Source organism: Heterodontus francisci, chromosome 11 (assembly GCF_036365525.1).
Source record: "Heterodontus francisci isolate sHetFra1 chromosome 11, sHetFra1.hap1, whole genome shotgun sequence".
Lineage (NCBI taxonomy): Eukaryota > Metazoa > Chordata > Chondrichthyes > Heterodontiformes > Heterodontidae > Heterodontus > Heterodontus francisci.
In genome coordinates this window covers 42,949,995-43,153,107 of record NC_090381.1, presented here as the reverse complement: position 1 = coordinate 43,153,107, position 203,113 = coordinate 42,949,995, and the positions used below count along the sequence as shown (strand labels likewise).

The 203,113-nt window shown below is 43.8% G+C and overlaps 1 protein-coding gene and 1 long non-coding RNA gene across 12 annotated transcripts; one reads left to right on the top strand and one right to left on the bottom strand.

The window, feature by feature from the left end:
• Positions 1-36,593: 36,593 nt before the first annotated feature.
• LOC137375220 (beta-galactoside alpha-2,6-sialyltransferase 1-like) lies at positions 36,594-189,179 on the bottom strand. Of its 11 annotated transcripts, XM_068042052.1 has the most exons (9): positions 189,021-189,179; positions 158,518-158,671; positions 109,583-109,715; positions 85,638-85,718; positions 82,091-82,962; positions 64,790-64,887; positions 60,591-60,692; positions 52,597-52,771; positions 36,594-40,621 (listed from the first exon to the last, which is right to left on the bottom strand). In XM_068042052.1, exons 5-9 carry the CDS (start codon positions 82,911-82,913, stop codon positions 40,368-40,370), a joined length of 1,452 nt encoding a protein of 483 aa, XP_067898153.1. In that variant the 5' UTR covers positions 82,914-82,962; positions 85,638-85,718; positions 109,583-109,715; positions 158,518-158,671; positions 189,021-189,179; the 3' UTR covers positions 36,594-40,367. The 11 variants fall into 11 exon arrangements, with proteins under 11 accessions (XP_067898153.1, XP_067898145.1, XP_067898148.1 ...); XM_068042044.1 differs by lacking the exon at positions 85,638-85,718; XM_068042047.1 differs by lacking the exons at positions 85,638-85,718; positions 189,021-189,179 and adding an exon at positions 178,991-179,206.
• On the top strand, positions 145,300-162,655 carry LOC137375222 (uncharacterized). Its single transcript, XR_010975954.1, has 3 exons — positions 145,300-145,623; positions 148,048-148,206; positions 162,278-162,655. It is a non-coding gene; the product is annotated as an uncharacterized lncRNA (long non-coding RNA).
• Positions 189,180-203,113: the final 13,934 nt, after the last annotated feature.

The window sequence follows — 203,113 nt, the reverse complement described above, 5'->3', positions numbered from 1 at the left end:
TTATTCTTTCCTTAACCCAGGAGCACCAAGCCTAATTGTAATAACCTTTCCATCCTAGCACAGATCAGCTAATTCAGCAAAAACCAGGAATTGAACAGCAGACCTTCTCAGACTAAATACCTTCAATACACACAGAATAAACCGCTGAGCCACTTGGGGGGGGGGGGGGGGGGGTGGGCGGAGGGTGGGAGGAAATTCCTCATTACCCGTTGAAGTGTAAAATGATTACAGCTGTAGGCTAGTGCATTCACTGTATTCACAGGCATTACCATTTAATAACTTAATGGCATTGCAGTCAAATATAATCAGTTAGATGTTCAAATTAATTGTCTTGTTACAATGCTTTCACCTTGTGAAAATGTGTTTATGCGACAAAATGCTATAATCAAAGCATTTATATTTTAATGTGCATTGTTCTCAAGGCTGATCACCTGGCCTTGCTAGTACTTCTGAATTGCATTATAAAGAATGCTTTTGATAGTCTACTGAAAACTATTGAATGGATGTTGTTTTACAAAATGTTGTTAAATGCTACGTAAACTGGTTTTTATTAATGTTACTTTTTACTGCATTGATCTTCTAAATGCCATCCTTGAATTAAAAGCTGAATTCTAGCAAGTGACAATTAGATTAAGTTTAGAAGCCAACATGCAAAGTTACCAGAGAGTGAAGAGATTATTTAACACAAACTTCCTACCAGATCTGAGCTTTAATGCTTATTACTGGGTCAGTTTGCTCAGAAAACATGTTAGGAATCGACTGATTTTCATGCAGAATCTATAGAATGGCATTGAAGTTCAAAGCATAATATAATTAAGTGTTGCAGTCTGGGGTTTAATGCACTAATGTTAAAAATGTAAGTATGTATTCACTTATTGTTGTGATTTAAAGAGGTCATAACAGGATATTTTATCTTGTCAAGCAAATTATGCTAAAATGGTGTCTGAAATGGTTTTGATTGTCGTGTTAATAAACTATGATAGAGTTAAATATATTAAATTTGATTCTTCATGCACATGAAAGGCTCAATGTCAAACATTTTGGCCCATCTAGACGATGCAATTCAGACACAGCATAAAAACGTCTTGTGAATTGAAGTTCCCAATTTGTCCTCGAAACAGATGCCAGAGACCTGGACAATGTGCCGGGGGTTGAGGTGGGGGAGTGTTTGGGGCAGCGAGGGGGTGATGGGGTGCAGTGCTGGAGCTCTCTCTCATGAGATTGCAATGTGAGAAAAGGGAAATGTGGCATATCATCGGCCCTTCGATCTTGAGGTGCCCTCCCCTCGTTGCGTCCTAAAAGTCACTTTGACGTGTTACGGGGTGGGGAGAATAGCTAAGTGCATGCAAGGATTAAATATAGATCATACTAACATGAATGTTCATGTAAATTCTAATCAACAATAACTTGTATTTATATAGCACCTTTCATGTAGTAAAACATTCCAATGCACTTCACAGGAGCATTACACAGTCATAGGCGGGAAGCTTACCAGCACGGGATGAATCAGACGCTGGGACCAAATGTGGGTCCCAAGCCTATGCGGGTGGCAATTTTACTGCTGGCAGTTAATTAGGAGACAGCTACTGGACCTGCTGTCCAATTAAGGACGGCAGGCTGGCTCTTCAGCCCAATCAGAAAGCCAGCAACTCTGCAGCCTCGGCAGTGCCACTGAGAAAGGTGGTGCTGCTGGGGCTGCATGGAGAAGGAGAGGGCACCTCAAGATCAAAGTGCCAGTAGGAAATTTATTGATGTTCTGAGGCCAGGGAGGCAAGTGTTTGAACAGGTGAACTCTCCAGCGGTCATGTCAGGGCCACAATGGCATCCATTGCCACTGGGGACCCCCCTTGGAAAATGGAACCTCTGGAAAGGCAGTTTTCCCCCCTCCTGGAAGCCACTGGGAGGCCGCTTCAATGGAACTGGTGGACACCCCATGCACCGGGGGTGGGGGGGGGGGGCCTTTCCAATGCTGACATAATGCCAATTTAAAGGCCAATTAAATACCTTAATTGACCAAGTGCCCCCTGTCGGTGGGCGTCGGACTCACTGCCATTCCCATTGCTTTGAATATCTCTCGACAGCTGGTCAAATCCTGGTCACGGAGTCATTACGGCCCAGAAGGAGGCTATTCAGTCCATCGAGTCCATGCTGGCTCTCTGTAGAGCAATGCAAGCAGTCCCATTTACCCGCTCTATCCCCATAACCCTGCAAGTTTATTTCCCTCAAATCATTCATCATCTCTGCTTCCACCACCCTCGTAGGCAGTGAGTTCAAGGTCATTACCACTTGCTGCATAAAAACGTTCTTCCTCACATCCCCTCCATATCTCTTGCCCAAAACCTTAAATCTGCATCCTCTAACCCTTCTACCATCAGCTAATGTGAATAGTTTTTCTTTATTTACCTTGTCCAAACCTGTCAATATCTTGGACACCTCTATCAGATCTCCCCTCAACATCCTTTGCCCCAAGGAGAACAACCCCAGCTTTTCCAACCTAATCTTGTAACTGAATTCCCTCAACTCTAGAACCATTCGGGTAAATCTCCTCTGTACCCTCTCAAGGACCTTCACATACTTGCTAAAGTGTGGTAACCAAAATTGGATGGAATACTCTTGTTGTGACCTAACCAGAGCTTTGTAAAGATTCAGCATAACTTTTCTGCTTTTGTACTCAATTCCTCTATTTATGAAGCCCAAGATCCCATATATTTTGCTAACTGCTCCCAGTATATATCTTGCCACCTTCAAAGATCTATGCACGTGAAATCCCAGGTCCCTCTGTTCCCACACAGTTTTTAGAACAGTGCTACTTGAAGGAAAATCAGTGACAAACTAGTGGGAGACATTCAAAAGCGAGATATGACAGGCACAGTGTAGGCATGTTCCCACAAAGATAAAGGCTGGTACAGCCAAATCTAGAGCCCCCTGGTTATCTAGAAGCTTACAGGGTAAGTTAAAGCAGAAAAAGAAAGCTTATGATGATCACAAAAAATGTAATACTTTCGAAAGCCTAGAGGAGTATAGAAAGTGCAGGGGTGAAATAAAAATGGAAATTAGGAAGGCCAAGAGAGGACATGAAAAATTATTGGCAGGTAAAATCAGGGAAAACTCAAAGATGTTTCATCAGTATATTATGAGCAAGAGGATAACTAAGGAAAGGGAAATGTAGCACCAGCTTTCTGGCCATTTTTATGAATCATATTTTAAATCCAAAACCCCAATAAAGAACTGTACCTTTTGGCAACCTTGTGGGAGTGCCTTAGGGAATAGGATTGACTGGCAGGAGTGTCAAGCCAGGCTAACCTGACTAAGGTGCATTCATATGCAACCGGACATTTCACACTGACAGGTTGGGTGGAAGGGAACCCAGGCCGATTGACGTCATCACCATCTAATATAATTACTGGGAACAATACCCCGAGAGGTAACTCAATAAAGCACAGTCACGACTCACTCCCAACCGAAACTGGTGGAAGGCAGGAGATGGCCGAGCCATTGTCTTCCAGGAGATAAGCCAGTTAAGCAAGATCGGTTTGAGATTGAAATCCATTACCTGCTAATGGGGGCCGTCAACTCAGGAACTGACAGGCATCCAGTAATCAGCACTCATTGTCTCTCCAGGTGCCAGGCCTGGGAGCGGGAAAACAAAATATCATTTTTCACAAAGATTTCAAGGATTATGAGACACTCCAGGCCACGGGGGGCGGGTGGTGGTGGTGGTAGTGGTGGGGGTGCCAGACAGATCACCTGAGTCAATGCATCGGTAGATGGTAGGGAAATATAGGGATAGGTGGGGATGTGGTAGGAATATGGGATTCGTGTAGGATTAGTATAAATGGGTGGTTGATGGTCGGCACAGACTCGGTGGGCCGAAGGGCCTGTTTCAGTGCTGTATCTCTAAATCTAAAAATCTAAATCGATCAGTATTGGCTGGAGAAAAGGTGATGGGTTTTGGATATATATGGAGCCGGTGCTGGCTCTTCTCTCTTCTCCTTGGCATCAATCTACAGCGAGTCTCCCGAGTGGGGCTTGGCTTGATTCAACGACACACTGCTAGAAGCTGAGCACTGCTCTTTATCCCTCCTCAACCGACCCCAACTCAAACTGGAACTTGGATACTGCGTCAGCGGTACAGAACCAGGAGCAAGACGTACAGGAGGAAGCTTCAAGCAAGACAATGGGCAATCGGGGTGAGCATATTGCCTGCGCCTATACATCCACGGTTCTTTTATTAGGCCATGGTAATATAGCACAGTAGGGCTTGTTGGACAAGCCAGGGTTATTGTTAATCTTATTAAACACAATATGGTTGAGCCCGAAAAACGTGGGTCCAATCTGATCTGTCCTTATAATCCCTATCGTCAAGAACTTGTAGTAAGACGTGTGTTTTCGGTGCACCGGAGAAAACCAGTTACAGATATTGGCGACTGTGGCAGGATGATAGGTTTTGTGTCAGATTATGGGTAGTTTTAAGGGCAAGAGACCCGGAATGGAGGATAGGATTTCCTCCTACGTGTTCAATAAGATTAATGTGTCTCAGCCATGGGTGTTGGAGATGCTGTGCTCTGATAGGGCAGGGATAGGATAGGGCTGCAGAGTGGACAGGTAGCAGGGATCACAGGAAGTCAAAGGAGGAAGCCATTTGGCTCCTGTGTCTGCAGAAGCAAGTTCACTGCTCAGGGAGCAGGTTGAAAAGATAGGGAACGAACTGAAAGAGTCTGAGGATAGGTCAGATGTGAGGGAGATAGTCGGGACTAGACTATTGGAGGAACTACACGAGGAAAGGCAGGAAAGACATGCGCAAGAAGACACCTCCCGTAACCTGGTTGAATACCTACAGTGTCAGGTTACAGAGGCCAAGGTAAACAATCAGGCCCTATGGGAAGAAGATGTGAGGCTAAAAGCGAGAGCTGACAGCTTGGGTCAGCTAAGGGATATAAAGATAGCTTATAAAGTAGCCAGGAGTACAGGCTATGAGGAAGCAGATCATGGACCCTGTAAGGAAAGGATCCAAAAATTGACCCAAGCCTTGTCCGGAGCCAGAGGTATGGCCTGTTTAATATCACTGGGGGAAACCGGGGTAGACTGGGACAAGGAGGGTCAGGAGCCTGATGAAAGGGCTCAGGACAGGGAAGTCCGACTGGCGCCTGAAGTGCCACCAAGACTGATGAGTCCTCTGCGGCAGCAGAAGTTCAGTCCACCTGCACCAAACAGTGACCAGGACCCACTGCAGAGTGATTACGTGGTCCCGTACACAACCCCTCAGCTGCAAGCCATGCTCGGAGGGACGCCCAAGCTCAAACAGGATGGGGACCCCTCAGGAAGTAGAACAAATAAGGGGGGAATCAACGGATGTAGTGAGGGCGAGATCAACAGGCTGATGCTTTTCTCCCTTGACGGGACATTGTATCAGAGCTTATCCACAGCCACAAAGCTGGGAGGAGGCACCACAGACGGATTGAAAGACAAGATCCTTTAGGGCAGCACAGTGGCGCAGTGGTTAGCACCGCAGCCTCACAGCTCCAGGGACCTGGGTTTGATTCTGGGTACTGCCTGTGCGGAGTTTGCAAGTTCTCCCTGTGACCGCGTGGGTTTTCGCCGGGTGCTCTGGTTTCCTCCCACAACCAAAGACTTGCAGGCGATAGGTAAATTGGCCATTGTAAATTGCCCCTAGTGTAGGTACGTGGTAAGGAATATGGGATTACTGCAGGATTAGTATAAATGGGTTATTGGTTGGCAAAGACTCGGTGGGCCAAAGGGCCTGTTTCAGTGCTGTATCTTTAAATAAATAAAATAAATCCTGAGGGCCACGGGGCATAAGCAGGGTAGCCCGTTCTTACAAGTAGAATGGACTAGGAATCTGGCCGGCAAGACACCAGATGTATTCGTGGACAGGCAATGACCTGTGTACATAAAGGCAGCTGGAGAGACGCTCAACCGTGCGCAATTGATAGGAGCCCCCAGGAATCACTGGCTCAGGGTCCTTGTGGCGAACAGCTTGCCAAGGATCAGGCTCAGGACCTCACGAATACGGAGGCAGGTGTGCTCAGAAAGCTGAGTCTAACCTTTAAGGCTGATTCCAGGGAGGAGGTCAAACCAAAGGGAAGGGGCCATGAAATGAAAGCCAGTGAGGGTAATAGAAGGAATGGTGACAGGAAGGGGTTAGTACCGACAAGTCCCCAGGACTTGTTTCGGGTGTGGGAAGACGGGACACTGGAGGCAAGACTGCCCGTTCCCCAAAGCGGGGAGGCCAGTCCAAGAGGATCCTCCGGTGCAAAAGCCACATGTTAAAGAGGCAGAGGGGATGACCGACAAGTCCCTGGTGGCCGCCCTATGGAAGGCAATGGGGAAGGACAAAGGCAGGTTAGACGCTGACGTGAGCAGTGAAGCGCCTACCGCACCCACACGCCCCCCCACCCTAGACTAGAACCTGTGTCCGCTCATGTACGATGAGTGGGGCAGGCCCTGTGTAAAGATGGGGGTGCAGACAGTGCAGGGGAAATATTTGGTGAACACCGGGGCTTCCAGCACGGTGGTCCATTCGAAAAACCTGACCAAGTCACCTTGGTCTCCTAAGGTCCCATTCAGCCTCATGGGGTTCACAGGGATTGAGCAGGCTGGGGCAACTCAAAACGCCTTGCCATAGAACTAGGATCCCTTCATACTACGTGGGAGTGCATCCCGATGCAATGGGAACAGCCAGGATCAGGAGTCCTCAGGGCTGACTTTATGTTAGCCAACCGAGTGATTGTTGATTTAAGGAATCACTGCCTATGGGGGGCAATGGATTCAGATAAAGCCGAGGAGGTGCTAGTGATCCCAAGAGATAGGGAAGGAAGGGGTAGTCTGTGTACTATGAAGCCCAAGGGGAATTACAACCGAGAGCAGTTGGTCTGTAATACTCCAGCCAAATATCAGGCGACCGTGCGGGACAACCTCGCAGCATTCACCACTCACAGGTACAACTGTGGCAGGGTGACAGGGGTAGAAGTCAGGGTGCAAGGGGACCCCATGTCACGGCCACAGAAAGAGTACAGTTTCCCCAGAGAGGCAGAAGCCGACTTAGAGACGGCACTGGGATCTCTCGTAGTTCAGGGAGTGTTGAGGACGATTGCCACCCACGTAAACTCACCACTTTGGCCGGTTACAAAGACCGACCAGTCATGGACGATCGTGCGCTCAATAAAAATATCCCAACCTGCGCGCCCACAGTTATGGCTGTTGCTGACCTCATAGGGAGCATTCCAGCAACCGCAATCACTTTCACGGTGCTGGATATCTCCATTGGGTTCTAGTCGATTCCCCTTAAACGGGAAGACCAGTACAAATTTGCCTTTAAATTTAAAGGGCAACAGTACACCTGGACATGCCTTCCCCAAGGGTTTCACAACAGCCCTCCATATTTCACCAGTGTATAGCAGATGCATTCAAAGGCTTCAGCCAACCTAACCAGCTAATCCAGTATGTGGACAACTAGCTTTTGTTCTCCGCAGAGGGGGAGGAGCACAGGCCACTGCTGGACGAGCTGTTGAGGCTGTTGCAAATCCAAAGAAAGCCCAGATAGGTCGGGAGGAAGTCAAATTCCTCAGGGTGACCGTGAAGGCTGGTGAGCAAGCGATAGATGAGGCAAAAAGAAAGGCAGTACAGGAGTTACCAGCCCCCAAGGATGTAACAGGGGTAAGATCCTTCTTGGGACTCACAGAGTACTTCAGGGACTTTATAGAGGGTTACGCAGCCCCTCTGCTTCCGCTCCTCCACAAGGGTGGGAGTGGGACCAGAACTCCCTGTTCACCCGCCTCAAGGAGAATTTACAGATGGCACCCGTGTTGGGAGCCATTAACAGTTGTGAGGAATTCTTTTTGGAGGTAGCAGCCAGCAGGGATAGCTTGAGTTCTGTGTTTTATCCGAGAGTGGCATGGCAAGCTAGGACCCGTGGTCTACTCCTCGAGGGTTCTCACTGAGGTAGAAAGGGGATACTCCAACTGCGAAAGGCATCTCCTAGCCATGCACTGGGCCGTAAAGTGCTCCTTTACAGCATCATCCCGGGGGTAGCTTTACTAACTCACCACACCCCCACTCAGATGTTGTTAGACGGGAGAATAAAGGACGAAACAGTGAGCAGTGCCCGTATTGCTCACTGGACTTTATTGCTCTCGCAAATGAATCTGAGAGTGCAGGGGTTGACAGAGCCAAAGCTGGCTATGAATTAAATCTACCCAGGGACTACCCATGTGTGTACTGTAGAAGGGGTGTGGGACATAGATGTGGGATTCCAGGCCAGGATACACCCATCAGGCCAGGACATCTACGTAAACAGGTCCAGTTCGGTGGTGAACAGGGAGCGTCTCACCAGGTGCGGGATTTATGACTCCCCAGCACCCTGAGCGCTAAGCAAGCTGAACTGTCGGCGGTGGCATACATGGTTACCCACCCTAACGAATTCCCCACCCTCTAAACCATCTGTTCAGATTCCATGTTCACTTGTAATTTGTGCATGGAGTACACTGCCATTTGGGCCAGGTGCGGTTTCAAATTCACAGATGGGAAGCCCCTAGCATCAGCACCATTGCTAGGGAGAATTTTAGAAGTCACGGCCACCCGAGGAGATTGCTATATACACAAGGTTAAAGCCCATTCAAAGACAGAGCCCAAGTGGGAAGGCAACAAAAAGACAGATGAGCTGGCCAAACACGGGGCCAGGGAATGAGTATTCTGGGATCTGTACAGAGCAGGTCCGGTAGCAGCAATCCAGGACAAGGGAAGCACACGGGTGTAGCTTTGGCCCCGGACTTAACACAAGTCCAAGCGCAGGACCCCATACTTAATCCATCCTTGTAAAAAGGGAGAATGGTGAACCGGTAGAGGGTCCGTTCGAGGCAGCGGACATCATGCTTAAGGAGGAGATGCTTTTCAAGGGGGATCGTTGGGTAGTTTCAGCACAGCACCAGGAGGAGTTCCTCCAGTTGGCCCATGGAGGCTCGGGAGAGGGACACCGAGGGCCGGAAATTACCTGGCAAAGGGTAGAGGAGGCGGGGTGGTGGCCCTATCTCAGGGAGGAAGTCAAAGAATTCTGTGCGAATTGCTTGGTGTGTGCGGCTAACAACCCCGATCCCTAGCACAGAAAAGCCTCCATAGGACACACCAGAAGGGTAGAGGGACCGAGGCGGTTCCTGCAGGTCAATTTCATCAGACCAGGTAACAAGTACTGCTTAGTCCTGGTGGACATATTCTCGAACTGGGTGGAGGCCTTCCCATGCCGAGCAGCCATGGCACTAGCGACAGCTATGATCCTAGTGAGGGAAGTGTTCTCCCAACTCGCAGAGTCCAACCAAGGAGCCATTTGATGGGGCAGGTGACGCAGGCCACCTTAAAACTTTTGGGACTACAAGGGAAGTGGCATGTGGCTCACAGCCCCCAGTCATTGGGGATTGTGGAGCGCATGAACCAGATATTGAAAGACAGACTGAGGAAGGAGATAAGCCCGTTCCCGCAGAGATGGGACGAGGTCTTGCCTCTAATCTTAATGGGTGTCTGGGCCAGCCCCTCCAGAAGCACAGGATACTCCCCACATGAGCTCATGACCGGGAGGATTATGCGCAGCCCAACCAACGTGTTGGCGCCGGTCCTCACAGAAGCTCAGGTCAGGGAAATAAACCTGGACAGGTTTGTCCAGAATCTGTTTGACATTTTAAAACAAATTCACTGGCAGGTAGCCAGTAACCTGGGGAGCCAGCACCGGAAAAATCGGTTGCTGCTAGAGCCCCAAAGAATCCACGATTGGAAGGTGGGAGACCAGGAAATGGTTGGGAACTATGCCCATGTAGGGGCATTCGAGCCACCGTACATGGGGCCTTATAACATCGTAGATAAGACGAGCCCCATGGTATATGCAGTGAGACTCGATAACGCAGAACAAACTGTAAATATATGTAAATAACGAAATCCAGACCTGTGGAAGAAAAACCTCTCACAGAGTGGTGTTGCTTTTCTGTTTTGTCTTAATATAGAAATCAGAAGAAACCAGAGAAGTAAAATGGAGACAACCCTAAGACTGAGCGTGCTCATAATTCTGGTCGGAACGGGACACAAAGAGTGAGGAGACACCGAGGGGTCCTCCCTCTACGGCTGCACAGGAGGAAATGGAGTCACCGTGACACAGGGGGGGGTGGGACAAGGTACACGGACGGGATGGCTGCTTATTTCCAAGAGGGAAAGTGGCCGGGGTGGTTGGAGTTGAATTCGACTAGATACTCCAACCACACCGGTTTCACATTTGGGGAAGCATCCATACCGTGTCCCAAGCTGCCAATCACAGCCACATGGGTTAGGGTAACCGAGGGGAAGTGCGTTTGTTTAAAATGAGAGGGACACATTCCCTTGGGATGGTGGTGGCGGTTGAGAAAGTTGGACCAGGCCAAGGGTAACAGATCCGTGGACTGGGAGATGACATGCACCGACAGATTACGGGGACGAAGGGGGGCGTGGAAATGTGCTGGAACATGTGGTGGAAGGAGGAGCAGGGCATTTACATGTAGGTGGGGGTCAGAACGGATCTGCCTGATGGGCGTGTCGATTGCCTTGTCGCGGCAGTGGCAGTATTCCGGGGCAGGGATTGGATGGCATCGGAGTTTGGACTCCTACGTGATCCCAGACCCTCCCAACACAGTAAATGCCACAGAACTTGTTGTGCAGGAGAGGAAGCCCCTGCCCACAGCCCCACAGGTACAGGGAACAGAGACCAGATGTCCCGCCACCACACCGGGACCGAGAAATGGGTTCGAGTTGGTCCTGACCGGAAAGATTTTGTATTATTATGTACATTATGAGGTAGCATCAGTTATTTTAAATTTAACCCAAGTTCAGCTGCCCCATTGGTGTCTGGTAGAAATGGAAAGACTTTATGAGACCTTGTTGAAAGAAATGTTCCGACAGTTTTATGAGCTAAGTTACGGGGATGAGAGTCGGGGATGTTATCCTGTAAAAAGAGAAGGAAAGCACTCCGAAATCGTAGGGAGGCCCTAATGCAAGGGTAACCAGGAGTTTTACTGTCTGTAAATATGTTTAATTGAATTGTTTGTATGGCATATAAACGGGACTCCAGGTGTAATTGATAAGTAGTGTACAGTTTGGTTGAAACCCACAATGCGCCTCCCGCAGCAGAGGGTGACGAAGTTCGATATTTCTGGTTTTCGTGACGAAATATCAAAGGGGGAAATGTAGCACCAGCTTTCTGGCCAATTTTATGAATTATATTTTAAATCCAAAACCCCAATAAAGAACTGTACTGTTTGGCAAGCTTGTGGGAGTGGCTTAGGGAATAGGATTGACTGGCAGGAGTTTCGAGCCAGGCTAACCTGGCTAAGGTGCATTCATATGCAACCGGACATTTCACACTGACAGGTTGGGTGGAAGGGAACCCAGGCCGATTGATGTCATCACCATCTAATATGATTACTGGGAACAATACCCCGAGAGGTAACTCAATAAAGCACAGTCACAACTCACTCCCAACCGAAACTGGTGGAAGGCAGGAGATAAGCCAGTTAAGCAGGATCGGTTTGAGATTGAAACCCATTACCTGCTAATGGGGGCTGTCAACTCAGGAAACGACAGACATTTAGTAATCAGCACTCATTGTTTCTCCAGGTGCCAGGCCTGGGAGCGGAAAAACAAAATAAAATTTTTCACAAAGATCTCAAGGGTTATGAGACACTCCAGGCCACAGGGGCAGGTGGTGGTGGTGGTAGTGGTAGGGGGGGGGGGGTCCAGACACATCACCTGAGTCAATACATTGATCAGTATTGGCTGGAGAAAAGGTGATGGGTTTTGGATATATATGGAGCCGGTGCTGGCTCTTTCTCTCTTCTCCTCGGCATCAATCTACAGCGAGTCTCCCGAGTGGGGCTTGGCTCCATTCAACAGAACACTGCTAGAAGCTGAGCACTGCTCTTCATCCCTCATCAACCGACCTCAACTCAAACTGGAACTTGGATGCTGCGTCGGCGATACGGAACCAGGAGCGAAACGTACAGGAGGAAGCTGCAAGCAAGACAATGGGCAATCGGGGTGAGCATATTGCCTGTGCCTACACATCCACAAGACCATTTAACTGTGTGAGGGGGTGATTGTAAGTTCCAACCAAACCTTAGAGGGGTTTAGTGCTGGGGGTCCTGTGTTAGTTGATTTCATGGGAGGGTTCTTTTATTAGGCTGTGGTAATTTAGCACGGTAGGGCTTGTTGCACAAGCCAGGGTTGTACTGTTTACGAGTGTTATTGTTAATCTTTTTAAACACAATTTGGTTGAGCCCAAAAAAATGTGGGTCTGAGTCTGATCTGTCCATATAATCCCTATCATCCAGAACTTGTAGTAAGAGGTGTGCTTTCAGTACGCTGGAGAAAACCATTTACAGTAGGGCCTATCAGAGATGTACAAAGGAACTTATGAGTGGATGCAGAAGATGTGGGCAGGGTTCTTAATGAGTTTTTTTGTCTCTGTCTTCACGAAGGAGAGGGTTGATGCAGACATTGTAGTTAAAGAGGAGGAGTGTAAAATATTAGACATGATAAGCATAATGAAAGAGGAAGTACCAGAGGGTTTGACATCTTTGAAAGTCAGGGCCAGATGGATTGCATGCCAGGTTATTAAAGGAAGCCAGGGAGGAAATAAAGGATGCTCTTGAGGATCATCTTCAAATCCTCACTATATACAGGTGAGGTACCAGATGATTGAAGGTCTGCGAACATTGTACCATTGTTTAAAAAGGGTGCGAGGGATAGGCCAAATAAATATAGGCCAGTCAGTCTGACCTCCGTGGTGGGTAAATTATTAGAATCAATTCTGAGGGACATGATAAACTGACATTTAGAAAGGCATGGATAATTCAGGGATAGTCAACATGGATTTGTTAAAGGAAGCTCATGTCTTACTAACTTGATTGAGATTTTGAGGAAGTAACAAGGAGGATTAATGAGGGTAATGTAGTGGATGTGATCTACATGGATTTTAGTAAGGCATTTGACAAGGTCCCACATGGCAGACTGGTCAGTAAAATGAAAGCCCATGGGATACAGGGGAATGTGGCAGGTTGGATCCAATATTGGCTCAGTGACAGGAAACAAAGGGTAGTAGTCAACGGACGGTTTTGCAAATGGAAAGCGGCTTCCAGTGGCGTTCCACAGGGCTCAGCATTGGGTCCCTTGCTGTTTGTGGTATATATTAATAATTTGGACTGCATGAATGGGAAATTTGCTGATGACTCAAAAATTGGCCGTGTTGTTGATAGTGAAGAGGATAGCTATAGACTCTAGAATGATATCAATAGTTTGGTTGAGTGGGCGGAAAAGTGGCAAAAGTGGAATTCAATCCAAAGAAGTGTGAGGTAATGCATTTGGGGAGGGCAAACAAAGCGAGGGAATACACAACAAACAGGAGGATATTGAGAGGGGTAGAAGAAGTGAGAGACCTTGGAGTGTATGTCCACAGGTCCCTGAAGATAGCAGGACAGGTAGATGAAGTGGTGAAGAAATCATATGGAATGCTTTCCTTTATTGGCTGAGGTATAGAATACAAAAGCAGGGATGTAATGCTGGAACTGTGTAAAATGCTGGTTAGGTCACAGCTGGAGTATTGCGTACAGTTCTGGTCACCACATTACAGGAAGGACATAATTGCTCTGGAGAGAGTATAGAGGAAATTTACAAGAATTTCCATCTGGAAGAACCTCCACAGTGAGCAGGGAATCACTGACAGCAACTTCTGGATTTCTGTGTTAGCGACGCATGCGAGGTTTCCAGAAGTTGCTGTCAGTTTCATGGAATGCTGACAATTTCTCTGTAATTACAATCGCAAGATTTGGGCCAATACCTGTTATCACTGGACTCATGTTCAAAGAGCATTAGATTCTGTAATACAAAATTTTTGTTGACTTTGTTTCATTTTTGATGAAGTGTTAACTTTTCCTTTTGGGATTCTTGCAGGAGAATTGATCAATGCCATTTCATTTTGTTGCATGGATCAGTAAGAGGATTTTAGGCACTATGCCCATAGCTTGTGTTTCCAAGGGAGAAGGTGAATAGAAAACACATTTCCACTTTTCATACTTATTGTTCAAAGTTCCCTTCGGCAGCCTAAAGATCAAACATCATTCTTGAGATAGCTAGTTCTGTCTTACTAGGACAAAAATACAAATTGCACTCTTATGCTGCATATGAACAGCAACTTGTGCAACCAAATTTACAAAATTTCTGCTTGTCTTCATTAATTTAATTTATGATTCAATCCAGCCAGGCTCTGAATTCAATGACACCTGTTAATCTTGGGTCCCCAGGATCATTGCCAATTGGAGCAATGTGATAGACAGAGGTACCCAACTGCTGGCGAGTAATGGCAGTATTCAGGATCCGTCATGCTGAAAAGGGGATAAATTGTGTCAAATCAAAGAGACATTGTTCAGTTTGATCAAATCAAATTTGGATGCAATGGCTAAAGATAAAAAGGAACACAGAATATTGTTACAATCAGGTGAGGAAGGGGTCTCAGGCTCCCTTCTCGCCCCTTCTCTGGTTTGGCCGTAACAGGGTTTATCCTTTTAAACACAATGATTTTAGCTTACCACCTCAGTGAGCCCTTGCTCACTGTTCCTCAAATATAATTACAAATAAACCAATCAGACAGGTTTTCTTGAGTTTAAACAAGAAAGATGTAAGTTTATTAACCTTATCACTCTAACCTGGTTAAAATTACTAAAATACCCGACACATCCATGCTCAAATGAATACGAGAGGCACACATACACAAATAGATACAGAGGAGAAGGAAGAGCTGGAAGGTTGAAGTAAAGTTTGTAATAAATAGAATTCAGATATTGGGTTGTAATGTCCTTAATTGAAGTTAAAGTCTTGGAGTCCTCACTAGGGGCTACGTGCACAATTTCAGGCTTGCTTCTCTGGTTCCAGAAAGCCAAAGGAGGTTTCAACTGTTTAGTTGGTGATCGTCTGTAAAGTTTTGTAGTCTTGAGGTTTGGAAGTTGCCACCATGGTTTTCCTGGGACTTTGCTGGAAAGAGAGACAGTGAGAGAGACTTTTCTCTGCCCGTCTAGTTGCAGTCTCTTTGCTTTCACTGAGGCACAATTCAAAAGCATCAGACTTACCCCAGCAGGTAGGTCATGTGACCAACAGTTCCTGGAGGGGTGTTGGAATTTTAGCGTCTTTCAGACATGATGTCTTTTCATACCCCTATTGGCAAAACCAATCTTGTTAATTGAATCAGGGAGCACTCCTATTGTTCCAGCTAGACTGGTACTTTACTTTTGTCTCTCAGCCAGCCTTTGTCTTCTCAAAATGCAAATGTGCTTGGCCTTTTTATGAACTGTTCAGTTCTGCCTTTTAAAAAGTTATTTGCAATGTCCAGTAAAAGTTTCAAGTAGTATTTCGTACGATGAAATTAATATTTTTCCATTTGACAGGTGTGATTTCCGTCACAATATTTTAGAATATCTGTGTGTTTGTGCTGTAATGAATGCTTCAAGATTACAATGAATATTTATTTGAATTTAAACTCCTCCTTAGCTCTGTAATTTCCTCCAGCTCAACAACCCTCCAAGATATCAATTCTCTTACAATTCTGGCCTCTTGTGCATCTAATGGTTGTCCATCAGCTGCTGGCTCTTAGTTCTGGAATTCGCTCCGTAAACCTCTCTTCCTCATTTTCCTCCCATAAGACACTCCTTGAAACCTACCTCTTTGCCTAAACTTTTGGTCATCTGCCCTAATATCTCCTTATATGGCTCAGTGCTGACAGCCATAAAGGCGGGGCTAAAGTGTGGCGAGTCGAAGAGGCTTAGCAGTTGGCAGGAAAAAAGACAGAGGCGCAAGGGGAGAGCCAACTGTGTAACAGCCCCGAAAATCAAATTTTTCTGCAGCACCTGTGGAAGAGCCTGTCACTCTAGAATTAGCCTTTATAGCCACTCCAGGCGCTGCTCCACACACCACTGACCACCTCCAGGCGCTTACCCATTGTCTCTCAAGATAAGGAGGCCAAAGAAGATGGCTCAGTGCTAAATTTTATTTGATTGCTGTTGGCAAATGGTCATTTTTCAGATTAGAGGATGTGATAGGACCACTGCTTTTTTTGATATATATAAATGACTTGGATATTGGAATAAAGAGTAAAACTTCAAAATTTGCCAATGATCCTAAACTTGGAGGTATGGCAGACAGTGAGGATGATATGAACCATTTGCAACAGAACATACATAGGCCAGCGGAATGGGCAGACAAGTGGCAGATGGAACTTAATACAGGGAAGTGTGAGGTGATGCATTTTGGCAGAAGGGATAAGGAGAGGCAATGTATACTTAATAGAACCATAGAAAAATTACAGCACAGAAGGAGATCATTCAGCCCATCGTATCCCTGCCGGCTGAAAAAAGTAGCCACCCAATCTAAACCCACCTTCCAGCACCTGGTCCATGGCCTTTCAGGTTGAAGCACTTCAGGTACATGTCCAGGCACCTTTTAAAAGAATTGAGAGTTTCTGCCTCCACCATCATTCCTGGCAGTGAATTTCAGACACCTACCAGCCTCTGGGTAAAAAAGTTTTTCATGTCCCCTCTAATCCTTCTACCAATCACCTTAAATCTGTGCCCCCTGGTAATTGACCTCTCCGCTAGGGGAAACAGGTCCTTCCTGTCTACCCTACCTAGGCCCCTCATAACTTTGTATACCTCAATTAAATCATCCCTCAGCCTCCTCTGTTCTAAGGAAAACAACTCTAGCCTATCCAATCTTTCCTCATAACTGCAACTTTCAAGCCCTGGTAACATTCTTGTATCTGCTGAAGTTTAGAAGAGTAAGAGGCGCCTTGATTGAAACATATAAGATCCTGAGAGGTCTTGACAGGGTGGATGTGGAAAGGATGTTTCCCCTTGTGGGAGAATCTAGAACAGGGGGTCACTGTTTAAAAATAAGGGGTTGCCGATTTAAGACAGAGAAGAGGAGAAATGTTTTTTCTCAGAGGGTCGTGAGTCTTTTGAATTCTCTTCCTCAAAAGACGATGGAAGCAGAGTCTTTGAATATTTTTAAGGCAGAGGTAGATAGATTCTTGATAAACAAGGGGGTGGAAGGTGATTGGGGGTAGGCGGGAATGTGGACTAATCAGTTCAGCCATGAACTTATTGAATGGTGGAGCAAGCTCGAGGGTTCGAGTGGCCTACTCCTGCTCCTATTTCATATCTTTGTTCATATCCAATCACTTTAATCATCCCACATGCTGAGCTCCTGATCCTGCTGTGATGTTATGAGAAGGCACGGGGCTGAGGGTATTATTCATTTCTCCACAGAAAGACTCAGCTGACATCTAACTCTCCTGCACCACCTAACAATAGGCAAAAGAACTGAGGCCCAAGGAGATAGTCATGTGGCTCTCTTCTCAACCAGGGAACTCAGTATTTTGGGGAATAGATCAAGCTTATGCAGCATTCAGCTTTACTGTCACCTCAATCTTTTTGCTTTCGTGTTGAACCTTGATTAAAAACAATCCTCACCACTAATTCTGTGTCTGTGCTCAACTTTTTCTGTCTCAGGGCCAGTCTGGCTTTATAAATATAATTCAACTTCTCAAACTTTTTTTTACTTTTTGCATTCTTTACTTTTTTTTTTCCTCTTCCATTTACTTTCTCTTCTGCTAACTTAAGATAAAAATTGTGCGTCCTCAGCTCCAGGTGCTTCGAAGTGCGTCATTAATAATGTTCCCCATGAAAAGAGAACACTACCAAAAATGGCCTCCTGCACACTACAAAGTGTCAAACACATGTTTCAGGACTCTCAGCAGAATGTAAATTGATACTAGGGCATGGGGATCCTTTTCCTCACTCTCCTCTTGCAGGTATATTAGGAAGTTGAGGAAGGGAATTTTAAAGTAGCTGATCCTGATAAACCTCTCTTGCTTGTGTGTCTTTTTAGCCTGTGCACAGCAAAGCCCAGTGGCCACACCAGCATTCAAGAGAGAACAACACTATGGAATCCGCAACTCCATGACATTAAGCACTCTTTATAGGTTAGAACCTTACTTTAACTGAATTAAGGCCAGAGAAGTAAAGATAGCTAAATTTGGGACAGAGTTAAAGGTCAGGATGCTACTTACAAGACAGATGTGAGCCTCAGCCAGGTAGTGTTTGATGCCTTTATGCTCTAGTATATAGGAAGCAAATGGCATGTGCCCACTGGGCACCACATCAGAGCCTAGAGGCAGGCCCAGAGACATCCGGATGGTCAAAACTCAAGGATATATTCAGACCTGCAATTAAACTTGGGAAATCCAGGAGGCTTAAGTGTGAGTTAAAATGTAAGTGTTTTGTTTACTGATAGCCTTTCCCCGTTGCTTGTTCTCACACCATTTGAATCTCCCTTTTCAGGTCAAACTGACCCTAAATACCAGAATCTCACAAATCACCACCTTCGTACAGTATACAATACAAGAGAGTTCAAAGAGCCCATCTGCAGTGCCCATCACATGTGAGCACAGGAATATAATCAGCATCATCATGTTCTTTGTCTCTTTCCCCCTTGCATTTCAACTTTAAACTTAAAATTAAAGCAAAGATTATGATTTGAAACTTCCTGCCTCCGGCCCCACAGGATGCTTTACCTACAGTAGATCAAAGTGATTTATTTTACTGCTTCATGAGTGGGAAAGACGCTGTGAAGTCCTGATGAAATATAATTTCAACTCATCAGTGAACCTGCCAACTCCGCAGCTCATTTGACAATATGCTTGCTGCAATCTACAAAAACTCTGCTGTGGGTGATTAGTTAACATTTACATTAGGAACATTGCCTTAACTGTGTGACGGTGTCAGCACTAAAACTCAGTTAGCAGTAATCTTGATGTCATCCTTTAAAGGATCTGTCGTTATTTGGTTATTTATCTCAATAGAATATTCAATGATTATATGGAAAAATGTGTTGACTAAGTGTATAATGGTGTCTCCCTCTGTTCTCTTTTTCAAGCAAAGAAAAATCATTCTGAGCAAAGCTCCAATACAAAGATTTGCCAATCTTAAGAAGCAATAGGATAACAGGCTAACAGGCTTATTTCCATAATTCTTCACATACCGGCCTGTATTCCTCTGCTAGGATTAAAAGAGACAGAGACCAGGGAGGGAGTAGTGGTGAGGGGGAGGGGGCAGTGGGGGCGATGAGGTTTGCGGGAATGATTCACTTCAAGCAGCAGCTGACAGTTTTCGCATTATTCTGAGTTTCTGCACTGTGCAGGTGGATTTTATCAGTACCAATGTCCTGCCACTTTAATACCCAGTGCTTAATAATGCCGATAAAGTGTGCCGCTGTTTAACAGTTGCAATATGTTCTCCAATGGTGCCCTTGCTCACGATCTGAGTTGGAGTAAATGGGGGTGAAATTCAATCGCCCTGGTTTTTGGGTGCTGTTCAGATCAAAGTGGGTATAAGACACAAAATTAGTCTACCTCATCTGCAAAATTTCAGCAGAAGAATCTGTGTCTCCAACGCTGGTCCCCCTTCTCAATGCTGCTGGCGTAGTTTGCACACAGCAGGTGGCACTGGCAGCAGTGTTTTCCAATCACATGGTACTAACAGCTTGCCTTTCTTAAGGCAGGCTGCTTCTTAAATGCAAATTGGAAAAAAAGTTTGCCATAATGGAAACTCCTGAAAATGAACACCAGGCATGCAAGAAGGATCCAGACTGACAGATAGCCACAGGAGGTATTAGTGTTGCAGCTGGGCAGGAGGTGAAATGCCTTGGTCCTGCAGAGGACCAGGAGAGTCTCAAGGAGCACCCTCAGAATGGAGTGGGAGCAGGTAGCCAGAGAGGTCAACTCCACAATCTGTACCCGAGGTCCTGGCAGCAATGCCACAAAAAGTCTAATGATCTCATCTGGGTGGGCAAGGTCAGTGAATGTATCTTCACATGACATCTCCTACCCACCACACCACCAACCTGTCATACCCCATCACTCACCTAGCAGCACTCCCTCGCACTCAGGACTCATACTTAACATCCAGATACTCCACCTCACCCTCACATACCTACCAATTCTGACAGCCTCACACCCACCTCCAGCTGCCTACAAATACATTCAGCTGTTCAGTAATGGCAGGTACATCACCCAAGCACAGTGCGATACAATTACTGACATTCTGCCTTCTCTCTTGCAGGACAAGGAGGCACACAATAGAAGGGAGTGGAGCAGAGCCAGCAGGGGACAAGAATGCCTGCATCTCCTCCTATGGAAGAGATGGCTCTCAGCATCTTGGGGACGGCAGCAACAGGGCCCCTGGCATCCGACGTTGCTGAGAACATTATTGAGGATGAAGAATCTTCCTGTCTTATGCCCCTTCTCAACCCCCAGCTCACCCTCATCCTGCTATCTGGCATGCTGAGCAAGCTGCTGATGGTGTGACCATGGACAAAGAGATGCTGGGTACATTGGCTGGACTGTCAGAAAGCCTCCTGTCACTAACAAGGAGCCTGGAGGTGTCCGTTTCCAAGTTGGCATCGCATGGAGCTTGCCCTCTCTGTGGCCTCTGCGCCATCTCCCTGCGGTGCTGCAGACCCAGAAACACTGTCATTGCTGTCCCCAGACTTGCTGCAGCCTTTGTGTGGACAGGTCACCCAATCCTCTGCTATCCCTGTGAGGATGCAGAAACAATCTCTGACAAATACACCAAAGATGTACTTCCAAAAGCACTCCCAAGTACTTTCAGACACTTTTCAGTGGAAGAAGTTAAATAAATTTTGCTCTCAGGGTGCCCTTTAAATAATGTTATTGCAAGGCCCATCTTGCTTCCTCATGCATTTTTTTTTGAAGAATGGACAACACAGGCGCTGCCAGGACCTGTGTTTAATATTGGTATTCTGGCACCACATCAGCCGACTGGGTTGTGTGACATCAGGATTGTGCCATTTCCATGTGTTTGGGTACATGCAGTTGATGCAGCTGCATGCCCCATTTCAACGATGGACGCTGCGCAAACCATGCAGGTAGCAGTCTGCAGTGCTGCCTGTCCCCGAAAAATGGAGGAAAGTCTGTGTAGTGCCATTAGAAGCAGCACGTGCTACGTCATTGAATTTTGCCTCCCTTGGGCAGTATTTTTGCTATCCCCCATGGCAACTTTGGAGGCAGGGAACACATTTAATCGGGCAGGATGGTGGCGGGTGAGGACCCCGCCACCAACTCACCTCCACCCCGATTAAGTCAGGGTCGGGAAGGCTTCCCAGCCCAGCACCAATTGAGGCCTTTAAGGGGCAATTCATGCCCAATTAAGAGCCTCTTCTCGCTGCCGCTGGTATTAACCGTGCGGAGTTGCTTGTGGTCTCCCGGGGTGGGGGTGGCCCCTCATTCAAAGGCACTTAAGTGCATGATCGAGGGACCCAGCATCAGGAAGAGGGTGAGCCTGCCGAGATCTACCCCCTGCCCTTGCTCCCAACCCACCTACACCCCCCTCCCCTGCAACTCCACCCCGCAAAACCCCTCCCACCATCACTTACCTCTGGGCTGGGTCGTTCCATGATCGTGGGCCTCTGGTGGGTATTGTTACGGCAGCAGCCACCACCTACCCAGCCTCTGATTAGCTGGCAGCTCTCGGTGGGCGGGACTTCATGCCCCCAGGGTCCTTATTCCAGGAAAGACCTGCCGGTACTCTGTTAATTGCCTGCTGAGCTCATCATACAGTGGGCCTTCCCAGGAGAAGGCAACTGGTGTGTCTCGCCGGCTCTCCTGCCAGCAGCCGAGAACCCAGTCGCCTCCATAAAATTCTTCCCATTGTATCTCTGGGATAGGCAACTATATTAGTGAGCAACTGCAAGATGTACTGTCCTGTACCAGTGCTGGAGACCAAAAATATACCAGCAGCAAAGGCATTTAATTTAGTCAATTGTCAGAAATAGATAATTTGAAAAAAGGAAAATAGCCTAACAATTAAAGCTGAAGGCAAAAGCATAAAAGACAGCAAGTATACATTGGTTTTCATTGGTTTTGTGGCAGTACCACCGTGCTAAATGGGATAGATTTTAAACAGATCCAGCAATGCAAAACTGGGCACCCATGAGGCGCTGTGAGCCATCAGCAGCAGCAGAATTGTACTCAACCACAATCTGTAACCTCATGGCCCGACATATTCCCCACTCTATCATTACCATCAAGCTGGGGGATCAACCCTGGTTCAATGAAGAGTGCAGGAGGGCATGCCAGGAGCAGCACCAGGCATACCTGAAAATGAAGTGTCGACCTGTTGAAGCTACAACCCAGGACTACTTGCGTGTTAAACAGGGTAAGCAGCATGCAATAGACACAGCGAAGCAATCCCACAAGCAACGGATCAGATCTAAGCTCTGCAGTCCTGCCACATCCAGTCGGGAATGGTGGTGGACAATTAAACAACTAACTGGAGGAAGAGGCTCCACAAATATCCCCATCCTGAATGATGGGGGAACCCAGCATATCAGTGCAAAAGATAAGTCTGAAGCATTTGCAACAATCTTCATACAAACATACGAATTAGGAGCAAGAGTAGGCCACTCGGCCCTTTGAGCCTGTTCCACCATTCAATAAGTTCATGGCTGAACTAATTACTCCACATTTCCACCTACCCCCGATAACCTTCCACCCGCTTGCTTATCGAGAATCTATCTACCTCTGCCATAAAAATATTCAAAGACTCTGCTTCCACTGCCTTTTGAGGAAGAGAATTCCAAAGACTCATGATCCTCTCTGAGAGAAAGAAATTTCCTCATCTCTGTCTTAAATGGGTGACCCCTTATTTTAAACAGGACCCCTAGTTCTAGATTCTCCCACAAGGGGAAACATCCTTTCCACATCCACCCTGTCAAGACCCCTCAGGATCTTATATGTTTCAATCAAGTCCCCTATTACTGTTCTGAATTCCAGCAGATACAAGCCTAGCCTGTTCAATCTTTCCTCGTATGACAGCCTGCCCATTCCAGGTATTAGTCTAGTAAACCTTCTCTGTACAGCCTCCAACGCATTTACATCCTTCCTTAAATAAGGAGACCAGTACTGTACACAGTACTCCAGATGTGGTCTCACCAATGCCCTGTATAGTTGAAGCATAACCTCCTTACATTTGTAGTCAGTTCCCCTCGCAATAAACAATAACATTTTATTAACTTTCCTAATTACGTGCTGTACCTGCATACTAATCTTTTGCGATTCATGCACCAGGACACCCAGATCCCTCTGCATCCCAGAGCTCTGCAATCTCTCACCATTTAGATAATATGTTTCTTTTTAGATGATCCATCTCGGCCTCTTCCTGAAGTCCACAGCATCACAGATGTCAGCCTTCAAACAATTCGATTCACTCCACCTGATATCAAGAAACGGCTGAAGGCACTGGATAATGCAAAGGCTATGGGCCCTGACAACATTCCGGCAATAGTAATGAAGACCTGTGCTCCAGATCTGGCCGCACCCCTAGCCAAGCTGTTCCAGTACAGCTACAACACTGGCATCTACCCGGCAATATGGAAAATTGCCCAGGTATGTCCTGTACACGAAAAGCAGGACAAATCCAACCCGGCTAAATACCACCTCTATCATCAGTAAAGTGACAGAAGGTGTCATCGACAGTGCTATCAAGCAGCACTTGCTCAGCAATAACCTGCTCAGTGGCGCTCAGTTTGTGTTCCGCCAGGGCCACTCAGCTCCTGACCACATTACAGCCTTGGTTCAAACATGGACAAAAGAGCTGAATTCAAGAGGTGAGGTGAGAGTGACTGTCCTTGAACCTCAAGGAGCCCTAGCAAAACAAGAGTCAATGGGAATCAGGGGAAAACTCTCTGCTGGTTGGAGACATACCTAGCGCACAGGAAGATGGTTGTGGTTGTTGGAGGTCAATCATCTCAGCTGCAGGAGTTCTGCAGGGTAGAACCCTAGGCCCAACCATCTTCAGCTGCTTCATCAATGACCTTCCTTCAATCATAAGGTCAGAAGTGGGGATGTTCGCTGATGATTGCACAGTGTTCAGCACCATTCGTGACTCCTCAGATATTGAAGCAGTCCGTGTAGAAATGCAGCAAGACCTGGACAATATCCAGGCTTGGGCTGATAAAAGGCAAGTAACATTCGTGCCACACAAGTGCCAGGCAATGACCATCTCCAACAAGAGAGAATCTAACCATCTCCCCTTGACATTCAATGGCATTACCATTGCTGAATCCCCCACTATCAACATCCTAGGGGCTACCATTGACCAGAAACTGAACTGGAGTAGCCATATAAATACCGTGGCTACAAGAACAGGTCAGAGGCTAGGAATCCTGAGGCGAGTAACTCACCTCCTGTCTCTCCAAAGCCTGTCTACCATCTACGAGGCACAAGTCAGGAGTATGATAGACTATTCTCCACTTGCCTGGATGAGTGCAGCTCCAATAACATGCAAGAAGCTCGACACCATCCAGGACAAAGCAGCCCGCTTGATTGGCACCCCGTCCACCACCTTTAAAATTCACTCCCTTCACCACCAACGCACAGTGGCAGCAGCGTGTTCCATCTACAAGATGCACTGCAGCAACGCACCAAGGCACCTTAGACAGCAGCTTCCAAACCCACGATCTTTACCACCTCGAAGGACAAAGGCAGCAGATGCATGGGAACATCACCACCTGCAAGTTCCCCTCCAAGCCACACACCATCCTGACTTGGAACTATATCGCCATTCCTTCACTGTCGCTGGGTCAAAATCCTGGAACTCCCTTCCTAACAGCACTGTAGGTGCATCTACCCCACATGGACTGCAGTGCTTCAAGAAGGCAGCTCAACACCATCTTCTCAAGGGCAATTAGGGATGGCAATAAATGCTGGCCTAGCCCACATCCCATGAACAAAGAAAAAGACTAATCAATGTGCAATTTGCTAGTTTGTCACAGTAATTAAAAAAGCCAATCTTTTGGGAAACCCTTTCATTTGTGAGAGGAACAGTCTTTTTGCAGGCATTGTTTTTTCATTCGTTCTTGGGATGTGGGCATTGCTGGCAAGGCCAGCATTCAATGCCAATCCTTAATTGCCCTTGAGAAGGTGGTGGTGAGCTGCCTTCTGGAACCGCTGCAGTCGTACCGGTGTAGGTACATCCACAGTGCTGTTAGGAGGGAGTTCCAGGATTTTGACCCAGTGCCAGTGAAGGAACGGCGATATGGTTCCAAGTCAGGATGGTGTGTTTCTTGGAGGGGAACTTGCAGGTGGTGGTGTTCCCATGCATCTGCTGCCCTGGTTTTTCTAGGTGATAGAAGTTGTGGGTTTGGAAGATCAAAGGAGCCTTGGCAAGTTACTGTAGTGCATCTTGTACATGGCACACACTGCTGCCACTGTGCGCCAGTAGTGGAGGAAGCGCTTGTTTCAGGCGGTGGATGGGGTGCCAATACAAACGGGCTGCTTTGTCTTGGATGATGTCGAGCTTATTCAGTGTTGTTGGAACTGCAATCTTCCAGGCAAGTGGAGAGTATTCCATCACACAACTCACTTGTGCTTTGTAGATGGTGGACAGGCATTGGGAAGTCAGGAGGTGAGTTACTCGCCACAGAATTCCCAGCCTCCGACCGGCTCTTGTAGGCACAGTATTTATATGGCGTGTCCAGTTAAATTTCTGGTCAGTGGTAACCCCCATAATATTGATGGTGAGAGATTCAGCATTGAATATCAAGGGGAGATGGTGAGATACTGTGTGCAGTTTTGGATTCCACCCTATAGGAGGCATGTTAATGTAATAGAGAGTGTACTGTGCAGATGCACTAGGATGCTGCCTGGTCTGTGGAAATACAAGTACAAAGAAAAGCCTGAAATATGGTGTCTTTCTTTTAGAACAGAGGAGATCTGGGGTGATTTGATAGAGGTGTTTAAAAATTACCAAGTCATGGGACAGCCTAGATAGAAATAAATTCTTATCAGTGACTAAGAGGTATAGAAAGAGGAGACAATTTAAAATGAAATATAAGATTTAGAACACATAGCAGGAGAAACACTTTCCTGCAGAGGATTGCAAGACTGTAGATTTTACTACTGGAGTTAATAACTGAAGCAGAGATCATAACATTTATCAGTAAGTTAGATAAGTGCTAAAAACAAAAGGATATGGGAACATGGTGGATTAGAACATCATCATGTGGAGGATGAATAAAAACGGGTGAGCCGTTATACAGATATAAAAACAGCAGTAAATGCAGGGCAATCTGTGGAGCTGCAGGATATACAAGATTACTTTTTGCAGGTGAATTCATCTCTAAATTGGATGACACTTTTATGCTGAATGGCTAGTTAATGGTTGATTCATGAGTTCAAACAAAAGGCATATGATCTGTCACCAGATAATTTTAATAAGTCTGCAGACTTTCAGGTACCATCCATAATAACAGCATTCATCTTACATCCCTCCTGTGAGAAATTTATATTAGATTCGGTCTTTGGGACTCAAAGATGAAAGAGAATTGCACAAAATATATGGGTAAAAAATTGGGCTCATTAGAGCCTGCTATGAGTGCCTTAGAGCTCCAAAGTGGCATCATTAGGGCGCATGCAAACTTGTAGGTCGAATTGTGCCGGAAGCCATATTGGTGCAAATATGAACATGCATGCAATGAATATATGTCTGAGATATGCAGCGCAGGCAGGTCATGATGTCAATCTGTGTGCAACACTGATTTGACAGCAACAGTGCCATTTTTGAGTCAATGCCCTCTATAAACCTCGCATAGCTGAAGAAGCATTCAGCAGCAGGAAGGACCCCCCCCATTCCACACCTCCCCAAGCGCTATTTAAAGGGATCAACAACTACTTACGGGTTATTTGCTAGTTGATTTCCTCCAGCTGTTGGTACAATCCTACAAGTGTTTGGTGCTTTCTATAGTTGTTTCAAGTTGCAAATATCTACAGGGAGTGATGCGGCAGGTCCTGAAAGTCTTTTTGCTGACTTCAAGGCTCCTGCACAACCAGTTGCTCCCAGACATGAGTGCACCAGCAGCCATTTTCCTTGTAATACACTATGACCTGGAGAACGAACAGAGGCCACACAGAATAGGATAAACCGCTGGAAGAGGGAGGAGCAGGAGGAGAAGGCCTCTCAACAGGAAGGCATATCCACCCAGAGTGTTCAGGAAGAAATTCCCTGACCTGAACCTGAGCGAGGAGAAACATGTAAGAGGCATACACTTCAGTAAGGACATCCTCATTGAATTCTGCCACCTGTTGCAGCCACAACTCCAACCTCAGAGCAGCATTACCAATGGCTGTGAAGGTGACTGTGGCAATGAACTTTAATGCGTCAGGCTCCTTCTGGGTTGAGACTAGAGATAGTTGCAACAGCTTACAGTTTACCATCCACTGTTGCATAAAGGAGGTCACTGAGGCCCTCTACTTAATGATACCTAATTACATTTCATTCTCTATTGCCAGAGACAAGTGGGTAGAGTGCGCAGGTGCTTCATTAGGATTGCAGACATCCCCATGGTGCAGGGAGCCACTGACTGCACACATATCCCTTTGCAGGTGCTGCATGGCAACTCTGTCCCATACCAGAATCCGAAAGGGATTCCATTCCCTCAGTGGATAGATTGCAGAAGTTGGGACTGTTTCCCTTAGAGAAAAGAAGGTTGAGAGGAGACTTGATAGAGGTGTTTAAAATCATGAGGGGTCAGGGATGAGTAGATAGAGAAAAACTGTTCCCATTGGTGGAAGGATCAAGAACAAGGGGGCACAGATTTAAGGTAATTTGCAAAAGAAGCAATAGCAACATAAGGAGAAACATTTTAACGCAGCGAGTGGTTAAGATCTGGAATGCACTGCCTGAGAGTGTGCTGGAGGTAGGTATAATTGAGGCATTTAAGAGGGAATTGGATTGTTATCTGAAAAGGAAGAATCTGGAGGGCTATGGGGAGAAGGCAGGGGAGTGGAACTAGATAAATTGTTCTTTTGGAGAACCAGAACAGACACATTGGGCCAAGTGGCCTCCTTCTTTGCTGTAACAATTCTGTGATTCTCTGTGATTCAATGCCCAGCTGATGTGTGATTATAGGGAGCAAATCATGGAGGTCAATGCCCAGTATTCTGGCAGCAGCCATGATATCATTCTTCAGCAGCCCGCTGTGCCAGCTGCATTTGAGCCACTGCAGCAAACCAAGAGGTGGCTACTGAGGGACAAGGGCTTGCCACTGAAGACATAGCTGATGGCTCTGGTGAGCAACCATGCACACATACACAGCATGCATACAATGAAAGCCATGCTGCCACATAAAATTTGATGGAGCAGGTCATTAGCATGCTGAAAGAACATTTCCACTGCCTGGACTGCTCTGGAGAATCCAGGGCATACTCGGCTGAGGGGATCTCAAGATCTGGGTGGTCTGCTGCATGCTGTGCAAACTTACCATCATAAGTGAACAGCCCTTGCTACCAGTTATACAGCAAACAGTTCAGGAGCAGGTGCATGAACAGGATGAGGAGGGAGAGGAAAGGACAAGGAAACCTAGACAGCCCTTTCTGCCCAGCTGTCCATGAAGAACTCATTGACTGCAATACCAGTAACTGCAATCCCAATACCCCATTCATCAACAGTCCCAACCTTTCCCCTCCTTCTGTCACTGACCAATAAACTGTCTGCTTGTCCACAATGCTAAAATAAAAGTCACCAGAAAATAAACATTCCAAACCAAATTTATAAATTAACTCAAGCTATATTGCATACAAAAATCAACCAGTCTCCCTTGTCCATTCCCTTAGTGCCTGTCTTCCATATGCCTTTGTCTGTCCTAGTGCTCCTACACAGTGATACCCTAGTGGATGCAGCATGGCTGGTGGAAGTCTGCAGATTCTCAATGGAAGATACTACAGATGGCCTGGGAGCAACTCTGGATCAAGAAGGGCTGGCTTTGGACTGCACCAACTTGGCGTGGACAGCAGCAGTCTAGGTTGGCTGACTGACAGGCAACAGCAAGCTGGTGGAATGGCAGGGGTGGGACGATAAATGCTGTCACCCTGAGAGAGGACAGCAGGTTCATGCTCCATGGAGCCACTGCCACTCCCCCAGGATAGCACCTCAGGAATCCTGATAATCTGTTGAAGGTTAGTTTGCTAGACTGCTTGATACTCTACAAGCTCCTTTGCACCCTACAATCCACAGCCACAATGGCAGCAGCCTGAACCTGCATGGCAGGAAGCTGACCTTGCATGACAACAGTCCGAGCTTCCACTGCAGCACCCAGACATTGTGCGCCTGTTGCTTGTGTTGCAACGGAAGCTGCGACATTGACCATCAGACGTTACATCATGGTCAGGTCCGCAAGTGTGAGAATGGAGTTGGCCACCATTTCCGTGCTGGAAAGGATTGGGCCGGCAGCTCTTGGGGGTGGGTCATCGTCCTAAATAGGATGGCAGCCCCAGCGACAGCCACTTAATTGGCTGCCACCAGCAAAATGCAGCCCCGGGTTCTGGTACCTGCTGAAGCAGGGTTGCCTCCCACTTTCGGTGCCCCGGCGGTGGGACTTCTGTCGTCCCAGTAAAATTCACCCCAAAATGTCTTCTGATCTAGGTGTACAAGGATAGTTACATAAACTGCTAATGGTAAGATCTGAATCTAAAAGGCCTATTCTACTAAAAAGCCTGTGAAATGTACCTCCCCAACTGTTATTAAAATAAAGAAGTGGATAGAATACCAGACAAACATGTTAATTTTCCTCCACCATTATTGCCAACATTAATTTCTTGTCTTAAGTAGCAACGTCAATAGCAATATCACTCATGGAGCTTCCCTGAGGCCCATTTCAGATGGGCAAAAGACCAGCCAGTACACTCTCATCCTAGGTTTCCTACATTACAACAGTTACTACACTTCAGAAGTATTTCATTGGCTGTAAAGCTCTTTGGGAAGTCTTGAGGTAGAGAAAGGCATGATGTAAATGCTTCTTTTTTTCTTGAAGTGGGTTTAAAATCAGACTACAAGTCATTTAAATTCACTCCCTTTTGGAAGGATCACTTTGTGCAGAAGGCTTGCTGGAAAATTGTGCTCCGCACTTAGGTGTCGCAGACAACTGTAAAGTATACTCTAGGATGTCATTAAGTAATCAGAAACAGGCATCCTCACAACATCTGTCATCCAAGGATTATATTAATCTGTCATCTCAGGACACCCAACCTTGGAGCTGTTGATTGAGCTGCTGTATATGATTACCCGGTTTTATATTTAATTGTATACTTTAAAGACCAGAGCCATTAAAAGTTTACTGACAAATATTGAACTGTTTGGGTGTTGACAGATCAATATCATGATCAGGGATGCATAAATTCTTTATGATATCCAAACAAGCTGCCAGTACTCCAGTGATTACTCCAGCAATAACATGAATAAAAAGGTTTCTCTAAGCTATGCAGCACAGCAGTGAACTTGTAGACAAGTGTTAGAAAAGAAAAGAACAGAAAAGAGAAACTTGCATTAATATGGTGCCTCATCACTTCTCAAAAATATCTCAACTTGTTCTCGAAATACAGAACTGCCATCCTGATTTCAGTTTCTGTCCCGATACATCACCTAAAGAAATTGATTCCTTGCTAGCATATGTTCCCTTCCAGTACTTCACCCAAGCGGCCATTTCTCATGTGTCAGCCACAATAGCGAGTACTATCAAGCCATTCAACTACAGAGGGCCTCACCTTCAAATCCATTCTCAAGCTCACCCAACATCATTCTACACTCACCCAGCTTACTGGCAGCATTATGGAGGTGGAATACTTGGAGGAGGTGGAGAATGCTATTGTCCTGTACGGAAGCGTTGAATGGCAAAGGTGAAGGATGTATCTCCAGTAAGGTCAAGCAGAAGGCAGAGACAGAGCAGTGAGTCAGCAGAGCCTGAAATGCCACATGGTGAAATGAGGTGGTAGAGAACTAAAGGGGGATGAGTTACCACGTCTCCATCAAAGACACAATGAACAACCTTGCAGGCCTGGTCTCTGAATCTGCACTTGTCTTCAGACTTGGGCCATCTGGCAGGTCCACTGCATGAATTAGAAGGCAGGGCCCCCAACTTGATGGAGGTTCAGGCTTCTACAGTTCAGGCAAAATTTGATAATCCCTGAAAACCAGCAAGGGGATCGCAATGTGGAATTAACACATGCCTGTTGCTTCCAGTGTAGTCAGTACGTCAACTTCATGCTGCCTGCTGCTTAACATGATTGTTGCATGCAGCCAGCACTAAACACATTGTTGAGTGGCTACACACCTCAGCAGGGGGCCCAAAAGGCTCACAGCACTTAAAGCTAATACAAAAGCAAAATATTGGAGATGCTGGAAATCTGGAATAAAAACAGAAAATGTTAGAAATACTCAGCAGTCTGGCAGCAGCTGTGGAGAAAGGATAAAAGTTAATTTTTCAGGTTGATGACTACATTGATCTTAGATATTACATCAAACATCCTACCTTGACTACTTCCTCACACCCCATTTCCTGTAAGGAGTCCATTCCATTCTCCCAATTTCAGTTCAGATAATGCAACCTTCCATACCAGTGTTTTTGATAATGTTGTGCTTTTCCCTCACCAAAGCATTTCCGCTCATTGTGCTTGACAGGGCCCTTGACCATGTCCATTCCATTTCACGCATTTCTACCCTCACTCCTTCCCTCCCTTCCATTACAACAACAGGGTTACCCTTGTCATAATCTTCCACCCCCACCGGCCACCACCACTTCTGCCTCCTCCAGTGTGATGCCACCACGAAACACATCTTCTCCTCCCCTCCCCTTTTAGCTTTCTAAAGGGATTGTTTCCTCCACAACACCCTGGTCTACTCTATAATCACCTCCAACATCCCTCCCTTTCACTTGGCACCTTTCCATGAAACACAGGAGATACAACACTTTCCCTTTTATCTCCTCTCTTCTCATTGTCCAGGCCCCAAACACTCCTTCCAGGTTAAACACTTTTAATCTTGTACACTGTATTCACTGCTCATGATGCAGTCTCCTCTACATTGGGAAGACCAAATGTGGATTGGGTGAATGCTCTGTGGAATACCTGCATTCAGTCCACAAGTGTGGCCCTGAGCTTCTGGTCACCTATCATTTTAATTCTCCACCCCACTCCCTCTCTGACCTTTCTGTCCTTGGCCTCCTACACTGTTCCAATGAAGCTCAGCATAAGCTTGAGGAACAGCATCTCATCTTTTGATTAGACACTTTACAGCCTTCCAGACTGAATATTGAATTCAACAATTTCAGATCATAATCACTGCCCCTTTTTTTAGACGAATACATCACCGTTACTCTATCCTGTGATGCAAATTTCTAAATTTTCATTTTTAATTTGATGCTGCGAGACCTGTTGAGTATTTCCGGCATTTTCTGCTTTTATTTTGGATTTCGAGCATCTTCAGTACTTTGTTTCCAATTAGTTCTGTTGTGTACTATATTTCTGAATGGATATACATGTTTCAACTTGCTAACACTAAGGGCTGGTGTCAGCGGCCTTCCCACATGGAAGTGCTGCCACAGAGCCCCCACACTATTATGTGCGGGGACTCATTTAAATGGCGGGGGCGGAGCAGCCGCCCCCGATGACATAGAGGGCCTCCCCGCCACGACCCACGATGTCGAGGGGCTGGTAAAATTCAGCCCTAGGTGTCATGGGTATAGTAGAGAAATGTAATTTTGCAGATGAGTTAATGCTTCCTCCCATCCCACTCCAATGGTCAGATTGCCCCACACTCCCTTAGAATGCTTCGCTGATATTAGCAAACAAAATACTCATACAATCAGCAAACAATATTTAACATCATTTGACCATATAAGCTGCAATGTAAAACACTTATCTAGGCTTGAAGTCTGATATCAAATTGCCCAAACACACCACTTATATTTGTGATTATGCAAATGAATTGAATGGAAACTAGCCTAAACAATGCAATTTCCCAATTGCACCTAAAGCAGGAACTCTACCCTTCTGGTCCTTTACCACATATAACACTGGTACCAAAATGATTTCCAAAAGGCATTTTACCTTCTGATCCAGGTTTTCACATTACTACCTTGCTGGCTGGGGGAAAAGTAGTTTTGAAACTGTTTTGGCAATCTCCTTGAAATAAATTGAATTCTGATGACATTTTAAATCCTCCAGTGACATAGGGCAGCATTCTGTAATAATTCTTGGAAGTACAAGAACTCAGTTATTTTATTGAAGCAATATTTCGTTGGAGCAGATTAGCCATTGATCTCTCTACTAACATATTTCTCCCTAACATCCATGAAATCTACTTCTGTTTCTTAGCAACTGTCTAATCTTCTTTGTAGTTTTTATGTAAAACTGTGACCAAATCAAGGTCCCCACTTCTCCCTTCTGGTCTCAGAAGTCGATTCACATTAATGGAACGATTTTAAATCACCATAAGTAAGCTTGATGAAGCATTTTTAAAGTGGCGATTAAATGACAAAATTTGCTTTCAGTTTAATGAAAATATTTAATTATGCTTCATGAATTTCAGCTCGGAATCATTTTCCCTGTGAATGGGAGCATGTAATCTCAAAGTGATTAACGACCACTAACTAGGCCAGTTATGACTGTAACTACTTCTGGGAACTTTTTCGGATTTCCGACTATTACTTCATTGCATGATCAAATTTAAAGACGCTGCAAGGAGCACATATATTTTTTCATTTGCTCGCAGGATAGCAAGGCTGTATTTATTATCCATTTGTAATTGCCCAGTGAAGCTGCTTCAGAGGTAACCATACAATTGTGGGATTGGAGTCACATTTGGCCACAGCAGGGTTACCAATTTCCATTCTCTGAAAGACATTTGTGAACTGTCTATTTGTTTTACAACAATCTGGCATCTTTTTAGGGTGATTTTTGTGTGGCTAGCCCACAAACGGCAGATTTAATTTCAATTTCACAGTTTGTCACTGTGGGATTTGAACACCTGACCATAATCACCAGGCTCAATATTGCTCAACTGATTGAAATGCAGTTTAAAAGCTCAGCAGTGGATGTTGGGAATGCAGCCTGGACTCTGAGTTAGACTTCTCCCAACAGCAGCAAGGCTGAACCAGTTGATGTAACAATTGCACAAAATCCACATTGCAGAATGAAATACACTGCTGAAGAGTCTAGCTGTTGCCTGATTGATTTAACTCCAGTTGAGCAGGTGAGTTTTTAATGCAAAACAAAGGGCCTAAAACTGAAGATGAGATAAATATAAACAAAAATACTGGAAACTCTCAGTAGGTTGTTCAATATTTGTAGCAAGAACAGATAAGTTAACATTTCAGATCTGAAAGCAATTACAGATTTAACTGCTTGTAGGAAAGAACAGAATAAAAGATTTTGAGGGCGGAAACAACATAAGATAGCAATGAGAGAAATTCTTTCTTCTTTTGGGCCTCCTTATCTCGAGAGACAATGGATACGTGGTTTGTGAAGCAGCGCCTGGAGTGGCTATAAAGGCCAATTCTAGAGTGACAGGCTCTTCCACAGGTGCTGCAGAGAAATTTGTTTGTCGGGCTGTTGCACAGTTGGCTCTCCCCTTGCGCCTCTCTTTTTTCCTGCCAACTACTAAGTCTCTTCGACTCGCCACATTTTAGCCCTGTCTTTATGGCTGCCCGTCAGCTCTGGCGAACGCTGGCAACTGACTCCCACGACTTGTGATCAATGTCACAGGATTTCATGTCGCGTTTGCAGACGTCTTTAAAGCGGAGACGTGGACGGCCGGTGGGTCTGATACCAGTGGCGAGCTCGCTGTACAATGTGTCTTTGGGGATCCTGCCATCTTCCATGCGGCTCACATGGCCAAGCCATCTCAAGCGCCGCTGACTCAGTAGTGTGTACAAGCTGGCGATGTTGGCCGCCTCAAGGACTTCTGTGTTGGAGATACGGTCCTGCCACCTGATGCTAAGTATTCTCCGGAGGCAGTGAAGATAGAATGAATTGAGACATCGCTCTTGGCTGGCATACATTGTCCAGGCCTCGCTGCCATAGAGCAAGGTACTGAGGACACAGGCCTGATACACTCGGACTTTTGTGTTCCGTGTCAGTGCGCCATTTTCCCACACTCTCTTGGCCAGTCTGGACATAGCAGTGGAAGCCTTATCCATGCACTTGTTGATTTCTGCATCGAGAGACAGGTTACTGGTGATAGTTGAGCCTAGGTAGGTGAACTCTTGAACCACTTCCAGAGCGTGGTCGCCAATATTGATGCCAATGAGAGAAATTAAAGACAGACAATGTGTGGACAAAGAGAGGAGGCAGTGGGGGATGACAGGTTTTTTACCTCTTTACTGTTAGACCATATGACCACAAGTGATATTGTGTTTTAACTCAAACAAAAACAAGAAATGCTGGAATCACTCAGCAGGTCTGGCAGCATCTGTGGAAAGAGAAGCAGAGTTAACGTTTCAGGTCAGTGACCCTTCTTCGGAACTGACAAATATTAGAAAAGTCACAGATTATAAGCAAGTGAGGTGGGGGTGGGGCAAGAGATAACAAAGGAGAAGGTGTGTTTTAACTCTTTGCTTTTGCCTTTCAAATGACTCTTAAACCAAGATTTCACTGGACACGAATCAGGATTTCTCAAACAGCAATTTTAATATTTTACTGCTAAAATTTATAGAAAAGTCCTGTTTGTGCAGCCCTCCATCTTAATTAATTCTTTGGAAGGTCTTTTAAAGTTAATGGCATTGCTGAATACTGCTCATAGCAAAAGATCTGGGGCTGCATTTTAAAAGCCCACTGCCAAAATAGGCAGCGGGCAGAAAAATTTGCAGCCCACACACACGGGGCCCACATCGCGGAGCCACTGCGATTCCAAACACGGCAGCTCATTAGCATAGCTGGGGCAGCCGCCGCCACCGCCGCCTCCTCCCAGATGATATCGGGCGGGTGAGCTGTCCTTGGCAACGGCGCCCGGCGCCAATCCTCAGGCGTTGGCACCATTTTTAAAGGGCTTAGAACCATAAATGAGTATTTAAAATTTTAAAGGAACATTACATTTTAAATTAATAAAAGTAAATGAAAATTTTCTTCCATCCCCTCTCTCACTCGCCCAATAGCCTTATATTAAATTTTTTGCCCGCTCACCCCCCAAAATACTTACCTTGACGGTGACCTTTCTGTCTCTTTTCCCCCCCCCCCACAATGACCTGTAACCCCAACCCCTTCCCATCATCCCCCCCAACCAATCCGAAGCGTTTTAACCAAGCTCCCCCACCCTCTCCTGCACAGAGAAAATCACCTTCTCCACCCTCCCAACAGGTGTCGTGCCTTGTTTTCCCGAACGGGGATTCGAAGATTACATTACCCATTTGCGTATTATAGTGTGGGTCGCATCGTCGGGCAGCAGGGCGTCCACCACGAGGCCTCGCTGTCACCACTGAGATGAGGATGAGGCCTGCCACCGTTGGGGTCAGTGGCGGGCCTCGTCCATTGCTATCTTCATTCCCCACCCCCGCCACTGTTCCTGGCGTGTGAGAGCCTTTAGAATCCAGCCCCGGTCATTCCTGTTAATCAATTGACAGGACGGCTTAACAAATGGTACTATAGAAAACATGAAATGATAACATGGACTAAAATATCACATAAGTTGGTGTTTATTAACACATCTCATCCAGTAATTTATTAAAATTGTTGTTGAATATAGTCTAGAAAAAATGTTAACAGATACAAACTCTGACATATGATTTCCAATTAAATTAGCCCCTCATTAAACCACCAGTGCTTTATAACATGCACTGATAAGGATATTTCACTAATGAAGAATTTACTTAAAACACTGCATATATGCTATTAATTTAGTTGAATTTTCCATGACTACTGTAAGATGTACAAGTAGAAGAAATCATAATGTTTACAGTTCAAGATTCAACAGCCCTGCCCAAGATGAAGTGCTACAATAATATCAATACATTATTTTTCAATGTTTCTTTAATGGCAGTTACAGGACAGATGTCGAATAGTTTAGAGCCCTATCCCAGGTTGCACATCTATCATACACGTTTGACATTAAGAAAACATTAATAAATGTCTTTCACTGAGATTAGGTTACGAGTTGAGAATACAACAGATCATAACAAATGACTTAGCCTGATGGTTTACACTTGTCTGATATTTCTAGATTTGCAAATTCCAGATTACAAATTAAAATTTAAAGGGAGGAAAAGTCTTATTAAGGCTTAATAAAGTTTTTAACTTCAAAACCTTTACTGCTTAAATCTCTAGTACATTCTTATCGCAAAAAATATGAACTACATGGAAGCAATTTTTTCATAAATTTTGATTTCTATTTTAAGGCAGTCTCTGGATTCCATTCTGGCTTCAATGAAATGTAAAGATCACTAGCAGATATCTTGTGCTGTTGCTTGTGGAGATAGAGACTATGACGGTGGTTTATGAGAAATGTGACAAAATTGAGTGGTTAGTGGTCACATGCTTATTGATTGATTGGTAGAAGTAATCAGTGCAAGCTGGATAGTGGTAACGTCTTCTGATTTGGCTCCTGGCAAAGTTGAGCCAAGTGGATAATGGTAAGATCTTTTCAATTGCACTATATTTCCCAAACAGCATTCAGAAAAACCTATCTGATCTACTTGTGCTTCAGTGCTTAGAATGTTAAACTCGCTAGCACAAGGAGTGGCTGAAATGTAAAGCATAGAGGCATTAAAGAGGAAGCTGGATAAATGCAAGAGGGAGAAAGGAATAGAAGGTCATGCTGATAGGGTTAGATGAAGAGGAGGGGGAGGAGGCTCGTGTAGAGCATAAACCCCGACAGGCATGGGCCGTTGGGCTGTACATTCAAGGTAATTCACATTTCAATTTTGAGATTAACTATACATAAGGCATTTTCATCTATATAAAATATGGACACATGTAAGTTCAGCACCATGTTAGTAATCACTTTCACATCCATTTAGTGGTATAATCAGAAATACCCATCATAAAATTATGTTGCTTTGGATTTTTTGTACATAATTCTAAATTTTATTCATTCATGCCTTTGTTACCTCTAAATTTGACTATTTTGCAACGCACTGCTGACTGGTCTCCCACATTCTACTCTCCATAAACCTGAGGTCCTCTAAAGCTCTGCTGCCTGTGTCTTAACTCACACCAAGTCCTGTTCTCTTCTCTCTTTTGTGCTTGCTGATCTACATTAGCTCCTGGTCAAGCAATGTCTTGATTTTCCAATTCTTATCCTTGTTTTTAAATCCCTCCATAACCTCACCCCTCCCTATCTCTGTAATCTCCTCCAGCCCCACAACCCTCTGAGATAGCTGCACTCCTCTAATTCTGGCCTCTTGTGCCTCCCTGATTTTAATTGTTCTACCATTGGTGGCTGTGTCTTCAGTTGCCTAGGCCCCAAGCTCTGGAATACCCTCCCTACACCTCTCCAACTTGCTTTCCTCCTTTTAAGACACTTCTTAAAAGCTACCCCGTTGACCAAGTTTTTGGACATCTAACCTAACATCTCCTTCTGTGGCTTGCTGTCATACTTTGTTTTAGAATGCTCCTGTGAAGCACCTCGGGACATTTTATTATTTTAATGGTGCTATACAAACATAAGTTGTTGTAATATATGAAATAATGTTTATTTCAACAGGTGATATGCAGACAACAGGCATGAATCCATGTAGGTCAATTGATCACTTCACCCAAATAAAACATAAGGCTGTATGAGCTCCTAGGAAAGAGGAAGATTTCCTCTGTTGTCACATAATGATCCTTCATACTCATGTTTAGTGAACTGAGAAAACCTTTGCTGTCCTGACCCCAACTATCCATTTGTGGGTAACTATGAGCTTACAATTTAAAATTTATAAAGGTAAAACTGCTTTCTGATATTCTGAACAAAAGAGCTTGAAGAAAAAGTTAAAACAAAAGAGAGAAATTTAAATAAAGAAAATATTGCAAGTATAATTTTTGGGGCATGTCCATTGAAATCAGAACCTGTTAATCACATTTCCATATATCTTTGTTCTCTTTGTACTTCTAGAGTGGGAAAGTTTCCTGTAAAAAATTTACCCAATAGTTAAATTCATTGTGGATACAAAACTTTGGCAGAATTTTTCTATGTTGCTTTCAGAATGATTAATGGAAAAGAAAAATGTTAGTTTTATTGAGATTTAGTTTAACTTTTGATCCTCCCTCATTTAAAATTATTCATTAACCAGTTTTAAAAACATTCAGAAATATCCAGTTGCACTAAAAAAGGGAAACTTTTATCATTGCCCCCAGCCCCACACCACCCCAAAGCCGGTGTCAGGAGACCTCAACCATTTTCAAGTTTGGGCCTCATCTGGATGTAGCCAGTGAGCTGTAGGTTAAAAATGGGCTCCGATGTAGCCCACGGTAGCAGCTATGGCATTTTTGTGGGGCCAGGAGGAACACTGCTGGTGTGCAAAAATACCATAACCCACTGTCACCTCTGCACCTTCTGGCCCCACAAAAGTTGTCCCAAAACAATGTTTAAGCCTTTCTGGAGTAGCTCCTGTCAGTCCCTTTAAGGACCACTGGTTAGCCTCTTACTTCCTGGCATGAGTGGACAGAGCACATGCCCAACTGTATCTGAAAATTGAAGATACAAATATTTGCATTCTTAAGTAGCTTCCTGCCTGAAAAAGGCAGTCGTCTTGCTCACCAAATTGACAGGGCAGCCGAAGTGCCCCCTGAATTTTCAATAACCAGCCACCTGTTTTTCAAGTCAGAAATATCTGGATGCGAGTTGAAATTGCCCCCAAAGTGTTATTAAAGAATCACTCCAACCATTTTCTGACTCTGTATGATCTCAGATAGTGGAAGGACCTTACATACTACCTATAAATTGCTCACAGTCCCAAACTACTTATTAGGCAGACAATCCCCGTCAATACAATTTAATTTGTTTGCTAGGATATTACATTTTTATTAAATTACAGTTCATTAGTTTAAAATCAAGCTTAGAGGTTGTTAATTCAGTTTTTGTAAAGAACAATTTCCATTTTAAATCATCAATACCAATCCAATCCTAGATGCCACAATTCTTTTGAACGTTTAGGGTGTCATTTTCAGTTTATCCACCTGGGTGATAAGCTGGAGAAGTGGACTGTTCACTCATTGTAAAACCTACCCAATTTTCACCCCACGGAAATCAATGGGGTGAAAATTGGGCAGATTCTGCAACAAGCAGGCAATTTGCTTTGCAGGTTAACACATGGCGAGTATGTTGAAAATTACCTCAATGTGCTTAGATTCAAAAAAGATTTACTGCAAATTAAAGGTGATAAACAGAAAATCAAGCTGATTTTACAAACATGAACTATAACAGAGTTTTACAAGATAACAAATCAAGCACTGACAGCTCGCGATGCTATACTTATTCTGTATTAGGACACTGCAATGTTCGAAATCCCGGTAATCTGACTTTGCCTTGACTGTAGATCTCCTCATCTGAACCCTGGTTTATACGTTTCACCAGATTCTTCTCAAACATCAATGGGTGGTAAGCACCCATTGTACAGGCCTGGTCTTGGAACCTTTCGTAATAATGGCAGAGATCTGTTCGTCTCCTTGAGGGCAGAAATTCATAAACATCCGTTTGGTCGCAAATAGTCATCATTAATAGGATACCTGTGAATGAAAAAAGACATTATCTGATAGTGAATGTGCAAGTGGAGGAGGAAGAAACCAACAGATGAGGCTATGTTCCAGGTAAATCAAGAGGTAATAACAGGATAACATGTGTAAAGGAACAGTAACCATGGAGAAGTATACATAGTACAACTCTATCTTCTCGGATAACTTTTGTGGAGGTTGGTTTTAAATCAGACTTATTACTTATATGCAGGATGTCTTACTTAAAAATACCACTGACTACCATGTCACACAAAGGGGAATGTTGCTACACAGATCAGACTAAACAGACAGCACTGATGCAATGCAGGAGTTTAATGTCTTCAGTGGCTGGGCAGAATCCAGTGTAGAAGATCAACTCCCTTTCTAGAGCCCAACCAATTTTCATTCTATTGCTTTTAGGTCATTCAAGTCACAATTAAAAACTCACTCAACATGTTTGCAACAGGACCTATTCAATGAGCTATCACACTGCCAAATCCCTTCCCTTACTTTCATGTTTCATGTTACTGATGAGAGGACGGCCTCGCTGTAGCTATCAGACATGTCAAGAAGTACTCAATCCACAATATTTCCTGCTTTCAGCTGCAAATGACAGAGAACCATTCTTAGTTCAGCTTTGCCAACACTGGCGATTCACTTGTAACTTTCTCTTGTTTACCACTGCTCACAGTTCACGCAGGAAATAGAAACCTGCTGAAAGTTACATCATTTAAATGGTCCATGTGACTCGCAAGCATGTAAGCAAAGAAGCTTCAATTTTTTTTTTTATTTGTTTCATGGGATATGGGTATCGCTGGGAAGACCAGCATTTGTTGGCCATCCCTAATTGCCCTTAATAACTGAATGGCTTGCTAGGCCATTTCAGAGGGCAGTTAAGAGTCAACCACATTGCTATGGGTCTGTAGTTGCATGTAGGCCAGACCAGGTAAGGATGGCAGATTTGCTTCCCTGAAGGACATGAATGAATGAGATGGGTTTTTATGACAATAGATGATAGTTTCATGGCACCATTACTGAAATTAGCTTTTAATTCCAGATTTTTATTAATTAATTGAATTTAAATTCCACCACCCTGGGCCTCTGGATTACTAGTTCAGTGACATGACCGCTACGTAACCGTCTTCCCCAGGCCTTGCAATTGTGAACAACAGGTGCTGCACCCCACTGACTATCTTACTTGATTTAAATTACAATTACATCAATTGCTGTAAGATTTACTGATACTCATCAGAATAAAATTTACAAAGTACAATGTAAAACGTCCCTTCCAATAGAGTAACTCATTTCAGTGCCATAAAACTCCCTGAACAGCTGATGAGATCATTCACGAGACACTTGGAGTAATGTATTTCAATTGCAAAAAAAAAAAATCAGCAAACCCATTTTAAATTCTATCAATTTTTCCCTCAACTTTGGCGACTGGAGAAAATTTGTCCTCTGACCACACCAATAATGTGACAGGTTATTGAAATAATGGCTCAATAATGTGCCACTTGATTGGCAGAAAACCTAGCCTTTGAAATCAGTCTGAAGCAGATGTCAATCTTGGAAGATGTGACTCTCAGCTCTAGTATAGATAGTGGGATTACTAGTTCAGTGACATCACCACTACGTAACCATCTTTCTCATGGGGAAGCCTTGCAATGGTAGGAAAGCTGCATAATTAAATGAACAATCAGATTGTTGTAATCATTTTTAAAAGAGGAGGGCAACGTTGCAATCAATGATCTAAGTGTATTGATGAACTTGAAGAGTTTGCATGTGAGGTTAGATGCAGGGATTATGATATGAAAATGCTGATAGAAATGATCCAGAATCAAATTGGACTTGCATTTAAGCTTGGCAAGTTCTGGAGAAAAATATGACCACCTTTAAAAGAGGTTATTCATGCTCTATTACATCATATTGCTCATTATTGTCACATTGTATATTTTCCTTATTTGTTTTTCATGGGACATGGGCATCGCTGGCAAGGCCAGCATTTGTTGCCCATCCCCAATTACCCTTGATAATCTTATAGACATGCTACAGAATGAAATCAGTAAGCAGAAAATAATTTTTCTCTTCAAATATCTGATGTTTAGCATAAATCTTTTGTATGGGTGAATAGAATTTAGCTGCATTGATGCTGTCAGCACTGCCAGGATATCCTCACTGAATTTCAAAGGGAGTAGGATCGGAGATAGGGATGCAGCACTGGACTTGCAACTGCACATTGTTCAGTATAGCTCCCTGATTGGAGCACAAGATAAGTGAATTTAGCCAACAATGTATAATCATAGAAAGTTAAGGCACAGAAAGAGGCCACTTGGCCCATCGTGTCTGTGCCGGCTGAAAAACGATCCACCCATTCTAATCCCACCTTCCAGCATTTGGTTCATAGCCCTGCAGATTACGGCACTTGAGCTGCATATCCAGACTCCTTTTGAATGGGTTGAGGGTTTCTGCCTCAACTACCCTTTCAGGCAGTGAGTTCCAGACCCCCATCACCCTCTGGGTGAAAAAGCTTTTCCTCATCTCCCCTCTAATCTTTCTACCAATCACTTTAAATCCATGCACCCGAGTCACCGACCTCTCTGCGAAGGTAAATTGGCCCTTCACCTCCACTCTATTCAGGCCCCTCAAAACTTTGTACATTTCAATCAGATTTCCTCTCAGCCTTCTCTTTTCCAAGGAGAACAACCCCAACCCTAATGTACAAGGCAGAAAGGGGTAGATTTTAACTTTCGGGTGAAACCCACCCACCATCTGCCAGATAAAAATAGAAAATGCTGGAAATGCTCAGCAAGTCTGGCAGCATCTGTGGAGAGAAAAACAGAGTAATGTTTCAGGTCGATGACCTTTCATCAGAACTGGGAAAAGTTAGAGATGTAATAGGTTTTAAGCAAGTGAAAGGGGGGAGGGGTAAAAAGAAAAGGGAAGGTCTGTGATAGGGTGGATGGCAGGAGAGATTAAAAGGTTGATGTTGAGAAGCCAAAGGGTGTGGTAAAGGGACGAGTAAAGAAACAAAATACGTGTTTATGGAGATGTGAATGGCAGAATCAAGAACCGTTGCTGTCCGAAAGAAAGAAAGAAAAACATGAGAGTAAAACCAAACTTGTAAAGGAAAAGGAAGCAAGTATAATTTTTGGGGCATGTCCATTGAAATCAGAACCTGTTAATCATATTTCCATATATCTTTGTACTTCTAGAGTGGGAAAGTTTCCTGTAAGAATTTACCCAATAGTTAAATTCATTGTGGATACAAAACTTATGCAGAATTTTTCTCTGTTGCTTTCAGAATGATTAATGGAAAAGAAAAGTGTTAGTTTTATTGAGATTTAGTTTAACTTTTGATCCTCCCTCATTTAAAATTATTCATTAACCAGTTTTAAAAACATTCAGAAATATCCAGTTGCACTGAAAAAGGGAAACTTTTATCATTGCCCCCAGCCCCACACCACCCCTAGTTGTAGGTAGGTGGTAGGAGAATGGTGGGGATGTGGTAGGGAATATGGGATTAATGTAGGATTAGTATAAATGGGTGGTTGTTGGTCGGCACAGATTCGGTGGGCCGAAGGGCCTGTTTCAGTGCTGTATCTCTCTGACTGTAAGGGAAAATCATGTTTAACTAACTTGCTGGAGTTTTTTGAAGAGGTCAGAGAGGGTTGATGAGGGCATTGCAGTTGATGTGGTGTACATGGACTTCCAAAAAGCGTTTGATACAGTGCCATACAACAGACGTGCGAGCAAAGTTATAGCTCATGGAATAAAAGGGACGGTAGAAACATGGCTACGGAGTTGGCTGAATGACAGGAAACAAAGAGTAGTGGTTAATGGATGTTTTTCGGGCTGGAGGAAGGTTTGTAGTGGAGTTCCCCAGGGATTAGTGTTGGTATCCTTGCTTTTCCTGATCTATATTAATGACCTAGACCTCGGTGTACATGGCACATTTTCAAAGTTTGTGGATGATATGAAACCTGGAAACATTGTGAACTGTGAGGACGATAGTATAGAACCGCAAAAGGACATAGACAAGTTGGTGGAATGAGCAGACAGTTGGCAGATGAAGTTCAATGCAGAGAAATGTGAACTGATTCATTTCGGTAGGAAGAACATGGAGAGACAATATAAAATAAAGGGTACAATTCTAAAGGGGATGCAGGAACAGAAGGACCTGGTGGTATATGTGCATAGGTCATTGAAGGTGGCAGCACAGCTTGAGAGCACAATTAATAAAGCATACAGTATCCTCGGCTTTATTAATAGGGGCATAGAGTACAAGAGCAAGGAGGTTATGTTGAACTTATATAAGACACAAGTTCGGCCTCAGCTGGAGTATTGTGTCCAGTTCTGGGCGCCGCACTTTAAGAAAGATGTGAGGGCATTGGAGAGAGTACAGAAAAGATTCACAAGATTTGGCTCCAGAGATGAGGAACTTCAGTTATGAAGATAGATTGGAGAAGTTAGGACTGTTTTCCTTGCAGAAGAGAAGGCTGAGAGGTGATTTGCTAGAGGTATTCAAAATCATGAGTCTAGACAGAGTACATATGGACAAACTGTTCCCACTCGTGAAAGGATCGAGAACGAGGGGGCACAGATTTAAGGTAATGGGTAAGAGAAGCAAAAGCGACACGAGGAATAACTTTTTCACACAGTGAATGGTTAAGGTCTGGAATGCACTGCCTGTGGAGGCAGGTTCAATTGAAGCATTCAAAAGGGAATTAGACTGTTATCTGAAAAGGAAGAATGTGCAGGGTTACGGGGAGAAGGCAGGGGAATGGCACTAAGTGGAGAGCCGGTGCAGACATGATGGGCCGAATGGCCTCTTCAGGCACTGTAACAATTCTGTGAATTACTGTCTGAATATAGAAAGCTGAATTTGCGCGGATGATAACTCCATTAGCCTTCTTGCCTAAGGCACAAATTAAAATGACAATGATTTGCTGCTGGTTATCAATTGTACATAGTCCATTAATCCCCTAACTAGAAATCAATGATTGAGCTTGCTACCGGTTTGAAATCAGTAGTTCAAGAATTAATTTGCAGCCAGCAACACCACTGATTGGCTGTAACTACAGTCTCAGGGCCATGCGAGAACTTTGTGCATATCGACTCACACACATATGTAGGACTCCATTCTCAACACAGAATTCAAACGTTCTATGAGGATAAGCAGGAGTGATCTCTGAATATCATTATGAAGTGCTCACTTAGTGGCTGCCAACTAAGAGTTTAAAAAACATTGCTGTCATTGCACCCAGCCCCACCCCCCACCGATCCACTCATTCCCAACTCCCAAGCTCCCTGTTGAGGAACGAAAAAAAAAAAAAGCAGCTCACCTAAAATATTCAAATGAGGCTCAAGGCCTAATTTAGGGCAGACCTTGGGTCTCCCGATTGGCACACCCACTGCCTGCATAAGAAAGGGTCAGATGCACTTCCACCCCATACAGTCACTTTTTCATTTCTAACGACGAGCCTCAGCCATCAGGAAGCACAGTGGGATAACACAGGCACACTCTTCATGATTTTCTGTCCATTTAAAATTAGTGAATGTAAAATCAAAAGGAATAGGCCTGAATTTTCCTGATAAAACGCTGAGTGGACCCAGCTCCCCACTGAAGGGCAGCCTCTGCATAATTAGTCCGAGGGTATTATTATTCAATTTACAGCCTCCGGCTTAAGCTTGGTAAAGGCCTGGAGAAAGTTACCTACCCATCCTTTCTCCAGGATAATGATGCATGTATTGGATAAGATTAACTTACAATATGTGGGGAACCAAAGGAAAAGTGCGCAACTTTTGTTTAAAAAAAAATCCATGATGTTGAATCTCTTTTCTTGTAAACTATGGAATTATGATTGCTTTTGGTTCAAAGTCTTTTAACTATAGTTGAATATTTCCACCTACTGGTCAGAAATTCTAAAATATTTTAATGTAAGCTTATTTTTCACTAAATTAAGTTGTTTTTATGAACCAATGTACTTTGAAAGAGGCCATAATACAGAACACGGGCCAGGGATGGGGCTATACAGTTTTTATTATTCATTCTGATGATGTGGACATTTTCCATCCCTATATGCCCTTAGAAAGTGACAGTGAGCCGCCTTCTATTTGATACAACTAAGTCCTTGCTAGACCACTTCAGAGGGCAGTTAAGAGCCAACCATGTTGATGTGGGACTGGTGTGGGACATATAAGCCCGGCCAAGTAAGCACAACAATAACAATTTGTATTTATATAGCATCTTTAACATAATACCTCCCAGAGCACTTTACAGGAGTGTTATAAGCAAAGTTTGAGACTAAGCCACAAAAACAGATATTAGGGCAGATGACCAAAAGCTTGGTCAAAGCTTGGTTTTAAGGAGTATCTTAAAGAAGGAAAGAGAGGTAGAGAGGCGAAGAGGTGTAGCAAGTGAATTCCAGAGCTTGGGGCCTAGGCAACTGAAGGCACGGACACCAAGGGTGGAGTCATTAAAATCGTGGATGCTCAAGAGACCAGAATTAGAGGAACACAGATATGAGGGTTACCAGGCTGCAGGAGATCACAGAGAAAGGGAGGGGAGAGGCAATGGAGGAATTTGAAAACAAGGATGAGAACTTTAAAATCGAGGCACTGACTAACTTTTTTTATTTTTTTTTATTCATTCATGGGGTTTGGGCATCACTGGCCAGACCAGCATTTATTGCCCATCCCTAATTGCCCTTGAGAAGGTGGTGGTGAGCTGCCTTCTTGAACTGCTGCAGTCCATGTGGGGTAGGTATACCCACAGTGCTGTTAGGAAGGGAGTTCCAGGATTTTGACCCAGCGACAGTAAAGGAATGGCGATATAGTTCCAAGTCAGGATGGTGTGTGTCTTGGAGGGGAACTTGTAGGCGGTGGTGTTCCCATGTATTTGCTGCCCTTGTCCTTCTAGTTGGTAGAGGTCGCTGGTTTGGAAGGTGCTTTCTAAGGAGCCTTGGTGCATTGCTGCAGTGCATCTTGTAGATGGTACACACTGCTGTCACTGTGCGTCGGTGGTGGAGGGAGTGAATGTTTGTAGATGGGATGCCAATCAAGCAGGCTGCTTTGTCCTGGATGGTATCCAGCTTCTTGAGTGTTGTTGGAGCTGCACCCATCCAAGCAAGTGGACAGTATTCCATCATACTCCTGACTTGTGCCTTGTAGATGGTGGACAGGCTTTGGGGAGTCAAGAGGTGAGTTACTCGCCACAGGATTCCTAGCCTCTGACCTGGTCTTGTAGCCACGGTATTTATATGGCTACTCCAGTTCTGTTTCTGGTCAATGGTAGCCCCTCGGATGTTGATAGTGGGGGATTCAGCGATGGTAACGCCATTGAATGTCATGGGGAGATGGTTAGATTAGCTCTTGTTGGAGATGGTCATTGCCTGGCACTTGTGTGGCGTGAATGTTACTTGCCACTTATCAGCCTGGATATTGTCCAGGTCTTGCTGCATTTCTACACGGCCTGCTTCAAAATCTGAGGAGTCACGAATGGTGCTGAACATTGTGCAATCATCAACGAACATCCCCACTTCTAACCTTGTGATTGAAGCGAGGTCATTGATGAAGCAGCTGAAGATGGTTGGGCCTAGGACACTACCCTGAGGAACTCCTGCAGTGATGTCCTGGAGCTCAGATGACTGGCCTCCAACAACCACAACCATCTTCCTTTGCACTAGGTATGACTCCAGCCTGCAGAGGGTTTCCCCCCTGATTCCCATTGACCTCAGTTTTGCTAGGGCACCTTGATGCCATACTCGGTCAAATGCTGCCTTGATGTCAAGGGCAGTCACTCTCACCTCACCATTGTTCCATGAGATGTAGGCATCGCTAGCAAGGCAAGCATTTGTTGCCCATCCCTAATTGTCCTTGAACTGAATGGCTTGCTAGGCCTTTGAGGGCAGTTAAGAGTCAACCACATTGCAGTGTGTCTGGAGTCACATGTTGGCCAGACTATGTAAGGGTGGCAGATTTCCTTGCCTAAAGGATATTAGTGAACCAGATGGGTTTTTACAGCAATTAATGCTAGTTTCATGGCACCAGTACTGAGACTAGCTTTCACTTCCAGATTTCGATTAACTAATTGAATTTTACTAATTAATTGATTTTTAAAAACTCTACCAGCTGCTGTGGTGAGATTTGAACTCCTGTCCCCAAGGCATTGGCCTGGGCCTCTGGATTATTAGTCCAATGACATTACCACTACGCTATCATCTCCCTGTCATTAATTGGACCAATGTAGGTCAACGACGACAGAGGTGATGGGTAAACGCAATTTGGCACATGTTCAGACATGGACAGCAGAGTTTGGAATGAGCTCAAGTTAATGGAAGGTAGAATGTTAGAAGCCAGCCAGGAATGCATTGCAATAGTCAAGTCTGGAGATAACAAAGACATGGATGGAGGTTTCAGCAGCAGATGAGCTGAGGCAGGGGTGAGAGTTGGAGAAGGGCAGGTTTCCTTCTCTAAAGGACATTAATGAGCCAGTTGGGTTTATTCCACAAAGTGACAGCTTCATGGTCACTTTATGAATAGTACTATTACAATATACTAAATTTACTGGTAATGCTATTGTCCTGATTATCAGACCTGTACTCATTGCTAGCAAGGTTCTACCCTGCCAACAAAGCTTCGCAATTTCAGCACGAGAGATGTTGAGCGATCTTTTCCACCATACTTATTTCGAGATCCTACAGTGACATTCCCTTGGACATCCTCCAAGAAACGGACAAGTGCAGTACCATGGATTTGCAGGGTTTTTTTTTAATGTGGAAATTGTTTGGTAATATGCTATTTAGAAGAAAAAAGTGACCCTGATTTTTTAAAATGCGCTCACATCTGTAACTTCTGGCAGTTCTTGAGGTTGAGTTTCACCAAAATACTCCAAGTTTATTGTGTGCATATGCCAATACATACTTGGGTGAAGTTTCAGGCACTTGCAAGCAACATTTGGTTGTCTATTTTGCTTGTTCCTGTAGGTAGAATTTAATTGCAATTTTTCATTTTTAATTTATCTCTTTCACTAGTAAAATTCAATTTTTTCCCATCTTCAATTTCAACTTGAGGATTATCTTGCTGTCATCTATTCTGTTTCTCTGTTACTGCATTGTTTTGTTTTGTTCCAATTTCAGTTTATCCGATCATTAACATTTGGTTCTTCCTCATTTCACTTTTCTGCCATGTTTCTCTCATCCATCAGCATGTCTGTAAATAATTTCAGGTGTTGGGCCATCTTTTATTATGATTTAGTTTTTACCCAATCTAGTTTCTGACAACTCCAATTCCTTGGCCTTTCATCATTCCAACTCATTGATCAAGCCACTGATCAGTTTCTTGTCTTGATATGGATGAATAATTTGAAAGAATAAATAGTTCTGCTTAGTTTGCTGATTTAATTCATGAAATGGAAAGTAGTAAGTGACTGAACAAATGAGGGGACAGCTTGTGACCATAAACCCTTCCCTAAACCAAAATGTAAAGTGAATATTGCTAGGGCCTGGCTTAGTTTCTCGCAATGTAGACAAGTACTGGGCTAGAAATTCAACATTATTAATGATGACAAATCTGACAGTGGGATAACTTGCCCCCAATCTGCCTATGTGCCTGGACCACTGCTAAATTTAGCCAGGGTCAATTTTTAGACGGCAATGGTGATGACCTGAAATAAGTGCTAGTTTCATTTCAATATTGAAATAGAAACATAGAAAAAATTCGGCCCTTCGAGCCTGCACCACCATTCAATACGATCATGGATGATCATCCAAACTGAGGCTCCTGTGCCTATTTCTGGACCTGTTTGTGAAACTGGTTAAATGTTTTCAGGCTATGGAGTCAGGAGGAGTAGGAGTACTCATTAAGACTGCAGCTGCTGCCAGCTCACACTTGCACCTCACATGCAGACAACATTATCAGCTCAAACATCTTTACTGTAGTGCAAATTTTCCCTGCCACTCAATTTAAGGGATAGCGAGACAAATCGCAGAGTAAACCATCCCTTCTTTAAAAAAAAATCAGAAACCTAGATGAAAATGCAAGGTCCACAAGGCAAGATATCACCAGAGTTGAAAAGTAAAGGACAGAAGAAATGTAAATCACGTGCTGCTCAGGTAAATGCAAAGCTTTGGAGACAGAGTTCCATAGTTACAGAATCTGAGTCTGCCCTTAAACCAGCCCATGAGTTTATGGACAGAATCTTCAGCAGCTTTAGCTTAATCTCTAGATACCTCCGCCAAGCCTTTTCCTTACTACTCCTTTTTACGCTTTTTAAGGTCTCTCCAAAACCTACTTTTTTTCAACCATCTCTCTTAATTCTTCTAGCAGTCCTCAGTATCCACTTTCCTCAATAAATCACTTGGAATATTTATTTTACTAGAGGTTCCATACAAAGTGATATATAGGGATATTTTGGGCAGATAAAAATCATAGGCCTACTTTAATATACCCTTTCAAATCACCTGTCATTTTCCACCATCAGAGTGTTACCAATTAAGCCAAACATCAGTATTCTTGCCTCTAAGTCAATGGGTTGTGGATTCCAGAACAAGTTCAGGGTCTGAGCAAATATTCTGGACTGACCCTACGGTGTCTTGCCAGAGTAGCACTCTTTTGAATAAGACATTAGATTGAGGCCCTGCCTGCCTGCTCAGGCGGATGTAAAAGATTCTCTGGTGCAGTTCACAGATGAGCAAAGAGTTTTCCTGATGTTCTGACCAATATTAATTTCTCAAACACCACCACTAACAATAGAATAACTGGTCATTTATCTAATTTGCTGTCTGTACAATTTGTCAGCCAGATTTCCTACATCACATGACTTCACTTCAAAAGGAATCCATTGGTTGTGAAGTGCTTTCAGACATCTTGGAAACATGATTAGGAGAAAGTTCTCCATTCTTACTCGGTTTCTGGGACTAATTGCCTGGCACTATGCTTCCAAATATGAATTCATCTAATCATAGAAAACTTACGACACAGAAGGGTTCCATTCAGCCAATCATATCTGTGCTGGTTGACAAAGAGCTACCCAGCCTAATCCCACTTTCCTGCACTAGGTTCGTAGCCCTGCAGGGCACTGCTCTTCAAGTAGTCCTTTTTAAATGTGGGTGAATCCTTTTTTGTAAATCTGCCATTGTTTTCTAATCCAGCACCTCCATTAGTAATCTGTTCCAAAATTATGTTCCTATACTTAATTAAAAATAAACCTGCCTAAATTTCCTATTTTCTTAAATTTAATCTAAGTGCCCAAAAGGAGAACTTTCTGGATCCAATTGTGCATAGCAATGAAAATTTGCAAGTTCTCTATCAAGTTCTGACTCTTCCTCCTCTTCTATAGAGGGTAAAGTCCCAGCTTAGACAATCTTTCCTCATAGATCAGGTTTCTAAGGTCAGACCTCATTGCCTTCCTCAGAACTCCTTCCAATAATCCTACAGCTTTCCTGTACTAGAGGTGAAAACTGAAGGCAGCACTCCAGACTCCAACATTACCTCATTTGACTTGCACATCCTTAGCCATACATCCCAACATTTCAGTTGCTTTTCTCACCACTTGCAAACATTGAACTTGTGGTTATAAACAACCTATCTACCAAAACCCCTCAAACTCTTTTCCACTGTTACTTCAAGTATGTTGCTATTTAATTGGCATTTGCCATTTTAAAATGTTGAGACTGCTCATCAGTTTTCAACATTTATCCCTCCCACCACAAATAGTCTTTAAAAGAGAATTAAATTGGTTGAATTTATTCCAATATTCTTTACTCTGAACACAAAAATAAACAACACCGAAGTAAATCCCTTGTCACCTCATATTGATATATGTAAGTGTATGTATATAATATATATAGCAACCTACAGCTGTCAAGAAAAGTTATCTTACCTCACGTAAAATAGCATGGCACAAAACAAAAAAATGATCTCCTAACCAATAACAATTATATTATTGAAGCACGCGAAGTCAGCCACATTGCTGGAGACTCTTCACTCACCCATTAGCCCAGAGGAAGGAGGATTGCGCTGAATGTCTTCAGCTGTGTTCTCCTGCAAGATGTTCCAAAGCTGCCATTGCATCTTGGGGTTTATAATGTAGAAGGGCTGGTCTGGATTCTCTTGACGATATCTTTTGTAATTCTCAAAGAATTCATAGTCTGGGTGTTTGAACCACTGGGGGATAAAAGTAAATGCATAAATGTTGAATACAGTGATGTCTGATGGCACTTGCTTTCCTTTTCTTCATTGACAAAATTATTGTTGGAGTTTAAATAAGAGTTGTGCCATTCTGAGGTACTCACTGAAGTCCTGCCATAGCTGAGTATTCTGTTAAAATACAGCAGATATAAGCCCATTACAAAATTGTTATAAGGAAGCCACTATTTAACCTTCACCTAAGAAGAAACACAGTTGATGCTTTAAGCAATGAAAGGTCACCGACCTGAAATGTTAACTCTGTTTCTCTCTCTCCATAAATGCTGCCTGACCTGTTGAATATTTCCAGCATTCTGTACTCCTCATTGCAGAATAAGTGCTGCATGCATGAATACTCACTTGTGCACAGGACACAATGCTAACATCAATAATAAAGGCATGACTGGGGAGCCAGCAACAATGCAAATTCACCTGAGCAGAGTAAAAGTGTAGCTCTGGTCTATCCCTCTACTGCATACTCGGAAGTTGAGAACCACCACACAGGCGAGAATGTGTTCCATAGATGCATCGTAATACAGATAGATATGCTGATAAAACAACGTATTTGTAACCATGCCTATCATTGAGAAGATACTTATGACAGTAGCCCAAATTGGAATATGAATTTCCAAAATGCTCTTAGCAATAATTTCTTTTCCGGCATACCCATTGTAAAGGAGTAATTGTTACTGCAGTGGCACACTATCCCCTGCTTATCATGCAAATGGTTGCAAGTTTCAATCCATAAATCATGGAACTGCTCATGGAAACCTTTTGCAAATAGAATCATATAATAGTTACAGCACAGAAAGAGGCCAGTTGGTCTGTGCCACTCCTTGGCCTTTTCCCCATAGCGTGCAAATTTTCTTCTCTTCAGATAGGTATCCAGTTCTCTGTTGAATGCCTTGATTGAATCTGTCTCCACCACACTCTCAGGCAGGACATTCCAGATCCTAACCACTCACTGTGTGAAAAAAAGCAGTTTTCCTCATGTCATTGTTGCTGCTTTTGCCAATCATCATAAATCGGTGTCTTCTGGTTCTGGATCCTTTGGCCAATGGGAACCGTTACTCCCCATCTACCCTTTCCAGAACCCTCATGATTTTGAACACCTGTATCAAATCTCCCCTTAATCGTCTCATCTCTTAGGAGAACAGACCCAGCTTCTCTAACCCATGTAACTGAAGTTCCTCATCCCAGGGACCATTCTTTTGAATCCTTTCTGCATCCTCTCTAATGCCTTAACATCCTTCCAAAAGCATGGTGCCCAGAACTGGACGCAATGTTCCAGTTGAGGCCGACCCAGTGCTTTATACAGGTTTATCATAACATCCTCGTTATGTTCCTCAACGTCCTGATTTCTAAAGCCCTGGATCCCACATGCTTTATTAACCACTTTCTCAACCTGCCCTGCAACCTCCAATAATTTGTGCACATATACCCCCAGTTCCCTCTGCTCCTGCATCCCCTTTAGAATTGTACAATTTATTTTGCCTCTTCTCATTCTTCCTACCAAAATGAATCACTTCATACTTTCCTGAATTAAATTTCATCTGCCACTTGTCCGGCCATTCCACCAGCCTCTCTAAGTCCTCTTGAAGTTTCTCACTATTCTCCACGGAGTTCACAATACTTCCTAGTTTTGTGTCATCGCAAATTTTCAAATTGTGCCCTGTCTAGGTCATTAATATATATCAAGGAAAGCAGGGTCACAACACTGACCCCTGGGGAGCCATACTATATATGTTCCTCCATTCCGAAAAACAACCGTTTACAACTACTCTCTGCTTCCTGTCACTCAGCCAATTCTGTATCCATGCTTTTATTACAAAATAGAAAGACTGGCTCAGAGTCCTTCCTGTCAGATTCCCTTCCCAGTCAATGGTTTTCTCCTCAGCTTGTACCTTTGTTCAACTCCCTTATTGCTATTACTGGTTGTGGGAGGATAGCTAGTACATACTCTGCACCATCTCTGCTTTCAAGGTGGCAATAGAAAAAGCTGGCATTCGCACTTTACTTTGTTTGTGAAGTTTTAAACCAAAAAAAAAATGGAATTACCTTAACTACATCTACAGTCATTTACCATGAAGGCACAGGAGTGCAGGGTAGAATGGAGCTTACACACAGCAAGTCCTGGCCTGTTCTGTGAATGGTCTGTCTTGTTGCCAATCATAAAACATACTGCAAGTTGTAGGCACAAATGTATGCTGGGAATTGTAATGCTGCAATATGTAAAGTCTCTTTATTGAAGACTGATGTCTTCAGAAATCCCCATCAACTGAAGACTGAGAATTGCCACATAAGCACAGGCTTCAAACAGAACATACTGTTAGAGACATTTTGACAAACAAAAAATAATATAGCTACTTTTAATCATTTTATTGTAAATATTGTATTTTTAATACCTAATTTCTAATAGTAAGATCACAGCTCAGTGGAGCACCAGCGTTGGTGATCAGAAAGGATCTTCTAAAATAATGTTGACTTATTTTTTGGTCTTAGCTCCTTTTTATGGATATAGAAGCAAGTTGATCTGTGGCTCAGAACAGCTCAAGAAGATATCTTGAAAGTATAGAATGTAGAATACAAGAGGTGTTTGTTAGAATTTTTGATGTATATTGGTACCTGGGAGTGCTGTTGTATGCTTATAAGATCCTATACACAGTTCTCCAAGACACACAAAGTCGTGAAGGCCATTTTGGTCTTTTGTCAAGCATGGTTCCAATGCAGGGTTAAGTTTGTGGTCTATAAACATAACTCCTTCATTGGTCAGAACTCCTAGGCATGCATGAGAAGGGATCTCTCTGATCCGCATGCAAATCTAGAACAAAAATTTTCTGTTGGATTTGTGGCAGAGTTAGACCCAGGTCTGACTACATCCATGAAAAGGTGACAATTAAGCAAAATGATTCAGCCTCAACGCAGTTCTGAGTAAGTCGAATTCCATGAAGCAAAATTCACTTTAATGTTCCACAAATGTACAAGAATCCAATTAAAAGAGCCTTAAAATTTGAATAGAATATTTCTGCTATCACAGTACTTTAGGTGATCTTCTGGTGTTGGTTAAAATGCATCAGAGATGTCTTTGAACTGTTACAAGTAATCAGAAACTGCTTGATTCAAACACTGAATTCAAGGAGATGTTCCTTTCTTTTAACATATATCATCCTTCAATTTGATGAGCAGAAGATGACATTTAAATTGATTTTACGGCCGGTTTTCTTCTCCAAGACCTACTGGGGGACTATCAGTTGCAACATAACCCATGTGAGGGGTATAGGTGTGCTTCATGCCTATCCCTGGCCCACTCTACTCTTACTGCTGGTATTTACGGCTTTCTGACTGCTGTTGAAGTGCAGCAGCCAGCAGGCCACTAGGCCTCAAGATCATGCTGGGCAGGAGGAGAAATAGGTCACCAATCTCTTCTCTTGGATCTTTGCGCTGCTCCTGGGACCCCTGCAAATCGTCCAGTTCATGGTGTAAGCAGCACCACCAAGTTTATTGGCGTATCCCTACATGTGGGAATGCTATCCTCCCACCTCACTAATAATTATTCTGGGCTTGTACCTACTCCAGTTAGGAGGAGCTGCAGAAATCCCAGAGTAGTATTGGGGGTGGGGGTGGGGGAGCGCAGTCAAAGACCCAGTAAAATTAGTTTATGCCACCATTTCCTATTCTCTGCAACTGGAACTGCTTTCCTCAGGTACAGCAAAGAGGAAAATGAAGATATTGTGTAAATGGGCATCCCCACCCTCTGAAAGATTGACTTGCACTATAAATGCATGCAAGTCTTCACTGAGGAAGATACAAGAAATCTCCCAGAATTAGAGATCCACGGGATTAGGGGGGGATGAGGAATTGAAGGAAATTAGTGCTAATAAGGCGGCTGCATTGGAGAAATTAATGGGGCTGAAGGTTGATAAGTCCTCGGGACCTGATATTCTACATCCCAGAGTGTTGAAAGAGGTAGCTATGGAGATAGTGGATGCATTGGTGATCATCTTCCAAAATTCTAGAGATTCTGGAATGGTTCCTGCAGATTGGAAGGCCGCAAATGTCACCCCACTATTTAAGAAAGGAGGGAGAGAGAAAACAGGGAACTACAGACATGTTAGCCTTACATTAGTCACTGGGAAAATGCTAGAATCTATTCTAAAGGATGTGATAAATGGACACTTGGATAATAATGATTATGAATGGGAAATCATGTTTGACGAACCTGTTGGATTTTTTGAGGATGTTACTAACAGAATTGATAAAGGGGAGTTGGTGGACATGGTATACTTGGATTTTCAGAAGGCTTTTGATAAAGTCCCCCACAGGAGGTTGGTTAGCAAAATTAAAGCACATGGGATAGGAGGTAATATACTGGCATGGATTAAGGATTGGTTAACAGGCAGAAAGCAGAGAGTAGGAATAAACAGGTCATTCTCACGTTGGCAGGCTGTGACAAGTGGGGTACCTTGGGCCCCAGCTGTTCACGATATATATCACTGATTTGGATGTGGGGACCAAATGTAGTATTTCCAAGTTCGCGGATGACACAAAACTAGGTGAGAATGTGTGTTGTGAGGAAGATGCAAAGCGGCTTCAAAGGGATTTGGACAGATTTAGTGGGCTGAATTTTATGAGTGGGCCGCACTTCGTGGTGGCGCACTCTAAGAACAGCGTGCATCCTGTTCCCCAGCCGTCCCAGAGCCCCCGCGATATTACATACGGGGGCTCATTTAAATAGAGGGAGCGGAGCAGCCACTCCCGATGACATAGAAGGGGCGGCCTCTGTGTCCCAAGCAATGGTGTCGGGCGCCATTTTTAAAGGGCTTTAAGCCCGCACAACTAAGCTTAATTGTTAAAGGGTAAAGATGAACGATTTTTAATACATTTAAAAATAAATGATGGCCCTTCCCCACCACCACCAACCCCCCCTCCCCACCCCCCCCCCCCCCAATTGGTCATTTCAGGAAATGAAATGACCATCAGTTGATTGTTCACACACCCGAACTTCCCCCCCACCCCCCAACCTTCAATCTTCTGCCTTTCAACCCCTTCCCACCATCCCCACATCCAATAAGAACTGATTTCCCCGCTCTTCCACCCATTCCGCCCTGAAAATTTTATTACTCCCCCATCTCCACCAGGTTCTCACCCGGCACCATACGGAGTTCCAAAGGCACAGGAAGGCCGAACGGCGGCCACAATATCGGAGTGGGACAGCTGCCACCTGCAAGTAGGTTTATTGGCATACTTTAATTGTTCATTTCCATATGCTGATGAAGGGGCCGCCGCCAAGCGGCGGGGGGCCTGCACTGAGGTCCTGCTGCCGCGGGTAATATGCGGCGGGCCCTTCTCAGCATCGCAGGTCGAGGCATGCCTCTCCCCGCAGCATTTTATTGGCCCCTGCGCCGCGACCCGCAGCGTCGAGGGGCTGGTAAAATTCAGCCCAGTGAGTGGGCAAGAACGTGGCAGATAGAATATAATGTGGAAAAATATGAGGTTACCCACTTTGGTAGGAGGAATAGATGTGCAGAGTATTTCTTAAATGGTAAGAGATTAGAAAGTGTAGATGTACAAAGGGATCTGGGTGTCCTTGTCAATAAGTCACTGAAAGCTAACATGCAGGTGCAGCAAGCAATTAGGAAGGCTAATGGAATGTTCACCTTTATCGCAAGAGAATTTGAGTACAGGAGCAGTGAAAGCTTGCTTCAATTCTCCTTCCCAAAATCCACAAATGGGACTGTCCCGGCAGACCCATTGTGTCAGCCTGCTCCTGCCCCACTGAAGTTATTTCTTCCTATCTTGACTCTATCTTTTCTCCGCTGGTCCAGTCTCTTCCCACCTACATCCGTGACTCTTCTGATGCCCTACGCCATTTTGACAATTTCCAGTTTCCTGGTCCCAACCGCCTCCTCTTCACTATGGACGTCCAATCGCTCTACACCTCCATGCCCCACCAGGATGGTTTGAGGGCTCTCCGCTTCTTCCCCATCCACCATCACCCTCCTCTGCCTGGCTGAACTTGTTCTCACAGTGAACAACTTCTCCTTCAACTCCACGCACTTCCTTCAAGTAAAAGGTGTTGCTATGGGTACCCACATGGGTCCTAGTTATGCCTGTCTTTTTGTGGGATATGTCGAGCATTCTTTGTTCCAGTTGCTTGCCATTTCAACACTCCCCCCTGCTCTCATGCTCACATCTCTGTCCTGGGATTGCTGCAGTGTTCCAGTGAACATCAACGCAAGCTCGAGGAACAGCATCTCATCTACCAATTAGGCACACTACAGCCTGCCGGACTGAACATTGAGTTCAATAATTTCAGAGCATGACAGCCCCCCATTTTACTTTCATTTTTAGTTATTCTTTTTTTCTTTTTTTACATTTTTTACAATCTTTTTGTTTTGCATTTATTTCATTTCATCTTAGTTTGTTCAGTTTGCTTACCCACTGTTTTTTTTCATGTTTGCACTTGCTGCTGTTCAATATTCAGTCCGTTAACACCTTATCTGTACTAATTTCAACACACCATTAACATATTGTTTGCCTTTGCTCCATGACCTTTTGGTCAGCTATGTGGCCTTATCCAATCTGCACCTTCTCCTTTGTTATCTCTTGCCCCACCCCCACCTCACTTGCTTATAACCTGTGACATTTCTAATATTTGTCAGTTCCGAAGAAGGGTTACTGACCCAAAACGTTAGCTCCGCTTCTCTTTCCACAGATGCTGCCAGACCTGCTGAGTGGTTCCAGCATTTCTTGTTTTTATTTCAGATTTCCAGCATCCGCAGTATTTTGCTTTTATTCAATTGTATAGAACCTTGGTTAGACGTCACCTGGAGTACTGTGTGGCGTTTTGGTCCCCTTACCTCAGAAAGGATATTATTGCCATAGAGGGAGTGCAACGAAGGTTCACCAGACTTGTTCCCGGGATGGCGGCACTGTCCTATGAAGAGAGATTGAGGAAACTGGGCCTGTATTCTCTAGATAGACAGGGTAGATGCAGCTAAGATGTTTCCCCTGGTTGGGGAGTCTAGAACCAGGGGACACAATTTCAAAATAAGGGGGAATCCACTTAGGACAGAGATAAGGAAAAATTTCTTTACTCAGAGGGTTGTGAATCTTTGGAATTCTCTAATGCAGAGGGCTGTGGAAGCTTACTCATTAAGTATGTTTAAAGCAGAGATTGACAGATTTCTAAATACAAATGACATAAGGGGATATGGGGATAGTGTGGGAAAAAGGCATTGAAGTGGATGATCAGCCATGATCATATTGAATGGCAAGGGAGGCTCGATGGGCTGGATAGTCTACTCCTGCTCTTATGTCCTATGTTCCTAACTTTTTGTTTTTACGTGATTTCCCCCCCTTTTCGTTTCTGATTCATGCTCGTGTATGGTTCGTCAGGCAGCGACAGCCCTCCAGTGCCTTGCTTATGTGGCTTGCCTTGATGTGTGAGACTGGACTGTGAGTGTTAGCAGGCTCTCTCTCTGTGGACATCATCGCTGGCAAGCCCAATGCTGTCCCCACTGATCATCCACACACACAAACCTTCCAGCAAGAATCACTGGGTAGCAGTCAGAAGCAAGGATCTTGGATGATTTTATATTTAATGTAACAATGCAAAGCTCACCTACTCCTCCCCATTTGTAGGGAACAGCACTCTGTCTATACTCTTGCCTGTTCCAGGTAGGCGGGTGACCATTTTGATCTGTGGCCACAACTTTCGGCAGGGTACAAAAGTAGCGCTTTTTGAAATTCCTCTAGAAGGTAAGAGTATATTCTAGCAGGTTAAATAAAATCATACCTCAGTAAGATTAGCTGAATATGGTGCTGGATCCCACACTAATAAGACGCCTGTTCTGTATAAATTGTTATCATGAAACTTGTGATCTTGCCTTGAGAGGACCTGGGAGGAAAAGTTGTGGTTTAGCATGTGCCAAATGCATAGATAGCATCTATATCTGTCAATGAGGGAAGAGCAGAATAGGTTGTTACATACTCAATATATACACTGAGTTCAACACTTCTAATTAGAGCAGTTAAAAGCTATACTGTTTGACAAAAGAGCCCTTTAAATAATATCACTACTTAAGTACGTATCATTTACCTTTGGGAGTTGGTGGATTCCAATATCTCCTACTATATAGCAACAGTGCACCATAGGAATGCAGACCCATCAGAATACAAAATGCAACTAAAGATTATTCTGTACTTTTATGAAATGGAATTTATTCAAAGGTTTAAAGCTACAGTGTCCCATAACAATTAAAGATGTGTTTTTCTTTTAATGCCACAGTCTGCACCACTCAGCCAGTGAGTTAATGCACAGCATCTGATTTTCACTGTTTCTAAAGCTTCTGCATGCAACAGAAAGGTACACCGACAATCCTAAAGCCATCAATGAATGTCCTGCAGAAAATACTCTGCTGCTCCTCTACCCCATACCACATCAATTACTGGTCAGCAAGTCTCCAGTTACACATTGTTTTCTGAAATTTTTGAAAGAAAGATTGAACCCACAGTGTAAACAGAAATATGGCAGGCACGAAATGTTACACTTCTCTAATGGGTGGATTCAAATCCATAATCCACCGATTTCTACAAGATTCAGTGGAAACAATCCACTGGATGAATGCCAGACCCACTCATTGTTCACGATATTTCATAAACACAGCTTCCAATCCCTTCATAGTAGCAATGGGACAGTGCAGCTTTCAAAGTGACTTCTAATTCTGCGAATTTCCCCAACAAGAATGTAAGTATAAAATGATAAAATCAACACCAACCTATATCTATATAGCGCCTTTAATGTAATAAAATGTCCCAAGGCACTTCACAGGAACATTATAAAACAAAATATGACACTGAGCCACATAAGGAGATATTAGATCAGATGACCAAAAGCTTGGTGAAAGATGTAGGTTTTAAGCAGTGTCTTAAAGGAGGAAAGCAAGGTGAGAGGCAGAGAGGTGCATGGAGGGTATTTCAGAGCTTGGGGCCTAGGCATCTGAAGGCATGGACACAAATGGAGTGATTAAAATTGGGGATGCTCAAGAGTTCAGAATTGGAGGAGCTCAGATATCTTGGAGCCTTGTGGGGCTGGAGAAGATTACAGAGATAAGGAGGGAAGATGCCATGGAGGGATTTGGAAACAGGATGAGAATTTTAAAATCAAGATGTTGCTTGACTGAGAGCCAATGTAGGTCAGCGAGCACAGGGGTGATAGGTGAACGGGACTTGGAGCAAGTTAAGACACGGGTAACAGAGTTTTGGATAACCTCAAGTTTACAGAAGATAGAATGTGGGAGATCAGCCAGGAGTGCATTGGAATAGTCAAGTCTAAAACTAATGAAGGCAAGAAAGAGGGGTTCAGCAGCAGATGAGCTAAGACAGGAGCAAAGTTGAGCGATGCTACTGAGGTGGAAATAGCGGGGGTCTTAATGATGGTGCGAAGATGAGATTGGATGCTTATCTTGGGGTCAATTGTGACACCAAGTTTGTGAGCAGACTGGTTTAATTTCAGACTGTTGCCAGGGAGGGTGATGCAATCAGAAGAGTTGCGGCTGGAATTGCAGATTTTTGTCTTCTCCAGTTCGTGGCAGTGTGTTGTGTGTAAGATTAAACATCTACTCTGTAGACATGTCAGCTCTGTAGAAACTCTTGGCTTTTTAACTTCAGAGCTCCAATTTTAGCCCACTGCAGGAATAGGCGGGCACTCATGTTGCACCAGCTCCACATTCAAATAAGTAAAACATTTTGTAGTTAATCATTTGGTGGCAGCCTCTAACAGTTCCTTTAAGAAACAGGTGGTTTGGCTGCTCTATATGAGAGCAAATTAACTGCATCACGAATGGTGCATACTGCACTCAACCACATAGGCAATGGGCCAAACCTGTTTAAGTCAGTGAAGTATATCATACGAAAAAATGACAATAGCCCTAGTGTTACACAAAATCATGATTTAAAATACCTCAGTTGACTGATGTATGGGGGGCTTTACCAAGCAAATACAATTGTTCTTTAACATTGTCACTGAATATATATTATATATATATAAACCAATAGGGTAAAGCTGAAGGCATCTGTAACAAGAGTAAATGTTATACAAAATTAACCCAAAAGGTTGCTCAAGCACAGAAGGACTTGAAGAGACTGTAATGGGGAACCACCAGATTTCTCAGTTGGGTGACAGTTGCATCTATGTGGTTCTTATTGCTGTGTACAAGCATTTTTTGTACATATTAAAATAAGTTTCTGATACAAAAGCCTTCGGTGCCCATTTGTCTCCAGTAGATATTGCAAATTGCTTCAATAATGGACTCATGTTTGGGGCTAATAATCAGCTGTCTGGCACCCAATGCTCTCTGTGTTGGATGCCATCTCCCCATACGTGGTTAGCTAGACTAGATAACCCTGTGCCACAGGCTGTGTTATGGCCCCCAAATTTAATGCAGATCAGAGGGCCTCACCATAACGTGGCTGGAACACCTGCGTATATTCCAGAGGCATAGCATCTATTTGGAATGGGTGTTGATGGGGAGGCCAGCAGAAAAAGAAACGAATTTTGTTAGCCACTAGGTACTTTTAATATGGCCTGTGTTCTTTCCTTCCCCTTGCTCCCACACTGGCCAAATGAGGAAAAGAATTGTGTTCTGAACCTGTTCCACTGGCCAGGCAGCAGCTCTTCACTGGCTGCTGGCACCTGACATTCTGGAATCCCATCCTGGTACACCAAGCATTATTACCAGGAATGCCATCAAATTATGTAAATGAGCTCAACTTGCATTATGGGATGAGGTTAACTCAATTAGGTGCAGTCACAGCCAGTGCCTCAGCAGCAATGGTCCCAGGACAGTACCAGCACATTACATTATTAGCCCTAATATGGTCTTTCATAAGCCAAAATCTGTTAGGAGATGCAAGAATATGAATTGCTAGCTTTTGAATGACTCATTTTTTGAAGAGCCCTAAGGTGAAGATCATCTGGAGAAAGTAGATGAGAAAACCAGAGGCTTGGTTTCATCTGTGGATATGTAGCCAAATTTCTGTTTCCATCCCCATTGCTGTCTTCCTCACTATGACCATATAGATTCCTCTTCGTTCATTAATGGAAAACTACCCGACACACTGTTGCCATGAAAACTACTTTTGGATTCATTTTTCTCTTCCTTTATGCTTGCCACATGACGCGAAGGTGGGTTCCAGGGACATTGATGTGCAAAGCCCATCTGAAGATGCACCATTACTCATTCTTACCATTCCAAGTATCGGCTCAGTGCTATACACCCCATAGGATTTAGATAGTGCCTTCCAAATGTATCTGTATACTTGTATTTTTTTATTTGTTAATGGGATGTGGGATTGCTTGCAGGGGCAGCATTTAATGCTCATCCCTAATTGCCCTTGAGAAGGTAGTGACGAGCCATCTCTTTGAACTGCTGCAGGCCATGGGGTGTAGGCACACCCACTGTGCTGTAAGGGAGGGAGTTCCATGTACAGTGTCTTGGGATTATTTTACACTTTATTCTAAGGGCAACTGTGTTAGGATTCTTTAAATATCTGTTCTCCATTGTATGTTATCTTCTCTGCTCTAATTCTGCACACCACTTCCAAGCAACAGGGTGCACTACAACTTGTTTCCCAGGCCACTCTTGAACCAGCATCCAGGAGCTGCACAAGATGAAGCACAGATTGACTTGTGGGAAAATTATTCTTCCTTGTGGGAATCTGTCACATGTCTGCTCACTCCCTCCCTCACACCAGGTGTGGAATTGTGGGTGTAAACTGCCATTTTAGCACTCTGTAATGCAGCACATCACTACAGTAATCTGCCACTTTACCAGACTACCCGTGTATTGACTGTTCTTCTGCAGCTGCTACTCCTGTGATACTGACCAATTGTGGCTCTTTCACAATCCTGTAAAATATAATTGCAACGTACCACTTTGTTGTTGAACCCTAGACATTTTTTCCATGTCGAAAGTCAACCTCGTTTGACGTTACCTGTGAATTAATTATCCGAATTGTTGTGCGTCTCCCCACATCAGACTCAAATCCTATGGTAGGTGCCCCATTGAACCTCAGAACGGCGTCATGGGCATCTGATAATAAGAGAAAGTGACAAGTAGATTCCAAATGTTTATTTCTGCTTAGACCTTTGATACTGAATTATCTTATGTCAGGAAGGATATTCAGGGAAATTTTCAAATTGAATGAAGTTGTGTGCGATTCAATAAATGATTCAACACTGAAGCTGACCTGATAACACATGACGGGGTAAAGGAATTACATTTTATAGCATTATGAGTGCAACTATTTCTCAAATCTCAGCAGGCAATAATCCATTTGCCACACGTTCAAAAATGTGTAAATTTAGAATATATTGTTTCTGTAACTAAGAGACAGAATGGATTGTGGTAGAATTAGATTATAATACAGTCCGAAGGTCATTTGTGGCCCACTTCTATCTTTCTGTGTGTCCTGGCAGGCTGACCTTCCATGTGTTTTGGGGCTATATTCATAGCCTACACAGATTTTGAATGTTGAGCATTACTGAAAACGGAGACATGTTGTCGAAGCTTTTCATCTTGCACTCATCAGGATACTCCTCAAGAATACCAATGTAAGAGAAAGCAACAATTTTATACTGTATACTTTATATTGTATTGTCCTGAGGAGTGCAAGACAAAAAGCTTCGACAACATTTCTCTATTTTCAGCAATACTCAAGTTCTGTACTACCAAACGACTATTTTCGATGTTGTTGGAGTTGGGATTCAGTAATGCTCCAGTCTATTCTTTAGCTTTCTAGGAAGAGAAAGCACTGGAATGCTATTAAAGGGGGAGGTCAGAGCCTCCATTGTGTAAGTGAAAGACCCAGTTGGCAACTGCCCATCCACCAACACTGAGATAGGCTGACGAGGGCATGAGGATGTCTATTCTTAATGAATATTGCTCAAAACCCACTGCCATCTTTTCTGCTTCTTAGACAATGAACAACTGTGAGAGAAAGTCCAATCCCCATTATATGTTATGGGAAAAAGCAAAGGTTTGGAGAGTCAAGTAATGACAACAACTTGTACTTATTTAGTGCTGTTCAAGTAGGAAAATGTCCCAATGCGTTTCAAAGAAGCATAATCAAAAAATGCACACAAAGCCAAAGAAGGAAGTATTAGGAGGCGTGACCAAAAGGAAATGCAAGGACAGACCATAAGAATGAGAGATTCATATGAGAAACAGATAGAGAGAATAAGAGGATGAAACTGAGCACAAGAATGAAAGTGAGAGAGCAAGAGAATAAGGGGGAGAAAAGAAATAGAGAGAATATGAGAATGAGAAGGACAAGTGAAAGAAAATGAGACAGACAGATAGACAGGAACAGACACAGGCAAACAGAGATGCCAGAAATCAGCAAAGGAAATGAGGTGGTGAAAAAAATATCTGGCAATCACTGTATCAAACTTTTTTTTAAAATCAGTGCGTCATCCAAAGTGGAGTAGGGAGATGTAAGAGGTAAATCAATGTATTGATTCTGGTTAAAAGAATATTGAAGAAAAGCTTTACAAACATCAGGATCTTCCAGTCTGCTAACCAACGGCGACTTGTGCTGCAGTCGTATTGCCTGTACTGCACCATAAAGTGTTCAGCACCAATTATAACAGAACTGTATAAAGCTGGGTGTGTTCGGCGTGTGTAGGAGCATAGAAGAGATAATTGCAGTTCATCTGGTAGATGTCAAACTTCGAAAAATGCTGTACACATTTCTCTCATATGTACGTCAACAAACTTTCTCTTCCAAATACCTGTCCAGTTCAATCTTCCAAATGAATCCTTGCCCACTGCCTTCTTGAATGGCCTGTTTCATGGAGTAGGCTCTATAAAGCCTAAATCTAAATTAAGCCAATATAGAATTACATTCAGGAGTGATCTTGTTTCATTTGGTTTTAGGTTATTTCTTTGTAAACCCTGGCCCTGGGCAGGCAGCATGGCCTGATATTCTATTTCGATCAGTGCCCAACTCAAAGGGAGTATTGTTTTTGGTATCTAGCACATCCATATCCTCTTGCATTCAGAATGCTTTTACTGCTGACAAATCACCCCAATGCATGGAATACTCATTTAGGCCATCAACGATTTAATATGAAAACAAAGTAAGTTTAACATTTATTTCTTTCCTAGTGAGCTGGATAATATTGGATACTTTCAGGAACGATAACCAGAAACTACTCTCTTGTATCTATCTGAATACAATTCCTGAAGTTTCCGAATGCACCAAGGTGCCTAAATCGTTTCTCTGCCAACTATAAATAAATAATTCAGAATTTACAATATGTTCCACCATTACAAGTACTTTAGAATGACATAAATTGCAGGGCTGGAAAATTTAAATAAGCCCAAGACCTGAGTGAGCCAAAAGACTGACACTTACTCATTTTGGTTGGATCTGCTTATTACCATTTCTACCAACAGCAGCCTCTCTATAAAAAGATTAGGTACTCTCCATCTGGTGGCAGTAAGTAGTACTGCAAAATGTTAACATATTCTACAGATTTAACGCTTATTCCAACTGATACTTTTTACATTTTATATTTTGACTCCCTGAAAGAAAATCCAGGCCACAGACCTGGGGAATATTCTACACCGGGGAGTTCAAACCGCTTCTGCGCAAACAATTTATAAAATGACTAAGTCACCTGTTTTGGTTAATCAGCAAGAAGAAAAGTACTTCAAGAGATTGTAATACACTAAAAGCATGTGTCACGGTTGGCGACCATGATTTCCTGGTTTCTAATTCCAGGTACTTCTGATTTCCAAAGGTGCAGCCACAGAATGGACGACGTGGTGTGCAGCACAGGTGCACAGCATACAAACGGCTATTACTTTCAACCAGGTCAGCTATAAGTACTGCTACTTTATCAGTCATGAAACTTGTAAACTGTAACTGTGAAAAAGGTGCAGTCTTTATGGACAGAGAAGTTTTGGGTTATCTATATTATGGAACTGAGGTAGATTTTCAGCTTGCCTCAGACGTAAAACTGAAATTGCTATCAACCATCCATTAAAGAAACACCTGAGTTTTACTCCTGGCGAATTCAAGAGTGGCATGTGAAAAATCTACTCCAGTGCTTAAAGGTTTAATTTCTTGATCCTAAAGTATACTAATAGACAGAGGAACCAAAATCCTGCACGAAGTTCTAAATTTTCAAGCAGAAGAGGTGCTTTGAGCAGCAATGTCTTTGGGGGAAAACTAGGCAAGGCCCAAATATGGGCACGGGAATCACAATGCGTGATTAATCTGTGCCTGTTTGTTGTGATGCAGGCAGCACACAAACTTCATGCTGCCTGCTCATTATAATGATTGTAGCATGCAGTCAGCGCTAAGCATGGTGTTAAGTGGCTACACGCATGAATAGGGGCTGCAAAATCTAAAAAGGCTAGCACAAGTTCCAACCAGCCTGTGCTACTTAAAGTCAGTCTGCACCTCGTAAAGGGGACGTACATTTTGGCTGGAGCAGATGCTGGAATTCATTGCACAAGTGAACAGAACCTGGGAGAGAGAGTGAATGATGGCACAACATGGTAGAAACTGGGTTGCAAGATTCTCAAACACAGCACTGGAGGCCTCGGTGCAGGAGGTGGACAGGAGGAAAGAGGTCCTCTCTCTACATGGGACCAGGAGGCTCTACTGACATACTCTGGGAAGGCAGTGGAGCAGATAACTGTCACAGTCGGTGCCAAGAGTGTAGCCCTGGGACCTGAATGCAGGTGCTGCCTAAAGTTCAATAGCCTCACAGGAGCGGTTAAGGTCAGTGACTGCATCTTCAAATACCACTTTCCATCAACTGCATCACTAGCCTCATAGACTGGTCAATGTACCACATCCCCATCACTCACCTATCAATAATCTCCATCAATCATAACTCATACCGAACATTCATAGCTTCACCTAAACATCACCTGCTTAGCATTGCTGCAAGCCTCACACCCACATCTCACAGCTTGCACACACTGCCAGCTATTCAACCATGGCAACCACATCACCCAAATACACTGCACCACACTCACTGGCACACCTCCCTCTCTATTGCAGGACAAGGTGGCACATAGCCAAAGGCAGCATACCTGGAGGTTCTCGCCCCCATGGAGGAGAACCTGCTGGTCAGCATTGGAGCAGCCATGTAGTGGCAGGGCTGAAAGGATTGAAGATGATGGTACGTTCCTACTTAATCCTCCTTCTTACATTCCACTTCCCCCTCATCCCGCAATCTCATCTGATTTACAAGCTGCAAATGGTGTAAGCATGCACCTCTTCCATTCCCCCATTTCCATCACCGCAACCCTACCCTTGTGCCTTTTCCTTTCAGATAACCAAGAACTGCCACCTAGTCAGGCAGTGATGCAGCAGCGTGAAGGGAAAGAAGATGAAGAAACTGATGATTAAAGAACACCGGCACTCGATCTCACACTCAGCCACCAGCTCAAATACCGACACTGTGCGTTATTTAGAGGGTAGCATAGAGACAGGATCAGCATGTGGTGAGACATGAGGCACAAGTGGCCTGTAGCCAAGACAGAAGACAAGCATAGCGCAGGTGCTAGCTTGCCTCAGGGCCAGGTCGCACGCGAGTTCTGCTGCAGAGGACTCAGGTGAGGACTTTGATGGGGCAGTTACAATGAAATGCTTGGTGCATTGGCAAGACTGCCAGGAAATCTGCTGTCATTGTCAAGGAGCATGAAGGAATCTGGTACCAACTTGAGACAGGGTTTTGCGCAGAACTTGGAGCCCATCTTTTCCAGCATGGAGTCAGCGGCCAACTCCATGAGAACACTTGCAGACCCAACCATGATGCAGCATGTGATGGCCCATGTCTCAGCTTCCATTGTAGCACAAGCAGAAACCACACAAAGTCTGGGTGCTGCAGTGGAAGCTCAGACTGAAATCATGCAAGCTTGTCGCCTCACAGGCACAGACTGCTGCCATCATGGCTCTGGATCTTAGTGCACAAAGGGACTTGCAGGTTCTCCCAACAGTTCTGTTCTCTAACAGATTACAGGATCACTTAGGGGCTGCCTTGGGGAGTGGCAGCGACTCTAAGGAGCACAAAGCTGCTATCCAACCTCAGGATGACAGCATTCGTCCTTCCACTCCACCAGTGCAGTTACTGTTGCCGTCCATGCCAAGATGGTGCATTCTTCTTTTACTTTATTAATTCATGGCATGTGTGTGCCACTGGCTAGGCCAGCATATATTGCCCATCCCTAATTGCCCTTGAGAAAGGTGGTGGTGAGCTGCCTTCTTGAAGCGCTGCAGTCCATGTGGTGTAGGTACACCTGCAGCGCTGTAAGGAAGGGAGTTCCAGGATTTTGACCCATCAACAATGAAGGAACGGCGATATAGTTCCAAGTTAGGATGTTGTGAGGCTTGGAGGCAAACTTGCAGGTGGTGGTGTTCCCATGCATTTGCTGCCCTTGTCCTTCTAGGTGGCAGAGGTCACGGGTTTGGAAGGAGCTGTCTAATGTGCCTCATTGAGTTGCTGCAGTGTATCTTGTAGATGGTACACACTGCTGCCACTGTGTGTCAGTGGTGGAAGGAGTGAATGTTGAAGGTTGTGAATGGGGTGCCAATTAAGCGGGCTGTTTTGTCCTGCATGGCGTTGAGCTTCTTTGAGTGTTATTGGAGCTGAACCCATCCAGCCAAATGGAGAGTATTCCATCACACTCCTGATTTGTGCCTCTGACCCTATGATTGAAGGAAGGTCATTGATGAAGCAGCTGAAGATGGTTGGGCCTAGGACATCTCCCTGAGGAACACCTGCAGTGATATCCTGGAGCTGAGATGATTGACCTCCAACAACCACAACCATCTTCCTTTGTGCTAAGTATAACTCCAACCAGCGGAGAGTTTTCCCTCGATTCCCATTGACTCCAATTTGCTAGGGCTCCTTGATGCCATACTCAGTCAAATGCTGCCTTGAAGTCAAGGGCAGTCACTCTCACCTCACCTCTTGAATTCAGCTCTTTTGTCCATGTTTGAACTAAGGCTGTAATAAGATCAGGAGCTGAGCAGTCCTGGCGGAATCCAAACAGAGCGTCAGTGAGCAGGTTATTGCTAAGCAAGTGCTGCTTGATAGCACTGTCAATGACACCTTCCAACACTTTACTGTAATCAAGAGTAGACTGATGGGGTGGTAATTGGCTGGGTTGGATTTGTCCTGCTTTTTGTGTACAGGACTTTTATGACCAGGTGAGAAAGGGGTCTAGAGTTCCCTCTCAGCCTTCACCTGGTTTTACCATAACATGGTTTAATTTTAAACACACTGTTTTTTTAGCTGCCCTTAGTGAATCCTTATTCACTTACTTCCAATTGTAAGGCAAAGAAACTAGCCAAACAGGTTTTCTAAGGTTTAAAGAAAAAAAAGGTTGAACTTTATTAAACTTAAACTCTAATTCGTTTAACACCTACGGATATGCGATGCGCCTATGCTAGCATGTATATGCGATACACACATGCAGATAGAGACAGAAAAGAGCAGAAGATACAAAGTGGAAAAGTTTGAGGCAATACCTGAAGATGGTTTTGGTTACTGTTCTTTGAGCTCGCTGTAGAGTCCTTGATTATAGGTAGGTCTTGCTTTTCATTGGGGCTCAGTATTCTTCTTAAATCTTGTTCGATGTAGGAGATTTTACTCTCTTGAGGTTCATGTGTCCTTAGTGGCTCCAGTGGCTTGTGAGAAAGAGATGGGAGCAGACAGGAGAGGTCTTCTCACTCCAGGAGCAAACAGTCTTTTTCTTCAGTTCAATAAACTCTCTGGCTAGTTCAAAAACCCCTGGACCAGCTAATTAGTCATGTGACCAGCTGACTTACCCAGTCCTGGCTTTTGTGGATTGTATCACCTTAGCAGTCTCTGGAATGCTCTTCCTTACATCTTCAATGTCTGGTGATCAAAATCTATTGTGGGTTGAATGCGTCCAGAATGGTCCTTTGTCTCCACAAGCACGATCTGTGGCAGCCCTTGTAATAGGCCTTCTCTACTTCCCAGCAAGTTTAAAATCAATCTTCATATGACAAAATTAATATGCCTCATTCTTAGCAGGTGGGAGCCTGCATGACAAGGACATATCTGGAAAATTTTCCAAGATGTGCTCAAGGTTGTCATCCCGCAACGCCATCTGCAGTGTCCCCCGCTGAAAGTCAGCAACCTTCCTTCAGCCACGCTGTACAGGAGCACTAGGACACACAAAGGCATATGGAAGACATGCACTAAAGGAAGGGTAATTAGTTGACTTTTATCTGGAAGATTGGATGGCTTGTTTGGTGAAGTTGGTTTGGCATGGTTACTTTGTGGTGGTTTTTATTCCAGCACTGTGACCAAGAGGCCACTGTGATGGTCTCCAGCAAAGGGGAGGTAAGGTGTCAGAATGTTGTTGAATGGAGAATTGGGGTTGCGTCCACTGGTACCAGTGTCAGATGAGTCGATCACAGGCAGCTCGGCCAGAAAGGGGATGTGTTGGTTGCCTCCTCTTCCACCTCCTCATTCTCAGCTGCTCTCTGTATATCTGGTGGCAAGGGCTATGCCCTCATGATGGTGAGGATGTGCAGAATGCAGCAGACCACAACACTCTGGCGAGTAATGCAGGGCACCTCCTGAGCAGTCCAGCCAGCGGAATTGCTGCTTGAGTACCCCAATAGTCTGTTCGATGCCTTTCCAAGTGTCAGCATGGCTCTGATTATACGCATGCTGCCCACATCTGTGTGGGTTGTACACCACAGTCATGAGCTAGGTGGTCAGAAGATAGCTCTCGTCACCCAGTAGCCACCCTCTGGTTTAATGTGGTGGCTCAAATACTGATGGCACAGCAGACCAGCGCAAAATAATGGCATCATGCCTACTGCCAGGATACCAGGTGTTCACCTGCGTGATGTGCTGAACTGCACATTCAGGGAGTGGAGCCCTTTGCATTTGGGGCACATCTCTGCATTTAAACGCAGCGCTTGCAAAGCCAAGTGTGCGCAGTCAATGGCACCTGCACCATCGGGAAACTGCTATCCTGGTGAAGCCACATGCACGCTCTTCCTGCTTCTCTCTGCTCAGAGAAAACGTAAGGTACTCCCTTCTCCAAGCAAACAGAACACAAATGACCTCTCTTATACAGCAGTGGATGGGAAACTAGCACCTAGAGTCATAGAGTTATGCAGCACAGAAACAGGCCCTTCGGCCCAACACGTCTGCACCGACCATCAAGCACCCATCCAATCTAATCCTGCACTTGGCCCGTAGCCTTGTATGCTATGGCGTTTCAAGTGCTCATCTAAATACTTCTTAAATGTTGTGAGGATGTTGTTATAGATGCCGTTTGAAAGAATCCCGACACCTTCACAGCCACTGGCAGAGCCATCCATACCCTGCTCTGAGGCTGCAGGTCTGCCTGGAAGAGGTGCTTTCAATAAGCACACCCTTCATAAAGCAGAGATGTTGCATACACCATTCCTCGGTAAGGTTCAGGTAAGAGAAGTGCTCCCTGAAGACTTTGTGTGGATAAGATCTCCAACTGAAAGCCCTACTCCCCCCACTCCTCTTCCCTCTGTGACCAACTTGTTCTCCTCTCTGATGAAGAGTCACTGGCCTGAAACATTAACTCTGCTTCTCTTTCCATAGATGCTGACAGACCGGCTGAGTATCTCCAGCATTTCTTGTTTGTGTTGTCCTCCTCTCTGCTGCCTCCGCTCAATCTCCCTGTCATGCTGCAGGCTAAGGGCGATGGTAACTACAGCACCCATGGCTAGAAGCAAATGGTCTGACTAAGCAGAACTCCAAAAGTCAGAATGAAGATCTTCACCACGTGCAACACCACTGCCTGTTGACTTTACAAACTTAAATAGCAGTAGAAAACTTGCAGCACTTCTACATACTCTGCCAGAGCCGATCAAACAGCAACTACTCTGAAAGTAGTTGATGATTCATTTAAATAGCACTGGTGAGCCAGTGCTGAACACATTTTGATAGCTGGAACTTTCAGGTTGAAAATGGCCCAGTTGGCATCAGAGTTACACACTGACTGATGTCACAATCTGCCTACTCGGCTTACTTCCAGCACATGCTCCTCATGGCTGTGCTAAACCCTCACCAAAACGGTGTCCGGCACGGGCTGAATTGGAACTGTGTGTGTGCGGTGCTGACACTATGTTGCACCCAGGAGTGTTGTACATCTGAAACACTATATATTATTCTGCTGCTACAGGTTGGTTGCTGTGCTGAAGCAGAAAGGCTGGAGATAAGTACGGGTCAGGAATGCACTGGTGAGTAAAGTGAAACATCTCACACTCACTCTCTCACACATATACAAGCACTGCTTAGTATCACTCAGAAAAATTACAGACTTGCCTCAAAAATGATGGTCAAGAATTTCCTCTGTATATTCTTCCTATCAGACACTGTAACTTCAACGGAGGATTGGTGGAAACCCTATTCATGAGGTGGTATCTGGGGTTTCCATCGGAAGTGTGACAAAGTTCGGCCAATTGAGAGAACCCGAAGAACTTCCCAGCATATTTCTTATCCCATTACACCTGAGTGCTCATTCAGCTGAAGAGAGAGAAATTCTTAACTATAGTGAAGCCAAATGAAGAGCCCGCTACTAGTGGAAAATAAATTCTTTGTTTTTTTTCTTTGCCATGTATAAGCAAAAGAAAAGACAGCTGCTTTCTTTCTGACTTCCTCTGCAGTTAAAAAAAAGTCAAAAAATCCTGTTTCAGGACAAAGAGCAGTGAGAAAATCCTGAGGCATCTCCTTCAAGCTGTCAGTACAATAACTGCTAGTTAACATATTGATTTCAAGCTAAGGCTTTTTGAAAGAGGCTTTTGTTTAAAAACATTAATGAAGGCACTCAAAGACACAGAAAGATCATTTTACAAGGTGAATTTTGCAAGTTCCTGTCGGCTGGGAAAATTCCTACGAGCTGCTCCCAATTTGACAATATTCCTTTTGCACAAGTATGGCAGAAACCTTACTTATGGCCATACTCGATGGAATGTAAATCGAACATGTTCTGTATCAGGCGGCCAAACTGCTCCAACAGATTACTGATCATGTGGTGAGAATGAAAATTTAGCCTCCTGTTTGTTACAGCTACTTCCATTAAAATCTCAACCGAACATCATCCCTGTAAAATATAGCTAAGTGAAGTGATTTGGCATCTTGCAAAACATCCTGAATGTGATGCAGTTTAGTGCCTGAGCGCAACAGTAAAATATCCAAGGACACTGCTATCACCAATTTGTGACTGATAACAAATCACTCACCCTCGCTAGCAAGCCCAGAGACCAGCTTCATTGCACTTCCTGCAATTTTTCCTCTTAACAAAACTATATTTTTCTTGTGACTGTTCAATTTTCAGTCCATTAACACCCTTTCTGTACTAATGCTTTGTCTTTCAACACACCATTAACATATCTTTGCTCCATGACCTTCTGGTCAGCTATTTATTTTTTTATTTATCTTATTTATTTAGAGATACAGCACTGAAACAGGCCCTTTGGCCCACCAATTCTGTGCCGACCATCAACCACCCATTTATACTAATCCTACATTAATCCCATATTCCTACCCTAGCCCCACCTTCCCTCAATTCCCCTACAACATACCTACACTATGGGCAATTTACAATGGCCAATTTACCTACCAACCTGCAAGTTTTTGGCTGTGGGAGGAAACCGGAGCACCCGGCGGAAACCCACGTGGTCACAGGGAGAACTTGCAAACTCCGCACAGGCAGTACCCAGAATTGAATCCGGGTCACTGGAGCTGTGAGGCTGCGGTGCTAACCACTGCGCCGCCCCTATTCTGTGACCTTGTCCTATCTACACCTTCTCCTTTGTTATCTCTTGCCCCACCCCCACTTTACTTGCTTATAACCTTTTACATTTCTAATATTTGCCAATTCTGAAGAAGGGTCACTGACCTGAAACGTTAACTCTGCTTCCCTCTCCACAGATGCTGCCAGACCTGCTGAGCGTTTCCAGCATTTCTAGTTTTTATACTCTATATTTTTCTCCATTTGACAAAATCAAACCCAGAGCCAGCAAGACAAATGATTTTTTTTTTAAAAAGCAAGAATTAATATGACAAGGGAAATTATCAGTGCTGGAACAGGAGATCATTAGATGCAAAGGATGGAAAGTTTAGCTACAATAGTTACTTTTTAAAATAGAATAACCTGTAGAAACAGTTTGAGTACCACCTGCAACACTCAAATCAATGTCAGCTTTAAGGATCTAAAGTCTGCTAACTTTCCAATTCAGTGAAGTCTAGGATTCAGCTTGTGTCTGATCCAGACAGTGAATGTACTCACAAATAACGGAGCCCATCTCAGAATTTCCCACCCATGAGATAATCGAAGTGAAACTAATAACAGGCGACAGTGAACTGGCAACCTGAATCTCTTCTCATCGGGCGCAGTGCAAAATGGGTAGCCGGTTCGCCATTGGCCATTTTGTGCTTTGTGCTAAATACAAATTCATTCCCAATGTAACTCTCCACTCAATGAGCAGCAATCAGCACAGAGCTGAAACATAAACCTAACATAAACTATAAACTAACAGTCATATATAATATAATATATAAAAGCAAAATACTGCGGATGCTGGAAATCTGAAATAAAAACAAGAAATGCTGAAACCACTCAGGCAGCATCTGTGGAAAGAGAAGCAGAGTTAACGTTTCGGGTCAGTGACCCTTCATCGGAACTGATGAAGGACTAACAGTCCTTCAATGACTATTGATAACAGGCTGTGTTCAGCATTCCCTAAATGTCCCTCACTGCAAGTGCGTCATCCAAGAGGGACCGAAAAATTTTAATGCCACTCGAGATTGGGGAGGATGAAAACATGGAGGCAGGAGCGGGAAGAACATGGAATGGATGTTGAGCCTCATACAAAGAAACAAATGGAAATAAGATGTGTGGAAAGAAAAAGAATCAACATGGGCCGAAGAAACGTTAGTCCCAAAAGCTTTTTGCACTTCGTTCCCAAATTTGAAATACCACAACAGAATTACAAATTTGAGAATGAATAAAGTGATTGTTTCAGGTTTCAAAGAAATGGGAATCTTAGCAACAATTAGAAAGAGATGATATTGATGAAGTTGGATTAATGGTTCAAGATGGCCAGAAGAGGACTAGTACTTTCAGATGCCTTGCTGGTTTAGAGGGGAAGTACAGCGTGGTTTGAATGGGAACAGCGGGTGAACAAGATAGAATGAGGGGTCGGGAGGGTCAATAATTGCGAGGGGAGTCCAAAGTCACGGGGGATGGGGGTCAATGATCACAGGGCGTGATCTGATCACAGTGGGAAGACAAGGCTAGCTTGTGGGCCCAGGTGGGCAGGTGAAGCACTCCCTACAAGCAATGCTAGAAAAGCAATTCCATATAGGAGTCTTCCCCTTTTTGATGGATATCCTGGGGCCCAAGAAACCTGCCTGGCCAGCATTAAAGCTGGACGACAGATAAAATATAAGGCACATGGTCTCACTAATATATTTAATTGAGCAATGCACCTCCCAGGAGTGGCCCTCCAGTTCCGAAGAAGGGTCACTGACCTGAAACGTTAACTCTGCTTCTCTTTCCACAGATGCTGAGTGATTCCAGCATTTCTTGTTTTTGTCCCAGGAGTGGGTTGGTTTCTCCTGACCCACCTACCCTACCTACGTTAAAACCAGAAGTGAGCAGGTTCAAGGCAGGCTGGGTTTCTATTAGAGATTTTCATTCAGTTTTAACATCCCATTGACCCAAACCCACCTGTTTATGGAGCTTAAAATTACCTCAAAGTCTCCATTTCTGAGCCACACAGACTAAAAAGACACTAGATTCATGTCCTTAATTAATTTAGAATTAATGACAAATGGTGGGATTTCAAAGAGCTGGGTCATAAGGTAAAATGAATAATCAGGGGCATGATTCAATTTGAACAGAAATGCACACAATGGGATTATTTATGATGCAACTATAGCAGGTCAATGAATGGCTCTTAAACCACAAAACTTTCATTTGAACTTTAATATTTTCAAAAGGTTCACACCACAGATGACAGGAGCACCTGCCATAGCAGGAACTTGCAATGGGTCTTAGCATAGTGGTGAATTTGCTTCCTTCATATCAACTCCAGCTGGCAGATGGAGAGATCTTTTTATGGAATTTAGGCAGTTTCAAAAGGGGGAAAACGTAATCATCAGGAAACTACGAACAAGATTATCTGTCTGGGCGAAATTGGACTTCACTGCTCGGTAAACTTGTCCATCCGCAGTCCTTCCTATTTTAATGTGTCTATGCATGTCTCAATTTGGTACGATATGGTCCATGTCACTACCAAATCAAACTTTACAGCTTTGCTACTTGATTGGCTGAAAACCTGGCCTTTCAGCCAATCAAAGCGTTTTTTTAAACAACTGATCCCAACTTGCAAACAGACACAGCAGACCAGAAAGAAAATAAAATGTGTAAGCAAAGTACGTCAGACTTTTCGAAATAGAAAGCAAGAAACAATAAATACATTTTTTTATATTAGCCAGGAAAAGAAATTAAGTTAAAATCATGTCAATAGAACAGATAGATAATGAACAAAGCAGGACTATTTTCATTGATTTTTAAAAAATCAAGTTTTATGATCTTTCAAGTTCAGAAACGACAAATTTCATGCAACACCTTAATTTGAATTTTACTGACTAAAATCGGAAGGGAAATCTCACTAGCTCACCAATTGTACATGGACTGATAGTCTGATTTATACAAGTGTGCACATTGGTGTCTGACAAAGGAGTCAGTATGGCCTCGATCTTGGTTGACCTTGATTAATTTTGGTGATTTTATTAAGGTTAATTTACAAGGACTTGATTGAGACACGGAATCAACACCACTAGAGTAGGCACTGAAAATGTATTGCCCTAACAATGGCCAAGATGTGGGGAAAAGTTATTTTATTAAAAATTCTTGTTAAGAGTATTTCAATTATTTTTATACTTTAGGGGGTAAGACTGCATTAATATAATGTCTCTGGATATTTAAGCAGTTGTAATACTCGAATAGAAGGCATTCATTTCAGTGATGAGAGATTAAAAACTTTGAAAAACAGTTTGGGCCAGGGAGGCTGAATTTTACCTGGACCCACAGACTGAATAAGAGTTAACTGACCCAGCTAGAGTCCACACATGACTTTAATATCATTGCTTTATTTCTAAGAACACTAATTTTATTCTAGGTTTGAGTCTAACTGAGTCCCTAAATCACCATAGTTACTCTTCTAATGAACCTAGATCCTTTTTGAGGCAGGGTATTGAGAAAGTTCCAACTTGGAGCTGCAATTTGCTATCAGTGTGGTGTAGTACCTCCCCCTAGAGTCCCATTTGCAAATTAGCTACAACCCCTCAACAGCATTTTCACATCTGCCTGCAATGCTACTGTTGGTTCCAACTTCTGCCCACCAAACAGAAGTGGTAGACATCAGCAGGTGGTCATTTTCAACTGAGGCATTTTTAGCTGCAGTAACGGAGAACTGGAAGCAGTTAATGCAGTGCCATGTGTGCTAAAAGTCTGAAAGACTTCCATTATTCGATCTCCTTGCTGCTGTAGACTCTGCAAAAATTTTACCTGCCACCGTAAACTGTTGCTCACTTTCATTCCCGATGCTTCCAGCCCTCCCCTTTTAAGAAACTGCTGCCAAATAGGCCATCTGGTCAGATTTCCTGCCCATCCCCCCAGATTGGCAAGCTGCCTGTAAACAGTACACTTTGCATTGGCAGCTCACCAATGAGACCCGATCACAAAAATGGCTCAGGCCCCATGCCGTCTCTGTGATAGTGCAGACCTGACCCTTCATTTGCCTGATTAATGCTATATACGAAAATCCACTCCACCAAATGCACTTTATAAGGATCCAGCAGAAGCTAGTAAGCAGTTAGGAGTTACTGAGTTTGAAATTTGCCTCTCCAAACAGAACTAGAAAATTTACGTTAATGCAAGTTCAGTTTCTGCTGTTTATTGATTACAATATCAATTCAATCTAGCACATTATACATTTCTTCTTGTAGGATTTGCACAGACCCTTATGGGCACTACTGTTTCAGTAGCTGGAAGTAACAACTCGGAAGTGTTAAGCCCACTGCAGTACCAATTTAAAAAATTGTTTTCTTTTTGTTTCTTTTAAAACAGCATTCATTTTTGTTCTTCTGAAGTTGTGGCAAATTAATTCTAGTTGAATTTAAATATGACTCACAACAAGATTAGGCGTAGACTTGATATGTAACTAGTGTGGAACTGAAGTAATATTGGATTACTTTCAGCAAGTGGACTGAAAGCCCAACAGAGGATTCAACTCACTCCCAGTTTGGTCCTCGAAAATCTAAGTATTGTGTATTGTGCAATGACATAGTGCAGAACTCCCTCGCATAAACAAGCAACATGAAGTGCAACTGTTTCTCAATATATACGCACCAATTAGCTACTGCTGGGCAAACCTCCCATTTAGAGAAAGACTCGACATAAAGCTGCAAGAACTGAATCAGAATTTTTCATGGAAATTGCAGAGACCATTTTTAAGTTCAAGTGACCTGAATTGGGCCTCTTCAGTTTAACTTGCAAATGCTCAAGTTACTTGAGTTTGTTTCAGTTCTGTGTTAGTGTGACTCTTTAATTGTTAAAAAAAAAGGAATATATAGACACAGAGTAACAAGCTATCATCCTATGTTTTTATAAACCATTTTCAAACTCTCAATAAAATGTCATCTCCCAAATAATGGATAATGGGCAAATGACTAAAGCCACAACAGTTTGGGTGCTCTGGTCCCTTTCTAACCCATCAATCTAGTGGCTGAGCATCTGTCAATGTTTTCTGACAGTCGATCTTATCCAGAGATGAGAATATGAGAGATCCATATCTAATCCTTGCAGGAACAGACATGCAAACATGTCAAAAACTGACGATCGTATAAACAGGGAGAGAGAGAGAAGTCGATGCATTCGGACTAGTAGCAGGATTGCAATCAGGTTTCAGCTTTTGACTCAACAAACTGCTGAGTCCTTGAAGCCAAACACAAAAAATGTCGTTTTACATCCCTGATAGACAAGCCCTAAATCCTGGCAACTAGATTCGATGAGGAAACATTGAACTTAGCCTTAGAAGCATAATGTAATCATCCACATATCTCTCCCCCCTCAGGCATGAACTCAGATTGCTGGAAAACATTGACACATGACCACCCAATCGATTAACATAATGTGTTGCAATTCCATGGCATCAATAGCACCTGTGGGACCACAACGGTCTGAATTTTGCCGCATACCGGCATATCCCACCATCAGGGCCGAAAGCAGGAGACAAACCCGCTTTGGCAGGCAGCATCTTGCCAGTGGCAGCCAATTAACAGGCTACCGCTGGGGCTGCCATCCCGCCCCCGTGAGCTGCTGGCCCAATCAGAGGGCAGCATCACCGCTAGCGGTGCCCATTGCTGCAGCTTCAGGGAAAGGGCACCTCAATGGCGGGGCATCTTCAGAATTGAGGTTGATTGGAGGACATTGGTGATTGGGGGAGTCGTGGAGCACCTGTGGTGCCATTGCTGCCAGAGGACCCCTTCATGGGCCAAGGAGTGCCTATCGCGAAGGGCCCCCCACCCACAGAGCCTGCTGGGAGGCCACTAGCTTTCACTGGGTGGTCTTCTCATGCAGCAGCGGGCTCTCCCGACAGGGGCATAAGTGGGAAGTGGCCCTTAATTGGCCACTAAAGTGGTTCAATTGGCCATCAGGCACACAGCTGAGCCGTCAACTTTCCTGCCATTGGCAATACGTCATGGTGATAGGAAGATGTGGAGATCCCCACCTGACGCCTTCCCCCGCCATTTTGCCAGCCCTTCCACCTCCCCGCTCATTGCCAATGGGGCAGGAAAATTCAGCCTAGCAAGTCTGGTGAGTGTTATTTGTCCTTGAGAGCCCCTGCTTCATAATCATACTAATGTCTTCTCTAACAGTACTGACCTGAGAAAACAAAAGCCCCAACTTGCAGGACACTTTGTTATGATTTCCACCCCCTGAATACCCGAGTTAGAAAATAAAAAGTGTCTCTTTCTGTAACCCCAAGCATGTGCTAATCTGCTGACATTCACAGTTAATCAATATCTCAGCAGAATAGTCTTTAGACAGTCTTTACCTTGTCTTCCTAGTTGCTAGTTTTCAGTCTTTACAGTTTATTTTTCTAGTGGAAAAGAAAACTTCACAAAACATTAACATTGAATCTCTATGGTCAGATGTTTTGTGTGAAACTCACCTATTTCCTCTCCCAGCCTCGATCGGAGGATAGAGCCAGCTGATGCAACGACAGCACATGTCGTGAATGGTCCAAGTGCCTGGGTAAGATTTTTGTTTGGTATGGACGCCCGCCAGTCAGATGTCGTGAAGGGCTCATCTCCAAACTGAATGGACACCACTTGGACTCTCTGTTTCAGTTCACATAACAGTTCTTTGCTGCTGAGCTTCTTTGACTTCCTTGTTCCGGTGAATTTCACAGCATACTTATTTAGCGAGGCGTAATTGTTTTTCACTGTCTGTAGACGGCGGCTGAGGTTGTTTGAAGAGCTGTCTTCATTCCAAATCGTCCATGAATTCCATTGTTTTTTAAACACGTGCTTTATCTTTGTGGATTTTTCTGATGTGTTGGAATCAATTAATGGTTGCTTTAGTTGTCTGATCCTGGATAAATTCCTGGTAACCACAGATGCGGGCAGAAGATTCTTTAAGACAGCAATTTCAGATTTGCTGGACCCTTTTATCCTGCTGTTATTTCGCTTCAAAATAGTTCCAGAACTGAACTGATCATTTTGTGCTGCCTCAAAGGTTTTCCAAGAACCATCTTGGGCGATATATTCATGATTTGACTTATCTACATCCTCCTTACCTTCCAATATCTCTTGTAGAGTACACTGAATCAAATTATATTGCAGCCTCTTGGTCTCTGTGTTGTTTGATCTATTTTTGAGCAACAGGTTTCCTTTCTGAAAGCACATCTTATAGAATACAGCGTAGAGGCAGAAGAGCATGATACTTGCGAACAAGCATACCTTCTTCATGGTCCCAAGTCTATATCGAGCCATATTTATCCAGTTAAGTTCAGATTATCACTTGTTGGATGGTGTACAAAACCTGCGAACAAAACAAGTCACATACTTAATTCTATCTGTTCGTTTCAGCTGCCCATCTTAACAAGCCCTGGCAGTTTGACATTAGCTTGCAGCTGGCTGCATGAAACCTGTGCTTTGGAACATGTGGCAGGGATATCACACCAACACCAAGATTAAAGAGCCTTCAGAGAAATTGGCACATCTGTTTATAGAGGAAGTGACAAAACATTTGTTATATCAGTTTGGCTCAATTGATAGCACACTGCCCTCTGAGTCTTGAAGGTTCTGGGTACATTGTTAACACAGACAGGTGAAAGAGGGGGAAAAACATGAAACTGACAGTTCGCAACAAAAAAAATGCTCAATTTTCTTTAATAATCTGCCTTTATTTAAGAACAAAAATGACAAAATAATGAGACTGTTTAAAAATCTTCAGGAGGGAAAGGATAGTTGAGCAACACATCAAGATACAATGGGCTGGATTTTACGTTGGGTGGATGGGAGCTGGCCATCGACATAATAGTCGGTGGCGAACCCGCTTCCGCCTAGCCTGGGGATCTGTCCCGCATTTTATGGGTCCCCAGGCTTTAATTGTTCCGAGGCGGGACTTCCACCTGCTTGAGGGAGGAAGTCCCACCTCATTGAGCTGCCGGCCAATCAGCGGGCCAGCAGCTCTTAGTCGCAGCAGCGCCACTGGGAGCGGTGGTCACTGCTGGGGCTGCAGCCCAGCCGAGGACATGGAGCCAGGAATCCAGGTGAGTTTGGGTTGCCTCGCCGGGGGTAATCGGTCAGGCCCCGGCGAGGCAAGGGTGGTCATTTGGGGGGAAGGAGGGGCGTCTTGGGTCCTGGGGGTGGTTGGGGAAGTGGGGGCGGCCCTCAATCGGGCATCCTGTGCCCGACTGTCAGGGCCCACCCCTGGTGCGCTGAGAGGCCTCCAGCTTTTCCCGGGCAGCCTTTCCTGGCTCCAGGATGCCCGTTTGCCATGCGTAAAATCCATGTGGAGGCGGGTGAAGGCCCTTGAGTGGCCGTTAATTGGCAACTTAAGGGCCTTGACTGGCCTGGGAAGGGCAGCCCATTTTTTGCCTGCCCTACGTATAGTGGGGCAGAGGCGGGAGCAGTCGGGAAGGCCTCCCGAAGCTTCCCGCTCCATTTTACACCACGCCCGCCACCATCTGGCTCTTTGGGGTAGTGTAAAATTCCGGCCAATGTCTCCATTCTGTTTCATGTAACACGACTCCCTCATACTTGACACCAAGATTAATATCTTTAAACCACAGAGGCAAAGAGTGCAAGATGACCTTGAAAACTCCCCACCTGAGAAATTGTAACAGGATTCTCACCACTGCCTTTGACGGATTCTTAACCAGAGGAGTCTGCAATACTTCAGTGAACCAAGAAAAGTAACACTGGGCCTGCACCATTTTAAAATTGCTCCTGGAAAACTAAGAAGGCTTCAAAGTGAACTCTTTTTGCCACAATCAGACTTAAATGCATGCTATCCTCTAACCTCTATCTTTTCCTGTGTACATGCATGAGTGTGCATGTGTGAGTGGGTCAGGTTCCAAATATTTTTGGCTATTGTTTAATATATAATTTATCTTTCTTTTAACCCAAGTGAAAACCTGTAATTTGTCTGTTTATTTGACCTCTAAAACACTCAGGGACTGGAACAGTATTTTTTAAAACACTGTCTATGGTCAGTTGAGATGTGAAAAGCGGAAGTCGTCTACACCATCTCCCCCGTCCATAACAGATGGTGAAACTACATCCGGAGAACAAAGAAAAACAGACAATTTTGGAAAAGGTTCTGAGATACCCATTTAATGGAAATATATAATTAATAGTATGACTGCTCCACACTCTCCCTCCAGACATGAAACACTTTATGGGAGTCGATGCTCTGGAAGTTAAAGGGTCTCTGTAATCGTTCATCTTCTATTCTGAGGGAGATCTGCTGCAGATTATTGTCCTGTTTCGACTACATGCACCTTTCATGATCTATTTGCGTTCTTCCACCAAAGTTACACGCCTCTGGTAGGACTGCTTCCCCTCACTGCTCTCATATGAAACGCTGCTTTGTTTTGTTGATTCAAACACTACAATACTATTTTCATTATATCATCTGGTTTTGAATTTGTCTGTATTTGCCTTTAGCCTAATTAACCTATCTAAAATTTTCCTTTATATCCTTCAGAATTATCATACATCACTCTCAACCACTTCAGGATTCCCTTCTTTTCCAATATCCTCTTTAGTAAAGATCGAGGCAAAATACTTATTACTTTCATTTTTTTGATCATCATCTATAAGTTGTCAATTCTCGTTACTCAAGGGTTCAACCTTACTTTTAATAATTGTTTCACTGATACACTTGCAGAATACCTTACCTATTTCAGGTTTTTTCAAGTTTTTCCTCTGACCCTCTCTTAGCTTTCCTTATCCCACTCGTAGGGCTAGATATTACCAGCCCCCGACGTCGGGAGTCGTGGTGGGGGGGTCCAGAAAATATCTCCAGGAGAAGCCCACCACGAGCCCCGACACCGGGAAGGTCCTGCACAAATTACCAGTGGCGGCGAGGCCTCGTGGTGGCACCCACGCACCCACCCACCCCCCCCCCCCCCCCCCCCACAAGCCGCTCAGCACCGGGAATGTAATTAAAATATGTTAATCTATTTAAATGAATTAATTAATACTTGCCTCGTTGTGACGGCTGTCCCACTGCGAAATTCCGGCCGGTTGCCAGAACTCCCGCACCTTCGGATCTCCGACCGTGGAAAACTGGTTGGGAGGGAGGAGCAGGTAAGTTTTCAGGGCATGGGATGGGAAGCGGGGAAAACTCTTACATTTGGTAGAAGTGATGATGGGAAAGGGTTGAAGGTAAAAGGTTATAAACTTGGGGGAGGGGGCAAGGTCGGGATCACAAAGTTAGTTTTTTTGGGGGGAGGGGGAAATTAATAAGCTGTTTAGTCATTGGGGGGGGTGGGAGATGGGATTGAAACTTTAATTAAATTTCTCACTTTAATTTTTAAATTGCTGTAACTTTAAAAATTTAAATTAAACTGAAGGGCTGGAAGACCTTTTAAAATGGCACCAGCGCCTGCGCAGTGGTGCCGGACACCATTGCTGGGGATGGAGCGCCTGCCCCCTCTATGTCATCAGGGACGGGCCGACCGCCCTGGCCGTGTAAATGAGCCACCGCGCTAAATATCGCAGTGGCTCCACGATGGGCCGTCTGCCTGTGGAAGATCACCGCCATTCAACATTTTTTCTTATTTTCTCATCAACTCCTGTAGCTTTTTATTCTAAATCATTCTTATAGTATTTAACATTCTTCATTAACTGGTGCCATGTAGGCCCCCACCTGCCAAGCATGAGGCACATTAATTTTGCCACATGGACATTAAATTTTAAAATTGTTGCTGGGAAGTAAAGAAGGTCTATTACAAGTGGTTGCTAAGCCCCTGGCTGGAAAGACATTTTTTGCATACGAGTAGACAGTGCCGGAACAAAGGAACCAGTCCCTGCTCCAATTTAATCCACAATGGACTTTTGATTACCAGACGTTGAGAGTGAAGGAGCTCACATTCCTGGTTGACTGCTAAGATGGCCGAATACACAAACAGACGTGGTCACACCCCCTAGTCACATGACTAATCTGCTGGGCAAACTGAGTTTTTTTGAATTTGAACTTGCCACAGAGTTTTGAACTGGCAGAAAGTTCCTGACTCCTAGATTGAGAACATCTCTCTCCTGTCTGCTCTCATTCTCTATCACCAGCTTCGGAAACCATTGAAGACATATGAACCCCGAGAGAGAAAAGTCTCCTACAATGAACAAGGTTTAAGAAGAATGCTGAGCCCCAACAAAAAGCAAGATCTACCTACAAGCAAGGACTACAGCGAGCTCGAAGCACAGTAACAAAAACCCCTCTTCAGAGATTGCCTCAAACCTCTCCACTATTTTTCTTCTGCTCTTTTCTGTCTCTATTTGCATGTGCGTATACCGAATTAAAGTTTAAGTTTTAATAAATTTCACTTTTCTTCTTTAAACCTAAGAAAGCCTGTTTGTGCTCATTTCTTTGCCTTATAACTGGAAAGCGGTGAACAAGGATTCACCAAGGGGGAGCTAAAACAGTGTGTTTAAAACAAAACTCTGTTACAGTAAGACCAGGTGAAAGGGGAACCCCTAGACCTCTTTCTCACCTGGCCATAACAATTGGTTTCTGACCTTTATCTTTCTATGGCATTCGACAAATACTAGTAGTTTCCTTGTACCTTTACAATGCCTTTTTAAAAGAAAATCTCTCTATTGCTCTATTGTCCTGTTTACTAATTTCTTCTTCTACCTCACCTCTGCTAGTTCGCTCCTCATCTTTCTCCTATCTGTTCTAGTCCAATCTATTGTCCTAGTTTGTGAACTGACTTTTCCTCTTCTGTATGTTTTCCTCTTCCTAGTTGGATCTTAAAACTCCTCCAGGGACGACCTTATGGGTGGGTGACAGATTAGGGTGCTGTGGTTGGGGTAGGGGAGGGGGGTTGAAAGATGTCACAGTGGGAAATCCTGAACGATGGTTGAAGAAAAAAGCTAATTCAATATATTTTTTTTACAAAGATTATAAGTGGCAGTTTGAGCAGCAAACTGCTCTGCAATCAGATTGAGCAAAGCATCCCTCATTCCCTACCCCCAAACCCTTCAATAGGGAGTTCCTGGAGTGAGCTGTCTGTTTGATTGTTCCGCCCGTGGTTATCAATCAGTGCTCCCATCGGGAATATAGATCAGATGAGAAAGCAAAGGAGCGGTGGCTGGGATGGAGTGGAGTGTAGTCACCACATGTGCAGCACAGAGTGGTCTGGTTGTCTCAGAGTGCATATGGAAGCATGCTGAGTGCAGCATGAAGATTGCCAAGTGGACACACAGGTACCAAGGCTGGTGGTGGGCTCTAGGTGAGGTCAGGCAAGCTTTTAAATATGCCAATCAATCCATAAAATAAAAGAAATAACCTCTGTGTTTGCACAGACTTTTACTGAGCCTTGTTCAAGAGAGGGGAGATTTTTATATATATTTCAATATGTAGTAGCTGAGAATAAGCCACTTGTTTACTCGTTAGTCGTAAGTGAAATTTGCCTAGAGAATGTAAATCTATTGGCAAGTTGACTTTGTTTATAACAGAGATAAGGGAGTTCAAACATTTAAAAGTGAGGTTTCTTTTCACTAATACTACTACACGTAAACTCAAAGAAAGGGTGCCAAAATACAAGTTCACCCAGTGAGCCAATTTCCCTAAGACTGGCCCTGAACTTCTCATATGGTGGTCACTACTCCCAAAGTGCTCACCCACATTTAGTTCTGGTGTATTTCCTTAGTCCTAGCCAGATCCAGCAACACCACCAACTATTTAGGCAGAATTAATGACACTCAGAAAAGGAAAAAAGGAGAAAGCTGGCAAGAGAAAAACATTGTCGGTCAAGATAGAAATGTATTCAGTTGTATGAAGTTATTAATATAATGTAATTATCATGAGTTATTAAAAGGCTCCTCCTTTTCCATTCTGACTTTTCCTTAATCTATTTTGTGTTTCCCTATTCACCGCTGTTGCCTACTTTTTGAAATATAGTTGTTTTCAGTTTCTCTCTGATTTCCTTCTGCTGTTTCCATGCAACGTCTCAAAGTTCTCCCTGTGAGCGGCTCTGTTTAAATGACTGAAAATCCTGCATGCAGGTTTTATTGAGGTTATGCTGGAACTGTATAACTCATCGGTTAGGCCACAACTTGAGTACTGTGCGCAGTTCTGGTCACCTCGTTACAGAAAGGATGTAGTTGCACTCGAGAGGGTACAAAGGAGATTTACGAGGATGTTGCCAAGACTGGAAAAATGCAGCTATGAGGAAAGATTGGATAGGCTCGGGTTGTTCTCCTTGGAACAGAGAAGGTTGAGGGAGATCTGATTGAAATATACAAAATTTTGAGGGGCCTGGATAGAGTGGAGGTGAAGGGTCAAATTACCTTAGCAGAGAGGTCAGTGACTAAGGAGCATAGGTTTAAAGTGATTGATTGGTAGAAAAATTAGATGGGAGATGAGGAAAACGTTTTTCATCCAGAGGGTGGTGGGGGCCTGGAACTCAGTGCCTGAAAGGGTTGTTGAGGCAGAAACCCTCAACTCATTCAAAAGTAGTCTGGATGTGCACCTCAAGTGCCGTAATCTGCAGGGCTACAGACCAAATGCTGGAAGGTGGGATGAGAACTGGTGGATTGTTTTTCAGCTGGCACAGACATGATGGGCCAAGTAGTCTCTTTCTGTGACTTAACTTTCTATGATTCTATCACCAGGGACACAAAGTAACTCATGCATGAGTCTGGTAGACTGTTCAGGAAATCTAGTCTCATTAGTGCTTCACTTGACAGCCAGAATGCACTTGTAGGAATATCCTACTGACACAGATCAGCCTTCAGCAAACAAAAACATTTTAATTCAATGCTCCTTCATCTATTAACACGAACAAAGGAAGCTCTGAGATTTGATACACCATGGCCGGGTGACCCGGCAGCAGGCCAGAAGGTGGACAACACCCCACCTCAGCCCTCTGTCAGACCCCAGTACAATTTCAGGGTGGGCAGCCAATTAACTGCCTGCTGTTGGGGATGCCATCCCTTTAAGGGACGAACAGCCGCCTCCAGAACAGCTGGCCAATCGGCGGGCTAGCAGCTCTGCAGTACCAGCAGCGCCACTGGGAGCATTAGCCACTGCCAGTATTGCAGAAGGCCTGCAATGGAGATGTCAGAGAGCCCGGGACTCAGGTAGGTGGGGTTGGGGTCACTGGGGCCTGTCAGGCAGGCCCCGGCAAGTGGGTGGAGCAGTGCGTGGGGTGGGGGGGGGGGGGGGGGAGAGGGCTGGTGAGTGTTTGGGTGGGGGTGGGGGTGGGTCTTACCACCGGGCAGCCATTGCCACTGGGGGGGCGGGTCTCCTGTGGCAAAGCTTTCCAGGCTCCAATATTCCCATGGAAAGAAATTACTCTGAACTTCTTTCTTTACTCTCTGAATGACCATTTTAAATTGATCACTCCTCAATACTGACTCCCTGACTGGAGGAAATTTTTCTTCATTATTCACTCTATCAAAACTCTTCATAATATTAATGCACCAAGGTTCCTTAAACAGTACCTTCCAAACCCATGACCTCTACCAACTAGAAGGACAAGGGCAGCAAATGCTGGCAACACCACCACCTGCAAGTTCCCCTCCAAGTCACACACCATCCTGACTTGGAACTATATCACCGTTCCTTCACTGTCGCTGGGTCAAAATCCTGGAACTCCCTTTCTAACAGCACTGTGGGTTATGGCACCCGACGACATGTGTTGGGTTCGGGTCGCACTTCCTGGTCCGGCATTCGGGCTCGGGTCAGGTCTGGCCAATTCGGACACACTCTATCACCACCTCTGGTATGTGGCTCCAATCTTAATGTACTTTTTGGACTTGAAAGGTTGTTTAGTTACAGTTTTTTTACGTTTGTGCAGATAAGCAACAAAGTGAAAAACAGAAGCTAGGTTAACTATTCTGATGAAGGGTCACTGACCTGAAATGTTAACTCTGCTTCTCTCTCCACAGACGCTGCCAGATCTGCTGAGTATTTCCAGCATTTCTTGTTTTTATTTAAGCTAGGTTAACTGATGGTCGGGTTGGGTCGGGCGCGGGAAAAAATGAAAGGACTTGGGCCGGGTCAGGCTCGGGTCGAATGTGGTTCTGTCGGGCTCGGGTCCGGTTTTATTTGCAGACCCGAGCCAGCCTTTACTGTGGGTGTACCTACCTCACATGGACTGCAGTGGTTCAAGAAGGCAGCTCATCACCACCTTCCCAAGGGAAATTTGGGATGGGCAATAAATGCTGGCCTTGCCAGCGACGCCCACATCCCATGAATAAATTTTTAAAAACTTCAAAAACCTCTATTAAATCTCCTCTTAGCTTCTGCAGCCATATTACATTGGTTACGCTCCAGTCCATATATCCAGTAAATATTTCAGGAGGATTGGGTAATGGTGGCCAGAGAATCTGCCTCCTCCTCTCTGACTTCTGAGCAGTCAAGGGTCTGTGTCATCAGGACAACCTTGACTTCAGCTAATTCTTTCTGAAGGAATTCCTTTTCTAAAATTAACTCTTTCAATTCTTTGGTTTCCATCAATTGTACACCTACCCCTGCTCTTACTTTCTGATCATTGTACAAGCCTTCATCCTCCACAAATAGGCTCCCTTTTTCATCCCCAACTGGTTCAGCTCTCTAAAATTTATCTTTTACTTTTTGTGTGTTCATAAAAGCCTGTACTACTTCCTTAAACATTTTTCTGGATTTTGCAGTCAGTGGTGAGCAAACGGTACTCACTGACCATTACGCTTGCCCAGAATTTCTGTTGCCTTTTGCACTGCAACTTACAGTTAATATCTCCAATCAGATTCCACCTCTTCCCCCCACTACCCAGCCACAGTACCGAAACAGCTCCTACCAAAGTCACAAATGACATACTATGTGACTGTGACAAAGATAAAGTATCCCTCGTCCTTCTGCTCAATCTGTCTGCAACCTTTGACAAGGTTGACCACATCATCTTCCTCCAACGTAACTCCACTGTTATCCAACTGAGTGGGACTATACTCACCCAGTTCCATTCTATCGAGTCGTATCCAGAGTATCAGTTGCAATTACTTCTCTTCCCTTTCCTACGCTGTTACCGCTGGTGTTCCCTAAGGATCTATCCTTGGCCCCTCCTATTTCTCAGCGACATGCTGCACTAGTTTTCACAGGCATGCTGACGACACCAAGCTCTACCTCACCATCACTTCTCTCGACTTCTCTGTGTTGCTAAATTATCAGACTGCTTCGCCAACATCCAGTATTGGATGAGCAGAAATGTCCTCCAATTAAATATTGGGAAAACTGAAACCATTGCCTTCAGTCCTCACTACAAACTCTGTTCCCTACCTACTAACTGCATTCCTCTCCCTGGCAATTGTTTGAGAGTAAATCAGACATTTCTCAACGCTGGGGTCATATTTGAAGATAAATGCCATGTATCTGCCCATTTCAACAGTCTGTCTATGTCCTCCTGAAGTCTGTTCCTATCCTGCTCACTATTTACTACATTGCCAAGTCTTGTATCATCCACAAACTTCATAACCGTACTCCCTGGACACCGGTCAAGGTCATTTATACCTAACAAGAAAAACAATGGTCCTAATACTGAAATAAAAGCAAAATACTGTGGATGCTTGAAATCTAAACTGAAAACAGAAAGTGCTGTAAATACAGAGCAGGTCTTGCAGCATCTGTGGGGAGAGAAACAGTTAGCATTTCAGGTCAATGACCTTTCATCAGACCTAGCAAAGATTAGAAATGTAATAGGATTTGAGCAAGAGAAAGGGTGGGGGGGGAGGGGAGGGTGCGGGGGGAGAAGAACAAAAGGGATATGGCAGAGGACGGGAGAGATTAAATGACAAAGCTGTCATGGAACAAAAGGTAAAGTGAGTGCTAATGGTTGTAGTAAAAGACAGAGCATTTGTCTAGAGAGGATGTTAATGGCTCTGTCCAAAAGCATAAACATAAAAAACAAATTTAAGACCAGCACATGGTTAAAAAAAAAGACAATCAAAATGGGTTTCATGGTCTGAAATTGTTGAACTCAATGTTCAGTCCAGAAGGTGGTAAAGTGCCTAAATGGAAGATGAGATGCTTTGCCTTGAGATTGTGTTGAGCTTCACTGGAACACTGCAGCAGGCCGAGGTCAGAAACGTGGACGTGAGAGCACGGTGGTGAATTAAAATGGCAAGCAACTTGGGGTCATGCTTGATGACTGAATGGAGGTGCTCTACCAATCTGCGTTTGGTGTCCCCATTGTAGAGCAGACAGCATTGTGAGCAACGAATACAGTATACTAAATTGAGAGACGTACAAGTAAATTGCTGATTCACCTGGAAGGAGTGTTTTGGGCCTTCTATGGCGAGGTGAGAGTCCCAATACTGACCCCTGGGGGACCCTGCTGCAAACTTCTCACCAGACAGAGGAACATTCATTCACCACTACTCTCTGTCTCCTATCCCTCAGCCTATTATACACCCATGTTACCACCGTTCATTTAATACCATGTGCCACTATTACCTCTATTTTTTTTTCTTTGGCCTCCTTATCTTGAGAGACAATGAGTAAGCGCCTGGAGGTGGTCAGTGGAGTGTGGAGCAGCGCCTGGAGTGGCTATAAAGGCCAATTCTAGAGTGACAGGCGCTTCCACAGGTGCTGCAGAAAAATTTGTTTGTCGGGGCTGTTACACAGTTGGCTCTCCCCTTGCGCTTCTGTCTTTTTTCCTGCCAACTGCTAAGTCTCTTCGACTCGCCACACTTTAGCCCCGCCTTTATGGCTGCCCGCCAGCTCTGGCGAACGCTGGCAACTGACTCCCACGACTTGTGATCAATGTCACAGGACTTCATGCCGCGTTTGCAGACGTCTTTAAAGCGGAGACATGGACGGCCGGTGGGTCTGATACCAGTGGCGAGCTCGTTGTACAATGTGTCTTTGGGGATCCTGCCATCTTCCTATTATATATATATAATTATATACCTCTAGTCTGGCCTGTAGTTACCACGTTTATCCCTGTCCCCTTTTATAAACAGGAATGTAACATTTGCAATCCTCCAGCATGCTAGAATTCTCATCCTTTTTTCAAATCCCTCCATGGCCTTCCCCTCCCTATCTCAATAACTTCCTCTAGTCCTACAACCCTTTGAGATCTCTGCACACCTCCAAATCTGGCCTCTTGCACAGTGTCAATTCCAACTGCTCCACCATTGGACAGCCATGCCTTAGCTGCCTAGTTGCTAAGCTGTGGAATTGCCAAGCTAAACCTATCCACCTCTCTATCTACCTCTCTCATCTTGTTTAGAATGCTCCATAAAACCTACCTCTTTGACCAACCTTTTTTATAGTCCTAATATCTCCATTTGTGACGCAGTGTCAAAATTTGTTTGATAATGCTCCTGTGAAGCGCTTTGGGACATTTTGTGATGTTAAAGGCACTACATTAATGTAAGTTGCAGTTGTTATCCTTTAGCATCACTCCCATTTCCAAAGAGGATTGAAAGATTGCAGTCAGAGCTTCTGCTATCTCCACCCTAGCTTCCCTCAGTAACCTATAATGCATCCCATCTGGACCAGGTGACTTGTTCACTTTGAGTGATATCAAACTATTTAGCACCTTGTTTCTGTTTATTTTTATTCTAGCCAATATCCCTACTTCTCCTCCTCTACTGTGACATCAACTTCATCTTCTTTTGTGAAAACAAATGAAAATAATTATTTCTATGTATATTATTTATGCCGATTTCCAGAAGGAATTCAATAAATGCCCTCCCTGCCTAAAGTTGAAGTGCATGGAATTGAAGGCAAACTACTGATCTAGTTCGGAGATTAGTTGGCTGAGCTGCAGGATACAGAGAGTAGGGGCAATGAGCGGGTCCTCTAATTGGCAGGATGTGAATAGTGGTATCCCACAGGTATCTTTGTGGGGGTCGCAACTATTCTCCATTTATTTATGTATTAGATGGCGAGATGGAAAGCCACATGTCCAAGTTTGCCAATGACACAAAGATGGGTGGCATTGTAAAAGTGTATATGAATGCACAAAATGACAAAGAGATATTGATAGATTAAGTGAATGGGCAGAACTTTGGCAAATGACTTTCAATAGATGCAAGTGTGAGATCCTCCACTTTGGACCTAGAAAGGCTAGATCAGAATACTTCCCAAATGGTGAAAAGCTAGAAGCAGTGGAGATCCAAGGAGACTTAGGGATCCATGTACATATATTATTAAAATGTCATAACCTGGCAGTTAACATTAAAGGGAATCCCAAAATTTTCTATTGGCATATAAATAGTAAAAAGGTGGTAAAAGTAGGAGTTGGGCCAATGAGGGATCATAAAGGAGATTTACGCATGGAGGCAGAGAGTATAGCTGAGGTATTTTGCATCTGTTTTTTTACCACAGAAGAAGATGCAACCCAGGCAATGCTGAAAGAGGAGGTAATTCAGACATTAGAAGGGTTTAAAATTAATAAGGAGGACATATTAGATAGTGTTACGACCAGGTGAGGAAGGAGGTCTCAGGCTCCCCTATCGCCCCTTCTCTGGCTTGACGGCAACAGGGTTTATCTTTTTGTAACACAGTGATTGAACTTACCACCTCAGTGAGCACTTGTACCTGTTTCTCTAACATAATTGCAAATGAACCAATCAGACAGGTTTTCCTGAATTTAAATAAGAAAGATGTAAGTTTATTAACCATATCACAAAAAATTAATTTAAAATGACTAAAACACGCTACGCATCCATGCCCACATTCACACAACAGCTACACACACACACACACACACACACACACACACACACACACACACACACATTACAGAGGGAAAAAACAGAGTTGGGAGGTTGTAGTAGTGTCCTTAATAAATAGAATTTAGATACTGAATCTTAATGTCTTTAGTCGAAGTTGTAGTCCTGAAGTCCGCACTGGGCCACGTGCACAATTCGAGCTTGCTTCTCTGGTTCCCAAAGAGGGGATTTATCCGTGTCCCCTTTGTTGCTGATTGGAAGGATCTGTAGACTTGAGGTGTAGTAGGTGTAGCCAAGGCTTCTCTGGGACTTTACCGGAGAGAGGGAGAGAGAGAGAGAAGGGATGTTCCCTGGCTGGATCTCAGTTACTGTCTGACTTCTGAGTCACCACTCAGAAATCTCCAGAGTGTCCCAAGCAGTCATGTTATGTGACCACCTCTTTGTGTTTGAATCAGCATCTCCTGGAATGGTCTTTGAAATTCAAGGTCCTCCCCCTAGCTGCTCAGACATTCTTGGGAGATGGGGTTTCGCTCTTCCAAAGTAAACAGGTGTCGCTGGCTTTTGATGACCTCCATTGATAAGGTTGTTCCAAAAAAGTGTATCAGAGAGCACCCCATTGTTCTGGTTAGGCTGAGTAATCACATCTGTCTCCCGTCTGATTCTTTGATTTTTTTTCATATACAAATTGTGCGTGGCCATCTTGGCTGTTAGTTGTTCTGTTTTAAAAGTTATTTGTAATAATGTCCAGTAAAAGTCTCAGGCAAAGTTCCATATGATAAAATTAATATTTCCATTTGGCATGTGGGGTTTCTGTCACAATAGGCTGTCTGTATTTAAAGTGGATAAAGCACCAGGACGGAATGGATGCATCCAAGGATGCTGAGGGATGTGAGGGTGGAAATTGCGAAGGCACTGGCCATAATTTTTCAGTCTTCCTTAGACTCAGGGGCGGTGCCAGAGATTGGAGAATTACAGACGTTACCCCCTTTTTCAAAAAAGGGTGTAACGATAAGCCCAGTAACTATAGGCCAGTCAGTTTAACTTTGGTGGTGGGGAAACTTCTAGAAAGAATAACTTAAAACAAAATTAAGAGTCGCATGGACAAATGTCAATTAATTAAATAAAGCCAGCATGGATTTCTTAAGCGAAAATCATGTTTAACTAACTTGGAGATTTTTGAGGAGGTAACAGAGAAGGTTGATGAGGGCAATGCAGTTGATGTGGTGTACATGGACCTTCAAAAGGCATTTGATACAGTCCACACAACAGACCTGTGAGCAAAGTTATAACTCATGGAATAAAAGAGACAATAGCAACATGGATCCAGAATTCGCTGAGTGACAGGAAACAAGGAGTAGTGGTTAATGGATGTTTTTCGGGCTGGGGGAAGGTTGTAGTGGAGTTCCCCAGGGGTCAGTGTTGGGACTTTTGCTTTTCCTGATATATATTAATGACCTAGACCTTGGCATACAGGGCACAATTTCAAATGATACGGAAATTGGAAGTATTGTGAACAGTGAAGAGGATAGTGTAGAACTCCAAAAGGACATAGACAAGTTGGTGGAATGGTCAGATAGGTGGCAGATGATGTTCAATGCAGTGAAATGTGAAGTGATTCATTTTGGTAGGAAGAATATGGAGACAATATAGAATAAAGGATACAATTCTAAAGCGGGAGCAGGATCAGAGGGACCTGGGTATATATGTGCATAAGTCATTGAAGGTGGCAGGACAGGTTGAGGGAGCAGTTAATAAAGCATACAGTATCCTGGTCTTTATTAATTGGGGCATAGAATACAAGAGTAAAGAAGTTATATTGAACTTCTATAAAACACTAGTTCAGCCTCAGCTTGAGTATTGTGTCCAGTTCTGGGCGCCGCACTTTAGGAAAGATGTGAAGGCATTGGAGAGAGTGTACAGAAAAGATTCACGAGAATGATTCCAGGGATGAGGAACTTCAGTTATGAACATAGATTGGAGAAGTTGGGACTGTTTCACTTGGAGAAAAGAAGGCTGAGAAGAGATTTGATAGAGGTATTCAAAATCATGAGGGGTCTGGACATGGTAGATCGGGAGAAATTGTTCCCACATGAAAGGATCGAGAACGAGAGGGCACAGATTTAAAGTAATTCGCAAAAGAAGCAAAAGCAACATGAGGAAAATCTTTTTCATGCAGAGAGTGGTTAAGGAATGCACTGCCTGAGAGTGTGGTGGAGGCAGGTTCAACTGAAGCTTTCAAAAAGGAATTAGACATTTATATGAAAAGGAAGAATGTGCAGGGTTATGGGGATAAGGCAGGGGAATGGAACTGAGGGAATTGCTCTTTCAGAGAGCCGGTGCAGACACGATGGGCCAAATGGCCTCCCTCTGCACTGTAATGATTCTGTGATATCCAGAAAGCCAGAATACAAGGGCATAGAAGGCATGCTACAACTATACATACTAATGGTTAGACCAGTTCTGGGCACCAGACTTTATGAAGGATATAATGGCCTTGGAGAGAGGGCAGTGTAGATTTACCACAATGACACCTGGACACCAAGGGATAAATCGCTCGGAGCGATTACACAAACTAGGGTTGTATTCACTGGAATTTAGATTAAAGGGTGATTTGATCAAAGATTTCACGATATTAAGGGAACAGATAGGATAGATAGAGAGAAACTATTTCCACTGGTTGTGGAGTTTAGGACTAGGGAATCACAGCGTAAATATTAGAAACAGGCCTGTCAAGAGTGAAATTAGGAAACGCAAAGGGTGATAGAAGTTTGGAACTCTCTTCTGTGCAATTGTTAAATCTGAGATTCATAGATTTCTGTTAACCAAAGGTATTAAGGGATACAGATCAGGCATGATCTTATTGAATGGTGGAACTGGCTCGAGGGGCTAAATGGCCTATTGTAGTTCCTGTGTTCCTACTTATTCATTCAGTACCCTGTCATGCCCTCTGCCTCCACAAGAAGATTTCCTTTTTGGTCCCTATTGGTCCCACTATTCCTTTAACTAACCTTTTCCCTCTTATATATTTATAAAAATTGTTTGGGTTCCTTTTTTGTTACCTGCTAATTTTTCTCTCAGTCTCTCTTTATCCTTCCTATATCCTTATTCAATTTCTTCCTGTCCTCCCTGTATACTGCTAGGTTTTCGATTGTATTCTACACCTCACATTTGCCATAACCCTCCTTTTTCTGTTTTATTTTAACTCATATTTCCTTTGTCCTGCAGGGAGCTCTAGCTTTGGATTGTTCCTCCTTATGGGAATATGCTTGGTTTGTACCTGAACCATCTCCACCTAAAGACCTGCCATTGCTCATTTATAATTTCCTAGCCAGTCTGATTCCAGTTCACTTGTGCTCGATCTCTTCTGAAGTCGTCGCTCTTCCAGTTGGATATTTTCACCTTTGATATTTTTTGTCCCAGTCCATAACTACTTTTAAACCTAATTACATAATGATCACCATTACCTAGATGTTCTATCACTGCAACTCACACCAGTTACCCCAATTAATTCCACAAAACTAGGTTTACCACTGCTTGCTTCCTCATTGGGCTAGAAACATACTGATTAAGAAAATTCTCCTATATGCATTTTAGAAATTCTTTACCCTTTTTACCCGTTACTCTGTTTTTCCCCAGTCTATATTAGAGGAATTAAGTCCCCTACTATTAGTGCTCTGTTATTTTTACATTACTCTGGAAATTGCCTACAGATTTCCTCCTCTATCTTGTTCTCACTCTTTGAGGGTCTACAGTAAACACCCAGCAATGTAACAGATTCTTTTCTGTTCCTTAACTCTATAATGAAATAGATTCAGTCTTTGAACCTTTGGTATATCGTCACTCTGTAGAACTGTATTATTATGCTTGATTAGTACTCCATCCCATACTCTTCTTTTTTCCTTCCCTGTTCCTCCTGAATATTTAGTTCCCATTCCTCCCCATGTTTAAGCCAAGTCTCCATTAAAGTCACTGCACCACAACCCCATGTGGCAACTTGCACCTGTAGTTTTTCTCCTACCCTCATATCCTCCTTCATTTCCCACGTTTTAAAAAATGCACATTAGCCGGGTTTTTATCTGGGCGACGGGCGTCTGAACCTCTGGCAAAACTCCAGCGAGAGTCACATGCCACCTCCTCTGGGGAAGGTCCGCTGGATCAAGTGCCAAATATGCACTTAAATGGACAGTGGTGGGCCTTCCCTGGAATCAAGGACCTCAGCGGTGGAAGTCCCACCTGCTGAGAGCTGCTGGCCAATCAGAGGCTGGCAGCTCTTTCGCTGAGCAGTGCCACCTGGAGGCAGTCACCCGAGGCCCAGGACCCAGGGCACAGATATGTCTCAGTGGGAGGGGCTTTGTGGGGTGGGGGTCACAGGGGAGGGGAGTTGTGGGGGGGGGGGGTCAACAGCAAGGGCAGAGGGATGGCTCTTAGTGGGCCCCCTCTCCCTTTCCCGATGCTGGGTCCCTTGTTCAGGCACTAAGTGCCTTTTAACAAGGGAGCCTTCCCCACCCCCACCCCGTGGAGCCGGCAAGCAGCCCACAAGGGTTTGCTTGGCATGCTTCCCATGCGGTGAAAGGCCAGCCCGCCGCTGGGCTAATTCCGCCGATGGCAGGATTAGGCCCTTAATTGGGCATTAATTTCCCACTTAAGGGCCTCAACTGATGAAGGGGCAGAAAGGCCATTCACAGGCCTTCCCACCCTGGACTTAATTTGGGTGGAGGTGGGAAGGTGGCATAAACCCCCCCACCTCGCCAAACCCAACGTGGGAAGAGCATAAAATTGCCCCATTTATCTACAATTTCTCAGACACAGCACATTTCCCAGCTGTCTCTGATCATTCTGATAGACTGTGGTTTTGTGGTACACTGATTTGGCAAAATGGTTTCTGACAAATTTGTACAGAACTCAAGAGGAAGGAACATTGAACTAATTTTACTTGGACAGAAGTTTTGAGTCATTCTTTAGAGGATACACGTGGCTAATGAAGCCACTTTGTTTAGTTAGCACACATGAGATTATTGAATTGTAGCACAATCTTCCCTTTGCTGCTGCAGCTAAAATTCAATTGTATTCTTCATAGCTGCAACAAACGAGTGTCTCTTGATCCAGAACACAATTGAATTCAGCAGTAATCAGAACAAAATAAATATTAAAATTAACCAGTGAGAATGGTTTTGTAGTGAACTATCACTTTGTATTATCCAACAAATCAATAATGTTGCTTTAACAATTCTCTGGCATTTTCTTTCTTTCATTTTTCATTAATATACTCCTATAAACAAAAACCTCTTTCGCCATTGGGACATGGGTTAGAGTCTAATACGAGTTCTGCTGCAATCCAGAGAAGTTACAGCAGTGAGGTCAGCTTTAAGGAAATTCTAAGGCTTATCAGTTTTCTAGTCAATTACATTAACCAAAGGGAAATCCGCACTTCCTATACTATCCTCATGTTGTCTGGAGACCTAATGTTCCTCAGCTATGTGGCCATTTTCATGCGTGAGTGTAACATAATGAGTATTAGCAGACACAGAGAGCTGCAAATTAGCCCTAATACTCTCCTCACCAGACACCCAAATACATGCACTTCCAGAACAGAGGGATAGCTAACTGTCATGGGATCCTTTACCCTAGCCCATGGGTGTTGTGGCCAATAGTCCTATTGACTATGTAACTGGAGCATCAGAGCAGGATCACCTGCCTGTCCCCAGGCCATTTTTGGTCCACACTCCAAAAGGAACAGAGAAGTTTGGAGGAAAAAAAGGGAACTTATTAACAAATTAATCATTATTAGGTTAATCGTGTTGGTTGTGGAAACAGGACTAATCATCATTAAACCCTCAGCTTGTCTTGTGAACTAATATTAATGTAAACACAGTTTAAAATATACCATTTGCCTGCAAGGTCCTCCTCTGTTCTTAGACTAGCTAATGTTTGTGCATATGTCTTTTTGAGTAGTTAGCATATTTAATGCTTTTCTGGAAGAATACAATAGATACCATAATTTAAAGTGACTGCATAGCCAGGAATGAATTGGCAATGCACGTGACCATGGTTCCCAGACACCAGCCTGTTCTTGGGTTTGCTGTCTAGATGTCAATTCTATTCGAGCTTCTGGGATCACGTGGGATCCTTTCATTATTAGTATTATTGATCATATTGAAACACCAAAGATTCTGAGGGGCTTGAGAGGGTAAATGCGAAGAGGATGTTTCCCCTCATGGAGGAATCTAGAACTAGGGGACATAGTTTCAGCATAAGGGGTTGTCCGTTCAAGACGGACATGGGGAGGAACTTATTCTCTCAGAGGACCATGAATCTTTGGAACTCTCTACCCAAAACAGTTATGGAGGCAAGGTCATTGTCCAAGGTTGAGATAGACAGATTCTTGAACTGTAGGGGCCAAGGATTATGGGGAACAGGCAGGAAAGTGGAGTTGAGGCCAAGATCTGATCAGCCATGATCTTAATGAATGGCAGAGCAAGCTGAGGGGTCGTATGGCCTACTCCTGCTCCTATCTGTTCTGTTCTTATTAGAGAATAAAGGAAAGCAATTGAATCACCACAAATTGGAATTAACATGTAATTAGGATTTGAAATCTTGAAAGAAAATGCAGGATGTAAGATTTTGGATGTAATCACAAAAAGTTTTTTCAACTAATATACATCTGTACATTCTCAGAAAAGCTCACTTTGGCTTCATTAGCAAACAAGCACCATATGGGATCTGCAATGGAAACATCTGGTACATTCCCCTCCCCCATTGTGACTGTGGCATACCAACATTCTCAAATGTAGTACAACTTCTGATATATTACGATTATTTTTCCTTTTCAAATACAAACACCATTTCAAAGCTCTCAACAGAAAGATTTCCATTTATATACTTTTTATTCGTTCAGGGGATGTGGGCGTCACTACCTATACCAGAATTTACTGCCCATCCCTAATTGTCCTTGAGAAGGTGGTGGTGAGCTGCCTTCTTGAACCGCTACAGTCCATGGGGTCTTGGTACATCAACAGTGCTGTTAGGAAGGGAGTTCCAGGATTTTGACTCAGCGACAGTGAAGGAACGACAATATAGTTCCAAGTCAGGATGGTGTGTGGACTGGAGGGGAACTTGCAGGTGGTGGCGTTCCCATGCATTTGCAACCCTTGTCCTTCTAGTTGGTAGAGGTCGCAGGTTTGGAAGGTGCTGTCTAAGGAGGCTTGGTGAGTTGCTGCAGTGCATCTTGTAGATGGTGCACACTGCTGCCACTGTGCGTCAGTGGCGGAGGGAGTGAATGTTGAAGGTGGTGGATGGGGTGCCAATCAAGCCGGCTGCTTTGTCCTGGATGCTGTTGAGCTTCTTCAGTGTTGTTGGAGCTGCACCCATCCAGGCAATTGGAGAGTATTCCATCACATTCCTGACTTGTGCTTTGTAGATGGTGGACAGTCTTTGGGGAGTCAGAAGGTGAGTAGCTCACCGCAGGATTCCCAGCCTCTGACCTGCTCTTGTAGCCACAGCATTTATGTGGCTGGTCTGGTTCAGTTTCTAGTCAATTTTGACCCCCAGGATGTTGATAATGGGGGATTCAGCAATGGTGATGCCATTGAACATCAAGGGGAAATGATTAGATTCTCTCTTGTTTGAGATGGTCATTGCCTGGCACTTGTTTGGCGCAAATGTTACTTGCCACTTATCAGCCCATGCCTGGATGTTATCCAGGTCTTGCTGCATATGGACACGGGCTGCTTCAGTATTTGAGGAGTCGCGAATGGTGCTGAACGTTGTGCAATCATCAGCGAACATCCCCACTTCTGACCTTATGACAGAGGGAAGGTCATTGATGAAGCAGCTGAAGAGGTTGGGCCTAGGATGCTACCCCAAGGAACCCCTGCAGTAATGTCCTGGGACTGAGATGATTGACCTCCAACAAACACAACCATCTTCCTTTGTGCTAGGTATGACTCCAACCAGCGGAGAGTTTTCCCCTGATTCCTATTGACTCCAGTTTTGCTCGAGCTCCTTGATGCCATACTCGGTCAAATGCTGCCTTGATGTCAAGGGCACTTCACCTTTTTAATCTCAAAAATCATCTCAAGGTGCTTGACAGAGACTTAAGCAAAATATACACTGAGCCAAAGGAGAGACTGGAAGGCAGGGCCAAAAGGTTGATCAAACTGGTGGATCTTAAAATGGGTCTTCAAGGAGGAGAGGAAGGTGAAGAGATAGAAGGGTTGAAGACAAGGCTACCAATCGTGAGGTGAAGTAAAAGGAGGAATGCAAAGTGAGCTGGAGTTAGAGAAATGGAGAATTCTGAGGGGATTGTAGGACTGGAGGAGACTACAGAAAAATGAAAGCAATGCCACGGAGGGATATAAGCACAAGAATAAGAATTTTAAATGTGAGGTGTTGAGGGACTGGTAGTGGAGTGAGAATGGGTCAGGTAAAGGACTCAATGGTGTCTATTTTGACTTTGGGCAACCAACCAGTGGACTCATTTAAATCTGGCAGGTGTGCCAAACAGCTGTCCTGGTGTAGCATGGCAAATTGAGGCTTCAAAAGCAGGTTGGGGCGGCCACCAACGAGGCAGTAAATCACTTTCTAAATGGAGCTGGCCACATCACTGCTGTTAATAGGGCCATAAGGCTACCGGCCCCATTTTGAGTATGTTACTGCCACATTAACACCAGACGAAGGGAATCAAAATCAACCCCAATGTGTAATACAGTGCTTTCAAAGACAGTCTTATAGGAAATCTATAGTGTCAAAACTGTAGCATGAAATTTCCAAAATAACAGAAGTAATTATTTCAAACAACATTGATTCATAGTTTAAGTAATTATGGCTTGTCAAATTTTAACAATAATATTACAATCCTTTATGGGTTACAGAGTTCCCAAATTCATCCGAATTCTTGGTCAAAGTGCGACATTCCTGTGATCACTCGTTACAGACCCACTTGATAAAACAAATCTATCATCTCTTGAAAGTAACTCCCTCAAATATTCAGAATATATAACCTCATCTATGAGATTTCACAGGTATTTTGTCAACAGAAATACACCATCTTGAAACAAAATTTGATATTTTTCTCCTTACCAACAATGCATCCTTAAAAAGTATGAACTTCAAACAAGCTTTATAATAAAATGCTGTTTACATGCATTCTTGTTTGATTAAGCAAAAATACTTCAAATAATGAAACCAAAAGGCTTTGAAAAGCTCACATAGAGACTTACCAGAAATCATTAACCAAATACAGTTCCGGTGAAAGATCCCAGCAAAATGTGAATTCAGTTTTCTTGTTCAGCTACTGCCTAAATTGTGCATCTCCAGTTTTGTTTTGTTGCATGAAATACAGTAGAAGGTACAGAATTTTGCATTTAGCATTGCCTTTCACTGACAATCAGCCAAATTGCCAGGTTTGCTGGTTAGGCATCCTGCAACTGATGAGGTAATTGATTTATAAGAATTTGCAAGCAGTATTATTGTAAGCTCCATGGTTTCATCTCTTGTTTTCACCTGATTTATGGGCAGATTTCCTCCTTACTTTCCATGCCTCATTCAGAATTCTGGCCTTACTTTTTCTATTAAAGAACTAACTGTGGGTGCTTTCTTTCCCTTTGATTGAGCATGCATGCCCTATCCTCATGTGGAGTGTGAGATGGTGGTCCCAACAGCACTGTTTCAGACAGTTGTCTCTTTATTCTCACTGAGCTTAGTTCGACCTATTTTAGATGGATTTATATAAGTTAAATCTATCTCACAAGCATAAATGGAAGAAGCCAATTTGAAAAAAAAGTTGATAAACTTTTGATTTATGAAAGTGCTTTGGAAAAACAAGTCTCTCTTTCATTCTACTTATCTTATTATCCCTTCCCCCCCCCACCCCCATTCTTTGCCTTTACCCATTCCTTTTATTTTCTATATTTTGAAATGCCAACTTGAATTTTATTTTGTGTAACCTATATTCTTTTCTATACCTTTTATTTCTTAAAATAAAATAAACCATAAAATCATTTATTTTTATTCTGACCGACTCCCTCCCATTCTCCAATTGATAGGAGCATTTAAAAAAAAATAAAACGTCTTTCCTCGGCTTGAACTCTAAAGTTTGTTTTTCAATTAAAATCTCAAAAGCTGCAGTTTGAAAAAGTCAACTTCTAACATAAAAAAAACAAACCATCTTATTCTTCAAAACACCTTCACAACTGTTTTTCTTTGCACAGCATGTTCGTTGCTAAACTTTCCTACCAAGGTTACGTTTAGTACCTTATATCTAAGTTATGGGTTGAGTTAAAGGATTTGCCGCTTGCTGGTTGAAGTGTGATGCACTCTAGCATTTAGATATCAAGGCTTGTGGTTTCCTTTCCAATGTGCTTTTCACTACCAATTATTATAGAGATCGTTGCATTGCAGAAAATGCTAAATTAATACGCAATGCAACCTTTAAAAACAATGATAAGCCTTTTCTGCACAGTAGACTATGGTACTTGCCTAAGGTGCTCATCAGCGGGTAGATTTTGTTCCTCAGTCAGCAAGCTTTCAGATGTAAGTTAATCAGGACACAGAGGATAAACAATAAAGCAGCAGGTTCTTTAGCTTATCTTGATGCGAAAACTGATGCAAATACTGACTGCTATATTATGTTATTTCCTACACCACACCGTGCACCAACCTCCCCCACACTCTCACCCGACTCTAACCCCTTCACAACCTCCCACTCATAAACCCTTCCCCACACCCCCTGCACACCCCACCCCTCATCTCCCCCCCAAACTCCCTTTATTCTCCCCCACCCCACCATGAACATTCCTCGCAGTGAAGAGAGAGAAAAAACAATTGCCACAATAAAGTTAGACATCAACTTCCCTCATTAAAACAATTGAACAGCCACCTCTCTGTATCGGTTGATCCTGTCAAATCATATGCATTTTCTTTTATGAATCAAATTTTAAAAGCTTTTTTTTGGTTTCTTGTCGAGACTTACATGGCAGAGTTTATCTGAATCTCTATGGCATTGTATTCACAGAGTCTTTTCTTATTCTTTGGCAACTTCCTCCACCAGTTTACAACAAAGCTGAATCCCATCCTCTCCTGATCTCCACACACCATGGGAACATCGAAGCCAATCCAAATCCTGCTCTAATCTGACCCGCTGCTCCTCCTCCAATGCCCATGTACATTCAGTACCAGTAGGAATTGCTGGATAGGAATTAGAAGCATGAATCCTGGATCGTATTTCCCACCCCTGACCCCGCACCCCCTTCCCCCTGCCACTGTCGCAGAGTGGCATGAAGATCACTTGGTGGACCCACAGATACCATGGCTGGTAGCGGGCACCAGGTGAGTTCAGGCAGGCTTCAAAATAAACCAATCAATCCATAAAATAAACAAAGGAACCACTGTGTTTGCACGGACTTTTATATTGAGCCTTGTTCAAGATAAGGAAGTTTATTTTTAATATTTAAATATGCAGGGCTTGAAACTGAATTGTGTAGTGCCGGCCGATGTTGCTTCCCCGGGAGCAGGCAATGTGCTCATCCTCACAGGGATATTTTTTTATTTGTTCATGGGATGTGGGCGTTGCTGGCAAGGCTAGCATTTATTGCCCACCCCTAACTGCCCTTGAGAAGACGGTGGGGAGCTGCCTTCTTGAATTGCTGCAGTCCATGTGGGATAGGTACACCCACAGTGCTGTTAGGAAGGGAGTTCCAGGATTTTGACCCAGCGACAGTGAAGGAACGGCAATATAGTTCCAAGTCAGGATGGTGTGTGGCTTGGAGGGGAATTTGCACGTGGTGGTGTTCCCATGGAACTGCTGCCCTTGTTCTTCTAGGTGGTAGTGGTTGCAGGTTTGGAAGGTACTGTCTAAAGAGCCTTGGTACGTTGCTGCAGTGCATCTTGTAGATGGTACACATTGCTGCCACCGTGCGCCGGTGGTGGAGGGAGTGAATGATTGTGGATGGGGTGCCAATCAAGCAGGCTGTTTTGTCCTGGATGGTGTCGAGCTTCTTGAGTGTTGCTGGAGCTGCACCCATCCAGGCAAGTGGAGAGTATTCCATCACACTCCTGACTTGTGCCTTGTAGATGGTGGACAGGATTTGGGGAGTCAGGAGGGGAGTTGCTCGCCGCGGGATTCCTAGCCTCTGACCTGCTCTTGTAGCCATGGTATTTATGCGTTTACTCCAGTTCAGTTTCTGGTTAAGGATGACCCCCAGGATGTTGATAGTAGAGGATTCAGCGATCGTAATGCCATTGAATGTCAATGGGATAACAGAGGAGGAGGTGACCTGTGCACAAAGCAGTTGCAAATGGTATGAGGACAGTGCCAAGGCCTCTGGGTGTGCAGTATGACAGGGAAATTGAGTTCTGCACCATGCCCTCTGCGAATTTGGAGCTGGACTTCTCCATTCTCCTTCATAGTGACAAGAGGCTGTCTGGCAAACCAGTCAATTCACTCAGCATCTCATTGCATATGCCCATTCAGCGTTCCTCCTGAATGCTGCCCTCTGAGTCCTCTGCAGTAGTACATGTCTGCCACCTCACCCTCCTGTGAGCGGGCAAAGGAACCATCCTTTCACCCTGACCTGGCTGCAGCCCACACATGCCCAGTGACTCACCATGTGCTGAACCTAATTCTACGCTTGCCTCCAAGACAAGTGCAGTTCCGGTAACTGAACTAGTAGCTGCGAGTGTCAGATCAGTAATGGGACCTCTTTATCAATGCTGTGCTGTTCTCTCTCTTCCTCCTGGGGATGCTTTGGCTGTGTAAGCAGCAGTTCTTGGGTGTTTTTTAAAAATTCTTTCATGGGATGTGGGTGTCGCTGGCAAGGCCAGTATTTGTTGCCCTTGACAAGTGAGTGGCTTGCTAGGCCATTTCAGAGGGCCAGTAAGAGTCAACCACATTGCTGTGAGTCTGGTGTCACATGTAGGCCAGACCAGGTGCAAAGTAAGAAGTCCATGGTCACAACGTCTACAGCTTGCTCATCATGCCAGATAGCAGGATGAGGGTGAGCTGGGAGTTGAGAAGGGGCATAAATAATGAAGATGCCATCATTCTCACTGTTCACAGCAATGTCAGATCTGCGGGCCCCATTGTAGCTGGCCCCATGATGCTAAGAGCCATCACCTCTATGGGGCTCAGGAGATGCAGGTGTCCTTGTCCCCCGCTGGCTCTGCTCTACTCCCTTCTATTGTGTGCCACTTTGTCCTGCAAGAGAGAAGGCAGAATGTCAATTCTTGTGTAGCACAGTGTTTGGGTGATGTGCCTGTCATAGCTGAATTGCTGGAGTTATGTGGAATCAGTGAGAGGTGGGTGTGAGGCTGGTAGCATTAGTAGGTATGTGAGGGTGAGGTGGGGTATCTGGATGTTAGCTGTAAGTCCTGAGTGCCAGGAAGTACTGTTGGGTGAGTGATGGAAGAGTGGTGCATTGAGCAGAGTGAGAGGTTGGTGATAAATGAGGTCTTTTAATGATGCATTCACTGACCTTGACCAGCTGTGTGAGATCACTAGACCTCTTGTGGCACTGCTGCCATGTCCTCAGGTCCAGACTCCAGGAGTTGATTTTCCTGGTCACCTGCTCTCACTTGCTTCTGAAGGTAGTCGTACATCTCCTTAGCCCCCATAAGACCATGGCATCTCTCCTCCTGCCTAAGTGCACCACTAATGCCTCCAGTGCCGCATCCATTAGTCTGGATTCATCTATCTGCCCTGGTGGTCAGTGTCCACTGCAGCAATGTTTTTTTCCAGCTTGCTTTGCAGCCTGCTGTGTGTAGAGCTCATTGGCAGTGTTGAGAAGGAAAGAGCAGAACTGGAGACACAGGAGCTTGCGCAGAAATCATTCAGATGAGGTGGATTGACAAATTTTGTGTCTTAGCCAGCTTGATCTGAACAAGTGCAGGCACACTGTGAATCACAGCCCCAGCAGCCAAAAATCGGCGTCAATCAATTTCGTACCCACAGTAGTTGGGAATGGGTCACTCTGTTTACTGTTGGTTGTAGGTGAAATTTGCCTGGAGAGTGAAAATCTAGTGGCAGGTCGACTTTGTTTATAAAGGAGACAAGAGGGTTTAGCCATTTAAAAGTGGTGTTTCTTTTCACTAATACTACTACATGCGTAAACTGAAAGAAAGGATGCCAAAGTATAAGTTTAAACAGCACACTATTTACCCTAAGGCTACCCATGGCTTTCCTAGACACTGGCTAAACTCACTGAACTTTTATGGAAGCCTTTTTTTTATTGCAGTATGGAAGGTTAGAGGCATTAAGATAATGAAAAAGGACTTACACACAAAATGAGGTAATTTGGCATCTCTGGAACATGCCTGGATTTGCTGAACTGCAGTGCCAAACAGTTGCAATGGTGAGATCAATTTTCAGCTTCAACACTGTCTGAAGTTTAGGGACTCCAAAGCCAAAACCTGAAAAAGTAAATAAAACTCAACTCTTAAAAACAATAGGTATGATCAAACATATATATATTTCACACACCGAGTTAGTAGTTTTGAAATGCATTTTAGTTAACTCACTCAATGGAAGATTTATGAGCTTAGGGACTTTGCAGTTATTTGGCAGTGCTATAAGCACTATCGAGAGAATCCGTAAAATCATAATCCATGAAGGTAAAGTTATGTTTATTTTGTATCAGGATAGCTAATGCAGTCCATAAGAGAATCTGATTCCCATGCATTTTTTCTGTAGTAAACATAATCTAATACCTTTTATTTATGAGCTATGCTCATTGAATTTTTTCTTTTGTTATTAATAGTAATCTTCCCATTACATCGTTATATTTACCAAGTACCGCCATGTATTTTCACATTGCCACTGGAAAGCACAAGACAAACAGATTGTGGTCTTCATGCAACCAGAAGGCACAGCTTAACTGAAAGAAACACTTGATGCATCTTGCAGGTTTAGGATTTTTAAAATTATTTATATAAAATTCAATTCTAATAATTTCAGGAAATTCTAAATATACACCCCTCAAAAATGCAACAAAAAGCATGCAATTTAGTGCGGTAATATCACAGCTTGATATGATTCACAATGTTTTCTTTTAGCTGCCTAAATTCTGTAACCGTTCACCAACCATGTTGTGATGGTACTTGGTTAGGTTAAATACAATAACTGACTACTACAAGTTATACTAGAAGTAATGCTCTCAGACTAGTACCTATACAATTATTGAGTTACAAATATCAATAGTCTTCTGACTAATTATAAAATCTAGATGGTATTGGGGATGTAAGGGCCTAAAGGTTGGCTGAATTTTAACGTTGTTTAATTGATATTTCCTACATCCTTTCATTCAACAGCAAATAACAGCATTTTCCATCAGCTGATTAGTATTAACTTGAAAAGTTCTTCACTGGAACTTGGTGAAAGAAAAAGACAAATATGGGACAGAGAAACAAATAAAATTTTGGACAACAGCCTCATTGAAGCCAAGGGCTGAATTTTTACGGCTCGCTGCTGATCTCGAAAAACGGCTTCAAAAACGGCACGGCGCATGCGCCATTGAGCCGCTGTGATATTTAGCGCAGTGGCTCATTTGCATGAAGGGGGCGAAACACCCGCCCCCGATGACGTAGCGGGGGTGGGCACTCCGACCCCGGCAAGGGCATTTGGCGCCACCATGCAGGCGCCATTTTTAAAGGGTTTCAGGCCCTTCCGTGGTATTTAAATTTTTAAAGGGACCACTAGTTGTTAAAAAATTTAAATTAAAATTGTATTCAAAGTTCCAATCCTTCTCCCACCCACAATGACTATTCAGCTTAAAATTGCCCTCTCCCTCCAAAAAATCTTTTCTTTTGATCCCGAACTTTATTAACTTTGACCTTCAACCCTTCCCCACCATCACCTCAACCAATAGCAACACCACTCCTCCCCCCACCTGCCCTGAAAACTTCACTCCACCCCCCTCCCCACCAGTATGCCGCCTCGGATCTCTGAATGGAGTAGTTCCAGCAGCCAGCCAGAATATTGACATGGGACAACCATTGCGATGAGGTAAGTAATTATACATTCATTAAAATATAACTAAATATTCAAATTAAGCTGCATTGCCGAGAGGCAAGGGGGCTGCGACGAGGCCTCGCCACCGCCAGTAGTATGGGGCAGGGCCTTCCCAGCGGTGAGCCCTGTGGCAGGCCTCTCCCAGAAGTATTTTCTGGGCCCCGATGTCAGGGGGCTGGTATATTATCTTCTGTTTCACACATTTCTCATTCAATGTTACACTACACAGCATGCATTTTTAACATGAAAGAGATCTTGTTTCAATTCTAAAGATTTTAATATAGAAGTAGATTTTCAACTTGCCTTTCAGAAATAAAACTGGCATTGCAATTGGTCGTTTGTTATAGAAATCAGATGATTTTAATTTTTCTTGTTTTTAAAAAATATATATTCTCAGGCTTTGGGCATCACTGGCAGGGCTTGCATTTATTGTCCATCCCTGATATAACTAAGAGGACGGGTAAGAGTCAACCAGACTGATGTGGGACTGGAGCTGCCCATTGGTCAGACTGCAAACTGACTTTCCCAAAGGATGTTCATGAACCAGTTGAGTGTTACGACAATCCAACCGCTTCACGGTCACTTTTATTGATGCCAGCTCATTATTTACAGAATTTTTAAACTGAATCCAAATTCTCAAAGCTGCCAATGTGGGATCTGAACTAGCATTCTCTGGATTATTGGGCCATCTTCTAGATTACTAGTCCAATAATATAATCACTATCTCACCACACCCAAGATTAACATGGGCCTTAAAATCAGGCAGTTTCTGTAATGGGCAATCAATTCACAACTCCAGTTTCACCTCTGAGTGAACAGTTGAAAGTTTTTTTTGTGCATTGCTAAATCCGGGAAGCTAAAATGTTATTGGGGTAAAAGACATCAGTCACTGAAAGCATTTTGACCAGCAGGAAATGGGGAAATGTGAACTAGAAAACACTAAATTTGCAAACCTGTGGGCTCCCTGCTTGTTTACCACAGTACATAAAATTTCTATCTTGTCTGCTGGCAATCTTCACTTACACAGAATTACACCTCCATATGGAAATCATATGAGGACATGAAGAGACTGTCCATCAGTTACCTGTCTTCCTGTCTCTTTGAACGCTAATGTACATCACTTAAAATAGGATTAAAGGTCAGTTAGATTCTCACTTGTCAGTAAAGCATCTGCTACTAATGTACTGCTCATTACCTTTTACTGCCATTCCATTGATCGTTATGGGGATTGGTTTCAGTGCCGCCTTCTAGCTGGATTTTATTGAAGTGTTAATGTTAATGTTCCTATGTTCCCAAGTGGCAAAGAATGAATGTTGAGAGATCAGATAGTGCCAAGAGCAGACCACCTATGCTCACTCCAGCCATTAGCTACAGGCACCAGTGCTACTGTCAAATACTGGTGTCTTTTTCATGTGCACTTCTTCAATCCCATTTAAACCAAACCAATTAACGCTAGATGAGGCCAGGCTGAATCTAAATCATTAAGCGCTTTTATTTCATAGCAAAATAAATAATGCAGAGCACCAGTAATGATCAGATTCACTTCATTCAATGATGATACAAAACAATAAACATACTATGCTTCTGCACATCAATGGTTGTCTTGTTTGACTTCAACAAAATAGCTCCTCTGCATTCTGGAATTCAACCAAAGGCAGACAGACACTCCTCTCCTTGCTCCTGTTTTTTAGCTCCCTCACTCTTAGCCTGACTCCAGTGTCACCTTTTAGTCAAACAGCCTACCTTCTTTTCCTACCCAAGAGCAAAATCTACCAGGCTAATTTAGCAATGACCTTTGCTGCATTCAAATAGATGAGTTTTGCAGCAGCAATGCATGTAATTAATCACAAGAGTTTTAAACCATCTTTCATTCTGTACAAAATGCTGATATGGATGCCCCATGAATGTAACCCCTTGAGAGCTAAGCTTTGCTCAATTGTGGCATCCTTAACATATATTAAAGCAAGAATCCCCATGGCAGCACATCTGAAGTCCCACAATATGACACTGTTTGATAATCCAAGAAAGAAGCAGGTTCAGAATTCTAACTGCTTGTGTCCAACAAAACTCCTCAGGATAGTTTTAACTTTCCAGATGGTGCAAAACGGATGATATAGGATCGTCTGCCCATGATTTTCCTTTGTATCAAGATCACTGGCAAGGACAATTGGGCAACCAATCTGATATCACCTGTTTACTACCATCAGCAAAAGTTAAAGTGACCCCCTTGTCTGGTGAAAAGAAAATTCAGTGCTAGAAATTTCATAAACAACCAGAAGTACAGAACTGAATTTCAAACAGTACCAAGAGAATGTTAAGCTATTCCAGGTATGCAGCTTGTAAGAGTGAATCATGAAAACACTATCATGATGGATGGTTCATTAAAACTCACAAAAGATGTAATGGAAAGAGTTCAAAGAAACAGGGAAGTTAGAAAACACTAGTATGTTCAAATTGACCCCAAGAATTCATCTGCACTGTTGACAACTGGGAAACTATAGATGTAAAATAACTTGTCAAGGACACCAATGAGCTAATAAAAACAGAAAGTGTTGGGAATACTCACCAGGTCTGGCAGCATCTGTGGAGAGAGAAGCAGAAATAAGGTTTCAGGTCCGTGACCTTTCATCAGAACTCTCCACAGATGCTTCCAGACCTGCTAAGTATTTCCAGCACGTTCTGTTTTTATTTCAGATTTCCAGCATCCGCAGTATTTTGTTTTTATTACACTAATGAGCTTGTTGATTGGCAAGTTCTTGCACAGGTCAGTTTCCTGTGTCTGTTCAGTGCTGATGGAAACCCATGGAAATGAGAAGGTGCAATTATGCACCAATTCAAAGACTTCCAGAGCTGTCAAATGTAATCAATGCCCATTTTACATCAATGGTTTTGCTCTGCCTGAACTAGTGAAAACAAAACTATTCATCGCTGTGAACTGAGTTTTTGGATGAACTATTAGATAAAGAATCGATTCGCTGACAGCCTTTTCTGTACCATTTGTAAGTTAGAAATAATTGCACGTGCCTTTCAGAATCTCTTCAGCTCCTGAAGAATTACATAGAAGACTCCCTGAGTCACATGAAAATCTGGATGCAGCCACTAGCACGATGACTGATATTTCACTCTATGGTTCAGATGAATAGATCCTGCAAACCTGATTGAAGCAACCCCAACAATAAGATATCAAATTGAACCAGGATAAAATGAAGTTTGGTACGAAGCATTTGGATCATTGACTCTCTTAAGATGAACTAACATTAGATCCTACTAGAGTTAAAGCAATACATAAAATGCTTTTCCCACCAACAACGAAGGTACCCAGCAATATCCTGGAATAATGAAATATCTGTTTCGGCCAAGATTATCTGAGACAGTGAAAGAAGAAGTTGATTTTACAGGGAACTATCACTGTGGATTCAACATTTACTGGACCCAACAACGCCACGTCTACACAGTGAGAAGAAAAGTATTTAAGGGGGTTAAACATTTTAAAATGTGGAAAACCTCCTTGGGGTAGTTGCCTAGGCCCAACTATCTTCAGCTGCTTCATCAATGACCTTCCCTCCATCATAAGGTCAGAAGTGGAGATATTCACTAATGATTGCACAGTGTTCAGTTCCTTTCGCAACTCCTCAGATAGTGAAGCAGTCCGCGACTACATGGAGCTTTACCTGGACAGCATTCAGGCTTGGACTGATAAGTGGCAAGTAACATTCACGGCACACAAGTGCCAGACAATGACCATCTCCAACAAGAGAGAGTCTAAGCATCTCCCCTTAGCATTCAACAGCATTACCATCGTCAAGTTCCCTACCATCAACAACCTGGGGGTTACCATTGACCAGAAATGCAACTGGACCAGCCACATAAATACTGTGGCTACATGAGCTGGTCAGATCCTGGGCAATAAATGCTGACTTTGCAAATGACACGCACATTCCATGAACAAATTAAAGAAAAGAATTCTATGGCAGTGGATTTCATGATGTGCAGGGGTCCTGCTCTATCATATCCAAATCAGGCTTCCATCTTGCAATTGGGAACCTGATTTATATTGAACAGTTGCAGGGCTCAAGAAACACTGCAGCAATAGGGAGGGAAGACCTGCCATCTCCAGAAGTTAAGTGCCCTTTACAGCACTCCTTGTGGGCCAGGTGGAGCAGAAGTAATCTACCCAGCCCTGCAAGGAAACCTTTAGCCACCCTTCTGCTGATTGAGAGCTTGCTCTTCCAACTAGCCCAATCACAGATCTCACCACCACAAGCCCTGATCTCTCCCTTCCTACGGCAATCGGCAACTTCTTCCCAACCCCCAATCTCTCAGTGCATCCCCTCTCCCGGTTGCCAGGGACTGTACTAAAAAGGACTGCAGCAGCAGCCTATCGCTACTGGTTTTCCTGGCTGGCAGCTGGATAACCTGTCAGTTTGGTCAGCTGCCAGGCCAGGAAGAAAAAAAAATAAGGTTGTGCCACTAAATGTAGCTGGACCTCAGTGTCTCCAGCCTTGCTGGGTTTTCCCTGTGCTACAACACTCCTTCATACCCTCCCAGTCTCCCTGTCAATATCAGGACTGGCATGTCTGGATAAAATTGAGCAGATTATCTCTCAAGCACCAAGACATTTTATCAATTTGTTCTCTGGCAGCAGGCAAAGCTGGCAAGACTACATTAAGTGTCTATCCCCAGTTGCCTAGAACAAATGAGGTGTGTACCAGATCACTTGAGAGCAAACAAGAGTCAACCATGTAGGTGTGCCTTCACTCCCTACAAGTTCAAGAATATTTTTAATTGTCATAATATCTAGATAACAATATTATAGCCTTCTCAGGGTAGCAAACAGAAATAGCAGAATGATGCTTACACTAAACCTCACTCTGGGCTTCAACTGTCAACAGATTTATTCAACAGTAATAGAAAAAGCAAACTGTAAGAAAAACATATACTTACGATAGCCGATAAGGTATGCTAGCTGATCATATATTGGAAATAGGTTTTCAAATCTAGTGCTAAAACTGTGACTACATTCACTTTGAACATCAACGAACAGCTTTTCTCACCAGCTACAGAAGTCACGCCACTGATTCCAATCAAACGAACACTTTGGAGCCACTAAATTAAACTGAAAGAGACAGATAAAAATCCCTTGATAACACTGTGTTAGGTATTTTGTCCAGATTTCCCTCTTGGAAGGGTAGCCTGAAGTGCAAACAGGACAGGTTTCTATTGTACCAAATCAACAACGCAGCCATTTAAATCACTGCTGCTTCTTGAAAAATTAGGGCGGCACAGTGGCGCAGTGGTTAGCATTGCAGCCTCACAGCTGCAGGGACCCGGGTTTGATTCTGGGTACTGCCTGTGTGGAGTTTGCAAGTTCTCCCTGTGTCTGCGTGGGTTTTCTCCGGGTGCTCCGGTTTCCTCCCACAAGCCAAAAGACTTGCAGGTTGGTAGGTAAATTGGCCATTATAAATTGTCACTAGTATAGGTAGGTGGTAGGGAAATATAGGGACAGGTGGGGATGTTTGGTAGGAATATGGGATTAGTGTAGGATTAGTATAAATGGGTGGTTGATGGTCGGCACAGACTCGGTGGGCCGAAGGGCCTGTTTCAGTGCTGTATCTCTAATCTAATCTAATCTAAACAGTAATGCTTCTGCAGACAGCCTGCTGTGTGCATAGGTGAGAAAGTTCACAAGATCAGCATTTCTTGTGGGCAATATGTATAAACAGAATGTTTTTCTTTATTTTGTTACTTGAGAGCAACTGTGATCTGCAAAACCTGAAAACAGCCATTTATCTCTTGCCATGTTCTCAACCCCCCCTATAATACAGTACACAGACCCTACTAGTTTAATGCTAGAAATTGAGGAGGAACAGAATAAGCCCCAAAACATGTTATTTAAAACATCTTTGCACGAGGAAATGCAGACCTCAAATACTTTTCTTACTATGAGACACTATTAAGAATACTCTCCCATAACTTTCACATGTTCTTTTCAAATCAATGTGATTTGAGAGACAATACTGTTAAATGACATGGAAATCACAAAACAAAATTACAAAAGGTCAAAGGGTTATGGCGTATTTTAAGGGAAGAGTGGGAGGTAAATTGACAGAGAGGCTTAAGGAGGCAGAATGGCAGAGAGGCTTAGTGAGGGAATTCTAGAACCTAGGGCCCAGGCAGCTGAAGACACAATCACCAATGGTGGAGCAATTAAAATCAGGAATATGCAAGAGGCCAGAATTGAAGAGTGGCAGAGATCTTGGAGGGTTGTAGGGATGGAGGAGTTTACAGGGATGGGCAGGCATGAGGCCATGGAGGGGTTTGACATCAAGGATGAAAGTTTTTTAGTGGAGGCATTGCAAGACTGGGAAGCAAGTTGCTGTTAGTTATCAGATGAATATCAACAAATGAGCAACTGGTATGCCTTTTTTCACAGCAACAGACACCTCTATCAATTAATTCATGAGGTGGTTTTATTTTGTTCTTATCTATTCTTACAAGGATTTTCTTTTTGTATTAGAAACTTAAAACTGTGTGTTTTAAAAACTGAAAAAGGATTTCAGTAGACATTCAGGCACCTGCAAATAACTGAAATTTTTGTATGTTGTAAAAAGAAGTTCAAAACAAAAACTGAACTTTATGTGTATTTTGAAAGGAAGCTGAACTTAGAGTCATAGAGAGATGCAACATTGAAACAGACCCTTCGGCCCACCGAGTCTGTGCCGACCGTCAACCACCCATTTATACTAATCCTACATTAATCCCATATTCCCTACCACATCCCCACCTTCCTTCAATTCTCCTACCACCTACCTACACTAGGGGCAATTTACAATGGCCAATTTACCCATCAATCTACAAGTCTTTGGCTGTGGGAGGAAACCGGAGCAACCGGCGGAAACCCACGCGGTCACATGGAGAACTTGTAAACTCCGCACAGGCAAAGGGTAATGGGATTAATGTAGGATTAGTATAAATGGGTGGTTGATGGTTGGCACAGACTCGGTGGGCCGAAGGGCCTGTTTCAGTGCTGTATCTCTAATTAAAAAAATAAAAAAACAAAGAACTTCCTACCAGAACATGACAAACTAAATTATTTTATTATTCCTTTCATTCCTATGAAACAATTGTAAACCAAAAATCCCTTTTCCCCAGTTAACCGTTTTTGTTCTGGATGTATGTGTGTGTGCACGAGAGCTAGGGAAATAAGGAGCTTTTCGTATATAGATTTGCTTCATTATTGGATAAGACTTAGTTTTATAATAAATAGTTAATTTTGTTGTTGATTAAAGAAACCTGGTTGGTGTGCTTTATTCTGAGGGACAAATAGAGTATCTAATTGGCTGTTCTTCAGTAAGTGGGAAAATTTATTGATATGCTGTGACCCGTGAAGAAGTGGGACTGAATTAACAGTGCACTCCTCCCACTTTGGTTGTAACACTATCATTCTGATAGGAAATGAGAAGATGAAAAATGACTAAAGGTTCAAATACTGATGTTTATGTTTAATTAGTGTCTAAATGCAGGAACTAGGAGGTGGTTTCTGGAACCATAATGAGATAACTAATATCTGGTTTCACTTCACTTATGTTTTTTTTTCATTCTGACATCTGGGTTTTGAAATTCTAGCCCAGACTGACGTGAATTACTTTTAAGAAATAAATTAAGGCAACTTCAATCCATTTTATAATGACAGGGTAAGTAGCATGAAATCTTCAAAAATTGAGATGCACTTTAGCTGCAGGCAATCGTAAGGTCAAGGAGAAGCTTCAAAGGCTTCTTGCTTCTCAGACGAAGCACTGGAGGTCTTGGTGAAGGGGACTGCCAGGAGGAAGAAAAGGCAACAGGAAGATATCGAAGGGTGGGTCAGTAAATTTGCAGATGATACAAAGGTTGGTGGAGTTGTGGATACCGAGGAGGGCTATTGTCGTCTGCAAAGGGACTTGGATAGGTTGCAGTGCTGGGCTGAAAAGTGGCAGATGGAGTTTAACCCTGAAAAGTGTGAGGTCGTCCATTTTGGAAGGACAAACATGAATGCAAAATACTGGGTTAACGGTAGGGTTCTTGGGCATGTGGAGGAGCAGAGAGACCTTGGGGTCTATGTGCATAGATCATTGAAAGTTGCAACTCAAGTGGATAGGGCTGTGAAGAAGGCATATGGGGTGTTAGCGTTCATTAGCAGAGGGATTGAATTTAAGAGCCGTGAGGTGATGATGCAGCTGTACAGGACCTTGGTAAGGCCTCATTTGGAGTACTGTGTGCAGTTCTGGTCGCCTCATTTTAGGAAGGATGTGGAAGCCTTGGAGAGGGTGCAGAGGAGATTTACCAGGATGTTGCCTGGAATGGAGAATAAGTCTTACGAGGAAAGGCTGAACATTCTAGGCCTCTTCTCATTAGAACGGAGAAGGATGAGGGGTGACATGATAGAGGTTTATAAGATGATCAGGGGAATAGATAGGGTAGACAGTCAGAAACTTTTTCCCCGGGTGGAGCAAAGCGTTACAAGGGGTCATAAATTTAAGGTGAAGGGTGGGAGATATAAGGGGGATGTCAGGGGAAGGTTCTTTACCCAGAGAGTGGTCGAGGCATGGAATGCCTTGCCCGGGGAAGTTGTTGAGTCAGAAACTTTAGGGACTTTCAAAAGGCTTTTGGATAGGTATATGGATAAAGGAGAATGATGGGGTATAGATTAAATTGTCCTTGACAGAGGACAAAGGATCGGCACAACATTGTGGGCCGAAGGGCCTGTTCTGTGCTGTATGTTCTATGTTCTATGTTCTATGTTCTATATCCTGACAAGCTGCTCGGCAGCAGTGGCAGTGTGTGCCAGTGTCTGGAGTATTGCCCCAGTAGCAATGCAGAAAAATGTTTAATAATAGTAACTTGACCAGGGTTGTTACGGCCCAGTCCTGTTCGTCCATTACCATTCTGCTCAATGATCTGCATTGACTCACGATCTGGCAAGGCCTCCATTTTAAAATTTTCATCCTTGATTTCAAACCCCTCCATGGCCTCACACCTCCGCATCTCTGTAAACTCCTCCATCCCTTCAACCCTCCAAGATCTCTGCCACTCTTCAATTCTGGCCTCTTGCACATACACTGATTTTAATTGCTCCACCATTGGTGATTGTGTCTTCAGCTGCCTGGGCCCTAGGTTCTGGAATTCCCTCCCTAAACCTCTCTGCCACTCTACCTTCATCTTCTCCCTTAAAATTCTCCTTAAACCTACCTCTTTGACCTTTCTTAATCTCTCTTTGTGTGGTTCGGTGTCAAACTTTGTTCGGTCGTGCTCTTGTGAAGTGCACATCTTGTGAAGGATGTTTTACCATGTTGAAGGTACTACTTAAATATGGGTAAGTGTTGTCTGACTCCTAATTATAAATTTGCATCACTTTCTGCATAAACCTGCACTATCTTAAGCCTCAGCACTCACAATTCTTCCTTCATCCAATTACCAATCTTCTCCTCCATTCACTGCAGCACACTTAGCTCTAGTCCCTTCTCCTCCTACTCACACACTCTGTACCTTCTACTCTGTTCACCTCCTCACACCTCTGAGATGCTTCACAAACCAGCACTGCTATTCTAGGTTGATATGTACATACTCAAAGCATCTCACTCAACTAAAATGAACACTTCTCTTACTTTCTTGCAGGGCAAGCTCATGAACAATAGTAGGAAGGTGAAGGCGACACTTCGTGAGCTAAGGCTTGAGGTCACATCCTTCAGAGTTCTTGATTTGGGTGAAAAGGGTTCTGTTGTTGGGGAATCTTTATTTCAATAAAAAGAATTAATGGCATATTCCAACAAAAAAAAAGACTGTAGACAGAGGTATTATATCTCCACAGGAAAAAGGGAAGAGTTAAAAATGAGACAAACTCCCCTATGTTGACTAGGAAAGTTCTGAAGGGAATACACAAAAAACAAGTGGCTCAGTGGTAGCATCCATACTTTTGAGTCAGAAGAGTAGTGCCAAGAGTTGTTTAGTTGTTTCTTCCAACTGCCACATACCAGCTGCCTTCATGTTAGCCCTGAATAAACTTTTAGATCAGCAGCAACATCATGACATTAACTATTGTACTGCTAGCCACAGTGGGCCACTGAAGGAATTCCCTGAAAGTAAAGAATAAAGTTAATGAAATAACCTGCTCATAGCTACACTTTCTAGGCTAAGGTGTCAGTCTTGTCACAGTAACAACACTCTCGTCTTTAGACAGTCGCGGGTTCAAACTCCATTCCAGAGATTTGAGTGCATAATCTAGGCTGGCACTTCACTGCAACATTGAGGGAGTGTTTCACTGATATAGAGTCATAGAGTCATACAACATAGAAACAGGCCCTTCGGCCCACCGCATCCATGCCGACCATAATGCCTATCTATACTAATCCCACCTGCCTGCATGAATTCCATATCCCTCTATGCCTTGCTCATTCAAGTACCTGTCCAGATGCCTCTTAAATGTTGCTAATGTTCCTGCCTCCACCACCTCCACAGGCAGCTCATTCCAGATACCCACTATTCTTTGTGTGAAAAATTTACCCATTTGATCCCCTTTAAACCTCCTCCCTCTCACCTTAAATCTAGGCCCTCTAGTTTTAGTCACCCCTACCATGGGAAACAGACTCTGGCTATCTACCCTATTTATGCCTCTCATCATTTTATATACCTCTATCATGTCCCCTCTCAGCCTCCTTCGCTCCAGGGAAAACAGACAGGCAACATCCTTGTGAATCTTTTCTGCACCCTCTCTAGCTTAACCACATCTTTCCTGTAGTTCGGCGACCAGAACTGCACACAGCATTCTAAATGCGGCCTAACCAACATTACGTACAACTGTAACAAACTTCCCAAAATGCACGATTTCGCACTTGTCTGTGTTAAATTCCATTTGCCAATCCCTTGCCCACTGTTGAAGGCACCATTTTTCAGATGAGAGATGATAAAACAAAGCCCTGTTTATCTTCTCAGGTGAATGTAAAAGATTCCACGGCACGATTCTATGAACAGCAGGGGAGTTCTCCTAGTGTCCTAGCTAATAGTTAACCCTCAACCAACGTCACTAAACAGATTATCTAGTCATTATCTCAGTGCTGTCAGTGGTGCTTTGCCGTACACAAATTAAAACAGAAACTACCCTTTTAAAGTACTTAATTGGCTGTGAAATTCTTTGGGATGTCCTAGTCTGCAAAAAATGTTATATAAATGCAAGTTTGGTCTTCTTTCAAGGAAGCAAAAACAAAATCAGGTTGTGATGAAAACAGAGAAAAATATAAACAGCAGCTCAAGACATTGAAAAACAATTTTGAAAATAGTATTGAGAGAAAGGATAGCAGAAAATAGGAGGGCCTACACTCAGGTATTGTCTAGTTATGCCAAGACCGTGACTGGACCTATCAGTCCTGATTATAAATGAAGATAAAAGTATGCTTAATAAGTTAAACAGATGTTTTAAATTGCTTTCCATTTTGAGGGAAATATGCAATCCCAGATTTCTAGGATCATCATTTAGGTCAAATTAATAAATTGGACTAACCTATGATAAAATGACACATTTTTGCCTATCATGATGAATGTTTTATTGTTGGCTACAGGACACAAGGTTGTACTCAGTTGGTGTGAGTGGAATTTTCAAGCGAGGTAGAACATACCTTACATACTGAGATGCAAAACATCCCCACCAAATGCATTATTTCTGAGAGACACTATTTGACACCCTTATATAAAAGAGTCATTGTATTCGATAAAGTCAAGCCCAATAATACAGACAAGCTGGCTGAGAGATGTCTTTGAGCTTTACTATAAGCGGCATATGTATTTATGCGGACAAACATCTCATGTAAATAACAACTCGCAAATGGCTGTCAATCTAATATAGTTATCAGACATACAGTTATCTACTCGTTTCAGTATATCTTCAAAGGATTTTGAATGATATACATGACCTTGGCCCAGTCAGCAGTCAGCCTAAATCTGACAAAGATGCTGAGCTAAATCAGTAGCTCCATTGTAGCATTTTGCCAAACAAGAAGGGAGTGACTGTGTTTCAACCATCAGTTTTACATTGAGATAGTGCAGAGGAAGCTCCTTTATTGTTTTAATATTGAGGAGAACAATACAGCTTGTAAATATTGTAAACATACTCCATGTATTGAATAGTGTTCATTTACCCATTTAGTAGTGTTTTTATAAACTTGTCTGTTGGTTTATAGCAGGAATTCTGTGGTGGCATATGATGTATTCCAGTAAGGCAGAATATCTCAGGACACTTACGGAGATATTGAGATTGTAAAGGCACAGAATGGCTCTTAAGGAAAGTGAGATCTGCTAATGGGAGTGGATACTAATTTTGAACCCAAGTAAAATATACATTGTGAAAACCCAAAAATGGAAGACCAACATTTAACCCGGCATCAGCAAAAGTTAATGGATTTAAATGGATAGTTGCTGCAGGACCTGATTCAAGGTATCCTCAAAGAAATGGAGGTCATATACAAGGCACTGGTTGATATTTCACTGTGATTTAGAATGATTTTTGAGGATTGGATGGTGACTTGTGTTATTTATAACACAAAAAAAACCAGACCTGGGCAACTACAGGCCATTTTTTAATTTATTTGTTCATGGGATATGGGTGTCGCAGGCAAGGCCCATCCATAATTGCCCTTAAGAAGGTGGTGGTGAGCTGCCTTCTTGAACCGCTGCAGTCTTTGGGATGTAGGTACATCACAGTGCTGTTAGGAAGGGAGTTCCAGGATTTTGACCCAGCGATAGTGAAGGAACAGCGATATAGTTCCAAGTCAGGATGGTGTGCGGCTTGGAGGGGAACTTGCAGGTGTGTGGAGTTTGCAAGTTCTCCCTGTGTCTGCGTGGGTTTCCTCCAGGTGCTCCGGTTTCCTCCCACATGCCAAAGACTTGCAGGTTGATAGGTAAATTGGCCATTATAAATTGCCCCTAGTATAGGTAGGTGGTAGGGAAATATAGGGACAGGTGGGGATGTGGTAGGAATATGGAATTAGTGTAGGATTAGTATAAATGGGTGGTTGATGGTCGGCACAGACTCGGTGGACCGAAGGGCCTGTTTCAGTGCTGTATCTCTAAACTAAACTAAACAGAACAAATAAATTTCAAAAACCTATCGATCAGTGAGTCAAAATCAGCTGTACGTAACACAGGAAACCACTCCAGCTGATACTATAAACAAACACCTGGAGAATACTTTTTTTTTATGGGATGCGGGCGTTGCTGGCAGGCCAGTATTTGTTCCTAATTGCTATTGAACTGAGTGGCTTGCTAGGCCATTTCAGAGGGCAGTTAAGAGTCAACCACATTGCTGTGGGTCTGGAGTCACATGTAGAACAGACCAGGTAAGGACAGCAGATTTCCTTCCCTAAAGGACTTTAGTGAACCAGATTTTTTTTATGACAATCAATGATTGGAGGAGATGGTGGCAGAGTGGTAATGTTTCTGGACTAGTAATTCAGACGCCCTGGCCAATGCCCTGGGGACATGGGTTAATATCCCACCATGGCAGCTGGTGGAATTTAAATTCAAATAATTAATACTGGAATTATTAGGTATACCCAATAAGAGATGTATATTATAAGGAGTTGGCAATAAGGTGATCAGTAAGTTGCAAGCAACTTAAATAAGCTAACTGAATGGACATATAAAAGGGCAAATGACATTTAATATGAAGTGTTGAGTTATGTGCATGGAGCCAGGCAATTTTAGGCATGCTTTTTCATTGCCTACAGGCCCATTAAAAGTAACAGCAGCAAAGTGACTTGGGTAAGGCATTGAGTTGTCACAAGAACTGTCAAGCAGTTACAGGGAAAGCAAGTTGGGTCTAATGTACTCAGCTAAGTAAAAGAACAAACCTAAAACACAACACTTCAATTATACAAAGTTTTGGTACATCTACACTTGGAGTACTACATCCAGTTTTGCTCCCTTATGTATGTTTATTAAAACTGAAACTCCAAAGAGGATTCAGAAAAAGGAAACAATTATGATAGCTAATGTTTGGTCTCTTTGTTACAAACATACCTTAGCGAATTAAGGATAAATGCCAGCATATGGATGATGATTGAGGTTTTTAAAATTGGAAAAGATTAGATATAATGGATTTGCACAAGATATTCAAAGTAGATAGTTATTGTAGGAGTAGACATGCTTATGAAAAGTAGACAATATGTCATATTAGCACCCAGGAGATTTTGTTATTTCAGTCAGTTGTTGCCCTCAGGGACAAGCTGCCAGATGTGGTCAGTATGGAAACAATAAAATTCTTTGAGGAGGGACTTGTCAGGACCTTGATTGAGAAGAAAGTTGTAGGATATTGTCGAGGATGGTCATGAGTTAGATAAGATCATGATCTCCTGGAGCTTGTTTGTTAGTTTTATAGAATCAGACAGAAATTTCTTCAAGTTTTCCTCTTGTTGGCCACAGTTGCTTTCCCTGGGTTTTGGGGTTTTTGCCAAGATCCACAGCATTATGAGAGTCTGGGGAGACCAGTGCAGGTCAGCACTGATGGGTTCAACGGTCTTTCCTCAGTTCTTTTTGAATGTTTATATATGAATGGTGTCAGTCACCTTTTGCAGAAGGATGACAGCCAGAATAGATTCTTAGTTTCTTTGTTGCAATGATGTCTTGTCACAATATTGCAACAGAACTGTAATTGTTGCCTTTTGTATCGACCATTCCAAGAGAGAAAAAAATGTCCCTTAGCCCCTTACGAAAGCAAAATTATTTTTCCCATATTGTACCCTAACCATCCTTTTCCGAAGTGAAATGCCAATTGGTGTGTAGTTCGGTGCTGTGGACTCACTGGGGACTGGGTTGAGAACTTACTGTATGTAAAATTGATAGTTAAAAGCGACAAGAGACCTTCATCACATCAGTTTGGTCTCAATCAAAGATAAAAGCTCGTAGGCTAAACTGCTGTGCCTCCTTGTCACCATCAATAACTCCCAGGTCAGGTATTGTCCTCCATTTTACTCACCCTCAGAGGAACATTCTCCCACTGCACCATTTCATTTCTCCCACCAGCCACCTCTGTAGTTTCGGAATGGCATTGCCAATTTAGTACAAAGTTAGGATGGGTTTATTCTATTGGCTCACACCCACTAGGAACAAACCAATCTTCTATCTCACAGAACCTCTGTAGCCTGCAACTAAAGGACCTTCAGTCCATCAGTCTGGGCTGGATTCCAGATTACAATGCAGAAGTGTAGGCACAATATGCTTATCCGTATGCTTGCATTTATTAAGGTACTGACAAGACACAGAAGTAGCAGCATTACAAAATAAGGACAGAATGCACGACTACAAAATGGGGACTGGATTATGTCTGCATGCCCTTGTCCAATCACTTTGCCACTGGTGCCAGTTTAAAAAAAAAAGCCATCTGCCAACTAAAAAGTCAGCATCCGTTTGTAGCTCAGATGAATCTGCAACTTGAAATTATGGAATTAATTCCAGATCTAAAGCTTTTCTCAAACATTAATAAAGCATTTTACAATAGATTTGCAACAGCATAATCTCTGAGTATAGTCTATTTAATATCTTGGCTTTTTTGAGAAACAAACACAAATCTACACAGAGACTACAATTTTGAGAGACTGGAACTTAAACCTCCACACCAGCAACATTTTAATGTGGCATTAACCTATTTATTTTAAACAAGTTAACACTGACATTAAAGTAAATCCAATCAGATAATCTATGCTTACGTCTTCGACTCTCTACTTTTGCACTCATCGTGCAACTAATGTGAACCTGTTTTCTTGGTTTTCCGATAACCTATGTACCTGCTAGACAGGATGTGACAATCTCAGAATATTCTGAAAGCAATATTACTAATATACTGGACATTGAAACCTGCATTGCTTTTACCTCCTCATTAACTCAGCATACCATGGATGAGTTATCTTGTTGAAATGTGATGACACTTCTTATGCAGGGTCAAGGTACCTTGTCTAATATTACTAGGGCCCTATTTGGTATGACAATCACATCTAGATGCATCTGCTGACACTGAGAGCTGGATTTTGTAATCCCGCCGCTGGAAGCGATGGTGGGCATGGAATAGGGTTGCCGACCACCACAGGACCCGCGCTGCTGGAATTACGCAGCAGGAGGCCACTTAGCATATTCACAGCAGCAGCCCCCCCCCCCCCACCAATCACGTTGCGGGGTGGCACTGGCGACACTGTTCACAGCGTCACCTGATGCAGAAGCAGATGTTGGTGCCATTTTTAAAAGGCTGCCAGCCCTGCAGACATTTCAACAAAGTGCACGGTTGACCACTTCCCTATACAAACACAGCGGAGTTGACCCCTTCCCCACCCCTGTGGTGCCAGCTTACCCTGGACGGGTAAGTGAAGGCGTGTGAGTGCCACATGTCATGCTGAAGATCGGGAACTGAAGGTAAGATCGCAGTGGTTTATATTTAAATTAATGCAAACATCCATTTAGCATATGGAAAGCAGGGTCCTGTCGCAGAGCAGCAGAGGGGAAGCCACAGAGCTTCCCCGCCACTAGGAAGATCAATCCCGGCATCAGGTTCCGTGATGGGCCACCGTCGCTCCGATTCTTCGGCCCCAACCACCCCCCCCCCCGCCACGGAGCTGAACAGGCATACTGGAATTTCCACCAGTCTAGGGGTTAATCTGAATGTTATTAAAACAACCCCTTTGTAATGGGTCACTCATATCTCTTTTGTGTGGCTGCAAAAGCTAATTCATGCAGAGTGGATCCACAGTATTCCACAAGGAAAATTATTACATTTAAATAGGGAGGAAGGTTTTGAGGATGGTCCCATACCTGAAATGCTACCTTTCCTGTTCCCTGCCATAAATGCTGCCTGACCTTCTGAGTGTTTGCAGCATTATCTGTTTTGGCATTAAACAGAAAAGCTTTTTTTCACTGTGGAAACAGGCATTACATATTTCTGGACATTGTCATGATGTGCGCGACATATCACAACATGCTGCAGTTTACACAAGCCTATCCTGGGGGCGAGTTCAACTTTGGAGGGGCTGCAAAATGGATAGGATCAGGTTGGGAACCTGTTATGCACATTTCCCCAATTTCCTGTGCATTGAAGTCAATAGGAAGGAAAGTCATGCTGAGCAGAGAGTGGGCAGCCAAACCACACTGCCCATTCTACACCCCTATCAAAATTGAATTTTACCCTCCTTGTCCTTTTGTAAATGGAAAAAAAATGTCAATTAGTTTTGCAGGAAAGCATTGCTCCTTTAAAACCATGAAAGATAGAATCTCAGCAGATAGTTACTATGTTTTCTGCATTGTTTCAGGAGTATTTGCAATATGTTCATAATCCACACATAGTAGCATGACATCAATTTTCTTCTGGATGTCTTTTTTAAATAACGTTCCGCAGATAGCTGCAGAAGATGTTTCCAAAGTAGCACACTTAAAGTGTCATACACTGTTCCATACCTTGTGTACTTGAGAAGAGTGGGTCTGGCTTCACGCATGGTTCCTTTCATTAATCCTGTTTAACTCTCCCGACAGTCTAATCACATCCCAGAAGCAGCTGTGTGCTGGACAACAAACCAGCAACGACTTGAACCAGCGGAGAAAATGGCTTGGAGGAGGCTCCTTGTATAATAATAGATACCCATGAATCATCAGTTCCGAGGGGGAAGGGGGCGGGGGAGATGCAGTGGGAGAGAGGAAACAGACAGAAAAATTGCAGATTGCGTAAAATCAAATGGAAATTGTAAATTTCCTATTCAGCCTTAAAGGCCTAATTGTTCATACCTCGTAGCACAGGATGGAAGCTTAATCAAACTGGGGCATGCTACTAAAACTGCTGCAATAAACTGCAGCTAATGGAGCCTAACTCTGCATGCAGACACAGCATGCCAGTGTTTACGCGATGCTGTTGAATTGCAAATGTAGAACCCCAAGGACAACCTTGAGGAAATCTGAAAATGGATGCAAACAGAAAAAAATGTAGGCACGGCCCATCTCTATTCAATGGACTAACAAAAGACTGAATCATATTATCGTTTGTTTTCCCCATTTTAGTGTTTCAGGATGTAATGGTGCATCATCTTCAGCTAAGTAGAAATGCAAACTGACCATACAGAAAGGTTGTGTTTACATATTCAATTTGAATCTTTCTCCAGGAAAGCGAAAGGTTCAGATGTTGTAATGCAGGCAAATTGTAGAATCATTAATCACATGTAAATACATCTTGATAGTCTTGAAGACACAAAGACACAGATTTTGGCTAGATGTTGTTTTTCAAAGTGTCTGTTTGACACATTCAGTGGAAAAATGACATTAAATTCTGAGGTGCTCTGCAACATGTACTTTATTGATATCCTTTATAAAAATATGCTAATTATTTCACAAGGGCACACATTCATGTAAATCATATTTTTTTTAAATTAGAAAAACTTAGGGAAAAGATTCTTAATTATGCCAAGACTGAAAACTGTGGTCTAAATTTTTCCAGCTCGCCACTGAGATTGGCGGCGAGCTTCAAAAACGGTGCGGTGCACGGGTGAGAAAATATCTTTAAAATGAAATTTAGTTTATAAAGATCCAGCACTGGATGATGGGATGTCATTACTGGACCAGCCTATCGCAGTAATATTAACAGTAGCAGTACTTGTTTTGCACAAATGTGGGGAACAATGTCATTGTAGGACTTTTCGAAGCACGCTGCACTGCAGCTGCTCTTCATCTTAGTTCTGCTTTCATTTTACGCGGTGGCTCATTTACGTGGCAGAGATGGACCACCCAGCCCCGGTGACGTAGAGGACCCTGTGTCCTCGGCAAATGCATTATTTTTAAAGGGCTTCAGGCCCTTCTGTATTATTTAAATGTTTAAAGTCACAGGTTTCTAAAAAACTTAAAATAAAAATGTATTCACAATTCCAATTTCCTCTCCCACCGCCCCCCCCCCACCATGATCAATCAGTTTATTTGTTCTCTCCCCAAAAAAAGTAAATTCTTAATCCTGACCTCTCCCCCCTCCCCAAAATTTCTTTACTTTAATTTTCAACCCCTTCCCACCATCTCATCCACTAATCACATTAGTTTTTGCCATCCGCTCCCCCCCCCCCCATCCCACCCTGAAAAATTCACTCTTCACCCTCCCCCAGTGTTACGCCTCAGATCTCCGAACGAAATATCAGAGTAGGACAGGCGTCGTGAAATGTTAAGTGTTTATGCGTGTACTTTAAATTAATTAACATATTTTAATTAGGTCTCCATCGCCGGGTGGCGGTATAGCTGCCAGAAGGCCTCACTGCCACTGGTAATATGGGGCGGGGCTTCCCGACATCGAGGCCTGTGGTGGACCTCACTCAGGGTATTGTCTGGGGCCCTCCCCCACCCCGCCATGACCCCCGATATCGGGAGGCTGGTAAAATCCAGCCCTGTGTGTGTGCATGAGAGAGAGAGATATCTTTACTGAATCACTGAACTTATTAGCCATGAATATGAGGAAGTTATCATGATTTTTAATGTCATGTTAGGACATGGGTGACACTGGCAAGGATGCTATTAATATCCATCGCTAGCTGCCCTGAGAAGTAGTCCTTAATATTTGTAACTGAATGGCTTGCTAAGCCACTTTTAGAGGGCATTAAATATGAACCAAACATATACTGTGGGATTTCAGTCTCTGTAGACCAGATCAGATAGCAGTGGCAGCTAATTTCAGACAAAGCAGCAACAGAGGCATTAAAATGAATCTGGGTCTGGCAGGATTCCTGTCCACCCCTGTTGGAATTGCCAAAGTGGACAGAATCAGTCCGAGTTTTTATGCCCCCCTCACAGTCAACCACACTGCCAACACTCACCATTCAAGGGCCTTGCATGAATAATGCCAATTTGGGTGAGACAGCAGAGAGATGAGGGGAGAAAAACAGCTGAACATAGAATGATGGTAAAAGAGGGTTGGGGGAGGGAATTGCCAGCTTGAGTGAGGGACAAAAGATGAGTATCGGCTTGAACTCGGCTGGAGGGGGAAGACAGTATCAGAGGCAAGAGGGAGAAGATGTCAGTATTAACCAGGCAATTAGAGGAGAAGAGAGTGTAAAGGGAGAGGTGTTGAATGCAGTGCAGTTCATCTGTGAACTGGTTAAACTGCATCTGCAAACTGATGTGTGGAGGATGTATAAGGGAAAGTGACTATTAAGGTTACCTTTGGGGAAGTTGTTGACTGCTGAAAATCCAAGCATTTAGATATTTAAAAAAATCTAGTAATTGCAAAGTCTAAAAAAGTTTAAACTGAATTAGAATTAATCAATTTTTAATTTTTAATGATTCCCTGAAAGATGCCACCATTTTGTGCCTTTGACATTTAGATTTCTTCACCAGATTATTTTTTTCCTCCAATACAAGTGAAAGAATGTTGTATTACCAACAGCTTAAATTATAAAACCCATTAAAATATTTGTTTTAACAGCATGGGCTTATTAATCGGGACCATTCTTGAGGTATTAACTTTTGTGAAGCTGTCAATCAGTTTGTGAAAGTTTCTAGCTTTATATGCATGGTTCTTATTTGCATCTATGTTAAGCCTACCTCGGTGCATTACAAGGGTCTTATTCCAATATCAGCACTTCTGCATCATCTCAATGTTCCTCTGACGAATGACATCAGAAGCAACTGTGACAAGATAGTTGCTTTACATATACTTCAAACATTAATTTCATCATCCACCATTGAGGAATATTATCAACGGTGGGCAATTTTGTTTATTTGTCCTAGATTTCCGAAGTTTGCTATTGCTAGAAAAATTGTGTTTGAAAAGAAATCACAATGAGGAAATCATTCTTTATGGTCGGTATCGACCCAAAGAATCTTCCTGAGCCAATCCCTAATCTCATGTACAGGTTCATAGACAATATGTAGATACCAACACACAGACAGGCAAAGCAATCAGTCAGCAAGTGCTCAACCACACAATTCCTCCAGTTATATGTCACTAAGCGGCACTTACCAACAACCTGCTCATCAATGCTTAGTTTGGGTTCCCCTGGGAAAACTTTGCTCAAGACCTCATTACAGCCTTGGTACAAACAAGGAAAAAACAGCCGAATTCCACGGGTGAGGTGAAAGTTACTCCCCTTGACATCAAGGCAGCACTTGACCAACTGTGGCATCAAGGAGCCCGAGTAAAATTGAAGTCAATGTGAATCAGGAGGAAAACTCTGCACTGGTTGTTGCGGGTCAATCATCTCAGCCCAGGACATAACTGCACAAGTTCCTCCGGGCAGTGTCCTTGGCTGAACCATCTTCAGCTGCTTCATCAATGACTTTTCCCTCCATCATAAGGACAGAAGTGGGGATGTTTGCTGATGATTGCACGGTGTTCAGTTCCACTCGCAACTCCTCAGATAATAAGTACTCCGTGTTTGCATGCAGCAAGGTCTGGACAACATTCAGACTTGTGCTGATAAGTGGCAAGTAACATTCATGCCACACAAGTGCCAAGCAATGACCATCTCCAACAAGTGAAAATCTAACCATCTCCCCATGACATTCAATAGCATTACCATCGCTGAATCCGCCACCATCAATATCCTGGGGGTTATCATTGATCATAAACTTAACTGGACCAACCATATAAATACTGTGGCTACAAGAGCAGGTTAGAGGCAGGAGATTCTGCAGTGAGTAACTCACCTTCTGGCTCCCCAAAGCCTGTCTACCATCTACAAGGCACAAGTCAGGAGTGTGATGGAATACTCTCCACTCTGGTGAGAGTGGTTCAATGAAGAGTGCAGGAGGGCATGCCAGGCTCAAAATGAGGTGTCAACCTGGTGAAGCTACAACCCAGGACTACTTGTGTACCAAGCAGCACACGATTGACAGAGCTAAGCAATCTCACAACCAACAGATCCGATCTAAGCTCTGCAGTTCTGCCACATCAAGCCATGAATGGTGGTGGACAATTAAACAACTAACTGGAGGAGGTGGTTCCACAAATATCCCCATCCTCAATGATGAGGGAGCCCAGCACATCAGTGCAAAAAATAAGGTTGAAGCATTTGCAACAATCTCCAGCCAGAAGTGCGGAGTGGATGATCCATCTTGGCCTCCTCCTGAAGTCCCCAGCATTACAGATCTCCAACAAGAGATCCTGGGGGTTACCACTAACCAGAAACTGAACTGGAGTAGCCATATAAATACCATGGCTACAAGAGCAGGTCAGGTATCCTGTGGCGAGTAACTCACCTCCTGATTCCCCAAAGCCTGTCCACCATCTACAAGGCACAAGTCAGAAGTGTGATGGAATATTCTCCACTTGCCTGGATGGGTGCAACTCCAACACTCAAAAAGCTCGACACCATCCAGGACAAAGCAGCCCACTTGATTGGCATCCCATCCACCAACAGTCACTCCCCCCACCATCAACGCACAGTGACAGCAGTGTGTGCCATCTACAAGATGCACTGCAGAAATGCACCAAGGCTTCTTAGACAGCACTTTACAAACCTACGACCTCTACCATGTAGAAGGACTAGGGCAGCAGATGCATGGGAACATCACCACCTGCAAGTTCCCCTCCTAGTCACGCACCATCCTGACTTGGAACTATATCACCATTCCTTCACTGTCACTGGGTCAAAATCTTGGAACTCCCTTCCGAAAAGCACTGTGGGTGTACCTACCCCACATGGACTGCAGCAGTTCTAGAAGGTGGCTCACCACCACCTTCTCAAGGGCAATTAGGGATGGGCAATAAATGCTGTCCTAGACTGCGATGCTCGCATCCCATGAACGAATAAAATAAAACTTGACTGGATGAGTACACCTCCAACAATATAAGAAGCTCAACACCACAGAGGACAAAGCAGCGTGCTTGATTGGCACCCTATCTACCACTATATCGCCGATCCTTCACTGTGGCTGGGTCAAAATCCTAAAACACCCTCTCTAACAGCACTGTGAGTATACCTACGCTATGGGACTCACCACCACCTTCTCTGGAACAATTAGGGATGGGGAATAAATGCTGGCCTTGCCAGTGATGCCCATATCCCATGAACAAATTAAAAAAAAAACCTTTGTAATAAGCCCTTAAGTTATTTCATGGACTGTTTTATAGTCTTAATGAACAATAGCAAAATGAAAAAAAGTGAAACCCTTTTGGTTCCCATGCAACATGCTAAGTGTCCAGTCACAAAATAGGCGCAAGCCAAATTCAGTTCCAGAATTCAATCTCCCAGACAAATCTGAAGTAAAAGCAGAAAATGCCGGCAATACATAATGGTCAGTCAGCATCTGAATGAAAAAGATAGACTATTGTTTTGAACAGCAGTTAAAGTGGAAGCCAAGAAGGGGTTGTTTCAGCAACTGCTATTTTATGGCTTTTCAATGAGATTGTCACTGCGCTGCCAACTAGTCCTAGATTTGGGACAGTTTCTGAGCCCAACTTCATAAAACCCTTTCAGCAAATAGGCAGAGGAGACTTTATACCATCAGTGTGAGCTGTATTTGAGCACAAGGTCCAAAGATAAAAAATTAATACCTAAACCACTGTATCCCAATCTTCTAAAACTGTAGCCAATTCCCTTTTGAAAGCCACAGTTGAATCTGCCACCAATACCTTTTCAGATTGTAACCACTCGCTGTGTAAAAAAAGTTTTGCCTTTTGTCCCTTTTGGTTCTTTTGCCAATCACTTTAAATCTATGTCTGCACTCTCTGGTTCTCGACCCTTCTGCTAATAGAAACAGTTTCTTCTTTCTACTCTGTCTAGACCACTCATTTTAAACACCTCAACAATGCAACAATAACAGACACAAAGGTTTCTGACTTTATTTTGTTTGTATCTGTTAAATAGAGTTAAAATGGAGACTGTTACTACTTCATTAAGTTTCAAAATGGAAGACAAGAGACAATTACTTGAAGACTAACTGTATCCTGTCTTCTATTCTTCCAAAGATGCTTTTCTGGTTAACAAATGGAAACAAAAATGTAATTTTCAATCTGGTGTCAAACAAGTACGTTAGAAATACAGCAGTTACTTTCCTTTTTGCATGTTCCTGGCTTAAAACAGGCCAGGGCCTTGAAGTGAAACATTTAATGACGGTATTAGAAGGCACAAAAGACAATTCAGTTAGTAAATTTAGTGAACTATTGTGAAATACACAATTTTTAAATCTTTATTATTGCTTAAAACCTTATTTTCAACATTAGAAATTTCAGTTGCTGAGGAAAAAAAGGCAAGATAAAAATAAAATTAAAAAGCCAATTTGAAGGTGTTGGCAAGCTCTCAGAATTGATTATTCGGGGCTTAGAACATAGAGAACATAGAACAGTACAGCACAGTCCAGGCCCTTCGGCCCACGATGTTGTGCCGAACCTTTAACCTACTCTAAGATCAAACTACCTACATACCCTTCATTCTACTATCATCCATGTACCTATCCAAGAGTCGCTTAAATGTCCCTAATGTATCTGCTTCTACTACCACCGCTGGCAGTGCATTCCACGCACCCACCACTCTCTGTGTAAAGAACCTACATCTGACATCTCCCAGAAACCTTCCTCCAATCACCTTAAAATTATGCCCCCTGGTGATAGCCCTTTCCGCCCTGGGAAAAAGTCTCTGGCTATCCACTCTATCTATGCCTCTCATCATCTTGTACCCCTCTATCAAGTCACCTCTCATCCTTCTTCGTTCCAATGAGAAAAGCCCTAGCACCCTCAACCTTTCTTCGTAAGACATGCCCTCCAGTCCAGGCAGCATCCTGGTAAATCTCCTCTGCACCCTCTCTAAAGCTTCCACATCCTTCCTATAGTGAGGTGACCAGAACTGAACACAATATTCCAAGTGTGGTCTAACCAGGGCTTTATAGAGCTGCAGCATAACCTCACGGCTCTTAAACTCAATCCCCCTGTTAATGAAAGCCAACACACCATACGCCTTCTTAACAACCCTATCAACTTGGGTGGCAACTTTGAGCGATCTATGGACATGGACCCCAAGATGGGATGCCACCTTCGTGTCATCGGCAAACTTGCTAACCCAGCCTTCCACTTCCTCATCCAAGTCATTTATAAAAATCACAAAGAGCAGAGGTCCCAGAACAGATCCCTGCGGAACACCACTGGTCACCGAGCTCCAGGCTGAATTCTTTCCATCTACTACCACCCTCTGTCTTCTATGGGCCAGCCAATTCTGTATCCAGACAGCCAACTTTCCCTGTATCCCATGCCTCCTTACTTTCTGAATGAGCCAAACATGGGGAACCTTATCAAACGCCTTGCTAAAATCCATATACACCACATCCACTGCTCTTCCTTCATCAATGTGTTTTGTCACATCTTCAGAGAATTCAATAAGGCTTGTGAGGCATGACCTGCCCCTCACAAAGCTATGCTGACTGTCTCTAATCTAACTATGCTTTTCCAAATAATCATAAATCCTGTCTCTCAGAATCCTCTCCAATAATTTGCCCACTACCGACGTAAGACTGACTGGTCTATAATTCCCAGGGTTATCCCTATTCCCTTTCTTGAACAAGGGAATAACATTTGCCACCCTCCAATCATCTGGTACTACTCCAGTGGACAGTGAGGATGCAAAGATCATCGCCAAAGACGCAACAATCTCTTCCCTCGCTTCCCGTAATAACCTTGTTTGCACAAGTCCTTTATAGTTTCTAATTGACAATTTTTAAAGCTGATTCTCTTGATTTTGATTTTATTCATTCCCTACCTGTTCGCATCTATTCTGCTCTGGGTTGCCGACCCTCCAGGATTGGCCTGGAGTCTCCGGGAACTGAAGATTAATTTCCAGCACCCTGCTACCAGAACCCCAGCAGAAATATTATAGGGGCATTGAAAAAAATGCATATTTTCCATTTTCTTTGAACAATTTCAAATATTAGTCATAATAATATTAAAGCTGGGAAAAAGGCCATTCAGCTGACAGTCAAGAATTGTCCAATCAGGTAACAGAGAGTCTACTGCTTTCCAACTGGTTTTGGGAAGGAGCTGCACTGGAAGGTTGGATGTGTCAAGTAACTAATGGTGAGAGAATGGAGATGGGACAGTTGGAGACAAATGGTCATGTAATAAAACTTCCAGGAATACATTTAACCAGAGTTGGCAACCCTAATTCTGCTGCTGTTTTATTTTAATGAATAATTGAAGAAAGATTTGCATTTACATAACACCTTTCATGACCTCAGGGTGCCCCAAACTGCTTTACAGCCAATGAAGTACTTTTGAAGTGCAGTCACTGTTGTAATGTAGGAAACACAGCAACCAATTTGCACACAATAAGGTCCCACAAACAGCAATGTGATAATGACCAGATAATCTGCTTTTGTGATGTTGATTGAGGGATAAATATTCGCCAGGGCACCGGGGAGAACTCCCCCGCTCTTCTTCAAAATAGAGCCCTGGGATCTTTTAGGCCCACCTGAGAAAGCAGACAAGGCCTCGGTTTAGCATCTCATCCAATAGATGGCACCTCCTACAGTGCAGCATACCCTCAGTACTGCACTGGATTATTAGCCTAGATTTTTGTGCTCAAGTCCTGGAGTGAGACCTGAACTTCTGTCTCAGAGGGGAGAATGCTACCAATTATCCCACAACTGACACAATCTTTGAACCAATCAACAAAATGCAATGACAACCAAACGGGAAGTCCGCACCATACATGAGGTGGGGGACTAAACTGGGTAGCCCCCGAAAACAGGGGCAGGGATTGTCATGCATATTTTACCTGCACCCACTGATTGAAATGCAGGCAGCACACCATCTTTGTGCTGCTTGCTAATTAATGTGATTGCTGCAGGCAGCCAGCACTAACCCTGCTGTTCACTGGCTGCATACATCAGCATGCAGCACAAAATCATCATTGGCTCACACCACTAAAAGTTAGCCTGCACCTCTTAAAGGGGATGAGCTTGTGGCTAGAGCAGGTGCTGAGAGTAGATGCAGTGCCAGTAGAAGTTCAATAACCTCACACAAGTAGTCAAGGTGAGTGAATGCATCTTCAAATGCCATATCCTACTGGCAGCAGCACTATCCTCAGACACTCCGCATTCACCATACTCCCATTACCTATGTACCAACAATCTCCATCAGTCAGGATTCATAACTAACATTCAAATGTTTCACTTCACACTCACACACTTAGCATATTCCTTCTTCTTCTTAGGCGGTCCCTCAGCAATGAGGATGACACTCTTCCACTCCAGAGTTGTGGGTCCTTAGGTGACTAAATAGTCCAATTCTGGATCCACACACTCTGCCACAAGTGGGACAGGTGGTGTTTGGTGAGGAGAGTGAATGGGATGCTCGAATTTCCAAATGCTCCTTCTGCTGTTTGCAATTGTTGCAAACCTCACACTCACATTTCACAGCGTGCAAACACTGCCAGCTATTCAACCATGTCACCTACATCAGTCAAATAGATTGCAGGAAACTCACTGACAAACTTCCTTCTCTCTTGCAGGATGAGGTGCACATAACCAGAGGCAGCAGCATCTAACTGAAGGGGACAGGGGCACCTGCATGTCCTAAAAACCATGGAAGAGATGGTACTGGCCATTATTGAAATGACCGTTGCTGAGTCTATGGCCAGCAGCAGGGCCGAAACCTTTGAAGATGATGGTAGCTTCATACTAGTTCACCTTCTCACATTCTACTTCCCCCTCATCCCACAATCTCTTCTGATTTATAAGCTTCATATGATGTAAGCATGTAACTCTACTTTATCCTCCTCCCTGCACCACAACCTTTCTCTTGTGCCTTTTACCTTACAAATGCCCAAGAGGGGCAGCCTGACCAGGCAGTGGAAGAATACCAAGAAGAGAGAGGATGATGGAGAAAAACCATCACTTGATTTCACACTCGCAGCCACAGCTCAGATGCTGATTTTGCACATATTTTTGAGGACAGTTTAGAGGCAGGATCTGAATATCGTGAGACACTGGATACAAGTGCACTGCAGCTAAGGCAGGGGGCAAGGATACCGCAGGTGCCAGCTCACCACAGGCTGAGGTCATACAGGAATTCTGCTGCAGGGGACTCAAATAAGGACTTTGATGGGGCAGCCTATAGAAGGTTGATGGGCATACACAATTAAATGCTTGGTACATTGGGAAGCCTGCCAGAAAGTTTAATGCCAAGGAGCATGAAGGAGTTGGGCAGCAAAGGGCACCAGGCTTTGCAAGGATTGGAGCTCATCCTTTCCAGTATGGAAGTGATGGCCAATTCCATGAAAACACTAATGGAACCAACCATGATGCAGCATTTGATGGCCAATATCTCAGCTTTCATTCTGCTATGCAAGCTCAGACTGCTGCCATTATGACTGTGGATACCCGTATTCAGAGGGCATCAAAGCAGTCCAGCAATCTGTTCTCCAACAGATTACAAGGATTACTGAGGCACTGTCCCAGGGATTGGCAGTGGATCCGTGGAGCACAATCCTGCTGTTCATTCCCACCCTACCACTCCACCAGTGCCCTTGATGTTGCCTGTTAGCCAACCAACACAGACTGCTGCCACACATGCCAAGATGGGCCAGTCTGAGGTCAGGCGTTCCAAACCCAGAGCTGTCTGTGGTCGTCCTCCAAGGCCATCTACAGTCTCCCCGCTAAATGTCAGCAGCTTTCCACCAGCTGTGCTGCTACCATTGGAATGGCACTATATAGGAGGAACACCAGGCCAAGTAAAGGCACATGGAAGACAGGCAATAAGGAAATGCACAAGGGGGTTTAATTTAATTGTATGTGTAATATGGCATGATTTCATTTATAAATGTTGTTAATAATGATTATCTGGTGCTGGCTTTTATTTTTGCATTGTGGGCAAGAGGACGATGTGATGGTCAGTGACAGAGCAAAGGTAAAGTGTGTGGAACTGTTGGTGAATGAGAAATTCAGGTCACTTACTTATATTGCACTCTAGTTAATTAAAACAAGAAATGCTGGAAATACTCAGCAGGTCTGGCAGCATCTGTGGAGAGAAGCAGAGTTAACATTTCAGGTCAGTGACCCTTCATCGGAACTGGTAAATGTTAGAAATGTAATAGGTTTTAAGCAAATAAAGCAGGGGTGGGGTAAGAGGTAACAAAAGGCAGGGTGTTGATAGGACAGAGGGTGTTTCAGATTTCCAGCATCTGCAGTATTTTGCTTTTATATTATTGCACTCTAGTTAGTTCGTCAGACAGCCCCCATCATGCTCAGATTCCTCAGCTGCTCAATTAATAATTGTGAGCAAGGGCTAGCCCCTCATGATGACAAGAAGGTTGGGTAGCTTGCAGAAGACCACCACATATTGCGAGACTGACACAACTGAGTACTGCAGAGCTCATCCAGAGTGGTTTAAGCAGCAGAACTACTGTTTCAACACACCAATGTTCTGCTGTATTGCATTTCTTGTGGCAGCATGGCTCGCACATGACATCGCATTAGCATGCTGCCCATGTGGATGTGGGTTGCAAACTGGACTCATGAGCTATGCCATCAGCAGAGAGCCCTTATTGCCCAGTAACCATCCTATGGTTTATCATGGTGGCTGAAATGCATCTGGTATAGGGGACTGCCACAGAATGAAGGCATCATGACTGCTGCCAAGATACCAGGCATCAACTTGCATGATGTCCTGCATATGGTCATACACTGGCTGGTTGTTGAGCAGTGGAATCCCTTTTGGTTCCAGTGCATGGCACAGTTGACATGCAGTGCCCATTAAACAACGTGTGTGCAGTCAATAAAACCCTGCACCATGGGGAAGCCTGAAATCCTAACAAACCCTGGAGCTGAGTCTACCTGCTTGTCTCTGCCAAGGAAGAATGAATTGCAATTAGCTCTCTTTCAATATACAGCCTCAGTAACATCACTTATGTAATAACGGACTGCAAGCTGCAAGATGTTGCTGGTATCTCCAGCTCCAGCCTGGATGGAGCCAGCCACATAAAGGTTCATCGCTACGGTCACCTTCACAGCCACAGGAAATGTGGTCCTCACTCTGCTCTGAGGTTACAGTTGTGACTGCAGTTGTGGTAGATTTCAGTGAGGACACTCTAACAGAAGTGCAGGTATCTCACACATTGTTCCTCGCTAAGGTACAGGTAAGTAGAATGGCTTCCTGAACATTGCGGGTGCTTTTGACCTCTTGCTGAGAGCTGTCCTTCCCCTTCCAGCAGCTTGTCCTGCTCTGCGTTCCCTCTGCTCATTCTCCCAGTCATGCACTGTTCCAAAGGGAATGCCTACTAGTGCACCGTGACTGAGAGCAGCTGGTTTGTGTAGAAGCTTTAAAGCCAGAACAAAGCCCTGAAGCCACATCACTTCCTGTAGACTTCTGCAACTTGAAACGACTATGGAGACACCAAACACTTGTACAATCATTATAACTTTAAATAGCACTGGTTGGGGGAAACAGGGAGGGGGGGGGGGGGGCGGTCCTTTATGCTGCTTAATGCATGTTCAACTGTGCGCGCTTAAGACAGGATGTTGGCTGGAGCGAGAAGCTTCAAAATGGCAGCACTATCGTCAAATCTGCGTGCACCATGATCTGCCTCCCTGCATATTTATGGCATATATTTTGGTCCCCAAATACTGCCAAGCCCAATTTCATGCCTACATTTTTTAATAATAGCGCAGATATAAACATACATACACAAATAACCTGCTTTTTTTTTTTAAAATAGTTTATTTTCCTCAGAGGCATACCCAGAAGATCAGGTTCATCTTCCTCAAGCTAAATGGTAGCCAGGTTTTGGAGATATAGAGGATGTTTCCTGTTGTCATTGCATTAACTAACTTTATTTGAGTGTTTGTGTTACTGTACTTATGCAACAACTAATATTTGGGAATCATACAGAAAATAGGGTTGAAGGAGTGATGAATTTTATTCAATGCAAAGAATTACACTGTGATTCCTATATTTTGGATTGTATTATTGTCCCACTGAGATACATGATGCAGACTATGTTTACTGTGATATTATTGCTATGAATGCTTTTCTTTTTAGTGTGATTATGTTTTAAAAACTGTGATCTTTAATGCAGTGCAAAATGGACATTCAGAGGAGACATGTGACCTCACATGAGTTTGGCCCAGAGACAATCCAATGGTCTTGGTTACCATGAGAACCAGAAAGCCAGATCAAAGACCCTTTTGAAAGCAGGGTGCAAGGTTTTAACATCTAAAGGACAATGGCTTTCACTCTCCCAAACTCACAGATTATAAACAGGGCGCCAGCGACACTAAAATGCAACTTGAGTTGCAGTTTTTAACACCTGGAAACAAAGGAAGGCCCAGGTAGTTTTGCTACGGTCAGACTTATGGACTCTGAGAATTGTAAAAGGCAAATGACTCTTGACTTTTGATCTGGATATATTTGAGAGGCTTAATTCTGGAGACTGAAAGGAAGAACCAAGAACTAGCAGCTGCTAAGATTTGAACCTGGTTCAAAGGCTTGAGGTTTGAGGAGGAGAAAAGACCAACAAGGTCATCGGAGGTTACCTCATTAACAGAAGAGCTGTTGAATGTGCTTTGAAGAAGTGAGCAAAGAGGACTTTGGCTTCAAGGAGAACTTGGAGATCTAGCCCATAGCAACTAGGAGCAGTTTGGGTCTTTTAACTGCAAGGATATCTTTTCGATGAGAACACAGTGTAACATATAAAGGTGGTGTGGGGTTTTCAAGTGTGTTAATAACGGGAAATAGCTTTCCCTGTAATTTAGTCTATTAGCTACCCACTAAGTACTGTTTAGTTAATGTTGATTATTTTAGTTTAGTTGTTATCGTAGAAGTCCTAAAACGTGTAATCTTGTATAATTCTTTAATTGGTCTGGGGAGTTCATATCACTTGTTTTAAAGGTAACAGTCTCAACTAAGGTCGTAACATTATGTATGGTTACTTTAAGTTTGTTGATGGACTCGTGGTCGAAATTTCCAATGTAATGCAGTAAGTGAAGGCAGCCCTGTAGCAGTTATGAGGGCAGTCAACAACCATAGATAGTAGCAGTAGCTATCAATAGCACTATAACGGAGTGCAAAGCCCAGCCTGAAGGCAAACAGTCGAGGTCAGCTAAATTTGTTCCTGCAAACCACATTTTCATGTCCTTCAGTTTTAAAAAAAATAATTGTATCATGTTTATTCCCTACGCGCCTTTTTCTTGAAAGGGTCAGAACACCCCCTTTAAAACAGCGCTCAACAGAGGGTCATGGGATCACTTTCAAGCGCAACAATTAAACAGAAAGGAACCGCAATACAGCCTCGAAGACAGAAAAACAATTGCACAGAAATTAGAAAGTGGAGAAAAAAAAGCTGCAATGGAGCCAAGTTTATACATATGTCAGATCAACTACTGCTTAAATAAGATATCCAAATACACTGCTGTAATTTGAGTTAAGTTTAATTTAAACACCCCTTTCGTTTTAAAGAGCATAATTCGCAACTAAAACCTTGAAAGAATCAGTTTGTAGCAACACCGTTCACAGTCTGAGCGAAATACAGCAACTTAGCAATCAGACAAAACGAGAGATTCGGAACGAAACACTGGCAACTACTTACTTAAGAAACTGCTTCCCCATGTATTTCTGAAGATTGCTCCTAAAGTACTTTATAATCACTATCATTCTGCAAGTGAAAACACAAATGCAGAATTAACGTATTAAACTTAAAAGAATTGAACTTCGCAAGGCCAGACTGTAACCCGATCACTGCTCGGCTCGGCTCGGGTTCAACGTTAGAACAGCGCAACAAAGAGAAGGGGAAGGGGGGGGGGAAAACTCTGCGTTTCTCGGCTAATCATTCGTTAAAATCTTTGAAGTGGGTGGTAGGGGGAAAATGTATTATAGCAGTTAATCGAACATGGATCCAGACAGGAAGTATTTTTTTGATGGAGTGTTATTTTCAAGTGTTAAAGTCACAAGTTTTTTTTAAAGGGAAAATTATGATGGCATAGAATTAATCAGAGGCAGGAGCCCAACAGGGACAAAAAAAAATTCTGACAACAGTAGGATTTTGGGATGCAGTTCTTCCTTCAGTTGAAGTTTGTTATACTAGCTTCTGCAATAGCTTTTCTGATTAGCTCCACGTTATATGTACATGGAAGACTGATTTACATAGGAGCAGGAGTAGGCAATTCAGCCCCTCGAGCCTGCTCCGCTATTGAATAAGATCATGCCTGATCTCATCTCAGCCTCCATAACCCTTCAACCCATTGCTAATTAAAAATCTGTCTATCTCCTCCTTAAATTTACTCAAATGTCCCAGCATCCACCACACTCTGGGGTAGTGAATTCCACAGACTCACGACCCTTTGAGAGAAGTAATTTCTCCTCATCTCTGTTTTAAATCTGCTACTCTTTATCCTAAAACTATGACCTCTCGTTCGAGATTGCCCCATCAGAGGAAACATCCTCTCTACCTCTACTTTGTCAATCCCCTTGATCATCTTATATACCTCAATTAGATCTCCTCTCATTCTTCTAAACTCTAGAGAGTAAAGGCCTAAACTGCTCAATCTCTCTTCATAAGACAAAGCACTCATCCCTGGAATCAATCTAGCGAACCTCCTCAAAACTGCCTCCAATGCAACTACATCCCTCCTCAAGTAAGGGGACCAAAACTGTACGCAATACTCTAGACGCGGTCTCGCTAATGCCTTGTACAGTTGCAGCAACACTTCCCTACTTTTATACTCTATTCCTTCAGCAATAAATGCCAAAATTCCATTTGCTTTCCTTATTACCTGCTGCACCTGCATACTAGTTTCCCTTCCTCCCTCCTCTCCTGAAGGCACTGACTACTGGGCTACAGTTCAATGGGCACTGGGTAGCCTCCTGTACTTCAGTCAAGTGACCATTATTTGCATTATTTGTCCTGACAGTGTTGTCAGACCAGTCAACCATGAGGGTATTATAGCTGAGAGTAATCTTGTCCCCCAACACATCCTAGCTATACTAAGAACAAAGTAGACATTAAATTCATTTCATTCACAATAACCAAAGTTACAATGTGCTTAGTTGTAGGAGAAGCATCATACTGGTGTCTTTGAAAAACCATTTCAGAAAACAAAAGAGTCCAAATGACCTGTTTCAGATTCAGATCTACCATCGATACCTTTTCTGGTTCACTGGTGCTCATTGCTTCAATAAGTTTTAATTTTATAGGGGCTGATTCAAACTGACCTTATCTATTCACACCGTACTGCAACGTGGGTATGTGGTCATATTATTGCCTTGTGACCTGAACCAGATATTTGTGTCTTCCACGTGTACTGCTTCAATCACTCCAAAGGTGGACCAAGTAAAGAATTGCTGAACTGAGGAGGCCTGATGTGAGTTGATAGTTGCTATATTTCATGATATGGTAAACATACAGAATTACAATTATGATTGGGCTCAATTCAAACAGTATAACGTGCCTTTGTGTAATGATACCAAAATAAAGAATATGTCACATTTCCTCACAGCAGTGGGTTATCTTACTTCACTTAAACAAAGTAATGCTAACTGTTCATCCAGCATTTGTGATATTGGCACAGCCCTTGCAGTTTCCCCTTTAGAAACCTGACATGCCTCTCAACCTTCCTGTTTTCAAAGGTTTGTCTCTCTCGTTTAGTCTTTATCCCAGTTTCTGTCATTTTATTTCTTGTTATTCACAGCTGGAAACAGGAGCAAAGAGATTTGAAATACAATGGTTGTAAGGTGTTTCCTAATTTTAGAAGCATTCTTAAAAAGTGCTTATTATTTACAGTCGATGAGAAAGCAATATTGACACCAGCTTGTTAGTATCTTAATCGTCTATTTTTTAAAACAAGGAAGTTATGCAAAACCTTTATAAATCACTGGGTAGACCTCAGCTGGAGTATTATACCCATTTCTGGACAACACACTATAAGAAGGCCTTGGAAAGGGTGCAGAGGAGATTTATCAGAATGATAACAAAGATGAGAGGCTTATTTTGTGAGAGATTAGAGAAGTTGCAATTCTTCTCCATAGAGCAGAGAAGGTTAACGCGAGACTTAATTGAGATGTTTAAAATAGCGACAGTTTTAAAAGAGCAGATAAGGAGAAACTGTTTCCACTGGTAGGAGGGTCATTAACCAGAGGACAGAGATTTTAGATGATTGATAAAAGAACCAGAGAGGAGATGAGGATTTTTTTGTTTAAAGCAAGGAATTGCTATGATCTGCAACATACTGCCTGAAAGGATGGTGGAAGCAGATCCACTAGTAACTTTCAAAAGAAAATTGGATATATACTTGAGAAGGAAAAATTTGCAGGGCTATGGGGAAAGAGGTGAGCAAGACTAATTGGATAGCTCTCTCAAAACCTGCTTTTAACAACCAACGTGGGTGAAAGTTACTCTTCTCTTCCCGCCCCCACACCCAAATCCTATACCTCTTCATAGTCAGGTCAGGAATTTGATGGGCACATTGCTCACCCTTTATAGAACCTGCCCGATTTTCAGTCTGCCAGATTAGGCAGTGAAGAAGACAATCTGCTCACATGAAGCGTGTCAATGCCATGCTAAATAATAAGACTAGTACAAATTATAGCATCTTTATGGATATCCCTGAAATACTATTTTTTCATCACATCAACTAAAAAATGGTGGTCTAATGCCACTGGAGATAGAACATCTATTGGAAGATCTTTTGGAAGATGGTGCAAGACCTCATCAAAGAGCTGATGTGTCATGCATGAGAAATGTGCAGAATTCTTGATTTTGTATATAACCACATATCTACAGAAGTCCATTCACTTGACAAAAGTGAGGTGAAACTGGCAGTATAGCTCAGTGCTGCTCCAAGCAGGTGCTAATAAAGAAGGTGCAGATTCAACTGTGATTAAAGTGGCATTCATCATTTTAGCAAGCTTTTTTTAAAAACAATTGACATTGGTAAATAATAAAATACAGAACTTCCAGCAGAAATATGAGCAACATGTATCCATGTGGAAGTACTAAGTGCATCTGTATGGGAGTCCCATGAATAATTTTCAGTCAACTGGGAAACCAATTTTTGAACCGAATACACCAGTTTCAGTAATCTTGGTGACTTTGAAAAATGAAATTGGGACAGAAAAAGTTCCGTTTTTAATGAAAGCAAACTTGGCTCAATTTGTACAAGCAAGCAGACTTTGTCCTACCCTGACCTGGTTTCAGACTGAACAAATGGAGGCAGATCAACTGTCCCTACCACTGATGCTCTATTCAGCTTTTCAAGGATTCTAAAGGAAGTAGGAAAGGTAAAAATATCGGCCTTTAGGGCCTCTAACAGATCAGCTGCACAACGGTAGATTAAAAAGTGGACAGCAACACTGAAAGATCACGCACAGATTTGCATAGGTAATAGGCCTAAGGTCTGTTTCAGTCAGAAGCCCTAAGTAATATGGCATGTGTCACATACTCAATGTAAAATGAGCATGGGCATGCCACATGCCATATTGGACTCTTTCGTACCCATTTGTCTCTGTGCAATCCAATTGCCACGTCATGGTTTCATATTTAATGATTCCCATGCAAAAGCACCTAACCCAATAGCTCTTTCAGTGCTTACCATGTATGGGCATATAACAGCAAGGCACTCCTTCAAACTGCAACTCACTAACTCCTCTCACTGCTGTAACACTTAAAAGGCTGTCAACCAAACAATCTTGCAGTACAAAACACACTGGGATGCAGGATGGCTACTCGGGTGTTACTGCACATGCTGTAAAAAAATTTTAACCCCCCTATGCTTTTTCCCTGTTTGCAGAGCAAAATGATTTAAAATGAAGAAGCGTCCCACACTGGATGAGGGCCTGCAGACCTAAGGGTACTGACATCATTTGAGAAGACCACACTGGACAGCATCACCCATTATTGGGCAGAGAGTGAAGGCAAGGTGAAGCAGGAGGCCTCCCTCCATCTGATGGTTAGTAACCTGCATTGTTTGTTATCCCCTCATTCCTTTTTTATTAATTCACTTTCACACAGGCATACACTCAAGCACAACAATATACCACAAGGGACATTGCCGTGCAAGCATTGTTTCAACAGGTATCTTTCCAGCAGCTTTCTCACATTTCTTTCTCTTCTATTTCTCTAAGTGTTCTACCAGAAGCAGCCACTGCTCCTGGAGTTGCTCAAGACTATAAGTTATTCACTCCACTTGTCACAAGTAGTAGTATAGGTACCACCACCTGAAGCATCTAGAGACCTGGATAGGTACATGGGTATCATTAAAAATGCCCTGAACTTGGGGGCATTCATCAGTGTGATGAATCAGCCAGCTTCTCACACTAGTGCTATTTGGGAGGGTCTGCTGCATAATTCATCAGTGACCTGTTTATGTACTTGTGTACTGAAAATTCACTTGCTGCCAAGTCCTCTGTGGTGGCCTGGAAAGAGCTGGAGATATAATATTGGGACACAATGGTGATCTTGTCTACCAATAGGCAGTACCACACCAGTAATCAAGGAGGTATAGACAGGGTGGATAGCAAGAAGCTTTTTCCCAGAGTGGGGGATTCAATTACTAGGGGTCACGAGTTCAAAGTGAGAGGGGAAAAGTTTAGGGGGGATATGCGTGGAAAGTTCTTTACGCAGAGGGTGGTGGGTGCCTGGAATGCGTTGCCAGCGGAGGTGGTAGACACGGGCACGATAGCGTCTTTTAAGATGTATCTAGACAGATACCTGAATGGGCAGGAAGCAAAGAGATACAGACCCTTAGAAAATAGGCGACATGTTTAGATAGAGGATCTGAATCGGCGCAGGCTTGGAGGGCCGAAGGGCCTGTTCCTGTGCTGTAATTTTCTTTGTTCTTGTTCTTTGTTCTGTGTATGTCTGTTTACTAAAGAGAACAGCACTGCAACTGCCTATCTGCTAAACCTAAACTTGTGAAGGCATGTCTCCTCCATGGGTTCTTATGTCTGTGTTTATAGAGACTAGATATAAGGAAGAAAAATAGCAAGCTGGAAGAAATTAACTTAGTTTACTGCCAAGGGTTGCTTAGTTATTCCTCCAACTGCCACATCCCAGCATGGAGTGGTTTGCTAGCTCAGTTGACTAGATGGCTAAAGTGTGATGCAGAAAAACACCAACAGTGCAGCTTCAGTTCCCACTGGTTGTGGTAGTTCATGGTGGCCTGCCTTTTTGTCTTGCTCCACTGTTGAGGAGTGGTGCCCCTCATGCTATACATTACAAACTATCTCTTGCTAATGGAGAAAGATGCCTAATGGCCCTTTAGGACTACAGCTACAACAACAACAATATCCCCACATAACTTCAAGTTAACCTTTTAGAACTTATTACTTCTCCAGCAGTAACAGCATCAGATATCAACAGTGGGTCACTGGACAAATTCCTTGAATAGCAAGAATAAAGTCAGTGAAAGGAACCTGCTCTCAGCTACACTCCCTATATTAAGGTGTTAGGTTTGGCCCAGAGTAGAATTCTCACAGCTGATTCAGAGAGCTGTGGGTTCAAGCCCTATTCCGGAAACTTGAGCACGTAATCTAGATTGGCATTTCAGTCTAGTACTGAGGGAGATGCCTGTTGTTCTACCCTCAGACGGATTAATGAGCGCTTGGAGGTGGTGGGGTTCTTCCAGCAGGAAGTATTCATGTTTTCAAGCTTCAAGATATTGCCTTTCCTCATAATGCTACCCAGATTATCATGGACCTCTGTGCAAATGACAGTCAGGGGCATTCAAGAAGTGGCAGACACAGCAGCTGCCAATATAAGTCACTCTCTACCCAAAGCCTGTAGAGATATTGCACCGACCAGAATCCCTATAGACTTCTATTGATACCTTATAGCTAATCAGCATAACTGCTCCTCCCATTACAAAATCACAAACAAAATAGGACTTCTTGGTACACAGGTTGTCTCTGTTGCACTGAGAGATCTGCAGTTGGCTCATTGTATTTAATGCTGTCTTATGCTGTAATGTGACTTGGCCATTCTGCTAATGTTCATAACTCTTTGTAGAACAAAATTATTCGGGGTATGGCATACAGTAATTATTCCAGAGATTTAGAGATCTAAAGGTCTATGATGTTAAGCCTCTCCCAGAGCAGTCCAGCCTTCTTAAGGGTGTTTAAACAATCTTTGTTGCAGCATTTACATCATTGTACTTGTGCTCTGTCCATGATTGTTGCAAAGCTGTCAAGAGCGATTGCAAATGGTAGCCCTCAACTATAGAGATATCATACCCACCACTTTTCAGTGATCTAGATATGGATTTTCAGAAGGCATTCAATAAGGTGCCACATAGGAGGCTTATTAAGTAGATGGACACCCATGGAATTAAGGGGAAAGTCGTGTTACGGGTACAAAATTAGCTCAGTGACAGGAAGCAAAGGGAGGTGGTGGATGGATGTCTTTCAGAATGGGAGATGGTTTGCAGTAATGTTCCCCAAGGTTCAGTTTTGGGTTCATTACTCTTTAGAAATTTTATAAATGAGTTTAGACTTGTGTATAGGGAGCATCATTATAACGTTTGCAGATGATACAAAACTTGTAAAGTAGTATATAGTGATAACGAGTGACAGGATGGTGAATGGGCAGAAGAATGGCAGATAACATTCAATGTGGAGAAGTGTGAAGTGATGCACTTTGGGAGGACTATTATGAAAAGACAGTTGTTACAGACTAGTGGTAAGGGGTGTGGGTGGTTCCCACTGTTCACCTCCCAACTGACTGCAATCATGTTTTGTTTAAACTGATGAGTTAGCCCCTGAGTGTTTTACTTGCAAAATAAACAGACAGTGACAGGTTTTCTTGTAGGTTTAATACAGAAGAGCAACTATTTATTGAACAATATTCATTCCCCAAAATGTTTACAACACTACTCATGTACTCATTCACTCTCACATACACTCTCAAGAGAAGATAGAAGACAAAGGGTAAGGCTTCAAGGTGTAGTAGGTGTGCATGGTTTATGGTAAACCTGTTGAATCTTATAAGTAGAACAGTCTCTTTTTAAAGATGCAGGCTGGGTTGTTTGTCATCTTGACTTGTTAAGGTGTTGTAGATTTCTGGTGGTTAAAATTTCAGATTGGAGGTGGTGGGTCACTTTCACTTCTCTGTTGCACTAAGTTGAAGTGTAGAATTAGCAGCGGGGCTCCTTCCTTGTTTTGGCTGGATATCTTTCCACAGTCTCTCGCTGGACTGCTTTTCTGTGATGTTGCTGTGATCTCTCTCTCTCCAGAGTGTTACCTTTTAAGGTCACAATTCATCATTTGCGTTTCTAGTACCTGACACTTGGTTGTTCTCCCCTGGTGTGACCACACAATGGATCAGGATGTGGAATCCATGGCCATCCATTAATGTCTGGATGAGTGTAACTACGTTATAATGTGGCTACTTTACATCTTTGTTTCAGAAGAACCCATTCAATTCAAAAATGTCGCTTGATGGTTTCAGGATGGGTGTAATTAAAACCTCTTAGCCTTGGATGTATCCTTTTGTCCTTAACAGACAGTAAGGCAGTGTTTGAATACATAGGCCAGGTCATCTGACCTTTGGTGGCCATCTTTTGCAGCATTGTCCACCTTTTTATAAAAAGGTAAAGTCAATTTTAAAGAGTCCACCTCGAATGAAGTTTGTTTCTTAAAAGTAGAAATATGATATGTCTCTACTAGGCATGACACAGTTTATTACAAATGGTATGATTCTGAAAATGGCAGAGCGATCTTGGTCTCCATATACACAAATGTTTAAAGGTGACAGGGCAAGTTGATAAGGCGGTTAAAAAAAAATATATGGGTTATTTGGGTTTATAAATAGAGGAACAGAATATAAAAGCAAAGATATCATGCTAGAACTTTATAAATCACTGATTAGGCCTCAGCTAGCATATTATTGACAATTCTGAGCACCACATGTCATGGAAGTTGTAACGGCTTTGTAAAGGTACAGAGGAGGTTTACTAGAATGTTACCAGGAATGTGGAACTTCAGTTACGGGGAGAGGTTGGAAAAATTAGGATTGTTCTCCTTGGAACAGAGAAGGTTAACAGGTAATCTAATAAAGGTTTACAAGATGATGAGAGGTTTTGATAGAGAAAAACTATTCCCTCTGGCGAGTGGGTCAATAACCAAAGAGCATAGATTTAAAATCATTGTCAAAAGATCGAGAAGGGAGATGAAGAGAAATTGTTTCACTCAGAGAGTTGTCAGGACCTGGAATGTTCTACCTGAAGGCCACTGGTATGTATATTGAAGAGGGCCAGTGCGAGAACTGATCCCTGTGGGAGCCCGTTATAATTATGCATGGGCGTCTAATTTGATCTCCGAGGTGCACAAGGAACTGTCGGTTACTGATCATGGAGTTGATTAGCTGTAGGGTTTTCACATAGCAGATGATTTTGAAGAGGTGGTGGAAGCTGATTCCATAAATATTAATTTTGGACAAGTTCTTGAGGATGGGGAACTTACAGAATTAAGGACTAAAGGCAGGGATGTGGGACTAAGCGTGACTGATTTTTCAAAGAGCCAGTACAGGCACGATAGGCCAACAGGCCTCCTTCTGTGCTGTAAGATTTCATGATTTTGTGATTTTAACTTTCAGCAGCCAACCCTCTGTTCATATTTCCCCTTGAAATATCAGTGGCACAGTGGATTGATTTAATATGAAGGCATCATAGGAGCTGTTGGAGAAATGTCCATTCATCCTCATTCCTCAATGCAGCTTGTCAGAGTCTCCATTTTCTGAAGTAAGCTTCAAGAGAATGTAGATCTTCAGTGAGTATTTTCTCAATGTCCTGAAGTTCTTTAGCCTGCAAAGCCAGGGTTAAGTCATATGAAGAGTCATGACTTTGTGGGAAGGAGGTCACTGGTATGTATATTGAAAAGGGCAAGTGCAAGAACTGATTGTTGATCATGCGTGGGAGTCTGATTTGATCTGCAAGATGCACACGGAACTGTCGGTTGCTGATCAAGGAGTTAATTTGTTGTAGGGTTTTCACACGGCAGATGATTTTAGAGAGTTTCAGCAGCATGCCTGTATGTCACACTGTGTCATAGACACAGGATAGGTCAACAAAGGTGGTACCTGTCTTCAGGCCTTTCTGAAAACCAGCCTCAATATGTGAGGTCAGTGTCAGGACCTGCTCGGAGCAGTTGCAGTCTGTGCAAAAACCTGCCTGTTGGCAGGACATTGATGCTTCCAGGATGGGACTCAATTAGTTTAGCAGGAGGCATTCCAGGACCTTATATGTTATTGAGCACAGCAGTAGTTGCATGGGTCATCGAGTGGTTTCCCTGGCTTGACAATGGCAGTATCTTAAGATTGGCACCGGATGTTTGGAATGGTGCCTGTGCTATACATGTTGGTGTACAGCTTTGCTAGCCACTTCCTTCCCTGTGATCCGATGTAAATCCCAGAAAAATTTCAGAAAATGGAGACTCCAACCAAATGGTGCCAAGACTGTCATTTCAGCCTTCCACCTGAACAACTCAAAGGCCAGGGAAGAATTTCAGATCCAGTTCTGGGCCAACCACTCACCCACAACCCAATGCCAAAATACCATTGCATCACTCTTGACCATACATTGACCAATCAGCAACACCTCCAGAACACCAGAGTCAAGGTCCAGACAAGAGTAAATCTCAGAAGGAAACTGGCCTGGGGCAGCAGAGCCACCACACAATGCACTGCTTCACTCGCCCTGGTCTATTCAACAGTGAGTACTGCTGCTCAACCTGGCTCAGGAACTGCCACACAAACATGGTAGATATCCACCTCTGGGAAATCATGAGGATTATTTATGGAATGTTGAGACCAACACAGCTCAAGTGGTTTCCTGTGCTGGCACAGAATGAACCTCCTGATGTCCACAGGGAAAACATTCTCCTCAAAGACCACCACAGGTTAACAGCACTCCTATTGATACAGCACTTCAAACAAAAACATGTATTCACCTGAAATCTCCTAGCCCCTGTTGTAACACACTCCACACCCTACAAACAGATGATAGCCCCACCTCTTGATGGCGCACCTCCTGGTTGACTGCCAACATCACAAACCACAACCTAGTAACTGATCCGAGTGGTGAAGTCCCAGGTTTCAACCTTCCACAGAAACGATGGACAACCATCAACTGCTTGAGGACGCACCATAAAGATGTAGCCACTTTCTCCACAAGTGGAACATGAGGACCAGCTCAAGTTGTGACTCTGGCCGTCCAAGTGAGACCATCACCCACATAGTGAACTCTTGCCCTCAGAGATCCATTCCTGTTGGCATAACAACCAGTCACACTGCATCAGCTGAAGCGACTGAATGGATTGTTAACCTCAACATCGAATTATAACTGCTTCCTCAGCACACGAATATATATAGTGTTGCTTGTCAAAGACCAGTTGGGAACTTATGAATTAGAAGCTTATTTAGTTTCCCCTTATTTGCATATTTGCAGCTCTGTGCTCTGCAGCTTTTGGGCCACTCAACATTATAAGCTATCTTTTCCTGTTCCTCTTCATCCGCCTCCACAAAGTGCAGGGTGAGGTACATCAAACCCAATTCCCATTCTCAATATTTTACAAGTTAATGCAGTCCATAACCTTTTACTGTAGCTGACTGCATGACGCTGGAAGCAGCCTGGAGGCATTGCTGCAGTGCCCATTGAAGCTGGAATGAGCAAAGGAATGCGCCTGCCTAATGGAAGCTTTAGACAAAGGCAAGCTACTGCCTCAGAAGTTCAAAACAACTTTGTTAATTATTTGTGTAACACATGCACATTATAATACACAGTCACTAATTGTTCCTGTCAGAAATGTTTGTGCATTCCCAAAGCAGAAATTAATTATACTGTTATGACCAGGTGAGAAAGGGATCTAGAGTTCCCTCTCAGCCTTCACCTGGTCTTACCGTAACAGGGTTTAATTTTAAACTCACTGTTTTTTTAGCTCCCCCTTAGTGAATCCTTATTCATTAACTCCCACTTATAAGGCAAAGAAACTAGCCAAACAGGTTTTCTTAGGTTTAAAGAAAAAAGGTTGAACTTTATTAAATGCAAACTCTAATTCAGTTAACACCTATGGATACGCGACATGCCCATGCTAGCATGCATTCGTAATACACACATGCAGATAGAGACAGAAGAGAGCGGAAGAAATAAAGTGGAAAAGTTTGAAGCAATATCTGCAGATGGTTTTGGTTACTGTTCTTCGAGCTTGCTGTATAGTCCTTGATTGTAGGTAGGTCTTGCTTTTGTTGGGGCCCAGTATTCTTCTTAAACCTTGTTCGATGTAGCAGACTTTTCTCTTTTGCGGTTCATGTGTCCTCAGTGGGTCCAGAAGCTTGTGAGAAAGAGATGGGAGCAGACAGGAGAGGTCTTCTCACTCCAGGAGCAAACAGTCTTTCTCTGAGTTGAAACTCTCTCTGTGGCTAGTTCAAAAAACCCTGGACCAGCCAGTTAGTCATATGACCGGCTGGTTTAACCAGTCCTGGCATTTATGGATTGTATCACCTTCGCAGTCTCTGGAATGCTCTTCCTTACACCTTCAATGGCTGGTGATCAAAATCCATTGTGGGTTAAGTGGACCAGGCAATAGCCCTTTGTCTCCACAAGCACTGTCTGTTCATATACAAATGTCCTTTCAGCCAAGTGAGTTGTGATTTTTTAACAAGTCCTTTCTTCACTCCAGCAACAGTTTAAAATCAATGTTCATATGACAACATTCATATGCCTCATTCTTGGCTGGTAGGGGTCTGCATGACAATACATATACACCAAACGATCAACAGGAAGAAATCCACTCACATCTACCCTTGGCCTTCACATCCATTTACTATTATGCAAGTTAGAAAGTTCAAAGTAAAAATATTTGAACTCTGACACACAATACATTAAAAGATATTTTGCATACTAACAGACGGCAAGCAGAAGGGCTGTGGTCAGTAATTCTGCTCTACCCCTTCCCACAGTTGCTTCAATGAGGTTATACTATAAGGGCCAATGCATAATATCCAAACAATTATTGTACAAATGATTTCAAGGGATTTCTGCACCATCTTCCCTACTCCCCAAGTTCGATTCTTACCAAGCTCAATCACAAAGTTTTGGACAGGCCTTGTTCCAGCACTACCAGCCCTGGCAGCCACCTCTGATAACATTGCCTCCTGTGAGAATAGATTACAGAGCCAGCTAACAGAGCCAGTACCATCAGAAACCCATTAGCCACTGGATTTGGATAGAAGTGGAGAAAGGGGAGAACGTAAGTAGGGGAAGAAGGAGCAAAAAGTAGAGGAGGACAAGGGAAAAGAACGGCAGCATATGGCAAGGTAAGCAGGCAGCATCATTTTAATCTAAAAATCATATTTTTTCCATTAGTGGTGTGGGGAGGGAATGACCCGAGGTGTCAAGAAATGCACCACCAATTGTGTTCCTTCAACTTTTGGATTTTCTCTTCAGGGTTTCATGTACTTGTGAGGTTTTTTTTTGTATTCCTCTCACTTAAGATACAACTAGCATAGAACTACTTGTATTCACATGTCAGAGCCATTCTTGTGTAGTCAGTTATTTAGGATTACCAGCTCCATGCTACTTTTCTAGACTAGTGTGTATGGTTTTGAGTATAGAAAATTTCCTAAAGATAGATCTGTGAAACTAGACCAAGGTTGCGTAATCATTAAGGGTTGCTTTAGAAACAGCAGTAAAATGATGGATAGAAATTAATAACAAGGAAGGTAATAATTAGCAACGACTGCAAACACTTGCTTGAGATGAGTAGGAAATAAGACAGATTGTATACACATCAACTTGTTCCCCATCTTTGAGCTTTTCCTGTAAGGCATCCTACTAAATTTGTATCTTCTACTCTCAGTTCCTGTTTCTGCCCCACCATTGTTAGTCATCCTTCTTATGATCTCCAAGTTTCATTATATGTTGTGAAAGAATGGCATAACTATAAGAAAAATTGTGGCATATGATACAAATACTTGAGTTGTTCTTTTTATAACTAAATTGAAGACAATTTTTTCACTCGGACTAACTGCAAAAAAAGCCCACATGGCTGTCTACAAGAACAAGCTGCATTTATAAAGCACCCCTCACATCAAAGAAAACATGTCAGGGCCTTTACCAAGATGGGCACAGCATAAAAAAAAGGAAGAGATCAAAGGCTTGATCAAAGGGGCTGGCTTTTAGGAGGCATTTAATGCTATGAAGTGGGGGGGTGGGGGGAGGTTTTGGGAGGAAATTTCCAGATGGCAGGGACATGATGATTGAAAAATCAGCCTTAGATGACAGAGCAGAGACAGCATGAGAAAAGACCAATAATCTGGAACTAGAAAAGCAGACATGCACACAGGGAAGATCACACAGATCAAGTGGAGTCAGGTCCCTCAGATTTAAAGAGGAGAGCAAGGATTTTTATCTTGATTAACTGGGGTGCAGTGAACCTGTGAAATCTTGCTGGGATGTTGTTGGCGGGGGTGGTGGGGAGTGTCGTTGGGAGTGATGGCCATGCGAGACTGTGCGAGACAGGACAGAGACTGGAGATTTCGAGATTAGCAGAAGTTTGTGATAGCTTGTGAGGAGAGAATTTTAGAAATAATTCCTCAAGGTGATGAAGATGTGGATGAGGGTTTCTGCAGCACTGGAGAAGTAATAGAGATTATAAAAGGCAGTGTTCTGGAGATGAAAGAATGCAGACTAGATCGCAGACCAGATTTGCAATAAATTATGATATAATTCCTTTATGGTTATTGGGGAAGGAGCACTTGGTATTCTAGAAAGATGATCGCTTTTGATTTTGTAACCTTGTATCTTCTGAAAAGGCTGATTAAAAAATTATAGTTACTTATTTTCAAAAGATAACTACAGATAGGGAAGGACATTTGGCCTATCCTAGATTATCAGTTTGGAAAGATAGGCAAACTATAGTCAAGGGTACAGTAGACTAATGGTTATGGTATGCAGCCTATGACCATAAAAGCTACCATTGTGTTGTAGAAATCTAACCAGTTCAATAATGTCCTTCAGGAAGGGAAGATTCCAACATAGTCTGATCTAATTGTGACTTTAGTTCCACTTTATGTGCTTGACTCTTAGTGCCAAAAATTCAAATGAGCAGAGACAGGCAGAATCTGAGGCAATCATTAAAAGCAAGGCATGAAATTACATAAAATGGTTCTTTTGAATTAGTGCCTGGCTCAATGAGATCCATATCAGGGATTGGTTTCATCATGGGACAAATGCAAAATCTAGCAAGTATAACATAGAAAGCAGCCTCACCAAATGTAACTGTCCCCTTTGATAGTGGTCAACTAACATAAATGTGAAGACGTATCACAGGGTCTCTCTCAATCCACTGAGGCCAGCTCAATCTCTTCACATGGTCAAACTCAGGAACTCTTCACAGACAATCCTTCACAAAGGCTTAGAAGACCTGAATGATTCAAAAACATTGAGCAATTATTCATATGAAAAAGGGCACATAATTTACGAGGGCTAAAGATATACTTCTTAATATGACAATTGCAAATCAGGAACATAAGTGTGCAATATTTATTTTTAAAAATATGAGTGCTGCTGCTGTTGTAATATTAAACACAGCAGAATAGAAATGAATACTCTTAGAATCAATAAATTAAAGGTCATCTATATTTAGATTCTGATGTGGAGGCAAGATGAGCCAAAATACCACTTTCTATTCAAGTTCAGCATAGCATTGTCAAACAAACCAAACTTGTGAACTTGACCTTCAATTAAAAGCCCTGTGCAGCGCTGCAGATTTCAGGAGGGTGTGTGTCACCTCATTCTAAATCAGTCAGGACCATAAGCTACCAAAACTCCACAACATCAGGAATCAGTGACGTTGAAAATGACAAATATCAGAACTCTCCCATGAATCCCATGAATCCAAATGCTGTCAGTCAAGTCTGCCCCTTTGCTATCTGCAAATCTGTTGCTGGGGTTCCCAGAAATATTCACCTGCATTTTTGAAAGATGTACTTTATCGTATGGATCTTTATGCCAAAGAAAGAAATTAGTATACATGAGGTAACAGCGATTCACTATTTCTGATCTTTATGGCTTAGTGCTATAATGGGCCGTATGTTCATCCAAAAGAAAACATTGGAAGAAAATTGTTAAGTAGCTATGGTTTACATTAAACCTGCTGGATTTATGTCACTTCTTAAAAATAATTTTTGCATCTTCCCTTGTACACGACAGATGAAATGGAGTGATCATGAAAATTCATTGATTGGTGGTAAACTTTGCATTAATATTTACTCTTTAAGCCGTACAGCAAACATAGGAACACAAACCTTCCCTGGCCGAACTGCAGAGAAGTGTGTCCAAAAGTGTTCAGCTATGGTTGACTCTTCAAAATAGAATGGTTGACTAATCTTTTGTCACTTGCTCACTAGCTCATCACAATGATAACAAATTGCATTAGAATGCATCACTGTTTCATTTGTATATTGTGAGAAAAACATTTCATGGATCTCTTAGTGCTTGTCTCTGCCACAAATAAAAAATAGTTTGCCAAAATGTTTGTATAAAGAACGCACCCCTTTCATCATCGAGCTTACATTGTCATGTCATGCAAGAACATTATCCTGAATGTCAGTGATGGAGCAATACAGATTTATAAGTTTTAGTTTAGTTGGCTAATAGCAGCAATTTGTTTCAGAAGGTCTTGGGTTCAAGCTCCACCGCACAACCTGAGCACATAATCTTTGTTGACACTTCAGTACAGTATGGAGGCTGTGCTGCATTGTCAGAGGTGCTGTTTTTCAGATCAGCCTTTAAAATGAGGCCCTGTCTACCTGTTCAGGTAGACATAAAATATCTCATGGCATATTTGAAGCAAGACAAGGAAGCTCTCCTGGTTTCTTAGCCAACATATCCTTGAAACCTCTAGGTATGAACAAATTGGCTGCCGTGTTTTGCTACTTAACAATAATCACTACATTTCAAAATAATTTATTGACTGTGAAGCACTTTCAGACATACCCATTTTTTTAATGCAAGGATTGTGGTGTGCAACCACTCAAGTATATTAGTCAGCCCTAGATACCATTATTACTTATTCATAAATCATAGATGCAAAGTTTGCTTTGGTTTCCAAATACCTTGGATTTAATCAGAGAATTAAGTTATTGTATAACTGGCCTTGTATCATTAAGGTTTTTTTTTTCAAAAAAGCAGAGAAGCTCAAAGGTATTGCACAATTCAGTAGAAGCAGCAAAACAAAACAATAGCTACCGTATCAGACAGCAAAAGAGCAATTAGTTGGAATGATGGGATCAAACCTGGGGTCCAGCGTTGTATTTGTTGGGTTTCAACTCAAAACATTAAAGAAAATGAAAATGTGTGTAAAATCCTGTGAAAAATTCCCAGAGCTTTTCCACTAACACCAGCACTACTTTAATGGCCTTTACCTGTACTTTCCTTCCTGATCCCCTTTCTTGTTTTCCTTTCAAAACAAAAGTAATGTTAATAGCCAAAACATGTAAAATGGGCGCCTGCTTGGATTGTGATAAAGCTGCAGTCAGTTGCTGAAATCTGAGGTTGTTCTTGTACTAATCTGAGACTGGTTTGTGTTTGTGATCATATAGATAATGGCAAGGAATCTATCTGAGTAGCTCTGCAGTATATTTTGCACAATTCATAAATTTCAGACCAACTTTTTATGACAGGTTCTTAATAATCAAACTTATGGAAATCTGGTTTAAACCTGTGTTGGTGGGAAGTCTCATTCTTCAGGATTGCAGTGTACCTAAATACCCATCTATATATAGTGAGTGTTAGAGATCAGAAACATTCTTGCTTTCCTGGAAATGGCTTCTTAAGGGGATCCTTGGTTGTTGCAACAAAAAATGTTTAAGTGGATTTTGGATGTAGTGCTCCTCTTTGCTTGAGTATTTAGCAGTTGAAGGAAGGGACATGAGGGATATCTACCAGAAGCAGATTACCCACATCCTAGAATTGCCCAAGCAACTGTGTTTTCTGATCCTAGTGCAGCTACCTGGGCTGGTCTGAAAAAAACTGCTTTCGCAAGTGTTGTTCCACCAAGTAGTTATTTACTGACTTTAAGCCATTTAGGTCTCAGACTCCTTCTACGCATGCTGCAAGGGGACATCTGCAACATTAATCAATATGCAAATGCACCAGGCAAGCGATACTTTATTCACAAGAGAAACTAACTTTGTCTTTGTCAATATATGATGATGCTACATATTTTTCATATGGCTGAATTCCCCAAGTTCGGGGTGAGTTAATGAAACCCATTTAGCTGTCCAGGGCCCTAGGCATAATGCCAAGTTATTCATGCACCACAAGAAACAAGCTCATTGTTGTACTCTGCACAATCCACAACTTTGCTATCCAAAAAAGGCCTAATGCTGGAATAAATGGAGAAGGAGGACATATCAGGAATGTGGCAATGGTCCAAGGAATATTGCTATGGAAACACCTTTACAGAGGAAGCATTCACCCAGTGCCTGAATCATTCATTTAACTAACCATCATGTCCACATCACCTATACCATCTATACCATCTGCACAATCTCACTACCATGGATGTTCATCACATGGCCTGCTCCTACCAAATTATACAAGATCAGAAACGGCAGCTCCCCTCACAGAAATTACTTACATGCACAACACTAAAACCCCGTCCCACACTTTAATAGACTCATGCCCCCACATTAAGTACTCCAGCTTTCCCATACCACTTGACACAAACTCTTCAATTGCTCGCCTTAACATCATTCTCTCTTCTTACAAATTGGTGTACAATATCTGTGATAGGTAAGCTACTGGACATGGCTTTGCAGCAATAAATATCTCCCCACTTTTCAAGAAGGCCATGGAATTTGAGGGGAGGCATTCAGCTCTTGCCATGATGCATGGTGAGGTTGGTCTACTCCTCTTCCCCTGATATCCATGTGAAACATCACAACCACTCACTCCAATTATCTGTTTTCTTAATTCCAAGAGGTAATGCTCACCTATTCTTAACTTCCACCTACCTTTCCTGCAGATCCACCACAGAAATACGCAGGAGGAAGCTAATGATGATGATGATGATGAAGGTGAAAAGGATGATGAGGAACAGGCCACCCAGCACTGCCTTCTCCCAGCAGAGTAGCACATGCAAGGCCTCCAACCTTCCTTCTCAGAACACCACACACATGGGAGATGCCACCAAGCTGCTGAGGACCAACCTTCAGACATCCAGCCAGCAGCACATCCATGCTAGGAACAAGCTACCATGTGACAAGATCCATTTCAGTCTCATGATCCTGATGTGCAGCATATGGAGTCCACCAAGCCTTTAGGTGGGATGTAGATGAATTACTAGACAAGGTGATAGAAAGTCAGGTGTAGGTACCCAAGAGAAGCAGGGCATTAAGAAAGAATAGGGATTGTTTGCACTTTGCAATGATTGTATTAAAATAGACTGCATTGGAAAAGCACTTTGTTATTCATGGAGATCTAAGAAAAGTGCACTCATTTAGTGCTGATGATACAAAGAACCCCCTCAGCTGCATGAAATTGCTGGGTGGCCTGTTCCTCATCATCCTTTTCACCTTCATCATCATGGCAATGTGCATGGCAGCAGTTCATCGGGAAACAGGTCACTGAGATGCCTTGTTGTCTTTTTGTAAAGAGCACCCTTCTCATGCACAGCTTCTCAAAGAAATCCAGGTATAAAAACAGCTTGATTTTTGACCTTCTGAGCTCTCTGCATCAAGGAATGCCTTTCCAAGCTGTATATCAAAGCTACTTCCCTTAATGGGAGAGTCACGGTAACTATATAGTAAGTATATAGCTAAGCTGGACACCTCTATAAAATCATTCTAACATTAAAGATACAAGCCTCTCTGGGAAGTGTTAGGCGACTTTCCATTGTCTCAACCTGAGCTGCTTTGTGAGAACGCACAGCTCTAAGATGGCTGATTCATCTTGTATTTCAACTTATTTATCCTAAGCAACATAGTTTCTATCTTCCTGGGAGTTAGCCCTCTGTAAAAATAATCTAATTTCATAGCAACATCAGAATGAATTTATGACTTCCAGACCAAATAAGCAAAAATCTTGAAATATAATGTATAGCCTCCCTCCCACACACACCCATCTTCTACTAGCAGGTTCCAGCACATCTGCTGCTGCAATGGCTGTCGGGTTCTAATCTACTACATCTGTTGCCAAAGACTCAGGGAGCAAAATTGGATGGTTCCAGAAAATGGGCACAGGATCGTGATGCATGATTAACCTGCGCCTGTCCAAAGTAATGCGGGGATCATGCAAACTTCCTGCTGCCTGTTAATTATAATGATAGTGGCATGCAATCCAGTGCTGAATGAGCTGCTGAGTGGCTGCACGCCTCAGCAGGGGGCCCAAGTTTGTGCGAGGCTAGAAGCACTTTAAGCTCGCCTGCACTACTTAAGCCAGCACCACCTCTTAAAGACAAAATGCATTCTGGCTGCAGCAGGGATAGGAAGCAGTGAAAGAGTTATTGGTGAGCAGGAAGAATGTTGGAAAATGCTGCAACAGGCCAGAGAGCATGCCCCAAAATTCTCTGATGCTGCACTAGAGGAATTGCTGCAGGAGGTGAAAAGGAGAGGTCCTCTTTTTTTTAGGGGATCAGGAAGCAGGCAGATACTAAGAAGGTAGTGGGAGCAGGTAGCCATTGCAGTCAATGCCAGCAGTCTGGCCCCAGGGACCTGGATGCAATGCCGCAAGTAGTGTACTGAACTCATAAGTGCTCAAGGTCAGGAATGCATCTTCACATTCCATATCCATACAATAAACCACTAGCCTCACACACTGCTCAATGCACCACACCTCCATCACACACCTACCAACAATATCTATCAAGCACAACTCATATCCATAGCCTTATCTCACCCTCACACATTTAGCACTGCTGCAACCCACACAACTCACCTCTCACACTGCCAGCTATTCAATCATGGCAAGAGCATCACCCAAGCAAACTCACCACACTCACTCACACACTTCCCTCTCTCTTGCAGGACAAGATGGCCCACAATCAGAGGCAGCAGCACCTGACTGGTGGGAACAGGCATAGCTGCAAGTCCTCACGCCCATGGAGGAGATGGTGTTGACAATCATTGGTGTGGACACAACTGAGGCCATGGCCAGTGGCAGGGCTGAAACTATTGAGGATTATGGTTTGTTCCGACCCAATCCACCTTCTCACATCCCACTTCACCCTCATCCTGCAATCTATTCTGATTTACAAGCTGCGGACATTGTAGCTCTTGCTTTCCTCCCTTCCTTCACCCCAACACTACCTTTATGCATTCAGATACCCAAGAGCTGCCGCCTGTCCGGCCAGTGCTGCAGGATGCTAGGGCAATTAGGGATGGGCAATAAATGCTGGCCTGGCCAGTGACGCCTACATCCCATGAATGAATTTTTAAAAATGCTGAAGTCATAGAAGAACAAAAGACTGATGAAGAAGATCCATCACTTGATCTCACATATGCAACCACCAGTCCAGGTATTAGCATTGTGGAAATGTTAGAAAGTAGCATCGAGGCAGAATCTGAATGTGGTGAGTCACTGCACACGAGCAGGCTGCAACCAGAGGGATAGTGCAAGTGCCAGCTCCCGGAAGGCAAGGTTGATCATGAGTTCTACTGCAGAGGACTCAGATGTGGACTTTGATAGCACATAGAAAAAGGCTGAAGAAGCACACACAGAGAAATGCTCGGTGCATTGGCCTACCAGAAGGTCTACTGTCCGTGGCAAACAGCATGGATGAGTCCTGCTGTAACTTGGCACAGGGCTTTGTGCAGAGCTTGGAGCCCATCCTTTCCAGCTTGGAAATGATAGCCAACTCCATGACAGTACTTGTGGACATGACGAATGAGCAGCGTCGGATGATCGGTGTCTCAACTTCCAATGCAACACAGGGAGAAGCCACTCATCATCTGAGTGAACAAAGAACAGTACAGCACAGGAACAGGCCATTCGGCCCTCCAAGCCTGCGCCGATCTTAATGCCTGCCTAAACTAACACCTTCTGCACTTCCGGGGCCCATATCCCTCTATTCCTTTCCTATTCATGTATTTGTCAAGATGTCTCTTAAACGTCGATATCGTATCTGCTTCCACCACTTCCCCTGGCAGCAAGTTCCAGGCACTCACCACCCTCTGTGTAAAAAACTTGCCTCGCACATCCCCTCTAAACTTTGCCCCTCGCACCTTAAACCTATGTCCCCTAGTAACTGACTCTTCCACCTGGGAAAAAGCTTCTGACTATCCACTCTGTCCATGCCGCTCATAACTTTGTAAATCTCTATCATGTCGCCCCTCCACCTCCGTCGTTCCAGTGAAAACAATCCGAGTTTTTCCAACCTCTCCTCATAGCTAATGCCCTCCAGACCAGGCCACATCCTGGTAAACCTCCTCTGTACCCTCTCCAAAGCCTCCACGTCCTTCTGGTAGTGTGGCGACCAGAATTGCACGCCTAACTAAAGTTCTGTACAGCTGCAACATGACTTGCCAATTTTTATACTCTATGCCCCGACCGATGAAGGCAAGCATACCGTATGCCTTCTTGACTACCTTATCCACCTGCGTTGCCACTTTCAGTGACCTGTGGACCTGTACACCCAGATCCCTCTGCCTGTCAATACTCCTAAGGGTTCTGCCATTTACTGTATACCTCCCACCTGCATTAGACCTTCCAAAATGCATTACCTCACATTTGTCCGGATTAAACTCCATCTGCCATTTCTCCGCCCAAGTCTCCAACCGATCTATATCCTGCTGTATCCTCTGACAATCCTCATCATTATCCGCAACTCCACCAACCTTTGTGTCGTCCACAAGCTTACTAATCAGACCAGCTACATTTTCTTCCAAAGTGCTGCAATAGAAGGTCAGACTGAGGTCATTAAATCTCAGTTTGTTACAATACAGGCTCAAACCGTGGCATCATGGCTGAAAGGGGCTTTCAGGAACTCACAACAGCCCTGAAAATTGTGCTGCAACAGGTTATTAGTGTTGCTGAGACACCACCCAGGGTAGTCACAGTGGCTCTGCGAATCACAAAGCTGCAGTCCTCTCTCAGGATGACAACAATCATTTTTATCCGTTTGTGGGATGTGGGTGTTGCTGGCTTGGCCAGCATTTGTTGCCCATCCCTAATTGCTCTTGAACTGAGTGGCTTGCTAGGCTATTTCAGAGGACAGTTAAGAGTCAACCACATTGCTGTGGGTCTGGAGTCACATGTAGGCCAGACCAGGTAAGGATGGAAGATTTCCTTCCCTAAATGACATTAGTGAACCAGATGTGTTTTTACAACAATTGGCAATAGTTTCATAGTCACCATCAGACTCGCTTTTTAATTCCAGATTTATTTATTTTTTATTAATTGAATTCAAATTTCACCATCTGCCGTGGTGGGATTCGAACCCATGCCCCAAGAGCATTAGCCTGGCTCTAGATTACTAGTCCAGTGACATTACCACTGCACTACCACCTCCCCAGTCATGCTCAAACCACTGCCACTCTATCAGTGCCCCCACTATGGGATGTCAACCAGACTGCTGTTGTCTATGCTGAGGTGGTGAAGTCTGAAGTTGGGCCTTCTAGGCCCAGAGCTGCTTGAGTGTGTCCTGTTAGGCCATCTTCAGTCTCCCCCAGTGAAAGTCAGTAGCCTTGCACCAGCCATGCTGCAGTCACTGGGGTAGCACTGTGTAGCAGCACTAGGACAGGCACAAAGATGATTTGTTTAGATGGAATGGTTGTTTTGGGGTGTGTCAGGATTGTGGGCAAGAGGCACTGTGATGATCCATAACAGAGGGATGGTAAGATGTGTAACTATGGTACAATGGGGGTCTGGGTTTGTAGTCTTGATAACTGGAGTCGAATGAGGCACTCACGCACAGCCCTTCTGGAAAGCAGACATTCTGGATGCTTCCTCCCTTTCTCTTCCTGAGCTACTTGCCGAATCACTCGTGGCAAGGGCTGAGCCCTCATAATAGCCAGGTTTTGGAGGATACAGCAGAGCACCACGAATTGGGACACCCTAAGTACTGAAGGGCTCTTTCAGAGCAGTCGAAGCAGTAGAACTGTTGCTTCAGTTGTCTGCTTTATAATGTTTCACATGGCAGAATAGCCTTCATCATATGCATGCTGGCCACATGTAGTTGGGTTGCGGAGCAGAGTCAGGAGCCAGCTGCAAAGTGGATAGCGCTCATCACCCAGAAGCCACCCTCTAGTTTGATGTGGTGGCTGAAAGATTGCTGGAACAGTGAACTGGTGCAGAATGAATGTATCATGAGTGCTGCCAGCATACTGGGCATTCAACAACATGATGTGCTGAATGTGGTAGCACACTAACTGCACATTTGGCGAATGATAACCTTTACAGTTGTGGTACATCTCATTATTGAGATGCGGTGCCCACAAAGCCCAATTTGTGCAGTCGATGGTATCCTGCACCATGGGGAAGTCCACTATCCTGGCAAAGCCACATGCACACTCTACCTGCTGCTCTGTTCAGACAGAACACAATGAACGCCCCTCTCCTGGCATAAGGAGCACATAACACCTTTCTGATACAGCAATGGACATTGAACAAGGAGATGTTAACTGTATATTTCTGCTCCAGCCCAGAAGGATTCCAACTTGAAGAAACTCAGGGCCAGTGCCTCGTTTTCAGCCACTGCTAATATCATCCTCACCCTGCTCTAATGTTGCAGATCCAGTTCCAAGAGGTAGCAGACTTCTGTTAGTACCTCCTTCATGAATCACAGATGCACATATTGCTCTTGACTTAGGTGAGTGTAAGAGAAGTGTTCCAGGAAGACCCTAGGAGGATAAGACCTCCTACTGAGAGCCCTTCTCCCTCTACTCCTCCTCCTACCTCTATGAGTAGCTTGTTGTCTTATATGCTGCCTTTGCACCATCTCCCTCATGCTGAACCTAAGGGGTCTGCTACTATAGCAACCATGATGGAGAGCAGTGGTGTGCTCAGAGCCCCTGGAGTCACAACCACTGCTTTCTCCACATGCAGCACCACTTCCCACAGATTTCACGAATTGAAAACATCATCTCAAAACACCCAGCACTTCTACAAACTCAAGATAGAGCCAGTAGAAATCAATTAGCAGCTGATCTGCAAGTTGATGATGATTCTTTTAAATAGCACAGGCGGAGGCAGTGGCGGGAGGGGAGTCCTTCCTGTTGCTGAGCGCATGTTCAGATATATGAGGGTAAGAGAGGGCATTAACTCGAGTAGCAAGGTCCAAAATGGTAGGACAGGCATCAAATCAGTGTTACACGCTGACTGATGTCTGTATACTTCTGCCGGATGTTCTTAATGCCCCTGAGAATGCCCCTTATGAAGATTTTGCGCAGACCACACCAGAAGTGAGCAAAATGAAACTGTGGGCACTACAGAGCAGAATTTTGCGGCCTCAGTTTCCTGCCTGTAAATTTCTGTTGCCCCCATTGTTTTCCAAGTCAAATTTCTTTTGTCAAAAGATCAATTTTGAATTCCAAACTTGGCCACTTACCTTTAAATAGCTGCTGCAGCTCTTGGCATTGCTTCAGACACACACAATCTCTAACCCCTTCATAGTGCCATTTCTCACACGTTTCAGGCTAGATATTAATATTAGCATAGCACACATGATTAGCCAAGCTTATCTCAGGCACATACAAAACACATAGTGTTCTAACTGCCTTCCTAACATTTTCCAACAACATTTTCAGTATTGGGTGTTTATTCTATGTTCTACTCTCCACCCAGTATTCAAGGGAATAGAGTTATACCACCACTTGCAAACTTAAAAAACAACCTTTTGAAAACTTCATTCCTCCTATTTCAATATACTACGGTTATACTGTTCCATTTGATTCACTGAAGAGCAGAAAATTTCACAGCACCTCAAGAACTAGTAGTGTAGCTGCAACGAATGTTGAGTAAAAGGAATTAGCCTGGATTTTCCACTCAGCTGTTATGCTGGTGGAAGTGTGGCACAATATCCCTGACCCCCACTCACAGGAATATGGTCCAGACCATGGAAAATTTTCCGAACTAAAAGTAACATGCAATTTTCCAGGCAGGATCCGCAGCTTCCTGCCAGAGAGTCTGCCTGGCTGTGGCAGGCCTCAGAGGGTCTCAGAGAGTCTAACTAGCTGTGGTGGGCCTCAGAGGGTCTCAGAGAGTCTAACTAGCTGTGGTGGGCCTCCGAGCGTCTCAGAGAGTCTGCCTGGCTGTGGCAGGCCTCAGAGGCCTTGCTGCAGCTTTAACATGGCTGGCAGCCTCTGTGTCACTGGCTTAAAGGGGGGAAAAGTTTAAAATGGTCAAAAAGGATCATCTAAGCCTATTCAACCAGTTACTTGTATGAGATATTTCTGTCATATATATATATAGCATTTCAATGCATGTATGTCTGAATGTATTGTACACCTTTCCTCATCTCCAGTGAAAAATCCCAGCAAAGGGTGTATTCTATAAGCCACCAACTAGTGGGAAAGGAATAGAGGAGCAAATTTGCTGGGCAATTACAGAGAAGTGCAAGAACTATAGAGTAGTGAACATGGAGGTAAGAGGCAGCATGAAAAAAAGCACAGATCCGATCAAATGGGAAAGATAAAAAGAACAGCAAAGGGTGACAAAACAGATTGCAAGAGTTAAAAAAAGGAGTATGAAAAGAAACTTGCAGGTGATATCAAAAACAACATAATTTTCTTTTACGATTATGTTAGGAAAAGGGAGGGTGGTCAGGAGCAAGGTGGACCCCTTGAAAACTAATAACAATATTATCAATGAAAATAAGGAAATGGCAGACACTGAATAATTACTTTGCATCAATATTCACAGTAGAGGAGAGGTCAGCATATCAGACATCCCAAGGTAGCTAATATTGAATTAGAGATGGGGACTCACCAAAATTAACAGAAGCAAAACAACAGTAATGAAGAAAATTATGGCACTAAAGAGTGATAAATCCCAAGGACAAGATGGTTTCCATCCCAGGGTTTTACAGGAGGTAGGTGAAAGTAGACAGTGACATAAAGTGGCATTTACACAGCTATAACCTGATCATTGATGCTCAATTTCAGTTGCGCTCGGGACACTCAGCTCTGGACCTCATTACAGCTTTGGTCCAAACATAGACAGATGAGCTGAATTCCAGAGGCGAGGTAAGACATCAAGGTAGCATTTCATCGATATGACATCAAGGAGCTCTAGCAAAACTGAAGTTACTAGGAATCTGGGAAAAATTTTCCACTGGTTGGAGTCATATCTAGCACAAAGGAAGATGGCTGGCCTCCAACAATCACAACCATTTCAGCCCCAGGATATCAATGCAGGAGTTCCTCAGGGTAGTGTCCTAGGCCCAACCATCTTCAGCTGCCTCATCAATGACCTTCCCTCTATCATTAGGTCAGAAGTGGGGATGTTCATTGATGATTGCACGTTGTCCAGTAGCATTCATGACTCCTGAGATACTGAAGTTGCCTGTGCTTACATGCAACAAGACCTGGACAACATTCAGGCTTGGGCTGGTAAATGGCAAGTAACATTCATGCCACACAAGTGCCAGACAATGACCATCTCCAACAAGAGAGAATCTAACCATCTCCATTTGACCCTCAATGGCATTAGCATCGCTGAATCCCTAACCAACAAGATCGTCTGGGTTACTATTGACCAGAAACTTAACTAAACTGGAGTAGCCATATAAATACTGTGGCTACAAGAGCAGGCCAGAGGCTAGGAATTATGTGGCGAATAACCCACCTCCTGACTCCGCAAAGCCTGTCCACCATCAACAATGCACAAGTCAGAAGTGTGATGGAATACTCTCCACTTGGCTGGATGAGTGCAGCTCCAACAACACTCAAGAAGCTCAACACCATCCAGGAGAAAGCAGCTCACCTGATCAGCACCCCATTCACCATCTCAAACATTCACTTCCTCCACCAGCGATGTACAGTGGCAGCAGTATGTACCATCTACAAGATGCACTGCTGCAGCACCCCAAGGATTCTTCGACAGCAGCTTCCAAATCCGTGACCTCTACCACCTATAAGGACAAGGGCAGCAGACGCATTGGAACACCACCACCTGCAAGTTCCCCTCCAAGCCACACACCATCCTGACTTGGAAATATATCGCTGTTCCTTCACTGTGTCTGGGTCAAAGACCTAAAACTCCCTTCCTATCAGCACTGTGGATGTACCTACACCACATAGACTGCAGCAGTTCAAGAAGACAGCTCACCACCACCTTCTCAAGTGCAATTAGGGATGGGCAACAATGCTGGCCTTAGCCAGCTACGTTCACATCCCATGAAAGAATTAAAAAAAGAGATAGAGAGAAATTGTTCCCATTGGTGAAATAGTCAAGAGCCAGAGGACACCGATATAAGGTAAGTGGCAAAAGAACCAGTGGCAACATGAGGAAAAACCGTTTTACTTAATGACTGGTTTAAAGCTGGAATGTACTGCCTGGGTGTGTGGTGGAGACAGACTCAACTGTGGCTTTCAAAAGGGAATTGGATAAGTACTTGAGGAGAAAAATATTGCAGGGCTATGGGGAAAGGGCAGGGGAGTGGGACTAGCTGATTTGCTCTTGCAGAGAGCTAGCATGGACACAACAGGCCAAATCGCCTCCTTCTGTGCTGTAGCCATTCTATCATGCATTTCAGACGCCCTAACTACAATTTTCCAAAGTTCTCTCGATGCGGGAAAATTGCGCATGTCACTCCACTACTTAAGAAATGTGGGAGAGGGAAACCTGAGCATATAGACCAGTTATCCTCACATTTGTTGTCGGGAAATTACTAGAATCTATAAGTAAAGATAGGGTTATTGAGCATCTTCAAAATTTTCAGCTGATCAGAGAGAGCCAGCATGGCTTTGTAAAGTGCAGATCATGCCTAACGTACACAATTGAATTTTTTGAAGAGTGACTAAAGTAGTCAGCAGAGCAATGTCTATGGATGGTACTTTTCTGAAATTCCAGAAGGCACTTGATAAAGTCCCTCATAAGAGACTGTTAGCGAAAGGTGATGCTTATGAAATTGAAGGCAAGTTATTGACCTGGTTAGGAAATTGGCTGAATAGCAGGAGTCAGAAAGTAGGGATAATGGACTGGAACTGTGGCCGGTATTTTACCCTCGGTGGACGGGAGTCATCCACCGACCGAAAAGTCGGTGGCAATCCTGCCTCCACCTGGCCTGGGGATGCAGACCACATTTTGCAGTTCCCAGGCCCTTAATTGGTCTGAGGTGGGACTTTCACCTCATTGAGGCAGGAAGTCCCGCCTAATGGAGCTGCCAGCCAAGCAGCGGCCAGCAGATCTCTGTCCTAGCCGCGCCACCGGGAGCGGTTGCCACTGCTGGAACTGCAACCCAGCTGAAGATGGAAGATGTTGGGCAGCCCTGGAGAACGGGTAAGTTTTTGGGGCCTCGGCGGGGGCAATCGGTTGGGCCCTGGCAAGGCAGGGGTGGTCCATTGGGGGGACGGTTGTGGGGGTGGGGGGGGGGGGGGTGGTGGTGGTGGGGGTTGCATGTTGTGCTTTGGGGGTGGTTGGGGCTTCGGGGGCAGCCCTCCATCGGGTACGGGGTGCCTGATCAGGAGGGCCCCCCTCAGGCCGTCAGAAAGCCGTCTGCTTTTATCAGGCAGCTTTTCTTAGGCCTGGGCTGCCCGCCAGCTAAGGGTAAAATCCCCATGGCGGCAGGCGGAGGCCCTTAAGTGGCCATTAACTGGCCACTTAAGGGCCTTGATTGGCCTGGGATGGGCAGGTCGTTTCTCGCTGTCGCCACCCAGCATAAAATGGCGGCGGAGGTGGGAGCAGGTTGGGAAGGGCCCCCCCCAAGCCACCTGCTCTATTTTATGCCCCCCACCCCCGCCACCTTCCCGCTTTTTGGCGGGGCATAAAATTCCAGCCCATATTTGGCAGGATGTGACTACTGGTATCCACAAGGATCTGTGATAGGGCCCTAGCTATTAACTATATTAATTAGTGACTTAGCTAATGAAATAGAAAGCCACATAAAATGTATGCCGATGGCACAAAAACTGGCGTCATTGTAAGCATTGTAGATAGAAGCGTAAAATTAGAAAGAGATATTAATAGGTTAAGTGAATGGGCAAAACTGTGCCAAATTGATTTCATTGTAAACAAATGTGAGCTCATCCACTTTGGCCTAAAAAGATTAGAAGAGTATTTTCTAAATGGTGAAAAGCTAGAAGCAGTAGAGATCCAAAGAGACTTCGAGCTGAAGTGCACAGATCATTTAAATGTCATGAACAGGTACAGAAAATAATCAAAATGGCTAATGGAATGCTGGCCTTTATATCTAGAGGACTAACGTACAAGGACTAAACATTATGATGCAGCTATACAAAGCTCTGGTTAAACCACACCTGGAATACTGTGAGCAGTTCTGAACACTACAGCTTAGGAAGGATATATTGAACTCGGAAGGAGTGTGGTAAAGATTTACCAGAATGATACCTGGACTCCAAGAGTTAAATTACTAGGAGAGATTACACAAACTAAGGTTGCATTCTCTGGAATTTAGAAGATTAAGAGATCATTTGATTAAAGATTTCAAGATATTAAGGGGAACAGATAGGGTAGAAAGAGAGGAAATATTTCTGCTGGTTGGGGAGTCTAGGACTAGGCGGCATTGTCTAAAAACTAGAACCAGATCTTTTAGGAGTGAAATTAGGAAACCATGCAAAGAATAGTAAAAGTTTGGAACTTTCTTCTGTGGATGGAAGTTGATACAGTGTCAATTATTAATTTAAAATTGGACAGCAATAGATTTTTGTTACCCAGAAATATTAAAGGACTTGGGGCAAAGGATGTGGGGTTAGGTTGCAGCTCAGCCATGATCTAATTGAATGGCAGAATGGACTCAAGGGGGTAAATGGTCTACTCCTGTTCCTATTTTCCTGCAACAGCTACATCATCCAAACATGTTGCATAAAACTCACTGACACACTATTCTCCCTTGCAGGAGAAGGTAGCACACAACCACACACAGCAGGAACTAACCAGAGGAGAGAGGCACATCTGTATGTTCTAACCCCCATGGAGAAGATGGTGCTGGCCATTATCGAAGGGCCATTGCTGAGGATGTGGTCAGTGCTAGGGCTGAATCCACTGAAGTTGATGGTATCATCATACCTAATCCTCCTTCCCACATCCCACTTCTCCCTGATCCCACAATCTCTTCTAACTTACAAGCTGTAGATCACCATTAACTTTACTCTTGTCCCTTTTTCCTTTTGGATACTCGAGAACTACAAGCTGGCCAGCCAGTGAAGGAAGACCAAGACAGTGATGATGAAGACACACCATTGCTTGATTACACATTCGCAGTCACCAGTTCAGATGTTAACACTGTGCATATCTTACAGAAATCATAGAGGTGGGATCTACAACTGGTGAGATTCAGGCACAAATGCGCTGCAGGCAGGGCACGACCCAAGGTTAGCACAGGTGCCAGCTTGCCAGAGGGCAAGGTCGCACACAAGTTCTGAAAAGAACTCAGGCAACAGCTTTGATGAGCCAGGCTACAGAAAAAGTCTTCTTTTGTTACAGAAAAAGGCTGATGGGTACACACACCAAAGTGCTTGCAGTGTATCACAGCAGTCCAGCAATCTGTCCTCTGACAGATTACTGAGATTGCTGAGGCACCACTCTGGGGTAGCAGCAGTGGCTTTGAGAAGCACAGACCTGCTGTCCTCTCAGGATGGCAGCATTAATGATCCCACTCCTGCCATTGTGCCAGTGCCCTTCATATTGCCTGACAGCCCACCAGCCCAGACTGCTGCCACCTATGCCGAGATGGTGCAATCTGAAGTTGGACCTTCTAAGCCCAGAGCTGCTCGAAGTCATCATCCAAGGCCATCTGTAGTCTCCCCCAGTGAAAGTCATCAGCCTTCCATTAGCTATGCTACAGCCACAAGGGTAGCAATAACTGAGAGCTCTAGGACAGTCAAATACACAGGAACTAAGGTAATGCACAAGGGTGATTAGTTTAACTTTGTATACAATATTTAATTTAAAAATTTGATTTGGAATGTGTCTTACATGTTAGGTTTTATTTTTGCACTATGGCCAAGATGGCAATGTGATGATCAATGACGGAGGGGAGGTGTGGAGTGTGGGATGTGGGGTTAAGGTTACGGTTGTCGCATCTAAATTAATTCTTTGTATACAGCCCAAGCAGAATGTGGTTTTCTAGGTTGCCACCTTCCTTCCAGTTCATCCTCTTCCACCTCCTCATCTTCATCATTCACAAGCCTTTTCCTACTCCTACTCCTCCCTCTTCTAGCAGCTTGTCCTGCTCTGCATGACCCTTGTTCATTCTCTCAGTCATGCTTGATTCCAAGAGGAAGGCTGACTAATGCATTCATGTTTGGGAGCCACTGGTTTGTGCAGAAGCTTTAATTCAGCAAAAAGGACTTCAGCAGCTACCACACCACTTCATGTAGTCATTTGAAACTTGAAACAACTATGGAAAGTACCAAAAACGTGTAGAATTGTAACAACAGCCAGAAGATAGCAACCTGTAAGTAGTCTATGATCCCTTTAAATAGTGCTGGTGGAAGGGGTCTTTCATGCGGCTCAACATTTGTTCAGTTGTGTGAGGTTAAGAGTGGGCATTGGCTAGAACATGAAGCACTGTTTCCTTTAATTTCACTTTGCATGTGTGGCTTATTCATTGCACTATGCAATACCTTTAATATTGTTGCACAAGCGTGCATCTTAAAGGGGGCATTGGTTGTGTGTGCCCTATTTGTTCCCTGCATGGTATGTTCCAGATTGCTATGCGACCTTGCACCCTTGCAGCTGAGAGGGAACATTGATGTGGTACTCCAAAATGGCATAGCTAGCATCAAATCAGCATTGCAGGCTGATTGACATCATACTTTGCCTGCTCTGCATACTTCTGGCAGATGTTAAGTGCACGCGCATGAACCCATTCGCCAAGATGCCATCCAGCATGCTTTGTGTCAGAAATGTGTGCGCATGCCACATACGCCATTTTGGAATCCCAAGGCCATTCATAATGCCCAGAAAACAGGTGCGACTGAATTCAATTTCACACCCCTGATCTCTGCTGGTGTGGAGATGATGTTTGTCTACTTATCTCTAGCAATACCCTAATAGAAACTCTTTTGTGGGCATTGGAACCATAATTTCAACAGGATAGACTTTCACTCACCTCAAAAGTACTCAGTGTTACAAGGAAAGACAGTCACCCTAACCATTAGTCGTTTAGGTCTGGAATTTACTTCACAAGAAAAATACAAAAGAATCAGGACTACAAAGGTGGCACCTCAATGCAGGCACCTACCTATATATACAAATCTTACTTAAAATAGTACAATTCATTGCATTTCAAGACAAATCAAATCTGCAGCTCTTGAGTAGACATTTCATAAAGGCAAAACAGAATTTACTGCTTTAATGCTTATGGGAATATACTTTCATTGCAAAGTGCTTACCATTTGTGTGCTGCACGTCCTTAACCTCTTCTAGCCTCCTTCCTTTGAAAATTAATCCTCAGTTGAAAGGATTCTCTATGGACCCCCGAAGAAAAACATTGCATTGCAGGGAAAGCAAAGCTGATGTGCTTCACTGACGTCAGTCAATGGGATCCTCACTGGAGTTCACAAGCTCGCGCATAATGGCTTGCACAGAAATATTCCTTTTAACACAACGATTGCAAGCAGCCTTCTTATCTCTCCCACGGTTTGCAGACAGTTTTTGTTTCCCCAGACCTGTCCTTGTACAAGATCATTTCATCATCAAATAGTATCGTCTGTTTATCCCGTCAATACAATAGATTGCAAAGGTGCTTTGGACATAATGCAGTACATTTTCAACATGCCACTGTGTCTGTTACAGATCGGCTGCTCATTAGATTGATTTCCACTGAAATCAACACTTTCTACAATCGCAGATGACTCATAACCCCGGTTTCACACCCAGGCATTAAGTTGAAATTCTACCCCCAATATGTTAACCGTCGCAACAGTCTGTCTCTCTTTAGCTCAAGGATCCAGAAACGTACTGGGAATTCCAGTATGGTTTATTTAAATAAGCTGTACTGCATTTGGAAGCTGCCATAAGATGCAGAACCTGTAGCTGCCTGAAAATTGACAGACTGATCTCTCTGCCAAAAACTTTATCCACGACTGACTCAAAATCTCACAAAGGCTTCACTTTCAGCTATGCTATTGTTCAAGTGGGGTCATTGGAGAGTTCTTCCACTCAAAGCTCTCAGAATCCCCATGGCAACTAATGTTGGAAGAAGTTCGAGCCTCTGGTGAATTCTCCAACGCTACACCTGGGCAAGGGCTTGAGGGGTGGGAGGGAGGCAAAAGAAGCCAGCATTCTTGCTCTTGATCTCTCCTCCAGTGAGCTCAGGTAGAAGCTGTCCATATGTAAATATAATAAGGAGCACAAGAACAGGTGCTCCCTTCCTCCTCCCTCTCACTGCTGTTTTAATTCAAAGGCTTGCCAACAGCTACGCACACGAATGAGGAATGGTCACTTGGGAAAGTACCTGGAGCACAACTTGAAGACATTCCTAGCATGAAACATTGCCTCAGGAGGGATTTTTGTTTTTAAAAAGCTTTGGCGTAGTCTTTTGGTACTCACTTCCTCACCTCACACATGAAGAATGGCATTTGAGTGAGGTACTGGAGGACTGTGGAGCCCTCAACCCCAACATGACTCACTGACTTCAGGAAAAGAGAGAAATGTTACAGGATTCTTTTTCTCTCTGACATTGTATGTAAAATTGCAAGTAGTACTACTTTTGCTATCACACATCAAAAAGTAGTGTAAACTGTTGGCACATTAGCTATTGGCAGTAATGTCACAGCAAAATATAAATTTGAACTGGTAATTTGAGCAAGTCAAATGTAAAAAAGCAATAAATGAGCTCAGTACCTTAAGATGTGCCAGCAGTAAAAGGCGTGTCTGCACAAAAAACCTGACCCGGCCCTGACAGAATCACATCCGGCCTAGCCCGAGTCCTTCCATTTTTTACCTTCATCCAACCCAATCATCAGTTAACTTACCTTCCATTTTCCACTTTGTTGCTGATCTGCACAAGCTTAAAATAACTGTAACAAAACCACCTTTCTAGTCCAAAAATTAAATTAACAGTTACCTGTGATAGAGCATGTCTGACCCGACCCAGCCCGAGCCCGAATGCCGGACCTGGAAGTGCAACTCGCCCCGACCCGACCCAAACCTAACACATGTGGTCGGGTCCCATCGGGTTTGAGTCGAGTAGAAGGCCTTTAACCAGCAGTCCTAAAATTAATAACTAAAACAATTGTACGACAAAATTCACTGCTTAGTCAAAAACAAAGTACAATATGAACAGATCTGGGGGCGAGAGGGTGACTGGGATATAAGACAGTTCTATCTACTATTTTGGCTATCTAGTAACTGGATTCTTTTTTGCATTATTGTAGCCATATCACATATTTTAGCAGGTCTTTGTAAAGTAACACTCGAGGTCTCCATCACAAAGTTGCCTATTTCACTTGTTAAAGTAAACGTAAGGCATGGAGTAAGTACTTAAAAGAAGGGCTTGATTGAAAGGGAAGAGTATACAGAATAGTTCTTCATTCCATGTTGTACAGTATTTCATTATAATATCGTAGTGCCTGTGAAACTCAAATGAAAGAATTAAATGAAGGAATTAAATTACCTTGTGTTAAAGTGCTATCTGCCACTGCTCCAGATCTCTGTTTTGAGATGCCTTTACCTCCTAATGAGCTTACATATTCAGTTTCAAATGTTCCTGGGATATAGAGTTCAGCAGACAGAGAGCTCAGTAGTTGCACAGACTACGCAGTTTCTGTTTTCTCCGTCAATTCAAAAAGGCAAAACAAAGAAGCATTGTCTCCTGTGAACTGATTGAACGATAAAAACCGACTGGTGTTGTAAGTACTGTCATTTACCTCCCCAGTCACACCCCTAGCAGATCATGACCTCATGTCTCCTTCTATCAGCATCATGATGTGCACCACCCGAAAGCAGAATACCTTTCTGCAATGCGCAGTGCATTTACTGGCACAGTACAGGTTGCTCAGTCAGTTTATTTCTCCCTACAAGGCCAGGCCGGGCAGGAGTTCCATGCACATTGAAATATACCAGGTTACAGCTCCAGAAGCAAATTGATGGTGTATTAAAAAAATGCTTAAATTGGAAAAAGGAACTGATTTAAAGGCCTATATCAATATTCTCAAACTTAAAAATCAATGGGCCAGAATTTGTTGCCAAAGTAATGGCAAGTTTAATGTGTAAATCGTATAAAAACTTCTGGCAAGGAAGAAATACCCCGTGAATTGCAAATCACCATAAGTTACTGGATAATTCACATCGTGACAACGGGCAGCTCACCCCATGCGTTTTAAGATATTGCTGCATTTGCACATTAATTGTCCATTAAACTCGCTGCATAAAGGACTGAAAATTAGCAGCAGAAGTACCTTTTTAATGAATAGGTTAAACACGGTAAGAACAAAAGAACAAAGAACAAAGAACAGTACAGCACAGGAACAGGCCATTCGGTCCTCCAAGCCTGCGCCGATCTTGATGCCTGTCTAAACTAACACCTTCTGCACTTCCGGGGCCCATATCCCTCTATTCCCTTCCTATTCATATATTTGTCAAGATGTCTCTTAAACGTCGATATCGTATCTGCTTCCACCACCTCCCCTGGCAGCAAGTTCCAGGCACTCACCACCCTCTGTGTAAAAAACTTGCCTTGCACATCCCCTCTAAACTTTACCCCTCGCACCTTAAACCTATGTCCCCTAGTAACTGACTCTTCCACTCTGGGAAAAAGCTTCTGACTATCCACTCTGTCCATGCCGCTCATAACTTTGTAAACCGCTATCATGTCGCCCCTCCACCTCCGTCGTTCCAGTGAAAACAATCCGAGTTTTTCCAACCTCTCCTCATAGCTAATGCCCTCCAGACCAGGCCACATCCTGGTAAACCTCCTCTGTACCCTCTTCAAAGCCTCCACGTCCTTCTGGTAGTGTGGCGACCAGAATTGCACGCAATATTCTAAGTGTGGCCTAACTAAGGTTCTGTACAGCTGCAACATGACTTGCCAATTTTTATACTCTATGCCCCGACCGATGAAGGCAAGCATGCTGAATGCCTTCTTGACTACCTTATCCACCTGCGTTGCCACTTTCAGTGACCTGTGGACCTGTACGCCCAGATCTCTCTGCCTGTCAATACTCCTAAGGGTTCTGCCATTTACTGTATACCTCCCACCTGCATTAGACCTTCCAAAATGCATTACCTCACATTTGTCCGGATTAAACTCCATCTGCCATTTCTCCGCCCAAGTCTCCAACCGATCTATATCCTGCTGTATCCTCTGACAATCCTCATCATTATCTGCAACTCCACCAACCTTTGTGTCTTCCGCAAACTTACTAATCAGACCAGCTACATTTTCCTCCAAATCATTTATATATACTACAAACAGCAAAGGTCCCAGCACTGATCCCTGCGGAACACCACTAGTCACATCCCTCCATTCAGAAAAACACCCATCCACTGTTACCCTCTGTCTTCTGTGACTGAGCCAGTTCTGTATCCATCTTGCCAGCTCACCTCTGATCCCGTGTGACTTCACCTTTTGCACCAGTCTGCCATGCGGGACCTTGTCAAAGGCTTTACTAAAGTCCATATAATCTCAGTGGCCTAAAAAGGGAATAATTGAAATTGTGGAGTCTAATTTCTGCAAGTCATAAATTCTTTCTAGAGGTTCTTAAGATGTACTCTCGCCACTCGTCACATGATCGTGGTGGGCCAGCCAACTATCATAATAAAGGTGTGGTTTCCATCCAATTACGCAATGGGGTGGGCTCCGAGGCCCTGTTTCTATTGATGCCTTTGAGTGATTTACACTTTGCTGATCACTGCTGACTCCTGGACCACCCCCACACCCCTGCCCCCAGAGAAGGATGGTGCGCTATGGCAGAGGCAAGACACTGGGTGACCCCACGATTTAGCGATGCCTCCCTTGAGATTCTCCTCCAGGCTGCAAGGGAAAGGTGGGAGGTCCTCTTCCACAGGAATGGCAAGAAGAGATCCTCTGGGTTGACCAAGCAAGCCTGGATGGAGATCACAAATCCATGGGATCACCTTCCGAACATGGGTGCAGTACAGGAAGAGAGTCAACGACCTTCTTCGTTCTGCCAAAGTGAGTGCTCCACACCTCTCCACTTTGGAGTTTGCATGTGGCTACGTGAGAGGCAGCGCAACACGGGAAGGGAGGCACCACAAAAGATCTGGAAAAGGGGATTAAACATCACCACATCCTGCCAGATGCATGGCTGCATCTTGGCAACAGGCCACCTTCTTTCACAGCTCACCCCCATTACCTCTTCAGAGAGCGGATGTGTGGAAACCCCAGCAGGGGATGAGGGGCTGGCAAGAGCAGAACTGTTATCCTGCTCTTCCTTTGAAGTATTAATATCACTGTCTTTCCACTTGCAGGTCAAGTGAGCCCATAACAACATGGAGGCCTCCAGGACTGGCAGAGGAATTCCAGATATACGGCCTCTGTCGATGGCTGAGGAGGAGGTACTGGAGTTATCAGGAACCCAATGTGGCCACTCAATAGTGGATGGTGAGACTGGAGTCTCCGCACAACAGAGTGAGGATAGTCTTCATTCGACATCCAACACGCAACTGGAGACCCACATCACATATGATTGGTATGACGAGATCTGCATAGCCTAACCCACTTGTGTTCTCTCATGAAGGTCAGCATCTGCAGGAGACTCCAACTGAAGGGGGAAAGCAGTCAACCTCTGAGGAGGAGCAGTCAGAGGATGCACCATCACGTGACACTCCTGCACCTTCCACAAGTGCAGATACTTTCACCTTGGTCTTTTTCCCCTCAGCTTTAGAATCAGGGTCACAAGTTGATGACAGTACTGCACTTGCGCCCAAGCTGCTGGCTGAGGCTGAGACAGCTGAGGCCACTAACAGTCGGAGGAGTGTGGGTGGCCAGGCCCATGCTGAGTCCCAGGCTGATGACAAGCCTTGGTGTTGACAGCACAGGGCATGCCAGAGTTGAGAGAGAGGAGTAAAGTAACAACTGGCGGAGATGCCAGAGGCCATGCATGGCCATGAATGGACAATGAAGGAGTCCATCCATGCTATGAGTGCTGCTAAGTCTCAGGCATGTGAGCGCATGGCTTCCTCCATCAAGAGGTTGGCTACACTCATGGAGAGCCAGATTCCACAATTGTGCATAGATCTGTACACCATCACCTTGGCCATGAGCTCAACACAGCAGGATGAGGTGCCTCAAGTTTTCTTTAAGTCCTCATCCGTCTCTCGTCAGCAGGGAGGTTCAAGTGAGCCTTGAAAGGAAGGAGGAGGGGCTGACCTCCATAGCTAAGGGCTCCCCTCAGGTGCTCTGATTGTGGCCAGCAGATACTCAGCCCCTCTCTCAGTGAACCCAGCTCCAGTAGCTGCTATGCCTGAGGAGAGCCCTGCAGATATGGAGGAAACCCTGAGGCAGCTGGACCCTCCAGGCCTCAGGCAGCCCGAGGACCTGCAAACATCATCCCAGGACAAGGGACGGCCTGATCAGCAGCCCACCTCCAGCCCAGCTGCTAGCGCATGGGTCACACTGCACAGAAGCACAAGAAAACATATAAAGAAAAAAGTCAGTTATGTGGTCTGGTCCAGTCTACACCTTCTCCTTTGTTATCTCTTGCCCCAGCCCCACCTCACTTGCTTATAACCTGTGACTTTTCTAATATTTGTCAGTTCCGAAGAAGGGTCACTGACCCGAAACGTTAACTCTGCTTCTCTTTTCACAGATGCTGCCAGACCTGCTGAGTGGTTCCAGCATTTCTTGTTTTTATTTGGGGTTTTGGGGGTGTTTGACATTTGCCAATTGTATTGTGTTTTATTGTTATTGCAGTTCACATTCATTATTGAAAAATACTTATACTTTCATGACTTAATTGTGGGATCCTGACTTCCCCCTTTCGCCCTCATTGGTTGCCAGTGTAACCATAGCCCTCCTTTGGTAAACATCTCCGACGTGCCCCCGAGCATGGTTAAGCTGGGCACAGAGTCCAAATGGAAAGGAGCGGACAGACTGAATGCATTGAGATGAGTCTTTATTGAGTTTCGCTCTGAGAGGCCATCGTGGTGGCTGGAAGTGGGTAATTATGTGATTGTTTCTTGTCTCCCTGGCCCATTGCTCAACGTTCCTGGCATCTGGTAAAAACAGCTTCAAGATCCAGTGCTGCCTGCAAATCATCCTCCTCTGCATCCTCCTTGTCAGTTGAGGACTAACGTTCAATCATGTCCTCTTCATGCAAGGCCTCCCCACTCTGCAGTGCTAGATAGTGCAGAGCACAGCAGACCAGCACAAATGCGAGACTCTCACTGGGGCATACTGCAGGGCACCCCCAGATCGATACAGGTAATAGAATCTCATCTTCAGCAGCCCAAAGATCACTTGGGTGGAGCCGTAGCAGAGTTTGTACCTCTCCTCTGCTGCAGTGCGAGGGTTCCTCACAGGCGTCAGTAGCCATGATCTTCAGTGGGTAGCCCTTGTCCCCAAGAATCCATCCCTGAAGGCGAGTCAGGGGCCTGAAAAGCTGCGGCACCTGTGACTACCTAAGTATGTAGGCATTGAGGCTGCTTCCTAGGATGCGGGCACACTCCTGCAAGAAGCACGTTCGGTGATCACAGACCAGTTGAATGTTGATGGAATGGAAGTCCTTCCTGTTGATGAAGGCGGCTGGCTGGTCCATTGGAGCCTTGATGGCCACATGCATGCAGTCAATCACACCTGGGGAATCCAGCAATGGCCCCAAATCTGATTGCCCTTTCTGCCTGACTGTCGTGGTTGGTCCAGTAGTGCACATCGTCACTGGCCCTCTTGAACAGTACATTAGATTAGAGAGATGCAGCACTGAAACAGGCCCTTCGGCCCACCGAGTCTGTGCCGAACATCAACCACCCAGTTATACTAATCCTACACTAATCCCATATTCCTACCAAACATCCCCACCTGTCCCTGATTTCCCTACCACCTACCTATACTAGTGACAATTTATAATGGCCAATTTACCTATCAACCTGCAAGTCTTTTGGCTTGTGGGAGGAAACCGGAGCACCCGGAGAAAACCCACGCAGACACAGGGAGAACTTGCAAACTCCACACAGGCAGTACCCAGAATCGAACCCGGGTCCCTGGAGCTGTGAGGCTGCGGTGCTAACCACTGCGCCACTGTGCCGCCCTCGTCACCTCTTTGATGTAGTGGTGGGCTGCTGCCTGGAAGACACTACACAAGTCCCTGGAAATATCCAGACGCGTAAAAGTTAAGTGCCACTGGCATAGGGTGATCACCAAATCCCATAGGTCTCAACTTGTCCTGCAGCAGGGCGCACTTGTTAGTGACAGAAAGCCGCCGTCTTCGCTGACAATGTCGCTTGGATATTTGGAGGTAGCTGAGTCGAGTGTGGTACACTCTATGGCGCAGATGGGCCCTTCTTCGATTGGCCGACCACTACTGCTCTCGTTGTGGAGCTTCCCGAGCAGGTGCAGCTACCTCCAGGCCCTCCCTTCATCGGAGGCGTTGCATCATGCCATTGGGATCCACAAAGACAGGGTGTATCAGACACATACCCGCTGATCAGTAGGCTTCCTGAGCATTGCCCTTGCAGAGACAAAGTTATCTTTGGCAACATTGCCTTTGCTACTCTTCTCGGCCGATGCGTTAATGGCCCTCAGTGCCCACTCCTGCTGAGAGCCAACCTTCTCACCCAATAGTATGGCCACCCAACCCATCATCCAAGACAAGCCCACCTGGTCCTGCCACCCGACACCAACCCCACCCAGCCCTGCCAACCAAGACAAACCCACCAGGTCCTGCCACCCGAGACCAAGCTCACCCGGGTACTGCCACTGAGACCAAACTCACTCAGTCCTGCCAACTTAGACCAAGCCCACCTGATCCTGCCACCCGACACCAAGCTCACCTGGGTATTGTCACCCGAGACCAAGCCCGCCCATATTGCCATCCAAGACCAAGTCCACCATGCAGAGCACACAGCACTACAGGCCAACAATGGCCTCCGCTCCCCCACTTCCCCTATCCTGTGCTCAATATGGCTGCCTTTCAGTCGCGGCACTGAAGCTGTCACCTATTAACAGCCAAGGATCTGAAGTCATTTAAGGGCCGCCCACCGTCCACTTCATTCCACACCTTCCATTGAATCACTATTAATTGCATGCAAATGTATTATAACTATCTGTTCAGCAATTCACGTGACAGTCCCATAGCATCAGGGTGGCACTGCGGCCTCGGACTTTTCTCACCGCTGACTAAATCCAGAACCGACATCATGATGCCAGATTCCTGGGCAGACATATCTGCACTATTCAACGACACCACCCCCACCTTCATTCCCACTCCAAATGGCCTCACTAAATCCAGCCCAATGTTTCAGGGAAAGACTGATCACAGCCATTAACTGACAAAGAATTCTCATGCAAAAACTTAATCCTTCACTTTTCAGACATTGATGGGTCACCTCTGTATCCAATATTTTCTGTTTATTATTTGCATATGTGATTATTTTGTCCTATATAGTACAATTGCTCAGGTCTTCTGTCTCTGGCTAGCATTATTCTGGCCTTGTACAATCCTGACTTTTAAAAAAAATTAATAACATCCCACAAAGCTGAAGGGTTCACTGCGGTTGTACAAAAGCTACATTTTCCATGTGCTTTCCTGTCAGTTGATATTCCCCCTGGTGACTTGCCTCTTCTAAAACCAACTAAATCATTCAAAGAGAGAGAGAGATATCCCTGAGGCTATCTGTTTCATGCAGTCCAATCAGAACAGCTTTTTACAAAAAGTGTAATGATATTTAATCACGCATAGACAGAGATTAAACTTTTACATTCAACAGGATTTTGCTAAACAACGATTATTTTTAGTTTCCCAAAATATTTCGTTGCAATATGTTCTCATGCTATTGAAATAAACCCATGATGCTATTATATTAAGCAGAGCGGAAACGGATTCCACACTACAACTTAACAAAGCAACAACACTTTTTCAAATTTCCTTGTCCAGTTGAAGCAAAAGAAAATGTATTGAAGTACAGGAATCAAAAAAGTCTGCACTAATCATTAGCATTTGTTAGTACTTGATCAAACAGTCTAAATTACTTCATTATAAAACAGATCAGAGATCAAAGGAGAAACCTGGAGGCAGGAAACAGTTAAGAACTAAATTAGATGTCAATGTAAATGAAAGACAGCCTGGAGAAGCATTCTCCCCTCTTTTTTCGAAAGGAGGCAGACTGATAGAAAGATGGCACATTATGCTCACCATGAGCAAAGTTGCCTCTTGTCATCTTCTGAGGATAAAGGTTAAGACATAGTTCAAAGGTAAATTTGAAAGGAAATCATATTGACCAGACAAAGTTGAGGTTCTCCTTTTAAACAAAAAACAGAAGTACAACGATCTATTTCCGCAATTAGCGCCTGCTGACGAAATTATGGGAATTTGTAGCTTTGAAATGTATGATTTCAGAGAAAACCAGATGTTAATTTGAGAGAAATGTCTCAAAGAAAGACAGGGGTTCTCCAGAACTTCAGCCCATAAGTCTCCATGAATTATACAGGGACTAAACCATAGGAATTGTGAGGAATTTCAGTATTAGCATTGTAATTCAGAATAAACACTTTAACTTTATATGTAATTGTTAATGATAGAGTTTTGCCTTGTATCATAAGGTTATATAGTGTTAACTAAATAATTGCAATGGCCAGCTGCTGATTATACTCCCTGGGGAGAGAGATAAGCAGGATCACCTTGGGGTCAAGGTGGCTCTAAGTTAACAAAGCTGGCAACGGAAGTTCAAAACCAACTCAACCCTCTGTGGCAGATTCAGTAACTTGGATCAGGCAGGTCCACAGTACTCTGTCAATAATCGACTGGCTTAGTTTGGAACACTAATAGAACCTGGAGGCATAATGTGTCATTGGGGGTTTCAATTATTCCTACTTATTTCAGAATAGCTGCAAGCCAATACCAGATGGATTTGGATAGTGTTAACTGCACTTCTTTACTTAGTTAAACTCCACAAGTACACTTACACACATTTGGGTGTCCCAAATCATCAGCTCCCTCAACTTGCACCTATGCTTACAACACTGCAGCAACCTGACTGCAAGATCTGGACCTGCATCTCAGTCTCAATCTATATTAGTACTGAACTTTCCTTATTGGTCCTGCACCTTCATTTATGCTGTGGAACAGAATAGGAGGAGGAGGGGATTTTTCCTTATGCAACTAAAACATCCTTCTCAATAGGTTGCTGAAGATTAAAACATAGTTCAGTGTAATGCAATTCCCATTCATTGAGGATCACAACCAATGCCAAATAGACTTGATAAACCAAATAACAAGATAACCAAAAGTCCTCCTTTTGCTACTGCACACCATATGCAACAGTTACAGAAAGCATCAACAAACCCATTCAAGTACTGAAATAACTCACAGCTAAGTACAAATAATATGCACAGTATATACTGAGTATGTTATGTGTAATAAACAAACAGCAGGAGTGTGCAGGGGCTCAAAAGAAAAGTCAGGGATGAGAAAAGAGCATTGGACATCGCGACGCTCATTGCTCAGAAAACATTAACATTTCTGTCCATATATTTTGTAATAGCTTCAAGTAATTATTCCTGCATTATGTAGGAATATTACTTTTTATAATTTAAGCAAAAGAACATTGGATGTCCACTTCCTTCCATATCTTTAAATATTTTCTTCAAATGTACAATAAGCATAGCAACAGTCATACCCATATTTGTCTGCACATTTTTTTCATTCCTGATTATAAAAATGACCTTTGTGGCATGTTGAATATAGGAACATAGTGATCTAAACACTTATCGGAACACTAATCACACAAAGTGATCTAAAAATGCATTTGAGGTTTATTTGGAGAAAGTGAAGTGAAGTTTATTATGCTTTTCACCAGCTGCAATGCACAGTGCATGAAAATAAAGTAATAGAATTAATGAGCTACAAACTGCACATAGTAAAACTAAATCAGCATGAAGCAAATGGAATGTTTTAAAAAATTTGATGAAAAATTTTAAAAGCATTTACAAATAGAATAAATTATGGATAGAACCAAGCACTATACAGTTCAATTATAAATTACAGGGCCAGCATTTGCTGAAAAAAATAACAGTGTGTGAACAATGCACTCCATTATAAATGTGCGAATCGTCCAGCAACTTAGGGTGAGAAAGAGATACCCCATGAATTGTACTTCACGGGAATGGCATCCCACAGTTAACCTCCTCATGAGTTTCATGAAGTAGCTGCAGTTGAACATTAATCAGCCATTAAGCTTGCTGCAGAAATTTAATGGTGTAATTACCCTTTTAATGACAAGATAATTATTAACGACTGCCAATCAACTACTCTGGGTCAGAAAGTAAACAATTACAATTGTGAAATCTCATACCTTCTAGTAATGAATTGCTATTGGAGAGTTTAAGAATGCCAAATATTAAATTAAACATTTCTTTTCTTACTGTTCCTTTCTGCCTCTTCATTCTCTCTCTATTAATCCAATCTTTCTTTCCCTCTTTTTATCTCCCTGTATATGATTTGACATTAAATTCACCAACTCTAATTTACCTTCCTTCTCAATTCTTCTTCTGTTTATTTATCAATCCTTTAATCTGATTGGTTGAGGAGATAGACTATTTGTCCATTGTTCACCAAGGTCCCAGATACCAAGATGTCCTTGATGTGCTGCTATCAGCTCACTGTTCAAGTAACTTGCAGATCAAAAAATATTCAACTGAAGAGTGCAGGAAAAAGTTTAGCTGACTGAGGATGTCATGTGGTGCACCACTTCAGCAAATGTGAGACATTAGCTACCTCTTGTTAATCAGTTTGCAGATCACGACATGATTAAATCAAGAATCAACTGCAGGAAGTATCTCAGACATTGATACACACTGTGACAGTTATTAACCTAAAAACAAACATATGATTGCTACACAAACATCGATAGAATATATGTTTTTAATAGATGCATAAGTGTGTTTTTCAGACAGAAATCTGATATTGAAATTTTTTAACTTTTGCTTTCAGAGATTGACACTACCTGAACTCTTTCTAAAATTGCTGCTTTGTAATCATGCTTGTGTTATATTATTTTCTTGGAAATACATGAGCCAATGATTATTACTAATGCATTATTATATTGAGAGTAATAGATCTTAATTCTCTCAATCCACTCCCGTACAAGAAATGATGCAGAATGGTTATGTATGTGCAACACAACATAGAAATCTATTTTATTACTGGAACTTCCCATACCTAGATTTCTGTTTGTAAAGATTAAAAAGGATGCTTAGCCTCTGCTGTTATTTCAATACAATAAGATGATCATCTAGCTATCACTTACAGTTTGTTTGCTTAAAAGGTAATGCATTATTATTTTCTTTTCCTCCTATAATCTTCTCCCCTCACTTCCTGAAAGTACTGAGTCAACCCGGGCATGGTTTCTTTGAGCAATGGCAGCTTCCCCTCACCACAGTCATCTTGACCATTCTTCATGTGTGAACTTATGATGAGTTTATGGAGGATATTCAGCTGACTGATTTTGTTCCTTCCTCACTCAGGAACACAGAGGCCAATTGTAACAATCAGATAACTCAGCAAAGTGTGAGGATTGAACCTGGACCACTACAAGGTGAACTTGCCTACTGAGCCATTCAGGAAGCCTGCTCCCTCACTTTCCAAATGTTACCTTCTGCATAAAATAATCTGTTTTTAATTGTGAGCAATATAAAATGAGAATCCAAAACACTGTTAATCAGTTATTTGACCAGTAGACTATTCCTGAGATAATGATTCATGGTAATGGACTGTCGACAAATTAAATGCATTGTGAACGGTGTTTGCACTGCTCAGACACAAAAAGTTAAGATATAACAGTTGAATAGATCGAAAGCAGCTGTTGGAGCCCATTACAAAAAACAACTTGAGTTGAACAATCCTCCAGCAGTCATTGAATATTTTGCACCCAATGAAATGTTTAGTTTAGTTTAGAGATACAGCACTGAAACAGGCCCTTCGGCCCACCGAGTCTGTGCCGACCATCAACCACCCATTTATACTAATCCTACACTAATCCCATATTCCTACCACATCCCCACCTGTCCCTATATTTCCCTACCACCTACCTATACTAGGGGCAATTTATAAAGGCCAATTAACCTATCAACCTGCAAGTCTTTGGCATGTGGGAGGAAACCGGAGCACCCGGAGGAAACCCACGCAGACACAGGGAGCACTTGCAAACTCCACACAGGCAGTACCCAGAATTGAACCCGGGTCGCTGGAGCTGTGAGGCTGCGGTGCTAACCACTGCGCCACAGTGCCCCATTTGCATTCCGCCCCTCTCATCAGTAACCTGATTTTTCCTAATTTTCTGGCATTTATTGACTATGTATGGGTTAACCATTGCTCGAGTGGCAGTGACACACTGGCTGGAGTTTTCCATTTCAGCTCACGCCAACACACAATTTCCTGCCAATTAAAGTGAACAGGTGGAATAGTAAGCGCTGGTGAGTGCTGTAGTGGAAAACCATGACCATAGAGTACAGTCTACATATTTATTTATATAATTGTGAATATTTAACTGTCCAAGTAAAATGTATTGTTCTGGGAACTAGTAAAAGAAACACAATTAAGTCAATGTTTGTAGAGCTCAATTAAAAATATACAAACAAGTACTGCCAGATCGAGGACCTCCACCAGTGGTATTGGACTCTTGCCCTTCCCCTCCTTGCTGTTGTGTCAGCAATGAGCCAAACCACACATTTTCCAATTCCCAAGACCTTAGGATCATTCTCCAGCATTGCTAAAAACTGCAATCACCCTGTCTCCCCCAGTACTGCTAAGAACCAGGTACTTAGCTCTATTGTGGTACACCTTACAAATCATCTTGCTGTACAAGTGCAGCTTTTATAAAGAATAAAAATGAAATACATAGTTAAATATATTGGTATATAACACACACATAAATACAGCTGCAACATCTTCACTGGCAAGAAGGTATAATTACCACTTTGATAAATATACACAGGGAGCTTCCGTTACAAATATGAGTGCTAGAATTTAGAATGTGAAATTTTGACAGGAAGCATTTTGCAGCAATCACACCTGTTCTGTCAGCAAACACGTTAATCAATTTGTGCAAAGCAAATAGATGTTCAACAAGGAAGGAATTTTAGCCAGGACACCAGAAGAGTTCTTTGCTTTTCTTAAAAATAGTACCATGTTTTTTTTATTACTTCAATATGAAAAGGTAGATGGAGCCTGAGCATAATCTCTGATCTGCAAGGCAGGACCTCCAACAATATAGCACTGCCTCAATACTGCACTGAAGTGACAGCCTAGATTATATGCTCAAATCCTGGAGTGGAGCTTAAACCCATGACCTCCTGATTCAGATGCAAAAATGCTGAGCCAGGCTGATGTAAAATAAAGGCCATTCATTTGGGTACAAGAATAATCAAAGTCACTGATACACAATTTACATGAAAAAGTGAACAGATAAAAATCCAAGGACACTATGTTGTCATGTTTCAAGATTTTTTCAGATATTGTCCACAGAAATGTTTAATGCATTTTGAAGCATAGCACATTTGTGCAAGTTTTTTTTAAAAGGCTCTGAGATTATAGGTAGTCATAATCCTAATGATGCTAGTTTTGATGCTGATTCCCATAAACTGTGAAAATGAGCAGTTTGATAGCTCCCCCCCCCACCCCCCGCACCCCATGTCTCTGACCCTCTCCAGCTCCCCTTGTTCCCAATGGCTCCATCCCTCTGATGTCTCCGACCCCCACTAATCTTTCCAGGCTTCCTGACCCAGTATCTGTCTAGCTCATCTCCTCCTCCACCTAATTCCATGTTGAAACACAATCTCCATGGGAAACCCTCCCCCCACAACCATCTGATATCCCCACATTGACTCATGAAGTCTCCCTTACTCTCTTCCGCCTCTCTTCTCTCTGGCTGTGGCCTAGTGCCAAAGGCCTTGTTGCCTGATGCCAGAGAGCCTCTCAATCCGAATGGCTATAGCCTGGAACCAAAGTCCAAAAATAATAGTCAGGTCCTGCTATTAAATTCAACAGGGCCTCTGGGAAGCCTAAACTCCCAGGTTTTGTGGTCGCTAATCCTTCACATGCACAATCAAAAACAAGTTGTAGAGATTGGAATAAATGAGTCAATCATTACTGTTGCTCTGGGGATGATTCATATTCTACCTGCTCAACAGAAACTGGACAGGCGGGCAGATATTTTTAAATATTCATTCATGGGATGTGGGCATCGCTGGCCAGGACAGCATTTATTGCCCATCCCTAATTGCCCTTGAGAAGGTGGTGGTGAGCTGCCTTCTTGAACCGCTGCAGTCCATTTGGGGTAGGTACACCCACAGTGCTGTTAGGAAGGGAGTTCCAGGATTTTGACCCAGAGACAGTGGAGGAACGGCGATATAGTTCCAAGTCAGGATGGTGTGTGACTTGGAGGGGAACTTCCAGGTGGTGGTGTTCCCATGCATTTGCTGCCCTTGTCCTTCTAGTTGGTAGAGGTCGCGGGTTTGGAAGGTGCTGTCTAAGGAGCCTTGGTGCGTTGCTGCAGTGCATCTCGTAGATGGGACACACTGCTGCCACTATGCATCAGTGGTGGAGGGAGTGAATGTTTGTGGATGGGGTGCCAATCAAGCGGGCTGCTTTGTCCTGGATGGTGTCGAGCTTCTTGTATTGTTGGAGCTGCACCCATCCAGGCAAGTGGAGAGTATTCCATCACACTCCTGACTTGTGCCTTGTAGATGTTGGACAGGCTTTGGGGAGACAGGAGGTGAGTTACTCGCCACAGGATTCCTAGCCTCTGACCTGCTTTTGTAGCCATGGTATTTATATGGCTACTCCAGTTCAGTTTCTGGTCAATGGTAACCCCTAGGATGTTGATATTGGGGGATTCAGCGATGGGAATGCCATTGAATGTCAAGGGGAGATGGTTAGATTCTCTCTTGTTGGAGATGGTCATTGCCTGGCACTTGTGTGGCGCGAATGTTACTTGCCACTTATCAGTCCAAGCCTGGATATTCTCCAAGTCTTGCTGTATTTCTACACGGACTGCTTCAGTATCTGAGGAGTCACAAATGGTGCTGAATATTGTGCAATCATCAGCGAACATCCCCACTTCTGACCTTATGATTGAAGGAAGGTCATTGATGAAGCAGCTGAAGATGGTTGGGCCTAGGACACTACCCTGAGGAACTCCTGCAGTGATGTCCTGGAGCTCAGATGATTGACCTCCAACAACCACAACCATCTTTCTTTGCGCTAGATATGACTCCAAACAGCAGAGAGTTTTCCCCCTGATTCCCATTGAGTTTTCCCCCTGATTCCCATTGACCTCAGTTTTGCGAGGACTCCTTGATGCCATACTCGGTCAAATGCTGCCTTGATGTCAAGGGCAGTCACACTCAACTCACTTCTTGAGTTCAGCTCTTTTGTCCATGTTTGAACCAAGGCTGTAATGAGGTCAGGAGCTGAGTGGCCCTGGCGGTACCCAAACTGAGCATCACTGAGCAGGTTATTGCTAAGCAAGTGCCGCTCGATGGCACTGTTGATGACACCTTCCATCACTTTACTGATGATTGAGAGTAGGCTGATGGGGCAATTATTGGCCGGGTTGGACTTGTCCTGCTTTTTGTATACAGGACATAGCTGGGCAATTTTCCACATTGCAGGGTAGATGCCAGTGTTGCAGCTGTACTGGAACAGCTTGACTCGGAGCTTGGCAACTTCTGGAGTACAGGCCTTCAGTACTATTGCCGGAATATTGTCAGGGCCCATAGCTTTTGCAGTATCCAGTGCCTTCAGTCGTTTCTTGATATCACGTGGAGTGAATCGAATTGGCTGAAGTCTGGCATCTGTGGTGCTGGGGACTTCAGGAGGAGGCCGAGATGGATCATCAACTCGGCACTTCTGGCTGAAGATTGTTACAAATGCTTCAGCCTTATCTTTCGCACTGATGTGCTGGGCTCCTCCATCATTGAGGATGGGGATATTTGTGAAGCTACCTCCTCCAGTTAGTTGTTTAATTGTCCACCACCATTCACGGCTGGATGTGGCAGGACTGCAGAGCTTAGATCTGATCCATTGGTTATGGGATCGCTTAGCTCTGTCTATTGCATGCTGCTTACGCAGTTCAGCATGCAGATAGTCCTGTGTTGTAGCTTCACCAGGTTGGCACCTCATTTTGAGGTATGCCTTGTGCTGCTCCTGGCATGCCCTCCTGTACTATTCATTGAACCAGGGTTGGTCTCCTGGCTTGATGGTAATGGTAGAGTGGGGGCTACGCCAGGCTAAGAGGTTACAGATTATAGTTGAATACAATTCTGCTGCTGCTGATGACCCACAGCGCCTCATGGATGCCCAGTTTTGCATTGCTAGATCTGTTCGAATTCTATCCCATTTAGCACAGTGATAGTGCCTCACAACACGAAGGAGGGTATCCTCAATGTGAAGCCGGGACTTCGTCTCCACAAGGACTGTGCACTGGTCACTCCTACCAATACTGTCATGGACAGATGAATCTGCGGCAGACAGATTGGTGAGGACGAGGTCAAGTATGTTTTCCCCTCTTGTTGGTTCCCTCACCACCTGCCACATACCCAGTTTAGCAGATATGTCCTTTAGAACTCGGCCAGCAGTGGTGCTACCGAGCCACTCTTGGTGATGGACATTGAAGTCCCCCACCCAGAGTACATTCTGTGCCCTTGCCACCCTCAATGCTTCCTCCAAGTGCTGTTCACAATGGAGGAGTACTGACTCGTCAGCTGAGGGAGGGCGGTAGGTGGTAATTAGCAGGAGGTTTCCTTCTCCATGTTTGACCTGATGCCATGAGACTTCAATGGGGTCCAGAGTCGATGTTGAGTACTCCCAGGGCAACTCCCTCCCTACTGTATACCACTGTGCCATCACCTCTGCTGGGTCTGTCCTGCTGGTGGGACAGGACATACCCGGGGATGATGATGGCAGCGTCTGGAACATTATTTGTCAGGTATGATTCCGTGAGTATGACTATGTCAGGCTGTTGCTTGACTAGTCTGTGGGACAGCTCTTCCAACTTTGGCACAAGCCCCCAGATGTTAGTAAGGAGGGCTTTGCAGGGTCGACAGGGCTGGGTTTGCCGTTGTCGTTTCCAGTGCCTAGGTCAATGCCGGGTGGTCCGTCCGGTTTCATTCCTTTTTATTGACTTCGTGGTGGTTAGATACAACTGAGTGGCTTGCTAGGCCATTTCAGAGGGCATGTTGCTGTGGGTCTGGAGTCACATGTCGGCCAGACCAGATAAGGACAGCAGATTTCCTTCTCTAAAGGACATTAGTGAACCAGATGGGTTTTTATAACAATCAACAATGGTTTCATGGCCATCATTAGACTAGCTTTTTAATTCCAGATTTATTGAATTGAATTCAAATTCCAACTTCTACTGTGGTGGGATTTGAACCCATGTCCCCAGAGCAATACCCTGGGTCTCTGGGTTACTAGTCCAGTGACAATACCACTACACCACCACCTTCCCTGATAAAATCACCCATGTTATTTATGCCCCTGGCTTGGAGCTGTCAGGAGTCAACAGATCACAATTTTCACCTGCTCAACTGAACAGGTGACAAGGACACCATCCAAAGTCAGTGGTGCCCTTCTTCACATTTGCACCTTGGACACTGGAACCCAACTGCAGGAAGCAATGGTGAGTTTCCAGCTAGGCCAACTCAGTGGTGAACAGGATCGGGCAAAAAGAGGCTCAAAAAGGTAAGTTTTTACATTTTCCTTTTACTTTCTTTATCGGGCCAGGAGCTCCATCAAATAAGATTGGGCTCCAGTTCTATGAACTTCCCCCTTCACAATTATACTACCCCTATCGGGACATCTCCAACTACCAGTCTCATCACTTATTTAGTTTCTGCAGGTGGTGATGTTTCACCACTTCCTGCTGACTTCCTGCCCAGGTTTTTAAATGAAGCCCAGGAGTTAACCACGTGCCCTCCACCCACCACCCCCCACCCCACCCTGGGGACTCACTTCTGCCGCAGCTGGCGAGATTTTAACTCACACCACTGCTCAGCCAACAAAGACTGTTCCAGACTTAAATTCGGGTCTCTGTGAAATCGAACAGTTTAGCAAATCTTATTTGGCCCCAGCTTCAACCTTCAAAGAGATTCTTAGCACACAAAAAAGGGGAAGAAAAGTCCAACTGGTCTATTCACCCTGTCCCATCCACACATTCTGCAGCCAATGCACACCATTAGCCCCCAGGCACCCCTCACCTCCATTCCCCCTTCCACCCTGTTCATTCAGTCTCCTCAAAAAAACACGGGCCAATTTAAAAATTACTCAAGGAAATTCGGCTCTGGCTAACCCCTCTCCAACCCCCCCTCCCCCCACAAAGGTAATCAAGCAAGCTTCATTGCTGGCTCCACGGACCTGCTATAACTCAAGATACTTAACTTGCAGGAACTCGCCTCAGTCTCTTCTGAAGGCAAATGTGTGAAAGATACAAATACCCAGGTCAGATCATAAGGGGTTCCTATTCTTATACCCCTAGGTTTCACCATTTTATTAGTAGATGTCAGACAGTGTGAATAAACGCAATTAAAAATTAGACACTCAGACCATTTTCAGGAACAAAGGTCTTGCATATGTGCATACCCCCTGTCCAACTTCCACCATCATTTTTGAGCAATGCTTTTTGTGCCAACATTTACCTGGCACACTGTTTACATGGGTATCAACCCCAATATATAAAGACATTTTTTCCCCAGCTCATGCCCCATCTTCACTTTTGAAAACAATAACGGAAAAACTTCCTAAGACTCAAATCCCAGAAATACGTAGTTTTTTAAAAAAAACTCCTGGCTGCACTTGGTGCAACCAGCTCTCTTGCTTGCACACAGACACACCAACATCTTAGATGACCAGGATAGTAAAAGAAATGGCTCCCTCGTGCATATTTAAATGAACATTATTGGTGATGAAAATAAATACTGCATCAATACTGCAATAATACTGATGTGAGATAGGTTGCAGCCTTAAATAGTTTGAAGAACATTACTATTAGCTGAGGATAATGGGGAAGAAATTTGTTCAGGCTCATTTTCGAGTGCAGCAGATGCTCAGTCATCCCATGCTCACTCCTGCCGAGGCAGTGTGCAGTTCAGAACGGAATGTGCTTCTGACTAGCAGGTGTTTCAGCTAGTCTGCATGTCGTAAAGGTAGCCTACCCCTTTTAAAGGGGAGCAGCGTTCCTTGTACAGACTGTCTGTGGACGATTTTGAGAGAAGCAAAGGCAAAGAAAGTGGAACAACAGGCAAGAGAGAGGGTTCTCAGGTTTACTAATGCAGCATTGGAGGCTGTGATACAGAAGGCAGAAAGGGGGAGAGAGGCAATGTTGCTGCAGGGGGCACAGCCTGAGAAAGGAATGGGAGCAGGTCACCAGGGCGGTCAATGCCTGAAGTCTGGCCCCAAAGTGGTGTCAGAAGTTGTTCAATGACCTCACATGGGTGGTCAAGGTCAGTGAATGCATTTTCATATGGCCCCTCCTACCCATCATTTCACCAACCTCTCACGCTGCTCAATGCACTACACCCCATCATGCATGCATCAGCAATCTCTAGCAATCAGGACTCATGCCTAACATTCAGATACTCCACTTCACCTCTCGCTGCTTCCACATACCTCCAGCTATTCAGCTATGACAGGCACATCACCCAAACCCATAACAACACAATCACCGACATTCTTCTCTCTCTCTTTCAGGACACAGGGGCGGCACAGTGGCGCAGTGGTTAGCACCGCAGCCTCACAGCTCCAGCGACCCAGGTTCAATTCTGGGTACTGCCTGTGTGGAGTTTGCAAGTTCTCCCTGTGTCTGCGTGGGTTTCCTCCGGGTGCTCCGGTTTCCTCCCACAGCCAAAAGACTTGCAGGTTGATAGGTAAATTGGCCATTATAAATTGCCCCTAGTATAGGTAGGTGGTCGGGACAGGTGAGGATGTGGTAGGAATATGGGATTAGTGTAGGATTAGTATAAATGGGTGGTTAATGGTCGGCACAGACTCGGTGGGCCGAAGGGCCTGTTTCAGTGCTGTATATCTAAATCTAAAAAAATCTAACAGAAAGTAGCAGAGGAAAACCGGAGGAGGATAGGTATGCCTGCATCACCTGAACCCTCTGGAGGAGATGGTACATCGCATTATGGGTCTGGCTGTGACAGATGCTGTTGCATTCAGTGTTACTGAGAACATTGAGGATGACAGTATGTTCCTGCCTTATGCTGCTTCTCAAATCTCACCTCACGCTCCACTGCTATCTGGCATGAAGTGCAAGCTGAAGATGGTGTTCCATGGACTTCTTGCTTTACACCAACCCCCCAAATCTCCTCTTCTGAATTTCTGATTTCAATTGTCCACGAACTGCCACCTGGCCAATCATTGTAAACTCATGAGGAAGGGTGACAGCTACAACTGACCTCTGACGAAGAAGCACCATCACTTGATCTGACACTTGCAGCCACCAGCTCAGATACTAGCACTGTGCAAAGTTTAGAGAATAAGGTAGAGTCAGGATTTGCACATGGTGGCCGGGATTTTACGGGCCCCACTGAGGCGGGGAAGGAGGCCTACGACGGCCTTCCCACCCAGAGACCAATTGAGGCCCTTACGTGGCCTATTAATCGCTAAATAAGGGTTTGGTCCTGCCGCTGCTGGGATCTTACCAGCAGCGGCGGCAGGGGCCTCCGCTGTGCGGGGACGACATCTTGCAACTCCCTGTGGGCTTTGGCGGGAGGGGTGATGCCTCCTCTGTGGGAAATTTGTGGCCCATGGAGGACCCTCACCAGGAATAACTTTACCCCCAGGACTCCTCTCCCCCGGACCTCACGACCAGCCCCCACCCCACCTCCCCTCGCTGGGGCCTACCGGACTGGACAAGGTGACCCCGTCTCACCTACCTCTTGTCTGGGGTTCCAGCACTGGGCCTGGGTCTGAGGCCTCTGCAGTGCCGGCAGTGGCCACTGCTTCTGGTGGCACTGCCAATACTGCTGAGCTGCTGGCCCTCTGATTGACCGGCAGCTCATGGTGGCGATATCCCATCTTTAAAGAGATGGGGATCCTGTCTCGCGAATCTTTAATTGAAAAATACCAGAGGATTGCTCCGGACGGGGGTGGTGGGGGCACGAAAATGAACAGGTTGGTTCCCCTCATCTTTTCAGCCTGTCGCCGGGAGCCTTGCAATCTGGACAAAATCCAGCCTAATGAGTCACCGGGCATGAGTGAGCTGCAGCCAGGCCAGGGAAAAAGAATAATTTGTGTGCCAGCATACCAGAAGCAAGGCCACAGGTGAGTTCTGCTGCAGTGGACTCAAATGAGGAATTTGATGGATGGCATACAAGAGAACACTGATGGTCATGCACACCTCCTGACTCCCCAAAGCCTATGCACCATCTACAAGGCACATGTCAGGAGTGTGATGAAATACTCTCCACTTGCCTGGATGAGTGCAGCTCCAACAACACTCAAGAAGCTCGAAACCATCCAGGACAAAGCAGCCCGCTTGATTGGCATCCCATCCACCACTTTCAACATTCACCCCCTCCACCACTGATGCACAGTGGCAGCAGTGTGTACCATCTACAAGATGCACAGCAGCTTTTACCAAGGCTCCTTCGACAGCACCTTCCAAACCCATGACCTCTACCACCTAGAAGGACAAGGGCAGCAGATGCATGGGAACACCACCACCTGCAAATTCCCCTCCAAGCCACATACCATCCTGACTTGGAACTATATCACTGTTCCTTCACTGTCACTCAATCAAAATCCCAGAACTCCCTTCCTTACAGCATTGTTGGTGTACCTACCCCACATGGACTGCAGCAGTTCAAGAAGGCAACTCACCACCACCTTCTCAAGGGCGATTAGTGATGGACAATAAATGCTGGCCTAGTTAGCGATGCCCACATCCCATGAACGCATAAAAAAAAGGATGCTATGCTCATCTGGAGCAGATGAATTGGAAGGTGCAGAACTGTGCAGCAACTGTGATGATGGAATAACATTTATGGGGAACTGGAGTCTCAGTATCTGCTCACACACAACCCGTCTGGAGAGAAAGGGTCCTGGAAGGTTCCTCCTTTTCTTCCTCTTCCTACTCCCGCCGTGGCTTCTGAAAGCCCGGTGACAAGGGCAGTGCCCTCATGATAGCAAGGTTATGGAGGACACAGCAGACCATCATGAACTTTGACACACACTCTGGTGAGTGCTGGAGGGTTCCCACTGAGTGAGCCAGGCTGCTGAACTCTTGATTTAGGACACAGATGGCTTGCTCCATGACATTCCTTGTCGCTGCATGGTTCTCGTTATAGGCATGCTGTTCCCGTGTGGCTTGGTGGCAGAGGAATGTCATTAGTCAGGTGTATAGAGGGTATCCCTTGTTACCCAGCAGCCAGCCTCTGGTTCTTGGTGCCAGGCCAAAAATGGCACGTACAGCTGACTGCCACAGGATGACGGCATCATGACTGCTGTCAGGATAGCAGGCGTTGACGGAGGGAATCTTCTGGTTATGGTCGCACAACAGCTGGACATTGATAGAGTTGTAGCCCTTATTATTATGGAACATCTCCCTGTTAACATGTGGGTCCCACAGAGCCACATGTGTGCTTTCGATTGCCCCCTGCACCATTGGGAATCCGCCAGCTTGGCAAATCAACATGCTGTCTAGTCCCAGCTTCTCTCTCTGAGAAGACGATGATGTCACCTCTCTTTGCGTACAGGGCCATTGTCACCTCATTGATGTGGCAATGTACAATGAGCTGAAAGGTGTTGTTGATGTCACCTGCTCCTGCTTGGAAGGATCCACTGGTATTGAAATTGAAACTGGCAGTGCCATCCTCACCCTGCTGTGAAGCTGCAGGTCGGGTTGCAGGAGGTGGCAGAGTTCAGCGACCACCTCCTTGGTGAAATGCACACGCCTCACAGACTGCTCCTGGCTGAGGTGGAGGTAGAAGTGTTCCCTAAAGACCCTTGATGTGTAGGGCTTTCTATTGTGAGTGCTCCTCCTTCCTCTCTCTGCACTCTGCTTCCACTCTCTGCTGTCTGAGCCCCATTTCCATATCACACTTCTGCCCAAGAGAGACTGCAACTACTGCCCCTATTACTGAAGCAGGCTTTCTCTTGACAAGGAAGAAAACTCTTCTGACATTTTTGTCAGTGTGCTCCAACACTGCCTTGAAAATCCAACAAGTCAGCAAAACTCCTCCAAGAACATAAGCACAGTACTTCCACAAAGCCTGCACTAGCAAAGGTAAGTCAAAAGCATCTCACCCGAAAATTGGATGGTTAGCCCTTTAAATAATGCTAGTTGGATGGAGGTGGGGGAGGGGTGGCGGGTGTGGGTGGGGCAGTCCCTCGTACAGTTGAACACATGTTCAGCTGAGAGCAATTAGAGGGCATTAACTAGACCTGCACGGTCCAAATTGGCAGATTGTGCATCAAGTTAGGCCGAGAGGCTGATTGATGTCACAATTCATTCGCTCTGAATGCTTCTGGCAAACGGAAGGCACGCTCACGTTAGCACCCTGTCAGTGAGGGCATGCAACGCGGGATGTGCCAGGGTGGTCGGAAACGTTCCAGCTGCCATTATTTCTCTTTGGGGCTTCCGTAGCTGGCACCAGCAGTGCTATGGGGCGAATTTCACAACCACATAGTTTTCTGGCCAAGTTCCTTGGGTGTCGAAATAGAAGAATACTAATATTATCTATAGATTGTATGCATGCTTCCTGTTTGACTAGGTAATTTGCAAGCTGACAACGGGTGCCTATAATCTCCACCTGCTTGGAGAAGTCTTTCTCAGTAATATAAAAAATTCCTTAAAGAATCTGCTTTGAGATCTTTTCCCAAATTCTGAAGTCCTGGACAGAATTATGCAAATTCTGTAGCAAATGTATTAAAGGATTCAAATCCTCCTGTCTCTTCAATTCAACTAGCTTATGGAATTCAGCATTGGCTGGGCACTTCCTTCATGGGGTAGAGTGTAATTACTGCATAATAAAAGGGACTAAAGGTATCAAGTCATGGCAGCAATTTTCATTATACACAAGATGTCAGTGCCTTAATCTGAAACTATAAGATACTTGCTTTCAGACTCTATCTGTAACAGAAATTTATTTTACAATTCTCATGTTTATTTTTAACTCCATTGATGGCCTCACCCCTCCCTATATTTGCAACCTCCTCTGGCTCTACAATTCTCCAAGATTTCTGCACTCCTCCCTGACATTAATCACTCCACCATTGGTGGCCATACCTTCAGCTGCCTGGGCCCTAAGCTATGGAATTCCCTCCCTAAACCTCTCTGCCTCTCTCTCCTCCTTCAAACCTACCTCTGTCAAGCTTTTGCTCATCTGTTCTCATACCTCCTTACGTGGGCTCAGTGTCAAATTATATTTGATAACACTCCTCTGAAGTGCCTTGGAACATGTTGCAATGTTAACTGTGCTATATAATTGCAAGTTGTTGCTGTTTATGTGTTGGCCCAAAAGTTGTCGCAAACTTGAAGAGGGAATGTATCTTGGGTACGTTCCTAAACATTGCTTAAGTTGAAATGAAAGATCCCATGGCACTATCTGAAGAATGAAGGG

Bases quoted from the DNA above. Each gene is read 5' to 3' on its own strand.
- LOC137375220 (XM_068042052.1), bottom strand. From the start codon at position 82,913: ATGGCTCGATATAGACTTGGGACCATGAAGAAGGTATGCTTGTTCGCA. The intron at 60,693-64,789 runs GTAACGTCAAAC...TTTTCCTCCCAG, and splicing joins TTCGGATAATTAATTCACAG to GTCCTCTCAAGGCAAGATCA. The intron at 52,772-60,590 runs GTATGATTTTAT...TTTATCCCCCAG, and splicing joins ATTCAGCTAATCTTACTGAG to TGGTTCAAACACCCAGACTA.